Source organism: Hibiscus syriacus, unplaced genomic scaffold, assembly GCF_006381635.1.
Source record: "Hibiscus syriacus cultivar Baekdansim isolate YM2019G1 unplaced genomic scaffold, ASM638163v2 tig00009009_pilon, whole genome shotgun sequence".
NCBI lineage: Eukaryota > Viridiplantae > Streptophyta > Magnoliopsida > Malvales > Malvaceae > Hibiscus > Hibiscus syriacus.
Window position 1 is genome coordinate 1,247,114 of NW_024062181.1, and position 282,774 is coordinate 1,529,887.

Here is a 282,774-nt window from a genome sequence, read left to right on the forward strand (position 1 = left end):
ATCGTTGGCTTGAATAAATAGCTCCATCCTCGTCTTCCAATACAAGTAGTTAGAACCATCAAAGAAAGGTGGTCTCCTTGTCGATTGGCCTTGAAATCGCTTATTCTCTAACCTAATGCAACAAAGAAAAGCACATGTAAAGAAATAACCTAAACAATTGGAGAAACAGAGCATAAGAGAGATTTTGAAACTCTTAACACTAAGGGTTCCACAAGAAACCAAACACAAGAATCATCGCGTTGATGCAACGATTGCAAGGTTGTAGAAATAGATTTTATTTTATATATAACTATCGATATTGATCTATTGATCGACAATAAAGCATATAGATTAATTTGTATTTATCAGTTACATTCCTCGACTCAGATTCGGACCGTAACTTACCCAATTGTTGCATCTGTTTCGTCGTCGTCTGAACTGGATCGGCGAGGAAAAGAGTCCGATAAAGAGGGTGAGAAGCTAGAGGGATGAGCCTTCCGGCGTAGCGACATCAGATTAAGCTCTGATTCCGGCATAGCGTCGATGTCTCCGGCGATTAGAGAAGACGTTAATGTTGCCGATAATATTTGAAAAAAACAAAAAGATTAATTAAGTAAACATATAAAAAAGTAGAAATAAAATATGCAGAAAGCGAGTAACGGCTAATTGAGGAGGAGCCTCTAACGGTCACCAAGTGGGACCCTCTAAAAATAAATCGTCAACTAATATTATTTTATATTAAAATTTGAAATTCGAGAATTAAAAAAAAAGCTGAATTTTTTCCACGTCACGAATGAAGATGATTCAACGAATACTTCCCTTTTTATTCTTTATTATAAATGAATTTAAAAGTTTAATTTATTTTTTATATTCAATTTGATAGATGAGTTTATTTTAGGGTAAAGTATATAAATAGTCCATAATTATAAGAGGATGTTTTATTGAATATTTCGATTATTAAAAGTTAAAAAATAATTTTTTAACTATAGATATTACTTTATTAAGTCCATCGAATATTAAAAGTTATAAAATGATCATCCGATTATTCATATATCATAAACTTGTCATTTTTCGTTAAAAATTATCGGCAATTTAAGTTGGATATTAACTTGTTGACTTAGACATGATAGTCGTTTAAGATTTTGAGATCAAATTTTATCATATCACAGTCAACAGATTAACACCCGACTCATATTACAGTCAACTTTTTAGTAGAAATGATGAGTTTAGAACATATAAATAATCATATGACAATTTTTTAGTTTTTAATAGTCGGTAGACTTAAAAAAGTATTGTCCTATAGTCAAAGGATAATTTCGTAACTTTAATAATTGGGTGACTAAAAAAACATAGCATTATAATCGATGGACCATTTGTATATTATACTCTTTTTATATTAGGTAAATAAATTTAATTGTATCATAGATTTTTACTTTAAACTTGATTATATCTAACCTCATCATTTATATAGCTTGACCTAAACTGACTCAAACTTTAATTTTTAAAAAATCAATTTCAAAAAATTATTCAAATAAAATAATTTTCGCATTAACTTTAATAAATAAATTATTATTATTTCTCGTAATTATCCAAAAATTATAAAAAAATCCTTTTTAATCCGTTCTCATGCCGATAAAAAATATACTTAATAATTAATTTGTGTCAATTTCAAGGACTATTTTTGAAAAAATAATATAAAATTAGAAAGTGGACCCTACTTGGGGACAACAGGCATTGATTGACGGTCGGTACTATTGAGGCTGTGCCACTTCATTTTTCGAATAAATAAATACAATATATTAAATTTAAAATAAAAATAAATAAACAGCTCTCCTCAAAATCAACCAATCAATCATTCCATTTCATACCCAAGGCGAAAGAAAAAGAGGAGAGAGAGAGAGTTCGCCTTCCTCAGGCTTTTGTGCGTAAAGCCCTAAGGTAACCTTGCTCAAATTTCTTCAATCTTGTTCGATCTCGGTTTCTTTATCTATTTTTTGGGGGTTTTATTTTTTATTTTTTGGGGTTTAATTTAATGATTCTGTTGGGTAAAAAAAGGAAAATTAGAATGGTCGATTCTTTCTCTCTTTCGATGATTATGCTTTCGTGGTGAAATGGGTATGTTACAGATTCTTTTCTTTGTTGATCTGTTTTATGGGTTTTTCCTTTTTCTCGTTTTCTAATACGCACTGAGTTGCTGTGAAACGTGTTAGACTTGGACTTGGTGCTTCATTTAGGTTTGTTTTCTGGAGATTCATTTGTTGGATTGAAAACCCTTTTTGGGGTTTTGATTGTATGTTAATAGTTTTTGAGATGCTGATTATAGGAATATAATGCATGAGCCACTGCATGCTTCAAACAGTTTGTTCATTTGCTATTCTTTTTCAACGATACACAAAGTACAAACCCCGATGCTAAGTTAGACTCAATTGAAAGCTGAAAAACTTTATTTTCCAGAAAGAGAATGCATAAGCAGTTGGTAGTTTAAATGTAATTTGCGAATGATATTATCTTTGCTCTGACTATTTTGTGCTGCATATTTAAGCTTTTGAAAATCATTTGATGCTAGTTGTGCCTGCTTGATTGCAAATGAAAATGGAATTCCATTTGTTTTTGTTTCATTTGGAGTGTAAAATATGAACTCTGTTCGTCTTCTGACCTATTTTTATGGCTTGTTTTGTAATTGCAGAATTCTCACCTTTCTCACTGTAAGTAAGTACAAAAGTTGTTGAGCTTTTGTGACGAGTCTTACCAACTTTCTGAGCCTTTTCTTCTAGCATCTTGTTCTTCCCTTAGCATGGTAAGTTTCTGCCATTTGCATAGCACCAATTATTTGTTCAATTGTTAGTTGCATGTTATTCTTTGTCCTAGTTAGCTAAGAAAGACTTAGGCATAGATTCGGATTAATATATATTCCCACACACCCACACTTATATACGGTATGGTATTTCCATTAACTTGTATTTTGAAATCATTATTTTATCGTTTAGGAATGATTATATTGTTTGATTGTGTTTTTTAGGCGACTAATGAAAATCTTCCACCAAACGTTATAAAGCAACTGGCAAAGGAATTGAAGAGTCTTGATGAATCGCCTCCGGAAGGCATTAAAGTTAGTGTAAATGATGATGACTTTTCGATCATTTATGCTGACATTGAAGGGCCAGGCATGTAGTTCTGTCCAGGCAATTTTACTTCCTTTGCCGCTGCTTGTTTCTTTTTCGTTATTGAGTATTTTTTGGCTTTGCAGCTGGGACTCCGTATGAAAATGGTGTTTTCCGTATGAAGTTATTACTGTCTCACGACTTCCCTCATTCTCCTCCAAAAGGTATGTTTAACAGAGTATTGTGGTAAATAAAACCTTGGTCATATTAGGCTTCTGAAATATGATTCTGTTTGTGGTGCAAATATATGTTGAAAAATGTTCTATTTTGTGCAATAGTGAATATTCTGAAGTCCTTTGGTACTGCAGGCTACTTCCTGACGAAGATTTTCCATCCTAATATCGCAACCAATGGTGAAATTTGCGTAAACACACTAAAAAAGGATTGGAACCCAAGTCTTGGATTACGACATGTGCTCATTGTAAGTTCCACTGGACCCGGACTTCATTCTGTATCTGTTTTTTTTTATCATTTTGTTTGATCAGAACTGCCCAGGGACTGCAAATTTCTTTCGTTAATCCAGCTTTAGATCTTTAGCTTCATGTTTTTTATCTTCCTCGGCACTGCTTAATGCCACTGCAGGTAGTTAGGTGTTTATTGATTGAACCATTTCCAGAATCAGCTCTAAATGAACAGGCTGGCAAGATGCTGCTTGAAAATTATGATGAGTATGCCCGACATGCCAGGTGAGGCTTGCCTAACCCATTTAGACCCTTCATTAGGTCTTCAATATTTTGCGATGCGGAAATATAGAACCTTTAGCTGGAAGGGAATAAACTTATTTACAAAATTATTACTTTTGTTATTTGACTTCTACAAACGATCGATCAAGCTTTCAATTCTTGTATTCTATTACGCCTTACATGATATTATAGTATTAGTGATACACTCTTTAAGGAATTTAATCGGCATGCAGTTCTCACAATCTTCTGTCCTTAACACAGGCTTTATACTGGAATCCATGCGAAGCCGAAACCCAAGTTCAAATCAGGAGCTATTAGCGAGTCAACTACAGCACTGAATGTGGAGCAGCGTAACACCTCAGTTCTGAATGTTGAGCAGAAGAATGCAGCAAGCGGTGCCGGGTTATCATTGCCAACCCCGCTCGCTCCATCAACCGCATCGACAAAAGGAGGCAGCAACCCGGACCACCAGCATCAACAGTCTACTGCTCCTGCAAGTGAAACCGGGGTTGGTGGAACCGGCATTGTAGGAATATCAGGTGCCGCACCTAAGAAGGAAGGTTTGCCGAAAGTTCTTGCAGACAAGAAGAAAATGGATGCTAGAAAGAAAAGTCTCAAGAGATTGTAAAGTCATGGTGTCTTAAGTAATAAAACAACTAAAAATGAACTTCATGAGGCGTTCGGAAACTGGTTGTCTGTAATGGATGCTTTAATTTGGGAAGGTGATGAATGCTTTAATTTGCTTTAAAATCCGAATCATCCCATCCGCTTCTTCCTTTAGAAGGCTTTCTTATAATAGCGGACCCATCTTCCTATGCCGTTCATTTAAGCCCTTAATTCAAAGGGCCTTTGCACTCAAAATACCGGCAAAATTGGCCCATTAGGGCATATAAGTTTTTATTTAGCCCATTAGGGCAAGTCAAAATTTGGACGAGTTCTATTGTAGAAAAGACCATAGATCTCAAAATAAATTTTGACTTGTCCTAATGGGCTAAATAATTTACTCGGGTGTCGAAATGGGCCAAATTGGCCCAAAGTACCATGTGTAAGATGGAATTTGTTTAAGGCAACTCCATAATATCAACGTTAGTAAAATATACAATTAAATATATTTAAAAAAAATGCTAAAAATACTCATAAATCTAGAGAAAAAATAATTTTACCAAGTATAATTAAATAAATAGTGTAAGAGGAAGTCGATCGAAGTATCTAATGTCTTTGAGAAGATGACCAGTAACATTTGGCGTTTATAACACGTTTTCCTTTGTTTTTATAGTATGTTTTCATTTGTCTTTTTGATATGTTTTTTTATCATTAGCTATGATGATGAGTATTTTTTGTATACACAATACATCAGACTCGAAACATGTTTAAACGATATCAAACTACTTATTACTTGAATCAACCTATACTGATGTTCATATCTATCTTTTGTTCGAAATATTTTAGATGAATTTTTATTCTTTATATAATTTTTCTAGTTTTCTTACATGAACTCTTATAAAAATATCTTAGTTATACGTCTAATTTACATTTTCGAGGATAAACATTCATTATAATTTTAGATATTCTTTAAATAAAATTGATTGCTTCATAATTGCATTAAAAATTTTCAACATAGATCTTAATTAATTAATCCAAATAGCATTTAGTAAGTATAAATAATTTTTTAAATCTAAAAGTAAAACATATAATAAATTCAAATATTTGAATAAAAATCATCAACCTTATTCATAAAATATCTGCAAATAGCTTAATAATTTACTACACTTTTCATTTCTTTTTCTCCTCTCCTCCCTCAAGTTCGAACTGAATTAACCATTCACTCATTATTAGTGGTGGACTTTATGTCAGCTATATCTCTTGTTTTCTTCACCCGCCGCAATCATCTTCATTTTCAATCTCTGTTATTTCCATAGATTTCTCACCGTCCGATCATTACTCTCTTCTAGGGTTTGCTTTCTCTCAGATTTTTCAATCTTCAATTTAATTGTTGATTCCATAATTCCTATTAATATATTAACAATTAAAAAGAAAGAAAGAAAGGAAAAACAGCAGGGAAAATGGAATCGGAGGAGGACTTCTATATGCACGACGCCAACAACGAATCGGGCGAAGAAGACGATTTCTACAGTGGTGGCGACGACGACGATGCTGGACCCATCGGTGCTTATGATGATTCCGATGACGATGTTGCCGATTACGAGTTCATAGACAACGATTCTGATGATTCCGATTATCTCGTCTATCACCGACACCAAGTATTTATTTTTCTGTTCGATGTTTGCTTTATTTTCACTGATTTTTCATTTTGCTTTTTGGAATTTTAAAGCTCTTGCTACCTTGCTTTTGCTAGTGTTAATTAGTGTATTTGTTGTCATTTGATGATTTGGTTTGCTTTTGGTTAAGTTGTTTGTTGAATCTGTACTATTTAGTTTGGTATGAACTAGGACGAGCTAAGTGACCAGCTCAAATGGTGAATGTGAAAATACATAAGAACCGATAAGATCATAAAATTTGAAAGAGAGAAAAGGATAATTATATGTTTCAACTTTCTATATATATTTTTTAAAAAAGCCTTATTTCTAAAAATAGTTACTTATTTTTCCGTTTTCATAAATTGCCAATTATGTCATTTATCAACCTTAACTAGAAACTAGTAACTTATTTTTCCGTTTACATAAATTGCCAATTATGTCATTTATTAACCTTAACAAGAAACTAGTTAACTGTCCACTCTTTTCTTAACAAAGGCCAACTCTAGTGTGTAATTACTCTGAAGTAATTTGAATCAATTTTTTGGGGTGTATGATTTTTGTTAATTACCCTTAACTACAAGAATAGGGTTGACATAGATTGTATATGTTAGACAAATTGTAGTATATTTTGATGAGGTATTGCTTGAAAAGCTTAGGCTATCAAGATTGATTTTGGTTTTGCCTTGTTTTTCAAATTTTTGACAATATACACAAAGGTTTTGTATTTTCATTGGTGCATTGGTAGATTTGGTTTAATGCAACTGGTATCATTGGACCCTAATAAATAGAAAGGAGACCTCACCTGTGAAAGGAATTTACCTATTCTTTGTTTCTGCAGTCGAAGCTTTTACTTAATATGAACTATTAGATTATGTACAACACAAAGATTACTGAACAGTCCATAGTGAATGTTAGAAAAACCTACCTTTTTCTAATGCTGCATAGTAAACTTACAGCTCTATCTAACGTTTAAAATTGAAACAAGCTCTCTTTGTCAGTCTTATAATTGGTCTTACAAATGTGATAATTTATGCTTTTCACTTGCACAGCATGCATTCAGCTATTGCTATTACCCCCCCCCCAAGCTTATATCTTTTCTCAACCTTGTGTACATAAAAGTTTGTGGTTTTTGAGCCCTTCTGTTAATTATTTTGTTTTTCCCAAGTAGTTTATCCTAAATTGATGTCTTTTTTGTCTTAGCAAAATTATACCATTCTGAGTGAAGTAGATATTCGCCAGCATCAAGAAGATGATATCATGAGGATATCTACTGTGCTCTCCATCTCAAAGGTTGAAGCAAGCATCCTTCTACGGTACTATAGTTGGTGAGTGATCTCGATTGATTTAATTTATGTTATTTGAAATATCTTTACTTCTGTTCCTTTTCCAAATTTCGCAGAGGTTTTTACTTATTTACAAAATTATTTTTAACGGACTTTAACTGCATCTCTGTAAATATAGAGTGAAATTAGCCTTTCTCTGTTTTGATCAATGAGGGTCTATTTTGTAATCTCTTGGCAATGATAAATTTGTGCGGTTTGAATGTTGTAAATGATTTATGTTCATTTTGGACTTACAGGAGTGTCAGTAAAGTACACGATGAATGGTTTGCAGATGAGGAAAAGGTTCGCAGGTCTGTTGGCTTATTGGAGAAGCCTGTAGTTCCATTTCCTGATGGTAGAGAAGTGAGTTGTGGAACACTCAACCTAGAGTTTTCGCATTTTTTATTTTTAGCTAGGATTTCCTATGCTCCTTTGCTCTGTGCTCTTTGACAGCTTATAGCTTTTATTTTTCTTCATATTTCTTTTTTGGCAGATGATTTGTGGGATATGTTTTGAGAACTATCCTTATGATAGGCTTCACACTGCTGCTTGTGGTCATCCTTTCTGTAAATCTTGCTGGGCAGGTCTTTTTTGATCCAGCCATGCTTTATGTTTTTTTGGTTTTTAGTTTTTATGTTCTCTTAAGAAGTTATAGATCAGATTTTGGAAATCTTTTTTGGTCTAAGCAATGGCTGCACATGCTCAGCTTGCTTTGAAGGGGTAAAGTGCTAAATGATGTGTGAATAATTCTATATTTTTACTATTTATCCTGATTATGATGAATAGTCCATATTTTGAAACTATTAATCAGCTTAATAGTGCCCTTTTACATGTAATTTTTTTTTTGTACATTATTATCAACATTGTACTTTAGCTGTATGTATTGTTAAGCTCAGTAGCTGGCCTGACTGTATATTAACCATTATAGCTGTACTTTGTTAACCTTTCTATCGAACTGACCTTCATCTCATTGATTTTTCTGTCTGAGTTTATATGCAAAACTATTTGAAGGTGTGTGTTTACCAACCTTTTTTTATTTTCTTGTGAAATTTTCTTATACACTCTTGTTTTCTTGCTTAGGTTATATTAGCACAGCCATCAATGATGGTCCTGGATGTTTGATGTTGCATTGTCCTGATCCATCCTGTGCTGCTGCTGTTGGTCAAGATATGATTAGTGCATTGGCTTCTGAAGAAGACAGAGAGAAGTACTTCCGTTATTTCATTAGATCTTATGTTGAATACAATAGGAAGGTATTAATACGTAAGATAGCTTGATTAATTGGTCAATTGTATGTTAGTAACATTTAATGTTTTCATTTATTTTTGCTTCACTTGTTAAATTTGCAAAAAGGTTTTATACATTACATTCTTTTACAGTTTTGCAATATATTTATTTTGGGTTGATGGGGGAGCCACTGCATGGGTAAAGAAGTTGTATGGATTATGTTTTATGGTTAGTATTTAATTGGAATGGTTTGAAATTTGTTCTGCTCTTTAACAGTTTTGCTTAAAAAGACATTAACCACTTTCATATCATACATGTGCTATGGTTTATTTTATCCCAAAAATGTGCGTATTCTGGCTTGTAGGATTTAAAATTTTTCAATTTTCCTCAATGATTTTTGAAGTTTGATATATACATTTGAATTTTAAAAAATATATAAATTTTATGTAAACCCATTTTCTATATTTTTTTATATTTCATTTTGTAGACCTTTTTTCTTTTATTTTTTAATTGCTGTGTTGTGTGTATTCAGTACCGTAATCACTAAAAGAAATAGATGTATAACTTTTAATTATTCAATTTTCTCCTCTTTGGTGTTGTAAACCATTTTTATACATTTTTATGCGTTATTTTTGTAGACCAAATGGTGTCCTGCACCAGGTTGTGACTATGCTGTGGAATTTATTTTGGGCAGTGGAAGTTATGATGTTACTTGTCGCTGCTCATATACCTTTTGTTGGAATGTAAGATTTCTTCACATCCTTTCTGGTTATAGTAACTTTAATGTTTCATGTGTAAGAAGTTCTGCTTGACTCTATTTCACTTTTAAAATTGCTAACATGAATTTTGACCCATGATGTGGATTTGACCTTGCAGTGTGCTGAGGAAGCTCACCGTCCTGTTGATTGTGGCACTGTAGGCAAGTGGATACTGAAAAATAGTGCAGAGTCTGAAAATATGAATTGGTAGGAAATAGTAACTAGATTTGTTCTGATACACGAGGTTGTTTAATTCTTTCCAAAATGTGAGGTTCTTAAATTTGTGTTGGTATTTGCACACCTAAAAGAAGAAATTTGCTTGCTTTCCCTTACTAAAAGTAATCAGTATGTGCGTAGAGTGCTTTGTTATCTGAATATCACTTTTTTCTGGAGAAAGCTTGTCTAGATTCAGTCCTTAATCATAATTCTGAAGTCTGAACCTTAGAAATAGTGAAAGGGATTTTTGGGGCAGGGTTGGATGGGGTTATGGGGTGGGGTGGTGTCAGATGATACATTAGGGGGCCGTGGAAATGGTAATGATGGTACAGGTTCTCATTTATACTCTTTGCTTTTAACTCTTTTTTGCTACTACATGTAGTTAAATAAGAATTCCCTTGTACATCTGCACCAATGACAATTTTATATTCTTAAATTATGCATCATTTGACTTTCTTCTGAATATGTTGAAATTCGAAGTGAACAAAGTGAATGCATCTGAATCTTTTATATATATATAAATATATATTTTAAACGAAGTTCCATTTTCTTTTTCTCCTTCTGCCAATATTATATCATTCCATGCTATATTGTCATAATGGTCAGTTTCTCAATCATTGTGACTGTCTTAATCTTCAGGATATTGGCTAATTCCAAGCCTTGTCCAAAATGCAAGCGTCCAATTGAGAAGAACCAGGGGTGTATGCATATTACATGCACACCACCTTGTAAATTTGAATTTTGCTGGTGAGCTGTTAATCTGCTTTAGATATGCTTTGCTTGTATTTTGATGAAACTCTGACATCGAAATTTTATTTGGGTTTATTTTATTTTTTTATTGAAAAACAAAATAAGTAATAGTCCTATTTGTGTGTATTTTTTCTTATTGTATGTTTAGCTTTATTGTCTACTGAACAAGAGAGAGTACTTTTCCTAAATGAAGGCTGGACCTAAGATTTTGTATAAAAAATGATCCTTTCTCTTTCTGTATGTGTAGTGTGTTGTTTCTCCTCTTTCTATTGACCATAGATATATGTAGGCTTTGCCTTGGTGCATGGTCAGATCATGGTGAGAGAACTGGTGGGTTTTATGCATGCAACCGTTATGAGACAGCAAAGCAAGATGGTGTGGTATGGGACTTGTTCTTTGCACTGGCATTCAGCATTTTCCGGGGCTTGTCATTAGTCATTTTGCATCATTATTTAACTGCCCACCTTCAGTTTCTGATCCACAGTATTTATTTACAGTATGATGAGGCTGAGAAACGAAGAGAGATGGCTAAAAATTCTCTGGAGAGATATACTCATTATTACGAACGATGGGCAACAAACCAATCGGTATGTATTACTTGTGAGATTTATAGTGAAAATGAGATGATGCTTGTCATTGTTATTGTTATTAAATCCTATTATGAATTAAACATTGTCTCCCCCTTTCATTAATGTTTTTCCACTTAAAACCCATGTGAAAGACTATCCTGACTTGATCACCATTATTGGTTGATGATTTATTTGGAAAGTTCCGTGATTGGCATAGTTCGGAGAATATTTACATTCTGCACATTTCCATTTTTAAGCCTAGTTTTCTTGAACGTGCATTCAAAAGTTCCATTTGGCACAGTGGACTATGATGAACCTGATTGCCCTTTGGAGCTTTAAAAGGGCTGAGGTGAAAAATTGTCCAGAGAGCTGAACCAAAGATTATTTTATATGCTTTCCATATAAATTTTAAGATGGGTTAGATATGTAGAAATTACTTGAATTCTATTATCAATACTATTAGTTAAGCTGGCCTGGTATAAATTTGTCAGATACATGGCCAAAGTTTCCAGGTTTGCTTGGCTAGTATCAGTTGTTCAGATGCTAGGTATATATATTACATTCTAAAACCGCACTGAAATTGTACTTTACCTGTTTTATTTTTGGTTATACTATTCTAAAAGCCCTGTAGGATGTACTAGGTCTCAGTTGAACTTTTTTGCCCAGGGAGGGTGCTTTGTGTTGAGAGGCATATTGGTAAAAATAGAATGAGCAAGTGCGGAGAAATGCATATTGGTAAAAATTGAATGAGCAAATGCGGAGAAATGTTAGTGGTTTTGTGGTTATGGAATTGAAGAAGTTCTATTTAGAAGGATTTAAGATAGGAACAGTTATTAAAACGATAAAACATGATAGGTTGAAGAAAATCTTACAATTAGCTTGAAAGTGATTGTTCTCTCAGTTATGTATGACCTTTTGATAATCATGTTGCATATTTTTTAGTGCTTTTACAGATCAGCTCAAGCAAAAGGCTTGAGAGAGCACGTGCATCATTTTGCACATGCAGGAATTTTTGTTTAGTTTTCTATATTATTTTTGAAGTTGTAGTCTACTACATTTAATTTTTAATGTTTGCTGGTTACCTGATTAATTAGCTCTTTGCACGAACAACCATGTATATAAGCTTGAATGCATGTAATACGTTAGACTTCTTTCTTTTGATTGCTTAAGTTTATTTTCTGGGAACACTTTCTGGATGAATATACACAATATACTTAAGTGATAAAACACTGGTTGCTACTTCTAAAACTTTTCTTTACTTGATGCAGTCTAGGCAAAAGGCACTAGCAGATCTACAGCAAATGCAATCTGTGCATGTAAGCCAAAATTTGTATAATTTTTGACCAACTATTAGTGTTGCTGGTCAAGACGATTATTTTACTACCGTATATCATGGATGTCATGAAGATAGTTTTTGAAGACTAACAAAAACATTGAAGTGTGCCTGATAATTTTGAGTTTATGGCAGCTTGAGAAGCTGAGTGACATACAGTGCCAACCTGAGTCGCAGCTAAAGTTCATCACTGAGGCATGGCTACAGGTAATTTCCAGAAATTCGCCTGGCTCACTAGCTAAATGTTACTTTAGCTCATCACTGCTACTTTAATTGTCCAGATAGTAGAATGTAGGAGAGTTCTCAAATGGACATATGCCTATGGATATTATTTACCAGAACATGAACATGCTAAACGACAGTTCTTTGAATACTTGCAAGGTAATGCTCTCCGTCTATGAGCTATAGCTATATATGCTTGTCTGGTTTGCAGTTTGTGCCAGTTTTGTTAAGGAGTTCACCTTCGCATTTATGATCAGGCGCATGAGAAGGCTCACTTTTTTGTATGGTGTTGCAAAAAGACCACCTAATTGAAATTATCTTTTATTGTTCTTTTTTTTTTCATTAGTGGTACCATTACTAGTGAGAAATGGGATAACATCCAAGTCTCCACTTTTCAATATTAATGAATCAACAATAGACATAAAACCACAAGGAAATCAATCATATAGGCGACAAAAATGAAAAAAAATTGCATATGTTGTATAAGATAAATCGGACCACATCACAAAAAAAAAAATCACATATACCTTTCTTCACATAAGTATTTTTTTTAGCATTTTCGCCTCGGGCAATATATAAGTTATAGCACCCAAACTGCCCCTTGTGCCCTTAACATGACTAGTTTGCACTACTCATGCTGTCTATTGTCTTTCAGGTGAGGCCGAGTCTGGGTTAGAACGACTTCATCAATGTGCAGAGAAGGAGCTGCAGGTTTACCTCAATGCAGAGGGGCCGTCAAAAGATTTTAATGAGTTTCGGACAAAACTTGCTGGGTTAACGAGGTAAGTTTTTGCTTAAAATATATTCACCACGTAGATTCCTTTTGAAATTCATGATGAAGTAGAATTTGGTGATCTTATCATTATTGAAAAAAATCTGTTCAAAAGCTTTGCATGTGTGGAAAAATCTCATGTTGTTAGAGAGTTGGCAGCCCTTCTTTTGTCTAAATTAATTAGTTATAAAACTTCGTGATGACAGTGTGACACGGAATTACTTCGAGAATTTAGTTCGAGCTCTAGAAAATGGTCTATCAGATGTGGACTCCCGTGGAGCCTGCAGCAGGATGGGCAGCTCGAAAGGAATGGGAGGTGGTAGCAGCAGAGGAAGAAGTGGGAAGGGCAAAGGTTCAACCTCTAGACCCAGCTGTTCCAGCAGAAATATTGACGACTCTGGCCATTGGTCCTGCGAATATTGCACCTTCGCAAACGTCAAGTCAGCCACCATTTGCTTAATGTGCCAGCAGCATCGATAAATTTCATTGGCTATGCCGGATCGGAGCCGGCTTTGCTCTTGATGTATGGTTCCATGGCATAGGGCTTTAGAAGGATTGCCAAAGGGCGAACAAAAGAAAGGTTTTTCCACTTCTCTTTCCATCTCTTAAATCAAATTTTCTGTGATACAGCACCTGAGAAACTGATATCGAGAGAAGGGGTATGTTTACGATATGTAAATTGTATATAGTCGTACGTGTAGGTCCGAAAACCCTTCGACTTACTTCCATTGGAGTCTTTCCGATGTATTCATGTGTTATTTTCTAGGGTCATAAGCGAATCAAGGATTTCAAGCGGACTGCAATGAAAATGCGACGATAGGCTGAGCTGTGACCATCACCAATAATTTGTTGTTGTAACCTTTTTAATTGCACGGGGCACTAAATTTATTACGTGCTTGTATTGTTGTCTGTATAGTTTGGTCAGATGTTTCCATTAATGCTTGTAGATCGGTTGCCGGTGGTGTCGAACGGCATAAATCGAGTGGAGTTTTCTTCGTTTATTTTCCGATGCTCGTTTTAATTACGTCTTACATGAGTTTCTAACACATTCTGTTGTGTTTTCAATAACGTGCTGAAATGAACATGAGATATCCTCTACTTGTTAAGATCAATTCTTTTTTTGCTTATATGCTCGGACATGCTGTCTAGGATGGTTTTTAGTAGGATATTTAAGTGCATCCGTTTACACGTTCAATGATTTTCTCTCCCCTGTAATTTTTATTAGGGTTTAAATATATAACTTCCTTTTTGGATATATGTGCTTTATTCATTCTGGAAACATATCAAACTACAAATAACCAACCCTTTACAACTAGTTAGGGGTGTATTTGGTTTGGTTTTTTACTAAAAATTTAACTGAACCGAAATAAACGGTTTTTTAAAATTTAAACCGAAACCGAATGGTTAAAAAATTGAATTATGTGAAATCGATTTTTTGGGTTCGGTTCGGTTCGTCGGTTTTTCAATGAAAAATTCACTTGAAATTATAATTTTTTTTTTTAAAAAAGTCTATTCGGTTCAATATGGAAGAAGTGTGTTCCATATGGAAAACTCGAACCAAACTGAATCAATAGAATTGATTAATTAAATCAACCCGAAACCGAACCGTTTAAAGGTAAACCCGAACCGAACAGAATCATTTTATTCGGTTCGTGTCGATTTTTTAATTTTCTCGATTTTGTTGCTAAGTCCTATCCCCTGTACTAGATTTAGCTCATTGTAAAGAAACCCGTTAATAGGCTTCTCTTTATCTATGGGCATCCCTATCAATTTACACCTAACTGCCTTCTTAATATATCGAACAATATCATCAACCTATACACAAGTATGTTGAAAAATGCGGAGATTTCTCCCCCTTCACACATAATAGATAAAAGAGTTCCATGTAATTTCCATAACGATCGTAAGCAAAGTCTTACCCTTTAGACGTACAATAGCCCACCTGAGTTCCCAATTTTGATTTCTCACCACTCTATGCAAATGACAAATTCGCAGCACCTTAGTCCACATTGCTTTTGAGAAAGGACAGCCAAAGAAGATATGGTCCCTTGACTCCAAACCACTCCCACAAAGAACATAATCAGCACCCACAATCAATGCAAACGAGATCAATCAATCCCTTGGAAGCCTATTTAAAATGGCCATCCAAGAAATGACCGAATGCCTAGGAATATGGAATCTATGCCACCCCAAGCTATGTCAGTCAACCTTATTCTTCTTATGCCTCACATCTTCTCAAACCTCCGCAACTGTCGGACTAGAATCAAAGAGATTCAAGGATAACACAGTTGATCTCAACTTCAGCATCCTTCTCCAAACCCAACTGCTCCCACTAACCACGATCACATTCTAGAGAGTAGACCCTTGAAATATATCTTTCAACTTAGAGCAAGTTGGTTAAATTTTAATCTCAATCATTCGATGAGTACATGTACAAAACGGAATATTTAAGGAAAGACAGTATAATATAAGGCTAAGAAAATGCGTAACCGGAAATGTTAATTTTGTTTTAACATTTCCGGTGGAGCGCTAACTAAAATGTTAATCTTTTTAACGTTTCCGGTTGCAACCAGAAATGTTACGGAGAAAGTAACATTTTAGGTAACGAAATTAACATTTTAGGTCAAGAAGCTTTTTCTTAAAAGATTAACATATTAGGTAATGAAATTAACATTTTAGGTAGCGTTCTACCGGAAATATAAAAAAAATGTTAATATTTACGGTTACGCCTTTTTTTAACCTTATATTAGATTACCATACAACAAAACTGCCCACGAAAGTTGTATTTAAACTATCTTAAAAGTCTTTCATCCTTTCATTCATTAAGTGATCCAGGTTAAAATTTATACGTCCGTTGTCACCATTGTATTGTTCAATGATGATTCTCCCTTTAATTACTGATTGGATGTGTTCCTCTTCGTCTATAAAATACCTGACTTGCTCTCAATTTTGTCAATACACAAAACTAAATCAAAATACCATTAGCATCTCAAAATGAATCGATCAAATAATAAATGAACCAAAAACACAAAATTAAGCTGCATAGCCAAATCCCAATCCATATCTATATATATATAGCTATATAGATACATACATATACAAAGAATCATAAAAAATTTAAACTTGGAAAGGCCATGGCCAATCCTTCAAATCCTCTTAAACACGTTGCACTTTACAATTACAATTCCCATTCTCATCACCTTCCACATAAGCATAATTTTTCAAGAAGAAAGCAAGTGTCATCACCACCCACTCAAGGCAAAACATCACCGCACAAAGCCCGCCGGCCAGCTTCAATATCACCGCACCATCTTCTTCCCTAACGTAAGACTTCAAATACCCAAGAACTCACCCGTCCTCGTCAATATCAACACCGAGACCGAGCCCTGGAATATGGCTGTCAACACCGTGGCCACCAGGTGAGCCACGTATCATCTGTTGGTGCCTAAAGAAGCCGCAACGCAGCCGGAGACGGCGCCGGCGATGGTCACACGTGGAGGAGGATCAAAATAGGCCGGCGATGGATGGGAAGAGACGGAGGGAAAGCGTGAGGAAGATGCAGCTGGAGGCGGAGCCGAGGAGGATGCAGTTGCAGAAGAGGAAGATATTGTGGGTGTGGTAGTGGGATTGGGTGATTGTGGATTGAGGGATAGTGTTTAAGTGCATGCCCATTGATGGAATTTCGATGGATTTGCAGAAAGAAGCTGAGATTCGATGAAATTTCGATGAATTTGCAGAGATTTGAGATATGGGTCGGATTGAATTTTCTCAGTGAACTGAAGAGTTAAAGATATAAGGATGGCGATCTAACGGATAATTTTGCTTAAAAATTATATTAATGACCATTGTGAGGATGTACCTTCTTTTTACACACTCTTAACGGCTAATTATTTTAGCGAAGAGCAACGTTATATCATGTGACATAGTGTCACCACATTCAATTATGATTTACGATTGTAGTAGTTAAATAACGTGACAATGAACGTTTAAACATCCGTAACGGACATGTTTCAATCCTATATCTCTACGGACAATAATCATCTCTTTAGTTATTAAAATCGCTCGGTTAGTGCTATTTGTAATCCTTTCAAATTTATAAACCGGGGACTAAATCGAGTTTAAGTGGGCCCGAACTCATTTGTTTCAAGTTGGACAAATGGGCCATGCCAACTAACTATTGGAGTCATTGGGCCTAATGTTACACAACTCTTAAGTTAGGGCCAATCATCCTTTGTTAATCATAACAAGAATGGTCTTATAAACCCATTCTTTCATCATCAAAACATTCACCTAATCCCATATTTTATGGGATCATAAGAATTTAGGTTGAAGTTCTATCACAAGCATATTATGTGTAAATTTTGTTTAAATTTATTATAGTTTAAATTTCGTCGCGGATGAACCGTGTCTATAATTATTTTAATTTATATTTTATTTGATTTATACGTTGAATGATTATATATATATAGTGAATGAGATGTATTGTTTATGTTACAATATTTTAATTAGGTTTTTATTTGGTAGGTTGACACATGATTTTGGTCAATTATAGATGGATGGTTCACTAACTAAACAAGTGACCAAAAGAAATGAAATTCTATGCTAAGCAGAAAGCAATAGTTTGAAACATGGAGAGAGAGAGAAGGGGTTAATAATAAGGGTAAAGTACATTAATAGGGGTGTTATTTTGTTGAGTCATCTAGCTTTTAAAAATTATAAAATGGTCCATTGATTATGATGTGTTGCTTTGTTGAATCTTTTGACTATTAATATGTCCCAAGCTCATCTTTTTCCGTTAAAAAATTGATGGTAGTCTGAGTTGGACATAACCTACAGACTGTGATATGATAAAATTTGATATTAGAATCTCAAACAACTATACAACTCATACGGTTCTGGGTCAGATTTCATCATATCTTGATGAACAAGTCAATGTCCACCGTCAATTTTTTTAACAAAAAATGATGAATTTAGAACATATGAATAGTCAGGTGACCATTTTATAACTTTTAATAATCGGATGGTTATTTAATAACTTTTAATAATCGAAAAACTTAAAAAGGGGAGGGACGATTTGTGTACTTGACCCTAATAATAAAGAGTGAGTGGGCAAAGCATTGAATGGAGAAGCCATCATTGCAAAGGTACGTAATGATTACCATGCATGCAATGCAAAGGCAGTTTTTTTTTTCCAATATCAATGAATGAAAATATTGCTTTGGGCTTAGAGATGGGAAACGCAAGTGAGTCTTAAATGCTTTCCTTTTTGTGAATTTTTTATGACATTTCCTCCGCTGCTTAAATTCCCCCACCAACCCTCCCTTTTGTCCTCTGTGTCTTATTCACTTGTCTTCTCTTCTCTATACCTAACCTTTCTCCCCCATTCAATGCTCACATCTCCCCCCTCTCCTCTCTCCTCTTTCTTTTCAACTTCAACAAGGTTCAATTTACATAATTTTTAAATTTACAGGGACCGAAACAGTCATTAGACAAAAAAGTCGAGAGAGATACAGACCCTCCCACCCCTTCTATAGTTTCGACCATTAACTAAATCCGTTAATTGTATCTGATTAATTCGAATATGAACTTAATATAACTCTATTTGAATATAAGATATCCACTTAATGTTTAATTGTTATCATTATAATAACAGTTCAATTTTATATATTTACTAACAAATCAATGTGATACTTTAGTAATGTGATAGGTAGGGGTCTAAACGAGCCGATTCGAGTTTGAGTATTGTTGAGGTCGACTCGACTCGAAAACTTTGAAATGGAGCTCGGCTCGACTCGAAAACTCGTGAACTTAAATTTTTTCAAGCTCAACTCGAACTCGAAATCCTGAACTGAAGATCGTGAGCAGCTCGAAAAGGCTCGAAATGAAGAAAAAAAAATTCTTAAACTTAACTCGATTGAAGTCTCAAACTCAAACTCGAATATGAACCTTAAATACATGAAAATTTTACTGTATTTTAAAAAAATCAATACATAAAGGGTTGGCCTTATTAAGATTTTATTTTTTAAAAAATAAAATCTTAATATATTATATTTTTCGAGCTCCTCACGAGCTTTTCGAGTCGAATATCAAGTAGCTCAATTCGGCTCGTTAAGAACTCTTGTCGAACTCGAGTCGAGTCCATTCGATCCGAGTATTTATCGAGCCTTGATCGAGTCGATCTCGAGTAGCTCGCGATCTGTCTCGTCTCATTTACAGCCCTAGTGATATGCGACACATGATATATGTTAAATTTAATTTTTTAAGATAATTCATAAAAAAATAAAGATTTTAATAAAATATTTGATTTTTTATATTTATAACACGATTATCGTATCTCATGTTCTATTTAGATAGATCAGAAACGTCAAGTTTTTAAAAATTTTAATTTGATCTCTTCAGAAATTATAAAAACTCTTATCATGTATTAATTTTTTTGAATATTTTTTAAATAAATTTTGAATTTTTTAAATCCAATTTAAAAAAAAAAATAAATGAAACGATTTTAAAAAAAATTAAAATTTTAATTTAAGTCTCTAAAAGTTTTAAAACTTTTAAATAGATCCCTCAACCTGTGTTATCAAGTCGCATCATTTAAAACTAATATAATCTTACACTAATATAAGTGATTCTTCGTTCATACATACATACGTACGTACACACACATATATAATTAGAATCCACTTATATAATGTAAAAAATATTAGTTTTACAAAGATCCAGTACATTTAGATGACTGAAAAAAAACGATTAAGATTAACTCCGAATTCTTTTTAGTGAATTTTTTTTATTATTATTGTTAATCTTAATCGTCTATTTTTACGCATCAAACAACTCTAAATCTATGTAAAATTAAAAAGTTTTAAATTATGTAATCGGATCCAATCTTATCCCCTCTCTCTCTTTCTCTCTCTCTCTATATGTATATACACACACACCAAATGTGAGGAGAAAAGAAGAACTGTAGGACGAACTGTTCGAGGAGAAACAATCAAAAGAAAAGAAACAAAAACGAAAGCATGGGTGGGCATTGGCATGGGCACATTTTAAGAGGCGAAAGCCTCACGAACTAATGCTGTTACTGTAAGTCTGGGAAGAGTTTAGTACATTTGTTTAAGCTCAGATATACCACATTATGATCATCACCTTAAATATTAAATTAAAAAAAGTAGTTTATATTATGTCTACCAAAAGCAAAACAGAAACAGAGAAGAAACCCTATTTTAATTATTATTTAATAATTAAAATAAAAACGGCAGTCTCTCAACGCTGAATCTTTGGTTGAAATCTCCCACCATTACCTGCATTACAAGCAATATGCTCAATCTTCCCAAGAACATCACCATCAAGTCCATGGTATACTAACGGGTTTCTCGATCTTAGATTCGATCTCGATTAGTCACGGACATAATATATATAAAAAAAACCCTAAAATCATACGAAGACTAGATACAAACACGGTATGAATATATCAAAATCTATATACGAACATGATCATGAACACGAAAATTAATAATAATGCATGCATGATCAGAGTCATCACTGTGCAATTATATACATGTTAGTAGGCTGTTTTGGTCAACAACAATGGGGAACTGTGCCTCACTATCCCTTTATGATCATTTATTTTTAATTTTTCTAAGGTAATGGTACGACCACACCAATACCCTACGCTTCATTCTAATTAAAAAATTTATAAAATTTGGCAAACAAATCACCATTTTCAGTCAACCTTTTTATGGTAAAAGTTTAAAAACTAGGGTTTCACAGTGACCTGGTCAGGAATGTTTTAGGGTTCCCCTAACGCTTTAAAGACTGTTCAAGGTTTATTTAATATATATATATATATATATATATATATATATATATATCAATAAGAAAAAAATATTATTTTATATAGCAACTTAAAGAGTGCCTAGTTAACAAAGTTGTTAAGTTAATTAAATTATTATTTCTTGATTAAGAATAACAACTTAATTTGTTGTCTTTCAATTTTAATACATATTTTTATTAAAATAAATATAGATTATTAATCGTTTCGTATTACATTGTGTATCAAATGAGAACCCTTAACATATACACACGGAATTATTTGTAAAATAATATATATACTAAATAGAAATATAGGGCTTGCATGTTGGTAAATATTAAAATAAATAAATTTATTAATCAATAAAGAAATGTAAATTAGAATGCAAGCCTTATGCTTATAAAGCTCCTAATTTAGTAATTTATTATGGAAATAAATATGTATAATAAAGAGGATGTTTTATTCAAATTTTCTAAAGAAAGTAATTCATATATATATATTTTAAAAATATTGTTTAAAAAAATATTAACGAATAACAAACAATTAGTTGGTCTAGTGGGATGAAGCACTAGGTCCCTTAAGCAAGGAGAGAGGTTTAAATCATGGTGTTTGCAAATAGATCAAACTAGGTTAGAAGAGTCGCTTTCACCTCTGTGGTACCCAATTTAGATTAGTCGGTTAATAGATCGAGTACCAGTGATTAATTAAAAAAATGAATAAAATGATATTTCTGAAAATTTAAGATTACATGTGATTTTGTAGGAAAGAAATGATTATATGAGAAAATTGTTCAATTTAAACCCTAAATCTAACATTTTATTCAGCACCAATAAACCCTAGTTTTTCTGATTGTGACACTGAGTCACCTCAATAGTCATGGTTTTCAAGAATGAAAAGAAATAAAAAATAAATTTTAGGATAATAATGATGATAACATGGAAGGAAGAAGTGTACCTTTGGGTGGCTAAGATGATTTTAGGGTTAAAAGAAACCCTAACCCTAGGAGGGATGAATGGAACGGCGGTCATCTCCGGCAGCCGCTCTAGGTGGTTGGAACTGACTGAGTTGACCGATCCCTGACGAGACATTCATAGCGAGTAGGTTTGAATCATAGTTACTGCCAGCATCAAAGCTCATTATCATCTCTTGTTGCTGCTGCTGCTGCTGATCCCTAGGGAAGAACTGATGGTGGTAGTAATGATGTTCCCGTGCTCCGCCTCCTCCGTCGCTTCCGATCAGATTGATCCCCAAATTCTGAGGTGTTGTTGCCGTGGCGGAAGCCGCTATGAGCCCGGCGTGTCCGGTGATGCCCAGGCTCTGGTACTTGGACAGCTCGGACTTGGCGCAGCTGAGATCCGTCTGGAGCTGGCGGAGCTGGTGCTGGAGGAGCGATATGACACCAACACAGCCGTAGACGGGGTCACGGAGCCGCATATCGGCCTCGTACGCCAGCGAATTCACAGCGTCCTCGCGCTGCGACGGGTGCAATTCGTTGAGAAGCTTCGTGATGTTGCTGGCGCCGAACACCTTGTGGACGTTAACGAACTTCTGCGGCTGATCCGGCGGGAAGTAAGGCGCGAAAACACACTCCGGCTGACATTTCCGCCGCAAAAACTTACAGGCCGCGCAAGGAGAATTCGAAGACGACGATGCCATGTTCCACCTTCTTCTCTGCAACACCATATCACATACCAAACATAAAAAACCAACCAAAAAATTCTACTTTCCACATCAAAAACGAAGAATCAAATAAAAAAAAGGAAACACCAAACAATTTTCCAGTACCATATAACAAGAAATGGAAACACGACAGATTTGTACAAACTTTGCATGTACAAAAAACACTTAAAACCGGAAACAAAATTTTCTTATATTTTAAAAAAAGTAATCAAATCTGAAGATGATACGTTTCTTGGCAAAAAAAAAACCCCGGAGTTCATTAGACTGTAAAACTGTAGGCTTATGGGAAGAGAGGAAGAAGAAAGGGAAATTTAGGGTGGCTGATATTTACCAGTAGGTTAGTGGGGTTGATTGGATCTCGAGAAGAAGACCTTTTACTACGCAAATTTCGATGGAAAAGCTTTTGGGGAACAGATCTTGCTTGAATTTCATAGAAAAATACTATATTGTCACCGGCTGCTTCATTTTGCTGTAAAGGTGTAAACTTTATTATAAGAAAAAAATCCAGCTTTGGTTATAATCGAGATCTAATATGACTTAGGCGTATCGAATATCAGAAATATAATAAAATATAGGTGAAAAAGGAGACTCTGACTATGGAATTAACATATTATTCTTATTCTTTTTGTCTAGGGAGTTTAATAAAATAAAAGATATTCAGGGGGGAGTAGTAATATTTACTGGTAGTACTAGACGAGAGTGGCCTCGGTTTCTTCAGTCAAACCTTTAAAATTTATTTTTATTTGCTCTCTTCTTGTGATTACTTTCCTGCAACCCCTTTTACTGCAGTTGAATGAGCAGGCACTCTTTCTTAATGGTCTCGTTTTGGGGCTATAACTTGGCCGGGAAAAACCAGTGGGTGGTGCAATGAAAGTGCATGAAAATGATGATTGGGATGAAGGTTTTGAAAACTATATGAAGAAGGGTAGCTATATAGGGATGAAAGAGAAAGAGAAAGAGAAAGAGAAAGGGGAAGTTGTGTCCCCCATGAGCAGAGGCAAAGGGGACGGGGAGAAAGCAATGAGTGATTTGAGGGTGGTGGAAGGGGGACTCTTTGTGTTTTCTTTATTAGCGATGGGTGGCTGTGGCTAAGGTGCTGTTTTCTTTTTATGCTTATTATTACTGAGACTTATCAGAGATTTTTGGGGCATGTTGGTGTTGCTGTGACATGACCCTTCCTCTTTTTTCTCTGCATTTTTTTGTACCATATGCTTCTATTTCTCTCTCTTTCTTTTAAAGAGTTTTTATTAGAGTTTCAGGTTGTGCATGTGTCCCCATTCTGTGTTTTTACCCACCCACCTACTTTCTGTAGTTTTGTTTCAAATACATTAGGGTAAACTACATAAGTGGTCATTGATTGTTTAAGTTTTTCTTCTTTCAATGGTAATGATTCGATCAATAGTGCTATCGATTTATAACAAATCGATCACCGAAATATTGACCGCCTTCGAAATCTCTTCCATCTTACCATGACTCGGATCAAGGAACGATTCGATCAAATCACTGTCCAAAGAGTTTTTCGCTTCTGCAGTTCTCTTTTCCTTGTTGAGAAGTTTCAATACGTACATGGATAAGATTTTTCCCTCCGTTTCAATGTGGAAACTTTCTTTCCGTTCAATGAATCTTTGTCTATTACTTTCAAAGAGAAAGCGTCGCCGTCGTCATCTTTAAGCCGACAAAGGAAGACTCTGCCGTGGTTTCCCGTACCCAAATGGCGAATAGGCTTGAAGTGATTGAGTTAGAGTCGGTGGAAAGGGCAACCACTGCTTTAATTGTTGCAAAATGAGGATCTCACGTGGAAAACAAAATCGTTCACGGCCGATCACTATAGAAGGTTGTCTCACGTGGAAAAACCGATTCCAGGTCAGTCGGTTTAATGCACCACATCAACATTCCGACATCTCCACTAACTACTCTTAATGACGAGCGGATAATTTACTATAAACCGATAACTTTAGTTACTAAATCATTAATTTTAAAATATCATTAAAAAATACTTACTCAAACATCAACGATCATTTCAAGATCATTATTACTCGAATATGATAAGTAGGAGATTAACTTTTTACAATAGGGGGTTGTGGTGTATATGATTCCACGTATGGAACTCCATAGTAGCAATCTCTTTCTCCCAATGAATCAAGAAGGTTTGAACAGGGAACAGTGGTGTTTGCATATAATAATTATGGCAGATTTGGTCGCATTTGGAAACATGTTGTTGGCTGCTTCTTGTTACATGTAGTTTGGTCAAACATACAACAGTTGAAGTGAAGCCCTCATTTCCCTGATCATCTCCATGATCGACTCTACTTTTAGGTCTGCACAACCCCATCTTCTTTCTCTTTTGTTCCCTTCTACTGCTTCCATCTTGTTTTCTCTCAACCATCTGCTTTTATTATCCCGTAATCATCCTAAACCTGAGAAAATGAATATCGAAACTTATATTTCAGGACGTTATCTGATGTTTCAATCGATGATATCGGTAGAGCACATTAATCATACATTAGAAAAGAAATATGAACCATTGTAATTTAAGAAGCAGCTACGGTTAGGGATGAACATGGGTCGGGTTTTTGGTCCACCACCCAACCCGATAACAAGAAATTCTCCAGAGATCCGACCCGACCCTACCAAAACAAGATTCCACTCGACCTGAACCCGACTCCATATATAACTTAAAAATCTGACCTGACCCGAAATAATAAAAAACATTTTTTTATTCAATAAAAAACAATGACTTAAATGAAAAAATAATCTATAGAGTGATATTATTATAATTATATATATATATATATATAAATTAAATTTTATATATTTTTTAGGATCGAGTATTTTCACCCTAAACCCGAACCTAAACATCACATTAAAAAAATCTGACCCGACCTTAATTTTTTTAAAAAATCCTACCCAATTAGGTCGAAACCGGTTCGGTTTTAGTCTGATGCCCATCCTACGGTTGCACATTCTATCATGTATATCTTTTTAAAGAATAAATAATGATCACGTGGCATACAAAATAAACGTGAGATAAAGGATATCGAAACTTATATTTTAAGATTATACTATAGCCGCTTTAAAAGTATAAATTATATTTTGATTTTTAAAATCGATAAATTTACAATTTAATATCGAAATTATAAAATTAATATAATTATTATCATATAAATATATATAGGATATACATATTTTACGAATCATGATAAATAATAATTAAATTTATATTAAGTAATAATTTATTGGCCTTGTAGTCCTTATGTTTTTTATTTAAAGCTCTGACCTTCCTTTGGGTTGCGTTCTGTTTTGTCTGCTTTTATTACACTCAGGCATCAATTGGTCGTTTCTCTCATTATTTAACAAAATACCCAAAATTATTATTATGCTTTATAATTATTTTAAAAATAATATTTTTATTAAAAAAGATATTAAATATTATATTGGGTTAAGTCTGTCCAATTAGAAAATCATTATATTTCAGATAATAAGCAGCTACTAATAGGAGAATTTATAAAAATATAGTAATAAAAACGTATTACATGCACAATCTTATTTATTATTTCGATAAATTAGAGTGAATACAATATAATATTTATTTAAAAAATTAAGTCTTTGATGATAAATGTTCATATCTTTACGTACACGATGTTCGAATCTAAAACCTCAATAAATCTCCTAAATACTGAGGTCAAATAATTCATGCATGTCATGATCTCATTAAATATTCATAATTTGAGTTAAGTGTATTATATGTCACCAAACTATGACTCATTTTAAATTGGGTGAATTCACGAGATAATGTTCTTGAATTTTTTTTTCACGATATGGTGCACATCCTAGATTAATTGTTGGAATGGGGTGAATTCAACAGTGATACCATAGGACGCCATGCAATCCAGGCGACCTTGGAGGACGCCATGCAATCCAGGCGACATACGGGGTGACATACGAGGGTGACATACGAGCCATATACGAGTCATACGAGCCAATGGGGAGCATGCAACGAGCCATACGAGCCAATGGGGAGCATGTAGGAATAGAGAGCCAATGGGGAGCATGCAACGAGCCATATACGAGCCATGGGGAGCATGCAACGAGCCATATACGAGCCAATGGGGAGCATGCAGGAATAGAGAGCCAATGGGGAGCATGCAACGAGCCATATACGAGCCATTCGAGCCAATGGGAGCATGCAAGAATAGAGAGGTCGCCATGCAGCCTAGGCGACCTTGTAGGTCGCCATGTAGTCCCGGCGACCTTGTAGGTCGCCATGTAGTCCCGGCGACCTTGTAGGTCGCCATGTAGTCCCGGCGCCATTCCCATCATCCATGCACATGCACAGCCACATAGATTCCTTCACGTGCTCCCCGCTGCATGCCTACACCTCCCAATGCATGCATGTGAACCATTTGAGGCATGTGAACCATTTGATTATTGGTACAATAATTGAACGCGTGAAATCAGCTGATGATATCATAGCTGCAATTGTACAATTGGTGAAATAATTGAGGCAGCCGGTTATAAAAGAAAGAAAGAAAGGGAGAAGAGATTGCAGAAGAAAGGGAGAAGAGATTGCAGCCGAGAAAGAAAGAAAGAAAGGGAGAAAGGAAAGAAAGAAAGGGAGAAAGGAAAGTAAGAAGAAGAAAGGGAGATAAGGTAAATTTTTTTATATTTAAATTAGTTTATTATTATAAATGTTTAATTTGTTAGTTTAGGGTTTAGGGTTAAACAAAAAGCAGTTAATTAGTTTGTTAGTTTAGGGTTATATGATTGTTAGTTTAAGTTATAGTATACATAAATTAAAAATTATTTAATTAGTATATGTTTGATAGTTATATAGTTAAAAAATAATTAATTAGTTTGTATTGTTAATAGTTAGTTATATAAAAAAATTATTTAATTAGTTTGTGTTAGTTAAATAGTTAAGTTATATTTGTTTGTTGAATTTATATTATATAAAAAATTAGTTAGTAAGTTTATTAGTAGTATATTATAATGAAAAAATAGTTTATTAGTTAGTTTTAGTTATATAAAAGAATATTTTATTAGTTGTTTAAGGGTTTAGCGTTTACGTTTAACTTATATTTTAAAAAGTTTAGTTTGTTAGTTTATTAGTTTATTATATTATAAGTTATATTAAAGTTTAGTGTTGTAAATTAGTTAGTTAGTTTATATTAGATTATATTAAATGATTTTTAATTATTGTTGTTTAATTTTTTTTACAGATTCATTCTAATGGCTGACCAAATTCCACTGTTGAGGCTTGACAATGAACATATTTCAAGTCATTTGGGAATAATGGTGAATAAAATATTTGTTTAATGAATTATAATTAATAAATATTTGAATATTATTTATGATTGTGATAATTTTTTTGAAATATTTAATTGTAGGAGGACGAGCAGCGAGTCCTTCGTCTTCGACTACATAAAGTGCCCAAGCCACACCCACTAATAGAAGAAAATTTGCAAGAGGCTGGATTTTGGTATATAACATTTGTGCGAGATTACAAGTTGGTCCCAGGTTTGATCAGTGCGTTGATTGAACGTTGGAGACCAGAAACGCACACGTTTCATTTGCCGTGTGGCGAATGCACGATAACTTTGGAGGATGTGGCAATGCAACTCGGGGTCCAAACTAATGGGATGCCGGTGGTAATGTCACATGAGTTTAATAAGGTGGAACAACTTTGCAACTTGTTTCTTGGGAAAGCGCCCGTACCACCAGAGTGTAAAGGGTGGCGGGTGAGGTTGTCATGGTTGAAGAATGAATTTCAACTTCAATCAAATAGTACGGAGCACGAAATTATATATGCAACACGAGCATATATATTACAATTGATTGGGGGAATTTTGATGCCTGATAAATCGGTAGTTATGTTCACACTCAGTATCTTCTTTTTTTAACAAATTTTGAGAATTGTAGGCAATATAGCTGGGGTTCGGCGATATTGGCGTTCTTGTATCGTGAGATGTGCAAGGCGTCATTAGTCGTGAATGATAATAATACAGTAGAAATCGGTGGATGTCTGTTGCTGCTACAATCATGGGCTTGGCATAGACTTCCGTTTTTGACACCGATTAGTCGGACTGCGGTTGACTTTCCACTTGCCGGAAGGTAATATGAATCCTCTATTTTAATATAAAATATTAATTAAAAAATATTTATTTTGATTAAAATTATGAACAAAATGTCTCTATTTTTGTTTTGATTGATATACAGATGGAGGCATAAAATTGAAGGCACAGGGTTGGTGCACAACAACATTAAAGAGTTCAGGTTGAAGATCGACATTAAGGCCAAAAATGAGGTATGCATAATTTGTATTTTTTTAATTATTATTTAAATTAACTATATTATTTGATTTAAATAAATTTTATTGTTTTTGTAATTTTACAGTTTAATTGGAGACCATACATGAATGAAGAATTATTTGCGTTGATACCGCACGATATTTTAGATGGGTTTCAATATTGGTGTGCTGTTACACCATTGATCAATTTTGCTTTTGTTGAGATCCAATTTGGGGATAGAGTGCTGAGGCAATTCCACTTCCACCAACCTATTCCGCGGAGTCCATGGGCTCATGACCTCCTCCAAAACTTAGATGGTCGTCGTCCAGTGAATTGGGTTGAGACGCATGACGACCTGCACAGATTTGATGGTCGTCGTAAAGAAAGCGTTAATTGGGTTGAGAAGCATGTAACCTACATTAATGCTTGGAACAATAGGGCTTCATTCATGCCAACTCTTGACGCCATTCAAGACGACGACTTTAATTTTGAGACTTCGGCTTACCTTGCTTATTTTTTGGATAATGGAAAGCCGTTCCTCACAACAATAGTAGAGAGGCGACAATTTTTGAGGTTTAAGAAAAGATTTGGTAAAGCTGAATACTCTCTACCGAGTGGGAGTGGGAGTTCAACTCTACAAACTGAAGCGGAAATGACCGATGTGGATAATAGCGCACCATAATCGTTGCATCACGCAGTTGATGATTCTACTGGCCCGGCATACATACCAGAGTTTGTGCAACCTGAGGCACCCATCTATTCTCCTACGTTTTCGTCGACGTATGACTTTGAACACATGACAGTTCAAATACCCCCAATGAATGAGGGGGATGGGTACAATACTCCTGAGCCACAACGGCCACAACGTATCAGACGTCTGCCCCGACATTATCATTCAACAACACCCCGACATCGACAACAATTGTAAACTCGTTTGCTATTTATTACAAATTATTTATTGAAATTAGACTACTTTTTTTAACCTTAACAATGATTTTTAGTATCAAATCATTACTAGTATCAAATAATTAAATATTTAGTAAATCAACTATTTTAAATCATTAATAAATTCGACTATGTATAAATTTAAACTCAGTAATCCACACTTGTACACTCATTTGTTATATATTAAATCATTATTATAAATCATTATTATAAATAATTACTAAATAATAACTAAATAATTATTATAAAATCATTATTATAATGATTATTATCAAATCATTACTAAATCATCAAATCATTAAATATTTAAATCATTATTAAATCATTTTTATAATGATTATTACTAAATTATTATTATAATGATTATTATCAAATCATTACTATAATGATTATTATCAAATCATTACTAAATCATCAAATCATTAAATATTTAAATCATTATTAAATCATTTTTATAATGATTATTACTAAATCATTATTATAATGATTATTATCAAATCATTACTATAATGATTATTATCAAATCATTACTAAATCATCAAATCATTAAATATTTAAATCATTTTTAAATCATTTTTATAATGATTAATAAATACATAGAAATACATATATGATTACTAATGATGAGGCCTATATCTTGGTAAATTAGGACAATTGTTTTTTTAATGGCCTTCACCCTACATAATCCGCATCTCTTTGCTTGACCTCTCTCTATAGCATGAAAATCCATACTGGTATGAATTCGAGTGGACTCAGGTCGACCCTTTGGACTTCTGCGAAGCATTGGATTTGGTAGCCATTCATCATGATCCTTTTTGGGCCAATATGATTCATTCGGGATCTGTCTGAACACATAGCTGTAGACATTTAATATCCTACGTAGGTGGAAGCATTCATCAACATAAGTGTATGCGCTTACACCAACATACATACATGCAGCGACTGCATGAGCACATGGATATTTCCATGCCTGAAAACGACCACAATCACACCATTTGTGTCGTAAATCAACTCTAAATGTTTGGTCTTCTCCTCCGACGTTACGACGTATGCACGACACGACAAAAGTATGACCAACTCGGTCGAAATTATGAACAACCATTGATGTTGCCAATCGCTCATTTGCTTCCATTGATTCCACCACTGTAGGAGCCCAAGTTTACCTCTATTTATGAGACTCTCAATTTCCTTGCCTTTGTCCGACCAAACTTTACCCAGTCTAAAGTACGTCTCTTTCACCACACTCGCTATTGGGAGATGGCGTGTACCTTTTAGTACCGAATTAATGGCCTCAACAAGGTTTGTGGTCATATGTCCGTATCTCCGACCTTCATCGTATGCTTGCGACCATTTTTCCCGCGGTATTTTTGAAGCCCACTTCCAAACACGCTGATCATCGTAAAATACCTTCAAATTCTCCAATCTCTTGTCAAAATTTGGTCGACGTAGTTCGTATCCTGTTCCATAATATATTGTGTTAAACCGCACTTAAAAAAACCACGTAAAAAATACACAAATATTGAAAATAAAACTTACCCATGCTGACTATCTCGCTACGAATATGTGCGTTATGAAACTGGTCGATACTATTCTTGCCAATATGACGGATACAAAATGTCGGATATGCATACGGAGGTATCCAACGACTTCCTGGTCGTTCAATTGCCGCCAAAATACCCGTTCCTCTATCGGATATCAAGCAAACTCCATCTTCACGAACGACATATTGACGTAGATTGGTCAGAAGGAAATCCCAAGCCTCTGTCTCTCCCTCAACAATGGCGAATGCAATTGGGAAGATATTTCGCTCACCATCTTGAGCAACTGCCATCAAAAGTACATGCCTATATTGACCATACAACCACGTACCATCTACTTGGATCATACGTTTGCAAAATGGAAATCCTTCAATACATGCCTTGAATGCCCAAATAGTCTATGAAATATTTTCTTCCCTGGCAGAAGTTGACCTTCTTCGTCATATGCGGGCATGGTTTGAGACTTCACTATAGTTCCTGGGATAAATCGCTTCATTGCTTGTAGAAAATGTGGTAGCTCATTGTACGATGTATCCCAATCTCCATACGTCAACTTCATTGCCTTCATTTTCGCATTCCACACCTTGCCATATTTTACTTGATATCCAAATTGGCTTCGAATAGATGCAGCTAACACTGAACAAGATATCCTTGGATCCTTTTCAACCATCGCCTTCACGTATTCACATATTACATCGGAGTCCAATAGTCGGTGGTCTTGTTCGATGGAGTTTCGCAAACATGTGTGCGAACCATTGTACCTCGTGATGACCCAAACATCGTGCCTTTGATTTTTCGACACTCTGATCTTCCACTTGCACTCTGGGCCATATTTTACACACTTTGCGTATAGGGTTTTCTGGTTGGACTCTGCAACATGGACATCAACATGGCATTTGATGCAGTACTCTTTAATCGCCAGCGTAGCTTCATTTTTTCCTCTGAATTGCACCCCAACTGAAAATTCACCAGAATTATCGAATGATTCAGTCATTTGGTACGGAGGTAAATGTGGCATGTCTGGGAATTCAGGTGCCCTCATGCATCATAATCTATCTCGTACATGTGAGGAGTAGCTTCATACGGTGTCAGAACTTCATCAATTGCACCTCCACCAAAAATATTTTCGTCGCCGCCCAAAACGGGTTCTTCAGTTTCTTCATCTTCGCTTAAATCATCATGAATTTCTCCCCATCGATTTTCAGCGTCATTATCAACAACCAATTCCGGTATGTTTCTCGTCTCATACTCTGCTGCTGTAGATGTCCCCCCGACTTCATTTACACTTTCCAATAGTGCCATAAAACTGTTCGGGAACCTGTATGTCGGCTCCTCAAACTGACTATATAAAGCCATTTCAGATGGATTTTGAGCCACACCTCTTGATGACCCAGGAACATCACATATGTTACGCACATCAACAAATAATTCAATAACTGCTATATTGGTTGACTCATGTAATCCAACCATGGTTCCAATATCATCATCTTCTTCAAGTGGAACTGCAGCATATCTGACTGGGTTAGAGCATATCATAAACCTATACCTCAAACCATCAACTGCAGCTCGAATTTTTCTTTCTATCTTATGCTTCATTTCTATAAATGTGATGTCTTTTTGAACATCATATTTATTGGTTTTTCAGACTGAAAAACTACTCCGACCTCATTTTCCATAATCTGTCCATTATAATGGACAATCGTGAAAAAGTTGCTGCTCATTTCTCTACAAATAAAAAAAATTAATTTAGATTAAAAAATTAGATAAGATAATTTCATAAATTATTAAATATAATATATATACTATATATTAATGATCAAATAAAATTTATTATTTAACTTGATTGATTGCTTACTAATAAACCTATAATGATTTGATAATTACTATTAATTTAATGATTTGATATTTAATGATTTAATAATAATATGATTTAGTCATAATCACTAATAATTATTTATTATAATATTTAATGATTTTGATTTGATACTAATCATTTAGTAATTATTACTAATAATAATGATTAGTTTGATAATATTTTTTATTTTTTAAAAATATCAAACAAATTTGTTAGGCAAAACTGTCGATATAATGTTCTCGAAATAATTATTTCGCGAGATAATGCGTTGTCCGGATTATTTCATTCAATTAATTTTTACTTCTTACTAATATACACATACAATGTAAATTAAACAAACTATTTTTAAAACAACACTAAATATTTTTAAACACAATATTTTTTAAAACGGAAATTATCTCGCACAAATTAGTTTATATAATCTAATATAAACTTACTAACTAACTAATTTACACATACACAACAACAAAAAATGGACAACAAAAAATAATAAATTACTCACGTCTTTATGCCTTCTTCCTTTACTTTTTTTTCCTGCCTTGTTTCTTTCTTCGAATCAATCTGTACGTGGGCAATATTGTGAAATAATGTCATGTATGTGTAAACAAAATATTATTTAAACAACAATAGCTCCCACAAATTAATTTTATATAATCTAATATATTATAATATACCTTAAACTAATACACTATTTCTTTATTATAATATAACTTAGTTAAAATAACAAACTAATTAAGCACTAATTAATTTTTTTATAATATAACTTCAACTTCAACGAACAACCTAATATACGTTTAAAGACACTAACAAATTAATTAATATTTTTTATATTTAATAACTTAAACTAAGAAACTAATTAACTAATTTTTTATATAATATAATATATAACTTAAACTAACAACTAATATAATATAACTTAACTAACAAACTAATAATTTATACTAACAAACTAATTAACTAGATTTTAATTTTACCCTAAACCCGAAACTAACAAACTAATAATTTCATATAATAAACTAAATTAAACAATAAAAAAATTACCTCACGAACTATGTTTGAGCCTTTATCTTCTTTTCTTCTTCTTCCTTTTCTTTCTCTCGGCAAAGTTTATATGTGCCGGTTCTGCTTGTGCTTCTACCCTAAACCCCATATCCTTTATATAAAGCAACTGAGCGTTGGACAGAGTCATTAAATTTGATTGTTGAAGCAAATAATATTAGCATTGTCGTCTAACTATTGAGCATTGAAAGGCTGACAGCTAAATTAACGCTGCAATAACGCAACTATAGATGCAACACATACATCTACGGGTGCAGGAATCTCAGCTATGATGCAACGCATGCATGCAGCTACAGCAGCTACGGACCAGACCTTGGTCGCCGAGACTCCATGGCGACCTACCGACCACGCCGCCGTGACCTACACCGTTCGACGTGCATGGCCATGCACAGTTCCCACGTCCCATGCACAGCATGCATCTGCATGGCCATGCACAGCATGCATCCCCTCCCCCATGCATTCCCACGGCCCATGATTTTTGCAAAATACGCACAAGGCACCATGCAATCCACCTTGGAGGTCGCCCGGATTGCATGGCGACCTCCAAGGTCGCCTGGATTGCATGGCGACCTCTAAGGTCGCCTGGATTGCATGGCGTCCTATGGCGATCACTGTAGAATTCACCCCATTCCAGCAATTAATCTGGGATGTGCACCATATCGTGAAAAAAAAAATTCGAGAACATTATCTCGTGAATTCACCCATTTTAAATTAGTCCTTTAACTTTTGAGTATTCCAATTTCACCCTCAAACTATTACTCTATTTCAAAATTGATTCCCAAACTTTTAAATCTTTTAATTTATCCCCAAATTCATCCAAATATGTAATTAATTTCAACCATATATTAGTATAAATTTTATTTTTTCAAACATATAATAATATAACTTGACCTAATGATTTTATTAACATGGGATATGATTAATATATACATATACCTTGGGATAAAAATGAAATGTTCAAAAAATTTGGTGACTCAATTTATAATGAAGATCATATTTTGGGGATGAAATTGAAATGTTCAAAAATTTGAAAACTAATTTAGAATGATAATCATAATCTAGGGATGAAATTGAAATGTATAAAAGTTTTGGTACTAATTCAAAATAATGATCATACTTGAAAGACGTGATACAATTCACTCTAATAATTTTAGATAAAATGAGATGGAAATAATAATTTAGGTAGTAAAAAGGAGAAAATTTAATTGAAGCAAGTCTTGGAATTAGATGCATAGGGACTAAATTCAAGATTACGAAAATACAGGGACTGGAGAAACAGTTAGACCATCAGAATGATTGCTGAAATGTTAGATGCAATTAACTCTAGTTGAAAAGGAGAAAGAAGAGAGGGTGAAAGAACCAGTTCGTATGTAAAAACTGCAGAGAAGATCTTCATCACACTTTGCATGGTCTCTTTTCATTTCTTCGGTCTCATTGATTCACAAATGAATCCTTCCATCCTATTGAAATTTTCTTCAGATCTATTACCTACTTCCAAGATCTCTCTCCATTAATTCAATTTTTGTTTTTGTTTGTAAATTTATTCTTCCGATTAAATCTCACGATCCCTCGATTCTCTGTGACAAACCCTGTCTTTCTCGTAATGGGCTCTACTTCCATTCGGTTCCTCTTCTTCGCTCCCTTTCTCTTCTTCGCTCTATCTTCCATTTCTTTTGCTCAGGTACTATTCATATCTCTCTTTGTATTTTTGAAGCTTATTCTTTCAAATTTGTGTAAATAATGAAATGGGTTTTTCTCTATTTGTGTAATTTCTCAGGATTCAGAAGTTCAAGCTGCGAGGGAGGAATCTGGTGGGTCAATTAAAAATTTGGGCCGCCGGGGCATGGTCTGCATTTTGTTTTCCTTTTCCCCCATCTGTTTGATTGTTGAGAAACTTAGATATTATAGAGTTCACATGGTTTAGTTAGTTTTATTTTGAATTTTCATTAATTGTTTAGTTATTAGCTGTCGGGAAGGTGGTTCTCTTTATTCCATTTTTGTTTTGATTTCGAGCTACTGGTTAGGAAATAGAGTTGAGTAGTGAAAAAGGGAGTTAGTTATTTAACCTGAAAGTGTTATCATTAGCTTCATTTTAAGATTCATGTTTTCTTGCTATGCTATGTAGCTTCTTCATCCTTGTAATTGAAGATGTAATTTGTGTTGGTGTTCGGATTATCTGATAATGTGATGAATTGATTTTGCGGAACAGATTGTTGCGAAGAATGTTCAGAATGGTGTACTAGACGATCCCTTGGGTACTGCTCTTGGTTTTGATTCTGGTCTCGGGATCTTAGATGCATTCTTTGCAAGTTTTTCCATGATAATTGTCAGTGAGGTTTGTGCATTCAGATCTCCCTCTCTATGTGTGTGTGTGTGTTGTATGTGTGTCAGCTCGTGTTTACAAATTTATGTTAGAAGTTATGTGTTTTGCTAAGGAACATGTGCATTCATCACAATTTTTTACAAATAATGCCATTTGGAGCAAATGCTGAATTGGTATGCTGTGGATACAATGACAGATTGGAGATGAAACTTTATAATAGCAGCTCTTATGGCTATGCGGCACCCAAAGTCAACTGTTTTATCTGGTGCCCTAGCTGCCCTCTTTGTAATGACAGTACGTGAGCAATTTCCTTTCTCTCTTATGACTTTGCTTGACCTATTAAATGTTTTAGGATCCTTCCCTTTCTGTTTCATAGAAACACTTTTTCCATCATGTACTGCCAAAGACATTTTCACTAAGTTAATGTTATCAGTGTTTATTTTTTCTTGACAATTAGGTACTTTCCACTGGACTAGGTAGGATTGTGCCGAATTTGATATCAAGGAAGCACACAATAGTGCAGCTACAGGTATATATAATGACTGTCTTTTCATGTTCCTATTTATTTCTTCTAATGATTTCATTTTATGGTCATTTTGCTATAACCGTTTTTCCTGATATGCAGTTCTCTACGCATTTTTTGGGCTTCGGTTACTTTACATTGCTTGGAGATCAGATACAAAGGGATCTCAGAAAAAGGAAATGGAAGAAGTGTGTCTCTCTAACTCTCAATTTGATATTTTGTTTTATACGTCCATTTTAGTATATTTGGTTCTATAAATGCTTCTCACCATAAAAGAACTGGTATAAGGTGACAGATAATTTTGGGGCAGTCTAAATGGTCATACCTGTAATTTAGTCAGTTGGCTTACCAAACTGTTTCCTGTCTCTGTTTTCTACATTATAAAAGGTTAGAAAAGTGCATGTTCCTTTTCAGTGAAGTGTACAATTTCTTCAACAGGACCTTGAATTTTCGGATCCATGTGTAATGTGTGCACATACTTGCATATAATATGTATTTATGTCATATATACACATGTATATATTCTTTAGATTGTAACCTATCCAGCATCAATGATTTGTACCATATTTAAAGATCGCATCATATGGCATCTAAAATCTTTTGTTTTTCTTTGTTGTCAACTTTCATATCACCTTCATATTGAATTTGCTCTTTGATTATCTCACATGTTTAGGTGGAAGAGAAACTTGAGACTGGCCAAGGGAAAACATATTATCGACGCTTCCTCTCCAGATTTTGTACACCAATATTTTTGGAGGTTTTCTTTCCACATTACCGCTTGCCTTAAATGTTTATATTTAGTTTATTTTCACTCATTGATTAAATCATCTATTATTACTGAATTCTTCTTCTTTTTCTCTTTCCATGTAGTCATTTATTCTAACATTTCTAGCAGAATGGGGGGATCGAAGCCAAATTGCCACAATTGCTGTAAGATAAACCCTATCCTTGATCTTAATTTATTACTGTGATTCAAATCTGTCTCTTTGTAAGTTGGTTGCTCGAATTTTTCGGTTCTTTTACTTGGGAAGAAGTTTGTAAGGAACAGTAGCTGGCATATCCTCTTCTTAAAAATTTCAATTCACCTCTGTTGCTATATAAAAATCATGGACATCTCCCTGATCATGAAACTTGGGTAAAGTGCCTTATGGTAGTCGAAAATGACGCAGGAGCTTTAAGGTTTAGATATATTTAGATGGCTAAGATTATTAGTTATTCAAGGACTAGGATTAAAACTTTATTTGTTACTCTAGAATAAATAATTTGTAAAATAGATTTATCGCCACATCATATTTTATTTTCTCTTAAGTAATACAAAGAAACTCGAGGTTTTGACTATGTTTTTCTATAGTTCTAACTTCTATCTTACCATTTTTTCAACTTTAATTCTGTTAATTCTATTCAAACAAGCTTTCTTCACTAAGGGAATAATATCTTTATCTATGCGGTTATAATGATGTTTGTAATTTCTAAAGAGAATCATAGACTGTCATCTAAGTGAAGTAATTCATGATTCTGCAGCTAGCAACACATAAAAATGCAGTGGGTGTAGCAGTAGGAGCCGTAATAGGACATACCATCTGTACGTCACTGGCCGTTGTGGGAGGAAGCATGCTAGCGGCCAAAATCTCACAGCGCACTGTCGCCACAGTCGGAGGCTTACTGTTCCTTGGCTTTTCCCTCTCCTCATATTTCTACCCTCCCCTGTGAATTTGTAGGTTAACATGATTCTTTTGGAGAACCCAACTTCCTTTGCTCCACTTAGAATTTTCCTAGTGTTTTGCCTTTATAGTTTATGTGCGACACTAAATGTTTTTATACTAGCTGGCTTAGAAACCAGACCAATGTCCTTGTTCTTTTTGTATAATACATATATATATATATAATGTTATATTTTGAGTAGTTTCTCATATATATTTGGATAAGGTGCTTCAAGAAATTCAAGGAGACTATGAAATATGATGATTTTTAGTGGCTTTGATTGTTCAAATCAAATTGTATAGGTTTCATGGTATAATCTGAGGTTCATTACTTACAAGGATCTTAGAAATGGAGAATTTCCACATGACACCATTCAATGATGAAATTACAGTGATGCTTAGTACATTCAAGGGCAAGACCTTTGCTAGGGTTACCACTTTTACTGCGTGGAGGTTGACCTTTTGTTTTGTGTACAAAGGCAACCGGATGTGGATGAGCTTCGTATGGGTATGTTTTTCCTAACTTGATGTATGGATATTGCCCCAAAGTGCATTTCGTGTGAGCATAAAAGTTGCACGGTTTGCAGCAGTAGAACCAGCACTTCGGGTTGATTTCTTCTTCGCATATGCAGTATATCTGATCTGCATCGTGTTGGTAAGTGAGATCGAGAGGATGCCCATGGTGCTTATGCCTTGCTGTATTCGGTAACAAAGCACAGCCGAAGTCCAATGCAAAGTTGCAATCGGAGCAGGAGTATAAGACCTCATTACCGTAACCACAAGCACTGCATTTGCTTCCCTTGCTAAAAATAAGGGGATGCTCATGTGATTTGTGTTTAAGGATGTTTGACAATGAACCGCATCGAACATCAAGGTTGAAATCGCACTGCTTGCTGCTGTAGGTGAAGCCATGGCATCGTTGATGACAGCCATCGCAGAAAAACAAGCCCTCGAAGCTTGGATGCTTTTCTAGAAGGGTTAACGGATGCGGGTGAAGAGGGTGTTGCTTCTTCCTAGGCAATTCAAGGCATGTTTCATGGAGGAAAATGTCACATTCTTCACAACTGTAGAATTGTTCCAAAATGGGTTTCATGCAGCAGTCACAAAGCTTATCATCATTTACCTTTGCGTTCAGGGTTAAATTGTGTGGATGGCTAAAATGCTTGATCGAGTCGAAGAATTCGTTCCCTTTGGTTTTTATCACAGAAACAGAATTTGCTACTGCACAATTGGAATGAACAATGAAATCGCAGCAAAAGCAACCGTAACCACCGTACTTTCCACTCACTTCATCATGACAGATACCACAACGATGGTTACACGAATCGCTAATTCCTTGAAGCAAGCTGAATTGTGTAACAGGATGACAGTGATCTCTAATTTCAATGGTGTTGGGTAATATTTTGCATTCTTCATGGACCAGTACTTGGCACTGGGTACATAAGTAAGGGAAATGGTCACCCTTTATGCCACAGGAGTCGCATATAAACGAGAGTGGCTTCATCAGGTGGATGAATCGGTGTCGATGATTTTCGGCTTCAACGAAACATTGAGGAAGCGAAGCACATTTGATGTCGAGATCGAACTTAAAAGTAGGGCAGTGATAAACAAAGCCTTGGCATGTTCTGTGACAAAAATTGCAGGTGCAGCTCGAATAATACGGTGGGGGATTCGTCAAAAGAATAAGAGGGTGTTCGCGACGATAAGGGTGTCTAATCACGGGGGATAACATCGAACACTTCTTATGAAGGAAGAACTCGCACCGAGAGCAACCGTAACCAGGACCGGAAATCACTTCCTTGCATCCGAAGCAACATACACTTTCATCATGCTTTTCAGTGAAAACCAACTGATGCTGGTGGCTGAAACGTTCGAGCTCGAGAAACTCCCCCATCACACACGGTGGAAGCAGAGCACACGAGACGTCGATATCGAACTCGCAAGACAAGCAATGGTAGACAAAGCCGTTGCAAGATTCATCACAGAAATCACAGAGACACTAGACATATCGAGTAGGGGGATTAGACAGGAGAACAAGAGGGTGATCGCGATGAAACGGATGGTTTATCTCGAAAGGCAAGTTCGCGCATATCTCGTGAAGCCGAAACTCGCATTTAGAACAACCATAGCTTGGACCCAACACTGGTTTCTCACACCCTGAGCAAAGAATGATCTCTTTGCCTCCATCAACATGCTCCTCGGAGAAGATCAATGGATGTTTGTGGCTAAAGTGTTGCAGATTCATATCCCTCTCCATTAAGTACAGCAAAGATGATGAAACAAGTGTTGCATTTATATAATTGAATAAAGGGCAGATCTTGATTAAGTTGATGGATTAAACATTGATTCAAGTGTGGAAATTTGTAGAATTTGACCGATTAAACTAAAGACTAGTTCTACTTTTACATGGTTACTTGAACCAGAAGGTTGGTTACAAGTTCTTTTCAAGGAAACTTTGTTCAATATTTTACATAGGTATTGGAAAGTCTACTTATAGAGAGCAAGTGTATAGTTTAAAAATAAACTGGATTTATACATTTTTAATTTTTTTTATATGATCGGTATTTTTTTAAAACTAAAATATTATTAAGATAAATGAATGAAAAATTGTATTATTCAAGGGATGGTAATTTATTTAATTATTTCTAAAGATTAATATTTAAATTAATAAAAATATAAACATAAAAATATTAAAAATATTTTATTTTATTTTTTTCTATTAAAACTTAGTCAAAATACCGTTACAAAATTTGTTAATATTCACGTAGAACAATTACTCTTTTCATTTTGTTTTTATTTCTTTTAGTTTTTGCAGTGTGAGATGGCACTGTGCAATTTGACGTTGTCTCCAACAATTACTCCATCTTCTTCTTCCTCCTTCGCTCGAAGCTCTATTGTCTGTGAAATTTCAGGCTTTGAAAACCTAATCAAATCTAATGGCTCCGGTTTTGCCTCCGTTAGGAACCGCTGGCAATCCGGTGCAATCGGCACTCGCCGCGGCGTCGCCGGCATTGTCGAGAACAACGCACCGGTTTCATCGTCTTCTCCTTCTGCCTCGCGTGGATCAACCGTCGCAGGAAACGCCGTTGTTGATATCCCGGTTAGTTGTTACCAGCTGATCGGCGTTTCGAGTCAAGCCGAGAAAGATGAGATTGTGAAGTCGGTGATGAATTTGAAGGGTACCGAGGTTGATGATGGTTACACTAGTGATGTTGTTGTTTCTCGACAGGTGATCGAAGAGGTCGTTTTTTGTACCTTTTTTTGGATTTAAAAAAAAAACCTATTTCCTTCTTTCCCTCTTCATTGCAGGAAGTTTTGATGGATGTAAGGGATAAGCTGCTTTTCGAAACGGATTACGCCGGAAATGTGAAAGAGAAGATTCCCCCGAAATTATCTCTTCGAATTCCATGGCGTTGGTTGCCTGCTGCTGCTTGCCTTCTTCAAGAGGTGCAATTCTCCACTGATCCACCCCCTAATTTGTAGTTTATTATAATAAGAAGATATTGTTAAACATTTAGGGAAATAATGTTCGTTTCCCATTTGAAGCTAAAAGCTTCTTAATGTTTGAATTTAGAAGCAAGTGCTAGCATTTTTTAAAATTAAGAAAACAGTGTCCATGGCTATTCGTCATGTTTGAATTGGAGTTATATTGTAAGCAAACAGTAAGTAGGAAAACCATCCACCAAAGAAAGCCTTAAAAAAATGAAGGTTTTTATCTTGGAAAGATAGAACTGATATGATAGGTTCCTTGTGAATCAGGTTGGAGAAGAGGAGCTTGTCCTTCAAATTGTGAGGGCAGCTATTCAGCGCCCAGATGCAAAACCATATATTCATGATTTACTTTTATCAATGGCACTGGCTGAGGTGAGGCAAATAGGTGAAGAGCTTAGCATCTTTTACCAGCTTTAACATCAACTTTGCTATGCCCACTTTTCTTATAATAGGTGCTTTCTTGAAGTGTTCTATCGCAAAGACTGGTTTTGAAAAGAACAAGGTCTCTGAAGGATTTGAAGCCCTTGCTCGTGCTCAGTCTCTTCTCAGGAGTACAAAATCTCTTAAACAAATGATGTTGTTATCTCAGGTAATTGTTGTTGCTATTTTATGCTTTTGCCTCCATTTTATTCAAGGATTTCTACAACATGCTTTGCTTCAGTCAGTAATAGGCTTCCTCTTCGTTTCTTGATTAATAGTATACTGTTTGTAACCCCCAAAAAAGGTAAAAATAATCAAAACAATATCGAACTTCTAATGAATTGATCTGATGGTTAAGAGCTTAATATATTTTGCATGGTGATGACTGCAACAATGTCGGAGGATAGTTGCAAACAAGTAATTATGTGCAACCCTTATTTCTGAAGGTAACAGCCTTCTATTTACCTTAATTATTTTCGTGGTTCTTAGATAGAAGAATCTTTGGAGGAACTTGCACCTGCATGCGCATTGGAATTATTAGGCTTGCCTCGATCACCTGAAAATGAAAACAGGCGACAAGGAGCGATTGCTGCCCTGTGTGAACTGCTCAGACAGGGGCTTGATGTGGAAGCAACTTGCCAGGTCCAAGATGGTCAAGCTTCTTAAGCCAAGCTCTTAATCTGCTGTTGGCCTCAGAAGTAGTTGATATTCTTCCCTGGGATAATTTAGCAATGTCAAGGAAGAATAAGAAATCAATTGAATCACATAATCAAAGGCTTGTAATTGATTTTACCTGTTTCTACATGGCATTGATTGCACATATTGCTCTTGGATTTTCAAGCAGGCAAACTGACTTGGTAATCTCTATGCCGGTTGGTCTGTGAATAATATTTTGGGGGTTCTGCATTGGAGTTGTTGGGTGGGGAAACTATTTTCTTTCAATTCTTTGTTATTATTGTCACTTTTTATTACATTTCTGTAGATTACCAAAGCAAAAAATATATGTGACTGTTTGATAACATCTGAGGGGGCTGATCTGAAGCTTGAGGAGGCTTTCTGTTTGTTCCTTCTTGGACAGGTATTAAAATCGTAGAAGTTGAAGGTTTTGTTTCTCTGGAAGCTGGAGCATTTTTTTTCATTGAAATGCTTTATAATTGCTCATTTCTTGGTTACTAGGGGGATGAGGCTGAGGTTATTGAAAAGCTTCAACAGCTTGAATCAACTTCAAATCGTGCAGCCCAAAATTCTATTACAGGGAAGGAGTCCCTAGGCAGTTCTAGGAAAAATTCATCATTGGTAAGTCTTAAACCATTTCCTGCTTCTAAACATGCATCTAAGATTGCAATGAGCGGAAAGTTTTACTGTTAGGAGGTCAAATATGTTTAATTTACTCTTTTGACTGTGGATTGTCTATCAATTGTGATTTGAAAACTCCGTAAAGGACTGGCAATGAAGCAAGTGTAAAATTGGAGAAAAAGATACACTGCAATGTGATTTTAGTATCTTGGCTCAATCATGAAAGCATAGGATCCTAGCATGATTGATGAAATAAATAAATTTTACTGGAGCTTGACTTGTGTGACAGCAATTCAGCAAATACCCCATAAGTTTACGGCATTCTTAGCTTGATAGCAATAACATCACGATTTCTTAGGCCTTAGTGCTATAGGATTTTGGGTGGTCAAGCAAAGTTGAAACTTGTTAAAACGAGAATGCTGCAAAGTTATTTGAGCTCATAAGAAAATATTGGGTTAGGAATGCACACAGGCATTCAGGAAAAGATGGAAATAGTAGTAAGCATAAAATGAGACATATTTATGGTGGTTTGGCTATGTGGGACAGTTGTCCATAAATGCTTCTATCAGATTCTTTGTTGCTTGGATGCTTTATTTTCTTGAAGTACTTGTGCCGGACAAATTCCTCCAAATACATGGAAAAACTTGGAAAACACTAAAAATACCCTTGTCTGGTACATACTCATATCTGAAACTCACACCTGAGTCAGAGTAACATAGTTTGGAGTATATGATTTAATAGAGAATGTTCATTCCAGGAGGAAGGATATGCCAAAGGAGAGATAGAAGAAAACTTTCACTCTAGAGCATAATGATATTACTCGAACTAAGGTTCTTAATAGAAAACAATGTTCCTTGTAGCTGACACCATGGGGTAGAAAAATGTTGTCAAGGCACATGCCTAGGCGGTAAGGTGCAGTGTCAATCAAGGAAACCTCCTACATCCTACAGGCAAGACGCGTTTACTAAGATGGATGCCTTTTGTGCATAGGGACATTTTCCCCCTAGGCTAAAGGCTGAAAAAGTGTGTCTGAGTTTAGTGTCTTTTGGTTTCTCAAGTTTTTCTCATCTTTTGTTAGCTATTGCTTCAATGGGAAAACGGTACATTTTCTGGTCTATTTATGTAAATAAAAAATTAATGTTTTAACCATTGCGCGACTTGTTGAAGATTGAATGGAAGTCAATAAAACTTGGAATGTTGTTTAATGACATTATCTAAAATATTGTGTCTTTGGAACACATTAGGTGCCGTCACAGTGCAAACTCTAGTAGTTTTTCATCAAAATCATATATTTGAAGCTTATTAGACATGATAATACTTGGATTTCTTTATGATGTAAGGAATTTTCTTTTAGAAATCAGTGCCTCCACTCAATTATACACCTTTTTTGAACCTGGGTGTGATGTAAGTGCCTAGAGCTCGCAAACCTTTGACACACTGAGTTATAAAACAGCTTGATTCTTGCTTTTGTAGAAAGCATGAACTTAAAGCCTGTGGAATGTGTACAAATTCAAGCCTTGGATCTTGATATTTCATGTTCTCAATTCATTGCTTCGTTCCTTATTTTATGTTTTTCAAGACTGGTAATTTGGCAAGGGTTGTGCACTTGATAATGGTTATGATTGAGTTGCTAGTTGGACTGTGTCCACTTCCACATGTCCCCTTCAAATTCTTTGAAGTTCTTGTTTATCTTATAGGTTGATGCATTCTCTAATATCTAATTGACTTAATCAGGAAATTTGGCTGAAGGATGCTGTGCTCTCTCTCTTTCCTGATACAAGGGGTTGCTCTCCTTCTTTGGTAAGAGCAAAATGACCGAGCTATCAGATTAACAGGGAAGTACTAACACTTGTACTTGTCTGCAGGCCAACTATTTTGGTGGTGAAAGAAAAGCTCCTAGGAGCAAGAAAAGTAATGGTGCCCCTCAAACCATCCCTAATCTAGGCCATAGATCCCTAGCTACTTCTCTTGCATCTGAGATGAAAGATTTAGAGGATTCCCTCCCCTGTATGAAATCTTCTCTCCATATTGTATCAACCGTTAAGCAATTACCAACAACTGATTTGCAAATTCATTTTGCAACGGGTGACAATAGCAGTGGAAACAATGTCAATGCATCGTCAGTTCAGTTGGAAAGAAAATTTGAAGAAAACCGGAATAAAGCTTGGGAAAACTGGTTTTCACAGAGTATCACTGAAAGGGTATCTTTTGTTGCTGTATTAGGATGCATTATTTTAACAGGCTTTTAAGATCTCAGGAATGAAATTGAGTGGGGTCAGGTGTATGTCAATATGGGCCTCCAGTGAACCACATACGTTTTCAAGCTGCCATACCCGTAAAGGAGATTCTTTCTTGGATTACAACTCTGCTCATATCAGGGCAAGTGGTATTGGTGGTAGGATAAAGAAACTCTTGGAATTGGCTAAGGTTCAATTCATGAACCCTTCAGAAGCTATGAATTCAAAAACTTCCTGGCTTCCTGCTAGCCTGTCAACTTCAATCACAGCAGTGGACAGGAAGCAAATGTCTGTGGAAGAAGCTGAAGCTCTTGTCAGGCAATGGCAATCAATTAAAGCTGAAGCTCTTGGACCTAACCATCAGGTTGATACCCTCTCTGAAGCCCTTGATCAGTCGATGTTAATTCAGGTAAAACCTATTGAATGGTCTCATTTGATTTCATGTTTTTGTTTATGTTAACTGTAAGTAATACACAAATCTTCCCTCCTCTCCTTGCCTAGTCACCCTAACCCTGGAAGGGATGATAAGAATGATTAAAAGAAGTGTCTATCGTTGATCAGTTCATTGCCACCTCTGTGCTATTTGTCATACAAGAATGTTGCTTGCGTAACAATTGGTTCTATATATTTAACACTGATGATAGCAAATTATAGGTGATTTAACTGACTGTTACGATAGCTGCAAGATACTGAAACTTAATGAATGCAGTATAAATGCATATTTTGTGTTCTTACTAAACAAATACCAGCTCAAATCAAAATCAAGATTCTACCATTCCTGAGATTTTGTAAAATTTCAAACTAAACCTTTGCAAGGCACTAACGCTGAATGTGGAAATATTTTGGTTTGTTTATTTCAAGATTCTATTCCTGGAGGTGGGAGTATTACTTCTTAGCTAAAAAACTTCAGTTTGGTATTTATTTGTTTGTTGACATAATCGTGGTCTGCAGTGGCAAGCATTGGCTGATATGGCGAAAGCTAGATGTTGTTATTGGAGATTTGTTTTGCTGCAATTGACCATTCTTCGAGCAGACATTCTGATGGATGTAAACATGGGGGAGATGGCTGAAATCGAGGCTTTCCTCGAGGAAGCAGCAGAGCTTGTTGACGAATCTCAGCTAAAGAATCCTAATTATTACAGGTGAGCTCAGATTGTATTTTTCCTGCCATTTCATTACCATCAACTCTAGAACTCGAAACCGTTTCATCAGAATGCATGGACTAAGTTGTACCTTCTTATCGACATTGCTGCAGCATGTATAAAATCCGATATATTCTCCGGAGGCAAGATGATGGGTCATGGAAATTCTGCGGAGGCGACATCGAAATACCATCATGAGATGAAACAACATTCATAACAAGCCACGGTCAGTTGACTGTTAATCTTTTCATAACTTAGTTGCTAGTTTCTCTGTTCTATGATTGAAGCCTTATGTGGTAATAAGTCAGTAATTTTATGTATGCATGGATTGCCTGATTCCTTAAATGTCCAGTCCAGAAATTAGAACTCAATATATATATATATATATATATATATTATTTAGTTATTTATTTTAAATGATTATATTTACTTAATGTGTTAAATACTATATTTGTTTTTTAGTTTGTCTTTGTATTTTAAATATTGTATAATAATGCATTTTGACATTTTATATAATAAAGCTTTCTCTTAACTTTTTAATTAAATTAATTTTTAAAAAATAATTAAAAATTAGGATGTAATCGTTTTACTAATTCATTAAAATATTTGAGATCTTACTCTTTTAGTTTATTTATATTTGGTATTAAATATCGCATTACATTAGCAAATCATAAGGTTCTTGTATCACATTATATATAAAATGGAAGTGAATATATAATTTTAAAATGAATTATTATTTAGTACGTTGTCACTTCATGTATCTTTAAAGTGATTACCAGTGACATAATTAAATTTAAATAAACTCGAATAATTTGATGTGTTTAAAATTTTATAAAATTTATTTGATTAATAAAATTAAATAAAATTTGAGTTATAAAATAAAATTCATTAATTCAATTAATTTAATTTTTTTTTAATTTAATTCGGCTGGATTAAATATTCTAAAATGTATAATTAGCAACACTAACCACTGCACAATTACCATACACACCCCCACATGCCCCGTTTCAACTTCCAAGCCGTAGTTGGAAAACATTTATTATTATTGTTATTATTATATTATGATTATATATATGCAATTTAAAAAAGGGTAAAGTATAGTAATGGTCACTGAACATTTCAGAAGCTTGCATTTAGGTCCCCCAACATTTAAAACTTGCAATACAGTCCCTCAATATTTATTCCGTTTGCAATATGGTCCCCCAACTTAAACCACAGTTAGAAAATTAGGATAAATTATATAAATGGTCATTGAACTTTTCAGTCACTTGAATTTAGGTCCCCCAACTTTTAAAACTTGCAAAACAATCATCAATTTCATTCTAAACCCCAATTTCCAAAGTAATTCAATTTTATTCTAAACCCTAAATTTCAAAATACTTAAATTAAATTCAATTATGTCAAAGTTATTATTATTTAATTTCATCTTATTTCATGTGATACGTATTTTTTATATAAATATAATAGTATAATTCTTACCTGTTGAAGAAATTTTTTAATTAAAAAAAGTAGTTAGGATATAAAAGAGGTTGAAAATAAATCGAATTTTAAATTTATAAAATGTTATTTTGACGTATAAATAAAAGTGTAAACTACTCGGTTGACAACTTAACTATCTAGCCCTTTTTACTTTTGTCATCGATCTTTTAAATTTATCAATCATACCACATAATTATTTAACTGTTTCAACTAAGCCACTAGTCGTACCAATTGATAAAATGATGATGTGGCAGTTAAAATGAATGACATTATTATACATTCAGTCTTTATTATTTATATAATCAATTTGGTCCTAAATTAAATAAAATTTAATAAATTAATCATTTAATTAGGATCTGACATGTGTTAGCACATGATCATGACACGTGTCATTGGTGACACGTGTTACCACCTAATTATTTATATATGCTATCAATTTGGTCCTAAATTAAATAAAATTTAATAAATTAATCATTTAATCAGGATCTGACATGTGTTAACACATGATCATGATATGTGTTATTGGTGACACATGTCACTCCTAATTAGAAGAAAATTAAGTTACAAAGAAGTAAAATTTGGGTCTTGGGCAAACTCAAACCTGAGTCACGTAAATGAAAGATATAGGGTGGAGCCACTAAGCTAACACCATCGTTGTGTTAAGAGATATACAATAATACATATACTAATAGTATGACCAATGCCAGAAAAAAAAATATAATGTAAAATGGAAATAATGAGATTTGAACTTCGGCAAAAAATTTGAAAGCAATAAATGATGGGAAAATATTATATTTTTTACAATAAAAAAATATTATATTGATAAATTGTTTGATAGATTTAATATATTTTTAAATATTAGTTGATACAATATTTTAAAAGAATAAATTTAAGATTTATATATTTTTAAACTAAATTTAATAATTATATTTTCATATTTATAATTCATGATTATATATATAATCTTAAGTTGAGTATTTCTAATATAATTAATAATTTTAATTTCTTATTAAAAATAAAATATTCAAAAAATATAAATGATTCATACATTAATATATGAATATATTTTTTTTATACATCTAAATATAAATATACATTTATATAATATATTTTATTCGTTGTGTCTGTGCCTTGAACTATTTCTTCAAGCCTATATTACCTTAAATTGAAGTATTTTAGAATTTAATTGAAGTATTTTAGAATTTAGGGTTTAGAATAAAATTGAATTACTTTGGAAATTGGGGTTTAGAATGAAATTGATGACTGTTTTGCAAGTTTTAAAAGTTGGGGGACCGAAATTCAAGTGACTGAAAAGTTCAATGACCGTTTATATAATTTATCATAATTTTCTAACTGTGGTTTAAGTTGGGGGACCATATTGCAAATGGAATAAATGTTGGGGGACTGTATTGCAAGTTTTAAATGTTGGGGGACCTAAATGCAAGTTTCAGAAATGTTCAGTGACCATTACTATACTTTACCCTTTAAAAAATCCTAACATCACAGCTGTCAGCCTTACATCCTTCATTGTTTTCTCCGCCGTTTATTTATTTATTTATTTTATAATCTCTGCAACCCATCTCACGGCAGCTCATAATAATATTGGCGGAAAGATTAATTAATGTTTTTGTATAATTTTTTAAAAAAGTTAACATATATTAAATTTTTTAGAATAAAATACATAAATAGTTACCGATTATAAGATGTCGTTTTATTGAGTCCTTCAACTATTAAAAAGTTATAAAATGATAATTGACTATAGACATTTTTTGTTGAATTTTTCACCTATTAAAATTTACAAAATTATTACTCGACTATTTATATATAATAAATTCATTCTTTTTCGTTAAAAATTTAGCGACTGTCTGAGCTAAATGTTAATCTGCTGACTAAGATATAATAAAATCATATTTTAATGACGTCTACTGCTACTACTGTTGCTTTCAAACATTTACTCGACGATATAATGTTTAAAAATTGGCTTGACAGTATAATGTAAAAAAAGAATCGAACCATAAAATAAAGCTCAAACGGTTATAAGATTAAATTATATTATATCTCAATCAACATGTTAACTTTCAACTGTCATATATTTTTTAATAGAAAGAATAAATTTGAAACATATAAATAGTTAAGGGATCATTTGTGTACTTTATATTTTTCTATTTATATTGATAATTACAATATAATATTTATTCAAAAGGCTCTTAATTATTTAATAATAAATATTTAAAAATCCCTACAAACGTCATGCTTAAATTTGAGATCTTTAAAAATAATAATTATATCTTTAATCCCTAAAACCTTATAGACATGATGTATATTAATAATTTATTTCAAAATAAAAATACATGTCTTAATTGGGACGTAAAAACAAACTATTACTCAAAAATAATTTTAAAATCATTAAAAGGAAAATTAATTATAGTGACCGTATTGAATATTAATTATAGTTAAATTAGCGTACACAGATTTACAAAGTCTACCTACCCAAGTGGCACCTGGCAGTGCTCAAGATTTATATTTATGGGCTAGTTATAGTCCATTGAAGACGAAACGCAGAAGAATCAAGGTCCCTCTCTCCCGTAATTTTCTGCATCTGTATCCATCTTCCCCCACTCCCAACAAGAAAAAATGGGTTTGAAGGTCTGATTTCCTTTCCTTTTTCCATTCACAATCTTATTAATTGATTTACTTTTGTTCCTGGTTGTTTGTTTTGATGTTTCATTCATTCATCTGTTTTTTTTTCTGGAATTTTTTCACACTCAAACCGATTATTATCAGGATAAATTCTGTTTTTAGTCCCTGTATGGTGTTTCAGTTGCGGATTCATTCCTTGAAAGTTTTGAAATTTCAGTCTTGATCCAAATAGTGCTGGAAAACGTTTGACCGAATTATAAAATTTGAAGAATAGAGAGACTATCAGCAGAATTTGATCTTGTTTATCATCAAGAAAGGAAGTCAATTTGAAGTAGATTACCTCTAGATCTAGAAGTTCCAAGCGCTGCACCCAACTGGTTTTCTCTTTTAAGTCGCTTAAACTTGCTGAAAAACATCTTATTTGCTATTATCTCTCTGTTATGTTGAAATCCGAGATTCAATCTCTCTGCTTTAATTTGGTATAATTTTGATTCTTTAGTTTTATAACGATATTATCGACTTGGATTTACCGATTAAATCTCGAATTTTGGCCAACTAGGGGACTAAAATCATGGTTAGATCATTGTACATTTGTTGTTGTTTCACTTTCAGTATATAGTCCCTCAAAAGAAGTTGAAATTTAATCATACCAATGTTTTAATATGATAATGTTGCGATTTGACTGTTGATTGTCTAGGAGGAATTCGAGGAGCATGCCGAGAAAGTTAAGACCCTCCCGAAAGCCCCTTCGAACGACGACATGCTCATACTCTATGGACACTTCAAGCAAGCTACGGTTGGACCAGTGAACACCAGTTAGTATACACATAACCCAATTTAACCTTTTCTTTAGTAACTTAATATTGCTTGAACTTTTCATGCCTTTTCGGATCCGGTATTCGACACGCGGATGCGGAGATATATCCTCTGTAGATCTTTCTTATTTATGAAAAAAACTTGGAAAAAATTAGCCATGCATGTGTTAGATGAATATCCGTATCGGACAATTAGACCCGAGTCTGAGTAATATAGTTAATAACTGTATGATAAAGAGGCTAATGGGTTTTATTTTTCCTATACAAAGGCCGTCCCGGCATGTTGGACTTGAGGGGGAAAGGCCAAGTGGGATGCATGGAAGGCTGTTGAAGGTAATGCTATGTCTGAATCAGCGTAATTCATTAGATTGTTAGTTGGTTTCATTGGAAGTTGTTTACCATATGAACGAATTCATGTCCGAATCTGGTTTCGGTTTTCGATAGGGAAATCCCAGGAGGATGCAATGGGTGATTACATCACCAAAGTTAAACAGCTGCTGGAGGCCGCTGGAATGGCTTCTTGATGTGTGTGACAATGAAAAAAGGGTGTAATTTCAAGCCCCTTGTTTGTTCACATGGGTTTGAAACAAGCCATAACTAGGAATAAACAATGTACTCTTCTTCTGTTGCTACTCTTTAAGTTATTATTGAATTCAGGTCGGTTCGAAGTCAGGTTAAGTGAGTTTTATGTTACTTGTAGCATGAATGAGGTCAATTGAATAAATCTATATGATGTTTGTGCTATTCGAAGGCTGCCATAAGTTCCGAGTCTGGGACATTATATTAGTATTTGCATGTTTTGGCACCCACATCTAATTGATTGGGGGCATATGCATATTGATGATGTGATCTGTGCTTTTGTTATTTAGCTATTATTGAGAATGGTATGGGTTACTGTTGTATACTTTATTGCTGGTGGGCGTAGGGGTGTAGACGAGTCGAGCGGGAGTATTGCTGAGCTCGACTCGACTCGAAAACTCGCGAGCTTAAAATTTTCAAGCTCGACTCGAACTCGAAATTCTGAACTAAAGCTCGTGAGCAATTCGAAAAAAAATCTTAAACTTAAATTGATTGAAGCCTCAAACTCAAACCTGAATTTTAAATACATGAAAATCTTACTGTATTTTAAAAAAGTTAATACATAAATATTAATATTATTAATAATTTATTTAAAAAATAAATCTTAATATATTATATTTTTGAGCTGCTCACGAGTTTTTTGAGTCAAATATCAAGTAGTTCGTTTCAGTTCGTTAAGAACTCGAGTTGAGTTTGAGCTCGTGTCGAGTCTATTCGATCCGAGTATATATCGAGTTTTGACCTAGTCGATCTCGAGTAGCTCGCGATCTGTATCGTTTATATACAGCCCTAGGTGGGTGGATGTTTGGTGGAGTGATAAAATAATTCTCATGTTCTATTTTCACTACAATATTATATTTTTTTAAAATCTTAAATATTAATTTATATTTGATTATCTTCGAATATAAATTACTAATCGAATCAAAAGTATATATATGATTATACTAAAATAAAGTTTATTTATCATATTATATATTTAATTAAAATTTATATATGATTTTTTAAATTTATCTATGATTTTATCATTATAATTGTGATTTAGTTGGGAATGAATTTATTATTTGAATTAATCGCTAATATCCGGTTTATCGATTACTAATTCAGATCGGGTATTGTAGATGCGAGGGCAACCCTTCCAACCCAGTTTGCTTTATTTGTAAATGTCAGGATTTAAATCCCTGATCTAGCTTAAGAAACATAATACCTCATCCCACCAGACTGACCATGAATTTATTCTTGATAAAGAAAGATTTAGAATCTTTCAAAGAGAAAAGGAAAACCACTACCCCATACTTTATGCTTTTAAGAACTTTCCAAATTTCAAAGAAGAATCTCGAGGAAAAAAAACAATAATAATAAAAAATAAATGTAAAAGAAAAGAAAAATAACGAGGAAAATATAAAAGGATATTACAAATCACTCATAATTATAATTATAATTATAAAATAATAAATTAAACAATTATATTAGAATTGATTGTATAATGCACAATTGAATTAATAATTAAAAATGAAGTTATAAATACTTGGGACTGGAATTAAATAGATTAAACTGTGATTTTATCAATTTTAGGATCTGAACTATGATTAATTTACATATTTAGATATGATTTTATCAAATTCGTCATGAATTCGAACACGAATCGAGTTAAATAACATCTATATGTGTGAAAACATAGTTAATAAGATTTTGATAAAATCATCTACAACGATCGACGATTTTAATAAAATTGTATTCATCTAAACACGACTATATCGAATACTATACATTTTAACCATTTACAACGTAAGTAGCAACACAAGAAGAGTACATTAGTTATTCTTAGTCTTAGACTGAGTTGTTTAGCCTTGAAGTTACATCATTTTCATCCGTCACACATGAAAAAGATGCAGCCTCCTGCATCTGTTTCACCTTAGTGATATTGTTATTCATCGCCTCCTCCGAAGATTACCCGGTTCGAAAACACAGTCGATTCGTACATGCTATACCACTTTTTCAATGCAACCATCCAACGATATCTAACAATCCGAACCAAATCGAACATCGATTTACCTTCGATGCGTCCCACTTGGCCTCTTCTTTTAGGCTGAACATTCCGGGACGGCGTCCGAATCAGGGAAATTAAGCTGTTAATAAGTCAGTCTAAAACTAAAGTCGCCACGTTAATTTGGCAAGGCATATGATTCCAAACAAAATTATTTTGATTATTATTCTTTCATGTAAAGAACCTAACAGCTAATGCTTAACATTTTTAGATGCAAAGCTGAATTAGAATTAGATGCTTGACACAGTAAAGCTACAGTTGTTGAGGGAGTATATAGGCTTACTGCCCCTCTCTCTCACACACACAAAATCAAGCACGTCTTTCTTAACGACAAATATGGCAAATAAGAAGCATGTTCTCAAGCAAGGAGAAGAGCATGGTTCCGTAACAACACAAGTTTGTCGTGCCAACTTCCCTCCTCATTTCGTCTTCGGTGTCTTCGCCTCGTATTCGTGTTCGAATATAAGTTGAACATGATAATTCTAGATTGAAGGAGGTGTCAACGAGGGTGGCAGAGGGAAAAGCATATGGGATGTTTTCTCACACACCGAAGGTATTTTCCTTTCTTGCTCCGAGACTGTTAGTGAGACTCGAACTTTACGAGTACTCAATCAACTGAATCAATTCATATCGACTAAAAGTCTCTTAATTTGTTTTTTACTAGGAAAATAATTGATGGAAGCAATCCTAATGTGGCTGTGGATCATTATCACCGGTACAAGGTTAGTTTGTGGAAATTCATGATGCTCAACCTTGTCAAATTCATTACAAGGTGCATTCCAAGAATTATCTTTAATGTTCTGTCAATATATATATATATATATATGTTATTACAGGAAGATATCGACCTTATAGCTGAGTTGGGGTTCAAAGCTTACAGGTTTTCCATATCATGGCCTCGTATTTTCCCAGGTATGTGTATATATTGTTAAAAGATAACGACATGCATAGTGATCGCACAATAAAAAGTACACCAACATTTTACATAGAAATTCTTTTTAAAATTGTGCAATCACTATACATGTCGTTGTTTTATTTCCTAACATATATCTATAAATTGATTTGCAGATATTATATTAAAACATTCATATCTGGTGTTAATGGGTTGCAGATGGTTTGGGAACCAAAGTTAACGAGGAAGGAATTGCTTTCTACAACAATGTGATTGATACCCTCCTCGAAAAAGGTACATGATGACTCCTGGTGGAACTTGGCAAGTTGGAGGGGTTTAATTAATTTTTTCAAAAATATTGAGGGGCTCAATGAGAACTTTTGAAAATATTTGGGTATCTTATTAAAATTTTCAAAAAACTGCAAACTCTACATGTCAATTAGGGTGCCGTCATATGAGGCGACATATGACTGAAAATACTAATGGTGTATAGGGACTCATTCTCAAACTTTGTTGAATTACTGGGACTGAATGCATAATTTTACCAATTCAAATAGCAATATATACATCTTAAAGAACATTGACTTTGTGCACTTTACAGGTATTGAGCCCTTTGTGACTTTGTATCATTGGGATCTTCCATTGCATCTTCATGACTCAATAGGAGGGTGGTTAAACAAGCAAATTGTGTAAGTTTATAACATGAATTTCTCTGCATCGTTTATGTTTTCGGCCATTTCGAGTTCGAGTTTTGTATCGTATTGTTTCCTAAGTCTAATCGAGCCTGTTCGAGATATGTTCAGGGACTACTTTGCCATATTTGCAGACACTTGCTTTGCACATTTTGGCGATAGAGTGAAAAACTGGATCACGATTAATGAGCCACTGCATATTGCCGTGGGAGGGTATGATACCGGAAGATCTGCGCCGGGAAGAAGCTGTGATTCATCGGTGGAAACATATTTGGCTGCTCACCATATGATATTGGCACACTCTGCTGCTGTTTCCATATACCAAACCAAGTACAAGGTACAATGCGATCTGCTTTCGTTACGGATCCCAAAAGTTTTCGGAAAAAACCGTCTTTACAGGATCGGAACAGGTTAGAACCCGACAGCGTCGGGTCGGGTTCTCTTTTGTCATCATCAATGTTCAGCTAATGTAAACATGTGATGGAAAGTGACTATTACTTGTAGGAAGAGCAAGGGGGGCAGATAGGATTAGTGGTTGATTGCGAATGGGCCGAGGCTAACTCGGATAAAATCGAAGATCAATGTGCTGCACAAAGGCGTGTTGAATTTCAGCTCGGATGGTTAGAATTTCCCTCACATTCGATAATATCGTCTTCAAGATTCGAATTCAAGTTTAGCACCACATTCAATAAATATGTTCTACAGGTTCTTGCACCCGTTGTACTTCGGAGACTATCCTAAAACCATGCGTGAACGACTCGGGGATCGGCTCCCCGAGTTCACCGACGAAGACAAGGAGCTAATACTTAATGGCCCCATGGACTTCATCGGTTTAAACCAGTACACATCGAGGCTAGTTTCTCATGCAGCAGACAGTGGGGAAGAAGGTCATTTCGAGAAGTCACAACAGGTTGCGAAAATCGGTAAATCATAAACCAAACACCATAAGCTGATTTCGTAAAATTCCGAACCAAGTTTGTGTCTCTACCTTGTAACATCGATTATGTATCGACAGTGGAATGGGAAGACGGCGAGAAGATCGGCAAAAAGGTACGAATCCTCGGCGTCTGTCTGCCATGGATACATGAATTATGGAGTTTCCGATCTTTGAACAGGTTTCTGTTTAATGGCAGGCTGCATCGGATTGGCTCTATATTGTTCCTTGGGGCATGCGGAAGGTTCTCAATTACATATCCGATACATACAATAACCCACCCATATATATAATGGAGAATGGTATGCAAATGAATTCAATAATTTGCCAAGGGACTACTTGTTGATTTAGATAGGTTGGATTTGGATTTTAATTTTTTTATGTAATTTCGATTCGGGTTAATTTTGAATTTTGACAAATTCGAGTTTAAATTATTTCAGATAAATTATAAATTTCATCATTCAACTTTCTTCTAAGTCTTATTTTGATCACTAAAATTTAAATTTTTTTAATTTATTCATTAAATTTTCGATTTGCTCCTATTTTGATAATTGAACTTAAACTACCGAATCGATTCAGTTAATTCGGTTAGAACCTAAGTGGGTCGATCAAGTATAAATTTGAGTTAGGGTTATGTTTATTCAGAACTGATAACATGAATGGTTTCTAAAATTTAGGAATGGATGATGAAGAAAATGAAAATGTCCCACTCCATGAAATGCTTGATGACAAAAGGAGGGTTGCCTTTTACAAAGGATACATTGCTGCCGTTGCTCAAGCAATCAAGTCAGTAATTCAAAAGGGTTAAATCAATTTTTAATCCTAAAAGTAGTCATTTTTTTCGATTTAATCCCTGAACTTTTTCGAACTTTTAATCATTTTAATGATTCGACATTATGATATTGTGACATGGACAGGGATGGAGTGGATGTGAGGGGATATTGTGCATGGTCGTTATTGGACAACTTTGAGTGGTCCCATGGCTACACCATGCGGTTCGGTCTGGTCTACGTTGACTTCAAAAATGGTCTCACCCGACACCCCAAGTCTTCTGCATTTTGGTTCAAGAACTTCTTGAAGGAGAGCCAAGAATGAGAGCATTTAGCTGCCACCGACCACTGATTTCTATTTGTAGTGATTATTATTACATTACATGTTGTGTCTCATCTCAATGAACAATATTACCGGAATATGCAAACGGAGAGTGTGCGGCTTTGTCTTATTTGATTGTCTGATTTGAATAATGGGGTTGGCAATTGCTTTTATGTTATCATATTTATTTAATTTATCCATAATTTTATTTTTTTAGATAATTAAGATTTTATTACCCAAAAATAACAGAGAACTGCTACAAAACCAATCCAATCATTGGAACAAAAAAGGGGAACCTATATACAACAAAAATCAGACTATACCCAATGCTTACAAAGAGATAAATTTGTGCTATATAATCTATTAACATTCCTATCACTTAGATGAGATCCTACAATCTGCTTAATTGAGTTAAGAACTTCATCTTCAGATCTGTAATTTCCTCTAAAAAGCCTTCGGTTCCTTTCCTCCCATACGGTGTAGTTGAAAGTGAACCAAGAAAGTTTCAGGATACTACTAAGCAGTGATTTTCCTTTCCAAGTATTAGACGCCCAACCCAATAAGTTAGTCCAACTGGAAGGAGGTTTGTGCAGACCAGAGAGTTGAAGAATAGAGTTCCAAATGAAAGCAACCATCTTACATTCAGCAAAGAGGTGGTCTCTGGTTTCCCGGGCTTCAAAACAGAGAATACACTGATCATTAGTTACTAAACCAAACCGTTGCAGCCTGTCCTTGGTAGGAAATCGATCTGAAATTACCATTCATGATATCATGCTGTGTTTTGGGATATGAAGGGGATACTAGATCAGGTTTTGCCATGGGACTTTACTGCCTTTCAATCGAACCTCTTCCCATATTTCCTTAGTACTCGTTGCTCCTGATGCAAGAAGTGGTCGAGCAACATTTTGAAGTTTCATAATTTTCATGAGGCTCCCATCATTTTAACTCTGCATAGCAAGTGAGGAAAAGTAAGAACATAATTGTTTTGTAATTTGTACAGTATAGTTTTATGAATCAAATATGGTGTACTTCTAAGTCATTAAAGTATAATAATTTGTTGACATAATTCACGGTCGAAGATCATAAGCGGTTCATCTATTTTGATTTGATGAAGAATCACAGTTTGGGATTCAAGTGAGTTGAAGAAGATAATATGCCCTTTAGAGGTCACCAGAGAGAGAATTCGAGATCCCTTCTCAGACCATGCTTGGTGACCTTGATTCTTAGTACTGGCGTCAAGTTTAGGGTTATGATGTCTATTTGTAGGTTGATAGGCTAAATAGATTTGGTTGTCATATAATAGATTTAGCTTTGGTAGATCACATGGACTTGTTAGTGGTCATGTCATCATATTGTAATCGACTGAAAGATATGGAACTCTAGAGGTTTCCAAGAACATCAGAGGCCTTGATCAGCGAAAGAGTTCTTCCGGAGGTTTCGACCAGTGGAAGAGTGGTGGTAGAGATGCAACTAGGCACAATACTTGTCTCCCTTGGTTAAGGGAATGCCATAAACTGACTTAATCTGAGACTCGCGTACGAAGGCGTTTATAGTATTCAACTTGCGGAGGGACTAAATTTTTTTCAGGACCGTGATGTCATACAAGTTCTTGAAATAATTTAATATATGTATCTTTCATGGTAGAGATAAACGCAAGATTTTAAATTTATTAGTCTAGATAAAAAATTATACAAAACAATTACGTCACTAAACATAAAATTTTTGTTCGAAGATAAATTTATAGACTTTTATGAAGAGTCGACCCCTCAGTCCATCTCTGATATCACATCAACATTCATCACATAATTCACATGTTATTTAATCAATACCATGAGATAAAAATAAATGGTTAGAAAGGTTTTGCAAGGAAAAGAAAACCAACAGAAAATTCTGAATCTCATTACATATATTTGGCCATCCTTTTCTCAATAAATGTCCACTCAATTCTCCCTCTTTTTCTCCGACAACTTTGAGGAACAAAACCTACAATATTTTTCCTGTCTTTTTTTTTTGGTTTTATAATTTGGTTATGTTCCAAAACCATGGATTCTCATGATCATTTGTTCTCTTCCTTGGTTGCAAAACCCCCTGCTCCTAAGAGGGGTCCTTCAATCTGTTGAAGGCTTCTCCCCAACACCGATATCTCCGGCTGGTTCTATTCGATTCGATTTATTTTTTATTTCTCACGTAGCTAGCTGGATTAATGCGACGCGTTCTCTCCGACATCTCTTGCTCTTTTCGGTTCGGGGACGTTTCCGATTAACATTCCGGTAAAATAAATAAAATGAATTGTTTCCCTTGTTTCTCCTCACAAAAAACCAAGGACAGCACCAGCAAAAGGGACCATGATGTTTCCGACGTTGAAGAGCTGCAACCTCAACAACAATATGTACCTGGTACGTCATTTTTTCTAATTAATTTTTAACAAAAGATCTAAAATAATTCGATACTACCTTTTAAAGTGACCACATGAATACTAATACGAATGAACACGAACGCGATTAGATTTACTATCGTCATTGAACGAAACAATTTCACAAGTACTGTGTAAGTCCTGTATTATAACACGGATTGTAATTTAATCACTATACTTTTATAATATTACTCGCATGTTAGCATCGATAAATTTCAGCTTAATAGAGGGACTAAATCCGCAATTAGACCTTGTTTTTTAAAAGAAATTATTTTTATGAAAACCAGAAACAGAAAACAAGGAGACACCTACTACTGCAACTACTACTACTGCCCCAGCTGACTATGACAACAATAGTTCGATCAAAGCATTCAACTTCCGTGAGTTAGCCTCCGCCACCAAGAATTTCAAGCAAGAAAGTTTGTTGGGTGAAGGTAGTCTCGGAAAAGTTTACAAGGGAATTATTCAGGGCCAGGTCCGGTTTACGTCCGAACTTTTCGTATATTCGAAAGATCGTATGTTTATATCGTATCCGGATATGTGTCGGACACGAATATCGCAGCTCGGATTATGTTTTCTAATGAACTGTTTATTTTGATTTGGACAAAAAATATAGGATGTTGCTGTGAAACAACTTGATAGGAATGCAATGGAAGGAAGCGATGAGTTCTTTGTGGAAGTAGGGCAGCTGAGTCTCCTACAGCATGCGAATTTGGTCAGTCTTGTTGGATACTGTGCTGATGGGGATCAGAGGCTTTTGGTTTATGAATTCATGCCAGGGGGTTCCTTACAAGATCATCTCCATGGTACATGTTTTTCTCTTCCATTTTCATGCCAACATTTTCGGGTTAATTTCACCGAATATCCTCGAACTATCGTCTAGTTCGATCCCTATACTTCAAAACATTCTGATTGATCATTCTCCGGTATTGCATCAATCAATACCCGAAGTTGATGGAAGGACTTAATTGACATGAAACTGATCACTGAATAGAATTATAGTTTAGGGATGTATGATATAATTAACCCGATATTTTATGTTAATATTTTCCAAGCAGGAGATAAGCAGCGATTAGATTGGGTAACAAGAATGAAAATAGCACACGGGACGGCTCTAGGTCTACAATACTTGCATGAGAAGGCCAAACCTCCTGTAATATATCGTGATCTCAAGTCCTCAAAAGTTCTGTTGGACGACGATTTCAACCCGAAGTTGTCGAACATCGGCTCGACAAGCTCGGGCCTCCGGCCGAGAGCAATATGCTGGTGCAGTCGAAGATAAGGGAAAACAATGGTTACAATGCTCCGGAGTGTGTCAACTCGGGTACCGTTAATGCACATACGGATGTCTATAGCTTCGGAGTTGTTCTGTTGGAGATTATCTCCGGCAGAAAGGCCTTGGACACTTCCAAACCGGAGGAAGAGCAAATGCTAGTTAATTGGGTAAGTACATTGATTGAATTTTATTGTAGCTGTCTCGGATTATTTAGGGTTTTGTTCTTCAAGTTTCACATCAAGGGCATGTCCAAGGGTAGGGAATGGCCTTAAGCGTTATTTTAATTAGGGTGTAATTGAGTGATTGGAACAGGCACAACCAATATTCAAGGAACCAAAATATTTCCCACAAATGGCAGATCCATCACTGAAAAAAGAATTCCCAGAAGGAGGATTGAATCAAGCTGTTGCAATGGCAGCCATGTGCGTGCAAGAAGAAGCTACCGCCCGGCCACTGATAAGTGATTTAGCTTCGGTCTTAAGTTTCCTCTCCGTCGCCAAGCAAGGAAACAATATCCCCGAAGATCTCTCTCCTTCAGTCTCATCCAAATTGAAGGCCCTCTCCGGTAGGATTGAAGTCTCCGACGACGATGAAGCTTCAGGGAACTCGGACGAGGACGAGAGAAGCGATAACGAATCCGATAATGACGACGACGATGACGATGACGATGAAGATGATGACAAGTCGTCGACATGCAGCAGCAGTGCCGAGAAAAGTTTAGATCAACAACAAAGTCTAAAATCCGACCGCTCTGTCAGCCACAGGAGTAGCAGGAGATCGTTGAGTTCGTTAGGCAGTAGTAGCGGGAGAGACGTTTCCTTGAGCCGTAAGAAATCGAGAAGCAACTCGTCGTGCGACGAAGGCGAAGAGGAGTCGAGCCGTAAGGGCAGCGGCAGCGACGCACCCAAGGGTAATCCGGAAGACGACGAAGGCAGCGCTTCTTCGAGCAACGAAACGACCAACAAATCAGTCGACAAAAGCCGAAACGAGAACATGAAATTGGTCGACGAAACGGGTGACTCTCGGGAAAAAAAGAGCAGAAAGAAAACAAGTGAAAAAACACCAAAGGATCGAAAGAGTAGCAAGAAGAAAAAGAAACCGAAGGACGAAACCGATTTGTCACGCCGTAGGACCGGTTCCACAAAAAAGAGTCGTCGGAAAGCTAAGAAGCATAGTGACAACGACGACAATTCACCTGAAAACTGAAGCAAAATTGTTGGAGGAGCTTTCCTTTACAAAGGCCACAACACGAGTAGTAACCCTTACAATTATATATATATTCTTTTTGGTTTTATGTGTGAGTTTATTGTTTCTGATTTTACTTATACCTTTAATTTGCATAAAAAATATATATAAATTCCAAAAGTTCCATCTAACTTGACATTGTATGCATTAAAGAATGTAATTTTTGTAAATTTCTTGGTTAAATTTTAATTTCATTGATTTATTTTATAAAGATTGTGAAATTAATCCTTTTATTTGAATGTGTCATTGATAATAGCAAATCCAAAAATAATTTTTGGGTTGAATATATATGTATCAACAACATAAAATTTTCATATGGAACGAGTATAAATAAAATTTTATAGCAAGCATCATTAATAAAATAAATAACTAATATAAAAAAATTCAAATTTCAAGGTGAGCACATATCCACCCTAAAGAACACATACATCTGCCACTGAGAATAGAAGTTATGAATCACCATCACCTTTATGTTAACTTCAAGAAACCCCATCCCCATCTATGAAAGAGTAGAGCTTGAGAAAAAAATTTATGAGTATTTAAGGAAGAAAGAAGAGTTAAATATCAGTTAAATAAAATCTTTATTCAACTTAATTCTTAGAGTTAAATATCAGTGATCGTAAAGATGATTAAGTATTCATCGTTAAATAATTGAAGGGACTTAGACCAGATACTACTTTATAATCACTTTAATTTAATAAAAAAAGAAAATAAGGTTGGATTTTTGAAAACAGAGTAAAGATTTGCATGTGGTGAGAATTTTTTAGAATTCTTAGTTAAATAAAATTCTAAAAAAAATATTATAATTGATAAAAAAAATTCTATTCAACTAAAATATGAGAAAAATCTAAAATGAGATTAATAAATTGTGATATTAATAATATCCAACATTAAAAAAAAAGGAAAAGAAAAGATCAAATCCTTATAAATTAAAACAAGCAAAACCATAAATGTAGTTCCACACAACAAGCTTGAAAGTTGCTCTAAATAAACAATGCATAATGAAACATTAAATCATCCAAAAGGCCTCCAACAATGGCATCCCATGCTATTTGATCAATTATTCTCCTCCACTTCCTTCTTCTCCTTCTCATCTTCTTCGTCCAAATTATTATTATTGTTGTTGTTGTTATCGTTGTTGTTGCTGTAATCGTCGTCGTTGTTGTTATTGTTGTTGTTGTTATCTAAAAAAGAGAATCAAAGCATGTGTTAGTTTTCGAATGGAAAAACAAATAAATTATTTAAAATTATATCTAATTGTTATAAATTAAAACTTACTTTTTGCATTCATTGCTTGAAACATTCTTAGATGAGGATCAACCGGCAATCCCATAGCTGCATATGAGGGATCGTACACCTTGTTCTCGATTGCTTTGTGCCTGAGGATAGAAGTTTTTTTATGGATTAAATCGAACTTTAATGAATACAAATTTATTTATTTAAATTCGATCGAACTTCAGTGATATAACAAAAAAGAACAAAATTATCAACGCTAACATTTCAATAAAATGAACATCGTTACTATTTCGTCACATTTGAGTTAAATTGACCCCCCAAAATAAAAAACTTCTAACCTTTTGAAAATATTTGCAGATAATTAAAGACCCTCATTTGGATCTTTTTTAACATACTTGAAAATGTTGGATTCTTATTCGATTTTTTTCAAAGATTAGACCCTTATATGAGTAATTACCTTGAACTTGAAGCCCCAGATACACCAACATTTTGAGGTCGATTGCCTTCCCTTAATGACAGCCACTCCATAAAATGAAGATTTGGGTCTTCTTGCCAATTCATCATCCTCGGCACATCATCATTCACATGAAAGTTATCCGATACAATGACTTGATTCAATAGGGCTTGGTATCCGATACCCTGTGGCCTGCATGGAAGAAAAAGAAAACTGCTGTTGTAAATTTGAACTAATTACCTTAACGGAGAGATAAATAAGAAAATGGTAACTCGAACACGGAACGAAATTATTTTACTATATTTAAAAAAACGAGAAATAAAATTCTAAGATACGAAAACAACACGAATATTATACGAATACCCGAAATTTATAGCAGGTTCACGTGTAGTAGTTATCTGAGAAAAATGCTGCCAATTAATCCAGTTTGTGCTGGCCAAAGAGGATCCACTCCAAATTCCTTGCTCCATCTATACAGTTTGTGGCAGGTTCACGAATATTATACACGAATATATACTAAAATATATGATAATTTGAAATTCTCGGGGAGACGACTGCCTCCAACCACCCTCTCCGATCCATCCCGGACTAAAATGAGAGTTTAACCTAATTTATATAGAAGTATAGAAAATGAATTAACCTGAGGAAGTTGAAATGTAGAAGAGAAATCCAGACGGAACTCTGGTGGGAGGTTTGTCGTTGGAAAACAGTACACATTGGAGGCTTCAATGGCATTGTTCATCACAACTTCAGTCGAGTTATGAGCACCAGTCACTGTATTTCCACCACCTGGTGTTTCCATTGCTTGAGGCCTAAGTAATTACATGAAAAAATGTTACCAAATGTTTTAAGTAACCAAATATATCTCGATTTTACGATAAATGAACGAGTTCTAGATATTAAAATTCGAATCTAAAAAAATATTTACGGAATAATTACAAACACAATGGGGTGTCCATAAATAGATGACATACATAAATGGAAGTTCAGCAACATTGGCTTGCTCATGAATGAGTTGTTCATCTTCTCCAATGGTTTCATCTGTGAATGATGATGCTGATGAAGAAGAAGAAGAATTTCCTTCATATTCACTTCCCATATCCATTTCCATTTGCATTTCCATTTCCATTTCCATTTCCATTTCCATTTGCTGATCTTGATACATAATCCTATGTAAATATGTTGTTTGATCTTAGTTAATATGTAACTATGTATATATATGTATATATATATAATTAAGAATGGGCTAACTATGGTAATAAACCTATGCAGGATTTAGGAATGGCCTTAATTAGGAAAAAACAATGCTGGCTGGATTTTTCTTTCCTTGTATTAATAAATTTATAACGACCGGCCCACTGATTAAAATATTTGGTAGGTTTTGTAGTCATATTGGGTTATGAAAATTAATTTGACCAGTCCGTTGTAGGGTTTAATCGAGTTTTAATAGAGACAAAATTTGATATTTTTGGGCCTCGTGACCCAAAAAGATCGAGTTCGGATCAAATTCTCAGCCATTACTATTTAATATAAATTTAATCATTATTCATCACTACTCATTAACATGATTTATATAATCTATACATGTATCCTACACATACAAATATGTATGATGGTTATTAACATATTGAAAAGTAATGGAAAAACAATAATAGTAGACGAAATCTCAACTCGAAAAAGTCTGGGTTTCATTTCCAACAAAATTTTTAGTTAAATCGTCTTCCGTGTTATTCTGGAATTCACAAATGCTTCGATAATAAACTTTAAACCCGAAATCACAAATACCTACAAACATGATTTGAACTTCAAACTCGTTGTTGATGGCTGACGGACGGTCGATGGTAAATGTTCGCCTTAACATAATTTGGATCTCATCTTTTCAAGTCGAGACTCAAATTTTTTATCTATACATCCAAAAATTTATAAGCATGATTTAAATAATCTATATATGGATCCTACACATGCACATATGTATGGTGATTATTAACATACTGAAAAGTAATGGAAAAACAATAATAATAGACGAAATCTCAACTCGAAGAAGTCTGGATTTCATTTTCAACCAAATTTTTAGTTAAATCATCTTTCATGATATTCTAGAATTCACAGATGCTTCAATAATAAACTTTAAACCCGAAATCACAAATACCTACATACATGATTTGAACTTCAAACTCGTTGTTGATAGTTGGCGGACCGTAGACACTAGTTGTTCACCCTAACATAATTTGACCTCATATTTCTAAGTTAAGACTCAATTCTACCAAAATAAACCTCGATTTTCCATATATACATCCAATAATTCCACTATCCTTGTTCAATCTTTAAATTCGTCCTATGGATCAATCTAAATTTTGCGTATATTATGCGTCTCCTCCTAAACTAATCTTTCTTCGATCAGATCCGTCAAAAACGACATCAAACAACATTAATCACTATTAAATAGCTCATACAATAACATGAAGAATAAACTTGAACAAAAAATTGATTAGAAGTAGAGATGGCAACGGGACAAGTCAGATATTTGACCGACCCGACTCCAACCCACCTCGAAAAGTAATGTTATTACACCCTCCTCGAATCCATCTTGACATTTGGGATGCAAACTCGATCTGAAATTAAAAAAGATATCCCTATCATATTTCTTTAAAAATGATTCTAAAATTAAGAAAAGAAGGGGAATGAAGCAAATGTAACCGAAAATGATTAGTGAAAAAATCAGAGAGAATTATGAAATGAGAGTCGACGGCGTTAAGGGAAAAATGACTCATAATTAACCTAAATATTATATTTATATAGAGAGAGGACAACATTTTTGTAAATATAATAACATTTTGGTAAATATTTCGGGTCGGATTAATGCGAGTTATTCCTAATTCGATTATTTAAATCCAAAATTTAGTCATACCAAACCTAACGCATCCCTCCTTAAACTTAATTTTGAAAATAAAACAAGTCGAGTCGAGATCAAATATTTTTATCTTCCATAATTAAAAGTTATTTTCTATTGGAACAAAGACATTGAATGCACAACTACCACATTGACACGTTATGGCCCAGACATGGTGCATATATATATGCACATGCTTTTAAAGCCTTTGATTGGATGTGCCATAATTGCTACGCATTCTCGAGCCCATGCAATGCCTCTATTATTTTTGCTATTAATTCTGATCATGCCATTTTTGGATGTTTAAGTGTGGCATCTTTAGTATACAGTTAAAGATATGAGCTATTGAAAATGTTATTATTTTTTTAATATTTTTGATAAAGCGTTATGCAAAACATTTTTTTCTACCGAAAATATTAATATTGGGCTCTACCGAAAATGTTTAATATTTTCGGTAAAGCGTTACCTAAAATATTTTTTTTCTACTGAAAATGTTAATATTGGGTTCTACCAGAAATTAGTTAGTGAAATTAACATTTCCGGTAAAAAATAATATTTTAGGTAGCGCTTTACTTGAAATGTTAAAAAAATAACATTTCCGGTAATACCTGTCATTAGTCATATACCAAATCTGCCGTACAGTAGAACTGCCCCATTCTTGGTCATGCATGAATTATTGTCCTATTCTAAAATGTCAAACCCATATTCCCATATGTAATGGGATATGGGGGAGTAGGTAGTAGGCTGCCCTCAACGCCAGGTTGAGAGCAGCTTCCGTAAAAGACCTCCAGAATTATTGTCCTATTCTAATATTTGTAAAGCGTAAAAAGTTGAAGACATAATGGATTTATTAAGTGATCTCCGATATAAAAAGAAAATATTATTTTTTTAAAGAATTTAAGTCTGAGTAGTTGTATTTGTATGTTGTCAACAAACTAATTTTTTTTTAACAGATACTATTTTATGAGAAATACTAAAGTAATAATTAAAAGGGTATAATATGTAAACAGTCCTTTGATTATAAGATACTTTTTGTTGAGTCCACTAACTAAAAAATTATAAAATTGTCACCGACTTGAAAAAGTAATAAATTGGTCCTTTTTGTTAATTTTTTAACATGATATTACTTGGTAGTTAATAAAAAGTTGACACAATAACATATTTAGTCCTTAAATTTTACATTTTATTTTTAATTTAATTTTAACTTTAAAAAACAACCTTTAATATTCTATCAATTTAGTCCATCTTCTTTCACCAAATCAAGATTTCAACTCAATTGAAAACCCAGCACTGTGGTTGAGTTGTCTAGTAGGAAACACGTTGTCGCGACTCGAATGTTTTATGATATATGTCCTTGTTTTAACCTTCATGGGTTTTGATTAGGGTATGGCTCATATCAATAAATATAAGAGCAGAATTGAAAATGAAGAAAAAGAGAAACAATGAAGATTCTCGATGACAATGAAGGAACGAAGATCGACGTGACGATGAGAGATGATGGTGAAGGGAATAATGATGGAAATCTGTTAGAAAAGAGATTAAATTGGTGCAACTTTAAGATATTAAGAGTTATTTTTTTAGAATTAGGATCAAATTATAACAATGTTAAAAAGTCGACGGGTAAATCTTTATTTTTCCAATTTTAGTATATGCAACTAGGGATGGGCATGGGTCTCAAACCCGATGGGTTCCGACCCGACCCGACCCAATCAGGTCGGTTTTTTAATTTCGGGTTCGGGTCGGGTTAGGTTTTTTAAAGGTGACGTTTGGGTTGAGTCGGGTTCAGGTTTAGGGTGAAAAATACCCGACCCATCCCTATCTGCAACATCATATGCCTTTAGATTTTTAACGGAAAAAGAACAATTTGTTACCTTTTTAAATTTGACAACTATTTTGTAACTTTTATTGTTAAGGGACTCAACAAAAATCCCCGTATAGATAGAGTATTATTTATGTATTTTACCCTAAAAATCACTGCAAAGATCTTGTCCTTATACTTTTATTAACCTTGTACTCAATCGCCAATCGTCATTGGGTATGCTAGATTAGATTTTTTTAACGTTAGAGGTCAAATTTGGATAACATTAATAAAAAAAAACTTTGTTATTCAATCTTACTTTACCATCCATAAAAAATATTAGGGTAAGATACGTATTTAGTCACCCACCTATTCTTGTGATTTTGTTTGGTCATTAATTTTTTTTTCAAAATCATACATAACGTTATGTTTTGGTTTTGTTTAGGTCGGGCCACTAAAAAATAAACAAAACTATTGACATGTCATTTTTTTCAATTGTGACGTGACATTACTTATTGTGACACGTTAACATCATCGTTATTTTTAACAATAAGTGCCCAAAACGAAATCAAAACGAAATGTTATGTATGATTTTGAAATAGAAATAGTTGTGTGACCAAAATGGAACTATGAGAATAAGTGAGTGACTCAAATGTAGTTCACCCAAAATATTATAAAGTTTCTAAATTTTATGTATTTTCAGTGCTTCAAAACACAAATTTGCAGGATATTTATGTAATTTTAGACTTTATTCAATTAGCATAAACTATCCAAATGGTCACGCAGGTTTAAGATGGTATCAATTCAGTCATCCAAATAAAAATCTTTGCAATTGAGTCACCCAACTTTCAGAATGTTAACATTTAGTCATCATCATTAGAAGAAACTTTCATTAGCCTAGATCGTTAAATCTCTAATGGCATCTGAGTCGACATACCCCCTCTGATAAACTTTCATTACCCTACATATGAATATATCTCGTTCTATTATTAACATGTGCTAAAATTAAAAAGTATACGTGGAACTCTCTTCAACAATGATGTCTCTTCATGAATTAATAATTATGATTAAGCTTACAAACGACACGAGGCTAAATCAGTTGTTATCGTGTTTTCTTTTCTCATTTTTTAATAGTCTAGAATGATTACAAGATAATATATATTTAGAATCTTGACAATGCGTACACACTTGCAGACGAAATTGTTCGAACGTAAGACTTCTATGGAAAACATTATCTTTTACCAACGAGAACATCTAATAGATTCTATTAAATATATATACTAAAACTATAAAAAGATACATAAAGTAAAATATAGGGATGAGCATGGGTGGGGTTTTTGGTCCACCCGACCCGAGAACAAGAAATCCTCCACCCGAGAACCGACCCGACTCAACCAAAACAAGATTTCACCCGATATATAACTTAAAAACTCGACCCGACCCGAAATATTAATAAAAATATTATTTTTATTCAATAAAAACATTGATTTAATTGAAAAAAAATATATAGAGGGACATTATTGCAATTATTCCTAAATATATAAGGTAAAATTATATATTTTTGGGTCGGATCAAGTATTTTTCACCATAAATCCGAACTTGACCCGACTCGAACCCAAATTTTTAAAAAAACCCGACCCGATCGGGTTGGATTGGAACCCGTATGATTCGGGTCTCATGCCCATCCCTAGTAATAGAAGGGTAAGTAGTAAATTTAAAAACCGGGTTGAATGTCCACCTACTTCAAGATAAGATCTACTCTAATTAGAGAAAATAAATGCGATGCGACGAAACCTAGCAAGCATTTATCATACTTATTTCGTTCTATCATATATATAAGAATGGGAAGGAGTATCTCGGTTTTTAAGAATTTGATGTGATTAATATGAATCGATTCGTGTCACACATCTGGTTCTGATGGTTGAGTCTTCCAACAATTTTTTTTATATACACAAGGATATGAGCTTAATACATGCTTAAGCGATATCAAGTCCGTTGGTTGAAAATTTTAATTTTTCATATATAATTTAAATATTTTCTTTACATTCTTTATTAATAATGTATTTTCGTTCCTTACAATTTTATAAATTCGCTTCTTAATATAAAATTTCGTATCTTTCCTTAACATACATTCATCTTTTTTAAAAAATAAAATCTTTTCTAGTCGAAGAAAATCGATTGGAAATCCGTAAAAAAAGATAACTAATTTTTCCCCCATAATTACGTAAACGTAAACACGAATGATTGCACATGTGACATGGTCTGTTATCATCTTTTGTCTTCTTCTTTAAGCATCACAGACCCCATGTGAAGATTTTTGCAGGTTCTTTCAATCAAAGCAAAGGACTGGACCCGGCAAGGTTAAATTGCATTATTGATCCTTTTAATTTCCTTGCAACTTTTTGCCTGTAAAAAGAGGTATGATCTCAATGTGCTGATCACCACAGTCTCCATTTTCACTTATAATCCTTTAGAGAGTGTCTTACTTGAAGGTTTGGGAGTCTCCTTAGGTTGCTCAAACAACTATGGAGGACAAGAAGATGTTGGCGAACTATGTGCCGGTCTATGTGATGCTCCCGGTAAGGTTCTGAATCGGTTCGTGTATTTATCTATTAGTTGTATTGTTTAATCCGAATAGTTAATCATATAGTCAAAAAAGTCATGCTCGTACATGAATTGGAGGGGGTGTTTTTAATATAAAAAATGTGTCATCATTTTAACTATTTAAAGTACGGGATTAAACCCCAAATTTGAAATTAGTAGAGGGACCAAACCCCACAATTTTACCGATCATGTTTTGGAGCTAATCTTTCTGCAACATTTGTAAATGGAATCACAGTTGGGGATTGTTTCAAGTGACGATGTTCTGACAGACAAGGAAGGCCTGAAAAAGCAACTGTTGAAGCTGAAAACGGCCGGTATGGACGGGGTAATGTCCGATGTGTGGTGGGGGATAGTGGAAGCAAAAGGTCCAAAGCAATATGATTGGAGTGCATATCGGAGCATGGTTGAACTGGTTAAAGAATGTGGGTTGAAGCTACAAGCTATCATGTCCTTCCATCAATGTGGCGGGAATGTGGGAGATGAAGTGTTTATCCCTATCCCGAAATGGGTTCTAGATATCGGGGAATCCGACCCCGATATCTTCTACACCAATCGAGCCGGTAACCGGAATAAGGAGTACCTCACTCTCGGAGTGGATCACCTGAATATTTTCCATGGAAGAACCGCTGTCCAGGTTTGTCCTTGTCTTATCCTCATGTAAATGATCATTGACTAATGCAACCAAATGGTACGTAGACAAGGACTGGGGTAGGCATATTTGCCTTTCTTTTGACCCAATTATTATTTTTTAAGTATTTTAACTTTAAACTTTCATTTTACGAAAAAAAAAACCTTTTTTATTTGACTAAATGATCATTTTAGTCCTTATTCTCTTTTTTTGGAATATATTGACCCCTAATGTTTCATTTTAGGACATAAAGACCCCTATTTGAGAGCATTGAATATTTGTTGACTAATGATTTCGATCCACATAGAGGCCTTTTTACTCCCAAAATGAAACGTGGGGGGCTAAAATGCTAAAAAAAAGGTCAAAGTGACTATTTAATTAAATTTTAGGAATATTTTTATTATTATGCCTTTGGCATATTTATTTTTAACCTCCTTTGTCTCTTAATTAAATCTCTAAACTTTTGCTTTCTATATAGAGATCTGATCTATCTCGACAATAAATATAATCGAGATTTATGTGATTACCGGACATTGTCCATGAAAATTTAGGTTTATGGGGACTTCATGAAGAGCTTCAGGGAGGCAATGGCAGATCTGATTGAAGATGGGGTCATAATTGACATTGAAGTGGGACTTGGTGCAGCTGGAGAGCTCAGATACCCTTCTTATCCACAAGATCAGGGGTGGATTTTCCCTGGCATTGGAGAATTTCAGGTAGATTTTTTTTGGACCTATTACTAACATTATAAAGATAGAGGGACCAAAAAGGGGAGGAAAATTGACATTTGGTCACTTAGGAAATTGTGAAATTATAAATTAATCTAAAGTTCAAATTGCACTTTGGCCCTCCTAAAAAAATTGGCCTCACACTTGACGACAATGGCTAATGGTGTTATCAATCTGGACCTGCTGTTGATATTATAGAAGTAGAGGTATCAAATTATGTCAAATTGTGTTAATCACTGCAATTTATATTTTACAATGTTATCAATTTGGACTTAATACTAATATTATAAAAGTAGTTGGTTTAAATCCAAACTTCAATATAATAGAAGGATTAGAACCACATTTAGACAATGTATAAGATCATGGGCTAGAAGCTCTGGTTATAGATCAGTAACATAAAAAAAATGGAGTGCAGTGCTATGACAAGTACCTGAAAGCAGAATTCAAAGAGGCAGCTACAAAAGCAGGTCATCCCGAATGGAACGTGCCGGACGACGCTGGGGAATACAACGACACGCCCGAAGCAACGGAGTTTTTCGGACCGAATGGGACATACCTCTCCGAGAAAGGCAAGTTCTTCTTGACATGGTACTCCAACAAGTTACTCACACATGGAGACGACATCCTCGACGAGGCCAACAAAGCTTTCCTAGGCTGTAAGCTCAAGTTAGCGGCCAAAGTAAGTGACCGAAAACACGTGTATTTCAAGAAAAAACAAAGAGTTCGGATTATCTAATGTTTCGGTGTTTTCGAATGTCATGCTAAGGTATCCGGGATTCACTGGTGGTACAAATCAGAGAGCCATGCTGCCGAGCTTACTGCCGGGTACTATAATTTGTATGATCGAGACGGGTATCGTCCCATTGCGAGGATGCTCTCGAGACATGATGAGGCTATCTTGAACTTCACTTGTCTTGAGATGAGGGACACCGAGCAACCTGCGGAAGCCAAAAGTGCACCTCAAGAACTTGTTCAACAGGTGCATTAGACATCCACAAACTTCTAAATGTTCTAATTGAATCCTCGAAATTTCGTCTTATTTCCATACTTACCGATCATATGAACAATTTGGATCAAACATGTTACGCGTGGTTGATGACAGGTTTTAAGTGGGGGATGGAGAGAACACATTGAAGTTGCAGGTGAGAATGCCTTGCCAAGGTACGACAGCTACGCTTACAATCAGATCCTATTGAACGCAAGGCCCAACGGTGTGACCGAGAAGGGAAAACCAAAGATGCATGGGGTCACATATCTCCGTGCATCCGATGATTTATTCAAAGAAAACAATTTCGAGCTATTCAAGATCTTTGTCAAGAAAATGCATGCAGACCAAGTAAGTAATATTACATTTTTCTTCGTTCGGAACTCGTAAACTAATCAAGTTCGACTTAATTACACTTCTTTTTCTTTCGTTTATAGGAGTACTGCTCCGACCCCGAAAAGTACGGTCAAGATCTAAAGCCACTGCAGCGCTCAAAGCCGAAGATTCCAATCGATGAACTCATTGATGCAACCAAGCCATTGGAACCTTTCCCTTGGGATGAAGAAACAGATATGAAAGTTGATGGCTGAATTACATAAAGAGACTTGAGTGTATGGATTAGTAATAACTTAAAGAATAAAGCTCAGGTTATTGAGTGGATATGGAATAATGAAACGATGTCATTAAGAATTACTTTCTCGTTTTGAAGGCTTCGTTTTAGCGCAACATGGGAAAGAGAAACACTTCCGATCTGCATTCATTAGAACGATGATGGACCTGTTGATGAATATCCAGCAGCTCTCATCTCCTTGAGTGTTCCGGCTAACCAGTCCAGGCCTTCATAGAGGCCGTCTCCTCTAAGCGCACAAGTACCTTGTATGTGCCATTTTCGGTTCTTCAGATCAAAAAGTCCTAAACCTTCGCATACCTCCAGAGGGGTCATTGCTCCTTTCTGGAATAAAGAAAACATAAAATCAGATCAAACGGATACAACTAGCAAGCTCAGGAAATATTTACCGAACACAGTTGTAATCGTCTCAGCTATTTAGGCAAACTAAAAATGTGACGAGGGGAAAGAAAACTAGCCCTTTCCGTCTGCTCGGGAAAACAAGTTTGATGGAACGATGACTGCTAAAAGCATTACATATCAACGCTCGGGAAATATAGATGAGAACAATGAATAACATACGTCGAACTACTCAAAATCACATGCTTTGGTTCTAATAGTTCCTCTAGTAGATACCATATTCATTCTGCAATGTACACGGAGAGATAAACACTGGTACAGAACAACTGCAGAAAACATACCATGTCCTGTTTGTTGGCGAACACCAAGATGACGCTGTTGAGCATAAACGGGTCATTGATGATAGTCTGAAAGAATACAAATTAAAAAATTCAGACCATGTTAAGCCCAAATGTCTAACAAATTTGTGTACATGCTAAATTTACAACCTGAAATTCATGTTTAGCTTTCCCAATCCTCTCTCGATCCAAGGAGTCAACAACGTAGATCTGCACAGATATATTAGAGTGAGAGATGGATGTGCCTACCTTTTCATTCGATAATGAAGAACGGCACCGAACCATGAAAAAAACGAAAGGAGAGAACTAATTATCACCAATCCATCTGTATTATTGTTGTTACATCCTGTATAATAGAACTCAAAACCAAGAGCAAATATCCAAGTTTTTCACACTGGTGAATTGTTGTTGAGTGAGCCTTACCAAGAGTGGAAAACAACAAAGGCAAATTAAGCTACTTTAAGTTCTAGTTATGATTAACAACCGAATCATCTACTTGTGTCTTTCATTCATCTCATTCAAGAAAGAACAAGCTTTAGCAAATAATGAAGTGTGAAGACATTTAGATTATTTTCTTTTCCACCAAACAACATAATAAATGTAAAACACTCGCAGCTTACAACTCAAAGATCGAATTTTTGACTCGAAAGACGAACGATACTCATACATACAAAAACACGTTCAAAACGCCCAAAATTGACAAATAATCCATGCAACAAAAACCTTAATACAATCAAGTATTTCTACATCAGAGATTGACCCAAATCATTTAACAAGAATTTAATGAGAAGCAACGAGAAGATTCATGTTGAAAGTCATAGCAGCCCAAGTGGGGCGGCTAAATGGTCAAAAATGACTTAAATTTTATTATTTTTTATATGGTAAAATTACTAAAATTAGTCATTGTAATTTTGGGTATTTACAAATTAGTCCTTAAGACTTCAACTATAAATACCCTAGCTCATTTAGCTTCAAAACCATCCCGAAGCATTCTAGCTTTCTTCCAATACTAGAGAAATTTTAGAGAGTTTCTTGAGAGTTGTTTTCTCCTTTTTATCTAGAGAGAATTATCATTTTTCTCCTTGGTAGATCGAGAGAGGTTGTAATTCCTATTTTCTCATAGCGAAATTCTTCTACCGTTGCCCGTGGTTTTTACCCTAAATATTTTAGGGGTTTTCCACGTAAATTTTGTGTCTCTTTTATCTTCATATTTATTTTCTCAAATTATCAGTTGCGATTTTGCTCTATCCGATAGCAGTCTTCCGCAACAATTGGTATCAGAGCTAGATTAGAGTGTGTAATATCTACTTATTGTCTTTGTGGTTGCCACCAAAAGGTGGATCCTTCAACATAAGAAAGTAAGAAGGTATTACCCATTCTTTGAAGGTTCCAGAGAACTATTCATGATAGTGAAATAGTGGGAGCTATCCGTAATAGAAGTTATGACAACGAAATTTGATATTGAAAAATTCAATGGGAGAAATTTCTCACTGTGGAAATTGAAGATGAAGGCCATCCTGAGGAAAGACGGGTGTCTAGCGGCTATCAATGAAAGGCCGGTGGATTTCGCAGATGACAACAAATGGAACGAGATGGACGGAAATGCTATGGCAAACTTTCATCTAGCATTAGCAGATGAAGTATTGTCAAGCATCGAGGAGAAGAAGACAGCTAAGGAGATATGGGATCATCTCACCAAATTGTACGAGGCCACATCGTTGCACAATAAAATTTTCCTTAAAAGGAAATTGTACACTCTCCGTATGCCAGAATCTACTTCAGTGACAGAGCACTTAAATACACTGAACACCTTATTTTCTCATTTTACATCCTTAAGCTGTAAAATAGGAGAACAAGAACGTGCTGAACTCCTACTTCAAAGTCTACGGGATTCGTATGATCAACTCATCATCAACTTGACAAATAGTAATGTCACCAGTCTAGTCTTCGATGACGTTGCAGCTGCTGTTCTACAAGAAGAAAATCGGCGCAAGAACAAGGAAGACAGACAAGTAAATCTGCAACAAGCAGAAGCGTTGAAAACGACGAGAGGGAGATCAACAGAACTAGCCAAAGCAGCAGTCACAAACATGGTATATCGAAGTCCAGAAGCAAAAAGAATTTAAAGTGTTACCACTGTGGAAAGAAGGGTCACTTGAAGAAGGATTGTTGGAGTCTCAATAAAACTCCAATCCACAAGGCAATACCGCAAACACTTCAGATGATGGAGATGCTCTATGCTGTGAAGCATCAATCACTGTAGAAGGAAGAAAACGATTTGCAGATATATGACTCATTGATTCGGGAGCAACATATCACATGACCTCAAGAAGAGAATGGTTCCATCATTATGAACCTGTCTCAGGAGGATCTGTTATAGTTGCAATGATCATGCCTTAGAGATCGTTGGCGTGGGAACCATCAAATTGAAGATGTATGACGGAACAATTAAAGTTGTTCGAGATGTGCGGCACGTGAAAGGCCTGAAGAAAATTTATTATCCTACGGATTGTTGGATAATAATGCTAGCAAGATTGAAACACAGAAAGAATCATTAAGGTGTTCCGTGGAGCGCTTGTGGTGCTGAAAGGCAAAAAGATAGCAACAAACTTGTACATGCTAAAAGGAGAAACTTTGCTAGAAGCAGAAGCCTCTGTTGCCTCATGTAGTTCATATTCTGCAATGCTATGGCATCAGAAACTTGGACACATGTCAGAACAAGGAATGAAAGTCCTTGTGGAGCAAAAACTACTTCCAGGCTTAACAAAGGTATCACTTACTTTGTGTGAGCACTGCATAACAAGTAAGCAGCACCGGTTGAAATTCAACACATCAAATTCTAGAGGCAAAAGTGTTCTAGAATTGGTTCACTTTGACGTATGGCAAGCACCGGTCACATCCCTAGGCGGAGTAAAATACTTTGTCTCATTTATTGATGACTACTCCAGGAGATGTTGGGTGTACCCTATTAAGAAGAAGTCAGATGTGTTTGCAACTTTCAAAAACTTCAAAGCGCGGGTGGAACTTGATTTTGGAAATAAGATCAAGTGTTTCAGAACAGATAATGGAGGAGAATACACAAGCGAAGAATTTGATGACTTTTGCAAGAGAGAAGGCATCAAAAGACAGTTCACGGTGGCGAACACTCCTCAACAAAATGGAGTGGCAGAGCGGATGAACAGAACCTTGTTAGAAAGAACACGAGCAATGTTGAGGGATGCAGGCCTAGAAAAATCATTCTGGGCAGAAGCAGTCAATACCGCCTGTTATTTGGTGAATCGAGCTCCATCAACTACAATAGAGCTGAAGACACCAATGGAGATGTGGACTGGTAAACCAGCTGATTATTCAAACCTCCATGTATTTGGAATTATTGTGTACGTGATGTACAACTCCCAAGAAATTTCGAAGTTGGATCCAAAATCCAGGAAATGCAAATTCTTGGGGTATGCTGATGGAGTAAAGGGGTATCACTTGTGGGATCCCACTACCCGCAAAGTGATCATTAGTAGGGATGTTATCTTTGTAGAAGATAAGCTACAAAGAAAAGAAGACGATGCTAGCGTTGAAAAGTCAGAGACTACTCATATACATGTGGAAAAGGAGTTTAAACAAGGAGATTCTTCTGAAGCAGAACCAGCTCATGATGAACAAGAACTAGAGAGTTCTAAAGCTCCAATAACTCGTCAATCAGATCGTGTGAGAAGACGTCCCAATTGGCACTCAGATTATGTTATAGAAGGTAATATTGCATATTGCCTTTTAACAGAGGACGGTGAGCCATCAACCTACCAGGAGGCAATAAACAGCTCAGATGCTTCACTATGGATGATGGCGATGCAAGAAGAAATTGAAGCCCTTTATAAAAATAATACATGGGACCTTGTGCCACTACCACAAGGAATGAAGCCAATTGGTAACAAATGAGTCTTCAAAATCAAGAGAAATGGTGACGATCAAGTGGAGAGGTATCGTGCAAGACTGGTGGTCAAAGGATATGCTCAGAAAGAAGGTATTGATTTCAATGAAATATTTTCTCTTGTGGTTCGACTAACAATAGTTCGAGTAGTTTTGGCAATGTGTGCTACATTGAACTTACATCTAGAGCAGCTAGATGTTAAAACAGCTTTTCTTCATGGAAATCTTGAAGAAGAGATTTATATGCTCAAGCCTGAAGGTTTTGAAGAAGAAGAAAAGAACTTGGTTTGCAGGTTAAACAAATCTCTGTACGGTCTAAAGCAGGCGCCGAGGTGTTGGTATAAGAGATTTGATTCCTTCATAATGTGCCTTGGATACAACAGACTTAATGCAGACCCTTGCGCTTATTTCAAGAGGTCTGGTGATAACGATTTTGTTATATTGTTGTTGTATGTGGATGACATGTTGGTTGCAGGACCCAACAAAGATCATATTGAAGAATTAAAGGCACAACTGGCTAGGGAATTTGAAATGAAGGACTTGGGATAAGCAAACAAGATTCTAGGGATGCAAATTCACCGAGACAGAAGTAATAGGAAGATTTGGCTTTCACAAAAGAATTACTTGAAGAAGATCTTGTCACGATTCAGCATGCAAGACTGTAAGCCAATATCTACCCCTCTTCCTATTAACTTCAAATTATCCTCCAGTATGAGTCCTAGCAGTGAAGAAGAGAGGATGGAGATGTCTCGAGTGTCGTATGCATCGGTGGTGGGAAGTTTAATGTTCGCTATGATATGCACTAGACCAGACATTGCACAAGCAGTGGGAGTGGTTAGTCGGTACATGGCAAATCCAGGCAAAGAGAATTGGAATACAGTAAAGAGGATCCTGAGATACATCAAAGGGACCTCAAATGTTGCATTATGTTACGGAGGATCAAACTTACTAATCAATGGATATGTAGATTCTGACTATGCAGGGGATTTGGATAAAAGCAAATCTACTACATGATATGTGTTCAAAGTTGCTGGTGGAGCTGTAAGCTGGGTTTCAAAATTGCAGTCAATTGTTGCTACATCCACAACAGAAACAGAATATGTAGCAGCTACACAAGCCAGTAAAGAAGCAATTTGGTTGAAGATGCTATTGGAGGAGCTTGGGCACAATCAAGAGTATGTCTATCTGTTTTGTGACAGTCAAAGCGCCTTGCATCTAGCAAGGAATCCAGCATTTCATTCAAGAACAAAGCACATACGAGTTCAGTACCATTTCATTCGTGAAAAGGTGGAAGAAGGAACGATAGATATGCAGAAGATCCATACCAAAGACAACATAGCAGATTTCATGACGAAGGCAATCAGCGCTGATAAATTTACTTGGTGTCGATCCTCTTGTGGCCTGTCAGAGACGTAAGCAACATGATGGTACAAGGTAGAAAGAATGGTGTGAAGATATGATTGTTCCAATCAAATCTTCAAGTGGGAGATTGTTGAAAGTCATAGCAGCCCAAGTGGGGCGGCTAAATGGTCAAAAATGACTTAAATTTTATTATTTTTTATATGGTAAAATTACTAAAATTAGTCATTGTAATTTTGGGTATTTACAAATTAGTCCTTAAGACTTCAACTATAAATACCCTAGCTCATTTAGCTTCAAAACCATCCCAAAACATTCTAGCTTTCTTCCAATACTAGAGAAATTTTAGAGAGTTTCTTGAGAGTTGTTTTCTCCTTTTTATCTAGAGAGAATTATCATTGTTTTCTCTTTGGTAGATCGAGAGAGGTTGTAATTCCTATTTTCTCATAGTGAAATTCTTCTACCGTTGCCCGTGGTTTTTACCCTAAATATTTTAGGGGTTTTCCACGTAAATTTTGTGTCTCTTTTATCTTCATTTTTATTTTCTCAAATTATCAGTTGCGATTTTACTCTATCCGATAGCCGTCTTCCGCAACAATTCAGCTAAATGCCAGATATCTAAATTTCACTAAACCAAAATAGAGAAACTTTTACCAAGTTTCTAGCTTGAATATAAGATCTTTAGCATAAAAGACCTATAATATCTGCTAAAACAATCCTATCATGAAGAAAATTATAAATTCTCAACAAATAAAAGAAAAAGGAGAGATTGAAAGAATACCCTCATCTCTGAGTTACCAAAGAAGGTGTCGAAAAGCTTAACCCATCCTTCTAAATTATCGATGAAAACGACTTCTGATTCAGATTTTCCCCCCTTTTTCGTTACCGGGTGTCTTTTTTTCTCTCTCTCTAAAAGAAACCTATGAATTCTAGGTTATGAGAGAGAAAATTCAAGCAGAAAAAAAACTTTTTAAGAAAAAGGGAATGGCTTTCAGGAAGGAGAAGGTGGCGTTTGATGGCTGAACATTTACGGATGATTTTGTTTTTTCTTCCCTTTTCTTTCCATTTTCCAAGCTGTTTCGTGGTAGGAGGAGAACCCATGTGGGAGGAAATGGGAATATCCATTTTTTATTATTTTTTGTGTGAATTATTTATAGTAATTTTTGACAATTGATCACAATAAATTTAAACCAAGTTCATGCATGGTGATGATATACATATGCATGATCAAAATTATTATAAAAGTTACAAGATAAATTGAAATAAAGCTTACTATTATATTGCTCAGATACATATTCATGAATAATTTTCAAACATTTAAGCTTAAAGCTATGGCTATCAAGTTCGTCAAATACTCATTTCAAATCGAAACACCAATCACTAGGGGTACCAAAATAGTAGTAATTATCACTTTAAACACTTTCTCATCCCATGAAAATTGTGAAAACCCGGGGCTGCTGCCAGCCGGTTGTGGTGCAGGCACCATGAAATCATCAACAAGGGGATTAAGAATCGGGACCGCCGGTGGTGGTAACGGCGGCAGTGAATCCACCGGAGAGGAAAGCGGTGCTACAAAACCTCCGTTGTTGGAGCACGTATGTAAAGTTACATTACTCACCGCACTCAACACCCCATCGATGCCGTGACATCGGATGGAACCCGTGGTGCATATATTCGGGCTGATGATTCTAACGTTGTTGAGAACAAAACTTCTACGCATACCACCATTTGCGACGTTCATCGCATACTCGGGCAAATTACTGGGGAGAATCGAACCGGTCGGGATATACAAAAGGTGCTCGAAGATCAACTGAGAAGGGATCGAATGACGTTGCAAGAAGGTGTGGACTTCGTTCTCGGGGATCACCGTTTTCGACAACATCCGATCGTTCGGCATCAAGAAAGTGACATTGGCGAGGAACTTCGAGTCCGACGGCGACATCCTGAGAAGCATTACGAAGGTGAAGTAGTTGGCTTTCTGCATCTCTTCCATCGCGACACGGAGGTCTCGGTTATCATCGGGAGAAAGGGTCGTAGTTGTCGAAGATGATGATTTCAGGAGTGATATTAGGAGAGCAAGAATGGTGATTATTATGGGAGTTGTTGCCATTGGCTTGGTGGTCATTTTTGGGTGATGGGATGAGCAAATTTTTCATGGGGATCTTTAGGATGTCTTATAAAGGGAGTTTAGTTTATAGGTATAATTGTTGGGGACATGCTTATGAGATGCTTCAACAAACTTACCTCACACTTCCATCGTGTAATTTAGTATTTTTGAAGATTTAAAATAATAGAAATCTTATTTTTAATATATATATATATATATATATATATAATGAAATCCCAGGGAGAATGTAAAGGGTGAGGGTTTCAACAAATTTTTTCAATCTGATAACTGAAATTTGGTAGACCCAAATAAATGTTCATATATAATATTTTTTTATAATTATTATTATTATTATTCAATTTATTAACTGATTAATCTAGATTAAGTGTTGTAAAAATTAGTTATGGATCCATTTACGACGTCAGTATTCGAGTCTCTAATCTTGTTTAAGGTATGCAACAACATTTTGTGGCAGTGAACCGCACAATAGCTCACCAAATTGCTTCTAGAGGTGTAAATGAATAAAGCTTCAAAGAATGAAGTTATGTTCGCTTGTTTAATTTTGAAGGTGTTCGTGTTTAGTTAGTATATGTTTAAATTTTCAATATTGTAGTCGTATTAGTTCATTTAAAGTTGACTAACATGTTGGTTTAATGTTCGATAACTAGCACTCTTTTTTAACTATTTTATTTATTTAGTCAAAAAATGGTGAATTTACATTATTAGTCCTTAATTTCTTTAGGCTTCACAGTTTGAACTCTAAAGTTCATCTTAGGTTCAATTTAGTCACCATTTTCACCAATTTTTAAAATATAAAAAAATATAAGGAAAATGAGAATTGAATAAATGAGTTTATAAATGAGTCTATAAACAAACTTATAAATGACCCAACAAACGAGCTTATAAATGTGTCGATAAACGAGCCAATAAATGAGTTTGCTCATTAATATAAACGAACTGAATACACTTTTATCCGTGTTTGTTCGTTTATTAGATGAAACATAAAAAATTTATCCATACTCGTTTATTTATCTTAATAAACAAATATTAAGCAAACAATTTACGAATAGTTCGTCGAACACTCTGTTCATTTACACCCAACTGGCTTCCCACGAACCAACAGGGACAAACGATCATTAACTGCATTCCCTTCTCAAACTACATGGGCAATTGAACCTCTCAATCACATTGTAGAAAAGTTTTAATCATGAATTCATTGAATGACCTCAATGGTAAAAACATAGTGCTATTTTTCTTAGAGAACCCGAGTTTTAGTAGTTACTTCTGTAGGGTGTTTGTTGTCAATGACAGGAAATTCGAATATCCATTATCCTTGTCAAATAGGAAATCCCCACCTATCACAGGTGTGTTATCACTCTTGCTTACAGCTTCATCCGAATTAGTTTTGATCCGTCTTAACAATAACTTTCTCTATGAATCATAATTTTCATCCGAATATCATAATTCTATGAATCTCTTCTTTATTAAGGAATTCTCGATATTTAAGGATATCACTTCTTTATTAAAGAATTTCTCCCTCCATTTGATATTATAGAATTTTATTTGACTAATTTTAACAAATTTTAAAATTTTGTTATTTACCTAAAAAAATCTCAACCATCAACCAAGAATTCAACTACTTGAATTGAATCATATCGGGGTCTTTAAATCCAGCCTTTATTGAAGAACACATTCCAAATCTTGAACCCTAAACATTTTTCACCAAGCAAACATGTCTTCGTTCTCGGTTGGAGTGACCTTCCTTATCCTCCTCTCCTTGGTTCCTTCCCTCGGCTATGGCCGAAACGACCCAACGAAAATGCACCCGAAAATCACCTATCATGGCGGCCCTATCCTCAACGGGACCCTAAACTTTGCCCTCATTTGGTATGGCAAGTGCAATGTCCTCAAGAGAACCACCATCGTCAACTTCCTGACATCCTTGAACAAAGAAGGTGACAGCGATCTCCAGCCTAAGGTCACGCGGTGGTGGCAGACGATCGAGAGCTACCAATCTATGGTGCCGGGAGGAGGAGAAGCCAAAGCACATAACCCGAACCCGAAAATAATTGTGAATGTGGCGAAACAAGTCGATGACACTTCGTATAAGTATGGGAGGAATTTGACCATTGCGGATTTTATTCCGAAAATTGTACATGAACACATACATGATCAACCTGACCTCATCCCCATCATAATTACTGCGAAGGATGTAGATATGGAAGGACTTTGCTCTGGAAAATGTGCCGATCACGGACTTATAGATAACAATAAACCATACATCATACTCGGGAATCCGGCAATCGAGTGCCCCGGAAAATGTGAATGGCCTTTCAATGATGTCGTCAATGGTCCGAAGTCGATTCTCTTTCTCCGACCGCTGAGCCAGAACAAGGCAGCCGATGCGATGGTGATTGCCTTGGCGACAACTTTGGCCGATATGGTCACTAACCCTCTAAACACAGGCTTCTACGGCGGATCCGAAACAGCTCCGCTCGGTGCCGGCTCGGTTTGCAAGGCGATCTTCGGTAGCGGCGCTTTCCCCGGGAACCCTGGCAAGGTCCATATTGACCCTAGCACCAGTGGAAGCTTCAATGCTCATGGGTACCAGGGCGATAGGTTTCTTCTTCCTGCTGTATGGAACCCTGAAACTTATTCATGTTGGACTCTCATGTAATAAGTTTTCACGGAAAATTTAATTCGCATATTTTAAATATGTTTTATATCATATAAAAATGGCATGTAATGCTCAAATATATTGTTAGATTGATGAAAGAATATGAATAAAATAATATTAATAATTTGAAGATTTGAATTAAAATGATTTAAAATTTAAACATAATTAGAAAATATATGATATAATTATTATACAATGTATCATTCTTTTTAATTAATTATTAACAAGTAAAGAATGGATTGAATCTTAATTGGGAGGGCTTTACTTAAGTGCTCTTGGCTCGATAAAGAATAATTCAAAATCTAAAATTACTTTGATTTTATGTTTTAAAAAATAGGGTAAAATACACAAATGGTCTCCTGGCTATGGGATACTACTTTGTTGAGTCCTCTGACTAAGATACAAAATGGTCCCTCGACTATTAAAAGTTATAAAATGATCACTCAACTATTCATTATATTCAAAACTCGCCATTTTCCTTTAAAAAATTGACTGCAGTCTGATCTTGACGCTAACCTGCTGATTGAGATATGATAAAATCTGATCTCATAATATCAAACAACTATCATATCTCAATCAGCATGTTAACGTCCAACTCGGACGACCGTTACCTTTTTAACAAAAAAAAAAGACAAGTTTGAAACATAATGAATATATTTATAAAAAATATTAATTTATTTAATAAAATAAAGATCTAATTAAAAAATAGAGAGGAGTATTATTATAATTATCATTAAATATATAAGTTATAATTATAGCATTTTTAAATCAGTTCGGATCAAATATTTTTACCCTAAACATGAATCCAACCCAATCCAAACCATAATTTTTTAAAAAAAAAAATCCTATCTAATAGAATCAGATCAGGTCAACATCTGTCGGATTCGATTCTTATGCCCATCCCTAATAGAGCTCCACCATTTATCAATTTTGTGTATTTTTCCTTTTTGTTTAATTTTATGAATATTAATTTTAGTTATATTTTAGTTGATATAACATGTTGACATGTTAATTGCAAATAAAATATCGTACTCACATACTGTTAATGTGATTGACTAAAATGTAAATGATTTTGAAATTTAGTGACTATAATGCAATTTTTAAAAGTTTAATAGCTAAAATAAAAGTATTTTAAAAGTGCAATACCGTTATTGTAAATTACCTTTTTTTAGAAAAAATACTATTAATATTTTAAAATGTTAAAAAGTAAAAAACAAGTGTCGACAACTACCGAAATTATAAGAAGAAGAAGAAATGATAAATTTCTTATGTTATCATGATTTAATTTATTATGTAAAAGATAATTATTTCGAATATTATTGGTAAAATATTTTAATTTTATAAGCAGAGTTAAATAATTGTTATGTCTTTTATTTTTTTATTTTAAATAAGAATATGTCACGTATTCTTAACCTATTTATATAATTAAAAACTATACTATTAATATATTATATAATTATCCATATATATAATGTGTAGTTTGATGATCCGAAAATACCTTGCACAATAAATTACCATAACCTCATTCAAATGATACGATTTAATACTAATGGTTGGTTTAAGTGGTGAGTAACTTGCTATCGCTTAAGTAGGTTTCAAGTTTGAGTCCTTGTGTATGCAAGGCCGGGGCTAAGACGTTGGAAGCCATGTGTAAATTCTTAAAAAGAGACCCTTACTATTCCGGGGACCTTGCAAATTTCCTTGGTAAAAATTGCAAAGCTTGAATGCAGTATATATAGGGAGATTGATGATATTACTAACTCAAATCCTAACGGTGTGGGATAGGAAGATCATGAAGATGAGCTCATTTCTCGTAAAGTGAAGTTAGACAAAAAAAAATGAGATTTTTATTGTAATAAATCTAATTTTTTTGGGACCCTTGCTATTCCGGGCCCCTGTTCGGTCGCTCATGTTGGGCTCCCTCTAGCCCCGCCTCTGTGTGTATGCAAAAAATCCCAAATCCGTTGGGAGACTCTCACCCACTACAGTGTGTTACCTGAATTGATCCGAACTAGTCAAGAAAAAATCTTAGAAACTGGAAGGACAACAAAAAAAAAAATGCGATTACAACACCCTCTTTAACTACTTGATTGATTCATAATACCATAATACTAAATTACTTTAAGTTGGATACTTTAAGACTATTTTAATCAAAGAATACTAAATACAATAAAACAATAATACATTGCAAATCCCATAAATCACATAAGTATTTAGCAACAATTTCATTGTGTGTGTATATATACGCAACATAAACATATGCAGACATAAAACAGCAATTGGTGCAAGGCAAAACATTTACTTTCCTTGCATAACATAAAGAAAACACATTGAAATACAGCTTCAGTCGCATGTTTTTCATGAATTCCAGATAAGAAGAACAAGAAAATAAGAACTATCTCCATCACACACAGGATAGTAAAAAATATGGAGAATCCAATTTAAAATCTTCTAAGAGTGGAAATGATGTTAAGAGACTAACCCTATTAGATAATGTTAAGGAAAACAAATGAACACATTAAGCTGCAAGATATTATCCTACATAATTGCCTGATGGTAGAGATAAGTCAAGCCATGGCTGATTTCATTGTTTACTTCTGGTTGCTACTCCCCTTCTTCTTCAGTAGGTTCCCGAATTTACGGAGTAAAGGCTTCTTCTTTTTATGTTGTTGCTGCTTTGATGGTGAGTTTCCGCCATCATCGGCGATTTCTGTTGAACCATTTATCTGATCAAAGCACTCACTAGCATCCACCTTTGAATCAACTTCCTCCTCAAAGGATTCTTCTTGCTCAGGTTCCCCTTCTGGTGAAAATTCCTTCTTTTCGATTCTGCAGCTTTCCCACATCTTAAATTCAACATCAACTGACTCTACAGAATCCTCCTTTTCTTTTGCCTCGTGCACCACATTTCCGTTCATGTTCACCACTTTGGCACTATCTACTTGAAGAACCTCATCTTTCGAGTCATCATACACATGATGAGAGTTTTCATTTTTGGACTCCTCAGGATGTTCTGATGACTTGGGCTTTTCTTTACTTCCATGCCCGTTCTCTTCTGAGAACTCAACCACCTTAGGCAGCAAATCATAGTCCTTGTCACTGTCAGTTAGCTCACCGTTTTCCTCGCTTGGCTTTTTGATTATAGCTTCCTCTAACAGCTTAGACAACTCCTCAACTTTCTTAAGAGAAGCAACTTCCCTAGCCCGGAGTTCATTGTTTTCTTGAATGACACTCTGCAACTCAGTTTCTTTATCCAACAAACTCTCCTTTAATTTCATGCTCTCAGTCTTGACTTCCTCTAGAGATTCTTGCAGATAATCACCTTAGATTCAACTTCCTTTAGGCCATCCTTCAACCGAGTTTCTTCCTCCTTGAACTCAGAAGCCTCTTGAATGACACTCTGCAACTCAGTTTCTTTAGCCAACAAACTCTCCTCTAGTTTCATGCTCTCAGCCTTGACTTTCTCTAGAGCTTCTTGCAGATAAATCACCTTAGATTCAACTTCCTTTAGGCTATCCTTCAACCGAGTTTCTTCCTCCTTGGACTCAGAAGCCTCCTGAATGACACTCTGCAACTCAGTTTCTTTATCCAACAAACTCCCCTTTAATTTCATGCTCTCAGTCTTGACTTCCTCTAGTGCTTCTTGCAGATAAATCACTTTAGATTCAACTTCCTTTAGGCTATCCTTCAACCGTTTCTTCCCCCTTCGATTCAGAAGCCTCCTGAATGACACTCTGCAACTCAGTTTCTTTATTCAACAAACTCTCCTTTAATTTCATGCTCTCGGTCTCGACTTCCTCTAGAGCTTCTTGCCGATAAATCACCTTAGATTCAACTTCCTTTAAGCTATCCTTCAACCGAGTTTCTTCCTCCTTGGACTCATAAGCCTCTTGAATGACACTCTGCAACTCGTTTTCTTTATCCAACAAACTATCCTTTAATTTCATGCTTTCAGTCTTGACTTCCTCTAGAGCTTCTTGCAGATAAATCACCTTAGATTCAACTTCCTTTAGGCTATCCTTCAACCGAGCTTCTTCCTCCTTGGACTCAGAAGCCTCTTCCTCAGATTGTTTTAGCAAATCTACCAACCTACTAATTTCTTTTTGTAGAGAAGAGTTTTCTTCATCCGACTTTTTTACACAATCTACTAAATGCAGTTCTTTTTGTTCCCACTCGGTTATGGAATTCTGGTATTCGTTCTTGGATTGTTCAATGGTATTTGTAAGAAGATCAATCTCGTTTTTTGCATCATCGAGCATGGTTTTGTACTTCTCATCTGTTGCTTTCAGGAACAACCTTAGCTCCTCTAACTGGGTCTCGTACTTTTCATTGTCAGTTTTGCAGGATAAGAGCTTCTCCTTAGCCTCCCTAGCTTCTGCAGAGACTTCATGTAAGGCTGAAGCTAAGCTTTCCATTGCTTTCTTGCTCTTCTCTTCCTCATCCTTAGAATTTTCCAACTCATTAATGAGTTTGTTCTTCTCTTCTAAAAGAGTTTGAACACGGGAAACTGCGAGGTTCTCATTATCTAAAGCCCGGTTCTTTTCTTCTTTCACTGTTTCTAATTCGGATTTTAGAGACTCAACCAACTTCCCCGCTTCTGCATTTTCTTCCTTAGACGTATTAATCTGGTGTTCTGATTCCTCAAGATCCCTTCTTTGTGTACCGATCGTCATTTCCAATGATCTCACTTTCTCTTTAAGAGAAGCAATTTCAGATTCTGCATCTTGCAATGAATCATTGCTGCTTTCTAATTGCTTCATGACTGAGTTTAGAGATTCTGATGTAGATCTTTCTAAATTCTTTGCTTCCTCAATCTGCATTTCTAATTTTTCAACCCTATTTCCCCATTCATCTACTACATTGCGTGTATACGATTCAGCCATTTTCGCAGCTTCTAGATCAACATTAAGTTGTTCGACAAATGCCTCGTTTTCCACCAACTTCTCCTCATATGCCTTTGCTTTCTCAACTTCTTGTTTCAACGATTCTATCTCTTCCCTGTGCTTCAACACCATTTCATTGTTTTCATTAATTTCTCTTTCGCGCTTCAACTCAAGCAACGACTTCAACCGAACCAATTCCGCCGAGAGAATCTCCACCTTCTCGGCATGAATTTCAGCAATCTTGGTTGCATCATCAGCATGATTTAATGCTTGGTTTTTCGTATCACAAGTCATGGCTAGTTCCTGCTTCACCCGTTGAAGCTCCTGAGTTGTTGAGATGAGAGCAGCCATGTCCAGAGCATGCTGGTTCCTAACGGATTCGATTTCTATCTGCCATTCTTCATCTTTTTTCTGAGCAGCATCCATCTCCACCTGTTCCAACTCTAAAGCTCGGAACTTTTCAATCTCAGAGTTCTCTTCAGCAAGCTTTTGTGCAGCCAAAGCCTCTCTAAGCTTTTCATTTGCTTCTTCAGCTGCTTTCCGTGCTTCTTTCAGTTCATCAATAGCTTGCGCCTTCTCTTTCTCAATCAATGATATTTTCTCATTTGCTTTCTTTAAATCCTCCTGAACCGAGTTCAACTGAGCTTGCAACTCTAATCCCTTACCCACACGTGTTTGCGGTTTCTGAAAATCAAAACCATCCGATAATGCAAATGAAAATCCATTAGCTTCATAATTAAAACAGAAACAGTAGATTATTTGTTTCCCTTTCCTAAAACCTGTTTTTTCCTCATCAAACATCAAAATATACACAATGCTTCATGACAGATAACACATTTTCTTTTCAAAATATTACTTGAACTAAAACTCATTATCTGGAAACATCAAGAAAAATCAACACAGCTTCAGAATCCTCATAACCGAATCTCATATCAACAAATCCAAAGGAACTTAACACGTAAGATGAGATCATATACCATAATATTTAACAACATTGACTTAATAACTTACTTCAGGCGGCGTGGCAACTTTTGGTGATCTACGAACAGCTGTAATCGTCGAGTTAAGAGATAGTCTTTGTGGTCGATCGCCTGACTGGCGAGCACTTTGCAATGGGGAGGGTGAACCGGGTTCCGGTTTAGCCAGTCCCCTGCTTACTTTACTTGCCACTCTAGGTGTAGCTGGTGAAACCTTGGTAGGAGTATCAGATGAACTTGATCTGTACATATAATGTTCAAAGGCTCATACTTTGTGCATAAGGTCAAAGTCTCATTACTTTAAACACACAATAGCAAAGAAATATAAACAAAATTCACGAGCAAATCAAATTAAAGATGGATTTTATCTAAAAAATAGCAACTTTTTTCTAGATAATTTGGCAAGACAAAATTATTATATCGAATTTAATACTTGAAATTTGAGTAAAACCCATTTGAAAAAGAGAATCAAAGAACAAGATCGACTAAAATCTTACGAATTTGAGTGAAAAAGATCTTTAAATATCAAATTACAAGAATCACATGAACAAAAAAACACCTAAAATTTTGAATTCTTAAAATTCGAGTAAAACCCATTTCAAAAACAGAATCAAAGAACAAAATTAACTAACAATTTATGAATTTGAGTGGGAAAAAAAGTCCTTAGCATGAGCCTAAAAGCATCAAGGAGCAGATCAAACAAAATCCCAGAATTTACTACAGATAAAAGCATCACATGAACTAAAAAAATAAGCAGTCCAAAGAAAGTTAAGGAAACCCAAGTCAGATCTAAGTCCAAAATAAAAGGAATTAAGGAACAAAGCATGAAGTCCATAAAGAGAAAAGAAAACCCAGAAAGGTATTGAGCTGAACGTACTTGGATTTAGCAGACATGGTGAGAATGAGAGGAAGAGATCGCTGAAGAAGTTGCTTTTTCTTTAACAAGCAAAAGAGAAAGTGAACTTAGAGAAAAACTACCTACGAATGATTTACATTTTATATATAACGTTCAAATATAACTGATGAATCAATTTTTTTAAGCTATCAAAATCAGAGAGATAATCGCTATTTTTCTTTTTCCTTTTTTTTTCCTACAATTTTTTTTTTGAGAATATTTTCCTACAATCTAACATATTATCTAAATGGCTATTTTTATTGGGTAAACTATGGATGCTGTCCGTTTAGTTTTTTCTATATCTTATTTGTACACTAACTTTGAAAATGTTATGTCCTGGTCACGTTTGCTTTTGATCTACCGTATTTTTATGGATCAGCCCGTTAACTATTCTTAGTTTGATGATTTGATATATTATTAAAATTTTTAAATTTAAATTTGATCTTTAAACTTCAAAAATAATATTAATTTGTCTTTAAATTTTTGATAAAATAATAATTTATTCATTAAAATTTTAGATAAAATATTAATTTTACCCTTAAATTACTCTTCTTTTAAAATAATTAATTTATTGAAATTGTAAATTGATAAAAAGATTAAAGGATATTTAAATCTTATATTTCAATTCAACTAAAAGTAGATTTAATATTCTACATAAAAATATAATAAAAATTATTCTACGTAGAAATACTTACTTTTTCAAACAAATATATAGACTAAAATGTCGTTTTTTAATATATTAAAATGGGGTAAGTACAATGTAGTATTTGTTTAAAGATTATTCTTAACCATTTGATATTAGACGTAGGGATGGGCATGGGACCTGAACCCGATGGGTTCCTACCCGACCCGACCTTATCGAGTCGGGTTTTTTTAAAAAATTGGGTTAGGGTCTGTTCGGATTCGGGTATAGTGAAAAATATTCGACCCGACCCGAACCGATTTTTTTTTTTTATAATTTTACCTTATATATTTAGAAATAATTACAATAATACCTTCTATATATTATTTTATTCAATTAAATCATTGTTTTTATTAAATAAAAATAATATTTTGTATTATTTCGGGCAGGGTCAGATTCGAATTTTCTCTCAAAAAAGTAGGTCATGATCGGGTCGGGTGGAGAGTATATATTTTTCAGGTCAGATGAATAATATAAAATTTTTGGGTCGGGTCAGATTGGTCAAAACTCGATCCAAACCCGACCCATACCCATCCCTAATTAAATGCATGTATTCCTAGCATTGTTGATATTTAAATCCAGAATCTCAAGAAATAACAATTTCTTTATCACCGATGCCACTGAAATTCATACCACTAAAATGTCTTTTAATAATACAACAACTAAAATAAATTTTTAGAGTACTACAACTGCTACGAGTGGACTTTAACCTAATAATAGTAGTAGTAATTAAAGGTGTGAACTACTATTACTAATAATAATAAAAAATTAAAAGATAACCATCTACATAATTATATAATTTTTCAACTTTTGGAAATTTGAAAATTGGAATTAAAATTTCCAGTCATATCAATTTAGCAGAATTTACAACTTACTATAATTGTTCAAACATATTGCAATTGTGTAATTATATCTAAAGTCAATTTTATACTTGGTTTTCAAACACACAGTAAATGAAAACGAAAATTTATCTTTTATTATTTGAATATCATATTTATTAAAAAATATATAAATAAATACTTTGTAAACAAGATTAAACAAAATAAAATATACATAATTTTCTTTTAGTAGAAAAAAGGGTAAAACGTTATTTTTTTAAATTGATAATTTTTTAATATAGTTTTGCAGATGTATATGATTTACGTAGCTTAATTTTTGTTGAAATTTTATTAAATTAATATTAACATTAATTTAATAAAAAAAAAAGTATGCACAGTATGCTTGTTTATTTGGATTGATCACATGTCAGACAATCATATAGGTAGAAGTGATAACTAAATTGATTTAATATATATACATGAATTAGTCATTGTTTACAAAAATAGTAGTATTTGTTTGTTGTTATTAATTTGATACTTAAATGTTTCCATTTTACAAATTTGATACCTTTATTTTTCTTTAAGCAAATTTAGTACCTATATTCATCAAACATTACTTATTTGGTACTTGTATTTGAAATGTAAATACTATAAACACCTTCGATTTGAAATCAAATCCAACACTTGCGATCTCTAGGGATGAACGCAGGATTTATGTTAGAAGTGCAAACTTTTAAGGACTTATATTAGAAATTTAGAGGGTGTGAAGTTTAAAAATTTTGGAGTGTACGGAACTAAATCATCGATTAAAAAAAATACAAAGATATCTAGGTGTAACGTCACGACACCCCTCGATCCATCCCTGTCTCTATCTATTGACCCAAGCTAGGGACTACGTCATAACAAATAATGACACAATGCTTTGCCACAAGCTCTAGTTACACCAATGGTTTCAATAAGCAACAAAGTTAAAATTTAGTATCAGAACTGCATAGTTCCATATGTAATTTTCAAACAACGAATGGTAGAACCTACCTGTTTCAATCACTGAAACTCAACCATGATGACTCAGCAGTAACAAACATGAGTCTCACATGGTAGCTTCTACTTCAGGGTCGGCCTCCACCGGAACAGTAGGTGCGTTATTTCCACCTCGCAAACGTGAGGACACGTTGTCGATGGCCGCGTTGAGTTGGCTGATTTTTTCATTCAGGGTCTCCCTGGTTTTCTGCTTTCGATCAAGTAAGAAAGGTTCCGAATTAATATAAAGAGTGCAGGGCAACACTAAAACGTAATAGCATAAAAGTAGACCCTAATTACCTCTAAACCTTCTTCATAGTATATCGGTTGCTTTGCCTTACGGAATCCGTATTCATCTTCGTTTAGCAGGGATCTTCTAATCTGAATCAAAACAACAAACGAGAGGAGGATTTAACCTGGTAACGAAGATTTCAAATAACGAAAGAAAAAAAGGCGACAATTCATGGAACAGAAAGAACGGCAGATATCATTCCATCTATGTGGCAAAAGTTCTTAAAATACATGGAAGGACTTTTTAAAAACTGAATATATTAATTCCAACATTACCTCTGCACAACATCACGTCCAAGTCCGAATAACATAGTTCTAGTAATGCAAGTAAAGCTCTATGATAAGACAAGATAGCATGGAAGAGCACTATATAATATGATTTAGTTAAAAGACAGATGAACTAAGTTGATTTTTCTAAGATACCTTTAAATATTAATAGAAGATGATGATCAACTCTTTCAACAAGAACATAAATGCACTACTAAAAGGGCACAGGAAATTTAGAAACTGAAAGCAACAATTAATCACCTGTGGCGCAAAAATATATCCCAAAGTTCCAAATATAGCACCTCCTAAAAGAAAACCAGCAACGAAATCGGTTCCTCCACCACTGCTGCCACCGCTGCATGTATCAGGGTTAACAACAAAAGATGAGAAGAAGAAATTAGAAGCATTACTAATGGATAGGACAAGAACAACATATGCGATTCACAAAATCCTACTCCAAATAAGTCTAAACATAGCACAACATCCAAAGTAATAAATAATCAGTTTTTTCCTTCTTTTTTTCCCTTCTTGTTACGAGTAAAGAATCAGCCTAAGAACATTCAGGCGAAAGAAAGAAAGAAAAAAACGTGGAACATAAATGCCAGAGAGGAATTCAGATGGCTCTATGCTTTAAATCATTTTAGTTTTAAGCATGGAGAGAATAGAATAAGGTTGTTCAGCATCAAGAGAATTTATTACAGAGAAATCATCTGATCAACAGCTTTAAACATCATTAGGTATTAGTAGTAACAAGGGTCTGAGAAGATATTGTTTGCTGAAGATGTTTCAATATACATCATTATTCTATTTACATCATTATTCAAAATGAAAATCAACAATGAAACGAGAGAAACTCTACAGTGAGGATTTACTGAACCTGAGACTCTTGGATATTGATATTGTGACTTATGTTGTAATGTTTTTGACAATTGAATTTCAGATTTCTAATTTGTTTTCCCTATATTCGTCTCAAAATTGTGAAACTTCCAGGGCATTCTATTTCACAGATTTCTGGTTTAGCAAATCCGTATCAAGGAGGCTTAGTAAGACATGGGATTTGTCACGTGTGTCATCCTAAAATACAGCATGTGAGCAATCTAGTTCAAACACAAAACCATTAGAGATATGTGGCTTGAGTAGCCATAATTCAGAATCATAGGTTTGGCTTACCCCTTACAAGCATACTCTTATGAGAAACATGAATTTGCATCTAAGCTTATTTCAAGTGGACTGAAATCCAGAAAGACATACCGATACTGTGCAGAAACTGAAAATTGGTATTTTGATGGAATTGGTTTCCTTCGAACTGCCAGACTTGGTCTTTTCCCAAAGGTGCTGGACTTGGGGAACCAAACTTCACGTGCCTTGAGATGAGAACCAGCTATATAAACCAAGAAAGGAATAATAGTGTAATTTGAGCATGAAGCAAGAACTCATCAAAAAACCATTATTTTTCATGTCAATAGCAATCATCACATGCCCCAAGATCAGTCGATACGATAAAGAAACCAGTGAATTCATTTTTGGATGTTAGGTATATGGCTGCTTTTTCTCATAATTTATGGCATTTGAATCCTAGAATCCTCTTTTTTGTCAATTTTGAACCAAAAACTATAAGAATTCAATATGAAGGAAAATCATATGTACTCCAATCGAGAACTATTAATTAAAAAAAATCTATTCATAAAATTTGCATTTCCAATAAAAAAAAGAATGTGACAGAAGAAGTACATTGTTATCCTTACCAACAAGAAATACAATAAGAGCATGTTCTTTCAAGCTTAAATCACTTGAACAAATTAAAATAAACATTCTGAATCACGAAACAAACTTGAAGCATATCTACATACAGTCTTTTTCAATCCTTCATGTACTTTCAAACCTCAATAACATAATGCCATAAACAAACTAAAATAAACACATTGAATCAAATATCAAACTTAAACCATATCTATTTCTAGTATTTTCTATCCCTTATTTACGAACTTTAATCCTCTAACAGAGCAAGTATTAACTTTTTTTTTCGATGAACCTTTGGCATAGCAAATAGTAACCTCAAACTTCATCCGACGAACTCAACTTAATAAGTTACTTGCAGAAGGCTATGTTACCCGAACTTAAGTGTCAGTGTCCAACACATTCAAACACGAGTAAACAGATTTGATTCTCCAAATACAGATAAAAGAAACATAGAAAGAATCAGTATCGCTAACCAAACTATTTCCCCAGGCAGAAATCAGCTAAAAATATACAGAATTATAAGGCATGTTAAATATTCAAATAAAATGATTAAAAAAAGGACGGAAGCAATCAATATTTCAAAAGATTAAGGTTACATGATAATCACACTCAGAAATGAAAATTAAATAATAAATAAATAAAAAGCTTGTTAAAATTGAAAAACCTGAGATGGAAACGGGAGCCAAACAGTACGCCATGAGAGCTGTAGTTGAGAGAAAGCAAAGGGAAGTACGCAATATTTTTCTGTTCTTTTTTCCAGTGAATGGATTATAAAGTACCCTTAGTTTCTTATTTACGAGTATGCCCCTCTACGGAAAGTTTTTGCGAGGATTTTTTCGGAATAAATTACGTGGAAACATTTTGTAATTTTTTCACTTTTTGTTGACACTGAGATTAAGTCGTACCATATATATTTAAATTTAAAATCAATTAAATTTATTAAGTGATCATATTAAAAAAATATTATTTTTTAGAAGATTCGGATTCATTTGTTGTTCTCTTAAAAAGACTCGAATTTAATGTGACCATAATTATCTCATATTATAAAAAAAATTAAAATAAGCTAAATTTAAACAATGACATAATAACAGATAAATTATAAATTTTCAATAAAAAATTTAATGAATTTATTTATATATGATCAAACCTAAAACATAAAATTTTAAAATTTCAATCTTATGTCAAATTTAAATAATAATATCATTTTAATACCAAAATACAAATGGTTTAATGATAAAAGCATTATCAGTAATAATTAATTATTTTTATATTAATAGTTTAATTATTATTTATATGGTGATAATGACTTAATTGATTATTTTATTCGATGTTAAGAAGTTAACTGAGCGTAAATATAAAAATATTAAAATAAAATATTTTTAAATATAAAATTATTAAAAGTTATAAAATATAGTAAATTAGAAGGAAATATATATCATTATAAAAAGGAACTATCAACCAAATTTAAGTAACCTTTTACTTATATAGGTTGACATGGGCATTAGTCACTGGTTAATTAAGAAAACAAATTAAAATATCAAAAAATAAAAAAATAAAAAAGTTAATATTTTTAATGGTTTTATACATTTTTAAAAAAATTGAAGTAAAATCTAGAAATAGATGAATACTTAAATTAAGAGATTATAGATTTAATCATTCATAAAATTCGATTCGATACGAGTTTTTAGAACATCAACTCCACACTAACCCTAATTTTCTTATAAAAGCAAATTGAACCGTCATCATCCCATGGTGCAAAAGGGGAGAATTTCAACATCCCCCATCAAAAATAAGAAAAGTTAACAGACCTTTCAAAGGAGTTGCTGTGGAAACACTAACGACGAAATTCAGTGAGGAAAGAGGAACAGAAAAGATCTAGAAGAAGAAAATCAAATGATCAGAGCATTGGTTTGCAAATTTCTTGTCGACATTCCGAAGTAAGCCGGCTTTCGATCTCTTTATATACAAACAGCCGTGACTGTCTATGCACTCGAGAAAAGGAAACAAAAAAATAACAGATGAGAAGTTAATTGCTAAGTTTTGTATGGGTTATGAACAGATTGAAATGTGGATTCTCCGGAAAAAAACCCCAATGCAAGCCCATAGTATACATTTTTACCACATTCATGTAGGACACAATAGCCTAAGAAACTCACCATGAGCCTATTTTTCCGGGAAGCCCCGAAATAGTAGCAGTGAAGTATTCACAGGATGCCTTTCGGGCAGCTGCTGCTCTGGTTTAGGAACGGGTTTCACATCCCGTTCGTTCTCCGGGAAAGGGAAAGAAAGGGAAAGGGAGAGGGAGAGGGGGGCAGATACATCCTCCTCTTGCTTTCGGGTTACCTTATTATGCAGTTTGTTCTGGTTGTCACTTTTGTCTATTGCTCCAACAAAGAAAGGCAGGATTCCCTTGTTTGGTTGTCTCGTCTCAGCCCCCAAAGCAAGTTCAAGATTAGGAGAGACGTCATGAACTCGGTATTCCCCTGCACGACATGAATCCACGGGAAAGAATAAACCTTCACTATTTCCCAGATCCTCGGGGATTATCTTTTCTTCACAGGCATTGTTACATCTCTTCTCTTCGACTGAAGAGCCAGAACCTGGATTGTGTCTATCTGATGCTAAACTATCACTAAAAGGAACTTGATCTCTAGCACTGCTATATTGGTATATTTCGCTGAAACCCATCTTCAGCTTTTTATTAACATTCCCTCTATCTACAGGAACTCTTGTCGCCTCGCTCCATGGCATTTTTTGACTTGTAACAGTATAAACTTCAGAAACTGGTTCTGTAAGATCGATGTATGGGCGTTTCCGATGATTCAATTGCCAACACCCGAGATCTCTCTTTGAAGAAGTCTTCCCATCAGCACACTCATCCTTTGAATCCCTAATTTTAACAGAATCCTGCTCAGGCTTCTCCTCAACAACTGCCACTTGTTTTCCGGTAGGTACATCTATTAGAGATGGGTGATATTGGGAACAGTCGAGATCTGTATTTGAAGAAGTCTTAAAAGCAGCACACCCATTATCCTTTGAATCCCTAATTTTAACACAATCCCCATCAACCTTCTCCTCAACAACTATCTTTGGTTTTCCGGGAGGGCGATCTTTTAGTGATGGATAACCTTCTGCCATATGCATTTCCTCCTCAACTTTGAAAGAACCAGTATTGGTTTCAGTAGCTTGAAGGCAAGGTTTAAGATTGGGGTCGGATCTACAACCTGGAAATTTGCTCTCTTCCTGTAAAATAATGGCAGAAGTGTCAAATAAATAAAATACATTTCAGTCCATCCAAAAAGAGAAGCTGCTCAGAACAACACAATAAAAACTCAACACACGTCCGTAAATAAACTGAAGAAATCTTTTAAATAATAACACTTCTTTCAACCAACTTCCATATCTCCCTGCTTCACAGAAAAATGAATAAAATTAACAAAGTGCTCGCTATTACAAGACATTCCATTCCCACTTGTGTACGACAGACTTCAGACGCTAATGACGCTAATGACACTTCCAACAAAGGTCAAAATCAGAATTATCAGTCCAGTAACTCGGTAGAACTGTGATGCAACACATTTTCCCTGGATTTATGACCCAAAGTCTCTACCACCCTTAAACTCCAATCAAACCAAATTGGCAAATATAAAGGAGTCTCAAACAGAAAAGAAAATATATTAGATACTAAGAATACATAGCTCAAAATATACTAGATATTAGTCTTAAAAGTAAATAGCTATTGCTAACAAGGTGTTAAGAAAAATGAGCAAACAGTAAAATATTGGAGATGAAACACCAAGGAGTGCAGGGTTGCACCAGGGTTGTAATGGAGCATTTAACCAATTTAATGAGGTTTATGTGTTCCCCTATTTCCCTTTGAGGATATTTATACCCATGCACATATAATGAGACAAAAGAACCAACACTGTCATCGAACTAGTGTTATTCATCAGGGAAAAAAAAAGGTCCCATGCACAGGCAAGCATTTTGCCTTTAATAAATAACAGTAGAGGTGACACCTGCTATCGATCATAGTAAGAACATTCATGATGAAGAGAGAGACACAAGAACAGGGATGGAACAGCAATCCATGACTGCACAGAATTTGACTTCATGTTGACTTCTACAATGATGTGCGAGCTATAACAGGGAAAAAGCAAACACTGATATTTCAAGCAGGGCCAATGAAATATTTAAAAGGTTTAGAATTTACATAAAAGAATGTTAAAAATGAATTTTGACAAGACTATCATTAGAAAAGAGAAACAAAAACATGCTTCCACAAACTAAGAAACTGAATAGAATCAGAGAAAAACTTGAAATTTATAAGCCTTTTGAAGCACCACGTACATTGACAAGCAAAAAAAAAAAGTAGATCCTTTCTTGAAATGGATTATATTGATTTCTTGTTGATTTGAACATGTCACTTAATAACATTCTATAGCTCATTGTAGGTTTCAAGGTTAGTAAACAATGGCAAGAATTGAAAAAACAAACCAACTATAGCGAAACATCGACTTGACAGTAATTTAGGTAAAATATATTGAAAGAACACATTACCGGAGTACTGGTGCATTTCATTTTTGTATGTACCTCTGTGCTGCTTGTTGCAATTCTAGACAAGAATTCAGGGTCAACTTTGCCGTCTTGCTCCTCCAATTTTGCTTTTATACCACCATATGTCTGCTCAAAAGAAGAAACCTTATTATCACTGACACTAACTGTAGAGATACATGTCTTTTCGAAAGCAGTGGTCACTGGGACTACATTGCACGAATTGTCACAAGTCGCTGATTCATTATCTGCCGGCTGAGGACAATCGGTATATATTTGACTCTCCAAAGGTACCATACTTGCATCACGATTGCACACCATCTTTGAGGAATTTGAACAGACTGACTTTCTTCCCTTGAAAACACCCCAAAGAAATAATAAGTTATTCCACCCTGCAAACAAAAAATCAGAAAGTTCTAGCATGAAGTTTTTCCCCATCTAAAGAAGAGAATAAAACATATTGAACATAAAAAACACAGAATCATACAAATTCAAAAGAAACAAAAACTAATCTGAAAACTAAGGCTTTGCTCGGTAGGATGGAAAGAATATCAAAATATGGAAAACTAGAGAAGGAAAAAAGGAAGGATATAAAAGACTTTTTTTTTCCTTTAGTGTGCTTGGTAAGAAAGAGAAGTAAAAGGAAAAATAACTTTCTTTACAACCATTGGTTAGCATGGTTGAAAATGAGAGGAAATAAAATAAAAATACCATTAGACCTTTGCAAGTTAAGATTAAAAAATAAATTTTGAACATAATGAATGATCTTGTAAATATACACAATTGACTCAGACTACTCTGATTTTCTTTCCTACTTCAAGTGGATTTTGTTTATATGCTTACCTATTTTCTTTCCAACCAAGTACCAAGCACACCCAAAAATCATTTTCTTTCCACGTTTCCACCCACCTCTATCCATCCTCTTACTTTCTACTAAACTAAGCGCACCCTAAGAGACAAACCAGAATCGATCTAAAAGAGTTACAGTTGTAAAAGGATATATAAAAAATAGTTGTCCAATCCTGTCAAGTACAACTTAAGAGAATGATATAATGTTCTGTGCTTAGCAAACAGACAGACAGGGGATCCATCGATTTCAGATTTAAGAATCACCTATATAATCACATTGAATGGGTGGAATGGAAGAAAAAAGATTCATATAATCTGTCCTTGCTAATTTGGGATTAAAATGCAGTTGATTCTGACTTGTGTTAATGCAGAAACAGGAAGCCATGCAGGGGGTGAAAACAGCTCAATAAGGCTTCAAAACTCTAAATAAATGACCTACACAAGACAAAAGGAACCATACTCCAGATATTCCTTTAAATACATTCTGTACATGATAACATTGCAATCAATGATATCAAGCCAAAACCAAATAGTAAAATGCCAAACCCACATTAAAAATGTGGAAAATGTGCTAAAGAAATTGCAATTATTTGCAACAGCAAATCTATAGTTTACAAACAAATTACTACTCTCCAATCAAACCTATCGTACTGTGAGCATGCTCTAATACAGCATGCAGCACAGTGGTTGACAAGAGAAAAAGGAATCATTAAGTGGCAACAGATGTTTCCTGTGTCGCCTTATTCAAGGTTATAACCAAAAAGACCTTTTCTTTTTTCGCCATCATTAGGATCCTTGGTTTGAAACACTGTGAGTTCACATAAACTAATGCCTACAGCTTGGCCATTGATGCATCATATCATCACCCATACAACCCTAGCCCACTAAAGATAATGCTAAACACTCAATCCCTTATTATCTAAACACCCCACAACTTACAGATTTCAGTGGATGGCATTTTCGTTAGATCCATATAGAATGCAGTTTTGTCCACAAATAATCTGTGTATAGGGGAAAATGCAAAAAATTCCGAGTTCAATATCATTTCAAACCTCCTAATGTTCCCTCCGATTTTTCTCACAATATTTCCGAGTTCAATGCTAAAAATCTAAGAAGTTTGAGATCACATTAGGGGGTTATTAATATCATGGAATTCCCATATCCAGGCAATATGGTTAAGGACTGAGATCTTTGAGTCGTAGCAATTTATACTTGGAGTTGCAAATATCAAAATTAGCCCCCATGACCAAGCTTGATCAGTACCTAAAAAGCCAGTGTGGTGCAGTCAAACAGACATATCCTTTATCCTTTCCTTGTTGTGAATCTTGGGTAAAGCATATAATCCAACCAAATGTAAAATTACAGGGAACTACACTTGATTTTAATATCTCAATTGAAATCCTTACGCTGGCTATGTTCAGGAAGCTGGTTGGAGGGGAATATCAAAAGCTCAACACCTTCAAAATTTCCTTTGAGGGCAAGATCATTCTTGACCATGTTATCCAAAAGCATCTTGTAGTTCTTATCATAACTGCAAAATAAGCAGCAGAAATAAATTTTAAAACACTGAACCACGGAAATTGCATTAATGATCAACCCAAGCTAGAGAAACAAGGATAGAGAAGGGCAGGGAAGGTATATTCAAAATCTACCTTTCAAGGTCTTTGGCAAAGAAGTATAAAGCAATATTAACTTCTTTAGGACTACCAGTATGGAACTGTGTCGGCCAAGTGCTCAAGCGAGGTACTTCAGTCAATGAAACTTTGGGGGGAAATGTGTTAACAACACCCAGCACTTTAGGTGATGCAAGGGTTGAGATATGGGCTTGAATACCACCACAAAACACAGGAGGTTTTCCATATTTATTCACATCAAAAGCCCCCCTGCATAGAAGTAACAAAATCTATCACATTCAAGAAACATCTCAAGGAAGGGTATGCTGAAGCAATAAATGAAAATGAACCCAAATGGGGCATCATGTTAACCAAAAAAGAGAACGGTTAAATAGAAGGACAAGAATCCTACTGCCAGATGTATTCATGTTCTGGGATGGCTGACATCTTTGAGACAGCAGATACTGTGGCTAAAGGAGGGGCGTGGATATCTCTGATTGAAAGATTGCCCACAGAAGAAACTACAGAGACAGCATCAGTGGAATGTGAATTAAGCAGCTTCATACTACCAGTGGAAGCCTGATTACAAATATTTGCTTGTGTTTCATCTTTATCTTCAACAGAAATCACATTCTTTTCCTTATTGCAAATTGGTGATAGATCTTGAGAAGTTCTTTCACATATTCCAGGCTTCAAACGTATAGCTGCCTCAATTGCAGCTTTTAACTTATTGCCTTTATTTATCACCTCTGAAGAAGTTCTAGGAGCAGACTGATCAGTACCAGAAGCCAGACAGACTGAACAATATTCAGCTGCATGACCCATTTCTTTGCATTTTAGACATGGAACTCTTTTGGAGGATCGACTAACAGCACTCTCCCTTGTTTTCTCACTCTGGTTTGTTGAATCGATTGACTGAGTAAGGGCATCTGACATAACTCCATTAATGTTACTAGGCTGCCTCTCAAACACCTGTGAAGAACTTAATGAGGTTTCCTCCTTCAGGCTCACATGGTTTAACTTCTGTTCAGAAGAAATGCGTCCACTGGTGGATGAAACAACTGCAAAATAAGAAGAATGCACTTAAGTTGCTGGAATCAGCCGAAAGAAAACAAGAATACAAGGTAAAAGCAGAGTACATAACAAAACATTCTAATTTTAGTTAACACTTAAGAAAATAGCAGTCCCACCATCAGAACTTCACAACATACCAGAAGAAACTGCATTTCCGACACCTCTACGAGCTAGACTGCTAGTTGATCTTGATAAAGTATTTGGTCTTCCATCAGACTGAACGGCCTTAGTTTCCCGGTGGTTGATTGCAGATGAATGAGAAATTACATCAGCACGAGGTGTAAGTTTCTGATCAACCTTAGGCGTCACAACGGTAGGACTAGAGTGGTCCAATTTCGTGATTTTTTTCCTTTCTAATGATATCCGCTCTTTAACGTTATTTAATCCTTTCAGATCTTGAACATGAGGATATTTAGATGATAGCAATTTAAAATTTGATTCCCCAGCATTTAACCGTCCAGAGTTACCGGATTTAAATGACATTGATTTGCCAATCATTCTAGCAGGTTCCTCCTTGCTACCAAGTGATGCATGTTCTCTAGCACTTTTACATTTCTGAAGAACAACCTCATCTACAAGCTTCACTTTAGGTTTGGAATTTAAAGTGTTGAATGAATTGCATTTCAATAAGCTCCCTGTAACAATGAGAACAGTATGCCACTGTTAAAAACTTAAAAAAACATATTGGGGGGGGGGGGGAATTTAGACAGAAATATCAATTCACTTACTCTTTGGTGTTTGCAGCCGTGGAGCAGAATTCGGAGAGGATACAGCTTCTGGCACATCATTACCAGAATGGTTGCCAAGAGAAATCTGCGGAAATGGCCTCACTTTCCCCTTATCTAAGTTCTTAAATGAACCCTCTCGAGACAAGGAAGATACTCTGCTGGGGCTCAATGATTTTGGTGATCCCATATTTGTTTCAACAGCCTGCCTTTTTGGAGCCAAAGCACCCTCAAGATTTTCAACATGTCTCTTACCTAAGATACGTGTACTTGAGCTAAGTTTTTTTGCCTTTTTTACCTCAGCATCCAAACCTTGAAATTCAATTGCAAAAATATGTCAGCACATGCTCTTGCTTGGGTGTGATTTTTATTCCAGCTGTTTGATAACTAACCTTGCCTTTGGCTTTCAGTTTCCTCAGCCAGCTTGCATTCTTCACAGAGCCAATCACCTTCGGGAACTTTCCGAAGCATTTCTCGCATACAGTAACTGATTAATAGCATCAATAACATAAAACTCACAACTGAATATAGATACAGACAAAGTTAAATAGAAATGCACATATGGCTGAAGGGATTTGTGCACATACGTGTGTTCTGCACCATCAGTGCACTTGCTACATATTGCAAGCAAATCTTCTCGTCCTGCATCCCCACAAATATCACATACCTTAACCTATTCCAGAAAATTCGGGAAACAAGAAAAGACAAATCAGAAAAACTTACTGGCATAATAAATTTGAAAAAGGGAGAAAATGAAAACAGATGTACTGATCCCACGAGGAAGAGAAGAAAGGAACTCTTCTATTTTAAGTATATAATTATGATGGAGCCCACTTAATAATCTATTAATCTTAAACCACTTAACAAGTTTAGGCACTTAACAAGTTTAGGGACCTTCTATTCATTTTCAAAGCACTTGTTGCCCATTAAAACATTCATTTAATGACACCTAAAAGAATGAGGGATCTGCCTTGCGCCAGAACCTTACAATAAGTTCAAGAATATCTTAATCACTACTTACATTCTCCTAGGATGGCACCTCCACTACAAGTGCAAATGGAAAACCAATTAAAATATGGTATTTTCAATACCTTTACTCTCAAATCAACTAAATGAAGCTAAACAACCAACTTTCAGAGTGTTGGTCCTACGAAACTCGAGTCTCAGTCATGCATGCACACTTTCTTCATACAGTCTCATAAAGAAAAACATAAAGTTACTTACATCATGTTCTGAGGCATCGGACTCATAACCCTCATCCAGAGAAGCTGTTTCCAAAGGAGACTTGTGCTTTTCAGGTAACTTCAAAGACTCATCTAGCTCATCTTCCTTCAAACTTCTCCCAGTTTTATATAGTGCGTCCTCACTATTGTCATCAATATCTGCTTCTAACTTAGGATAGATTTTGGGAGAAATTTCAGGTTTGTTGCCTCCAACAGCACTCTTGCTGCTTCCAGAATGTGAATATGGAATTTCGATCCTAGGTGAACTACTGCCAGAATCAACCTCCTTAATAGAAGGAAGTTCTGAAAAGTCTAACTTCTGGGAAGAGGGCACCTTTCCGCATCCTAAACTACGAACTGTTGCTGAGCTATGACTTTGAGATGAATTCTTACAGTCTAAATCCTTGTTACAATAACTAAAAGCTATATTTGCATCACTGGCTCTACCAGCACATACAATACTATCAACATGGCTTTCAACAACTTTGGAAGATGGTCGTGCCGTTGCTTTACTTTCTAAATTTTCAGAGTAGGGATCATGGCTTGAATTGACATCGAGTAAATCACTTGCCTCACTGGGGCTTTGGTATAAGCTGTCACCTGTTTTATCCTCATTGATCGAATACTGGCATGCAACAGCAACATGATCAGTTTCATCAGAAAACTCATCACTCTTTGATCCCATCTGAGCTATGCTTAGGTGCATACAAGATGAACAAGGAGCAGAGAACACGTTGCAGACTCCAGATTCTGCTTTTGCACAATCCTTTTGGCTCATGTACTGCCTAATTAATCTTTTTAAAGTTTTCGGTACCTAGGATAAAAAAAAAAGCAAAGCAAATAATGAATATCACAAAATTTCCATGGATTCCAAAGCTAATTTGAAGGAACCAAATGTTCAGACTCAAAATACATTTAATATATCACATGCAACTAAACTAATACCAAAGGAAAATATTTTTTATTCAACCATCACGAAAGAAAAGATTCAGCTATACTCCATTGCATTTTTCTACTTTCAAAACATTCCATGACACTCAGCTATACAACTGTTTGAAAAGATTCATCTATATTTGCATCATGAGAAAACAGGTGCATGCATGATAAGAATTTTCTTTCTTGGTACTAAAAATACTAAGAAAATGGAAAATATGAAGTGCATTTGCTATCTTAGTGATCATATTTGAATCCAGCAAAACAAAAAAGATTTGGAGATGACAGATAAAAACGAAGTAGTAGGTACTAGGTACATCATTTTCTTGCATTGCATTCCATTTCTAAGTCAGTCCAAGAAATGGTATGAATGGAAAAATACAGTAATTTTCTTTCATTCTTCCCTCCAATCTCTTCATCCTCGTAGTTCTCAAAACACTTCATGAAGAAAAATTTAAAGGTAGCCATAACAACATAACGTTAAAAGTAATACATGTTCTTTCTTCTTTGAACTTAAAACATTATACTAACAAAATTGATTAACAAAAAATAAACAGCAAGTTAAGAACATATATTGCAGATTACCCTGTTCTCACTGTATTCTTCTGAACACTCTGATCCATTTCATCCAAAGGCCCTTGAATGCAGTAAAACCCTCTTAAAACAGGTGTGATCTAAAAAGCACGTCAAACTGAATCAAATAAAGCATCATTAAACAGAATTCAATGAATATAATCCCTTCCACTAGAAGTGATCTAATTTTGTAACAAAACCACATAAACAAAAACTAGCATCTAAACTCCATAGAGGCCTAACAGTGTCATATTTTTTGGCACGATTAAGCACAACAAGCAAGTTAAGAAATATACTCAGTTTCTAAATAGAACCCAAAACCCTAATTCCCAACTTAGGCTATTCAACATCACAATGGAGTAATGGACTGATACAGCAGATTTCAGGATAAATATTAACAATATTTTCACATATGCTACAACTAATTTAAACGAATCAAACATTTGAACCCAATACACAAATAATTAAAATTCGAAAAGAAAAACTGAATTCAACATTCAAATGTTTAATTTGATTAAGATTAAACAAAAACCTAATTAAAAAAAGAAAAAGAAAATATAATTGTACATGTTCCTGGTTCATAGGTTTTCTCCGTCGCATTGTAAAGCTCCTCAACAGGCCGCTCCTTCCGCCTCACCACAACAGCTGCTGTTCCCGCCGCCGCCATCGCCGAGCAAACGATCGAAATGCAAATTGAACATCAAACTAATTTCTCTCTTTATCTCTCTGGATTCTCCCTCCCTCCCTCCCTATTTAACCTCAAATGAAGGTTCCCGATTCCAAATTCAATCTCGATTCCCCCAATTTCTACTTCAGATATCTTCTCCGTTAATCTGACCCCCAAAAAAAATTCACAAAATAAACATGAAAATACAAATCAATACACCGCAACAAATAAAAAAATCAACTTTTTATCTATAAATTAAAAAAAAACGTGTTTTTTCCTCTCTCTCTTTTTCTCTTTATATATCGATGATATCAGAAGAAGAAGAAATCTTGGAAATGGTAATTACAGAATCAAAAACCTCTGATCATAAATTACAATTAAAAAAACTTAGAATCCTTAAAATAAATAAATAAATTTACCTCTCTTTTTTCACTAGATTTTCTCAAAATGTGGGCAAAACCTCTCCACTGTTTCTGTATTTTCTCCGCTTTATAACTATCATTGTACTGTAATCAATTCATTGTTACATATACGTACATTTATAATCAATACGCAACTGTATTAATTCATAATCAATTAGTTATTATAAAATATAGATAAAGAGATTGATAATTTGAATATATATTAAAATAAAACGTAAAGTATATAAATAGTCTACCGACTATACGATGTTATTTTGTTAAGTCTCATGATTATTAGAAGTTATAAAATGATCTATTATTATAGGATGTTACTTTGTTTAGTCCATCGATTATTAAAACTTATTAAATGGTCATCTGACTATTCATATGTTTCAAACTTGTCATTTTCTAATAAAAATTTGACGGTCGTCTGAGTTAAACGTTAACATGTTGATTGAGATATGACAAAATATGATCCCATAATCGTTTGAGTTGTGTAGTCGTTTGATATTCGAGATCGTATTTTATCATATCATAGTCAACAGGTTAACTTTCAGCTCAGACTATCGTCAACTTTTTAACGGAAAAGAACGAGTTTGGAACATATGAATAGTCGGGTGATCATTTTGTAAAGTTTAATAGTCGGGACTCAACAAAGCAACGTTCTTTAATCAATGATTATTTTGTAATTTTTAATAGTTAAAGGACTCAACAAAGTAATACCATGTAGTCGAGAAACAATTTACGTAATTTTATCCTAAAATAATTTTAAATAAAGTGCACACTAAATAAAAGTAAAATTAGATTAAAATTTGAAAAAAAAAATCATAAATGTATATTTTTATCTTCAAAATAAGTGATTTATTTGTAAAAAAAAAAGTTTGACTTAAAAATATAAATTAAATTTCAAAACAATTTAGACTATAATCCCAAGATTGGACCCATTTTCATTTTAAAAATAAATTTGATCTTGATATAATAATATATTTAATTCTCAAAATTGATATATTCTAGTAATTTGATCTTAATTTAAAGATATTTAATAAATTTAATTCTTTAATTTTGCAAAACCTTGTAAATCTATTATTTAGAACTATCCCCACGCTCGCTTCGTTTGGGAATATCTAATCCCGAACCTAGGGTGTAAACGAGAGTCTACCTCGACTCGACTTAAAAATTTTGAAATGGAGTTTGATTCGACTCAAAAATTTGCGAACTTGAAACTTTTAAGCTCGTGAACAGTTTGAAAATGTTCGAAATGAAAAAAAAAATCTTAATCTTAACTCGATTGAAGCCTCAAACTCGAACCTGAACATTAAATACATGAAAATCTTATTATATTTAAAAAAAAATCAATACATAAAAATTAATATTATTAATAATTTATTTTTTAAAAAATAAAATATTAATATATTATATTTTCGAGGTGCTCACGAGCTTTTCGAGTCGAATATCAAGTAGTTCGTTTCGGCTCGTTAAGAGCTCGACTCGAGTCCATTCAATCCGAGTATTTATCGAGCCTTGATCGAGTCGATCTCGAATAGCTCGCGATCTGTCTTGTCTCATTTACCGCTCTACTCGAACCAGTTGTCCGCGGATTTCTTCTCTGCCCCACTACTTGAATGCCTTCATACCAACCTTGCCAAACACAGACGTCACAACTGCTTTGAATTTGGTCCTCGGTGACAATCATACAATCGACTAGAGCGTGGACTACTACTATCAAGAATAATCAGGACAAGGCTAAAACCGACAGTAGGGCTGGCAGGAAAAAAGGCTACTGGAATCCTCAAAGTATAGGAGTGGTTGAGCTTAATACAGACGATGCCATGGACCAAACTACGATGGAGACATCTGGGGGAGGCCTCCTCGTGATGGCAACGTCGAATGAATAATAGGTTATGTCAGGAATATTGGTCGATGTTCTTCATTCCAAGCCGAGCTACGGGATTTACTCGATGGCCTTGGCATCGCTTGGAACCATGGCGTGCGACAGTTGGAAGTGGAGATGAACAATCTTGAAGCGGTCCGTAGGTTCAACTTTCCTGCTCAGGCAAACGAGTCAACAATCATCAGAAGAATCCGAAGCCACATCAGTTTGCAATGGAGGCTCACGATTGGATATAGCCCTCGTGAAACCAACGGACTTTCCGATGCCTTGGCGTGTCTTGGGCGTTCGGCGAATCTCAGACTGTCGATCTTACAGCAGCCTCCTACGGAAATCCAAAGCATTCTCACTCTAGACAAATCTACTCAGAGAAGTAGACCCAGACACTATTAGTACAGTAAACCCCCTTTTGTAACAAAAAAAAACACACCATGTTTCATCCCGCATGATGGCACATGTGATTGCCCATCACAAATTTTGATGGACAATCACATGTGCTTAAACGTTGTGAGTTTAAATGTATTTAATCGTATTATATCTTAATAACGAAATTGGAGATCGAGAATAAATTATATAATATATAATTTTTCAACAATATATACGACAAATTGTCCCCCATTGACATATTTTTCATATTAGGAAAATAAACAGTCTACACAACATACTTTATGGCTGGCTTAAGGATGAATTATTATCATCTTCCACTCCGGTTGTATCACACACACAAAATCATAGCAAATGAAGCAAGTGGGCGGCCATGGCAATGGCGAGGAGGTGGAGCTGTTGGGGATATGGTTTAGCCCATATGTTCAACGAGTGGTGTGGGCGTTGAAGATCAAAGGAATCGACTACCAATGGGTGGAGCTAAGCTTTAGAGACCCTAAAAACAGGAGCCGATCGCTTTTGAAACACAACCCTATGACGAAGAGAGTCCCGGTAGTCGTCCACCGGGGAAGACCCGTCGTGGAGTCGCTTGTGATCGTCGAGTACGTCGACGAGACTTGGAAGAAACCCCATTTTGCCTTCTGATCCATATGAGAGAGCAATGGCTCGATTCTGGGCAAATTTCGTAGACCAAAAGGTATATTTATATGAATCACTACCCTTTGCTTCATTTTTTTCAAATACGAGTTACTGAATTATAAGAGACTGATCTTTTCGGTCAAGTCATTATAAAATAATTATTAAAATTTTTAAATTATTATAAAATAATTATTCAACTTATTAAACTATTACAAAATAGTCTTTAAACTAATCAAAATTTATTAAATATTACAATATTTATTTTGTAACAATTTAATAAATTTAATGATCATCTTATAACAATAAGTAGCCTTATTGGTAAAAAGAGAACGTTGTTAATAAGTTAAAAAATTATAAACAAATATTAACTTATAATCACTCAAGACTATTAAGAAAAATTTACTGATCCGAAGATCATTTTGACATAACTTAGTGACTCTCGTATACTTTACCAAATTGAACTAATAGGAGAAGTTTAAGTACCAAATTGAATATTGGAGTCAAATTCAAGAACCAAAATACACATTTACCTAAAAAAACATTAGATTCAAGGTCATTGGATGCCATCTTTTAACGATGATACTATGAATCGATTGAGTTAAACTGCACATTCTTATTTTGCTATATATACATTATAGATAACTGAAGTTCTGACCAAACTCTTAAGCTTAACGGACAAGGCGCAAATGGAAGAGGAAGCGAAGCAGGCAAGCAAGGCGTTGGCGACCCTGGAAATGGAATTGAAGGCAAAGGGCAAAAGGTTCTTCGGGGGAGAGACGATAGGGTTAGTCGACATGGCCTTGAGCATAATAACCAATTGGATGGAAGCCATCGAGGAAGTCCTCGACGTCCACGTATTCGACTCTCGAAACCATCCTTTCCTCGCTCGATGGAAGACCGACTTTGTGGAGTTCATCCACCATGACTTGCCTCCAAAAGATGGATTGGTTCGGTTCTATCGCCGGTATCAGCAGTCCAAGATAACCGGCGTTGCGGCGTCAAGATTGTAAAGGATCATTTTCTCAATAATCTTGGCTGCAAGGCGAATAACTTTCCCTAAATGCATTCTTGACAGTGACACTGCCATAACGATAGGAGTGATTGTTCCTCTCGGAAATTTCAAGTAATTTAAGCCTTCTTTATATTTTCTTCATTAAAAATCTATTCTCATCCCTTATAATTTTATAAATTCGTCCTCTGACATAAAATTATGTGTTAATTCCTACGATACAATCAATGTATCGATGCTAAAACCTAAAAACCACTAACATGGCACCTACATAGACATCAGATACCTAGGAGTGAGAAAAACTCGGCTCGATTCAAAAATCAATCTTTTTGACTCTACTCGAAAAAATTTGACTTGAATTGACTATAAGTTGTAATTTCATAAATTGGACTTGACGCGAAAAAATTTCAAGTGCAATCGAGTTATAAAATACAACTCGAATAACTTGAAATTTTTAGTATTTAGTGGATTGATTTTCAAGTTTGAGTCTAGTCCCTCAACTCTGTATGATATATGAAGATATATAGACATATATTGTATATGGTTTAAAAAATCATTAAAATTAGAATAAATAATATCATAATATATAAATATTTATAATTAAATTTAAATTTAAATAGAAATTCGAAAATTCAACTTGACTTGATTGGAAGAAATCTCAAGTCAAGTTCAAGTTATAAAATATGACTCGTCAACTCGAATAACTTAAAATCTTTTTCACTCGACTCGATTAAACGCTCAGCCTTACAAATACCCTTAACAAGGCTCAACTTAACTCTTAAGCCATCAAGCATGTAGGCAATTAAAGAAGAAGCAAGCATGTCCAATCAAATAACCTTAACAACTCACTGATATAAGAGACTTTCTTACTTCTAACCGGAGGTCCTGACGTGATGGTAATTTATCATCGTCATCGAGATGTTCTGACGCCACAATCCGAACATCGAACTTGCCCTACACTGTCTACGCCACCGTTGATCATTCAATTACTAATATTGGATTTCTCCATTTCTTTTCCGTTGTTGTTCATCAATGAGGCCTGATTTTCTCTGCATTGCTTCCTAATTATTTAGTCGACTTTGTTTTCAATATCCTTTAGAATGTTGTTTCCTCCATCAGATTTAAAAATATATTAGTATAACAAATAATAACCGATGATCAGCATACAAGTCCGTTCCAAAACTTGGTGTTTTTGATAAAATAAAATGTTTTATTAAATTTACTTGATTTTAAGTATTCTAATCGCACTTTAAAAATGATTGATGGCGACTCTATATCTTTTCATAATATGATTTTTAAAAAAAGTCGTATCAGTCTTTCCCCAACTGAAAATCGGTTACGACATTATATAACACCAGCTTACACAAATAACAACACGGTTTTACATCTCATTTCATATTGAAGATAGCAATTGAACTTCATTTGATTATTAATATATATATATATTAATGTAATAAAGATTGTGAAATCACCTGCCAATAATCATAATTCTCTAGTAGTGACAGCTCTTCATTCTCAATTTTTTTTTGAATCCGTCACTGGTCTGATCTTTGTTTTTTAAACAACTCTTACCCCAACTCTCTATCCTTGTGGAAAAAGGGTTCAAACTCTACTCTTTCGACAATTTATCATGCATTAGTTTGCTAAGCAAAATGTTCAAGTAGCATAAGACTAGATTGAGAATATATATATATTTGAAACAAGAGAGAACTTATATTTATGAAATGGTGCAAAAGTACATGCCTCGTTAAAAAACCTCCTTAGTCCTAGTTGGAGGAAAAAGAGTGCAATATACCGATATTCACAACGTGATTACAAAACACAAGTCTGTACTCGAAACTAGATTGAGAATATTCTGCAATCATATATATGACAAATATCAAACCAATTGCATACTAAAACCATATGCAACATGCTACAGTTATCATACTATATAACACCAGCTTCCACAAATAACAACACTATTTTACATCTCCATTCCACAATACAATTGCCTTCTTTCCCTGTACAAGAAAAAAAAATGCCACGTCATATTGAAGATACCAATGGAACTTCATTTGATTATTAATACATATCATATATAAAATGGAAGGAGAAAATCTAAGCAAATGGAAAGAAAACGTCAGAGATTTAGGAAAAAGTTGCAGCTGCTATGAATCATGTTTCATTTGGATCTAAATATGCAAAATGTATAGTTCTGAATTAATATAAAAGGATTAAGCATTTCTATATATAAGCAAGTCTATGAAATCACCTGCCAATAATCATAATTACTAGTCGTCACAGCCCTTGAGTGTGATAAAAGGAACATGTTGGACTTTGTTGAAATCCTCTCCTCCTTCCTCCACTCTTTCTTTGAATTCCTTTGGCATCCCTTCAATCTTCAGTTGTTGGAGGGTTGTAACGAACCTCAGTCCACCCGGAAGCATCATCAGCCCTCTGCACCATTCTATCTGCAATTGTCGAAGACACGGCATGGCTCCTTGGTCAACCTTCCACTCCACCAAATGATCGAGATCTTTAAGGCTTAGGGACTCAAGTTTAGGAAAACCTTGTGCAGAGCAAAACATCTCCTTTCCGGTGAAAGCTTCCTCATGCAATTCCAAAACCCTCAAATTAGGCAGCTTCTCTAGTATTGGCATTGGATCTTCCCCAATCTTGCACATTCTTAACTTTATGTAAGCGAGTTCTAAAGACAAGTGGTCGTACTGTGGTAACTCTTTTATCTCCACATCTAAACTCAACTTACAGATACAAACACAGCTGGAAAGAAGGTGATTCAAATGTCTTGGATCTATTCTTCCTTTATCATTGAAAATGGACAAGGAATGAAGATATTTACTCTGGATGATGGGTGGATTCTTGTGCAGGTCCTCCGCATTAAAATCTTCAATCTCGAACGCCCCCCAAATCTCCAACTCTCTAAGATTTGTCATGTTGCTGAGATCCTTTAGGTAACAATTATTGGTGTTGAAGTTCACGAGTGTTTGGAGGTTTCTCAAAGTACCCAACTTCAACTTTCTTATAACTCTATATTCCTCAGGGAGATATAGATGCCTTAGTTGCTCCATCCTCCATATCACGTTAGGTACTAAAACTCCATTTCCTAAATCCAAGGTTTGCAAGCATCTCAAGTTGCCCAGAGATGATGGTAAAAAAAGGTAGTTAATACGCCTTAGACTCAAAAATCTTAAATGGACGAGACTACCTATATCACTTGATAACTTGCATACTCCCAGGTTAGAAGAAGCTTTTCCTTCATAGGTAAAGACTCTCAGCAATTTGAAATTGTTGATCATGTATGTGAAAAGTCCATGGAATTTAGGAAGGATCACAAAGAAGATCAAGTATGCTCCAATTGAATAAAAGAGACATCCCTTTTCATCTCGGATTTCATGTTTTTCCATGTAATCAAGCATTTTCCGGGGCACCGGTTTTCTAAATACCTTCATCTCTTTAAAAAACTCGTAACCCGGTGAATGCTCATTGAAGAACACAAGTGACCGAAGATTTGGACTTTTAATGCGCTGTATCCACAAAACATTGGTTGCAGAAACTCTATGGATCCTTTGTACTGTGGAAATGGAACATGCATTTGACTGATCAACAGCGCAGAGAAAATTTTCGTGTTTTGCTTTTGACAAGCAAAGATTTCTCATGAGATCGTGCATTTGAACTGTTTTGATCTTTAAGGTTGCGACGTCTCTTTCTCGTACTTGAACCATGCACCTTTCTACAAGCTCGAGTAAGTAACGTTCTGCCAAATCTTCTGTTATGCGCCCTTCATTTCCATCTTCTTCCTCTGATAAAACGATACCTTCAGCAACCCATAGTTGAATCAGTCTATCGACTTGTATCACAAAATCTTCGGGGAAAGTGCTCAAGTACAAAAAGCATGGCCTTAAGTAGTATGGCAAATCGTCATAGCTTAATGCCAGCACTTCTTCCACTCCATGGCCTTTGCCTCTCTTCAAGTAGGGTATCACATTTTCGACCACCTTGTCCCATTCATTTACTGAATCTTTTGTCACCAAAATTCCTCCCAGCACAACAATGGCTAATGGCAACCCTGCACAACGTTCAACCATTTTTTCGCCTAGATCTTTCATTTTCCCTTCATCTTCACTGCCTGAAATTTTTTAAAAATAAATAAATAAATGAAAGGGCACAACAATAACAACTTAGTAATGATATTCATTTGGTTGCCCAAATATAAGAGCAAAGTAACTGTTGCTTGTAGAATGTATAAAGGGTAACGGTTGTAGTTGATTTTCCGAAAAATATTTTTTTCTTATTTTTTAATGTTTCGTTCAAGTGAAATGGATGATCAATATAAAATTAAGAGTAAACTATCTATTTAGTCACTCATCTATTACTTAATTTTTTTTGGTTACCAAACTATTATTTTGTTTCAAAATTATACTTATGGTTACGTTTGAGTTCTGTTTTGGTCACCCAATATTAAAAAATTAACACTGATATCAGCATGACATTTTATTATTATTTTTAATGTTGACATGACATTACCTCATAATAACACATCAGCATCACCACTATTTTTTAACAAAAAGATTCAAATCCATATAATATGAGACAATATGAACATCCTTGACTAATTGATCATTCAATGGACCTCAACCAAATTTTCCTTTTAAAATATGTTTTGAATATTTTTGTTTTTAGTACATGTTATTTAAAAATAATATTTTTTTATAAATAAAATTGCAAATCTATTTTAAATCTATTTGTAAATCTATATTTTTTACTAAATACTTTTTGTAAAATATTTAAATTTCAGTTATTTTACTTACATTTTTATATTCATTAAATTATTTAATTTTTTATTATTAGATTTTAAAACATATATAGCATATCAATACACATTTGGCTAAAATTAATATGTAGTTTAATATTTATCTCAAATTAAAAAGTAAATTAAATAATAGATTTGAATATCTGAATTCAAATTTATAATCCTTATAAATAAAGTGAATTTAAATAATATATGAGTAAAAATAAACAGTTGAGATAATCTCATTTTTTCTCTAATGAATATCTTCTCATTTCTTACTTAATTTGATTCGGCTATTTTTCCTCGTTTAATGATCCTAAAAAGTTATAAAACTAAAAAAACTTCACAATGTAAACATATCTGCCTCTAAAAGGGTAATGATCCACTTACATCTAATTTAAAACTTTAGTTTTATACCTTTTTGAAATCGTTAAATGAGTAACAATAGACAATTGAGATTAGCTCATTATTTTTAATAATATTTTATCATTTATAATTGTTAATATCAATGTCTATTTTCACTTATTTAACAATTCTAAAAAGTATATAAAAAAGTTTATATAAAAAATAAGGATAAATTATGTGTTTAGTACTTAAACTATCAGTTTTGATCCCTTTTTAGTATCTAAATTTTCAATTTTTTCAAAACCATACCTAACGTTTTAGTTTTTTTCAATTAAACTTTAGTGACCAAAATAAGAGTGAGAAGATAGTTAAGTGATAAATGGTGCAATTTACCCATAAAAAAGATGCCATGTGAAAATCACTCGTTAAGATTTTAACGGCAAGGTAATAAAACAAAACAAAAACTAAACGTTATGTATGGTTTTGTAAAATTGAAAGTTCAGATACTAAAATAGATCAAAAATAATAGTTTAGGTACTAAATGCATAATTTACCCTAAAAATAATACAAATTTAAATACTAATATGCTATTCACAAGTAGCCAAGAATATTTAAAAAGAAAGCAAATTACCGATTGAAGGTCGAGAAAATGCAATCATTTGAAACAATTCCCAGCTTTGCTCCTTGTTCAAGCACTGCAAGTCGTGCAGGTAACCTCTGCTATCTGCATGTGAAACTACCTCTCTGCTCCGAGAGGTGATTAGTGTCTTGCTTCTTGTCTCCTTTTCTGGAAACGCAGGCTTTATGCTATCCCAAGCTTCTGTGCTCCAAATATCATCAAGAATCATTAAACATTTCTTCTCCTTCAGGAACTTAAACAGATTCTCTGATATCTCTTCATCTCTGGTTTTCCAGTCAACTTGAAAGGAAATCTTCAGACCAGACAAAATGTCTAGCCAAACTCTTCTTTTCTGGCACTGCTCAGAAACAAAAACCCAAACCAAATGATCAAAATGACCTTTAACTTGGTTATCATGGTATATCTTTTTGGCAAGAGTGGTCTTGCCCAGACCACCCATTCCACATATGGAAACAACCCTGGATGCACTTTCGTCGTCGATGATAACCGAGACCAGTTTCTTGACATCGGTGTCTAATCCGACGATATTATCGTCGATAATGTGAGGATAAGGCCGTCTCGATTCCCGTCTTTCAGCTGCAGTACTCGGCCCTTCTTCCTCCCTTAATTCCTTTATGCCATATGCCTGCAATCGTCGTACCAAGTCGGTGATTCTTGTAAAGATCTTATCTATCTCTGATCTCGTTTTGTGAAGCATCCATCCCTCTTCCAAGATGCAGGCGGATCTTTTGATACAATTTGAAAGACCGCCTCTCCTCCTGGACCCGATCCTGAGAGCGAAGTCCTCGATGACATTCTCGGCATCATAGGCAAGCTCTCTGATTTCGGCAACCCAAAGGCGTATCCTCCTGTCCTTGGACTGTTTAGCATCGGCCTCGATTAAGGAGCTTTGCATCCATTTGAGCTCCGTTTGTAGACGATCAACTTGCTCCTTCACGCCCCATAGGTAGATTGCTTCTTGAGCCAGTAGATTGCCAATTGTATTAACTGCAGAGGACACGGCAGACCAAGCCATGGCACTCAAGTTTCTTTCTATTTTATTTTATTTGATGAACTATAAGCTAAAATGAAACCAACAATGAATTCAAATGATTGTTTACGTTCTAAAGCATTTTATTGAGGATCAATGTATAACATGAGGCGTATTTTATTGAAATCATGTCTTTAACATCTACGTTGGGGGGACAATTTTGGTTTTTTACGAGTCATTGACGTACACATGATTTTAAGTTAAATTATAAGATGAAATTTTAAAATTTTAGAAAGTAAAAATAAATTATTAATAAAAATATAAAAAGAAATATTCACTCTCCCTCGGCCATCTCTAGCTACAGCGGCAACCAAAATTAACAAGTTTGCACAATTTATTTTATTTTTATTTTTTGGTAATCCTTTCTATTCTAAAGTTTCTCTTTGATTAATCCATATCAACTCGCATAGCACACCTGATTTTGATGGGTGAGTCTCTCAACAGGGATTTTCTACATATACAAAGACTCGAAATTGAGACATTGTTTAAGCAATATCAAACTGCTTATCACTTGAATCAATCCTATTAATTATTATTTTTTTATTCATCATATGAAATGAGGTATTTAAACTTTATAAAAGAAAAAACCCACCCTCAAGTCTTTTTATTATTATTATTTACTATTTTCTAAGTCAATGTCTTTTATTAATACATAAGAGAAAACAAAAGAAAACATCAGTTACACAACAGAGACATCGTCATAATGTTCAAACTATATAAAACAATAAATATATATAAAATAAAAGTTGTATTAGGTAGATGGGGTAGGGGGACTGACATTATATGAAGACATTATTACAAACAAAATACGATACAAACTATAGTTCCAGAGGTTTTTTAGGGGAATATAATAATACAGGAAACTTTAATACTAATTTATTTTGATCGTAGTGGAAAGTGAATTTATCATTTTAAAATGGTAAATTTTCCAATATATTATTTTTTTAATTAAAAAATTATTTTATAATTAATTTCAAATATTAAATATTTTTAACTTTTAATTAACATTCTATCAAATAATTTTGATGGTTAAAATTAAAATAACATCTTTAAAAAAGTTGGCCATTTCATCACGACGAGTTCTACTCAGTCGCAATAAATTACTAAATTTTCCCAGTCAAGTTGTATTAAAAAAGTTGATGGAGTATTATTTATTTATTATATTATTGTATTCAACTATTGAAAGCTGCACAAACTTTTAAAAAGACCATCCCTTAATTAAGTCTTTTTTAATAAAATTATCAATAAATTATATATTACCGTGGTAGAAACATCCAATGAAATTTATAGAAATATAATATCCCCTATGCATCATTTGGATGGACATGGGACCCGAATCTTACAGATTCCGACTCGATCCGCCTCGATCGAGTCATTTTAAAAAAAAATCAATTTCAAGTCGGGTCGAGTTTTTTTTAATGTGATGTTCATATCGGGTCAAGTTCGGGTTTAGGGTGAACAATACCCGACCCGATCAGAAAAAAATAATTTTACCTTATATATTTAGAAATAATTACAACAATATTCATTTATATATTATTTTTTCAATTAAGTCACTGTTTTTATTGAATAAAAATAATATTTTTTATTATTTCGGATCGGGTCGGATTTCGAGTGGAGAATTTCTTATTCTCGGGTCGGGTCGGCCAAAAATCCGTCCCAACCCGACCCATGCACATCCCTATTTCCAAACACTTAGCCTCTAATATAAGTTTGAAATAAAGATATTTTAGTCATTTTTAATTGAGTATTAAATTTAATCAAACATTCAATAATATTATAGATATAAATATTTGATAATTGAAAACAATAAGCTTAAGGGTTAAAAATGACCTCGAATTATTTCAGAAAAATCAATTATAGTCCTTTTTTTTTTTGCACTCGATTAGGTTATTTGGGTACTTTAATTAATCAAACGCATGAAATAATTTTATATTTTTATAGAAACTTTTTATGTTCTTTTCCTTTGAAAATAAAAAACCGTTTTCATCTTCATTTTTGGATATTTCTGCATGTTTCCTTGATTGCCTTTCTTTTTAACCATGTAAATGAATGGTAGTAATTGTACTTCATTCAAATCTTTTCCGTAGAATAGATCTCTGCGTCTTAGAGCTTTTAAGAAAATTCTTCTATAATTAAAACTTTGGAAGAATATCTTCGAAAGAAAGGCCTTGAAAAGCAACGACCTCCTGATATGATCTCTGATAAACCCACGTGATCTATCAAAGCTAAATCTATTGTCAGTCGGCAGTATCTACTGAACTTGTCAACCTACGAATAGCAATAAAGATCCTACGTCTAACACTAACATGAAGTGTCATTATAAAACCATTTAATCAAGACTGATAGAAGGTATGAACTTTCCCTCTTCCATTGTCCCTCTTCTACCGTCCTGTGAAGATAAAAGACTTTGATATCGATCAGTTGTTTGATCATCAACCATTACTCTTTACCTAAAACAGAAAGGGTGAACAACCTATAACCATCGTGATTCATTTATTCTCATCAATCAATCGTAACAATGACCATTGAAGAAGAGTTGTAAACAAGATTACTGGTTTTTAAATATTTAGGAGTCTCACTTTAGCTTTTTAGTTGGAAACTATTCCACAAGCTCCTGTCGTTGTAGCTCAAAGCACAAGACTTGTTGCAGACAGTGTGTTTTTGCTATTCAAGTTCATACACCATTAATGAACCACAAAAGTTTTGTAAATAAAAAGGATATTTGAGGAAACATCCATCAAAGCTATCATATATGTATAGTTCTTCCAATCTGGATAATTTTGACAACACATCTGGGTGATATTACTTCAGATCTTTCAACAATATGACCAGCCATTTTCTCAAACAAGTTCCATTCTTCATCTTCTTTCAATGCTTCAATTGAAATGTTTGGCCGGGAATCTTTGGATTCTAACACATATTTTGACTGGTATTGATATAGTCGTTAATCTTATTGACATGATAATCAATATCTGAATGAGTGGGAATCTTATTGATATAGTCGTTAAGTCCTTGAAAATTTAAATTTCATGCAAAATAAGCCTTTAGGCTTTAGCCCCTCTAATTTATTGGCTCATGATTTTTAAGGCCCATATGTAATTTACTCTCATTATCTTATCCTAATTCCGTCCCTAATCATATAAATGTTTGTTATATTCGATATCATTATATAATAAAATATTATTTTATCATTTATCAACATACAACAAACAAACAATCTACTACTCTAGTAGTATCACTCTTTGCATGTTCTAGTGAAGAGAGTGACTCAATTTTTATGGTTTTGGGACCCATTCCCTCGTACTTGCACATGCAATTGGAGTTCTCTTCTCCTTTCTTTTGAGGCCATTTATTTTTCACATTTTGGTCAAAATTATGTTGGTGTACAATACAATTTATGAATTGAGTCTAGTTTGGGCATGGAAAAAATGGAGGGATTTTTTGAAAATTTCTCAGGAAATTATGATTTTTATATATTTTGTTCAAAACAAATATTGAGATTCGAACCAGCATAAAATGAGACAATATAAGCATTAATGACCACTTAATCAATTAATGAATCTTATTACTAAATCTCTTTCTAACAATTTATAATAACATTGATATTAATCAATTTGATCACGTTCAACGAGGTAAAAAAATTACAATTTGACTCTAAATAGCTATTTTCAAGATTTGTTTTTGAAATACTTCAAAAGAATAAAGATTTACAAAGAATTCTATACATTAATATTTTATAGTTTACACAGAATAAAGATTTACAAAGAATTGTATAAATTATAATAAAAATATTTTTCTCAAGTTTATGGGTTACTTTGGGTGACTGACTTCTGTTAGTTGGTGGATGAAGATTTTTTTAGCTGTTTTTTAAGTTGGGTTTCAATGGTTTTTGTTTGCTTTGCAAGTAACCAATAAATATTTGTTGAAATTCAATGTGGAGTTTTCATTTTAAGCTGGAATTTCTATGTGGGATTTCCTTTCCAAGTGGATTTTTCATTTTGAGTTCAAGTTAGAAGGGCATTCCTTTGGGTTTGTCAATGGAAAAGTGTTAAGTAAAATATTTCTTCTTTTTTAATGTGGGATTTTAATGAACCATTGTCCTTTTTCATGGAAGCTTAATCATGGAAACTCTTGGTTCAGATGAGGTCAATTTGCTGTTCTAGGAGAAACTTGGAAGAGCCAAATGGATAACTAAAACCAGATTGTATTGTTAGGTGAATGATGAAATTTCACTTAAGATACTGAAGTCTTCATATATATATATATATATATATATATATATACACACACACACACACACCAATACATATACATATATATGTGTGTGTATATATGATTAATTTCATGTATGGAAATGATGAATGAAACCTTTGGAAAATGACTGTTTCTAGGCATGTTCTTTCTTAGGGCTGTGCAGAAAATGAGGTGTCCAGTGGTTCTAGGATCTTTAGTAGTCTTCTTTGCAGAAACCGAAACACAATTTTCCCTACTAAAAGATTTGCCAAATCTGTGTGCTTTAGCTCTGTTGATGTTTCCAATAATTCAACTTTTGCCTCAACCTTCTATGTGCCATAGATGACAGGAACTCTAGTTTACATTGCCGGAGTTTTTAGATCTGTTTCAGCTTTTGGTCGATTCTCCCTATTTCTGGTTTCTTATTCTTGCATGAATTGGTTGAATATTTGTTATTTTCCAGTGATTTTAGTGTTCTATTTGAAGCATCTTTGAATCAACTGTGAAGTTTGAACTATGGAGAATAAGCAAAAGCAGAAAAGTATAACAAGGAAACGTACATACCGGCATAATGTATACGATAATAAATAGATGGTTAGGCAACTCCATTGCGAACTAAGCTGATGTAGTTACTTAACCGACTCCGGTCGAGAACTTCATGCTTAGACAACTCTATTGTGCAGCCTATATGCCACCTTGTCACCTTTTATGTTTGATTGAAGTTATCTAATCTTCATTTGCTTGCTGCAATGACAGGATTGTCAAGTCTTTGTAGCTTAAAGATTTTTACAATGAGGAAATACGCGTGACAACAATGGATCCTCTGGCTTTCATTAGGTTGTCAATAGACTCACTGGGTCTGAGGATTCGTGGAACGCCCCTGGGTTCTTCGAGAGCCGGAATTCGTGCATTCTCTGCCCCATGTTCATGTGAGATACGACTCCAAGGTTTCCCTGTCCAAACAACAGTAATTCCTTTAGTGTTATCACCCGAAGCTATGCCTGATGTTCACAGTATTGCATCTAGCTTTTATCTCGAAGAGTCTGATTTGAAGTCTTTGCTGACACCCGGCTGTTTTTACAACCACCATGCTTATCTTGAGATCACTGTCTTCACTGGGAGAAAGGGGACGCATTTTGGTGTCGGAGTCAAGAGACATCAGATCGGGACATTCAAGTTGGCTGTCGGCCCTGAATGGGGTGAAGGGAAGCCGGTGATTCTTTTCAATGGATGGATCGGGATCGGTAAAAACAAACATGAGAATGGAAAACCAGGAGCTGAACTTCATTTGAGAGTAAAACTAGATCCTGATCCAAGATATGTATTCCGGTTCGAAGATGCGACGGTGCAAAGTCCTCAGATTGTACAGCTTCAAGGTGCCGTAAAACAACCGATTTTTAGTTGCGAATTCAGTCGAGACAGGTTATGTAAAGCCATGAGTTCCTTCATCCGTTTCCATTTATTCGAGTTAATTTTGAAATGCTGCAATTAGTTCGGAAGGATTCTTGGAATGAAAGTATCCATGGTTGTTTTGAACTGCAGGGTAGTGCAGGTTGATTCATTGAACACTTACTTGTCAGGTTCGGGAGACAATTTAGACATAGAGACAGGGAGAAGAGAGAGGAAAGGATGGAAGGTGAAGATACACGATCTGTCTGGCTCGGCTGTTGCGGCGGCCTTCATAACCACGCCCTTTGTACCATCAACAGGTTGCGATTGGGTTGCCAAGTCCAACCCGGGACTTGGTTGATTCTTCATCCTGACGCTTTAAGGCCAGAGAGCTGGTTGCCTTGGGGAAAACTCGAGGCATGGCGTGAGTGTGGCATCAGAGACTATGTGTGCTGCCGATTTCACCTGTTGTCTGAAGTCCAGGACAGAGCAGAGGTTCTCATGTCCGAGATACATATTAATGCCGAAAAGGGCGGAGAATTTTTATCGACACCGAAAAACAAATGCGTCAAGTGGCACCGACTCCTCTACCAAGTCCACAAAGCAGCAGAGACTTTTCAGCATTAACCCCGAACCCGGGCGACTTTGTAATGAGCTGCAGAGTCTACGGGGAAAGTAAGAGCAGCAAACCGTCGGTGCAACTGGCCATGCGACACGTAACATGCATAGAGGATGCTGCCATCTTCATGGCACTCGCGGCTGCCGTTGACCTTAGCATCGAGGCGTGCAAGCCTTTCCGAAGAAAGCCGAGGAGAGGCTCTCGCCATTCTTATGAAAAAGAAGGATCAAGGTGATTCATTTCCACGAACAAAGCATGACCCTATATTTACGTTGATTTCTGTATTATTTGGCATTGTGTACAGGATCTTTGTACAGCCTATGAATGACACCAATCTAATCTATCCAGTCTTCAAGCTGGAGCCTTTGTACAGCTGCTGAGGTTATTATGTTGTCATTTTGATCCAAGAGCCTTTGGTTATTTCGTAGTCGAGTCGGATTGCTTATTTTCTTCATTCACAAGACTCGAAATTACAAGGAATCTTGCATAAGGGGTCACTAAGCTGAAAAGAACGTTCGATAGATTGTTTATGTACCGTTCATATAATATTCGTTTGTGTTTGCTTATTAACTAAATAAACAAATATAAATAAAATTTTGTGTTCATTTAATAAACAAACAAACAAGAACAAAGTTGTGTTTAATTCATTTATATCCACAAACTATTTATTAACTCATTTATAACTAGGTTTATTGACTTTATAAATTCGTTTACGTGATTATTCTTTTATTATTATTCTTTAAATTTAAAATATTTATAAATATAGGGACTAAATTGAACACAAAGTAAATTTTAAAGTTCAAATTATGAAATCTATGAAAATGAATAACCAATAATGTAATTTTGTCATTTGACCAACGTTAAATTAATATGTTATAAATATTAAACGAATACATCACGAATATTAAATGAATATTCACAAATATTAAACGAATATATATATACGAATACTAAATAAATCGAACATAAAAATTATAAAAAATTTAAATAAACTCAATGACATAAACATTTTAAAAATAAAGGTAAAATACACAAATGATCACCAATTCCCACTATAAGGTGTTAATTTGTTGAATCCCGTTAAAAATTAAAAAATAATTCATGAATATAAGATATTAATTTGTTAAGTCTCTTAGCTATTAAAAGTTACAGAATATTAACCCGATTATTCATATATTCCAAATTCGTCTTTTTTATTAAAAAAAAATTAACAACACGCTAAATTAGATGTTAACTTGTTGAATTCATATCTTAATTAATAGATTAACATCTAATTTAAATTGAAATCAAATTTTCTATAAAAAAACGAGTTTGAAATATATATATAGTCAAATCAGATTTAAACTGACATCAAATTTTCTTTTTAAAAAAAGATAAATTTAAAATATATAAATATTCAATAAAACGTCTAATAATCAAAAAATATTTTATAAATTTTAACAATAAAAATATTCAACAAAATAATACTTTATAATGTTATGCATCTAAACTCGAATCATTTACGGCCGTACAAAGAACCGGTACATGATTGCTATATAATTTGATAATTTTAAGTAGAAAAGGACAAGTAAAAGCTCATCCCTTCATTGGTGAGATATGTGCCATCAAAGGAGTCTTCATGACAGTCGTGAACTCCATCTTCTCCTCCAAGCTAACCTCATCTCCATCCATGGCTTTCCATTCAAATCTCCAAATCAAATTAGCCACAAAATACTCCAGGTGAAGCAAAGCCAACCCAAGCCCAGGGCAACTCCTCCTCCCAACGCCAAAAGGCATCATCTTTATCTCCCTACTCCCTGTTATATCAAACACTTCCCCACCATCATCCGCCATGAACCTCTCCGGCTTAAACGCCATCGGATCCTCCCACACCGTCGGATCCCACCCCATATCCGCCACCATGAAGTTCACAATCCCTTTCTTGGGGATCGAGTAACCTCCCAAGACGGTGTCTTCCGTCACACAATGAGGCAACACGAAGTGCACCGGTGGGTGCCTTCTTAGTCCCTCTAAAACCACCGCTTTCAAATAAGGCATCTTTTGCAGATCATCTTCTCCGATCTCTTCTTCAATGCCAACACCTTTGATTTCCACGAACAATCTCTCTTGGATGTGAGGGTATCTCACCAAATTCGCCATGATCCATTGTAGAGCGGTGGAGGTTGTGTCGGTGCCGGAATTGATGAAATCGGAGGCCAGAGTTACGATTTCTTTCTCATCAAGCTTCCTTTTTTCTTCCGGTAATTCCAAATCCAACAATGTATCAACATATGCCAACACTGAATCCGAGTCATCGTCGTTTTTAGCTTCTTTTCTTGCTCTTATCAATGGAATCAACGCGTTTTCGAGATCATTTCGAAGCTGAAACAATTGGTCCCATCGATTTCGAAGCAAAACCTTGGTGACTCGAGGCCAAAAGTTGAGCAAATTGAATCTTCCCGAAGCAGTCAACACTCTTCTTTGAATAGCTCCGATCTCTTTAATCTGTTCTTCACTAAGTTTATCACCAAAACACATCAAACCCAGTAAGCACAAAATAGCATATCGGAAATGAACCAAAACCACAACCGGGTCACCATTTTTAGCCTTTTGCTGTAAACCATCGAAAAGAATGTCCAAAACCCATTTCCGTGCATGAGCATACGACTTCACACGCGATGGATGCAGGATCCCGAAGTCAATTCCGCCGCAAAAGCCGCCATAACGGGCCGTAGAATCCGGAGCTGATGTTATGCTGGTTGCTGTTCATGATCTTTGAGTGGGGAGGGATTTGGGTCGGTCGGAAAACAGCGAACCTCTTTGTATCAAAGCTTCGTGAGCCAGAAAACGATCGAAGACGAAGATGGAAGTGCGTGGACCGATGTGGACAGTGAGGATAGGGCCGAGAGTACGGCGGAGGCTGCGGAGGTTTTGTTCGATTTGGAAAACGGGTTTTCGGATCCATAAGAAGTTCCCGACGAGAGGCAAAGCTGGAGGGGAGGGAGGTAGAAGGAGCTTGGGTGAGGAGAAGAGGTTGAAGAAAGGTTTGAGGAGAAGGGAACTGGATATCGTGAGAAGGATGATGAACCAAGTTTCCATTTTTGTTTAAGCTTAAGAGATGATAAAAACAGAAGCCCCGACTCTTATAGCAGTGACAGGTATCTTTATCGACCAAATTGATCGCTAGTTAAATAATATTTATTTTAATTTGAAATTTGTTTGATTTATATTTAATTTGATTTGTTTTTAAATTTAATACAAATTTATTTGATTTATATTCATTAAAAATATATATTTATTAAATTTATAAATACAAGTCAGATTTTATTTATTAAATTATTAAATTAAAATCGAATTAACTTAATTCAAAAATTGATCGGATCAAATTTGAGCGGTTCAAATCAATTGGTATCTTAAGCAGTAGTGTCGGTGAGCTTGTTGTATCTTATTTCACGTACGCACCACGTAAATAAGTGATGTGGGACATTATAGTAAGCCCTGCCAAAACCTTTATGAAAGGTACTGTACAAGGAATGGCACGCGGTGGGGGCGTAGTGATGTCAAACGCGTATAATTTCGTGGATTTTTGTATTATATTCGTTTTAATTAAGGCAGAGATGAGTATAATTTTATTATGATATTTTATGTACTTCAAGATCTATATTAACACTTAACTCAGATAATCATTAGTTTATTTTATTATGTTTTTTAATGAACGTGTTTGTTTTATGTTTGTTGCTTATATATAACTTAAGATTGATGTCAGGCGAGTCTAGCAGAGTACGTCTCCAGTTGGGTAGTGGGAGTGGGGATAAATTTGAGAATATATCCGCGTGGGCGGGTGTAGATTTAAAAATTGTTACCATCATGACTGGTGGGCGGGTGGTGGATTTGAAAATATTAGATGGGTATGGGGATGGAGGAGGGGGTATCCACATCCAACCCGTTGTTTGTCATCCTTAGTGGGTCAGATCGATTTTTTAACTGTCCGATCATGTTTTTAAAATATATTTTTTATATTTGAATCTATTTTGTTATGATGAATTTTATTTTATTTTTTCGTCTCACTTCCGTCTCAAATATTAGATTAAAACTCCGATTTTGATTTGATTCGATCGAATATATTAATATTTTAAAATAATTAAAATAATATATTTTATAACATTATAATTATAATTATTTATTATATTTTAAACAATTAAATATATTTTATAATAACTTTTACATTTTTAATAATTAAAGAATATATTTTAATAATATAAATTAAAAATTCCTAAAATTTTAAATATATTATATATAAAAGGATAAATTAATAATTTATAGGGTTGGGTTCGTTTTTCCACCTTAAACTTAACTCTGACCCGAACCCTAAAATTTTATAAAAACTACAACCTATAGAATCGGATTGGGTTGAGATCCGTCGGATTCAAGTATTTTGACCATCCCTAGTTTTGTACAAGAATGAATCGAGGGAGCAGATGGGGTAACAATTCCTGAAAATTTAAAATTATAATAAATTTTTAATTTTTTTTGTATTTTTATTGAAAATATATTTTCGTTCCTTTGAAATTTTGTAAATTCCTCCATTCCTAAAATTTTAATAATTCCTCCCTTCCTAATTATAATGCATGAATTAAAGTTTCTCCCTAGCTTAAAGTGTCAAATTATGAGATTAAAAAAATCTAGGGGATTAAAACCTAAAAATGTATGTTTCAATATTAACTTAAATTAATTTTAATCAATTGTGAAATTCGAATAATTAAATTGGAACCTCGAGCAAAAGCGAGGACCAAATTAATAATTCTCCTAGTTTAATGACTAAATATGAAATTAGGCATAAGATATAGGCTCCAATATTAATCCAAATTAATTTAAATAAATTATGGCATATCAAATAATTAATTCGAAACCTCGAGCAAAAGTGATGACCAAATTAAGAAATCTCCTAATTTAAAGGATTAGTAACCAAAATTCAGGAACCTATATTTAAGGATTAAACCAAAAAAAATCAAGTGATCTATCAAGGACTAAAATATTAAAAATCTAAATCAAAAGGTTTAATATTAAAATCTAAAATTGGGACTAAATTTAAAGAAATTGAAATTAAAGATGAAATTAAAAGCAATTACCAAGTAAAAGGACTACATTGTAATAAATTAAAAATGCAAAGCTGGAACTAAAGCATAAAGTAAAAGGATCAAAATGTGAGGAATCATAATATAAAGATTCAATCGAAACTGTGCAGAAAATTAAAAGCTGAAATTTAAAGGTCTGAAATGTAAATGTTAAAATTTAAAGGCAGAAATTGAAGATGCAGAAAATTAAAGGGAAAAAATAAAATAATAATAATTAAACAATCAAATATAAAAGTATAAGTTAGGGGTCATTTTTAATTGTTACCGGACCATAAATAACGCGAATTATACCCAGGATGGGTCATCTCGAGGTCGTAAAATGATTCGAATATAAAAATATTAGCAATTAGTAAATTAGCGGTTAAAAAATTAGAATTTTATCCTGATCATGAATAACGCGAATCATACCCCTGGACGGGTCATCGCGAGGTCGTATTAGCATTTAATATTCATATTTTAATAAATGGGACCAGAATGCAACAAAATAAGAAAACAGTAGTCAAATCAAAATTAGTCAGTGACCACAATAAAATGAAAGCAAAAAAAAAGCCACAAATTCAAAGAAATACAAAATGAGGAGATCAGGTGACTGATAGGGGAAAACACGCTAAACCTAGAGGGACTAATATGTGATTTTCTCCTAAACTATAATATATAACCTAATTATTAATCTAAAAAAACCTAAACTAAACCTAACTAAACAAAACTCATCTTCTCAAACCCCCCACTCTCTATGCGGCGCAGCACCTTCAAAGAACCAAGCCCAAAATTCGCTGGCCATCGCAAGGATGGCCGTTAAATCCACCTCCGACTGACAACCGAACCAAGGGGAGGCCGAAAAGGCCATCCAAATCGAACCGAGCAGCAACCCCCAACCCCAACTCTCTTCAACTCCTCCTCTCGGCCGAAAAGGCCTAGCCCTCACTGCTGTGTTTGGCGGCGTTTCTAACCGGCCACCACCTATGGTGGCCAACATCCCTAGTTCTAACCCAGCCAAAACCGAAGCTCTCCCTTCCTAAAAGAAAAGCCCGAACTGAGGGCTAAAAATCCACTCTAAGCGCGGCCGGAAAGACCATCGACGGCCACAAAACCGGCGACAAGGGACGACTCAGGCTCAAGGAAGGTAAACGACCCCTCTTCGTTTTTTATTCTAGTTACGTACTGCTTATTCAACGAAAAGAAAAAAAGAAAGCTTTGAAATGTGCTTTTGTATTGATAGGGATCTTCTTCCCCGATTCTTTTTCTTTTTTCGACAGATTACATGGAAATTTTATGGATAGCCTCCTACTGCTTTTTTCCTAGCGAAAAAAGAAAAAGAATCGGGGCAGAAGGTCACCGACCCTTACATCAGAAATGCTGGGTTTTTTTTATAGAACCCCCTATTGCATGGCTGAGGATTTGGTAATGTATTCCTCTGTTTTGTCTTGCATGGATGCTGAGGATTTGGTTTGTTGCACTGTTGGAGCATTTGGGGCTGAGCTGGAACGTTGAAGCTGTCCCGGACGTGGCCTAGGAGCTGTTGTGGCAAGGCAGGGACCACTGGTGCTCGGTTAAGGTGCTGGCAGCTGGCGTGAATAGGGGAGCTGCTGGGGACCATTCGGTGCAGATGTGGTTCTGGCGCGGAACCTGCTCGGTCAGTTGTGTCAAGGGATGAAGGTGAAGCGTTGGAGACCACTGTTGCTGCTTATTGCTGGCGTTGACGTGGAAGCAAGGAAGAGGGAGTGGAAGGGACCACTGTCACGAGCTAATGAGTATTGGGCCTTGGTTGGGTTTTCTAAAATGTAAATGGACTTTATTATGGTTGTATTTGGACACTGGGTTTTTTTTTGGATTTTTAATATTTTTGGTATTTAGGTTTCATAAAAAGCTATAATTTAATTTGGTCCTTTAAGTTCCATAATAAACATATATGGTCACCAAACCCGATTAAGTAAATGCACGTCACCAAAGCCACTTGAATTAATTCGATCCCGATGCACCAATCTCTTTCAATTGGCCTTCGATCCTCTTCAATTCGATTCGAAATGTTCGGACAAAATTAGGTATTACATATGTTTGTCACGTGATTGTGGAATATTCTCAATCTAGTCTTATGCTACCTGAGCATTTTGCTCATTAAGCTAATGCATGATACATTGTTCAAATAGTAGAGTTTGAACCCACTTTCCACAAGTATAGATAGTTGAATCAATACTTGTTTTCAAGAAACCGGGAATCGAGGTGAATTGAGTTCTTCAGCCGAAAGACGTGAATCGAGGTGGCCTTACCCTCACATTATCGACGATAATATCGTTGGATTAGACATCGATGTAAAGAAACTGGTCTCGGTTATTGTCGACGACGAAAGTGCATCCGGGGTTGTTTTGATATGTGGAATGGGTGGTCTGGGGAAGACCACTCTTGCCAAAAAGATATACCATCATAACCAAGTTAAAGGTCATTTTGATCATTTGGTTTGGGTTTTTGTTTCTGAGCAGAGCCAGAAAAGAAGAGTTTAGCAAGACATTTGTCTAGTCTGAACATTCCCTTTGAAGTTGACTGGAAAACCAGAGAAGAAGAGATATCAGAGAAGTTGTTTTAAGTTCCTGAAGGAGAAGAAATGTTTAATGATTCTTGATGATATTTGGAGCAAAGAAGCTTGGGATCCCATAAAGCCTGCATTTGCTCAACTTATTTTCACGCTTTGTTCTTTTGTCTTTTAATTATTCTAGGCTACTTGGGAAGCATATCAGGATGACGACAGGTGAGAAATCAGATAATATTCAAATTCAAACATTTTTTTAATTAATTTTAATGAACTTGGAATATCTAGAGTTAATACTATACACGGATAGGCACTACCAATGACATAACTGATGTGAAGTACTAATAAATTCACTTTATGATCCAAATTCACTTTTAATATTTTCATCTTTTGTGATTCATTTACCAATGTAGTCAGATATGCTCGTATCTCCCTTTTGTTCGAGTTTAATTGGTTATATTTTTTTAATCTTTTCTTTGCATGGTCATTGTGTGATCTTTGCATGGTCATTGTGTGATCTTAAGCGGCTAGATATTTTGTGTTTAGTAAAATGCCTTAGTATGTGTTTAGTTTACGATTTTGATTGTAACCCTTCATTGTAATTTGAATATTCTCTATTTTTAATAAAATACCTTTAATCCTTACTATTTTCTTTATATCTATCGAGATTACATCAACCGAATAAGTGGTACCCCAAAAATCAGACAGTTCCTTTCTTCTAAAAACATAAGCTAGTAGAGTCTTACCCGTCATCTGGGTGCAAGCCCAAGCTAATTCATGCTCCCAATCCGCAACTGCCCTGCCAATATAGCATAACTGAAGAACCCTTTCCCAAATACAACAAAAAAAGGGACAAACAAAAAGTAGATGTTCTCTAGATTCCACAGCAGAAGTAAAGCACACACAGAGAGGATCAACAACAATATTCATGCGCCTTAGTATTGAGCCTACCAAGGATAGCCAACCAAACAATAATAGAGTGTTTAGAAACATGCATAGGAAACCATATAAGTTTTTGTCAAGAAAGATGAAGTAACTTGCGCTTGATCACGCCCCAAATCTAGGTGACATTAATCTCTCTCCCATTCGAACCAGAAGAGAGGACTATGTGTAACATCCCAAATATCAGGCTAGTGACTAAAGTGTAAGATTTTAAAATTTCATGATCAATTTTGATAAATTGTAAATTCAGATATTTAATTGGAAATTCTTGGTGTAGGATTGATTAGTAAAGGTGGAAAGATGGAAGGGTTTAATGGTCATTTAGCAATGAAATTTAAAATTCATAAGTGGTGTATTATATACATGTGGAAAAAGAAAGAAAAGGTTAAAGGATATCTAGAATTCTCTTCATCTTTATTCCTCCTCTCCACCGTGACTCTATAGCTAAGGTAAGGGATCTTTAAGTTTGCTATTTCTTGTAATTTCTTATTGGATTTGATTCTTGGGATATTAGGAAAGCTTGAGAAAGCTTATAGAGAAGTAGAAACTAAAAGATTGATAAATTATGAGTAATTGAATAAAAATGGTTGTTGAGTGAATTGTTGAGAAAGAGTTATTAAATGCATTTTGAAGTCATATTTGACTTGTCATAAGCTGAAATAAGGAATCTAAGGTGTTGGAATAGGATTTGGGGTATGTTGATAAATTGGTATGGTTTTTAGTTTCAAGTGATATTGTGGGATTTTGGAGGTTTAAATGTGTTAAAGTGAGGTAAGTCGGTGTTAATAAGTGTAGTTGAGTTTAATGGCCAAAAAAGAAAGTAAAGTGGGAAGTTTAACTATAAATTTTCAGGTTAAAATAAGTAAGTTCTGGGCAAGGGGTATCGATACTGGATGAACAGTATTGATACTTCAAAGTAAAAGTGGATGATATCTGGGTTTGGGTATCGATACTGGAAGAATAATATCGATACCATAAGGCAAACTTGTATGAATCCTTTAAACAATACCGATACTAAAGGAGTAGCATCGATACCAAGTGTATCGATACCAATTGACAAGTATCGGTACCATTTTTAGAAGTCGAATTCCAGAATATAGTATAGATTGATTCAACTATGGGTTGCTGATAGTATCGTTTTATAAAAAGAAGATAAAAATAAAGGGAGCATAACAGAAGATTTGGCAGAACGTTACTTAATCGAGCTTGTAGAATGGTGCATGGTCCAAGTACGAGTAAGAGACGTCACAACCTTAAAGATCAAAACAGTTCAAATGCATGATCTCATGAGAAATCTTTGCTTGTCAAAAGCAAAACAAGAAAATTTTATCAGCGCTGTTGATCAGTCAAATGAGAGCTCGATTTCCAAAGTACCAAGGATCCATAGAGTTTCTGCACCCAATATTGTGTGGGCACAACGCATCAAAAGACCAAATCTTCGGTCACTTGTGTTCTTCGGTGAGCTGTTCTCGTACGAGGATGTAGCACAGATGAAGGTATTTAGAAAATCGGTGCTCCGGAAAATGATTGATTACGTGAAAAAAACATGAAGATCGAGCAAAAAATAGATGTTCCTCTTTTTCAATTGCATTATTATTGTTAGGCTTTGTGATCCTACTTGAACTTTGTGATCTTTACACATATATACTCAACAATTTCAAATTGCTGAGAGTCTTCAACAATGGAAGAAAATGTAATCGGGGAATGACATTCAAGTTATCAAATCATATAGGTAATCTCATCCATTTAAGATTCTTGAGTCTAAGGGGACTTCGTTTATTTGAGCCAATATTGCAAATTGTTGCTTGCAAACCTTGGATTTAAGAGTTAATAGAAGAGTTTTGCTAGCTAACGTGATATGGAAGATGAAGCAACCAAGACATGTGTATCTCCCTCAGGAATACTATGTTATAACAAAGCTAAAGTTGGGTACTTTGAGAAACCTACTAACACTTGTGAACTTCAACACCAAGGATTGTTACCTAAAGGATCTCAGCAACATGACAAATCTTAGAGAGTTGGAGATTCAGAGGCATTTTGGGATCAAAGATTTTGATGCCAATGACCAGCACAAGAATCTACACATCATCCAGAGTAAATATCTTCATTCCTTGTCTATTGTCAATGGTAAAGGACGGATAGATCCAAAACATTTGAATCACCTCCTTTCAAGCTGTGATAATATTTGTAAGTTGAGTTTAGATGTGGAGATAAGTGAGATACCACAATATGACCACTGTCTTTAGATCTCACTTACATAAAGTTGAGTAGGTGCAAGCTTGAGGAAGATTCAATGCCAACATTAGAGAAGCTGCCCAACTTGAAGGTTTTGGAATTTCATGAGGAAACTTTCACTGGAAATGTGATGTTTTGCTCTGCACAAGGTTTTACTAAACTCGAGTTCCTAAGACTTAAAGATCTAAGTTATTTGGAGTTGTGGAGGATAGAGGAAGGAGCTATGTCGTGTCTTCGACAATTGCATATTGAAAGGTGCAGAGGGCTGATGATGCTTCTGGATGAACTGATGTTCATTAAAACCCTCGAACAAATGAGATTGAAAGTATGCCAAAGGCATTCAAAGAACGAGTGGAGGAAGGAGGAGAGAATTGTTGCGGAAGACGGCTATTAGATAAAGTAAAATCGCAACTGATAATTTGAGAAAATAAAGATAAAGAAGACACAAATTTTACGTGGAAAACCCCTAAATAATATAGGGTAAAAACCACAGGCAATGGTAGAAGAATTTCACTATGAGAAGATAAGAATTACAACTTCTCTTAATCTAACAAGGAGAAAACAATGATAATTATCTCTTGATAAAAAGGAGAAAAACAACTCTCAAGAAACTCTCTAAATTCTCTAGTATTTGGAGAAAGCTAGAATGATTTGGGATTGTTTTGAAGCTAAATGAGCTAGGGTATTTATAGTTGAAGCTTAAGGACTAATCTTGAAAATACCCTAAAGTACAATGACTAAATGTGATTATATCATTTAGCAAATTTCAACAATTGTGTACTCCTTTTGACCATTGCACCGAATTGTGCATTTATGCACCGTTTTCGGTGCTGACTTTTAACAAGAATTTCAACAAAGTCCAACATGTTCGTTCTATCAAATTCAAGGACTGTGACAAATAGTAATTATGATTATTGGCAGGTGATTTCATAATCTTGCTTAAATTTAGAAATGATTAATCCTTTTATATTAATTCAAAACTATACATTTTGCATATTTAGACCTTAATTTGTCACAAGATTTGTTAGGACACCAACAGAAGCATAAATATATTCATCTCTTTTCCAATTGGTTATGTTAATAGTGTTGTTACTTGTCTAAGCTGGTGTAGATTCAATTGTAATATTCTGTGGTGTAGATTCTATTGTTATTTACACGAGATTGCAATTTGCACGGGCAAGGTTTGGTAAATAAATCTGTCACTTGTGGTTGAGTTGTAACTGTTTGGACACCCCTTTTTCTCGAACGAATTGAAAGTCTATATCAACATGCTTGGTGTTTGCATGTAGAATCGAATTTTCGGCCATAGGGACTGTACTTATATTGTCACACCATATTTTGAAAATATCATAAGGTTGCACTCCCATATCAGCTAAAACTGTTGCGATTCATATTCCTATACTCTGCTTCGGCTGTAGAGCTGTATAGACTTTAAGCTAGAATACACCCGCCTTACATCGCGTGACCATTGTTACTCTTACGACTCTCATCAGCGTACTTGCATCCGGGACAACACAATCAGGCACATTATCCTCAACTGCATCAACCACACATGTTGTACGAGATGCATTTACAGGTTCATCATCATCAGCTGCTGAAGCTGGCAAAGACCCTGAAGAATTACTCTGCATATTGCTTCCGGTAGCCGAACCAAGAGTGCCCTCTGGAGCTCAATCTGGTTCGGGAACTTTTGTAACATCAATTTTTTTATTTTTGGGAATTATTACATTCTGCAATGCTTTTATGATCAAAATCTTATTGTCCCTTTTGTTCTTTGCTTAAGCTTTCTGTAAGGAATGGTTAAAAGAAAAGGACTTGGATTGCTTCAATTTCTTTTATATTCTTTAGTCCTTTTCCCCCCTTTTCTTTTGCAAAATCACTTGCCTGTGTTAAGAATCCAAACTTTCTTATTGTATTTTAGTAGGGTTATGATAACGATATATGTTCGATTTATTTATTTTCAAACTTCTGTTAAATTCATTAACGTGACATTTTGAAATAAGAAAATATTAACTTAGTATTCAAGTAACAAGAAAAAGACGTAGTGACCAACATACAAGATACTATATGTTCAATAATTTTCAACTATTTGATAATAAACGCTCATACCCCTACATACGTGGTACTCGAACCTGAGAGCTCAATTATATGATAATAAACACTCATATCACTGCATACCCGGGACTCGAAACTGGGAGCTCAAGATATAACAAAAAGTCCCTTCATCATTGTGGTCGTTTGGTTAGTGCAATGTGACAAACTTTTAAATGTACAAAGAATATAGAAACTTGGAGTATATTTTAACCTTTAAATTTGTTGTCTCCCGCTTTCGTTCTTTGTTTGAACAAGCTGCAAGGAATGGATAAAGAGAAAAAGGTTGGATTCTGTAAATTTAAAACTATAATTGTTATACCTTTCTTTATAACAAGTAGGCAAAGCAATTGGTTTAGAATCCAATTTTCCTTGCGCAGCACTTCAATGAAATGTTATATAGTATGGGAAATCAGTGTTGCAAATGTACAGAAACTAAATATTTCAAAGAATTTTCTCAGCAAAGAAAAAAACTTGTGAGTGCCATGGCTTGGTCTGCTGTGTCCTCTGCAGTTAATACAATTGGCAATCTACTGGCTCAAGAAGCAATCTACCTATGGGGCGTGAAGGAGCAAGTTGATCGTCTACAAAAGGAGCTCAAATGGATGCAAAGGTTCTTAATCGAGGCCGATGCTAAACAGTCCAAGGACAAGATGATAAGCCTTTGGGTTGCCGAAATCAGAGAGCTTGCCTATGATGCCGAGGATGTCTTCGAGGACTTCGCTCTCAGGATCGGGTCCAGGAGGAGAGGCGGTCTTTCAAATTGTATCAAAAGATCCGCCTGCATCTTGGAAGAGGGATGGATGCTTCACAAAACGAGATCAAAGATAGAGAAGATCTTTACAAGTATCACTGACTTGGTCAGACGATTGCAAGCATATGGCATAAAGGAATTAAGGGAGGAAGAAGGGCCGAGTACTTCAGCTGAAAGACGGGAATGGAGGCGGCCTTATCCTCACATTATCGACGATAATATCGTCGGATTAGACACCGACGCCAAAAAACTGGTGTCGGTTATCGTCGACGCCGAAAGTGCATCCATGGTTGTTTCCATATGTGGAATGGGTGGTCTGGGGAAAACCACTCTTGCCAAAAAGATATACCATCATAGCCAAATTAAAGATCATTTTGATCATTTGGTTTGGGTGTATGTTTCTGAGCAGTGCCAGAAAAGAAGAGTTTGGCTAGACATTTTGTCTGGTCTGAACATACCCTTTGAAGTTGACTGGAAAAGCAGAGAAGAAGAGATATCAGAGAAGTTGTTTAAGTTCCTGAAGGAGAAGAAATGTTTAATGGTACTTGATGACATTTGGAGCAATGAAGCATGGGATAGCATAAAGCCTGCGTTTCCAGAAAAGGAGACAAGAAGCAAGATACTGATCACGTCTCGGAATAGAGAGGTAGTTTCACATGCAGATAACAGAGGTTACTTGCATGACTTGCAATGCCTAAACAAGGAGCAAAGTTGGGAATTGTTTCAAAAGATTGCATTTGCTCAACCTTCTATCGGTAACTAACTTATTTTCATTTAACTATTCTACACTACTTGAATAGCACATGAACCTCTGGCATATTAGATAAAAGTTTTATTTTTTTAATTAAATTATCTAGGAAAGTAGTTTAATTCTATTAATAGAAAAATTCTACGACGCGAGCATCATTAATTTAATTTATAAAAAAATAAAATTATAAATGACTTAAAGTATAATTATAAATTAGTTAAAAATTTAAAGATAAATTATTTAAAATAAAATATTAATTACATTATTTTCCATAATCTTTTTTGGGTAAATTATTTATACAAGTGCAAATAATTTATTAGTTTTTATTTTATTTTAAAATTTTCAGGCAGTAAAGATGAAGGGAAAATGAAAGATCTAGGCGAAAAAATGGTTGAACGTTGTGCAGGGTTGCCATTAGCCATTGTTGTGCTGGGAGGAATTTTGGTGACAAAAGATTCAGTAAAGGAATGGGAAAAGGTAGCTGAAAATGTGAGATCCTACTTGAAGAGAGGCAAAGGCCATGGAGTGGAAGAAGTGCTGGCATTAAGCTATGATGATTTGCCATTCTACTTAAGGCCATGCTTTTTGTACTTGGGCAATTTCCCGGAAGATTTTGAGATACAAGTCGATAGACTGATTCAACTATGGGTTGCTGAAGGTATCGTTTTATCAGAGGAAGAAGAAGATGGAAATGAAGGGAGCATAACAGAAGATTTGGCAGAACGTTACTTACTCGAGCTTGTAGAAAGGTGCATGGTCCAAGTACGAGAAAGAGACGTCGCAACCTTAAAGATCAAAACAATTCAAATGCACGATCTCATGAGAAATCTTTGCTCGTCAAAAGCAAAACAAGAAAGTTTTCTCAGCACTGTTGACCAGTCAAATGCATGTTCCATTTCCACACTACGAAGGATCCATAGAGTTTCTGCAACCGATGTTTTGTGGATACAGCGCATTAAATGTCCAAATCTTCGGTCAATTATGTTCTTCTGTGAGGATTCAAGGGATTATGAGTATTACAAACAGATGAAGGTATTTAGAAAACCGGTGCACCGGAAAATGCTTGATTACTTGAAAAAACTTGAAGATTCAGATGAAATTGGATGCCTCTTTGATTCAATTGCAACATACTTTTGGTACCTTGAGCTGTTTCTTGGAATAAATGAACTTTTCAGATACATGTTCAACAATTTCAAATTGCTGAGAGTCTTTACCTATGAAGGAAAAGCTTCTTCTAACATGGCAGCATTCAAGTTATCAAGTGATATAGGTAATCTCGTCCATTTAAGATTTTTGAGTCTAAGGGGTATTGACTTATTTTGTTTACCTTCATCTCTGGGCAACTTGAGGTGCTTGCAAACCTTGGATTTAAGAATTGATGATGCTTTTGTACCCAACGTGATATGGAGGATGGAGCAACTAAGACATCTATATCTCCCTAAGAAATTTAGTGTTATAAGAAAGTTGAAGTTGGGTACTTTGAGAAACCTCCAAACACTCGTGAACTTCAGCACCAAGGATTGTTACCTAAAGGATCTCAGCAACATGACAAATCTTAGAAAGTTGAAGATTCGTGGGGCGTTCGAGATCGAAGATTTTAATGCTGAGGACCTGCACAAGAATGCACCCATCATCCAGAGTAAATATCTTCATTCCTTGTCCATTTTCAATTATGGAAGAATAGATCCAAAACATTTGAATCACCTCCTTTCAAGCTGTGTTAGTATTTGTAAGTTGAGTTTAGATGTGGAGATAAGAGAGTTACCACGGTACGACCACTTGTCTCTGAATCTCGCTTACATAAAGTTGAGAAGGTGCAATATTGGGGAAGATCCAATGCCAACACTAGAGAAGTTGCCTAATTTGAAGGTTTTGGAATTGCATCAGCAAGCTTTCACTGGAAATGTGATGTTTTGCTCTGCACAAGGTTTTCCTAAACTCGAGTCCCTAAGCCTTGCAGATCTAAATCATTTGAAGGAGTGGAGGATGGAGGAAGGAGCCATGCCTTGTCTTCGACAATTGCAGATAGAAAGGTGCAGAGGGCTGACGATGCTTCCGGATGGACTGATGTCCATTAAAACCCTCCAACAACTGAAGATTGAAAGTATGCCTTTTGAATTCAAAGTAAGAGTGAAGAAAAGAGCAGAGGATTTCGGCAAAGTCCAACATGTTCCTTCTATCACATTCAAGGACTGTTTCTACTAGAATTATGAAATGACATTGTTTTTTCTTGTACAGGGAAAGAAGGCAATTGTATTGTGGAATGGAGATGTAAAATAGTGTTGTTATTTGTGTAAGCTGGTGTTATATAGTATGATAACTGTAGCATTGTTGCATATGATTTTAGTATGTAATTGGTTTGATCTTTCTCATATATATGATTGCAGAATATTCTCAATCTAGTCTTATGCTACTAGAGCATTGTTCAAAGAGTAGAGTTTGAACCTACTTTCCACAAGTACAGAGAGTTGAGGTAAGAGTTGTTTAAAATACAATGATCGGACTAGATAAAAATAAATAGATAAAAAATATGAAAAGAGCAAGTAGAACAATGGACGCACACCCTACGGATGGCTCCAAATGGCGAAACCTTAACCAACTCTTCATTGTTTGTGGTTGTTTAATGATGAATCAATACTCGTTTTCAAGAAACCGGGAATCGAGGTGAATCGAGTTCTTCAGCCGAAAGAAGTGAATCGAGGTGGCCTTACCCTCGCATTATCGACGATAACATCATTGGATTAGACATCGATGTCAAGAAACTGGTCTCGGTTATCGTCGACGATTAAAGTGCATCCGGAGTTGTTTCCACGTGGAATGGGTGGCCTGGGAAAGACCACTATTGTAGGCTACTTGTGAAGCATATTAGGATGACGACAGGGGAGAATTCAGATAATATTCAAACATTTTTTTGTTAATTTTAATGAATTTGGAATAGCTATAGATACTAACTCTCTCATGTTTGTTATCTAAGGACGAGTCTAGAGTTAATACTATACACGGATAGGTACTACCAATTGCATAATAGATGTGCAATACTAATAAATTCACTTTACGATCCAAATTCACTTTCAATATTTCATTTTGTGGTTCGTTTATCAATGCATTCAGATTTGTTCGTATCTATCTTTTGTTCGAGTTTAATTGGTTAGATTTTTTAATCTTTTTTTTGTATGGTCTTTTTGTGATCTTAAACGGCTAGTTTTTTGTGTTTAGCAAAATGTCCTTATTATGTGTTTAGTTTACGATTTTGATTGTAAACGTTCGTTGTAATTTAAATATTTTCTATTTTTAATAAAATTTCTATAAAAAAATATAAAACATTAATTTTAACATATTAAATAAAATTTTAGTTTGTAAATAAAATATTTATTTTAAAACTGTAAATTTTATATAAATACTATTTTATTTTATTTTTAGATAAGTTGCATTATATTATCTAAGAAAGCAGAAAAAATTTGCACAAAGTACATGAAAAGAAAGGGTCTCCTTTACAAAAAAAAAAAAAAACTAGGAGATACCCCAACACATAGGCATGGACCCAGGCCACCGAAAGGGAACCCTCTTCAGCCAGCAATTTACGAATAAAGTACATGATACAAGCACGGTTCCAGCATCGAATGTCCCTTAGCCCCAAATCACCTTCAAGTTTCAAGGAACACACCGACTGCCAACCAACTTTGGCCCCCACAGCCTTACTATCCTCTCCCTCCCAAAATTAACGCATGCAAAGCTGATTGATCCTGTTAATAACAGAATGGGGGATTGATCCTGTTAATAGCGACACCCAAAATTAGCCGTCTTGATCAACTGTAGCCTCCCAGCATAACTCAAAAGCCCGCTCGACCATTGCCCCAACTTGGTCTTAAATTTCTCCAGTAACGGCTGTTAATCCCATAGCCTCCAAAATAGCCGACAAAAACTCCCAATTCAAAGAATCAAAGGCCTTTTGAAGATCAATCTTAAGAGCAATCATAGGAGATAAGGTTTTCCTAGCATAGCCCTTGACAATTTCCTGAGCTAACAATGTGTTATCCACAATACATCTCCCCTTCACAAAAGCAGTTTGATTGAGTGAAACCATACTTGGAAAAAAGGGATCCAATCTATCCACAAGAATCCTAGTGACAGTCTTGTAAACCATAGAGCAGTAGGAGACGGGTCGAAAATCCTTGGTCGAACTAGGATTGAGAGACTTAGGAACCAACACGATGGTTGTAGAATTGAAAGCAGGGTGCATCACAGATGTACTATAGAAGTACTTCACAGCAGCAGTAAAGTCCTCCCCTACAATAACCCAGCCAGACTTAAAAAAAAAAGGGAAGAATACCCATCAGGCCTAGGCGCATTATGACTCCCCTGACCAAAGATAGCAGTCCGGATTTCAGCTCCAGTAACCTCCTTACTCAACTATGTAGCGACACCCTCAGGCAAAGCATGCTGAAGCAAACCTCGGATACTATCCACATCACATCCCTGAACATTACAATCCCTGGTACCAATAAGCTTGATAAAAACGTCCTGCACCTCAGCAGACATATCCTAAAAAGTCTCCAATCTATTCTCATTTCCATTATACAAAGCTCTGATTGTATTTTTCTTGTGCCCAACAACAATATCAGAGTGAAAAAACTTGGTGGACTGATCCCATCCTTAAGCCAACTAACTTTAGCTTTTTGTCTATAAACAGTATTTTAATTTAAAACGATATTTAAAAATTTAAAATAATGAATATGTAGATAAGATTTAAAAAAATTCTATTGTTTTTATAAACTAATTTTAAATTAATCATTTTATTTATCATACTTACATAATTTTAAAGTAAACTATATCATATATCATTTAATTTTAGGGGAGTTATACCATTAAACTTTTGAATTTATCAATTACACATTAAATTTTAATTTCCGTAAATTTTGAAAACAATGGTAACACAAATAATATATATCTTAAATTGGAATTAAGATTAGAGTAAAGTACGTAAATGGTTACTTAATTATAAGATATTATTTTTTAGGTCTTCTAATTATTAAAAGTTATAAAATATTTCTAATTATATTGTATTGTTTTGTTGAGTCATTTAACAACTAAAAGTTACAAAAGATCACCCGACTATAGCGCGTTATTTTGTTGAGTCCCTTGACTATTAAAAGTTACAAAATGACGACTCGATTATTCATATGTTTCAACCTTGTCCTTTTTCGTTAAAAAAATAATAGTCGTTTAAGTTTAAGGTTAACTTGTTGAATGAGATATGATAAAATATAATCTCAAAACTGTTTGAGTTGTATAGTCGTTTGAAATTCTCTGATCATATTTTATCATATCCTAATCGTTAACGTCTAGCTTAGAGGACAACCAATTTTTTTAACAAAAGATGATGAGCTTTGAACATATGAATAGTCAGATGATTATTTTATAGCTTTTAATAGTTGATGGACTCAACAAAACAATGATTATCTGTGTACTTTACACTAAGATTAATTCTAAAATCCCAAAATAACTTGGGGACTAAGCCCAAATTTTCGCATTATAGTTTCATGTGCATTTCGTCTCCAAACTCAAAAATCCTAGCAGCGGCGGCGGCGCTGCCCTCCGATACCAAAGTAAACTCATGGCGGTGGTCGGCATGGTATTACCAATGCTTTTCCTAAAACGCCTCACTCTCTCTTCTGAAACCCAACTTAAACTACATAGCTTCTCTCATTCTCCACTTTTGTTGAACGGCGGCTTCTGACGTTTTTTATACCCCACCATGCAGACCATAACCTTTTTGATACCCCACCATGCAGCTAACTATATTGACACTCAAAGTTCAATTAGTTAGAACAATGGCGGCGATAAATATTGTCGACGATGGAGTTAATATTTTGGGATCGGAGATTTTAGGGTTTTTTTTTAAGATTTTAGAGAAAATTTAGTTTTTATTTTAAATTTTTAAGTTATTAAATAAAAAAATTCAAAAAATTATAAACACACCACATCATGTTCTAGTAGTTAACAAAATTTTGAATTTTTGGTCAAAATCAATGGTCAAACTGATCAAATATCAAAGTCAACGGATCTGGTTAAAATCAACGGTTCAGACCAGATAGGGTTGGAAATTTGGGAATTTGGGTATTATAACCCGAGCCTTAAGCAATTAAAACAGTTATTTAATTAAAAATAACACTAACAATGGCCTAGCCAAAATAGTTGGGTGATGATCGTCCATACTAATGAATAGTGGTTTGAAACCCCTCATTCACACTTTTATATTTTATTTTTTCTCTACCGAATAAAAAGGGAAAATTTAAGTTTAAGTCCCTGAACTTCTTGTAGATCAAAATCGAGTTGCAAACTTCAAAAACTTGCAATTTAGTTCCTAAATTAACTAAATTAATTTATAATTTTAATTTAAAAATGTGGGGTGTGACATTTGTTCTTTGTAAACTATAAAAATACTAATGTATAGAATTCTCTGTAAATCTTTATTCTTTTAAAGTATTTCAAAAAAGAATTCTTGATAAATAACTATTCAAGGTCAAATTGTAACTTTTTTGATCAAACTGATTAATATCAATGTTGTTATAAATTGTTAGAAAAAGGTTTGGTAGTAAGATCCATTAATTGATTTAGTGGTCAATGATACTTATATTATCTCACTTTATGTGGGTTCGAATCTCGACATTTGTTTTGAACGTAACATCTTTCTACTTATTCAAAAAAAAGAAAGATATTTGATAATTAAAGACAAAAGAATAAATACAAAATATAAAAAAATCATAATTTCCTGAGAAATTTTCAAATAATCCCTTCATTTTTTCCATGCCCAAACTAAACTCAATTCATAAATTGTATCGTACACCAGCATGATTTTGACCAAAATGTGAAAAAGAAATGGCCTCAAAAAGGGAAAGGATAAGAGAACTCCAATTGCATGTGCAAGCATGAGGGAATGGGTCCCAGAGCCATAAAAATTGAGCTACTCTCTTCACTAGAACATGCATAAAGTGATACTACTAGAGTAGTAGATTGTTTGTTTGTTGTTTGTTGATAATTGATAAAATAATATTTATTATATAATGATATCGAATATAACAAACATTATATGATCAGAGACGAATTAGGATAAGATACTGAGATTAAATTATACATGGGCCTAAAAATCATTTGAGTCAATAAATTAGAGGAGCTAAAGCCTAAAGGCTTATTTTGCATGAGATTTAAATTTTCAAGGACTTAAAGATTATATCAATAAGATTCCCAGTCATTCACATATTGATTGTCATGTCAATAAGATTAACGACTATATCAACACCGTAATAATCAATGTCAGTCAAAATATGTGTTAGAATCCATAGATTCCCGACCAAACATTTCAATTGAAGCATTGAAAGAAGATGAAGAATGGAACTTGTTTGAGAAAATGGCTGGTCATATTGTTGAAAGATCTGAAGTAATATCACCCAAATGTGTTGTCAAAATTATCCAGATTAGAAGAACTATACCTATATGATAGCTTTGATGGATGTTTCCTCAAATTTCCTTTTTATTTACAAAACTTTTGCACAAATGGTGTCTGTGGTTCATTAATGGTGTATGAACTTGAATAGCAAAACGCACTGTCTGCAACAGGTCTCGTGCTTTGAGCTACAACGACAGGAGCTTGTGTCTGAAAAGCTAAAGGGAGACTCCTAAATATTTAAAAACCAATAATATTGTTTATAACTCTTCTTCAATGATCATTGTTGCGATTGATAGATGAGAATAAATGAATCAAGTGGTTATATGTTGTTCACCCTTTCTGATTTAGGTAAAGAGTAATGTTGATCATCAGACGTCTAATCGATATCAAAGTCTTTTATCTTCATGACGGTAGAAAAAGGACAAGTGAAGAGGGAGAGTCCATATCTTCTATTAGTTTTGAATGAAAGGTTTTATAATGATCCTTAATGTTGGTGTTAGACGTAAAACCTTTATTGTTATTTGTAGGTTGACAAGTTCAGTATATACTACCAACTGACAATATATCTAGCTTTGATAAATCTCGTGGGGTCGTTGCTTTTCAAGGGTATTTAGTATTTAAGGCCTTTCTTTCGAAGATATTCTTCCAAAGTTTTAATTACAGAAGAATTTTCTTAAAGTCTTAAGACGCAGAGATCTATTCTACGAAGAAGATTTGAAAGAAGTACAATTACTGCCATTCATTTACATGTTTAAAAAAGAAAGGCAATCAAAGGAACCTGCAGAAATATCCAAAAATGAAGATGAAAATGGATTTTTTTTCAAAGAAAAAGAAGATAAAAAGTTTCTATAAAAATATAAAATTATTTCATGCGTTTGATAATTTCAAGTACACAAATAACCTAATCGAGTGCAAAAAAAAGGACTATAATTGATTTTTTTAAAATAATTCGAGGTCATTTTTAACCCCTTAAGCTTATTGTTTTCTATTATCAAATATTTATATCTATGATATTATTAAATGCTTGATTAAATTTAATACTCAATTAAAAATGACTAAAATATCTTTATTTCGAACTTAAATTAGAGGATAAGTGTTTGGGAATGATGCATAGGGGATATTATATTTCTATAAATTTCAATATTGAATGTTTCTCCCACCAGTAATATATAATACATTGATAATTCTATTAAAAAAAGACTTAATTAAGGGATGATCTTTTCAAAAAGTTTGCGAAGCTTTCAATAGTTGAATACAATGATATAATAAATAAAAAATACTCCATCAATTTTTTTAATACAAGTTGACTTGGAAAATTTAGGTGTAGACAGGAACAAAAATTAGTATTTTATTGTGATTGGAGTAGAACTCGTCGTCGTGATGAAATGATGAAATTTTTAAGATGTTATTTTAAATTTTAATCATTGAAATTATTTGATAGATTGCTTTCTATCATTGGCTTCTTTAAAGTTATATATATATGAGTTTCCACAAGAATCAATTAAAATTAAAGAATTAAGATCCAACTGTCATTTACATCTCGAGGAACTTATCGTGTTGGAATGACGAATTCTTTTATTTTGACTAAAAATGTGAATTTAATTACAAAGTAATTTTTAATTAAAATAATAATATCTTAGAAAATTTACCATTTTAGCATGACGAATTCACTCTCCACTACGATCATAATAAATTAGTATTAAAATTTTCTTCCGCACCTGTATTCCATATTATTCCCACCTGTATTATTATATTACCCTAAAAAACCTACGGAACTATAATTTATATCATATTTTGCTTGTAATAATATCTTACATATCATGTCACAGTCCACCCACCCCACCTACTAATACAACTTTTATTATATATTTTGTTTTTATAATTGTAAATGAGACGAGACAGATTGTGAGCTATTCGAGATTGACTCGATCAAGGCTCCATAAATACTCGGATCGAATGGACTCGACCCGAGCTCGAGCTCGAATCGAGTTCTTAACGAGTCGAAACGAGCTACTCGATACTCGACTCGAAAAGCTCGTGAGCAGCTCGAAAAAATGTTATTTATAATTTTAGATTTTTTAAAATTACATTATTAAAAATATAATAAAAATGCATTATTGATAATTATAAAATTTTAAAAATATATTAAAATTTTATAATACAACTACCCTCAAATTTTAATTTTAGCATTTAATATCAAGATACTATATTGTACTTACCTCATAAATCGGTACCAAATCGATTAATTAATGTATTTGTGATGAACCCTAACCCTAAAACCTAAATCATAAACCCTAAACCTAAACTCTAAACCATAAATAATAAACCTTAAACCATAAATCCTAAATCCTAAATTCAATACCCAAAACCCTAAAACCTAAAACCTAAATTTTAAAACCCTAAACCTAAAACCCTAATTCCCAAACCATAAATCTAATTATGTGATAGGGGTTAATTTGATAAATTAATGAAATTAATTTATCAAATTTTTAATAACTAATTTTTTAAATTGTTGTTACCCTAAACCTTAAACCCGATTGCACATATACAAACAATTATTTCCAACTAAATGATCCAACTGTCATTTACAATTGGAGGAACTTGTCGTGTTGGAATAACGAATTCTTTATTTTGACTAAAAATATGAATTTAATTAAAAAGTAATTTTTAATTAAAATAATAATATCTTAGAAAATTTACCATTTTAGCATGACGAATTCACTCTCTACTACGATCATAATAAATTAGTATTAAAATTTTCTTCCACACCCGTATTCCATATTATTCCCACATGTATTATTATATTCCCCTAAAAAACTTCCGGAACTATAATTTGTATCATATTTTGCTTGTAATAATATCTTACCTATCATGTCACAGTCCACCACCCCACCTACTAATACAACTTTTATTATATATATTGTTTTTATACTTTGAACATTATGACGATGTCTCTGTTGTGTAACTGATGCTTCTTTTGTTTTTTCTTATGTATTAATAAAGACATTGGCAAATAAAAGGCATTGACTTAGAAAATAGTAAATACTAATAATAATAATAATAAAAGACTTGAGAGTGGGTTTTTTCTTTATAAAGTTTATATACCTCATTTTATATGATGAATAAAAAAATAAATAACAGTGGTTGGTTTAAGTGGTAAGCAATTTGATATTGCTTAAACAATGTATTAATTTCAAATTCTTATGTATGTAAAAAATTTCTGTTGGAAGACTCATCCACAAACTCAGGTGTGTGACGCGGGCTAATATGGATTAGTCTATGAGAATCTTTAGAATCGAGAGAATAACAAAAAAATAAAAATAAAAGGAATCCCGGATGATCCATAAAAAAACAAAATTGTCCCTCCCCCCCCCCCCGTAAATATTAAAGACATGATTTCAATAAAATACAGCTCATGTTATACATTGATCCTCAATAAAATGCTTTAGAACGTAAACAATCATTTGAATTCATTGTTGGTTTCATTTTAGCTTATAGTTCATCATATAAAATAAAATAGAAAAAAACTTGAGTGCCATGGCTTGGTCTGCTGTGTCCTCCGCAGTTAATACAATTGGCAATCTACTGGCTCAAGAAGCAATCTACCTATGGGGCGTGAAGGAGCAAGTTGATCGTCTACAAACGGAGCTCAAATGGATGCAAAGCTCCTTAATCGAGGCCGATGCTAAACAGTCCAAGGACAGGAGGATACGCCTTTGGGTTGCCGAAATCAGGGAGCTTGCCTATGATGCCGAGAATGTCATCGAGGACTTCGCTCTCAGGATCGGGTCCAGGAGGAGAGGCGGTCTTTCAAATTGTATCAAAAGATCCGCCTGCATCTTGAAAGAGGGAAGGATGCTTCACGAAGCGAGATCAGAGATAGAGAAGATATTTACAAGGATCACTGACTTGGTCCGACGATTGCAGGCATATGGCATAAAGGAATTAAGGGAGGAAGAAGGGCCGAGTACTTCAGCTGAAAAACGGGAATCGAGACGGCCTTATCCTCACATTATCGACGATAATATCGTTGGATTAGACCCCCATGTCAAGAAACTGGTGTCGGTTATCGTCGACGACGAAAGTGCATCCCGGGTTGTTTCCATATGTGGAATGGGTGGTCTGGGGAAGACCACTCTTGCCAAAAAGATATACCATCATAGCCAAGTTAAAGGTCATTTTGATCATTTGGTTTGGGTTTTTGTTTCCGAGCAGTGCCAGAAAAGAAGAGTTTGGCAAGACATTTTGTCTGGTCTGAACATTCCCTTTAAAGTTTACAGGAAAACCAGTGATGAAAAGATTTCACAGAAGTTGTTTGAGTTCCTGAAGGAGAAGAAATGTTTAATGGTTCTTGATGATATTTGGAGCACAGAAGCTTGGGATAGCATAAAGCCTGCGTTTCCAGAAAAGGAGACAAGAAGCAAGATACTGATCACCTCTCGGAACAGAGAGATAGTTTCACATGCAGATAGCAGAGGTTACCTGCACGACTTGCAGTGCTTAAACAAGGAGCAAAGCTGGGAATTGTTTCAAATGATTGCATTTTCTCGACCTTCAATCGGTAATTTACCTTTTTTTTTAAAAAATTATTCTTAGCTACTTGTGATTTTGTGAATAGCATATTAGGATAATAGTAGAATGTGAATTCGATAGTATTTAAATTTGTATTATTTTTAGGGTAAATTATGCATTTAATACCTAAACTATCAGTTTTGATACGATTTAGTACCTGAACTTTCAATTTTTATAAAACCATGTCTAACGTTTAGTTTTGTTTTAGTACCTCGCCGTTAAAAACTTAAAGGGCGTGACACCTTTTTTATTGGTAAATTGTACCATTTATCACTCAACTATCTTCTCACTCTTATTTTGGACACTAAATTTATTTTTTTTAATTTAGTTACTTAACTTTCAAATTACTCCTAATTTAATCACTCTAACTTTTGAATTAATTTTCTTATTTTTAATATATTAATAAAATAATAATAAAAATGTCATGTCACAAAAATTATTAATAAAATAAAATATGAGCAATTTGAAAGTTGAGTAGTTAAATTGAACTTTTTTAAACTTTAGTACGAGAATAGGAGTTAGAAGTCAGTTGAGTGATGAATGGTGTAATTTACCCATAAAAATGTCGTGCTGTTAAGTGTTTAATAAAACAAAACAAAAATTAAACGTTAGGTATGATTTTGAAAAATTAAAAGTTTAGGTACTAAAACAGATTAAAACTGATAGTTTAAATATTAAACGTATAATTTATCCTTACTTTTATTATGAAGCAGTATCCGTTTACACCCTATAAATTAACTTTTTTTGCAATTGTATACATGAAAGTTTTTATTGTTATTTGTTAAATAATTAAATTATGATGTTATATATGTTTTAAAATCTAATAATAAAAAATTAAATAATTTAAGGAATATAAAAATGTAAATAAAATAACTGAAATTTAAATATTTTACAAAATGTATTTAGTAGAAAAAGAGATTTACAATTTTATTTATAAAAAATATATTATTTTAAATAACATGTACTAAAAACAATAAATTTCAAAACATATTTTAAAAGGAAAATTTGGTTGAGGTCCATTAATTGACCAATTAGTTAAATGTTCATATTGTCTCACCTTATATGGATTTGAATCTTTTTGTTAAAAAATTAGTGGTGATTCTGATGTGTTATTATAAAGTAATATCTTGTCAATATTAAAAAATAAAATAAATGTCATGCCAATATCACTGTTAATTTTTTAATATTGGGTGACCAAAACAGAACTCAAACGTAATCTTATGTTTAATTTTGAAACAAAATAATAGTTTGGTGACCAAAACAAAACCTAAGTAATAGATGAGTGACTAAATAAATATTTTACTCTTAATTTTATATTGATCATCCATTTCACTTGAACCAAACATTAGAAACTAAGAAAAATAATTTTCGCAAAATCAACTACAACTAAACAAACAGGCCCTTTATACATTCTACAAGCAACAGTTACTTTGCTCTTATATTTGGGCAATCAAATGCATATCGTTACCAGGTCTAAGTTGTTATTGTTGGGCCCTTTCATTTATTTATTTTTTATTTTAAAATTTTCAGGCAGTAAAGATGAAGGGAAAATGAAAGATCTAGGCGAAAAAATGGTTGAACGGTGTGCAGGGTTGCCATTAGCCATTGTTGTGCTGGGAGGAATTTTGGTGACAAAAGATTCAGTAAATGAATGGGAAAAGGTGGCTGAAAATGTGATACCCTACTTGAAGAGAGGCAAAGGCCATGGCGTGGAAGAAGTGCTGGCATTAAGCTATGATGATTTGCCATACTACTTAAGGTCATGCTTTTTGTACTTGAGCAATTTTCCGGTAGATTTTGAGATACAAGTCGATAGACTGATTCAACTATGGGTTGCTGAAGGTATCGTTTTATCAGAGGAAGAAGATGGAAATGAAGGGAGCATAACAGAAGATTTGGCAGAACGTTACTTACTCGAGCTTGTAGAAAGGTGCATGGTCCAAGTACGAGAAAGAGACGTCGCCACCTTAAAGATCAAAACAGTTCAAATGCACGATCTCATGAGAAATCTTTGCTTGTCAAAAGCAAAACAAGAAAATTTTCTCAGCATTGTTGACCAGTCAAATGAATGTTCGATTTCTACAGAACGAAGGATCCATAGAGTTTCTGCAACAGATGTTTTTCGGATACAGCGCATTAAAAGTCCAAATCTTCGGTCACTTGTGTTCTTCGGTGAGGATTTACCCTTTTTCGAGTTTTGGAAACAGACGAAGGAATTTAGAAAACCGGTGCCCCGGAAAATGCTTGATTACACGGAAAAACATGAAGTTGAAAATGGATGCCTCTTTACTCCAATTCAAATATTCTTGGTGTTCTTTGTGATGCTTCCTGCACTAAATGAACTTTTCACATACATGATCAACAATTTCAAATTGCTGAGAGTCTTTACCTATGAAGGAAAAGCTGATTCTCACTTGGGAGGATTCATGTTATCAAGTGATATAGGTAATCTCGTCCATTTAAGATTTTTGAGTCTAAGGGGTATGGACTACTGTTGTTTACCATCATCTCTAGGCAACTTGAGATGCTTGCAAACCTTGGATTTAAGAATTGATAATGTATTTTTTGTACCCAACGTGATATGGAGGATGGAGCAACTAAGACATCTATATCTCCCTATGGAATTTAAAGTTATAAGAAAGTTGAAGTTGGGCACTTTGAGAAACCTCCAAACACTTGTGAACTTCAACACCAAGGATTGTTACCTAAAGGATCTCATCATCATGACAAATCTTAGGGAGTTGGAGATTCGTGGGGCGTTCAAGATCAAAGATTTTAATGCCAATAACCGGCACAAGAATCCACCCATCATCCAAAGTAAATATCTTCATTCCTTGTCCATTTTCAATTATGGAAGAATAGATCCAAAACATTTGAATCACCTCCTTTCAAGTTGTGTTAGTATTTGTAAGTTGAGTTTAAATGTGGAGATAAGAGAGTTACCACAGTACGACCACTTGTCTCCGAATCTCGCTTACATAAAGTTGAGATGGTGCAAGATTTGGGAAGATCCAATGCCAACACTAGAGAAGCTGCCTAACTTGAAGGTTCTTGAATTGCATAACCAAGCTTTCACCGGAAAGGAGATGTTTTGCTCTGCACAAGGTTTTCCTAAACTCGAGTCTCTAAGCCTTATCGATCTCGTTCATTTGGTGGAGTGGAAGGTTGAGGAAGGAGCCATGCCCTGTCTTCTACAATTGCAGATAGAAAGGTGCAGAGGGCTGATGATGCTTCCGGATGGACTGATGTTCATTAAAACCCTCAAACAACTGAAGATTGAAAGGATGCCAAAGGAATTCAAAGAAAGAGTGGAGGAAGGAGGAGAGGATTTCAACAAAGTCCAACATGTTCCTTCTATCACATTCAAGGGCTGTGACGACTAGTAATTATGATTATTGGCAGGTGATTTCATAGTCTTGCTTATATATAGAAATGCTTAATCCTTTTATATTCATTCAGAACTATACATTTTGCATGTTTAGATCCAAATTAAACATGATTCATAGCAGCTGCAACTTTTTTCCTAAATCTCTGACGTTTTCTTTCCATTTGTTTAGATTTTCTCCTTCCATTTTATATATTATATGTATGAATAATCAAATGAAGTTCCATTGGTATCTTCAAATGACGTGGCCTTTTTTTCTTGTACAGGGAAAGAAGGCAATTGTATTGTGGATTGGAGATGTAAAATAGTGTTGTTATTTGTGTAAGCTGGTGTTATATAGTATGATAACTGTAGCATGTTGCATATGATTTTAGTATGTAATTGATTTGATCTTTGTCATATATATGATTGCAGAATATTCTCAATCTAATTTCGAGTACAGACTTGTGTTTTGTAATCCCGTTTTGAGTATCAGTATATTGCACTCTTTTTTTTTTCCAAATAGGACTAAGGAGATTTTTTAACGAGACATGTAACTTTGCTCCATTTCATAAATATAAGTTCTCTCGTTTCAAAATATATATATATTCTCAATCTAGTCTTATGCTAATTGAACATTTTGCTCAGTAAACTAGTGCACGATAAATTGTCGAAAGAGTAGAGTTTGAACCCTCTTTCCATAAGGATAGAGAGTTGGGGTAAGAGTTGTTTAAAAAACAAAGATCAGACAAGTGATGGATTCAAAAATATTTTTGAGAATGAGTGTACACATATATTAACTTCATAAAATAAATAATTATCTGAAGAAAATTTAGATTTCAGAGTGGGCACTTACCAACCTTAAACTCTTAGTGGATCCACTATTGGATTGGATTAGATTAGATAAACATAAATAAAAATAAGCAGAGAAAAATATATGAAAAGCAAAAATAAAACAATGGACGCACACCCTACAGATGGCTCCAAATTGCGAGATCTTAACCAACTCTTCATTGTTTGTGGTTGTTTAACGATGAATAATATCAATTTTCGAGCTTTTTTTTCTTTAACTCTCATTTTTCGTCTTTTCTTTTCTCTTCTCTTTCAACTTTTTTCTTCATATATTGTAAAAGTATGTTGAGAGAAAGAGAAAAATAACGGGAAGAAAAGACATGAGAGCAATGATAAGCATTCATGTAGGACAAGCTGGGATTCAAGTTGGGAGCTTTATTGCATTGAAAATGGGATTCTGCCTCATGGCATGATGCCTAGGTGAGACAATGCATATGTATGTTTTTTTTCCATGTATCATGGCATCGCCGTCATCATCGTCGTTTATGTATATTTGCAAATGTATCATGCCATCATCATCGTCCTTTATGCCTGTTTTGCATGTATCATTCAATGACCACTTCAATCATTTATGCGTTGTGAGATCAAATTGTATTAGATTCAAATTTTATAGTTATTTGGCCTAAATCACATTTTTCTTTTTCATTTTGAAGGGAGAAAAATGTGATTTTATAATGTATTGAGTTACAATTTATAACTTTTAGACAATATGGAATTCATAAATGGATAATAAAGCTCCTATTGTATTTGCATGCAGTGAGGCCAATGAAGGTGCCAACCATGACGCTTTCAGCACCTTCTTTAGTGTTACCAGATCCGGAAAGTACGTACCGAGAGCTTTGTTCGTCGACCTGGAGCCGACCGTCATCAACGAAGTTTGAAGCGGGGCTTATCGACAACTGTTCCATCCTGAGCAACTTATTTCCGGCAAGGAAGATGCTGCTAATAACTTTGCAAGAGGACATTATAAAGGCACAACATTAAACTCGTTTGATTTTGAGTTTAAATCATTTCAGGTTCAGGTCAATTCGAATTGTCGGTTTTGAGTCCAAGTCGTTGATTTGTTACCGTATCGTTCAGCCGGTCGGGACATTGTGGAAGTATGCCTTGACCGATTGAGAAAATTTGCTGCCATAGGGACTACTTATATTGTCACACCATATTTTGAAAATATCATAAGGTTGCACTCCCATATCAGCTAAAACTGTTGCGATTCATATTCCTATACTCTGCTTCGGCTGTAGAGCTGTATAGACTTTAAGCTCGAATACACCCGCCTTACTTCGTGTGACCATTGTTACCCTTACGACTCTCGTCAGCGTACTTGCATCCGGGACAACACAATCAGGCACATTATCCTCAACTGCATCAACCACACATGTTTTCGTCTGGAGAATTACTCTGCATATTGCTGCTGGTAGCCGAACCAAGAGTGCCCTCTGGAGCTCAATCTGGTTCGGGAACTTGTGTAACATAGGAAGCTGGTGCACAAGAATATCCCATAAAGACACAGATATTATAATGTTTTCGTCTCGTGAATTTCATCGTGTTATAAATAACGAACATTACACTAATATTTGGTTCGGCATTGCCTCTTATCATAGGTAAGGAATATTAGTTTTGTGTTTTTGGGAATTATTACAATCTGCAATGCTTTTATGATCAAAATCTTATTGTCCCTACCCTTTTGTTCTTTGCTTAAGCTTTCTGTAAGGAATGGTTAAAAGAAAAGGACTTGGATTGCTTCAATTTCTTTTATATTCTTTAGCCCTTTTTCCCCCTTTTCTTTTGCAAAATCACTTGCCTGTGTTAAGAATCTAAACTTTTTCATTGCATTTAAGTAGGGTTATGAGAACGATATATGTTCGAATTATTTATTTTCAAACTTCTGTTAAATTCATTAACGTGACATTTTGAAATAAGAAAATATTAACTCAGTATTCAAGTAACAAGAAAAAGACGTAGTGACGAACATACAAGATACTATATGTTCAATAATTTTCAACTATTTGATAATAAACGCTCATACCCCTACATACGTGGTACTCGAACCTGAGAGCTCAACTATATGATAATAAACACTCATATCCCTGCATACCTGATACTCGAAACTGGGAGCTCAAGGTATAACAACAAGTCCCTTAATCATTGAGGTCGTTTGGTTAGTACAATGTGACTAACTTTTAAATGTACAAAGAATATAGAAACTTGGAGTATATTTTAACCTTTAAATTTGTTGTCTCCCGCTTTCGTTCTTTGTTTGAACAAGCTGCAAGGAATGGATAAAGAGAAAAAGGTTGGATTCTGTAAATTTAAAACTATAACTGTTATACCTTTTCTTTATAACTAGTAGCCAAAGCAATTGGTTTAGAATCCAATTTTCCTTGCGCAGCACTTCAAAGAAATGTTATATAATATGGGAAATCAGTGTTGCAAATGTACAGAAACTAAATATTTCAAAGAATTTTCTCAGCAAAGAAAAAAACTTGAGTGCCATGGCTTGGTCTGCTGTGTCCTCTGCAGTTAATACAATTGGCAATCTACTTGCTCAAGAAGCAACCTACCTATGGGGCGTGAAGGAGCAAGTTGATCGTCTACAAAAGGAGCTCAAATGGATGCAATGCTCCTTAATTGAGGCCGATGCTAAACAGTCCAAGGACAGGAGGATACGGCTTTGGGTTGCCGAAATCAGAGAGCTTGCCTATGATGCCGAGGATGTCATCGAGGACTTCGCTCTCAGGATCGGGTCCAGGAGGAGAGGCGGTCTTTCAAATTGTATCAAAAGATCCGCCTGCATCTTGGAAGAGGGATGGATGCTTCACAAAACGAGATCAAAGATAGAGAAGATCTTTACAAGTATCACTGACTTGGTCAGACGATTGCAGGCATATGGCATAAAGGAATTAAGGGAGGAAGAAGGGCTGAGTACTTCAGCTGAAAGACGGGAATGGAGGAGGCCTTATCCTCACATTATCGACGATAATATCGTCGGATTAGACACTGATGTAGAGAATTTGGTCCCGGTTATCATCAATGACGACGAAAGTGCATCCAGGGTTGTTTCGATATGTGGAATGGGTGGTCTGGGGAAGACCACTCTTGCCAAAAAGATATACCATCATAACCAAATTAAAGATCATTTTGATCATTTGGTTTGGGTGTATGTTTCTGATCAGTGCCAGAAAAGAAAAGTTTGGCTAGACATTTTGTCTGGTCTGAACATTTTGATCAGAGAAGTTGTTTAAGTTCCTGAAGGAGAAGAAATGTTTGATGGTACTTGATGACATTTGGAGCAATGAAGCATGGGATAGCATAAAGCCTGCGTTTCCAGAAAAGGAGACAAGAAGCAAGATACTGATCACGTCTCGGAATAGAGAGGTAGTTTCACATGCAGATAGCGGAGGTTACTTGCATGACTTGCAGTGCCTGAACAAGGAGCAAAGCTGGGAATTGTTTCAAAAGATTGCATTTGCTCAACCTTCTATCGGTAACTATTCTACACTACTTGAATAGCACATGAACCTCTGGCATATTAGATAAAAGTTTTATTTTTTTAATTAAATTATTTAGGAAAGTAGTTTAAAACTATTGACTATTTGCTATTAATAGCAAAATTCTATGACGCTCGACGAGCGTCGCTTAGCACCACAAACAATGAACATCATTAATTTAATTTAAAAAAAATAAAATTATAAATGACTTAAAGTATAATTATAAATTAGTTAAAAATTTAAAAGTAAATTATTTAAAATAAAATATTAACTACATTATTTTTCATAATCTTTTATGGGTAAATTATGTCAATGACCATCTAACTATTATCCCTTTTCATTTTGACCACCATTTTTGAAAATTTTTCAATCAGGTCAGCCAACTATTTAAATGCATTCAATCAAGTCACTTGTCGTTAACATTTAACGGAAGTGTTGACGTGTCAGTTAACAAAATTGATATAATTACATATTTGACCCTCAATATTTATAAATTCTATCAATTTGGTCATAATTTCAATTCAATTTAATAAATTTAATCTCTAATTAGGTGGTGACAGGTGTCACTACCAAATTGGAGGATATTTCATTAATTGTAATTATTTAATTTAAATTCAATTTGGTCATAAGTTTCAACAAAATAGAGGGCGGATTCGGACTCGGGGTGTCGAGACGAACTAGACCCATGAAATTTGGGACCGAGCGACCACCATCTACGGAGGTTGACGGTGGCGTCCGAACACCTTCTGTTTTTTATTTTATACTAAATAAAAAAATGTCACGTCATACAAAAAATAATAAAATAATTCAGAGTGATCAAAACAGGAGCAATTAGAAAGTTCAGTAAGCAAATTAGAAAAATTGAAAGTACATTGAATAAAATAAGAGAGATAGTACAATTCTGGTGTAATTTACCCTTACAATAAATAAGATATTATAAAATATCAGAAAAAAAGTATTTATACAAGTGCAAATAATTTATTAGTTTTTATTTTATTTTAAAATTTTCAGGCAATAAAGATGAAGGAAAAGCTTCTTCTAACTTGGGAGGATGCAAGTTATCAAGTGATATAGGTAATCTCGTCCATTTAAGATTTTTGAGTCTAAGGGGTATTCACTTCTTTTGTTTAACGTCATCTCTGGGCAACTTGAGGTGCTTGCAAACCTTGGATTTAAGAACTGATAATGTAGTTTTTGTACCCAACGTGATATGGAGGATGGAGCAACTAAGACATCTATATCTCCCTGAGGAATTTGAAGTTATAAGAAAGTTGAAGTTGGGTACTTTGAGAAACCTCCAAACACTTGTGAACTTCAACACCAAGGATGGTAACCTAAAGGATCTCAGCAACATGACAAATCTTAGAGAGTTGGAGATCCGGGGGGCGTTCGAGATTGAAGATTTTAATGCCGATGACCTGCACAAGAATCCACCCATCATCCAGAGTAAATATCTTCATTCCTTGTCCATTTTCAATGATGAAGGAAGGATAGATCCAAGACATTTGAATCACCTCCTTTCCAGTTGTGTTTGTATCTGTAAGTTGAGTTTAGATGTGGAGGTAAGTGAGTTATCACAGTACGACCACTTATCTCCGAATCTCGCTTACATAAAGTTGAGAAAGTGCAAGATTGGGGAAGATCCAATGCCAACACTAGAGAAGCTGCCTAACTTGAGGGTTCTGGAATTGCATCTGGATGCTTTCACTGGAAATGTGATGTTTTGCTCTGCACAAGGTTTTCCTAAACTCGAGTCCCTAAGCCTTAAAGAGTCCCTAAGCCTTAATGAGTCCCTAAGCCTTAATGAGTCCCTAAGCCTAGTGGACCGAATCGTAGAGTCCCTAAGCCTAAATGAGTCCCTAAGCCTTAATCATTTGAGGGAGTGGAGGATGGTGGAAGGAGCCATGCCGTGTCTTCGACAATTGCAGATAGAAATGGTCAGAGGGCTGACGATGCTTCCGGATGGACTGATGTCCATTAAAACCCTCCAACAACTGAAGATTGAAAGTATGCCAAAGCAATTCAAAGAAAGAGTTGAGAAAAGAGCAGAGGATCTCGGCAAAGTCCAACATGTTCCTTCAATCACATTCAAGTACTGTTTCTACTAGAATTATGATTATTGGCAGGTGATTTCACAATCTTCATTACATATTAATATATATATTAATAATCAAATGAAGTTCCATTGGTATCTTCAATATGAAATGACATTGTTTTTTTCTTGTACAGGGAAAGAAGGCAATTATATTGTAGATTGGAGATGTAAAACCGTGTTGTTATTTGTGTTATATAGTATGATGCATATGATTTTAGTATGTAACTGGTTTGATGTTTGTCACGTGATTGTGGAATATTCTCAATCTAGTCTTATGTTTGTCACGTGATTGTTCAAAAAGTAGAGTTTGAACCCTCTTTCCACAAGTATAGAGACTTGAGGTAAGAGTTGTCTACAATACAATGATCGGACTAGATCAAAATAAATAGATAAAAAAATATGAAAAGAGCAAGTAGAACAATGGACGCACACCCTACTGATGGCTCCAAGTGGCGAAACTTTAACCAACTCTTCATTGTTTGTGGTTGTTTAATAATGAATCAATACCCGTTTTCGAGCTTTTTCTTCTTTAACGCTCATTCTTCGTCTCTTCTTTTCTCTTCTCTTTCAACTTTTTTCCTTCATATATTGTAAATATATGTTGAGAGAAAGAGAAAAACAAAGGAAAGAAAAGACATGAGAGAAGTGATTAGCATTCATGTAGGACAAGCAGGGATTCAATTTGTAATTTTATAATGTATTAAGTATGCCAAAGGCATTCAAAGAACGAGTGGAGGAAGGAGGAGAGAATTTCAACAAAGTACAACATGTTCGTTCTATCACATTCAAGGACTGTGACAACTAGTAATTATGATTATTGGCAGGTGATTTCATAATCTTGGTTAAATTTAGAAATGATTAATCCTTTTATATTAATTCAAAACTATACATTTTGCATATTTAGATCTTAATTTGTCACAAGATTTGTTAGGACACCAACAGAAGCATAAATATATTCATCTCTTTTCCAATTGGTTATGTTAATAGTGTTACTTGTGTAAGCCGGTGTGAGATTATATTACATTGTATGATGATGTTGTAATATTCTATGGTGTATATTCTATTGATATTTACATGAGATAAAGCTGTCACTTGTGGTTGAGTTGTAACTGTTTGGACACTCCTTTTCTCGAACGAATTGAAAGTCTATATCAACATGCTTGGTGTTTGCATGTAGAATCGAATTTGCGGCCATAGGGACTGTACTTATATTGTCACACCATATTTTGAAAATATCATAAGGTTGCGCTCCCATATCAGCTAAAACTGTTGCGATTCATATTCCTATACTCTGCTTCGGCTGTAGAGCTGTATAGACTTTAAGCTCGAATACACCCGCCCTACTTCGCGTGACCATTGTTACCCGTACGACTCTCGTCAGTGTACTTGCATCCGGGACAACACAATCAGGCACATTATCCTCAACTGCATCAACCACACATGTTGTACGAGATGCATTTACAGGTTCATCAGCTGCAGCTGGCAGCTGCTGAAGCTGGCAAGACCCTGAAGAATTACTCTGCATATTGCTGCTGGTAGCCGAAACCAAGAGTGCCCTCTGGAGCTCAATCTGGTTCGGGAACTTGTGCAACATCGGAAGCTGGTGCACAAGAATATCCCATAAAGACACAAATATTATAATGTTTTCGTCTTGTGAATTTCATGGTGTGAATTTCATGGTGTTATAAATATTACACTAATATTTGGTTCGGCATTGCCTCTTATCATAAGTAAAGAACATTAATTTTGTATTTTTGGGAATTATTACAATCTGCAATGCTTTTATGATCAAAATCTTATTGTCCCTACCCTTTTGTTCTTTGCTTAAGCTTTCTGTAAGGAATGGTTAAAAGAAAAGGACTTGGATTGCTTCAATTTCTTTTATATTCTTTAGCCCTTTTCCCCCCTTTTCTTTTGCAAAATCACTTGCCTGTGTTAAGAATCTAAACTTTTTCATTGTATTTAAGTAGGGTTATGAGAACGATATATGTTCGAATTATTTATTTTCAAACTTCTGTTAAATTCATTAACGTGACATTTTGAAATAAGAAAATATTAACTTAGTAGTCAAGTAACAAGAAAAAGACTTAGTGATGAACATACAAGATACTATATGTTCAATGATTTTCAACCATTTGATAATAAATGCTCATACCCCTACATACGTGGTACTCGAACCTGAGAGCTCAACTATATGATAATAAACATTCATATCCCTGCATACCCGATACTCGAAATTGGGAGCTCAATGTATAACAACAAGTCCCTTAATCATTGAGGTCGTTTGGTTAGTACAATGTGACTAACTTTTACTTTTAAATGTAAAAAGAATATAGAAACTTGGAGTATATTTTAACCTTTAAATTTGTTGTCTCCCCCTTTCGTTCTTTGTTTGAACAAGCTGCAAGGAATGGATAAAGAGAAAAAGGTTGGATTCTGTAAATTTAAATCTATAATTGTATACCTTTCTTTATAACTAGTAGCCAAAGCAATTGGTTTAGAATCCAATTTTTCTTGCGCAGCACTTCAAAGAAATGTTATATAGTATGGGAAATCAGTGTTGCAAATGTACAGAAGCTAAATATTTCAAAGAATTTTCTCAGCAAAAAAGAAAAAAAAAAGTTGAGTCCCATGGCTTGGTCAGCTGTGTCCTCTGCAGTGAATACAATTGGCAATTTACTTGCTCAAGAAGCAACCTACCTATGGGGCGTGAAGGAGCAAGTTGATCGTCTACAAACGGAGCTCAAATGGATGCAAAGCTCCTTAATCGAGGCCGATGCTAAACAGTCCAAGGACAGGAGGATACGTCTATGGGTTGCCGAAATCAGGGAGCTTGCCTATGATGCCGAGGATGTCATCGAGGACTTCGCTCTCAGGATCGGGTCCAGGAGGAGAGGCGGTCTTTCAAATTGTATCAAAAGATCCGCCTGCATCTTGAAAGAGGGAAGGATGCTTCACAAAACAAGATCAGATATAGAGAAGATCTTTACAAGAATCACTGACTTGGTCCGACGATTGCAGGCATATGGCATAAAGGAATTAAGGGAGGAAGAAGGGCCGAGTACTTCAGCTGAAAGACGGGAAAGGAGGCGGCCTTATCCTCACATTGTCGATGATAATATCGTCGGATTAGACACCGATGTCAAGAAACTGGTCTCGGTTATCATCGACGATGAACATGCATCCAGGGTTGTTTCGATAAGTGGAATGGGTGGTCTGGGGAAGACTACTCTTGCCAAAAAGATATACCATCATAGCCAAATTAAAGATCATTTTGATCATTTGGTTTGGGTGTATGTTTCTGATCAGTGCCAGAAAAGAAAAGTTTGGCAAGACATTTTGTCTGGTCTGAACATTTCCATTCAAGTTGACTGGAAAACCAGAGAAGAAGAGATATCAGAGAAGTTGTTTAAGTTCCTGAAGGAGAAGAAATGTTTGATGGTACTTGATGACATTTGGAGCAATGAAGCATGGGATAGCATAAAGCCTGCGTTTCCAGAAAAGGGGAAAGGAAGCAAGATACTGATCACGTCTCGGAACAGAGAGGTAGTTTCACATGCAGATAGCAGAGGTTACTTGCATGACTTGCAGTGCCTGAACAAAGAGCAAAGCTGGGAATTGTTTCAAAAGATTGCATTTGCTCAACCTTCTATCGGTAACTTGTTTATTCAGCTTATTTTCTTTTAACTATTCTACACTACTTTAATAGCACATGAACCTCTGGCATATTAGATAAAAGTTTTATTTTTTAATTAAATTATTTAGGAGAGTAGTTTAAAAGTATTGTCTATTGGCTATTTAGGGAATATTATTTATTCGCTTAGCACCATAAATAATCAGCATCATTAATTTAATTTATAAAATAATAAAATTTTAAATGACTCAACGTATAATTATAAATTAGTTAAAAATTTAAATGTAAATTATTTAAAATAAAATATTAACTACGTTATTTTCCATAATCTTTTTTGGGTAAATTATATCAATGACAACCTAACTATTGTCCCTTTTTATTTTGACAACTATTTTTGAAATTTTTTCTATCGGGTCATCCAACTATTTAAATGCATTAAATCAAGTCACTTGTTGTTAAGATTTAACGGAAGTGCTAACGTGGTAGTTAACAAAATTGGTATAATTACATATTTGATTCTCAATATTTATAAATTCTATCAATTTGGTCATAATTTCAATTCAATTTAATAAATTTAATATCTAATTAGGCGGTGACACGTGTCACTACCATATTGGAGGATATTTCATTAATTGTAATTATTTAATTTAAATTCAATTTGGTCATAAGTTTCGACAAAAATGGAGGGCGGATTCGGAACCAGGGTGTCGAGACGAACAAGACCCATGAAATTTGGGACCGAGCGGCCACCATCTACAGCAGTTGATGGTGGCATCCGACCTCCTATTTTTATTTTATACTAAATAAAAATAAAAAATGTCACGTCATACAAAAGATAATAAAATAATTCAGAGTGATCAAAACAGGAGCAATTAGAAAGTTCAATGAACAAATTAGAAAAATTGAAAGTACAGTGAGTAAAATAAGAGAGAGAGTATAATTCTGGTGTAATTTACCCTTATAATGAATAAGATATTATAAAATAACAGAAAAAAATAATTTATACAAGTGCAAATAATTTATTAAATTTTTTTATTTTAAAATTTTCAGGCAGTAAAGATGAAGGGAAAATGAAAGCTCTAGGCGAAAAAATGGTTGAACGTTGTGCAGGGTTGCCATTAGCCATTGTTGTGCTGGGAGGAATTTTGGTGACAAAAGATTCAGTAAAGGAATGGGAAAAGGTGGCTGAAAATGTGAGATCCTACTTGAAGAGAGGCAAAGGCCATGGAGTGGAAGAAGTGCTGGCATTAAGCTATGATGATTTGCCATACTACTTAAGGCCATGCTTTTTGTACTTGAGCAATTTCCCGGAAGATTTTGAGATACAAGTCTATAGACTGATTCAACTATGGGTTGCTGAAGGTATCGTTTTATCAGAGGAGGAAGAAGATGGAAATGAAGGGAGCATGACAGAGGATTTGGCAGAACGTTACTTACTCGAGCTTGTAGAAAGGTGCATGGTCCAAGTACGAGAAAGAGACGTCGCAACCTTAAAGATTAAAACAGTTCAAATGCACGATCTCATGAGAAATCTTTGCTTGGCAAAAGCAAAACAAGAAAATTTTCTCTGCGCATTTGATCAGTCAAATGCATGTTCAATTTCCACTGTACGAAGGATCCATAGACTTTCTGCAACCGATGTTTTTCGGATACAGTGCATTAAAAGTCCAAATCTTCGGTCACTTGTGTTCTTCGATGATATTTCAGCGGGTTTTGAGTTTTGGAAACAGATGAAGGGATTTAGAAAACCGGTGCTCTGGAAAATGCTTGATTACATGGAAAAACAGCAAGACGGAAATGAAAATGTATGCGTCGTTTTTTCAATTTTAATATTCTTGTTTCTCTTTGTGGTAAGTCCTGGACTAAATGAACTTTTCACATACATGTTCAACAATTTCAAATTGCTGAGAGTCTTTACCTATGAAGGAGAAGATTATTCTACCGTGGGAGGATGCAAGTTATCAAGTGATATAGGTAATCTCGTCCATTTAAGATTTTTGAGTCTAAGGGGTATTCAATTCTTTTGTTTAACGTCATCTCTGGGCAACTTGAGATGCTTGCAAACCTTGGATTTAAGAATTGATGGAGTTTTTGTACCTAACGTGATATGGAGGATGGAGCAACTAAGACACCTATATCTCCCTGAGGAATTTAAAGTTATAAGAAAGTTGAAGTTGGGTACTTTGAGAAACCTCCAAACACTCGTGAACTTTAACACTAAGAATTGTTATCTAAAGGATCTCAGCAACATGACAAGTCTTAAAGAGCTGGAGATTCATGGGGCGTTCGAGATCGAAGATTTTAATGCGGATGACCCGCACAAGAATGCACCCATCATCCAGAGTAAATATCTTCATTCCTTGTCCATTTTCAATGATGAAGGAAGGATAGATCCAAGACATTTGAATCACCTCCTTTCCAGCTGTGTTTGTATCTGTAAGTTGAGTTTAGATGTGGAGGTAAGTGAGTTACCACAGTACGACCACTTGTCTCCAAATCTCGCTTACATAAATTTGAGATGGTGCAAGCTTGAGGAAGATCCAATGCCAACATTAGAGAAGCTGCCTAACTTGAGGGTTTTGGAATTGCATGAGGAAGCTTTCACCGGAAAGGAGATGTTTTGCTCTGCACAAGGTTTTCCTAAACTCGAGTCCCTAAGCCTTATCCATCTCGATCATTTGGTGGAGTGGGAGGTTGAGGAAGGAGCCATGCCGTGTCTTCGACAATTGCAGATAGAATGGTGCAGAGGGCTGATGATGCTTCCGGGTGGACTGAGGTTCGTTACAACCCTCCAACAACTGAAGATTGAAGGGATGCCAAAGGAATTCAAAGAAAGAGTGGAGGAAGGAGGAGAGGATTTCAACAAAGTCCAACATGTTCCTTTTATCACATTCAAGGGCTGTGACGACTAGTAATTATGATTATTGGCAGGTGATTTCATAGTCTTGCTTATATATAGAAATGCTTAATCCTTTTATATTAATTCAGAACTATACATTCTGCATGTTTAGATCCAAATTAAACATGATTCATAGCAGCTGCAACTTTTTTCCTAAATCTCTGACGTTTTCTTTCCATTTGCTTAGATTTTCTCCTTCCATTTTATATATTATATGTATCAATAATCAAATGAAGTTCCATTGGTATCTTCAATATGACGTGACATTTTTTTTCTTGTACAGGGAAAGAAGGCAATTGGATTGTGGATTGGAGATGTAAAATAGTGTTGTTATTTGTGTAAGCTGGTGTCATATAGCATGATAACTGTAGCATGTTGCATATGATTTTATATGTAATTGGTTTGATCTTTGTCATATATATGATTGCAGAATATTCTCAATCTAGTTTCGAGTACAGACTTGTGTTTTGTAATCCCGTTTTGAGTATCGGTATATTGCACTCTTTTTCTTTCGAGTACAATGAATCACCTTGATCCATCTTCTTTTTCACAAAGAATGGCAAGAGCCTCTCCTCGGCTATCTTCGGAAAGGCTTGCACGCCTCGATGCTAAGGTCAACGGCAGCCGCGACTGCCATGAAGATGGCAGCACCCTCTATGCATGTTACGTGTCGCATGGCTAGTTGCACGACGGTTTGCTGCTCTTACTTTCCCCGTGGACTCTGCAGCTCATTACAAAGCCACCCGGGTTCGGGGTTAATGCTGAAAAGTCTCCGCCTCTTTGAGGACTTGGTAGAGGAGTCGGCGCCACCTGACGCATTTGTTTGTCGGTGTCGATAAAAAATTCTCCGCCATTTTCGGCATTAATATGTATCTCGGAAATGATAACCTCTGCTCTGTCCTGGACTTCAGACAACAGGTGAAATCGGCAGCACGCATAATCTCTGATGCCACGCTCACGCCATGCCTCGAGCTTTCCCCAAGGCAACCAGCTCTCTGGCCTTAAAGCGTCGGGACGAAGAATCAACCAAGCTCCCGGGTTGGACTTGGCAACCCAATCGCAACCTGTTGATGGTACAAAGGGCGTGGTTATGAAGGCCGCCACAACAGCCGAGCCAGACAGATCGTGTATCTTCACCTTCCATCCTTTCCTCTCTCTTCTCCCTGTCTCTATGTCTAAATTGTCACCCGAACCTGACATGTGTTCAATGGATCAAGCTGCACTACCCTGCAGTTCAAAACAACAATGGATACTTTCATTCCAAGAATCCCTTCCAAACTAATTGCAGCATTTCAAAATTTAACTCGAATAAATGGAAACGATAAAGGAACTCATAGCTTTACATAACCTGTCTCGACTGAATTCGCAGCTGAAAATCGGTTGTTTTACGGGACCTTGAAGCTGTACAATCTGAGGACTATGCACCGTCGCATCTTCGAACTGGAATACATATCTTGGATCAGGATCTACTTTTACTCTCAAATGAAGTTCAGCTCCTGGCTTTCCATTCTCATGTTTGTTTTTACTGATCCGGATCCATCCATTGAAAAGAATCACCGGCTTCCCTTCACCCCATTCAGGGCCGACAGCCAACTTGAATGTCCCGATCTGATGTCTCTTGACTCCGACACCAAAATGCGTCCTCTTTCTCCCGGTGAAGACAGTGATCTCAAGATAAGCATGGTGGTTGTAAAAAACAGCCAGGTGTCAGCAAACACTTCAAATCAGACTCTTCGAGATAAAAGCTAGAGGCAATACTGTGAACATCAGGCGTAGCTTCGGGTGATGAAACTAAAGGAATTACTGTTGTTTGGACAGGGAAACCTCGGAGTTGTATCTCACACAAACATGGGGCAGAGAATGCAAGAATTCCGGCTCTCGAAGAACTCAGGGCCGTTCCACGAATCCTCAGAACAGTGAGTCTATTGACAACCTAATGAAAGCCTGAGGATCCATTGTTGTCATGCGTATTTCCTCATTGTAAAAAGCTTTAAGCTACAACGACTTGACAATCCTGTCATTGCAGCAAGGAAATGAAGATTAGATTACTTCTATCAAACATAAAAGGTGACAAGGTGGCATATAGGCAGCACAATTGAGTAGTCTAAGCATGAAGTTCTAGACCGGAGTCGGTGAAGTAACTACATCAGCTTAGTTCGCAATGGGGTTGCCTAACCATCTATGTATTATCGTATACATTATGCCGGTATGTACCTTTCCTTGTTATACTTTTCTGCTTTTGCTTATTCTCCATAGTTCAAACTTCACAGTTGATTCAAAGATGCTTCAAATAGAACACTAAAATCACTGCAAAATAACAAATATTCAACCAATTCATACAAGACTGAGAAACCAGAAACAGGGAGAATCGACCAAGGTTGAAACAGATCTAAAAACTCCGGCAATGTAAACTAGAGTTCCTGTCATCTATGACACATAGAAGGTTGAGGCAAAAGTTTAATTACTGGAAACATCAACAGAGCTAAAGCACACAGATTTGGCAATTCTTTTAGTAGGGAAAATTGTGTTTCGGTTTCCGCAAAGAAGACTACTAAAGATCCTAGAACATGCCTAGAAACAGTCATTTTCCAAAGGTTTCATTCATCAATTCCACACATGAAATTAATCATATATATACACACACATATATACATATATATGTATATGTATATGTATATGTATTGGTGTGGGTATATATATGAAGACTTCAGTATCTTAAGTGAAATTTCATCATTCACCTAACAATACAATCTGGTTTTAGTTATCCATTTGGCTCTTCCAAGTTTCTCCTAGAACAGCAAATTGACCTCATCTGAACCAAGAGTTGCCATGATTAAGCTTCCATGAAAAAGGACAATGGTTCATTAAAATCCCACATTAAAAAAGAAGAATTTTTTTTACTTAGAATTCCAAATTCTTCTCTTTTAGCACACTTTTCCATTGACAAACCCAAAGGAATGCCCTTCTAACTTGAACTCAAAATGAAAAATCCACTTGGAAAGGAAATCCCACATAGAAATTCCAGCTTAAAATGAAAACCCCACATTGAATTTCAACAAATATTTATTGGTTACTTGCAAAGCAAACAAAAACCATTGAAACCCAACTTAAAAAAACAGCTAAAAAATCTTCATCCAACAACTAACAGAAGTCAAAGTCACCCAAAGTAACCCACAAACAAAAAAGAAAGAAAGAAGAAATCAAAATTTTATATCCAAGTGTTGACTAGAAACATAAACACAAAACAAAAGGAAATTCTTTAAATTTGAACCATTTAAAAAAAAAAGTTTAAAGAACCCACCTTTGAATGAAGCTTGTTCTTCATACAGAAGCTGAAGGAAACAAATTTCCAGAAAAGAAAAACGTCTACCCAGACTCCAGAATTCCTTTGTTTTAGCTGCTTTTCACCACCCAAAAGCTAAGCTTTTTAAAGAATGTCGACAATGATTGGGTATTGAAGGACGACGAAAAAGCAAAATGATCAATCAAAAAGGCTTTGAAAAGGGCTTTAAGGCAATCTGGGTTTTCACGTAGGACTTCTCTTTTACAGATCACGAGGATGAAGCTCTCTCTTTTCCTATTGTTTTTTCTTTTAATTATTTATTTTTTTTCTTTCATTTTTATAAAAATCTGGCTTTCTTTTACATTTTCTTTTTTTTCTTTTTGATTTTTTTCTCTTTATATGTATAGTAATTAAATATTGTAATTATCCCAAAAAAATCATTTTTTCAATAAAATTTCCAAAATTAAAGGAGAACGTTTCTTTGTAAATCTTTTTCAAAATCAATTTTTTAAATAAAATTAATTTTTATTTAAATAAACTTGAGAAAAATATTTTTCTTATAATTTATACAATTCTTTGTAAATCTTTATTCTTTGTAAACTATAAAAATATTAATGTATAAAATTATTTGTAAATCTTTATTCTTTTGAAGTATTTCAAAAAAGAATTCTTGAAAATAATTATTCAAAGTCAAATTATAATTTTTTAAGTCGATTGAGCATGATCATACTGATTAATATCAAGGTTGTTAGAAAGAGGTTTGATAATGAGATCCGTTAATTGCTTAAGTGGTTAATAATGCTTATATTATCTCACTCTATGTGGATTATAATCTCGACATTTGTTTTAAACAAAATAAAAAAAATCATAATTTCCTGAGAAATTTTCAAAAAATCCCTTCATTTTTTACGTCAATTGAGCATCATCATACTGATTAATATCAAGGTTGTTAGAAAGAGGTTTGATAGTGAGATCCATTAATTGATTAAGTGGTCAATAATGCTTATATTATCTCACTCTATGTGGATTAAATATCGACATTTGTTTTAAACAAAATATAAAAAAAAATCATAATTTCCTAAGAAATTTTCAAAAAATCCCTTCATTTTTTCCATGCCCAAACTAAACTCAATTCATAAATTGTATCGTACACCAGCATGATTTTGACCAAAATGTGAAAAAGAAATGGCCTCAAAGAAAGGAAAGGATAGGAGAACTCCAATTGCATGTGCAAGCATGAGGAATGGGTCCCAAAACCATAAAATTGAGCCACTCTCTTCACTAGAACATACAAAAAGTGATACTACTAGAGTAGTAGATTGTCTGTTTGTTGTTTGTTGATAATTGATAAAATAATATTTTATTATATAATGATATTTTATATGATCGGGACGAAATTAGGATAAGATAATGAGATTAAATTATATATGGGCCTAAAAATCATTATCTTCAAAAAATTTAAAGGTTCACATTGATCCTCAATAAAACGCTTTAGAACGTAAACAATCATTTGAATTCATTGTTGGTTTCATTTTAGCTTATTGTTCATCATACAAAATAAAATAGAAAAAAACTTGAGTGCCATGGCTTGGTCTGCTGTGTCCTCCGCAGTTAATACAATTGGCAATCTACTGGCTCAAGAAGCAATCTACCTATGGGGTGTGAAGGAGCAAGTTGATCGTCTACAAACGGAGCTCAAATGGATGCAAAGCTCCTTAATCGAGGCCGATGCTAAACAGTCCAAGGACAGGAGGATACGCCTTTGGGTTGCCGAAATCAGAGAGCTTGCCTATGATGCCGAGAATGTCATCGAGGACTTCGCTCTCAGGATCGGGTCCAGGAGGAGAGGCGGTCTTTCAAATTGTATCAATAGATCTGCCTGCATCTTGAAAGAGGGAAGGATGCTTCACAAAACGGGATCAGAGATAGATAAGATCTTTACAAGAATCACTGACTTGGTCCGACGATTGCAGGCATATGGCATAAAGGAATTAAGGGAGGAAGAAGGGCCGAGTACTTCAGCTGAAAGACGGGAATCGAGGCGGCCTTATCCTCACATTATCGACGATAATATCGTCGGATTAGATACCGATGTCAAGAAACTGGTCTCGGTTATCGTCAACGACGAAAGTGCATCCAGGGTTGTTTCCATATGTGGAATGGGTGGTCTGGGGAAGACCACTCTTGCCAAAAAGATATACCATCATAGCCAAGTTAAAGGTCATTTTGATCTTTTGGTTTGGGTTTTTGTTTCCGAGCAGTGCCAGAAAAGAAAAGTTTGGATAGAAATTTTGTCAGTTGTGAACAGTGACTTTAAAGTTGACAAGAAAACCAGAGATGAAGTGATATCAGAGGAGTTGTTTAAGTGCCTGAAGGAGAAGAAATGTTTAACGATTCTTGATGATATTTGGAGCACAGAAGCTTGGGATAGCATAAAGCCTGCGTTTCCAGAAAAGGAGACAAGAAGCAAGATACTGATCACGTCTCGGAACAGAGAGATAGTTTCACATGCAGATAGCAGAGGTTACCTGCACGACTTGCAGTGCTTAAACAAGGAGCAAAGCTGGGAATTGTTTCAAATGATTGCATTTTCTCGACCTTCAATCGGTAATTTGCTTCTTTTTTTTTAAATATTCTTTGCTACTTGTGAATAGCATATTAGGATAATAGTAGACATTATGAATTCGGTACTATTTAAATTTGTATTATTTTTACGGTAAATTATGCATTTAGTACTTAAACTATCATTTTTGGTCCATTTTAGTATCTGAACTTTCAATTTTTTTCAAAATCATACCTATCGTTTAGTTTTTGTTTTGTTTTAGTACCTCGCCGTTAAAAACTTAACGGGTGATTTTCAAATGGCACCTTTTTTATGGGTAAATTGCACCATTTATCACTCAACTTTCTTCTCACTCTTATTTTGGTCACTAAAATTTAATTGAAAAAAACTACAAAGTTAGGTATGGTTTTGAAAAAATTAAAAGTTTAGGTACTAAAATGGATCAAAATTGATAATTTAAATACTAAACACATGATTTATCCTTATTTTTATTATGAAGCAGTATCCGTTTGCACCCTATAAACTATTTTTATATACTTTTTAGAACCGTTTGCACCCTATAGACTTTTTTTATATACTTTTTAGAATTGTTAAATAAGTGAAAATATTGATTTTAACGATTAAAAAATTATAAAATATTATTAAAAATAATGAGATAATCTCAACCATCTATTGTTACTCATTTAACGATTTCAACAAGATATAAAATTAAAAGTTTTACATTAGATGTAAGTGGATCATTATCCTTTTAGAGGCAAAATATGTTCACACTGTGTAAGTTTTTTTTTTAGTTTTATAACTTTTTAGGATCATTAAAAGAGGAAAATAGATGAATGAGATTAATAGTAAGAAACGAGAAAATATTCATTAGAGAAAAAAATTAGATTATCTCAACTGTCTATTTTTACTCATCTATTATTTAAATTCACTTTATTTGTATGGATTATAAATTTGAATTCAGATATTCAAATCTATTATTTAATTTACTTTTTAATTTGAGATAAATATTAAACTACCTATGAATTTTAGCCAAATGTGGAGTGATATACATGAATTTTATTTTTTGCAATTGTATACATGAAAATTTTGATTGTTATTTGTTAAATAATTAAATTATGATGTTATATATGTTTTAAAATATAATAATAAAAATTAAATGATTTAAGGAATATAAAAATGCAAGTAAAATAACTGAAATTTAAATATTTTACAAAAAAGTATTTAGTAAAAAAATAGATTTACAAATAGATTTAAAATAGATTTAAAATAGATTTGCAATTTTATTTATAAAAAATATATTATTTTAAATAATTGTACTAAAAATAATAATAAAATGTCATGCCAATATCACTGTTAATTTTTTAATATTTGGTGACCAAAACAGAACTCAAACGTAACTTTAGGTATAATTTTGAAACAAAATAATAGTTTGGTGACCAAAATAATAACTAAGTAATAGATGAGTCATTAAATAGATAGTTTACTCTTAATTTTATATTGATCATCCATTTCACTTGAACCAAACATTAAAAAATAAGAAAAATATTTTTAGGAAAATCAACTACAACTAAACAAACAGGCCCTTTATACATTCTACAAGCAACAGTTACTTTGCTCTTATATTTGGGCAATCAAATGCATATCATTACTAAGTCTAAGTTGTTATTGTTGAGCCCTTTCATTTATTTATTTATTTTTAAAAATTTTCAGGCAGTAAAGATGAAGGGAAAATGAAAGATCTAGGCGAAGAAATGGTTGAACGTTGTGCAGGGTTGCCATTAGCCATTGTTGTGCTGGGAGGAATTTTGGTGACAAAAGATTCAGTAAATGAATGGGAAAAGGTGGCTGAAAATGTGATACCCTACTTGAAGAGAGGCAAAGGCCATGGAGTGGAAGAAGTGCTGGCATTAAGCTATGATGATTTGCCATACTACTTAAGGTCATGCTTTTTGTACTTGAGCAATTTCCCGGAAGATTTTGAGATACAAGTCGATAGACTGATTCAACTATGGGTTGCTGAAGGTATCGTTTTATCAGAGGAAGAAGATGGAAATGAAGGGAGCATAACAGAAGATTTGGCAGAACGTTACTTACTCGAGCTTGTAGAAAGGTGCATGGTCCAAGTACGAGAAAGAGACGTCGCAACCTTAAAGATCAAAACAGTTCAAATGCACGATCTCATGAGAAATCTTTGCTTGTCAAAAGCAAAACAAGAAAATTTTCTCTGCGCTGTTGATCAGTCAAATGAATGTTCGATTTCCACAGTACGAAGGATCCATAGAGTTTCTGCAACCGATGTTTTTCGGATACAGCGCATTAAAAGTCCAAATCTTCGGTCACTTGTGTTCTTCAGTGAGTATTCATACGATTTCGAGTTTTGGAAACAGATGAAGGAATTTAGAAAACCGGTGCCCCGGAAAATGCTTGATTACTTGGAAAAACTTGAAGATTCAGATGAAAATGGATGTCTCTATATTTCAATTGCAATATTCTTGCTTCTCTTTGTGGTGCTTCCTGGACTAAATGAACTTTTCACATACATGATCAACACTTTCAAATTGCTGAGAGTCTTTACCTATGAAGGAAAAGCTGATTCTTCCTTGGGAGGATGCAAGTTATCAAGTGATATAGGTAATCTCGTCCATTTAAGATTTTTGAGTCTAAGGGGTCTTGAATTCTTATGTTTACCCTCATCACTGGGCAACTTGAGGTGCTTGCAAACCTTGGATTTAAGAATTGATAATGTAGTTTTTGTACCCAACGTGATATGGAGGATGGAGCAACTAAGACATCTATATCTCCCTATGAAATTTAAAGTTATAAGAAAGTTGAAGTTGGGTACTTTGAGAAACCTCCAAACACTTGTTAACTTCAGCACCAAGGATTGTTACCTAAAGGATCTAATCATCATGACAAATCTTAAAGAGTTGGAGATTCGGGGGGCGTTCGAGATCGAAGATTTTAATGCGGAGGACCTGCATAAGAATGCACCCATCATCCAGAGTAAATATCTTCATTCCTTGTCCATTTTCAATAATATAGGACGAATAGATCCAAAACATTTGAATCACCTCCTTTCAAGCTGTGTTAGTATTTGTAAGTTGAGTTTAGATGTGGAGATAAAAGAGTTACCACAGTACGACCACTTATCTCCGAATCTCGCTTACATAAAGTTGAGAAAGTGCAAGATTGGGGAAGATCCAATGCCAACACTAGAGAATCTGCCTAACTTGAGGGTTCTGGAATTGCATCTGGATGCTTTCACTGGAAATGTGATGTTTTGCTCTGCACAAGGTTTTTCTAAACTTGAGTCCCTAAGCCTTGAATATCTCAGACATTTGGCGGAGTGGAAGGTCGAGGAAGGAGCCATGCGGTGTCTGCGACAATTGCAGATTGATTGTTGCAGGGGGTTGACGATGCTTCCGGATGAATTGATGTTCATTAAAACCCTCCAACAACTGAAGATTGAGGATATGACAGAGGAATTCAAAGAAAGAGTGGAGAAAAGAGCAGAGGCTCTCGGCAAAGTCCAACATGTTCTTTCTATCACATTCAAGGACTGTTTCTACTAGAATTATGATTATTCACAGGTGATTTCACAATCTTTATTACATACTAATACATATATTAATAATCAAATGAAGTTCCATTGGTATTTTCAATATGAAATGACATTGTTTTTTTTCTTGTACAGGGAAAGAAGGCAATTATATTGTGGATTGGAGATGTAAAACCGTGTTGTAATTGTGTTATATAGTATGATGCATATGGTTTTAGTATGTAACTGGTTTGATGTTTGTCATGTGATTGTGGAGTATTCTCAATCTAGTCTTGTGCTACTTGAGCATTAATTTGCTCATCAAGCTAATGCATGATACATTGTTCAAAAAGTAGAGTTTGAACCCTCTTTCCACAAGTATAGAGAGTTGAGGTAAGAGTTGTTTACAATACAATGATCGGACTAGATAAACATAAATAAAGAAATAAAGAAAAAAATATGAAAAGAGCAAGTAAAACAATGGACGCACACCCTCTAGATGGCTCCAAGGGGCGAAACTTTAACCAACTCTTCATTGTTTGTGGTTGTTTAATGATGAATTAATACCCGTTTTCGAGCTTTTTCTTCTTTAACGCTCATTCTTCGTCTCTTCTTTTCTCTTCTCTTTCAACTTTTTTCCTTCATATATTGTAAATATATGTTGAGAGAGAGAAAAACAAAGGAAAGAAAAGACATGAGAGAAGTGATTAGCATTCATGTAGGACAAGCAGGGATTCAAGTTGGGAATTCATGTTGGGCGCTTTATTGCCTTGAACATGGGATTCAGCCTGATGGCATGATGCCTAGGTTAGAGCATGCATATGTATCTTTTTTTTTTTTGCATGTATCATATCGTCGTCGTCGTCATCATAATTTATGTATATTTGCATATGAATTATGTCATCATTATTGTCCTTTATGTCTGTTTTGCATGTATCATTCAACGACCATCTTAATCATTTATGCGTTGTAGGATCAAATTGTATTAGCTTCAAATTTTACAATTATTTGGCCTAAATGACATTTTCTTTTCATTTTGAAGGGAGAAAAATGTAATTTTATAATGTATTAAGTTGTAATTATAATTTTTAGAGAATATGGGATTCATAAATGGATAATAAAGCTCATTGTACTTGCATGCAGTGTGGCCAATGAAGGCGCCAACCATGAGCTTTCAGCTCCTTCTTTAGTATTACCGGATCCAGAAAGCACGTCCCGAGAGCTTTGTTCATCGACCTAGAGCCGAAAATCATCGACGAAGTTCGAAGCAGGGCTTATCGACAACTGTTCCATCCTGAGCAACTTGTTTCCGGCAAGTAACAACAACAACAACAAAACCCTATTCCCATATGCAATGGGGTAAGGCTATTTCCGGCAAGTAAGATGCTGCTAATAACTTTGCAAGAGGACATTATACAGGTACAACATTAAACTCATTCGATTTTGAGTTGAAATCATTTCAGTTTCAGGTCAATTTTAATAGTCAGTTTCTAGTCCAAGTCGTTGATTTGTTACCGTACCGTTCAGCCGGTCGGGACATTGTGGAAGTATGCCTTGACCGATTAAGAAAATTGGCTGATAACTGCAGTAGATTGCAAGGGTTTTTTATGTTTAATGCTGTTGGGGGTGGGACTGGTTCTGGTTTAGGCTCATTGCTTTTGGAAAGATTGTCTGTTGAATATGGGAAGAAGCCTAAACTTGGCTTTACCATCTACCCTTCTCCTCAGGTAATTTTCGATTTAAATTATATTATCGATCGAATATCCGAATCCGATAAATTGTTCGAATTTAATAAATTCAGTCTAATTCGAAATATGAAACTCAAATTTTGTTAAAACTTGTGCATGTTACTAATGGTTATCTCCAATTGTGCAGGTTTCTATTGCAGTTGTGGAACCTTACAATAGCGTTCTCTCAACACATTCTCTCCTTGAACACAATGATGTTGCAGTGCTTCTCGACAACGAAGCTATATACGATATCTGCAGGCGATCGTTTGATATCGAACGGCCAACTTACACGAATTTGAACCGCTTGATATCTCAAATTATCTCGTCTTTGACGACTTCGTTGAGGTTCGATGGTGCTATAAACGTCAACATTACCGAGTTCCAGACAAACCTCGTGCTGTATCCTCGTATCCATTTCATGCTCTCATCACATGCCCCGGTGATCTCGGTTGAAAAGGCATACCATGAAAAGTTATCGGTTCCTCAGATTATCAGCGCTATTTTCGAACCGGCAAGCATGATGGCTAAATGTGATCCCAGGCACGGTAAGTACATGGCATGCTGTTTGATGTACCACGGGGATGTCGTGCCGAAGGAAGTAAATGCCGCTGTTCGTTCCATCAAAACTCAGCAACGGTTCAGTTCGTAGATTGGTTAGTTGTCGTTTTAATCCAACATTCCAGTCAAATGAATAATGTATAAGCAATTTTACGATCATTTTGGCGAAAACATCGATGTTCGTGCAGGTGTCCAACCGGTTTCAAGTGTGGAATCAACTATCAGCCGCCTACGGTGGTACCCGGAGGTGATCTGGCGGAGGTAAAACGTGCGGTGTGTATGATAAGCAATAACATACACAAAGATCTCCCTGCTCTCGAGAAAGATTACGAGGAAGTCGGTGCCAAAGTTCCCAAAGACGATGAACCACCCGAAGATTAGTAGATCATCTACCATTAAATCAACTATATATGTCTATTTTATATTGGTTTAGGAATATATGGTTTATTAAGATTAATATAAAGATAGAAATATCTCTCATTGGATAGAAAAGAAACTCCAAGCATATATGTCTATCAAATAATAAATTCATAAGTTCATCTATTTCAAAGGGAAAATATGTATAGATAGATAGATAGATATTTAGATATCATAAAGATTATGTACGATGAATGATTTGATTGGCGTAAATGGGGGGAATCCGGCTATCTTGTTCGTCGTCCTCGTCGTCATGGCACGGCATGGAGAGCTGAAGATGGTCCATGCTTTGAGAAGAATTAGGAGCAGTGGTGCTAGTATCGGCCACAAGTTCGAAATTGGAGACGAAGTTGCTTATGTTTATGAGATTATTAGATGCCGATGAATTGTTCGAGTATGCTGGTCGAAGCAATGCCATATGTTGTTCATGTTGTTGGTGATGATGATTGTGTTGCTGTTGCTGTTGCTGCGAGCTTTGAAGGGCATTCGCCATTGCGAATCGACTGTTGATCAGCTGATTTTGCACCATCGCTAGCTCGGCTTGTAACGATGCTACCTGCGAAACAAATAAACTTCGTAAAAAGAATCAGCAATTCGAATCCAGAGACATGAATTACTTATTTCTTTTCACAAATATCAAGTACAACCTATTTAAATGGACTAAAATCAAAGAATATAAAAATTTAAGGCTCAAGTGATAACATTCTTTTTCTTAAAGGAAAAACTAATAATAATGATTTTAGATATCATGCTTTTGGCAAATCATAAAGAATATTTTAGCTCAACGTCGCAATATTTTTGTAAGAAATTATTTCAGCAATCTTTTGGTGTTTATCATATGATAAAATTATACGTAAAAATATATAAATTTATATTTAATACATTTACGACTTATAATTTTATGTCCGGTCAGTAAATGATGTTTTATTATTTAATTTATTGAATAAATATCATCGTCAATGCATCAAATATTCATCTTCTATGTCACTTTAATCATAATTAAAGTGAAAATAATTTAAATCTTGAATTTTGGAGATTATTTTTCTAAATTAATCTTATTTTTTGAAAATGTTATTTAGATTTATCATTTTTTTCACAAATAATTGAAATGTATATTACAGATATTCAAATATTAGTATAACGTATGATATTTTAAATATATAAAAGACCTAATAAAATTATATATATTTACGTTGGACACATATTCATATTTAACGCTCACTCAAGTGATGAGAAAAACGTGAAGATAACGCTCACTCGAGTCTAAAACGATGAAAACAAATATATAACTCAAAATATTTAATCGGTTTCCTTTAAAAAAAATGAATGAATTTGGAAGAAACTAAAACATGGTAGTGTATGTGTAGATTAACCTGCTGTTGTAAAGAAAGTATGGTCGAGACGCAACCGTAAACCGGGTCCGATAGCCTGGCCTGAGCTTCGTAGGATATTGTGACCACCGCATCGTGCCGCCGGTTCACGGGGATGTGAAGCAAGAGCTTGGAAACATTGCTAGCACCGAAAACCTTGTGAACCGCGGCGAATTTCGCTGCACCCTGGTCCGAGCCGAAGTGGGGTGCGAAAATGCACCCACTAATACACTTCCTCCTCAAGAATTTGCACGCACCGCACGGTGCTGCTGGGGCCGGGGCCACTTCCGGTACCATCACCGACTCGGCCTCGACGGAGATGTTGGCTCGTTTTCCGGGGCCCTTCCTACGGGTAGTTTCGGACATGGCATGGCAGTGTGGCTCGGCCATTTCGAGGGCGATTTAGGTTTGGGTTTTCAAGATGGCAAATGTGGAAAGGTGGTGAGTCTTTGTGGGGTTTATATGTGATTGGGAGGGCACGTTGGTCTCGTGAATGTGGATAGTTTTCCTTTTGTGCCATTCTCATTTTATATTTTGGGTCCAACAAATAAATAAATAATATAAAAATTAAATACAAAAAGAGAGCTTGCTTGGGCGTTATGGTTGGTGGGGAAAGGCAAAGAGTGAAACGGGAAGAGGCTGGTTGGTGTGAGACTGTGAGTGCCAGCTTCAAAGGGAGTGCCTTCCTTTCACACTATGGGCTTCGGGTCTACAAGAACTAGAATTTTTCGGGTTGTGATTTGATTCGATTTTTCTTAAATAGAGTTTTCAGAGGTTTAAATCGTAATTTTTGTTAAAATGTGTAGAGTCGAATTTGGTTGAAACTCGCATGTTCTACTATGTTATGGTATATTTATTAAAATGTCATTTTTAAATTTTTGAGAGAGACGAGACGAGATGGGTTAGATTTTCAAAGATTGTATGGTCTAGTATACCATAAATATTCATTTTGAAATTTCACATTGTTAATTAATTGTTCAATTAATTGTGCCTACTCTGATATTTTATTTGTGTTTATTCACAAATATATATATATATATATATATATATTGATCCTCAAAAATATTTCTAAATCTATCATTGATTAAGTAAAAAAATAAATCTAACAATTCTTATAGTGAAACTATTTTGATATGTTTAATAGTTTATTTGCATTTATATTTATAGGAATAACATGAAAAGATTTTCGAAGTGTGCGTGTGAGAGTTGAGGAAAGGGGTTGTCTTTATGAGAAAGGCACAACATTTGTGCTGCCCGTGGCGTGTGGGAGTAGTACCAAACTAGCATGGATGTCATGCCATTTCCCTTTAATGAATGCAAGCTTGAGCTTCTAGTCCTTTCCTATTATCATTTCTATAATCTTAATATTTTTTTAATGAATATCTTCTCATTTCTTGCTATAATATTATTAGTCCCAATCGTTTATTTTCACTTATCTATATATGTATTTAATATTGAAATAGTAAAATAAAAGTATACCAATATAAACATTTAAAATTACTATTTTGATTATTAAAATATTTTGGATTGGAATCATTATGACCAAACATAAAAGAGAAGAAGAAAAGAGAGAGGCTATGCCTAGGGTGAGGGGCTTTGATAAGAAACCCAAGACCAAAAGAGAAACCATAATAATACTCCAAAGACAATACAACTTAGAGAGGGACAAATGAAAAGCCATAATCCATGTTGTTTGTACACTCTTTTTTGACACACATCAATGCCTTTTGCAACTGTGTAGGTTGAATGCAACATCTCTCCTCCCTTGTAATATCAAATGCCTTAGCTTCAACCTATGATAATATTAAAAGAAGAAAATAATCAAATTCAGTGTCATTGTTTTCATTTCAAAACTGGATAGACACTAATAATTGGTCTAAAATATTATAGTTTGCTCAAATTCATGCATCTTGAACACTCCAAAGTGTCCCCACAGCATTAAAAAATTCCACATGGAGAAAATGTTGAACCAATAATTATTGGTCGTATGCATTTTGAGTTCTTTTATATCACTAAGGTAGAAGATAATATTTGGGTTGTTTCGATTGAAGTCGATTCACTTTTTTTTTTAATTTAGACGAAAAATTACAACTGGTGATTCATGGTGATGTTACATAGAGTCAATATCGTATAATTAAAAAATACCAAGTGAAAAATATAATACAAGAAGATGATGAACATAAAGATGAAGGTAAGGACCAAGATTATTTGTCCCTCTCTCTCTCAATCTTGACTAAGAGGTTTTATAGTGTTCTTTGGTGTCAATATTAGACCTAGGGTACTCAAGATGATTATTTGTAAGTTAGTAGGTTGGATAGATATGCCTCTGATAATATATTTGATTCTAGAAGATCACGTGAGTTTGCTAGTACTCATACATGATGATTGGTTGTAGAGCATTGAATTTTGGAGTGTGTGGTTGACAGAGGACACCCTTCGGAGGACTCTCTGACTAAAAGACTTCAATTTTTGACGAAATTATTTGTGGAGGAGATATAAAAAATGAACATTTTGATGAATCATTAAATTTATTTTTTGTTTGATAAGATTTTATTTTGACAAATTTGAAGGAAAAATTACCAAATATGTTATAAGACCACAATCAAATCTCCACAATTGAATCTCTTCATTAGTGGTCCAATTCCAATTACTTAGGGTTGACAAATAAAAACCAACTAAGTAGTTTGAAGAGACAAAGGTTGTTGAAAACAAAACATTTAGTGGTCCTGTCTTCCTCCCAAAATAGAGATCAGATTCTAGTGGCCGCTACAATCAGCAAAAATAGTAATCAATTTGTATATAAATGTATTTTTTTTTTAAATAAGGTGGTCTACTTTGTAAACTTCCATAATACAAAGTACCTTATTTCAAAAAAAAAATTGTATATAAATGTATTAATACTGTGTTTGATTTTTAATACTAAATTATGATAAAGAAAAAAATATTATAATCATTAACAAAAAGATTCATAAACCACGTGAAGGAATAAACGTTTGAATTAATTTGATTAAAAAAAAGATCGAGACTTAAAAGAGACATGATACAAATTTAAGGATTAAAATTATTAAACTGATAAAATTAGAGGGTCAAAAAGATTATTCAACCAAATATTATTTTCCATGTTCAATTTCTGAGGGAGATAGAAACTTTACATAGGAAATTATTATGTAGTTTTTTTTAATATAGTACAAGAATAGATGGAATTAAATTCATCGCATATTACCCTAAAATTGAAAATCAAATTTCATATTTCTAAATCCAAACTCGACTTAACTTAATTTAATATAATAAAATAAATCGAATATAAATACATATAAATTTAAAATGATTTAAAATTAAATCTTCCAATCAAATGACTCAAAAATATTAAAATTCAATTGTCACAATTTAAAATCAATTCGATCTATCAAAGTGACATGTTTATATGATAAATTTTAAAATTTATTTTATGAAAATTTTGTATACAATATTTATGTCATAAATCTTTCAAATCTTTAAATAAAATGATAATATATATTTAAGTATATTTAAATTTATATCATCTAAATATTACGATTAATTTATTTAAATATATATATTCTAAAATTATTTATAAAAATAACATATTCCTACTATTATTTATGAAAATAACATATAGATATGGTTGATTAAACATAATTCTATGTTATACAGTAAAATTATTTCAACAATATTTATACTAACTAAAATAAAACCAGTCAGATTTTTAATTTTTTTTAATTTATAGACGACCGACAATATGTTGGGTAAAATATACAAATGGTACCTCAATTATAGAATATTATTTTGTTAAGTCATTTAATTACTAAAAGTTATAAAATGATTTCTTGACTATAAGACGATGTTTTGTTGAGACTCAAACTATTAAAATTACAAATTAAATGGTCACCCAACTATTCATATTTTATAAATTCTTCACTTTCTGTTAAAAACTAATGACCATATGAGTTGGACGTTAACATGTTGATTGAAATATGATATAATTTGATCTCAAAACTGTTTAAGTTGTATTTTATGGATAAACATATATATTATGTCATCTAGCAAATGATTGAAACATTTTTTTCATCGAACCAGTGTTTAAAAGTAACAACGATTCCAGTGGACATCACTAAAATTTAATTTTATCATATCACAGTTAGTATGTTAATGTTCAACTCATACAACCGTCAACTATTTAACAAAAATGATGAATTTAAACATATGAATAATCGAATAATCATTTTAAAAATTTTAAAAGACCAAAGACTTAATAAAATAGTATCCTATAATCAGTAGCACAATAAATAACATTCTATAATCGGTGATCATTTGTATACTTTACCCCAATATGATATTATAAAGGGTAAACTACTCAAATGATCATTAATGTTTGGGTAAGTTTTCATTTTCACCACGAATGTTTCAAAAGTCACAAATCGGTCACTAACATTATCGTTTGTTACAAAATAGTCACTCGACGTTAACAGTCGTTAACAAGAATGACGAAAAACACACGTTGACCGTTAACAACAGTTAACAGGCTTACCTAGATGGTATAATCACACAAATAGTTCATGTTATTTATATATTCTTTCAATTTGATCATAATTTTAATAAATTAAAATAAATTTACCTACGAATCAGGAGGTGTCATGTGTCATTTGTTACACACTTTTCATGACACGTCATCATTTTATTGGAAGACTAAATTTATTTTAATTTATTTTTAATTTAATAGATTTATAACATAAGACTCTTGAGTGAAATAATGCAAGCCAAACCATTGAGCCAAGACAACCATTTGATATATTTTGGACAACAAATGGTATATATCTTGTATCTTAGATTTAAAATTATCTTAAATTAATAATATGTTATATATCTTAAATTTAAAACTATATTTATTTTTGTTTAACTTATTAAATAATTTTATTTTATCTTAATTTATTAAATAAATTTGTTTTTATTTTTAATGTAAAAATATATATTTTATCTTTATCATCACTTAAAATATATAATTTTAAATATCTTAACTTGAAATATATTTAAATATTTTACTATTAATTTAATATAAAAATATATATTTTACTCTTATTTTAAATTAAAATATATATAATATTTTAATATATTTTTAAAAGTTAAGATAATAAAAAATATAATTTTAATTTGAAATAAGAATAAAATATATTTTTAAGTAAAGATAAGAATAAAATATTATATATTTTAAATTTAAAATAAAATTAAAATGTATTTATATTTATATTAAATTAATACTAAAATATTTAAATATATTTCAAGTTAAGATACTAAAAAAATATTTTTAAGTGATAATAAAGATAAAATATATATATTTTTACATTAAAATAAAAATAAAATAAATTTAATAAATTAAGACAAAAATAAAAATATTTAATAAGTTAAAACAAAAATAAAGATAATTTTAAAATTTAAGATATATAACTTATTATTAATTTTGAGTAAAGCATTTACATACTAAGATACAAGATATATATCATTTGTTGTCCAAAATATATCAAATGGATGCCTTAGCTTAATGGTTTGTCTTGCATTATTTCACTCAAGGGTCTTATGTTCAAAATCCTCCCACTTGCTTCTTTGAAATAAATCTATTAAATTAAAATTAAATTAAAATAAATTTAGTCTTCCAATCAAATGATTACATGTGTGTAACCAATGACACGTGACACCTCCTGATTTGTAGGTAAATTTATTTTAATTTATTAAAATTAGGATCAAATTTATTTTAATTTATTAAAACTATGATCAAATTGAAAGAATATATAAATAACATAGACTATTTGTGTAATTATACCATCCAGGTAAGCCTGTTAATGATTATTAACGGTCCACGTGTGTTTTTCGTTACGCCTGTTACCAGCTGTTAACGTCGAGTGACCAATTTGTAACAAACGATAACGTTAGTGACCTATTTGTGACTTTTAAAATATCAGTGGTAAAAACAAAAACTTACCCAAACATTAGTGACCCATTTGAGTAGTTTACCCTATTATAAATAGGAGCAGGCGGTCTGCCACAGCACAGTGAAGATTCCTTGGTACAGTGAAATTAGTAGGCAGTTTTCCATTTGTAGTAAAAGTCCAAAAGTCTAAAAAAATACAACAGACCTATTTTCCACTTTATTTCTTATAATTAATTTATATATTTACATTTGTATGCGTGTGAATGCACATTTCAACCATCAATTTATAAGATAGTATGTTATATTTTAATATAAAAAATATTTAAATATTTAAAATAATATTATTAAAATAATTATAGTTTTTAAATATAAGTTGTAAAATAGGTATAGTATGGAGCATTTTCATTGCCAACATTGCAACAGACTTTTGTTCACATGTCGAAAGTCTAATTATTTATAGAGGGAATTGTAGGGTGGAGTATTTATGAACAAATGAACTTAATTTAGTTAAAAAAATATTTTATAATCAATTAATTCAAATTAAATATTATAAAAATTTATTATAACAATAATTTTTAAATTTTATTTTATTTTATTCATAATACAAAGATTTGAACTAATAATTTTATTTAACATAATGTTTTCTCTAACTAGATTAATTAATTATTTTTTATGAATTTGATTATTATTATTATTATTATTATTAAAAAGGAAAAGAAGTTGTCTTTTCCCTTTACAGCGACCCAGTTTTCCATGCATTCCTTCACATGCACTTTGCAATATAGCCAAAACCCTAGTTTTCCTCTTCCAACCCTTTCTTGCTTGCTTCTTTTACCATTTTAACCTCTCTTTTCAAGGTTTTCATCAGTTCTTTCTCAAATATATTGAAATAATTCATCTTTATTTGATAGTTTATGTTCGAGTTTTGAATTTGATATCTCAAATATCTTTATAGCTCAAATTTTAATAAATTTTTAGAAACTAAAGTTTCATTGCGAAGAACGAGATGGATTGATATAAATATTCATCTTATCTCACTCTGAACTTTATCTAATATATAATGTCTAACTTCAATCCAGTCTTACAATAATAATACATATAATTCATAGAGAAATAGGTTTTCATAGGCGTTTTTTCAATCATATAACGGTGTTTTTAAGCGCAGCTAAAAACCCTTATGGCATAAAAAGTCGCCATAAGCTCCACTAAAATCAGCACCGCTAAAGGTTATGATTTTTATCGGTGTTGTTTCATAAACGTCGCTAAAGGTCCATTTTGTGGCGTTTGTAAAAAAAGCCACTATAGATAAATCCTATTGTGGTGTTTTTATAAAAATGTCGCTAAATTTACCATTTTGTGACGTTTGGAAGGGAAACGCCGCTATATGTTTAAAGTTAGTGACGTTTAGTCTCAAAACGCCGCTGTAGAACAATTTTGATGGAGTGATAATGAGTATATAAATCAATAATAGTAATGTTTAGCCTAGGTTTTAATTACTATTCAAAAAGGAGGGATATGTGTAACATTGGCATCCCTTTGTCGACAAGTTAATTATGTCTCAATGTTGATTTAGAATAATATGATGGACTAAAGTCTAAATCCACCAAAAAGTAGGCTTTTCAACTTTTGACAAGTATGAAAAAGCATATGATAAAGTATTAAAGTATGAATAACAGGATACAAAATCCTTAATCTAAGGAAGGCTAACAAGCTAGAATTGAATTTGTATTTGATGGCAACTAAGAGTAACGACATATAGACAACACTTTTATTAGGTATACTCAAAGCAACGTGCTTAAAACGAAGATATTACGTGTTTAAATTAATTTGAATTTGTAATCTTAAAAATAATGATATCAGTTGAATTATTATTAACAATAATTGTACGTATGAATCGAAATAAACCCAAGCTAAAGGATAGAATATTGACAAAATGTTAAAAATGTCCATAGCGTTTGATTAAATAGTCGTCATGCCTAGAATTTTCTTTTAATAAAATAATGAGACCGAAGCCAATTTACACATTTAAGCACGTATAAGGAGTAGCGGGAAAAGAGTTGCATGTGGATGTTCTAAGACTTGCTTAGATGGGGGGGGGGGGTTATTTGCCAGCTTAACCATGCAATCGGCCACCATATTTGCCTCTCGTTTGATCAAATGGAATTCAACATACCATGCTCGCATACAAAGATCAGTTATGGAGCGAAACAAGTAAGAAGGGGCTATCAGTTATGCCTAGAATATTTTAATAAAGCTTTGAGAGGCAAAGAAGTAATTTCAACCCTAGGAGGTGCAAGCAACAAAAGGGTGATTTGGTAACTTTGAAAAGTGGCATTCCATCAGTGTCTTGTATATATATAAATTTCACCATCTCTGATGTGTAATAGACTGTATATTCATGTGCTTTGGTTTCCTTGTCCTATATTTTAAACCTAGGCATTTTCGTCAATGGAAGATCAAGCTCCGGACCCTAATAGTCCGAGCCATGGTTCAGAGAGAAATGAACCAGTCCGGTCGAGGTGGACACCAAAGCCGGAACAAATCCTCATACTCGAGTCTATCTTCAACAGTGGCATGGTGAACCCTCCAAAGGACGAAACCGTGAGAATAAGAAAGCTACTTGAGAAATTTGGTGCTGTGGGGGATTCTAATGTCTTCTACTGGTTCCAAAACCGACGTTCAAGGTCTCGTCGCCGCCAACGACAGCTGCAAGCCACGGAAGCTAGCCTCGCCGGAGAACAAAGAAGTAACCAATCACAACTATTCGGTGGCGGCATCGGCGGCGGTGCAATTCAGTATGAACATAGTGCAGTCTCTAACTTCGCTTCTTTTCCACCTTCCTTCCTCATTGGTTCATCTTCTTCCTGTGGCGTTATGAGTGATGATGGCATGGAAAATCTTCTCTCAAGGTCACCTCAAATGGGGTTTCAAGAGCAAAGCTCCAGTAACATTACATCAGTTTTGTGCCCGTCGGAAACTTCGAATTTGCAGTATCAATCTGGTAATTGCCTGGCAATCTATAAAGTTCATTTTTACCTTAAAAGGTTGAATACGAATGCAAACTTAAAAAATTATATCAGCATAAATTATATAAGAATTAGAATTTTTTATATTGCAACCTGCACTCTCTAACAACCCTCTATTCATCTGAGTATCTGCAACATTTACTGCAACAGTAACTTTCTTGTGATGTAACAATGGTATTTAGTGGTGTGAAAATAGAGTTGCACTATACCCCAAAAATATGCTGCATATTGTTTTAATTATTATTATTATTTTAAGGGGAAACTGATGATTGAAGTAAACCCTAAAGTTTACTTTTTTAGTTTCAGGGTTCATCACAGTGTTCATCAATGGAGTTCCAACTGAAGTTCCAAGGGGTCCACTGGACGTCAAGGCCATGTTTGGACAAGATGTAGTGTTGGTCCACTCCTCTGGTTTGCCTCTCCCCATGAACGAGCTTGGGTTTTTGCTCGACAGCTTGGTTCCTGGTGAAACCTATTTCCTTGTAAGTTGTTTTAGTAAAAAAAAAGAAAGTAAGATACTAGTTTTTTATATTTTAAAAAATTAAATTAATTATTTTTTAAGGATTTTTCGATAACGTGATCGATCAAAACCTCCAATAATTATGTATTATATTTTGAGATTTTATGGATGTCGGGGATTTTATCTTCATACCTCTAATGGGTGTTGGACATCGCCTCAAAGAAAGAAGATATAATTTGAATATCGTGTAGGATGTTTACTATGACTTATCGAAGCGGATATGTTGTACAATGATCTAATTAAGGATTTGATGATGATAGGGACTGAATTGTATAATAAAAAAAGAACAACTGACGTTGAATGACATAATTGTCCCGAAATGATAACATTATCCCTAAAGAGAAAAACTGTGGTGCGTTAGTATTATGTTGCACCAATTATGTCATTCAACGCCAATTAATCCTCTAAGGTTCTTCAATTTTCGTCATCATATATTCTCAATTTTTTAATATATATAAACAATGTTTGATTACAGGTTTCAAGGACAACTTGAAGAGGAATTGAAGGTGCAAAATATTGGGGGATGATGCTATAGTGTTTTATGGTAATAATATGGGGTACCATGCAACAAGAGTTAATGTCCCTATCTATTTTGATTTTCATTTATCTCTTCATAATTATTTGTTCTTTTTTTTATTTTTGGTTCATTTTTCTTGTTTAATAGGAACTTAGTCAACCTGAATATTGCATAAATATGTAGAAAACCTTTTCAAAACCAAGATGGACTAGTGAAAAGCATGGGGATATAATGAATCTATAAAATTTTAAAAGAAAATAAAAAATTAATAAAATATAAAAAAGTAAATCATATAAAAGTTTAAATTTTTGAAATATTAATTATCTTCGACGACCTTTGGATCCATCCCTGAATACGTGAATTCCCCATTAAATGGAAATGATCTCAAACCCAAAGCCCCCGACTGAAACCAATTACTGCAAAGCAACATGGCGTTCAACACCGACCAATATAACCAATCTGAAGCAGACGAATGTTTGATTCTGTGTTTCTCGAAAGCATAGGGGCACGTTCAGTGAGAAAATGCCCCCATGTGAAAATGAACAACACTTTCCATTGGCTGTCATGTGAATTATCAAGATTTTGCCTTTGTTGCGTCTTTATTCATTATTTTGCTGACAAGGAAACATATAGTCTACTTACTTTGGGGAATCCGATGAAGTGTTTGTCAATGCATGTGAAAAATTACGTGGATTCAACTTTGTTTCATCATTAATCTTGTTTATTATTATTATTTTCTTGGGTTTTTCTAGACATTTTGCTTCAAATCCTTTTCAATATTTCATTCTTTTTATAACCATGATTTTGTTCGGTCTAAGTGTAAGATTTTTGTTAACAAATTACCTATTTGTCTTAAGATATGGGTCGAGTCTCATCATACATAAATTTTATAATTTAATAAGGGCTTTTGGCAAAAGAAAGATGACACAAACTTGACCCATAATTGATAATTACTTTGATCAAGGATAAATTATATCAAATATCGTTAAATTTTGAATTATATATCGGTTTTATTGTTGAATTCTAAATTGTTTCCGTTATAGCATTAAACTTTAGTTCTATGTTTTATTAGAGCACCGAGACAATTAAAATTAGCTGACCCTATTCCCATATGTAATGGGGTAAGGGGAGGTACGGTAGTAGGCTGCCCCCAACACTAGGTTGAGAGCAACTTCCGTGGAAGACCTCCGGTAATTATGAATTGCCCACCGTGGGACTCGATCCCACAGCCACAAGGTTAAGAGCACCGAGACAATTAAATTGCACAAATCGAAAAGAAAAAAAGTGGTTTTGTTTTCCGAGGTATCATGACCAAAACAATGAAAAAGAAATTAGTGTCATCTTATTTTTGTCATTCATTGGTCGTAGGAATGGAACTATAGAAGCGGGTGAGGATGATTATTTCTCTTTAAAAATTTAAACTATGATATATTTTAGATATTTCCTTTGTATTTTCTATAGAAAATGTATTCGTCCCTCTTAAAATTTTGTAAGTTCTCTGGTACATAAAATTTTACAAATTCATCACTCTTAATATAAAATCTTTCCTCCATCCCTAATTGGTTGTAGCATATAAGTGCGTAATCATCCTTTTATTCTCCCATGAACTATAATAAAGAAGTGATGCACATCGTACATCTCGTAGTGAGTAGTGAAATCTAAAAACAAAGCATTGAAACTATGAAACTATAACCTCACATTCTCCTCCATAATGTATTGTTCGTACATTATCGATACTTTGATGCGATTTTCTATGATTTTTTCTCCGATTAAAGAGCTTTTTGTGTGCTATCATAATCATAAATTGTGTTCCCCAAGTGTGGCTTTTATGCTTCACATTTTTCAATTAGGTTAAGACCCCAATTCATATGCAGCATACTTTGAATCCATCAACTCATATATATAATGTTTGATGCTCTATAAAAATATGTTAATATAAAGTCAGTTTAAACCGTTAGTGACGGATCATCTTGTTAAAGTGGGACTATGCAGACATGATTTATTTAAGACGTGGTGGTAATGATAAATTTTAATTTTTTGTGTACTTATGGGGCTGCTTAAATCTGTGTTAATATAGAGAGTAGTGGGTTGCGTTTTGAAATATAATATTTACTCCCGAATTCAAGTAGTATATATAGTCTACAGATTAGTTCAAGAAGGTTACGGGCAGCAATGCAAGGCCCAAGAGCTTTATTTCAAGTGGACATCTTTCTCTGGTTTGGAAGAGACTCACATCACAAGTTCTCCACATTCTCATATAATCCTTTTAGGATAAGTAAAATATAATATCCGTTAAAAAAATAACTTTCAACTATTTGACAATAAACGTTCATATTCTTAATATTTATAGTGCTTGAACTCATAACCAACGTCAATTCATTTATCTTCGATGTCACAAATATTCATATAAAATGACTAAATGAAACATTCTCATAATGGAATGAAGAAGAGTGATGGATGGTAGATTTGTAGACCCCATTTGATGTAGCCATGAAATGGCGTCGATGTTTCATCAGTGTCGTCATCTTGGCTTGATTAACCACATTGCTCAACCTGATTGGTTAGAGGGAAAAGAAAAGGAAAGAAAGTGGATGGAAATAAATGCTAGTTGGTGTCTAAAACATGGTCAATGGAAATCAAATCAAAGTCAAGCACGCACTGTTATTAAATGTCGTACATGATGGCCAGGTTCAATTCATTCAATTTAGGTGGTGGATACGCAACTTTGAATATTTTCTTTCGAATAATTTAAAGTTTCGAGTTTAAATATTATATATATAAAAAAAACGTACGAGTATTTAATATTAAATAATTAATAATTTTTAAATAAATACTTCTTTATATTCAAACTAGATTAATCAAAATAAATAAATAATTGTTCATTCAAAAATTTTATCTATTATATTTATTTTTAGTTAATATTTAAAGTTTATAATTGTCTCTTATTTTTAAGATATTTAGATTTGAATTTAAAATACAATGTACTTTATCACTTGACTCAACATTTGTTGGTATTGAATCTGTCTTGATTTGGTTATTATCGTTTTTTGTTAGAGGTGAGTGAAGAAATTGAAAAAATTGAAAATTGAATTGTAATATTTTGACGATTTATAGTTTACAAGTTTGAAAAATCATGTTTACCAAATGAAAAATATATTGAACTTATTAGATTACAATTAACAATTGAGTAAATTACATGATTGATCGTTTTCGTTTAAGTTTTGTATATTTTTCTTCGCTGAATTAAAAAAAACATAATATTTGGTCACTTTCAATTTTATTTAATTAAGATGTGGTCATTGAAGATTAACTGTTGTTAGACCTTTAACAGATTGTTGATACAATGAATTTATAAAATTAAAAATGGTAAACTACACAAACAGTCACTAATGTTTGTGTAAAGTTTCATTTTCCCCAATAAAGTTTCAAAATAAACAATTTGGTCACTAAAACATCAAAGAGGCCCTTGAACAATGATTTTATATCTAATTTACCCCAAAAGCTTTCTAATTTTTCTAATTTTTCTCATTTTTATAAATATACTTTTAAATTTTAAAAATAAAATTTAGAAATTAACTTTTGGGCATGAATCAATCGAATATTTGAATGATAAACAAAAAATTAGAAAGCTTTTGGAATAAAATAGATATAAAATCATTATTCAAAGACCTATTTGATGTTTTAGTGATCAATTTGTTACTTCTGAAACTTCAATGGAGAAAATGAAAATTTACTCAAATACTAGTGACTAATTGTGTAATTTCCCCTTTTATTTTTATAAATTTATTATATCAAATCAATCCTCCGTTAAAAGTCTAACTATAATTAACTCTTAACCACATTTTAATTAAATAAAAATAAAAATATCCCCTGACAACTTTACCCTCTGCCAAAAAAATATTTGTAACTGATAAAGTAGAAGAACTCTCTCTTCTTTATTTTTATTTTTCTCAAAACTGTAGTTCTATATATTTCTCATAAACTAAACTTATATATATATATATATATGGAACTAAACTGTATATACAAAACTATAAGGATGATGAGACCAACTGCAGAAACCCAATATTTTTGTCCATTGGATCCAATTTTACCCCTCTCATTTCTCTTTAAGCTGAATTCTTTTCTTTTAACCAAAAAATAGTAATAATAAAAAACTCCATAGTTGGTCTTTTAAGAAGCTCCTACTCCAAGGAAATCAATGAAGCACATGATGTTGATCTTCAAATCTCCATCTCCAGTTTGGGAGTGGTTGGTCCTATTTGTGACCACTGAGTCAGTTGCTGAAACTTCTGAGTTAGAATCTGATGAGTTAGCATGTTGGTCCACTCCCATGGATACTCCTTGTTGGTAACACACATTTACCTTTTCCCTTGGTGAACCTGCAACCACATACGAATGAATAATTTTATGTTAAGAGAATAAATTTTATGATTTTAAGAGAAAATGACTGTCCTCGGTCCATCCCTACCTGCAAATTTACCCATCTGGTGAAATGGAGTGAAAGGTTGATGGGACATTTTGGCTGATGATGATGGACTGAGTGCAAGATCAGTGCAAGTAGAGACTGATGAAATGGTTGATTGATCACTGGCGGCTAAAGAAGAAGGCTTCCTCCTCCTATAAATGCTTGATTGTTCTCTATGTTTCCTAGCCATTATCACATGCCAATGATTCTTCACTGCATTATCAGTTCTACCAGGGAACAGCCTAGCAATCATTGCCCATCTGTTGCCATACACCTTATGTGCACCTACCAGCCTCTCTTCTTCTTCCTCACTGAATGCTCTTCTGTTGATCCTTGGATCCAGCTGGTTAAACCATCTCAATCTACAACTTTTGCCTGCAAAAAGGACACCCATTTAGCAAAAAAGATGAAACATTTGCAAAATTAATGATTATGATCACCAAGATGGGAACTTTTTATAGTGAACCTGATCTCCCTTCAAGATGTTTAGCTATCAAGTTCCAGTTTTGAGGACCGTGTTGAGCTACAAGATCTTTTAGCTTAGCATCTTCAGCTGGCCTCCAATGACCCCTACAACAAAGCTTGGTGTGCCCATTTTTGGCACCACCAGCAGCAGCAACAGTTTGAGTCCCCCTGATTTGCAATGGCTCAAAGCTCAAACATTTATTGCTTTGTTCCATTGAAGAGGTTGGAATCTGAAACCCCATTGGAGATTTATCAGCAGGAAGAGCCAGAAAGTTCCTCTCTTGTAGATTCATTGTTCTAAGAAAACCAAGATTAATCCAGAAAAGAAAACCCGGATGATCAAAGAAATAAGGTCTCAAGCATTGGAAGATGAGTGTGTTTGGGAAGAAAGAAAATGAAAAATGGAGACTTTGTAAAAATCAAAGGAGGACAGGATTTAAAAGAAGAGGTTCTTGATTTGTTTTCTCTGCCTTTTGTTTGCAAACGCTGTTAGTTTTTTGGGTTTAAAAAGGCAATGGAGAATGAGGTCAGGGGCAGGGCCCAGGGGGTGGAGGGGACAGATTTATTTATTTATTAAAGAAATGGGGAAATGAAATAAGGTAATAAATAAAGCCTGGGGCTTTGCATGCAACTGGAGAACCGCTCGTGTGGGTGCTGGGAGTGTGTGTCTCTGTTTTTGTTTTGGTTTTGGTGTTAGGTTTTGTTTTGTTAATTAATTAAGATTAATTAAATATCATTACATGTTTGTTACTTTAGATTTGATTAAAAAATATTTTATTAATCTAAATTTAATTTAACTTAATCAAACAATAATATATCATCGATTTGAATTTATTTAGTTTAAAATTTGTTGATAGGAACAAATTTATCTTGTCGATCTTTGTTATTCTCATTTCTGGTTTGGGTGGAGAGCCACAATCAGTGAGTTAACAATCATTAGTCAATGTTTTTATGTGAGAGAGATGAAATGGAGGACGAAGAAGATAAAAAAAATATAAGTGAAAGAGCGGAAGGAGAGAAAGAAAGTATTTTTATCAAATACATATGATGAACTTCTATACTGACTCTTTGATGACTAATGTCACACGTAGGATCATCATACTTATTAGTAGGTCCAAAATTATCATGTCTGTTAGTATACCAATGAACTATACATATATGACTATCGACTATTAGTTTTGACCTTGTCAAAGATCACGTCAAAGATTGATGAGTATAAACTCCAATAAAATAATCTTGACGAAAGATGATTCTGAAGATAATATGATATATTCGAAAAAATTTTAAAAATTATCTTCAAAGAATATCTCCCAATATAACAAGATAATTTAAATATAATATTTTTATCAAGAAAAACTCTATATTCACTCTCAAATTCCTCTTCAATTTTTACCTTCTTTTTAATTATTAGTGTCTAAATAAAGTTTTAAATTTTATTAATAAAAAAAAGAAAAAATATATAATAATAACATCTAGGATTCCTTGAAAACATTTTTTTACATTAATTTGAACATTGGATATTGTTAAGCCGTCAAAGCTTAAATGACGATATGCCCAATAAGACATGAGGGGAGAGCTTCCCAACACAGACATAGATTTTGTCCATTTCACCAATGCGTCCGTCCTGGATGTTCGTTCCCTCCTTGTTAATTAAACTTTATTAATAGAATTTTTTTAATAAAAATATATAAAAAAAATTAAAATATTTAGTAATTTTAAATTTTCAGGACATGATTGTCTATATTCACCCCTTAGTTCATCTCTATTATGTAGAATAGAATATCACGATTACGATTGAATTTTAAAATAATTAATATAATTATTATTATAACATAAAATAGAATACAAATTTCAAGTATTTAAATATATAATAATCTTCAATTTATGGATAGAGACATACATGGATAGTTTAGATAGATCTAATTTGACCGAATGATAAACAAAATTCTCTCTCTCTATATATATTAAAAAATTATATTTGTTTATTAATAAAAGAAAATTTATCTAATATATAACTTGTATCAACTTTATTTTATATAAAATCATTTATTTTTAATGATATGTGTTCTATTCAGGGTTTAGATCTTAATGTTTATAATTTAGAGTTTAAATTTGTAATTTAAGATTTTAGGATTAAAGATTTAGATTTGAGATTTTAGTATTCAAACAAATAAGATTGTGTAATGTAAAGTTTAGTTTACACAACTTATGTATCAAAATAGTAGTTTTAATAAAATATTATAACGTCGTTCACTCACAGAATATAAATTTATGTTATTGAACGTTCAAAGATTTTAATAGTATGAACTTTCAATATTAAAAGATTGAGAGTTATTTTTGAACATATATTACATTTTACTTACCCGAGATTAATTAAATATATATATATATATATATATATATATATATATATATGAATTTTCTTATTTGCCTTTGTAAAAGTAGCATAAAATCTTAATTGGGCACAACAAAAGTAATACCATGTGATTATTTGTATTGATAACATATATATCAGGGTAAATTGTCTATTTGGTCATTCACTTATTATTTAATTTCTGTTTTGGCCACTTAACTATTATATATCATCAATGAATCAAATATAAATAGAGAGATAAAAGTTCGAGATTGAAATGCATGCTTGTAAGCCTAAAAACCATTTCAGGGAGAAAACTATTCACACTTATCATGCATGCATGTCACAAGAAAAATGCCTATGCAGGTTAGGTTGTAACGTATCGAGGGAGACTTTGTCTTTGGTGGTTTCAAAAAGTAATAATAATGGGTTCGTTTCTTTTCGTTTCGTTTTGCTTGTTTGACTGTGGAATCATTCATTTCAATGGAGGGCTTTAGGGTAGTCAGCAAAGCTAATAAATACTACTAATACCAAATATACTAATATTTTCGAACTTATCGAGCGACCTCAATGATAAAAGGGAGTATTGTTCTTTCTGAAAGTCTTTAGTCTGAACAATTGTATCTGCAGAATGTGAGTACGTTATTAATGATGAAGAAATATTTTATACAGATAAAATAAAGGTTACCTAATAAACGTGCATTTTGTAACATAATAAGTTTATTTTTATTAGTCTGTGATGAATATAATATAGTATCTGTTCAAAAACTCTTAATCATTTGATATGAACACTCATACATCCCTGCAAATGTGGTTTTAAACTCCATTAACTCAAGGAATAACAAGTTTTTCTTATCAAAGGAAATACCCTTTTCATTATTTAAGTATATTTTGAATTATTTCCTAATTATTATTATTTATATGATTTTTATTGTTGGCGTGATTAGATGTTGTCGTGATGTTTATTAAAATAAATAAATAATAAAATATTTACTAAATATAACGGTTAGAAAAAATCTCAAAATTTTAACTTATTTCCTTAAATAAATAATAAAATTTTAAGATTTTTTTCTAACTATTGTGTTTAATAACTATTTTAACTTAATCCTTTAATCTACTTACACTATGATGATGTCCCTAAACAATTTCGATAATTAAATTTATGCAAAAATACAGTAAAAATGAAAATGAATATATATAAAACTGTACGAAAAAGAATAATTAATGAATATATATATATATATATATATATATATTCTTAAAGTGGGTTTTGCCACATGCATGAATTTTGTCCCTTTGTGGAAAGTGGAAACCGTTTTAGAGATTTGGAGTTTTCCGAGGGAGAGAAAACGGAACCTTTAGTAACGAAAGTCCGTTACACGTGCGGATGGTCCCAACACGTGTGCGCATGTTTGTGCTCTCTGTTTATTTTGTAACGGAAGCCAAAAAGAAAAACCGTTTTAGAGATTTGGAGTTTTCCGAGGGAGAGAAAACGGAACCTTTAGTAACGAAAGTCCGTTACACGTGCGGATGGTCCCAACACGTGTGCGCATGTTTGTGCTCTCTGTTTATTTTGTAACGGAAGCCAAAAAGCAAAACCGTAGTAACCATCTATCGGGGCACGTCACTTATTTTGTAACTTACATCTAAACTCAACGTTAATTTATTAATTATGATATGATAAAATATGATTTTTAAATCTTAAATGACTATAAGTTCAAATGGTTTTGGGATCAAATTTAATCATATTTCAGTGAGTAGATTAATATACAACTTAAACGATTATTATTATTTTAATAGAAAATGACGAGTTTGAAATATATAAATAGTTGAGTGATCATTTTATAACTTTTAATAGTCAAAAAACTCAATGAAATAATATCTTATAGTCTTAGGATCATTTTGTAACTTTTAATAGTTGGAGAACTCATCAAAATAACATCCTATAATTGGAAGATCAGTTATGTATTTTACCCAATATTTTATCATTGAACTTTAGAAAACTTCATTTTATCATTAAACTTTGGTGACTTCAATTATAATATTGAATCATTAAATCATTAACAATGTGATGATGTGGTCATCTTCTTTCATGTGAACTTTGGTTTGTGTATCATTTTGGTCAATGCAGCCAATCAGATCCTTGATGTGGATCAATCGTCTTCCTTATCGGTCTCTACTTGAGATAAGAATGGTACCAAAATGTTCATATTTCACTCCTTTTTTTACTTCTTAAATTGATTTTCCACGAAATCCATTCAAAATCGACGAAGATCCATCTAAAGATTTGATGTTATACTCTGATCTCCTCCTCTGATCGTCGGATGAAAATCCTCAAATTCAAGAAAATACTCAACCCTTAAATACGATATATTTTTATTTAATTTAAAAATTTTAAAGAGATTTTGAGTGAATCTAAAGAAAACTGATAGGAGATAATGAAACGAATTCGATTTTATAATCGAACTAGTGGGCTTAGCAAAGAGATAAAAAGGTCGTTATTATTCGGCCCTACCCATGGACTGATTAGCAAAACATAGAGCTAACTTAAGTGATAAATTGGTATAGGCATTGTGCAAGAACATGATACATCAAATGAACAAGAAAGCAGTATACTGATTGATAAATTGTCACCTTTTTATAATAAAAAATGTGGGTTTTGCTTTGTTTTTTTTTTTGTTTTAATTATTTGATGGTCTGTGTCGGTGTAAGAATCCAACAATGAATTAGTGAGAAGAGAATTAGAATTTGAGTTAGGTCTATGTTTTGTTTTTAAAAACAGTGAATTCTGAAACCGAAACACAAAAAGACATGACAAGCCGTCTTTGTTGAAAGAGGAGCTTAGAAAACTAAGCAGTATCATAGTATATATATATATATATATATAAGTGGTTGAATAATGCAATGAAAAAAAAAATTTATATAGTGCAGTCAAATAATTATTTACTTAAGTAAGGTGACTGCTACAGTGATCACCATAGGTCTCCAGGAGTATACGGCGACTTCCATAGGTCTTCAGGAGTACACGGCGACCTATGACGCACTTGGAGCTACAATAGCGAGGGAAGAGTTGCTGCAACAAAGGAGGATTTGTCGCAAGGAGCACTTGATGACCTATGGAACACTTGGCGATCAATGAGATCACTGTAACAAACACCTCAATTCAAGAAATAATTTGGTTAGAACCTTAAATGGAGAAATTTTTTTTCCAACGCCCTACATGGACGAGGAAGCCTATATATATATATATGATAAAACGATAATGTATAACTTCATACATCATCGATAGATCACAATTTACATCAATTAACGCTGTTAGCATAGAATCATTGTTAATTTTTTTTATATATAAAAATGATGTTGAAGTCAATATATCGTACTCTTACACTCGTGTAAGGAGGATTATAAATATCTTTATGTAATACATTAAGCAAATCATCTAGAGGTGTCTCAAAAACGGACAGTAACCCATCCTATAACGACTCAAAGTCTTACTACAAATGTTAGTGATAGAATATAGGGATTCTCGAAAGAAGGTGATGAGAGGAGCTTGAGAATATCGACATTGTTCGTCTGAACCATAATACGTTTTAAGCCATTCAATCAAGCAAGTTTTAGACCCTCATATACCCAGGGACGGAGCTCCTTTGGGCCCGAGAGGGACCGGCCCTTGTTAAAATTTATATATTCGATATAATTTTGGTTTAATAGTATTTTGGTTCATGTAAAAATAAATATTTAAATTTAAAAAATATAAAAATTTATTAAATATTTAATCAAGTAGGAGTCTAAAGAATGATAAGTTTATGTTCTCAAATTTTTGATCTAATTACAATTTAAGTCATTGTAAGTTTAAATATTAGACAAATTAGAAGTTGTCTTTTGAGTTTTTTTTTTAAAATTTAGGATAAATACAAGTTAATATATGTACAAAGACTTTAAACTATTCGACAACTCACACCCTACATATGTGCTTGAACTCTGGACCTCAAGGATAATAACAATCCCTTAATCACTAAGATCGCTTGATTCATGCTGAATTTCAAGTTTAAATACCTAATAAGTCTTTATATTTTTCTTAAATAGTCTAATTTTCCGACCCGAACAATATTTAATTTTGACTCCGTCCCTGCGTAGACCCCAAAATTTAGCCTGAAGAACGACAGACAACCCAAAATTTTTGTTGAAAGCTAAGAGAAAATCATCGGTATGATCGCGAAACAGGCCCCTAACTGAACCAAGACATGTCGAAAGAGATATGATCCCATCTGAGTTAAGACACATCCAACCGGAGTTAGACAACTACCATTAAATTCAATCATCAGCTTGAACCAAGTACGATTGATTCTTTTGTTTATTTATTACTTCATCCTCGCCTCTTTTATCAAAGATGATGTAACAAGAATTTCCTTAAAAAGTCAAAAATAAACCATAATTTTGAAGGGTTTAAATGAAAATTTACCATTGTTTTAAATTATAATTTTCAAATGGACCGGATTAAATATTTATCCCTTGAGGGATCAAAAATGCAATTTTACCATTAATATTTACTTTCTCTTGTCTAAGAACACATAATTATTTCCATCGATAATGTAATGTCATTAACATAACAAACAACTATTGTCTTAGTTAATGAAGCCAAATGACAATCAAAACTTCGTATCTTCAACATTATTTTATAATTTAATTAAACCTAAAGTAACTTTGTTCTAAGAAGCTTATAAATTCTAGGGTTTCTTTTAAAAAAAACAAATTAAATAACGAACAAATTAACGAGAAAGAAAATGACATAAATCATAGTTTCCTTCTCAATGCCGTTGGCATAGTTTCTTGCAAGTCCTTGTCTTTGTGTCCCACCATTGATTCTTTTGTCTAGCTACCTTCCCCCATCCCCCATTGTTTTCTTCCCCTTCTTTCTATTCATGGATCCGAATTATTGGTATTGTATCAATCAGATATTATTTTATCATTTTAGTCGTCAGTTTAAACGTTAAATATTAGTTCAGATCGGACATGGAATGTATCTAAAATGCATGAAGCAAGATTTAAGTATTATGTACTTACATGTAGAGCTTGGATATGATTAGGGTTTCAAATTGCAGTCGCGGTCGCGTTTTTTGGTTATTTTGGGTTTACTGTGATTGTGGCCGTCGCGGGCGCTATTGCGGGTGTAGCGGGTAACTCGAACGGCGGCGAAACCACTATTTTGCGGGTGCTATTACGTTTTTCGGATCGTGATTTAAAACTCTGGATATGATATGTTAAGAACATAAATAATGCTTTGACATGTAAAATTTAAGTTGTTAATGCAATAGTTATATAACATTTAAAATTAGTTTGGTGTTTAAAATATGCTATGCATCAGATTCAAGGTGACATTTAGGTGGCGTTTGTTTTTACTGTGTAAGGTTTGCAAAGCTCTTATGTCTGCGCCGCGCAGACCACACGCAGACATTGAGTTTCGTAGACCGTTTGGTTTTTAGAAGACAGAAGCTCTTCTAACGTCTGCGCGTGGTCTGCGTGGCGCAGCCATGGTCTGCGTGGCGCAGCCGTGGTCTTATGTCTGCAGACGTCTTCTAACCTCTTCAAAGAGGTTTTATATTTAATTTTACATTATATTTGATTTTAATTTTAATATTAATTTTTAAATAAATTAAATAATATTTTTTAATATTATATTTGATTTTAATTTTAATATTAAATTTTTAAATAAATTAAATATTAATTTTTTAATATTATATTATAGATATTTAATTTTATATCATATAAATTATTTTATATATTATTAAAATTTTATATTTATTTTAATTATTTTGATTTTTAAATATAATATTTTTTTGGATTTGTTATTTTTAAATTTTATTTAAACTTTTTATACAAAATGTATGTATTTAAACCACATTGCTTAATAAAAATGATTTCATTGTTTGATAATTAATATTTTAAAATATAAAAAATTATAAATTATGTTTTTAAAATTTAAAAATATAATCACAATTAAATAAAAAATAATCATAAAATAATTTGATAAATTAAAAAATATTTTCTAAAAATATCATATAATTATAAAAATAAATTATGAATATATATTTTAAAAAATTAAAAGTATTACATAATTGCATATTTAAAAAAAATCATATAATTTAATGATCATTTGTAAATTTTATTCTATAAAACTTATAAAACTAATAATACATGTGATTATGTGAGACTTATAATAGAATTAATAAGGCGATGTTTGTTTTTCTAAAAAATTTATTATTGTAGTTGTATGAATTAAATTTCAGTATTGTAAAACTAAAATTATTTAAATCTCAGTATTACAAAACTCTTTTAAGTTTAAAAAATCAGTTTATTTATATTTCAGTTTATTTTAACAGTCTGCAGACGTTAAAAAACAAACAATATTATTCTTGCAGACTACAGACTTTTGGTCCACCTCTTTTGCTGCAGATGCCTGCAGATGTGGTCCGCATACTGCAGACATTTTACCTCTGCAAAAACAAACACCACCTTAATCCCTTGTTATGGAAGTATCTAGAAATTGATGAAATACTAATATTTCGAGGACTCGATTAAAATCATTTAAAGTATATAGACTAATTTAAAATTTAGATCATAGTTTAAATACCCTCATGCAATTTGTACAATATATCTTATCATTACATCCAATATATCTGTTTTAAAAATTCTCAACCGTTTGACAAATAATGCATTATGCATTCTTATCATCATCACCGTCATCTAAAGAATAATAAAAATATATGACCAAACTGAACCTAATCGATAATTTAATTAAAACATATCATTTGACCCCTAATGAACTCTCCTCCTTGTTACATTCATCTTTAAAAGGAAGGCAACAATATTATTGGGAAAGATTGTGGAAATCTTCTTGTTCTTGGTGATCTTGAATGCAACCTTTTCCTAACACCACAATAAGGAAAGAAAATAAACATGATCCAACATTTTAGATGAAGAAATTTAACTAACCCAACTTGTAATAACAAGTAGCCAAAACAAGAGTAATGGGGGAGTTGGCAAACAGCAAATATCAAATAGCAAATGTTTGTGAAGATTAGTTGGAGTTGTCCCTTCTTTTGTCGCCGAAAAACAACATCAAACCGCAGCTTTTGTTGAAATCTTTAAAGGAAACCTTTGAGGTGATATGTGTCATTTGCTTTTGCTTCTTTATTTGACCATATATCCACCTACTCTTTTTTATTAATATATTACGATTACATGGTAGGATATATATGAAAGATTTTTACTCATTTAATAGTAAATGCTTAAACAATTTTATAAATTATATGCTGGAATTAAGAATGGGTATGGGTCGGATTTTTGGTCCACCCCACCCGACCCGAGAATAAGTGAGCCTCCACCTGAGACCCGACCTGATCCTACCAAAACAAGGTTTCACCCGACCCGAACACAACCCGAAATAATAAAAAAAATTATTAAATAAAAACAGTGACTTAATTGAAAAAAAATTATATAGAGGGGTATTATTGTAATTATTCCTAAATATATAAGGTAAAATTATATTTTTTTCGGGTCGGCTCGGGTATTTTTCTCCCTAAACCTGAACCCGACCCGAATATTACACTTAAAAAATCCGACCCGACCTCGAATATTTTTTAAAAAAATCTAACCCGATCGGGTCGGGTCAGAACTCGTCGAGTTCGAGTCTCATGCTCATCCCTAGCTTGAACCTAATACCTATAAGATCAACAAACACCCCTTTAACAAGTGAAGTCTCTTTATTCATACAAATAATATGTATATTTTTTATTAATCTAAGTTGAATACAAGATAATATCTGTTTTAAAAGTCTCCATCATTTAACAATGAAAACTCAAACACTCTTACAATTTCTGGTACTCGAACCTGAAATCTTTAAAAATAACAAACATCCATGTAATAAGTGAGAAAGCTTAGTTCATAATTAAATACAGTAGTTTTTCACGTCACATGAGTATATAATTAAAATAATTATGTATGAAATTATACGAGGTCAGTAATTGATGATAATATATAATGAATTATATTATTATATGTATTTATGGACAGAATTAAGATGTTAGAAGGATAAAGTAAATTTGGGGCTTAAATAGTATTTAAACTATTTTTAAGGGATAAGACCTAACTTAAATAACATTTAAATTATAAGGACTTAAGTTTATTTTTTTAATTAATCATTAAATTTTCAATTTACTTATATTTTGATCATTCAATCGTTAAATACTTCAACGATGTTATGAAATGGTTTTAATCTTTTTTATTTTATATGAAAAAACTCCTGGTTTAAGAGTTCCTTTGATTTTTCGACTGTTAAACATCTTCTTCTACATCAAAATGATGAAAAGGTGGAGAAGGAGGAGACAAGTTATATATCTTAATTCTACGCTGATTGGATTGTAGATATTATCTATTAGAGTGATTTGGGACTTTATGAGTTTTAAGATTTGTGTTGAATTTCGTGAGTTTTAAAACTTTCATATTTTAGAGAAGAAGATAAAATAAAATAATTAAAATAATAAGATAATCTCAATTGTTTAATTTCATTCATCCAACGATCTCAAGAAAATATAAAATTAAAAATTTTATAAGTGGATCCTATAACTAAATTAATTTTTATTATTGATGAAATTTTGGCTTAATGGTAAAAGAAAAAAAAACAATTTGCAAACCTTCTTTTTACCGATCACGATAAAATTAATTGTACGAGCCATTAAATATTTTAAATAATATAAAAATAAATAAATTTTAACGTTGCGAAAGAAAAATATAAATTGAGGTAATCATCTTTATAAGAGACCATTATAATTCTTGATTCAAAATAAATTATCAATAAATAGAATATCAGTGATTATATTAAGTTCTCTCGAAACCCCTTTTAACACACCAAAATTTTCAACCGTGGCAGTTAAAAAACACAATTTATCGTTGGGGGTTTATCTTTTGTTACCATTTTCCTCACTTTTTCTTCATGGCTACCACAATATGTCAGGAAGTATATACTTAACTTTATTGTCCCTTTGCAGAGAGGGAAATGCATTTTGACAAATATGGATTATGTCTATTTTGACAAAAATGACGTGTAATTATGATTTCAATTTTTTTTTATAATTTTAAAAGTCAAATTATAATTTTTTAGATTTTTATATATTTTTTAAATTATCATGAAAAAAAATCTAAAAGCATCAAATTTGATGTTTTAGCTTTAAGGGAAAACTGTGTGTTTTGTATTTAAATTATTATTTTTGTTATATTTTAATACATTTTTTTTTCAAAATCATACTTAACATTTAATTTAAGTTTCAATTTAATATCATGTTAAAAACTTAACGTGGATGTTAATGTCATCATAAGGTAATACAATATCATCATTAAAAAAATAGAAAATATCACATCCCTAATTTTGTTAATTTTTTAACGACGGATATCAAATTAAAACATAAACTAAATGTTATATATATTTTTTGAAAAAAAAAGAATTTAGATACCTAAATGGAACAAAAATAATAATTTAAGTACTAAATATTTTATTTTACCCTAGCTATAATTAATGTATTAACCCTTCAGTTAAGGTGTCGCCATCAAATCATTTAGTTGAAGGGTTAATGGCAATTTTGAATGAGTGACCAAAATATTACCTGTTGATAATATTAATGATCATTTGTATAATTTACCCAAAAGTTTCACATTTTACGTTTCTGTCAAAAATATGCTGTCCAAATTTGCAAGCAAAACAATCCAAATAGTAAACTGCAAACAAATTACACTACCATTCATGTCTTTACCACCCTAAGCACCATAAGCCTATCTCCCCTGTAACCCTTTCCACGCTGCATCACTGCTTCCGACCGGCGAGTCACTTAACAAGAGGCCTTAAAGACGCAATGCTGAAAGGAATTTTCGGCCTCAACAATGGTATTGTTTTCGCAAAGAAGAAAAAATAGAATGACTAGACAGCAGGGATAGTTCTAATGTATGCACTGAGAGATTGACTACTAGACTGAAAAAAAGACTAAAAGGCCATTGTTGGCGGTCGATTCTACGCGAAAGGGTTTCCTCCGATGGAAGCAACAGGCCCTTGGGAGGGGACATTCCTGTTTATATAGAAAATGAAGTTTAACTTGCCGAAGCATATGATATAATCATGCACCATGCACGGTTATTTATTTGTTTATTCATTTATTATCATGAAAATCGTAGTAACGATGATGAAATAGACGATAACGTAATAAATAACTTACGACAATTGCGAACTTGGTGATTGGCCAGACATGTAGACAAAGCCACCTGCAGAAATAAACCAAAGAAAGAAAGAAAAATCGAAGTAATATAGCCTTGGAGATCATCCAAGCATGAACATAATAATTATGGCTCTTTATCCAAAGTAGACAACATGAACTACCTTGCTGTGTTGCTGGAATATAAGGCTCCCCTGGATACCACGGTTGTGATACACCGCCAAGAAAGGGGGAAGACAACTGAGCATCAAAGAACTGCAATTCGCCATAAACCATTAGCCAATTTTATTGAAACAACAAAGTATAAAGATATTGAATAATCAAAATGCAATATATCGTGTCGGGAAAGAAAATGCGAAATATACCATATCATTTTGTTCCAATTCAGAATCATGAGGAAGATCAAATGGGTTGGTTGATTTATGATCAGCAGCGTGCGGCTGTTTTTCTCCCTGCAAAATAAGTTCAAAACTCAAAACAGATAAGCACTCAAGAACAAAAGAGCCGGTAAGTTAAAAGAACAAACCAAAAGTGGATTTATCGATGGAGCATATAATGGTGCTGTGCCGTTCTCTGATGGAAGAGTAGTAGCAGAAAAACCAGCATGGGAAACAGCTGTTTGGATGCCATCATTATCATGGTTCTGCAGGAACAGACATTTTAAACGTAAGTCGAGGAAAAGCAATTTTTTGGCATCATTGGAAATAAAAATAGCGACCCTCTGAAACTGCCAAGCCCGAACGTTCATCGGCGGTCGCCAAATGATTGTATGTCACTACTTGTGGGTCAACAGGAAGTGATTCGGCAAAATCACTAAAAGCATTCCATGACTGTTTAAAGACAGTGGGTCACTTGACTATACATTTGACAGGCAATATGCGTTACAATGTGAAATGGCTTACCTGAGTGCCAGTTGCAAAAGTGGAGGCTTGACCGTCATGCCCCTCTTGCCATTGACTAGAAATTGTCGAAGTATTGCCAAAAACACTAGAATTTTCAAAAAGTGGCCACTGCACAGTTGTGTTTAGGGGTGATGGTTGGTCAAACTTCCCTGACAAATCATCATCACTGGGCACTGCAGGAGGTAAAAGACTTTTGGTTACTGGAGCAGATGCTGCAGGCTGAGGAGTATCAAATGTTGCCCATCCTACATTTTTAGGTACAGGAAACTCGGGCGATTTTCCATCAAAAGTTGTAGCCGGTTGCTGCTCAGTAATCGCAGCAAATAAGTCTATAGATGGAGTAGATGGAGGAGGTTGATATGAATTCCCTGGTGGCTTTGCAGATACTGCTGCAGGTTCTAATAAATCTTCGGAAGATACTGATGATGTTGCAGGTAACTGAAACAAATCTATTGTTGTAGAAGCAGAAGCCTCAGGTGTATTAAAGAGATCCAGGCCACCATAATTCACGGGAAAAGATGACTGCGTGATAGTAAATGTTTTAGCATGAGATGATTAAACATATAAAAGTAGCGGTAAGATTACACAAGATAAAGCATGTATAACTACAGCAAAGCAAAGAAAAACTATATTTGCTAGAAAACACGTTTTCCACATATTTAGTAACATTATAGTCATGCCGACTTGTATTAACATGCTTTTGATAATGACGCATTAAAACCTAGGGTAGATTCATATTCCAGCAATCAAAAAGTCGGCAAAAATAACATTACTACTTTCAAGAAACGCATAGTATCTCTCAAATGGGAACTTATTTGTAGGTCTTTGTGTATGCACGGTGCATGCATAGGTAGAGCAATGAAAGTAAACCATGCATATGTCATGCCTGAATTTAGAATTAAAAACAAAAACAGGCTCCACTACAATGTTTTTACATATGTTAAGAGCTACGCAATTTATCGTGAAGGTTTGAGCTCTTTTCCTGATATTTATAATCACCATATGGAACTTTCCCACCAGAGTGCAAACATAGTGTTTCAATAACAATGCTTCAGAAATATCACTTATTTTCAGATGTGATAAGGGAATTAAAAAGAAACTAGTTCTCACTAATTACAAGCGTGAGATACGACCTGTGGCAGTGGAATCCCTCCAGCATCTTTTCGGGAACTCGGGTCCTGAGACGGATACAGATTAATCATTTGATGATGTGTATCTTCACTTAAAACATCTCTTTGAGATTGAAAAGTTGGGCTTCCAAATCCAACATCCTTCCGGAAATTTGGTGAACCTGTGCCAGATGCAAATGGATCACCTCCACTAGATACAGAGAAGTCTGAAACCCTAGGAGCAGATCCCTCATTTGCAAACCTATCCTCAAACGTTTGATCACTTAAGCGACCAGGACTGTAGACGAAACTAGAAACTTTCCCCACGTAGTGCCCTCGATCTGAACCAGGTTTCCTAGAAAGTGCAGCAGCAATTTGTTTTCCATAACGCCGATCTTCGTATTGATTGTCATATGGTGGACTTTGAGAATAAGAATGATAAGAACTGGCACGTCTCATTTCATCTTCATGATTTCTCTGAGACTGTCAAATTCATTTAAGAATAACACATTTAAACCACTGCTCTAGGATCTAGAGAAATGTATTCAAATAAAACTGAGAGACAAGCATGTAGAAATGCTAATATCAAGAGGTGGGTGATGGCTATTAATGAAAAGAGTAATTCCGTTATTCACAAAAAGTTTTTTTTATAAATAAAGAAAAGCTAAAGCTGAAGTCATTTTAGGAATATATAAATTAGAAAGTTCAACCTCGTATGAAATGATCCACAATCGTATTTGTTTCACTTTCTAATTAGATTTAGGAAAAGATTCAAGCAGCATTAAGGTTTAGCAAAAGTTTTGAATTCAAAGAATTGAAAGTTTGAACAGCTGTGTATATAAAATACGAAGAAATTAACCTGCATGTCTCTTGGTGGCTTGTCATGCGTTTTTCCTCCAGCGTATTTTCTATCCACATATACGTTCTTTATAAACTCTCGGATTTTATCAGCATTGCTGCAATGAGAAGGAGTTATTAGAAAACCCCATATCTATCAAGAACGTGCCTATACTTTCAGGTAAAATAACATATTCTGCACCTGCTGTCCGGCAATCTTTGCCTCTGCAGGTCCCAATCCTTAAGATAAATATCTCTTGCACGCTAAAAAGAATAAAACAAAGAACTTAAAGCATTAAATTAAGTGTCGAAATCTTGCCATAGATACAAAAAAAGAGCAACACGTTTTCAAACCTGATTACCACCACTCTGAAGAGCTTCAACTTCCTGTGAAGTGAACTTTGACATTGATACAGACTTTACACGATGAGTAAACTCACGACTGCAATACAAATAAATATGAATGCAAATGAACACCAGCATAAGAAAAAAAAAGGTAGATTTGAAAGGCTCGATTCTGTGATGTAGTGTCACTCCATCATAATCATGCAAAGTAAATACGAATGAACAATCATGGCCCAAATTGGAAAAAAAACAATGAATTAACTCCTTTCAGTTAAGGAAACTTAAAAAACATCACATGAACAATTACTGGAGTTGCAAGAACCTTAACTTTCAAAAATCATAATGCATGAATCCTATGTTGCACCTACACTTTATTTCTTTAAGTATCCATGTCCAACACTCATATCCGACACACGGATATGGATATATGATCATGTAGCACGCATAGATCTTCCAAATACATGGAAAACCTTGACCATACCCGTGTCGGATACATACCCGTATCCGATAGTCACAACCAAATTCAAATAACATCGCATTAATGAAGTCACATACTTCGAAATAACTAAAACAAAATACTCACTGAATCCCACTGCAGGTCATGCAAATGAAAGTCCAGAAATTTGTGCAAACATACTGAGGACCCTGCAACAATAACTTGAAATCTATTATATTCAGTAGATACAAAAAGAAACAACAAAGCAAATATCAACACTCTTTTCAAAGCAGCTGATTTACAATCTTCAAAATCACTATAAAGAGATGCATTGCATTCAAGAGTAAAGAAAACCCAATTTCAAAAACCCATTTGTAAACCCCAAATCTATCTTCTTTTTCACTATCAAAGCGGCAGTCAAACTAATTATAACAGAACAATCAAGAGAAGGAAACCCAATTACAGAAACCATTTCTTCCCATTTTACCATGTACTTCCAGCCTTTCTAACAACAACTGAACTACAAAATACCCACAAACCAAAAGCTTTTTTTCCTCAAAAAAAAGTTTGAAAAAAAAATTACCAAGCTGTTACAGTTGATGCAACGACGATTAGGAGGTAATTTCATAAGACCCCTTATGATCTTCTCGTTTCTTTCTTCTTCTTTTCTACTTCCCATTTCTCAAAACAAACAATCTCGATCTTTCAAAATTAACAAAAAAACCCTCCAACAAACCCTAAAAGCTTCAAAATTTATCAAAACCCCAGTTGGAATTTACAACTCTTTCCTGGAAAGAAACCTTATACTAAAGCATAGATGTAAGGAAGTTGAGAAATTTAGAGGCTTCGGGTTTTGGTCTTTCGGGGGAATTATTGGTCACAAGAAAAGGATAGTTTTTGTTCTTTTAGTCAGCACTCAGCAATGACAGCGACAAGCACTGCTCTTTTCCTCTAGTTTTCAAAATAGTGTAATTTTTTTAATTTTTATATAAATTTAGAATAATTGAATTAGTAAAAATGGACCATTAATGTTAATAGTAAAAATAAAAAACTACTAAAAATAAAAAAAAAATCTCAAAAAAATAATATTTTAAAAAATAATTTGAGTTTAAATATATAAAATTCATATATATATTAAAAAATAAAAAATATTATATACTTTTTCCATTACTCATATATTATAATAAAATTCATATATATGTTCGTTTATTTATTAAACGAACAAACATGAACAAGATTTTGTGTTCGTTTAATTAAATGAACGAACATGAACATATTACTTGTTCGTTCATTTACGTTCGTTTATGTGCGTTCGTTTAAGTTTAGCCCAATCTCTCTAAACTCATTTAAAATATTAAAACACAATAAATTTTAATTTGATACCCATAAATATTTTAAAATTCGAATAATTTTAAATACAAATAAAAAAAGCTCAAAATAATTAAATAAAATATAATACTAAAATTGTTAGGAAAGAAAAAATATATATTTTTATTTATGTTAGTTTATGTTCATTTATTGTGTTCGTTTACATTCGTTTGTTTGTGTTCGTTAACGTTTGTTTATTGTGTTCATTTATGTTCGTTTACATCAGTTCATTTATATTCGTTCATTTGTATTTGTTCATTATTTAAATGGACGAACATGAACGAACACTAACAAGCTACATTCCTTAACGAACGAACATGAACAAGAAATTTTTTGTTCGTTTTTGTTCGTGTTCGTTTATTTGTTCGGCTAAAGTTAAACGAACGGACATAAACATACCCCGTTCGTGTTCGTTCGGTTCGTTTACAGGCCTAGTATGCCTAAATCAACCTTTGAAAATGAATGAATAATGCATAAAACACACCTCAGTCGATTTTTAGAAGTTAGTAAGCAAGCTGCAGATGAAGCCATTCCCTAGCTCGAAGAAGAGTGTCAGCAAATAGATTAAGAATATTATGAGTAATTAGATAGGATTTTGTAGATATCTTTTAGTACTTACAATCTCTAACTTTAAAAAATTACATCTTTCCCTAGAATTATGTTCTTTCCTAACTTAAGAGTTTCCTAAGATAAGGCTACAGCTTGCTGCAATTAAACTTTTAACAATATCAAATTTATATGTTGATCCAATATTTGCTGCAATGAAACTTTTACCGTTGTTTCAGATAAACCAAGTGGAAAAACAATTAAGATTAAAAAATAAAAAATAAAAAGAAAATTAGAGAATTTGTAGTTTTATCATTACTCACGTGCCCCGCAAGCCTTCTAAAAGAATGGTACTAGAATAATACATGTTGCCCTGTAAATCTTAAACTGATTGTTTTACAGTTTGATAGACTTCCCTATGCTCAGGTAAGTTAGTCAATCATTTCAGGTTTCCTTATTTTTTTACATTACAAATTTGTTATACAAATACATATAGCAAATCTTTATTTTAGTAATAACAAATATCATATTAATTATATTACCTCTTTGAAGTGAATTGATCAGTGGTTTTCATGTATTTCAGTGCCAACTTAAAATCTTCCATAGAAACAATCAGATTTTCAATGCTGCGATACTATGCTCGAGATTGAGCATTCATAACCACTGCTTCTAAATCTGCCCCGGAGAATCCAGTGGTTTGCCTAACTGCTCGACAAAACGCACAAAATATACATCAAAATAAAAAACCAGAAAACATGAGCACTAATCCTGTTAATAAAACACTAAAAGTTAAAATGAATGAAAATCAAATTAACTTAAGAGATATAAGGTCTAAATTAATAACTTAACCTTTTACAGTTCAATAAAAAAAATGCCTATCTCATTAAGATCAACATCAGATGATAAAAAGGGATTTGGCAGCTTGGAATTTGTTGGATCCCTCCTTAATTGGAGAGGTTCTAGAAAATTCTAGAGTTTTCTGGAGAAGTGTATAATTTTCTAGAATTTTTCGGAGAACTCTAGAGAAGTGTAGAACTCTCTAGAAGCTTGTGGAAGAGTGTGGAATCCTTTAAAATATTCTGGAGATGTGTGGAATCTAATGGAAGAGTATGGAATAATATGGAAGGGAGTGAAAGAGTGTAGAGTTTCTTAGAGTGTGTTGAGCATTCTAGATAATCAATCTCCACCCTTGGATATAAGTAATCTCCACCATTCAATGTGGAGGTGGAGTAGTATAAATAGGGGCGAGAGACTTCATTTCTAACTATCCAAAAATACTACGAGAATCCACTTCTTAGAGTGAGAAACTAGAGAGTTAGAGAGTCTCCTTGAGAGAGAAGAGAGATGGCTTGGGATGTCTTTATCCTCAAGCTGAGTGAGCCATCAAGTGTGAGTCAAATTTTGTGAACACATCCTTGTAATCCTACTATTCTTTTGTATATTAGAAGAATCTCCAAATTGGAGAATTATATTCTTGTACTCTCTTTACTATCCTCAATTTCTAAGTGTCTATCTTAACTTCACAAAGCGTGAAAGACTGTTATTCCCAACAAAAAACATGAGCACTAATCCTGTTAATAAAACAGTAAAAGTTAAAATGAATGAAAATCAAATTAACTTAAAAGATATAAGGTCTAAATTAATAACTTAACCTTTTACAGTTCAATAAAAATAAAATAATTAAATACCTATCTCATTAAGATCAACATCAGATGATAAAAAGGGATTTTCGGTAAGGGCATCTCAATATGGACTTCAAAACGACCATATCTACATTCAATGATAATTTACTAAATAAATTTCATCACCAAATACTATCCAACAAATAAAGAAACCAAAATTATTTTATTTTATTTTTTGCAAAATCTCCAATCTTTCTTGGATTTTCGGTAAGGGCATCTCAATATAGACTTCAAAACGACCAGGTCTACATTCAGTGATAATTTACTAAATAAATTTTCATCACCAAATATTATCCAACAAATAAAGAAACCAATATTATTTTGATATTTTTTTTTGGGGGAGAATGCAAGTAGTAGCAAAGCAAAATTAGATACATAGTAATTACTCAAATGCACAATTATAGTAATTATTATTCCAAAAAAATAGCAAATTGAAGGGAGAAACATAAGAACATAATCAATCAAATATTTTCTATTGGTCGTACCGATAACAAGAATGTTGTTTAAGCTATTTGGTCCATCAATATAAAATTAATGACACCTTTTATCAAATACAAACTTAAATAAATAACTTGTGCTTGCAAAACAAATATATTTTCCATATCATTGTCAGTAGCTGATTTACCACAGTATCCCTAGACTCTGTATAAAGGCCACCTCTTTTTTGTACATAAAATGTATTTTTTTAAAGTTATAAAACGGATAATGATGTCACTTGCTTACATGAAAGTTCAAAATCAAAATCAAACATGTTTTACCTAAGCAATTCCAATACTATAATCCCAATCAAGTAAAAAATCGAAATCAATTATAACCATAATTTTATCCTAAACAATGTAAATTCATTTATATAATTTAACTTCAATTTGTGTCAAACCATATGTATTATAATCCCAATATATTTCATAGAAATACCAACTACACATCATGTCTATTAATATGGATCAAATGCATTATCTAATTTGAACTAATATAAAGAGAAAAGAGGAAAATATGTTTACCCCGGTAATTGATTCGAGTTCATCAAATACAATCACATGTATCCTACTGTTCTTTCCTGAAAATACAAAATACAAAATAATGACATATTATTACTTAATAAACAATAGTAATTTAATATAAGATTTTGTACCATGCATTTTAAAATCTACTGGCATCTTCAAATATTTTTCTCACTTCATGCTCCGACTCTCCATATACTTGTTCAAAAACTCTCTTTCCCTTTCTCACTACAATTCTTCCCTGCAAGAAAACTACACCACCCATCGTCTACTTTCCTTCTTCACTAGATTTCTTGTCAATTTTCTTCTTCTTTTGAATGTGTTTTCCCATTTACATTCTCTATCAAGAAACTACACGCAAAGCTAAAAGTATGAAGGCTTCTCAGCAAACAGCTTCATTTTTCTTTCACTTGTTTGTGACCCAAAATTGCAGAAATGATGAATGTCACTGAGGAACAGTGAAAACGCTCGGTTTCCGTGCTAAAAAACTTTCTCAAGGGGTAGTTCTATCTTGGTTTTTAGGTAATGAGCTTCTGTTTCCTGGTTTTGGTCTCATTTTCATGATGGGAAATTGGGAATCATAGCGGTACTTTATGCTGCAAATGCTTCATGAGACTGTAATCTTTACTGATTTTATCATATGAACTCGGTTGTGAAAAAAGATAAGCACGCAATGTTGGTTCATCTTCTGCTGCAACGGGAGTTTTCAGCTTAGTGATTAGAGAATTCTGTGTCAGGGTCTCACTTGTGGCTTTGTTAAATCTATGGTGGGTAGTTTCTGGTTTAGGCTCGATGTCTAGAATTGCCGTTTCTTATGGTGAGAATGGTCCGGTTTTCTGTGGTTCGAAATCTGATGGGTTCACATCTTGTAACCTGCTATGGATCAAATGCTGCAGCCATCTATGGGACACCTTCTCATTTCCCTTTTCTAGGTCTAACTGCCGGTGATGGCTTTGCTTGTGGGCTGTTGATGGATTTGAACCAGCCGTATTGTTGGGGAAGCAGCTGCTATAAAAATTTAATTAATATTTAATTATAAATATGTGTTTTTATTAAATTTAGAAAATAATAATAAAATAATTATATTAGAATAAATATTAGTTTAAATAATTTTAATATTAAGTAACCTTATTTATATTAAAGTAAAATTAATACTAACACAAAAATAATGTTTTAATACACAAAATAAAATATTTAATACTAACATGCACCATTAAACTAATATGCAGATAATCTTTTTAAGTAAAATATTTAATTATAAAATATAATGTTTTTAATTATATTAAAGTTAACAACATAAAATAAAATTTTAATACTAAGTAACTTTATTTTATAATCATTTTTATAATTTTTTTTAAATTATCGGATCGGATATGAAGATAATCTTTTAAATGAGAAAATATGACATTGAACCATTAAACTAATATCAAAGGTGATAAATAACTAGTAACATAACACACAAAGAGAACAAAACATGCACCATTTTAGTATTTATCACATTGCTGAAAATATAATAATAAATTATTTATTTATTTTAACTCAATTATCGGGTTAATAATTGGGTTGATGTCGATTCGAATCGAATATAGGTAAATTAAATTCGAGTTACTTTCGACTTAGGTTGATTTTGATTCAAGTTATATTTTGTTTGTGTTGCTTTTGTTCTAGTTAATTTTGGTTTGGGTTTCTTTTAATTTGGGTTGTTTTTGGTTTCAGTTACTTTTGTTTCATGTCAAATTGGATACGAGTTTATATCGATCCAATTAACATTTGAGTCGATTTTGGTTCTATTCGGGTTAAATTTGATATAGGTCTTCGTCAATTCAACTAAAAATTGGGTCAAGTTTGGTTCAGTGTGTTTAAAATCAAATTTAAGTCATCATGTTCGGGTCTATATCGAGTATAAAATCAAATAAATTGGTTAAAAAATAAATTAAATATGATTTTTGAAAAAAATAATTAAATAACTGAAATAAAAAATCTAAATAAATGAGCTTCCCAATCTTAGCTTAAGAGTCCTTCTAACCCAAGGATTCTGTCTGGTTATAAAATTAACCAGCCGACGCCATAACACCCATCTCGAACAGTTCGTCGTCTTTGATCTCTCATTCAAACATCGATAGTCTCATCTCCCCCTTCAAAGAAATCATGTCCCATCTGTATGCCAAAGCAGTCAAATACAATGGATCTGCTACAAATTCTGTTTATGCCGGTAAATCCATTATAGGGTTTTCGACTTCTGCAAAACCTAATTTCTCGTTCATCGGTGCAATTGGCAGACCTCCTTTTGTTTACGTTGTGAGAGGAGATAAGTCAATAGCGGATGATTGTGTGGCGATGAATGCTACACAAATGGAATGTTTAGGAATTAGGGAAGGAGATCCGATCCTCCTTCATCAATTTTCTCAGCCTCGGAGAGATTTTACTCTCGAAAGCTTAGAGTTGGAAGTATATCCACCCATGTCAGATGCGTTGAAGAAAAAGTTACATAAAAAACTCAGAAAACAGGTCAATTTTCTATCTGAAAATCGATTTGCCTTTGTATGATCAGAACACCCAAAATCCAAATAATAATCTCCGTTTGTTTATCATTATCAGGTTATTATTAAAATCACAGAAAATTCTTATAGAAATCGAGGGAAAAGAATACAAGATTTGGGTCACAGCTTTGAGCAGAGAAAGGGGAATGGTATCTCCAAATACCAATCTCAAGTTCACAAAATCGATGGTTTTTGTAAGTTTATGTTCTTTATGTTCATAGTTCTTGTTCTAAATTGATTCATAAAATTGACTTATTTTCTTTGATTGAAAAACAGAATTGGAATTTAGATCTCAAATCAGGTGGTTTAGGTTGTTTAGGTGGGTTGCAGAAACAATATGACGAAATTTATCGTCGATTGATTTTAGATCTCGAATCAGCTGGCTTAGGTGGGTTGCAGAAACAATATGATGAAATCTATCGTCGACTGATTTTACAGCGTGCTATTCCTCCTGAGATGCTTGAAAAAGGGTATTTAATTTTATTATTGTTCTTATAATTAACGTAAATCATATGTTTGGTCATTCAATTTAGTCTCGAAATTGTTCAATTACATCATTTTGTACCATATTCCTGACTTAAAACCCTAAAATGATAGTTTTATGTCTTAAGGTTTATGGTTTAGGGATTATGGGTTATGATTTAGGGTTTAGAGCAAGTTAGAGGTATGATATAAAATGATTCAATTAAACAACTTTAAGGATTAAATGATAAATCGAGTCTACTATAGAGACAAAGGTAACTCTTAAGCCTAATATTTATTATTGTTATTGCTATTAATTTGACTATTACATTTTTCCAGACTGAAAGTAAGATATACCAAGGGGTTGCTTTTGTACGGACCCGCTGGAACTGGAAAGACAGCTCTTTCAAATGTAATTTCTCTTCATCTGAGCAATCAAAGAGCAAAGGTAATGTTTATAAGTAGATCATCGTTTTTGTATTTTAGTACATGATTTTACGTTAGAGGAATGAATTCATAAAATTTTAGGGGCGAAAATAAATTATTAATAGGAAATACAAAGAAAAAATATAAAATATAGAAGAATTTTAAAACTACATATGAACGACTGCCCCTACCCGTCTCTCCTCAGTCGATCCTAGTACCAAGGATTATGTTACGAAATCTTATATTTATAAGCAGATCATCAGAGGACCGGGAGTTTTAAATGAAGACGGTGGAGAGTCTCGACGAGTGGTTATGGAAATATTTGAAGACGCTAAAAGAGACTTCAAAATACATGGTACAAAATCTAAAATTTAGCACATTTATATGAACTTGCTTTTGCTTATAAAGTAATAGTATATCACTACTATTGGTTTTCTTTCTTTCAGGAAATAACAGTAGGATACATGTAATTATATTTGATGATCTTGATTTAATTGCCAAGGTAAATAATTTTTACTTTTCTATTTACCATTTGAATTTTATATTTATCTTTTGTTTGGAATACAATTAAGTCTTCTATTGGGAAAAATACATTTTATGTACAGCGAAAAGATGGACGTTGTACAGAGTGGAGAGATACACTTGTAAATCAACTATTCTCGATGGTATGAAAAATAATTTTGCTTTAAAAACACTACTATTTTATTTTATTTTAATTTATTTTATTTATGTTCGTATTAATGTAAGGGTTAATTCTTTTCAGATCAATGATCCTGATGGCTTGGACAATATTCTTGTCATTGGTACAACAAATAGGATAGATTTAATTGATCCTTATATTTTAAGGTACAGCATATGTTTTTATGTATTTACCTTTAATTTTCTTCTTTTGTTGTTTATGAGAGTTGATCTTGTTTAGTTCACGAACATTAGGTTTAAATTTAAGGTTTAAAATTGGCTAGTCTGAGGCCATCAGAGAATACATTTTATTAAAGGTAAACTACAAATTTCATTACTCAACTTTATTCTCTTATTTTGCTCACTGAATTTTAAAAGTTTTAAATTTCCTCACTAAACTTAATACATTGGGTTTTTTGTCACTGAACTTCACTTTCTTTTATTTTAGTCACTCCGTCGTTAAATAGTTAACGACGCTAAAAACGACGTCATTTTAAAAAAACAAAATTTTCACCAAAACGATGTCATTTTGCATATATATAACAGCCCATTTTAACGCCATTAACTATTTAACGGCTGAGTGATCAAAAAAATCAAATGTATTAAGTTCAGTGAGGAAATTGAAAAGATTTAAAGTACAATGAGCGAAATAGGAGAGAGAGTAGAGTTCAGTTACCAAATTTATAATTTATCTTTTATTAAAATGTTATTTTAGTTTTATTTACATGTAATAGACTTTCTTTGTTAATGTTAGCTTTGCTACTACTAGTATTCCTATATATTAAAATGTTATTGCCTTTTTTTTCCTTTTATTTGTCGGATAATATTTGGTGTTCGAAAATTTATTAATTAATTTTGTATTGAACGTAGATCTGGTCGTTTTGAAGTCTGTATTGAGATGCCCTTATATCAAAGAAAGATTGGAGATTTTGCAGATAAAGGTATCATTTATGGTACCAAATCCATATTTATCTTCAAATGTTAATCTTGATGACTAATATTTAATTATTTTGTTTTTATTAAACTATAAAAGAACTAAGTTACTAATTTGTATCATAGATCTCTTTTAACTTAGTTTGATTGTTATTAATTTCAGTTTTTGGTTTTTTATTAACAATATTGTTTTTCATGCTTTTTTTTGTTTTGTATTCTAATTTAAGTTTTTTGTGTTTTGTCTTACAGTTTGGGAAACCACTGGGGCGATATCACCCAAAAATCACCTTAACTAATTTTATTTACCTGACAGACATTCTTTCATCTTTATTTACCGTTCTAACACCCTTTGCAGGAAGGCGCGGTCCATGCACCGTGCCTTACGCAATGTAGCATAAGGCCTGGCCAATGCATCGCGCCTTGTGAAACGAGAAAAAAATCGGGTTTTAGTTTTATAAATATTTTTAAAATGATGCTTAATATGTAATTAATTTCTGTTAGGATGATATTTGTATAAAAATGTCAACTTTATTTATTTATTTTTTGTGTGATATTATTTTTTAACAACATTTAATAATGTTTATTGATTTTTAAAATTAATTGTTTAAAAATATAAAAATATTAAAATAAACTTTTAATTATAATTGAGAGATAAAATGAATTATTATTTAATTTTTTTAAAAATCAATAAAAATGTAATAAAAAAATTAAAAGTGAATAAAATTTAATAAAAAAAGAATGTAAAGTTAAAAAATATCAACTCATTGAGGATTATTTTTCTAATATTAATTTTAAAAAAATATTAAAAAATATTAAATTTTAATTTTATTAAAAATGAATAAATATTATTAAATATTGTTAAAAATTAATAATTAATGAATAATAATTCATTTGATCCTTTAATTGTAATTAAAAGATTATTTTAATATTTTTTAAACAATTAACTTTAAAAGTCAATAATTTTTTTAAAAATATATGAAATTTATAATTTTTTAAATTATAAAATATTTATCATCATCATTTTGTAAAAGATATACTAGTTATAAAACTTTTATAAAATTATTCATATTTTAAAATATTTACCCTCAAAGTTTTCCTATACTAGATTATATGTATTGTGTAATTTCATGCAAAAAATCAAAATAATTTTATTAAAAATGAATAAACATTATTAATTGTTGTTAAAAATAATAATTAATTAATAATAATTCATTTGATCCCTCAATTGTAATTAAAAATTTATTTTAATGTTTTTAAACAAATAATTTTAAAAGCCAATAAATTTTTCAAAAATATATGAAATTTATAATTTTTAAATTATAATACATTTATTATCATCATCATAATCATTTTCTAAAAGAAATACTAGTTATAAAACTTTTATAAAATTATTCATATTTTAAAATACTTACCCAAGTTTTTCTATATTAGATTATACGTATTGTGTAATTTTATGCAAAAATCAAAATTTATAGAGTTATAAAATAATTTGTAAAAGAATTTAATGTAGAAAGTTTTTTTTCACACACAAAATAAATAAATAAAGTTGACGTTTTAACACAAATATCACCCTAACGTAAATTAATTACATAATAGGCAGTATTTTAAAAATATTTACAAAACTAACATCCGGTTTTTTACACGTTTTACAAGTCGCGGTGAATGAGCCGCGTCTTACCCCACGTGGCGCCAGTTCAACTTAAGGCACGGTGCATAGGCCGCACCTTTTTGTAAAGAGTGTTAGATCGGTAAATAAAGATCAAAAGGTGTCTGACAGGTAAATAAAGTGCGTCAGAGTGATTTTTGGGTGTTATCGCCAACCACTGGATATCTTGTGGGTCATATTTAAAAGTTTTAGTGACAAATGCGACATCTCGATCAATTACAATGGAAAATTTTAAATTCAATCCTTAAAAAAAATCTTTTGATATGAATTGTTGTTAATAGGATTATTTACTTGAATAATTAGATATTTTTTTTTTAAATTATGTAATTAAAGACTATTCGACTTGTTAAAGTTAGTGAATTTAGATTTTAAACTTTTAAATATTATGTTGTATAACAGTTAAAATAAATGTTGCAATATTTAGAGTTAATTGCATTATATATCTTCAAACTATGACCCTCATGTCTAATTTTATACCCAAGCTATGACTGTCATTTTAAATTAATCTTCAAACTTTTAAACATTCTAATTATATCCCTAAATTATGATTATATTTATAAATTAGTCTCTAAACTTTTAAATATTCTATTTTCATTCTAAAATTCATCCAAATATGTAATTAGTTTCAATCATAGTTTTAACCTAAATTTTGTTTTTTTTAAACATATAATAATATAGTTTGGCCTAACGATTTTATTAACAAGTGATGTGATTAGTATATACGTATAACTTGGGATGAGATTTGAATGTTCAAAAAGTTTGGGAACCAATTTAGAATGAAGATCATAATTTAGGGATGAAATTGAAATATTCAAAAATTTATGGACTAATTTAGAATGATAGTCATAATTTAAGGATGAATTAGAATATTTAAAAGTTTAGGGACCAATTTAAAATAAGGGTCATACTTTGATGACATAAGATACAATTAACTCCAATATTTATGCATAAAATGATTTATTAAAAGTATTGATTGAATATCCTCGTTAATAACTAAATTATGAAAACAAAAACTTTTAACGTTTATATGTCATTTTATGTGTAACAATAATTGTATGCATCAAGTTATCAAATTATAATAAAATTTTGGTTGTCAAATAATTTTTATTTTAAGGGTAAATTATAAATTTTATTATTGAATTTTAGTCTCTCTCTTATTTTATTTATTGTACTTTTAATCTTTTTAATTTATTTACTTAATTTTATATATTTGATTTTTTAGTCACTAGACAGTTAATTTTTTAACAGTATTATAACATGATAATATTATATTATTTTTTTAAAGTGTGATTTTTCAGGTCAGAAAAAAATGACTAAAAATAAACGTAAATAAGAGATTAAAAAAATTATTGACCTTTATTTTCATATATAATAAGATAAGAGGATAGAATAATAGGATGCCCCAACATCAATTTGAGAGCTACCAACTGAGAGATTATACTGACGAATCCTAATTCAAACCCTTTATCGCTCCCCACGGTGTCAACGCCAACGCCAACGCCCTCAAGCCACCGTCAAAAATCATAATTGATAAAGATGAGAAGAAACCCAACAAAATTCCAAATATGGGGAAAATTGCGGAACACCACCCCCCACCCTCATAGGCCTCAGCCTCAGCCTCAGCCTCAGCCTCAGCCTCAGCCTCACCTTTACCAGCATCTTCGATTTGTCCTTTCCTTTTCAACCATTCTCCGACCACCGAGCTACGCCTCTCCAGCTGTCCATGTCAACCCATAAATCCTAACCTCAAATCAATAAAAAAATCATGAAAATAAATTCTATTTTTTTACATCGAGAGAAATGTTTTACACTTGATTTACCTTTGTTGGGTTTAATGGTTAGCTTCGTCGGCGGTGATGGACCTCTAATGACAGCCACTGGTTGGCGGACATGCTGAAGCTACCCATCTTCTTCTTCGACATGCTGGAGTTGCCCCTCTTTTTGATGCATGCAATTATTATGTCAAAAAAATCTGGGTTTGATGCATTTTCATCGTGGGGTTTTATCATGATTATGAAAATATGTAATCTTGCTTGCTAAATTACAGATTTTGAAGTAAAATCCAATGTGATTTAAACCACCCCTTAATCCTAAATTCCCTCACTATCAATCTCCTCCAATTTCGAACATTGCTCCAACACTAATCTCTCCACAATCTCCATTTTCAGGTCTCAACCTTACCCTCACCAAAATCTCCTACTCATCCCTTCCTTTCCAACTATTCTCTGACCACCGAGCCACGCCTCCCCAGCTGCCCATATGCAACCATAAATTCTAACCCCAAATCAATAAAAGATCATGAAAATAAATCCCAAATTTTATACCAAGAGAAATGCTTTGCACCTGCTTTACCTTTGTTATACCTCAATTTTGTCCCGGTCTCTCTCCTCCACGTGAGCAACCACAGCAACCACCGCGCCTCATTACCATTATTCCAGAAGTTCCTTCCAGAAAAGCCAGTTGTCCCCTTTTCTCAACACCTCCAACGACCTCGCACGGGAAAAAGAATCATTCATCCTAGGCAACAAAAAAAAAACAGAAAAGAGAGAGGATTATAATTGGTTTTGTTGTTTTTTTCAATTGGTAAAGGGTTATATAAAAACCCAACGAATAGGATGTAAATGTGGGTGGGGGGGGCTTCCCTTTCGTTTTTACAGAGAGAGCAATACGAAGTTTTTCCCATCGTTTACCTTTCTTTTTCAGAAATCAAGCATTAACCAATCAAAGAGATTATAAGCTCGAAGGCATATGAACTCAATATTTGAAGCTGTACAGCAGAAGCACGGGTATGGTGGAGATGAAGATTTGATTGCCGCCTCGGAAATTTGAGAGAGAAAATAGATGGGATTGTGAGATATGGTCAGGATTGGAAAGTTTCCAGTTCAGTGCCGAAGAGTTATGGTCCATGTTCAACAAAATCCAGCTGGGAGTCCATTATTGAGGCCCTAGAACAATTGAAACTCAAAGCCGAACTGATCAAGAAAACAAGTTCGTCTGGCCCAGCAAATAGCGTTCAACCGCAGGCCCAAAATGGATTACAGAGCAAAATACAAGCCCGATACATTACAAGTCCCAAAATGGTTTACCATCAGTTAACCGTTAATAAATTATAATTAATTAATAATATTTTTTAGAGAATAGAATTACAAATAAAATCAAAATGATTCCTCTTATTTTTTTAGTTATCATGTTTTTTTCTCATATAGGTTCACTTTAAATCAAACATATATGAAAGAAATACATGATTTTAAATTATAAAATATAAATATACACGTAAGATTTTGAAATAGGTTTTATATCTCGAATTAAATTAGAATTTCTATTTGAAGTATTTTAAAATATATATTTTAAATTAATCATAATATATCGTCTAAGTGATGTCAATTAAAGTTAATAACATAAAATAAAACTCTAATACTAAGTAACTTTATTTTATAATCCTTAAACTAATATCAAAGATGATGAATAACTAGTAATATAATACACAAAGAGAATAAAACATGCACCATTTTATTAATTATCACATCACTGAAAATATAATAACTCAATTATGGGGTTAATAATTGGGTTGATGTCCGCTTTGAATCGAATTTGGATAAATTAAATTCGAGTTGCTTCGAGTTAGGTTGTTTTTTATTCAGGTTATATTTTATTCGGTTACCTTCGATTCGAGTTAATTTAGGTTTGGGTTTCTTTTAGTTTGTCTTTGATCTCTCATTCAAACATCGATGGTCTCATCTCCCCTTCATAGAAATCATGTCCCAGCTGTATGCCAAAGCTGGTGAATCCATTATAGGGTTTTCGACTTCTGCAAAAACTAATTTCTCGTTCATCGGTGCAATTGGCAGAACCAAATATGTCCAAATTCCTCCTTCGTTTATGTTGTTAAAGAAGACAAGTCAATAGCGGATGATTGTGTGGCGATGAGTACTACACAAATGGAATGCTTAGGAATAAGGGAAGGAGACCCGATCCTCCTCCATCAATTTTCTCAGTCTCGGAGAGATTTTACTCTTGAAAGCTTAGAGTTGGAAGTATATCCACCCATGTCAGGTATTTCCAGTATTGGTTATTCTTATACGGTTAAATGATGGTTAGTAGTGTGTAAATGTTCTTCATGTTTGAGGACATGTGTTGGGGCTGGGACGTTCCCTGTTTGACATAATTGATAATCCATTATGTTCAACATTACTACTACATGGTGCACTCTTTTTTCACTATTTAAGCTTATGGAGGTTTTTTTAACGAGACTCATGTGGTAGTGTACTTTGTACGTATTAATATTAATACGAAATTCTCTTTTTCAAAAAAAATACATAAAAAAAGAAAATTCTTATAGAATTGAGGGAAAAGAATACAAGATTTGGGTCACAGCTTTGAGCAGAGAAAGGGGAATGGTATCTCCAAATACCATTCTCGAGTTCACAATCGATGGGTTTTGTAAGTTAATTTTACTCAATTAACGGTTACGGTTATAGTTAATGAATTTTGATAAATGGTTCACCATCAGTTAATCGTTAATAAATTATAATTAATTAATAATATTTTTTTGAGAATAGAATTAGAAATAAAATCAAAATGATTCCTCATATTTTTTTAGTTATCATATTTATCTTATATAGGAGCACATTAAATCAAATATATATGAAAGAAATACATGATTTTAAATTATAAAATATAAATATACACGTAAGATTTTAAACTATAAAAAATGAATATACCTCGTAATATACATTTTTCTACAAAATAAAATACATTTACAAATAAATAAGATTTTTATAAATATGTATGTTTGAAAAATATTGTGATAGGTTAACTATAAATTACCCTATAATCAAACAGTTAACCATTTCTTAATGGTTAAGTTATAGTTAACATAATTTAATAACCGTAATAACGGTTAACTAACCATTTAGATTTAACGGTACAGTTAACCAACCAATTACACCATAACTAGGCCATCAAAGAATACATTTTATTAAAATGTTATTTTAGTTTTATTTACATGTAATAGACTTTCCTGAAAGCTACTACTTGTTTTCCTATATATTAAAATGTTATTGTTTTTTTTATTTGTTGAATAATATTTGGAGTTGAAAATTTATTAATTAATTTTGTACTGAATGTAGACCTGGTCGTTTTGAAGTCTGTCTTATATCAAACAAAGATTGGAGATTTTGCAGATAAAGGTACCATTCAAGGTACTAAATCCTTATTTATCTTCAAATGTTAATCTTGATGACTAGGTATTTAGTTATTTTATTTTTATTAAACCGTAAAAGAATTAAGTTACTAATTTGTATCATAGATCTCTTTTAACCGAGTTTGATTGTCATTCATTTCAAATTTTGGTTTTCTATTAACAAGATTACTTTTCATGCTTTCTTTTGTTTTGTATTTTAATGTAGGTTTTTTGTGTTTTGTCTTACAGTTTGGGAAACCACAGTGGGACATATTTAGAAGCTCTATTGATGAATGTATCATCTCAATCAGTTAAAATGGAAGATTTTCAATTAGATCTGCAGAAAATAAATTTCTGATGTGAATTGTTGTTAATAAGATTATTTACTTGAATAATTAGTTTTTTTAAAAATTTATGTAATTAAAGACTATTCTACTTGTTAAAGCTAGTGAATTTATATTTTAAACTTTGAAGTATTATGTTGTATATTAGTTAAAATAAATGTTGCAATATTTAGAGTTAATTGCATTATCTATAATCAAACTATAACCCTTATTTTAAATTGGTCCTTAAATTTTTTAATGTTACAATTTCAACCAAAACTATGACTCATTTTAAATTAATCCTTAAACTTTTGAACATTCTAATTTCATTCGTAGACTATGATCCTCTTTCTAAATTGGTCCCAAAACTTTTGAATATTCCAATTTCATCCCCAAATTCATCCAAATATGTAGTTAATTTCAACCATAGTTTAACCTAAATTTTGTTTTTTCAAACGTATAATAATATAACTTGGCCTAATGTCATGAAAAGAAACAACCAGTCCGATCTACCAACAATCAGATTATCACCAAAGAAGATGGGACATCTGAAATCGGATTTGATCATGGCCATCTAAAAAACACATCAACACCATCAATTTTCCCTACACAATTGATGATGCTACTTCTTGGAGCCCTACGGAGACCAGTGATAATGAAGATCCAGATTGCTACTATGAGCTGTGTAAACCCAGTTTGAAAGCCCGTGTGATTTTGATTGTTCATGTAAGTTATGTAAAGTAGACGATCTCAATTCGTGGATTGATGGAAATTCTCTCACAACTTATTATCCACACAAGGTAGGAACCAGAAAGAATAAGTCCTCAAATTCTAGTCTCTACAGGAGATGCATGCAAGGAGACCCTTCAGTTGGACCACTTGGAGAAGACAATGGAAAATTTCAATTCCTTATTGACTATTCACTTGAGGCTCATACACCAGTTCAGAATACTCCAAAAATTTCCTCCACCAAAACCAAAATCTCCACCACCACCTCCGATAAATCCAAAAATCTTAGCTTAACCTTGTTACAAGAAGATCCAGAAATGGATAAAAAAATCTTGAACCCCAAACTCAATTGATTCCTATTGTTTGTATGTTTCAGCCATCTTATCCTTCTTATGGCAAGAATTTCCTCACCTTGAGGAATTTACTAAAAATGAGTACAAGCATGCTCCTAAAATCCCTAGTCAGCTTGTTGGAGAAAAGATAAGTGCAGCCAAAGCAACTCTCATTTGGCATACTGAAAATGTTCTTGCTCAAAACACTACCTTGAAAAAGATTGACCATAAGATTTCACAGGGATGTCAAGCTTACTCGGGTAGAATCTAAGGTAGATACCAACACCAAGATTGCCAATGAACTTATTGTATTACTCCACAAAAGGTTGCAACAAGTTGAAAGACATACGACTTCTCCAGGACAAGATTTCTTTTTCCATCTTGAACAAAAGGAAAAGGAAATTCAAAAGCTGAAAGAACAAATACGGGTACATGAAGAAACAGGACAAGTTCCACAACCACAAGGAGAAGAACTTTTCCCATCTCTCAGAAGGAAAACACCAGAACCCCAGTCTATATTTACTTCCTTCAGAATGGATACAACACATTCTCAGGGACTGTTTTTCTCCTCTCTCTAATGAAAAGAAAAAGTCAACAACTTATGTGCTTTACCAGCAGATTAAGAAGCAAGAAGCTGAGAAAAAAAGAGAGAGATAAAGGGGAAAAAACAGGAAGAAGAGGATTCTTCCTCGAAGTTTTCCAGAGCACTTATGAGACAACAATAACAACAAAACCCCTTAAATTCCTTTCTTAAGTATAGGGAAACCATAATTCCAAAAGTTATTGCTGTCAATTAGAAAAAATAAGATTCTGAAGAAATTTTCGAGTCAGAAAGCTCAGAAAACTCATATATCTCTTCAGAAGATGTTATTATGGCTACAACAAATCAACCCGAGGTTAAGATAGAATATTCGAACCTTGACAGCCCCATGAAAGCAAAACCTTATGCAGCAAGACAGTGCTTCAAACTAATGGAGGAAAATACATATTTACACTTGATGACATTCCTGTATCTAAATGGTCTCAAAGATTACAAGAACTCCATTCGTGGATGGAAACTCAAAAGTTAACAAGAGACAACAATTATGATATTCTCATTGAGTTTGTATCCAAATTTACTAGAGTACTCAGAGATTGGTGGATATCATTATTTGTAGGAGATCATATGCAGTTTCTTGTTCAGCAAGATTTTGCTGCAGTAATCCAGGTCATGCATAATTACTTTCTTAGAAATCCAAATGATGTGAAGACTCTCAAAAGAAAAGAGTTTTTTAAACGAAAATGTTATTCCTATGAAAAGAAAGACCTGGAAAGACATTTCAGCATCATAACCAAACTTTTTTAAACTCTGGGAGCAAATCAAAGTTTGAAGCAAGCAATTTTAGCTTCAATCCTAGAACTATTACAAAATGCAATCCATAAAATATTCAACAACAGAGAAGAGACATTTTACATTAAACTGTAGGAGAAATCCAACAAGAAACTTTCATTTCCCTTGAAGAAATTTGTGACAGGAAGATCATCAAAGAATGCATGATTGGAACCAGAGAATTGGATAAAGCTTGCAATGAGCGAGGATTGACTATTAAGTGTAAAACCCCACAGCAGTGTCATTGCAAATCTCGCAGAAGAAAGAAAGAAAACCCTCTCGTACTCCATTCTTCCCAAGAAAAAGAAGAAAAATAAAGATACTTGAGGAAGAAACGAGCCCCAGGAGTTAAATCATCCAAATGATATGTTTGTGGGAAAAAATGACACTTTGCAAAAACAAAAACTATCCCAAAAACAGAAAAGGTTTGAAGATGATCGAGCTGATTCAGGAAAAAACAATGATCAAAATCAAAGAAGAAGAGGATGTTGAATCTCTTTTCTCCATTGAAGATGAACCTACTGATCATTCTCTATTTGCTATCCAAAGCCTGGATATTGAAGACTTTGCATCAGAGACAGAATGGTCTTCTGAAAATTGAGGAGTCTATATAATTCACAGCAAGATCGGTTCGTCATTAACATCTATAATCCCTGTACCACATATCTCAGCAACTGTTTATCTTGGAAAATACAAAAAGCTAATCTCGGTGATTACTTTCATTGATACTAGAGATGCAATAGCAATCATGAATCCGGAAATACTCCCTCCAGAATGGTGGAAGCCCCATACCAAATACTTCAATTATGCAGCAAACCAGACGTTTACAACTCATCTTATCAGTAAGCCTATTACTATTCAATTTTTCCTAGGACGTACTATTACATCTACAATATTAGGATCACAACTTCCTGGAAAAGATCTGATGCTAAATATAATTTTTTGATTATTAGGTTGATGATATGCATTGTTCATTCGACTGTTCTTTGACATTGGTTGAAATTATTGTAACTCAGAAAAATGTAATGAGATTATGTTGACATGTCAGATTCAAAATATATTTTGTGCATTTGAAATATTTGATTATGTTAATTATAGACTTCATGTTATTTATTCGGACTAACATTGTCAAATGTCTAATATTTTCTTTTAACAAGAATCATGTCGGATATTGTTGTTAAAGTTCTCAAATATAATGGGTCTCCTACAAATCATATATATGATGGTACACCAGTCGAAGAGTTTTTAAAATCGAGTAAAAGTAATTTTTACAGTTATGGGCCAATTGGAAGAAAAAATATTGAGATTAGTGGTTTTGTTTATAAAGTGGAAGAGAATAAGTCCCTAACTAGAAGAACAAGCAATTTAGAAGAAAAATAAACAAAATTAATATGAACGATTAAATTTATTGAATTATTTTGAATTAAAACCAAATTAATAGATTTTATAAGTTTTGAGGACTAAAACTATTATTATATAAGGCACGTCACTACTCTCGAGCAGCAATGTATTTGTAATAATATTTTAATTAAGCGACATGTTTGTAACTTTAAGAGAAAAAAGTGAATTACTTGTTATTAAATCCATAATTAAGTGACTTGAAGTGTAGTTTACCCTATAATAATAAAAAAGTGAAAAGCTTTAAAAAAAAAAGAAAGCTACGGAGAGCAAACCCAAACAGGATAAGTTCCAAAATATTAAAACCCCGAATTTTGTTCCATGCTGGACATGTTTTCCCTTATTTAAACCACTTTTAGCATCAGCTTGCCTATTCTGCTAGCAGTATCGATGTCTGTAACACTGCTACTGGTACTTGTTCCATCTTGCTTTGTGGCTTTGTTTGCTAATTCAAGTATCCTAATCAAATCCTTAATTGATATCTGGCATTTTTCCCCGGAAAAAAGATGATAAAATGGGCAGAACGATCGGTCAATTTGTCCTAAAATCGATTTTTGTGGTTATCAAATTATTAACAAAAAGGAAAAGCTTATACTTACTGGTGCAGAGTCGATTGCTAAGTCGGTTACCAGTCTGCTGCACTCTTCAGAAGGAATAGAAAACAATTGACCCATAACCTGCAAAAATTACACCCGCAAAGAAGAAGAAAAATGTTCATTTGGGTTAAGCATTTTCACTGCAAATACACTAACTTAGAGGATATACCTTTACAGCGCCTTCTGATGTCAGTTTTGGAACATTTAATGTTTTCTGAAATTCCTCTTCAAGCTTTACAGACTTTAGAAGGTCCAAATCACTTGTAGTTGCAATAACCATATGTTTGTGATCCTGTAAATTAACGTATCAGAATCTTGTAGTTTGATTTTAATACCTTTATATGGTACAAATGTACCATTTAATAATGAAAATGGAGAGTAATAGAAATTGGATTTCACCTTTGGTATCTTTATTTTCAGGCAAGTTTTCAAGGCATTCGATACACCTTGGGAATTGTTATCCACAAACCTTGGATAAAGAATGAATTATATCAAGATCTGATTATGACTCGTAAAAAAAAGAAACAGTTAAAAAATCTAATACCATGGGTGTACCTTTCTATGTCATCAATTATGATCAAACTTAGAGGACAACCTAGAGCGCGTCTCCAACTCTGTTCAATTCATACATAAGAAAAATGAATGTGAAGACTGGAGGACATGGTAAAAAAATTCCTCAACGCCATGATAGTTAGAAAATCACTATGAAAGTAGTTAGTCTTCACTAACATACCTTCAAAATCCTTTCACGTTGCTGTAATTCTGACAAGTTTATAAAATCATCGGGAGTGATCTACGAATTCATAAAAATAAAATATATAAAAAATTAATTATTTTTGTGGATAAAAATTTACACCAACAATAAGGAAAATACGACTTACAATTTCAACAACATCAAACTCGTTAGTTAATCTAATACTAGTTGCCATGAAGCTTTTACCGCTGTTCGAAGAAAACCAAGTTAGAAAAAGGTAAAAAAATTACATATTAAAAGAAAATTAGAAGTAATTTTGTCACTCACGTGCCACGTGAGCCTTCTAAAAGAATTCTAATAGAGCAGCACATGCTGTGTTGCCATTCTTCAACCAAGCGCTTTAAAGTTTGATAAGAATTCCTATGCTCAGGTAAGTCTATCTTCTTATTTTTCCTAAATTTTCACATGGCAAATTTGTTATACATATACATACAAAAAATCATTATTTTTTATAATAAAAATTATACCTCGTTGGTTTTAATTGATTAGAAGGTTTTGCGTCTGACAGTGCAAATTGAAAATCTTCCATTGTAACTATCAAGTTTTCAGGGTCGCGAAGAAATGCTCGAGTTAGTGCATTCCTCACTAGAGCTTCTAAATCAGCCCCAGAGTATCCAGCGGTTTCCCTCACTGTTTGACAAATCGCACAAACCGTACATTAAAAATACAAAACAAGACAACATGAAAGATATAATCTTATTAATAAAAGACCAAAAATAAATGAAAAACAAACTGCATCTAAGAAAAAAATTAATAACTTAAATCTTTTGCGGTTTAATAGAGATAAAATAATCAAATACCTATTTCCTCAAAATTAATATCGGTGGATGAAGAGGGATGTTGTATCATCGATGACACATGTAGCCGCAAAATCTCTAGTCTTTCTTGAATACTTGGTAAGTGCATCTTAATAAGAAGTTCAAAACGACCAGGTCTACATTCAATAATTAAATTTACTTAATAAATTTTCATCACAAAATATTATCGAACAATAAAAGAAAGCACTAACATTCTAATAATTTTATTTATGCAAAAATAAAAATTGAAGATACATAAGAACATATTTTATACCTTAAAATAGCAGGATCAATTAAATCTATCCTATTTGTTGTACCAATGACAAGAATATTGTCCAAGCTATCCGGGCCATCAATCTGAAAATAATATATCATTATATCAATACAAACTTAAACAAACGAGTAGTGCTTTTAAAACGATTTTTTCATAACATTGTTAATAGTTGATTTACAACTAAATCTCTCGCCTTCGAACCACTACTACGTCTATCTCTATGCTGTAAAAAAAATGTATTTTTTATGTTAGAAAAGATTTTATTAATATATATATCAATTGCAAAATACCAATCAAACTGCTGTCCAAATAAAAGGATTCCTACATTTCAAACGAAAAATAAAATAAAATCAAAAAAATAGAGAGGAATGAGTAAAATATGTTTACCCAAGCAATTGAATCAAGTTCATCAAATAGAATTACATGTATCTTACTCTTTTTTCCTGACAAAAACAAAAAGTATTGATAAATTATTACTTCACAAACAAAAATAATTTTATATAAACATGCACAATTTCAGATCTTGTACCATGCTCTTTAAAGTCTTTTCTAGCATCTTCAAATATTTCTCGAACCGCTCGCTTAGACTCTCCCATGGTTTTTTTGAAAATTTCAGGTCCCTTGATGATCTGCTTATAAATGTAAAAAGTCATACTAAAATACAAAAGGATTATCTGTTTGTAAATATTACCTTTGCTTCTAGATCGCTTAAATGGCAGGAAATTTTATATGCAAGAACCGTCTTCCCAGTTCCAGGGGGTCCGTGAAGAAGTATCCCACGAGGACATTTTACTTCAATTCTGGATAAAGCTAATAATCAAAATAACAACAATAACAATAATAATTATAGTAACAATAATAAAATTAAATACCCTTTTGCAACCATAAGATGTGGTACAATCACTTGACGATAGATTTTGTCGTATTGTTCTTGCAAGCCACCTAAACCAACTGATTTGAGATCAAAATTCTGATCCTATTTAAAAAAATAAATAACTAAATAAATTTAATATTTAAATAAATTTAAAATAATACTTATAAATATAAATAAAATAAAATAAAGGATAAACTACATAAAAGGTTACTAATGTTTGAATAAGTTTTTTTTTCCATTGATGTTTCAAAACTAACGATTTGGTCACTAACATTGATGTCATTTACTAGAATGAAATAAGTATAAATAATTGTTGAGTTTACTGAGAAGGCACACGAAAAATCTCATGAAAATTCCTCTTCCTTATTCTATCTTTTCTAATTGGATTTGCTGGTTTTTCTCATTGTCGAACGCACACAACAATGTACCTGTTGAAAAGTTTTTCCTTAGAATGTTCCGCACAACAAGGGCATGGGATACTGGTTTTTAGTTGCATAATGTCATTACCATGGAGACATATTCTTTATGGTGCATGCTTGTTTCATTTCACATCATTTTTACTGGCTTTTACAGGGTATGTAAAAGACAAGGGAAAAAGACTTGATTGGGACTTCTTTATTCCCCCATTATACACCAAAGGCTTCGAGAGATATCAAAAGGTTGGGATTAACCAAAATCTTAAACTATCGGTCTCTCCTATGTCATATGCAGCAATTACTATTTCTTTGGAGAAGGTGTTGGGCAGTTTGAGTCCAAGAGAGAGGCAAGTGATCAGGTGAAGGTTTGGAATGGAAGACCATATGATGAAAACTTTGCAAGAAATAGCGAGTTGATGCATGTAAGCAGGGAAAGAGTCGAACGCCATTGAAAAAAGAGTGAGAGTCAAAGTTAAGAGGCAAAGGGCACCAACTCAGCAGCTCAAACGTGACACATTATTAGATGATTGATGATGTTAGTAATCAAATTGTTAGTTTTGAAACATAAATCGAGAAAAGAAAAACTTAATTAAACATTATGTAAGTAATGTACCCTAAAAACTTACAAGAAGAATCCGTCTCCTCAACTGAAGAGTTGTATTTGAAGATATGATTCCTGTTCCACCGCTCGAAGCATTAACATCCATAAGAATTTTCTGTGATTTGATGACAACCTGAAAAATACAGTAATAATATAAACAAACAAAAATTATTATTTGACTTTCGACGATTTGAGTTTTCTGATTATGCAAGAGGCAAATTAATTTTTTAATTTAAATCAATCATAGTAGAAAATAAATCTGATTCACAAGCAGCTTATGTAATTTTTCCTTCACTGCATCTGAAATTGGTGGATCGACTTCCAACTCCAAGCTATTGAGTACAAAGTCTCAATCAGCAAAAAAAAAAGTGACGAAGACCAATTGCACAAAGTCTCCCTCAGCAAAAGAAAAGTGACCAAGAACAATTGCACGTCCTTCGTTTGTTATCAAATGGAATTTGTGAGAGATTCATCGCCACACAATTTTCAATTAGGGACTTATTCTCTTCCACTTTATAAACAAAACTATCAATCTCAACAATTTTGTTTCCTCGCAATTGACCCAGAACTCTGAATATTAATTTTACTCGATTTCAAAAAAATTACAACGGTTATAACAGCATATATATAATTTGTAGGAGACCCATTATATTTGATAACTTTAACAGCAATATCGGACATGATTCCTGTCACGATTTTCCTTACCAAAATAGATCAGTGGCGACGACACAACCACGCCAAGGCGAAGATCAAGTTACGGGCAACTGTGCGACGATTGGCTTCACCGGTGGTGAACTTCAGGTGAACGGCGGCGGATTGTTAAGAAGATGAGAAACGATGAGCCAAAAAGAAAAGAAATAGGAAGAGGAAAAGATACTGAAGGGTGCGGCTGAGCGATGATTTTATACTGAGTTATAAAATAAAAAGGATAACCCCTTCATAAGTTCTTGATTTTCTTAGGGTTTTCAAAATGGCCAAACGTTTATTCTTATTTTCAAAACAGTCACTAAAATTTTTAAAATTTTCAATTTGATCCTAAAACAATTTTAGGGTTTTAAATGAAAAATTCTCAATTTATAGGTTTTTAATTTGGGGGAAAATTGGGTATTACAGCTTTAATGTAAACTTCCCACACGCAAAGAAAATTGTTGAAGAGCAATCACATCATGTTAAGGGGGAAAAACCCCCTACCATTGCAAGCAAATATGCTTTAAGCAACTTGAGCATAAAAAACATGTTTCTTCACCACTATACAGTGCCAGGCTCCTTGTGTGGTCTACATTGATGAAAGACACTAAAGATAAGTGAGCTTCATCACACTTTATAAGATGAAAAGTTCAATGGCAGCCTTCAGCTTCGTCGGCATGCTAAACACGCTTCGGTGATCAAGATGGAGGGTTGTACTTAAAATGTTGCTTGTATAAGTTGATTAACTTAAATGGAACAAAATGAGACAAAATGTGCTAGAATTGTCCGAGTATGACACTATTGATGGAAGGTTGATGCTATTTGATCATATATACACAGAGAGAGATACCGCTATATAAGTCGGCTTGGGAATTGAAAATGAGACTGCACTTGTTATCCTACTCTGTCTTCTACAACTAATGTAATAGAGTTACAACAATCTATACACACAAATTGAATATGGCAGCCTTTAGCTTCAACAACATGCTACATACATCTTGGTAATCAAAACGAAGGGCTATACTTAAGATGTTGCTCATGGAAGAAAATGAATAGGCAAGAAGATGATCTATTACCAGCAGGTTAGCTTAAAGATATAAGTTGTCCACCATAAAGGAAAATTGATATAATAAATGTGTTTTGTTTTTTAATGAAATAATGAAATGTAAACAACCATTATGACTAAATAAGTATTAGAGGAATTGTATGTTTGATGCATAAAAAGAATGTAAAATGTTTCATTGAAATTTTTTTCCTGCTTTCTCTGAACAGCCATTTGTAATTGTAGGTAAACCTTTGGCTAATGGAAAGATGTTTTAAACAAGCCATTTTGATTCTAAAACTCAGCTATGATGCATATGAAAGCAAATACTGCTGCGGATGTTTTGTTCTCCTTTTGTTCTTCAACTTCCGAAAGGCGCACAACTCGATTTGCCGGATCCTTTCCCTGCTTCAACCCATCGACTCCCCGATTTCTTGCAAAGTTTTCATCCTGCCGTCTTCCATTCCGAACCTCCATCGGATGACCTGCCTCTCGCTTGGACTCAAACTGTCCAACACCTTCTCCAGATCCTTCTTCATGAACTCCTTCAGCAAGATATCTTCTGCCGAATCTGCTTCGGGGTCCGCAATTACTTCCTGGACAAAAATTAACGTAGTCCCATCAGATGTCGAAACTAAACCGGAATTCAATAACGATGACAGGTTAAAAACGGGAAAAGGAGATAGTAATTGCTGCATATGGCATAGGACGGCCCAATGGTTTAAGATTTTGGTTAATCCCGATCTTCTGATCGAGTGATCGAGGTGCCTTTGGCGAGAGTAGAACAGCAGTGAGCCTCTTCATGGACAGCCCTGTTGCCTGTGCAACTTCTTCATTGTCAGGCTGTCTTCCATTTTCACTGTACAGCTTCTTTCGTGCTTCCTTCACTCGATATGTTGCCTCAACCATGTGAAACTGTAAATCATATAAATGTAACCGGTAGTCGTTATTGATCGTCGAAACTTGCAAAGGGCAAGAATTTAGGACCAGAATAGTCTAGTACTTACCGGCAAGCGAATTGTTCTGGACTGATTCGAAAGAGACTTCCGTACAGCTTGCATAATCCACCAGTGAGCATAAGTTGAGAAATTGAAGCCTTTAGAAGCATCAAACTCAGCACCTCTCATAAGGCCTCGGCATCCTTCCTGCGACTGAACCGTGCAAGATTTAGACACTTAAGCAAAAGCTAAACCCGCTATTTTGCTCGTTCTCTCTTTATCTTCTTATCTGCTGCATGCAAGAGATCACACCGTGCAAATACTGCACAAAATAATTGGCAGTGAGCAAGTAGGGTTATAATAACTAAGAGCACACCAGCTTACATGAAACTAGATCTTTACATCTGTAATTGCTTTTAATCTTAGTAGGCAGTAAGCAGCGTAATTTCATAATTTTTTTCCATTAAATTCAAAAGTAATTATAAATTAAGCAATATTTGTTTCATAACATAAACAAAGTAAGCAGATTGGCCTAGTGACTAGAGTCATTGAGTTCCAAACGGGTAACCTAAGTCTGAGTCCTCCGGTAACAAAAATTGTAAATAATTTAGGTAAACTATGCGAATAATTCTCTTTGTTTAGGGTATGACTGACTATAGGCACCAATTAAAAATTAAGGATAAAGGATAAATGGTCTCTCACATTATCAGTATGTCCGGTTTAAGTCTCTCTGTTATTAATTTCCGTTAACCCTCTTTTGTTTAAGTCCCTAACATGGTTGAAGGACTAAATTTTAATAGGAGTTAATGGCTGAGTGACTAAAATCAAATGAATCGATAAAATTATTAACTAAAATTGAACGGATCCATATCGTTAGGGACTATTTTCCCTTAATTTTTAATTTTAATATAAATATTAATTATACTTTTTTTTTCTTAAAAAAGCTTATGTGACAAATTGTCACATCACGTCTACTCTGAAGTGCGCATACCACATTAGCATCTCCCTCCACATGTTCTGGTTGAGTCAGCTTCGACGCTAATCATTAATTGAGTAATAATTATCGTCTACTCAAATAAGTTAATTTTGTCTTGTCAAAAAAATAGGGATCTAAACTTGTCTTGTCAAAAAAATAGGGTTCAATTTAACACTTTTATCAAACGTTAGAGGTATTTTAGAAATTGGCATAATGCAAATAAATACCCCTAAACGTTTGATTATGAGGCATAAGTACCCCACGTTGGATGGAATCCGTCAGTCAACTGACGGTCAATGGGTCCATCTGACGTGGCATGCACATGTGGTCATCGATGATGACGTGGCATTTCCATGTCGTTATTTTTTGATGACATGGCACGTTCATATCATATTAGATGCTGACGTGGCATATCCACGTAGACTAAATACTGACATGACATGTACATGTGTGATGCCATGTCATCAATTTTTTTAAATTAATTAATAATAAATAATTATTTTCTATTAAATTAATATTAACTAATCATATGTTGCCACGTGGCAAATGAAATTTTTATTAAATTAAGAAAATAGAAAATAAACTTCTACAAATTTTGCACTCCATGGGATTTGAACCTAGGTCTAAAGAGTGAAAACCTTGATACCTAATCATCAGGCCAAGTTACTTGATTGTTATTGAATGACTAATAACAAGATTTAAAGTATATTGTTGCCATCAAAACCACCATTAACACAAGCATTTTAAAAAAAATTATAGTTAGATTTAAATTGTTATAATTATTTGAGTAAATTTAAATTATCCATAGATCTTTTTAAATTTAAATTTATAAATCGATCTGGGTTTTAATTAATTTTAAATTTATAAACTATTAAAAAAATCATAGGAAAATTGATATGGGGATAAACCATAGGTGTTTTTTAAAGTTTATAAATTTAAAATTAATTAAAATTTTATCTTCAATGGTGTATTTCATGTGGCAACTTCACTAGAATTCGACATTCGAAGGAGAATATTGGTAAATTCTGCATTTTTTTATCTTCAAAGCATTTTAATTCACGTTTCGACAGTTCATCAATCTAACAGATCATTTGATTTTTCTAAGAATCCTATGTTAGATCAAATATCATTTACCCTGCAATCAAAGGCACGAAGACCTCTTCAAATCTTGCTTGAAAACCAACACTGTGAAAAGGGTTGTTTTCACATATTCCATAAGCACTATCACTACTAAAGACAAAAATGGAGATTGGAGATCTGTTGTTGATGAATCAAAGTAAAATTAAAAAACTGAAATTTAAAATTTTAATTAATTTTAAATTTATAAACTTTAAAAAAGACCTATGGTTTATCCCCAGATCGATTTACCTATGATTTTTTTTTTAAAAGCTTATAAATTTAAAATTAATTAAAACCTCATATCGATTTATAAATTTAAATTTAAAAAGACTTATGGATAATTTAAATTTACTCAAATAATTATAACAATTTAAATCTAACTATAATTTTTTTTTAAAAAATACTTGTGTTAATTGTGGTTTTGATGGCAACAATATACTTTAAATATTGTTATTAGTCATTTAATAACAACCAAATATCTTGGCCTAATGATTAGGTATCAAGGCATTAATCCTTTAGACCCAGGTTCAAATCTCATGGAGTGCAAAATTTGTAGAGATTTATTCCCTCTTTTCTTAATTTAATAAAAAATTCATGTGCCTCGTGACAACATCTGATTGGTTGATATTAATTTAATAAAAAAATAATTATTTATTATTAATTAATTTTTAAAAAAATTGATGACATGGCATCACACGTGTACATACCACGTCAATATTTAGTCTACGTAGATCTGTCACGTCATCATCTACTATGATATGAACATGCCACGTCAGCAAAAAAATAATGACATGGAAATATCACGTCATCATCGATGACCACATGTGCATGTCACATCATAATCAAACGTTGTGAGTAGAACTGCTAAAAAAAACGATTTGGAAACAAATACATATAATCCAAACGTTAGGGATATTTGATTACATTATGCCTTTAGAAATTATAAATTGTTTGTGGTTACAATATGCTATTCTTTATTATTCTTTTGAAATTAATACATGTTTAGTTCATATCTGTTGATAGTTCCATTATTTTTCAAAAATAACGCCATGTGAAAAAAAAGGATAAATTATTCACATGCCCTTTGATTTCTCTTTATGGTTATTTCTGCAAAACAGAGCAGCGTGTTTTGCTACATCATTTAACTAGAGACACCATAGAGGTAATTTTGACAGAAAACGGGGAGCATTGATGCCATTATCCCAATGAATAATAAGTGTAGTCCATACTCAAATGATGATACAAGTCTAATTAAAATTAAGCCATTGAACTTCCACACAGCACATTATTTTTAATCTAAGTTGAGGAGTGAACTTCCACTCTCCATTATGTCCTAAACTGGAGTTTAATCTCTATCATCGTCATCATGAGCAGAAAGGATAACATACTCGTTAATATTTCAGTTAATTGCATAAAAGATCTCAACGTGCCTCCTCAATTGATCTCTAAACTTTAAAATATTCTATTTCAATCCTAAAACTATCAATTCTATTACAATCAAATCCACTGTCAATCTTCCTTAATAAAATGGTTTATTATGATAAAAAGTTTCAGACCAGGACACAAACCTTTTCAACACTTTTCCACTACCCTAAGCATGCCTCATCAACATGTAAACAAAAATATTAATTAAATATATTTAGCCATAAAGTTCATCACAATCAAACTGTCCATCAAAATAAAACCTCTTCCTAGCACCCAAAATATCCATATTGCAAAAACACATCATAATCAAAGAGTTTTGTGATGTTAAAACACCATTCTACAAAACGAAACACTTTGACCAGTTTAACAGTAGCGTACCTTATCATTCATCTTCCAAAACTGGTCCACTCAAGGGTGATCACAAAAGATGTGCAATATGGATTCATAATCTGCAATTACTTGAGGAGAAATGGGTTTGGCTTGCATATTTTGGCTGGATATTCTTCATAAAACAGTTAGCAGTAATTTATCTTGGAGATTAATCAGAACTTTGGCACTTTAGTAAATTAGTAAATCTCAGCAAAATGGGATGTCCAGTTACGACAAAACCATATTCTGTGTGGGATAATAGGAGCGTAATCAAGCCGCGACAGCCTCAAGTTAGAGAGCAATTAAGAATTGAATTGGCAACCAAAGCCACAAAGCAGGATGAAGAAGATGCTAGAGGAAATGGCAGTGAAACATATATTACAGCTCCCTCAGTAGATCAATCTTGTTCCATCTTGCTTTGTAACTTTGGTTGCCAATTTTCATTTTCTGAAGTCTTCCATCCTTGATCTTGTCTCCAGCTTCATCCTGAATTGAAGGAACAAAACACAACAATCACAAAACAAGATAAATAAAAGGAAACAAATGTGAAACCAAATCAATGAAGCAAATAACAAATGTGATAATTACAAAACAATGATAAAACTGATAATGAGACAAAATAAAATCAAATGATAACAGTCTTATTTTAAGTACTATTATTCAAAATTATGACAACAACACGACTATCCCAGAGCCAACCAAGCCTCCATCACCACTTCTGCCAGCTGGAGCACCTTTGGCAGCATCCTCCTCTTCCATGGCTATTTAACCTGCATCAACAACCCAAGAAAGTAGTCTACAAAACCATTAGCCACCCTTCCAATGCCAAACCGTAACCGGCCACCATCCCCAAGACCTACTCACTCAAACCCTCACTACCAACCTCCCATCTAACACACACCATAGCCTCCTGCCACGCATTCTAAACACCAGTGAATGTCAACTGTTGAGCGAAACTCCAACACAAAGCTCCAACATGCGGAAATGAAGTTGGGACTGTTATGCGCTACTGTGCTCATGTATATGCATCTCGGAGAGTGGATGGAGGTAAGGAATGCAGCGCCTGCTCCACATTCCGTTTGTGCATTGCTCTTTTGACGCACTATAGCAACATATAGAGTGAAGAAGCACGAAAACAGCTGTACAGTGAAAATGGTAGACCAGACAATGTAGAATCTTGAGGACAAGGGTCCTCAATTAGGGGAGGTAATGTTGAGACCATATTATTCAAGGTACAACAGCACAGGCAGTGAAAATTCAGCAAGTAACAGTAACAAACAAGGCAACTATATCAAATGAGGCGAATCAGGGTGAGTCAGCAGCAACATCGAGGAACAAGGAAGAAAACGATACCTAAGGCAACGAACTTTGTCTTTTACTAGAATGAAAGAAGTATAAATAACCTTAGTGTGTAAAAGACAAGGGAAAAAGACTTGGTTGGGACCTAAAGAACCATATAGTTGATTGTTTATGTTCTTTATTCCTCCATTATACACCAAAGGCTTCGAGAGATATCAAAAGGTTGGAATTAACCAAAATCTTAAACTATCCGTCTGTCCTATGCCATATGAAGCAATTATTATTTCATTGGAGAAGGTGTTGGGCAGTTTGAGTCCAAGAGAGTGGCAGGTTATTCAGATGAGTTGGAGTTGGTGGGCTGAATCGTTTGCTTTGGCTTCTGGTTTTCCATTTGTGGCTGAGATGTTGCAGTTTAGCTTGTTGGTCTGATTGTTTGAGTGCTTTGTTTGGACATTTAATGGTGTGCGACTTTGGTATTGATTAAGGGTGTGTGCAGCTGTCGTGCTTGTGTGTTTTCGGGTGCTTTGCTCTCAGATATTTTGGTGTAGCTGTAACGCTTTGCTTAAGCTACTAATCGTGGGAAGGGCGCCTTTGGGTTCAGTCGGATGTTGGCCTCTGTTTGTGCAGCAGCTGGTTTAGAGAGTATGTTTAACCTGGGTTGTTGTTTATCAAGCTGTTCTGGTTGTTTAGAGCGATCCCTTGTCAAAAGAAAGAAAAAAAAACAGCCGCTTAAACATGCAACATTGAAACATCAATCGAGAAAAAAACTTAATTAATCATTAGTGGCCATGTAAGTAATTTACCCTAAAAACTTACAAGATGAAGAATCGGTTTCCTCAGCTGAAGAGTTGTATTTAAAGATATGATTACTCCTTCTCCGCTTAACGCTGAGCTTATAATGCTTATAATGAATATAAACAAACAGACACTATAATTTGAGTTTCGGCGATTTGGGTTTTCTGATTATACAAGAGGCAAACTAATTTTCTAATTTAAATCAACCAAGATAGAAAATGAACCTGATTCTCAAGCAGTTTATGCAATTTTTCCTTCAATACATCTGGCATTGGTGGATTGACTTCCAACTCCAAGCTTTTGAGTGCAACATCTCACTCAGGAAAAGAAAAGTAGCGACATGTACTTCGTTTATTCTCAAACATACCATTTGTGTGGGATTCATCGCCACACAATTTCTAGTTAGGGACTTCTTCTCTTTCACTTTATAAACAAAACGACCGATCTCAACCTATTTTTTTCTTCCAATTGGCCCAGAACTCTGAAAATTACTATTGCTTGATTTTAAAAAATCAACAACAGGTATACCGGCATATATATGATTTGTACGAGGCTCATTATATTTATTATATTTGAAAGCTTTTACAGCAGTGTCGGACATAATTCCTGTTAGAGGAGAATGTTGGACATTCAACAATGTTAGTCTGAATACATAGCATAAAGTCCGAAATCGATATTTAACATAATCAAATATTCCGAATGCATAGCATAAAGTCCGAAGTCGATAATTAACATAATCAAATATTAAAAATACACAACATATATTTTAAATATGACATATCAACATAATCTCACGACATTTTTTTAAATTACAATAATTTCAATTAATGTCACAGTACAGTCAACATTCACAAATCAACAATGCATATCATCAACCAAATAATCACAAAAATATATTTAATACTGGTCAGAGACATACCTCGACAAAATAACAAGCAAAGATTCCATGGTCACTTCAAACAGTAGGTCGAACCGAATCAGCTACTACAGAATAATTTAATAAAACAATTAACATTCTAAATAACTGAAATAACCAAACGAACTAAAAATGCTAATTATCACTCACAATCAACTCGAGAAACACGGTAATTCTGATTCTAGTTTGATGTCCTCTGCAAAAATATGATATGTATATCAAAAGCCCAAATTAACAATTTCTGAATATTTTACGATAAAAACGACACTAAAATAATTTTCGGTTCGATATCGGGGCCGAGACAGCAAGCTACCGGTCGAACAATGACTACGACACAACCAAGCCAAGGAGAAGATCACGTAATGGGGCAACTGTGCGACGATTGGCTTCACCGGTGGTGAACTTCACGTGAACGGCGGCGGCTTGTGAAGAAGATGATCGACGATGAGTCAAAAAGAAAAGAAAAAGGAAGAGGAAAAGATAAAGAAGAGTGCGGCCGAGCGATGGTTTTGTATTGAGTTATAAAAGAAAAGGACATAATCGCTTCATAAGTTCTTGAGTTTCTTAGGGTTTTTTAAAATGGCCAAAATTTTTATCTGATTTGAAAATTAGTCACTAAAATTTCTAAAATATTCAATTTGATCCTAAAACAATTTTATGTTTTAAATGAAAAATTCTCAATTTCTACCAATTGGCCCAGAATTCTGAAAATTACTTTTGCTCGATTTTGAAAATTCTACAATGGGCTTACCAGCGTATATACGATTTGTAGGAGGCTAATTATATTTGAGAACTCTAACACGCAGTTGGGGCATGATTCTTGTGAAGTATTAGATAGAGGAGAATGTTGGTGATTGAATGAGGGATTATGAGAAATTGATCGATAGGTGAAGTGGTGAACGGATTGGCAGACGGGTTTTTGTAACACACTAAAACATGAAAGAGGAAGGAACAAGAAGAATCAAATATTTAGAGAGGAAAAGAGACCAAAAACAATAGGGAGCAGAAGAAATCCAAACAATTTCATTCATGATATATTTATTATATTTAACCTAACATATACTAGAATTTAGAACCTAAAAAGCAGCCCAGTACATGGCCCATTAACATTTTTATCTATTTATAATCTACGTATTCTTATTTGAAAATTTTGACATCAATTACTAACTTAAGATTAAAGACGGTGATAATAAAACCTACTTACCAACGCAGTTTGAGGAGAAGAAATATATAGATATGGAGTCGTCTCTTTACTTACCTAACAACTGATTAAAAAAATTAGGTTAAGGTTTATATAGAATTATATTCCGAGGGTGCAAAAGTAATTTACAGATAAAATATTGAGAATATATTAAAAAACAAAATAAATAGAATAAATTATACATTCAGTGCAGAAACTATTTTTTTTTTATTTTGATTTGGTATTTATATTTTATTTTTTAAAAATATATCTATATTCAATTTATATTTTATTTTAAACTCATCATTGATAAATTATTTATCGATCATATCAATCATTCTTTTAATTCTTTAACAGTGAAATACGATATTAAAATTTAATTTAAAAAATAATAATTTAAGTAATTATCAAAAACAATATTCACCTTGCCGTGCTGCATGCGATAAATAGGCGTTGTGGACCTGCCATTTTGGCAGGTATGGGCACATGGCGGGGCCACGTTCAATTTAATGTTTTGAAAAATTTGAAAGTAATGGACGGAAATAAGGCTAAAATATTATTTTTATAGCTATGGCAGCAGCAATCCTACCCATAGTATTCCCAAAACACAATATTTTGGGCCTTGAAATTCCCGATCAATTTTATGGGCTTAGCTGATATGGGCCTCAAATCAATACATGATCCAATATTAATTTAAATTATATCTAATTTTCACCCTAATATATATATATATATATATATATATATATATGGATCTCACAAAAATATTTAGAGAAATTAAGTAAATGTTATAATAATTATCTTCAAAATATTTTCTTTATAAAGATAATATTATGAATATATTTATTATTTTAGATTATATTTAATTCATTAAATAACATTAAATTTTTACAAAGAATATTGAAAAATATATATGTATATTTTATAGTAAAAGTATTATGAGTTACGTCAGATATATATTCCCACAAACCTGATAATTATAAAATCTGATCCGTCAGACTTAAACCTGATTTTTTTTTAAAAAAACTTATCCTATAAGATTGAATCGAAACTCCGAATTCCATTTCTATCACTGTGTGTATAACAATGACACGCTCTTAACAAGTGTGAGTTGTAAAGAAAATGTAATTTTTATTTTAAAAAAAGTAGGGCCTCGTTAAAACCCCTTCATAATCAACACTAAACTAAGGTTTAGTATCAAAAAGAGGAAGGGGGAAAAGAGTACCCATAAATTTATTATTAATAAACTCAATCAAAGATATCCCCATACAAGGATTCATCAGTATGAAAAACATAAACCAAGAGCAAACCCAAACAGGATAAATTCCAAAATATTAAAACCACGGGTTTTGTCCCATGCTAGACATGATTTCCCTTATATACTGCAGTCACTTAAACAATCCAACCTGCTATATAAGAGTCTAGGCTCCAATGGAGTATTATGCCACTTTTAGCTTCAGCTTGCCCATTGTGTAAGCAATATCGATGTCTGTAACACTTCTACTAGTACTTGTTCCATCTTGCTTTGTGACTTTGGTTGCCAATTCAAGTATCGTAATCAAATCCTTAATTGATACCTGCATTTTTTACTCGTAAACAAAATGATAAAATGGGCAGGACGATCAGTCAATCTTAGTTTTAAAAGGCGCAAGGCGCACCGAGGCGCAAAGGGTCCTTGGAGTTTAGGCGCAGGGCTAAGGCACGAGCCTTTTTAGGCGAGGTGCAGTGATATCCTAATATTCATTTAAGCTCTCATGACTGTCATTTTTGTATATCTCACTGATCCAGAGGTATTATCTAATCCCTAATAATTCTAATAGGGAATCATTAATTCTAGTTCCATGCCTTGCCTTCCTTCTAGTCCCAAACACTGGGTTATTAATCGATGAGATGACTTTCCCCTTACCCATTTCTTGTCTGTGTGTCCCTTACTTCTTAGAATCAGTTGACAGTAAGCAGTTTTACTAACAAACTCCCAAGTCTTAACCACTCTCTACCAGATTCCAACCGTCACTAACTTCAACACAATTGATCCTAACACAAGAATGGAACAGACCTATTTGCACTTATTGAGCACAAACATAAAACTATCTACAAGTATAGATGGTTACCACGTGGAAGTTGAAACAACTTGTCCACGCAAAACTGAACGAAAGAATGAGGGACACTAAAGCGTCAAAAGCGGTGCGCCTTGTGCCTCGTCAAAAGGTTACAAAAGCGCGCACCTATATGAGCTTTTGGTTCCTCGCCTCGCTTTTTACTCTGGAGGCGTTTTTTTATGAGCCCACGTGTGCCTAGTGCTTTAGGTGTGACCAGGCGCGCGCCTTTTAAAATTAAGCAGTCAAATTGTCCTACAATCGATTTTTGTGGTTATCAAATTACTAACAAGGAGGAAAGGCTGATACTTACCGGTGCAAAGTCGATTGCCAGTTTGATGCACTCTTCAAAAGGAATAGAAAACAATTGACCCATAACCTGCAAAAATTACACCCACAAAGAAGAAGAAAAAAATGTTCATTTGGGTTAAGCATTTTCACTGCAAATACACTCGCTTAGAGGATATACCTTTTCAGCGCCTTCTGATGTCAATTTTGGAACATTTAATGTTTTCTGAAATTCCTCTTCAAGCTTTACAGACTTTAGAAGGTCCAAATCACTTGTAGTTGCAATAACCATATGTTTGTGATCCTACAAATTAACGTATCAGAATCTTGTATTTGGTTTTGATAACATCATATGGTACAAATGTACCATTTTATAATGAAAATGGAGAGAAATAGAAATTGGATTTCACCTCTGGTATCTCCATTTTCAGACAAGTTTTCAAGGCATTCGATACACCTTGGGAATTGTTATCCACAAACCTTGGATAAAGAATGAATTATATCAAGATCTGATTATGACTCATAAAAAAAGAAACAGTTAAAAAATTCAATACCATGGATGTACCTTTCTATGTCATCAATTATGATCAAACTTAGAGGGTAACTCTGAGCGCGGCTCCAACTCTGTTCAATTCATACATATGAAAAATGAATGTCAAGACTAGAGGACATGGTAAAAAATTCCTCAACGCCATGATAGTTAATAAATCACTATGAAAGTAGTTAGCCTTCACTAACATACCTTCAAAATCATGTCACGTTTTTGCAATTCTGACAAGTTTATAAAATCATTTGGAGTGATCTACGAATTCATAAAAAATATATATATAAAAAAATTAATTATTTTTGTGGATATAAATTTAGACCAACAATAAGGAAAATATGACTTACAATTTCAACATGATCAAACTTGTTAGTTAATCCAATACTAGCTGCCATGAAACTTTTACCGCTGTTTGACGATAACCAAGTTAGAAAAAGATAAAAGAAATACATATTAAAAGAAAATTTGAGAATTAGAAGTAATTTTGTTACTCACGTGCCACGTGAGCCTTCTAAAAGAATGTTAATAGAGCGACATATGTTGCATTGCAAATATTTAACCAATCGCTCTAGAGTTCGATAAGAATTCCTATGCTCAGGTAAGTCTATCTTCTCATTTTCCCTGAATTTTCACATGGCAAATTTGTTACACATACATACAAAAAATCATTATTTTGATAATAAAAATTATTCAGATTAATTGATATTACCTCATTGGCTTCAATTGATTAGAAGGTTTTGTGTCTGACAGTGCAAATTGAAAATCTTCCATTGTAAATCTCAAGTTTTCAGGGTCGCGAAGAAATGCTCGAGTTAGCGCATTCCTCACTAGAGCTTCTAAATCAGCCCCAGAGTATCCAGCGGTTTCCCTCACAGTTTGACAAATCGCACAAACCGTACATTAAAAATACAAAACAAGACAAAATGAAAGGTATAATCTTATTAATAAAAGACAAAAAATAAATGAAAATCAAACTAAATTAAGAGAGATCTAAGAAACAAATTAATGACTTAAATCTTTTACGGTTTAATAAAGATAAAATAATCAAATACCTATTTCCTCAAAATTAACATCAGTGGATGAAGAGGGATGTTGTATCATCGATGACACATGTAGCTGCAAAATCTCCGATCTTTCTTGGATACTCGGCAAGTGCATCTTAATATGGACTTCAAAACGACCAGGTCTACATTCAATAATTAAATTTACTTAATAAATTTTCATCACCAAATATTATCGAACAATTAAAGAAAGCAATAACATTCTAGTAATTTTTTTAATGCAAAAATGAAAATCGAAGATACATAAGAACATATTTTATACCTTAAAATAGCAGGATCAATTAAATCTATCCTATTTGTTGTACCAATGACAAGAATATTGTCCAAGCTATCCGGGCCATCAATCTGAAAATAGTATATCCTTATATCAATACAAAGTTAAACAAACGATTAGTGCCTTTAAAATGATTTTTTCATACCATAGTTAATAGTTGATTTACAACTAAATCTCTCGCCATCGAACCACCACTACCTCCATCTCTATGCTGTAAATAAAATGTATTTTTTATGTTAGAAAAGATCATATTAATATATATATCAATTGCAAAATTCCAATCAAACTGCTGTCCGAATAAAAGGTTTCCTACATTTCAAACGAAAACTAATATAAAATCAAAATAATAGAGAGGAAGGAGGAAAATATGTTTACCCCAGCAATTGAATCAAGTTCATCAAATACAATGACGTGTATCTTACTCTCTTTTCCTGGCCGAAACAAAAAGTATTGATGAATTATTACTTCACAAACAAAAATAATTTTATATAAACATGCACAATTTCAGATCTTGTACCATGCTCTTTAAAGTCTTTTCCGGCATCTTCAAATATTTCTCGAACCGCTTGCTCAGACTCTCCCACAAATTTTTTGAAAATTTCAGGTCCCTTGATGATCTGCTTATGAATGTAAAAGTTTATAACATAATACTTGGTACTAAAATAAAAAATGATGATCTATTCATAAATATTACCTTTGCTTCTTGATCGCTAAAATGGTGGGAAATTACTTTCGCAAGAGCCGTCTTCCCAGTTCCAGGGGGTCCGTAAAGAAGTATCCCACGAGGACATTTTACTTTTAATCTGGATAAAGATTATAATCAAAATAAACAATAACAATAATAATTATAGTAACAATAATAAAATTAAATACCCTTTTGCAACCATACGACGTGGTACAATCACTTGCCGATAGATTTTGTCATATTGTTTTTGCAACCCACCTAAACCAACTGATTTGAGATCGAAATTCTGATCCTATTTTTTTTTTTTAAAAAAACCAAAGAAATTTAATATTTAAATAAATTTAAAATAATGCTTATAAATAAAAATAAAATAAAGGATAAACTACCTAAAAACTTACAAGATGAAGAATAGGTTTCCTCAGCTGAAGAGTTGTATTTGAAGATATTATTCCTCTTTCTCTACTCAAAGCATGGACAATAAGATTATAATGAATACCCTCAACATCCATAAGAATTTTCTGCGATTTGATTACAACCTATAGTAATATAAACAAACATAAAGTATTATTTAAATTTCAATGATCTGGGTTTTCTGATTATACAAGAGACAAACTAATTTTTCTAATTTAAATCAATCAAAGTAGAAAATAAACCTGATTCTCAAGCAGCTTATGCAATTTTTCCTTTAAAACATCTGGCATTGGTGGATTGACTTCCAACTCCAAGCTTTTGAGTGCAAAATCTCCTTCAGGAAAAGAAAATTGGCCAAGAACAATAGCATGTCCTTCGTTTGTTCCCAAGCATTCCATTTGTGTGGGATTCATCGCCACACAATTTAAGCCTAAAGACTTATTCTCTTCCACTTTATAAACAAAACTACGATACTCAACATATTTTTTTCTTCCAATTGGCCCAGAACTCGAAAAATTACTTTTGTTCTGTTTCAAAAAGTCTACAACGTTTGTACTAGCATATATATAATTTGTGGGAGACCCATTATATTTGGAAACTTTAACAGCAATGTTGGACATGATTTCTGTCACCATTTTCCTTACCAAAACAGATCAGTGGCGACAACACAACCACGCCAAGGAGAAGATCAAGTAACGGGAAATTGAGCGACAATTGGCTTCACCGGTGGTGAGCTTCACGTGAACGGCGGCGGCTTGTGAAGAAGATGAGCGACGATGAACCAAAAGGAAAAGAAAAAGGAAGGGGAAAAGATAAAAAGAAGCTGCGCGATGGTTTTGTAAGAGGAAATGAGTTATAAAAGAAAAAAGAGATAATCGACTAAAATGTTTTTGTGAAGAAGATGGTTTTGTAAGATGGACAAATGTTTATCTTATTTTCAAAATGATCACTAAAATTTCTAAAATTTTCAATTTGGTCCTAAAACAATTTTAGGGTTTTAAATGAAAATGTCTCAATTTACAGGGTTTTTAATTTGGAGGAAAATTGGGGTGTTACAGCTTCAATGCTAAACTTCCCACACTTACGCAAGAAAACTGTTGAAGAGCAATCACATCATGTTAAGGGGGAAAACCCCCTACCATTGCAAGCAAATATGCTTTAAGCAACTTGAGCACAAAAAATATGTTTCTTCACCACTATACAGTGACAGGCTCCTTGTGTGGTCTACATTGATGAAAGACACTAAAGATAAGTGAGCTTCATCACACTTTATAAGATGAAAGATAAAGATGGAGGGTTGTACTTAAGATGTTGATGGTATAAGTTGATTAACCTAAATGGAACAAAATGAGACAAAATGTGCTAGAATTGTCAACTCTTGGAGCCAAGAGTTGTATGAGCGCTAAGAAGGTTATAGAGACATCTTAATTGCTGTCTGATACGAGAGCTGAAAATTCTACAGGCTTTATGATCTTGGTTATGGCAGGTACATTTACATAATTATCAATCAGGGGCCTATGACTCTCGAACCATCTATTGTTAAACCAAGATTAACCATTTCCATATCTGCATCTGTAATGTCATAGCCAACACGGATAGCATTTTGAGTCGAATTAAGTCGAGAAGAAGCTGAATCCTGTTTAAACCTCTTAAGAAAACCAGACTTCCTCCTTTTGGCTCCTCTGTGATGATCACTTAGAACTGATTCCCCAACCCTTGGTAGCCCATTGACGGGAAGCTTACATGCAATGTCCCCTTTGGAAGAGAGTGCACATTTTGGCTCACTAGGCTTGGTATCATAATCATTTTCATCCTTCGCCTCATTAATTATCTTTGAATTGTTTACTGTTCATGTAGCTTAGACTAATAGGATTCCATACGATGCAGTTCCAGAAAAAACAATGCAATAAATTGCTGCTATGTATAAGATACCAAGGGGAAAAACCCTTACCATTGCAAGAAAACATGCTAAGCAATTAGAGCAAAAAAGAAAAAAGGTTTCTTCACTATGCCAAGTTCCTTGTGTGGTCTACATCGATGAAAGACACAAAAAAAGATAAGTGAGCTTCATCACAGATCATAAGAGAAGCGTTCAATGGTCGATATAACGACATTAAATGTCCGAATATGACACTATTGATGGAAGGTTGATTCTATTTGATCATATATACATTGAGAGAGAGAGAGAGATACCGCTATATAAGTCGGCTTGGGAATTGAAAATGAGACTGCACTTGTTATCCTACTCTGTCTTCTACAACTAATGTAATAGAGTTACAACAATCTATACACACAAATTGAATATGGAAGCCTTCAGCTTCAACAACAAGCTAAATAGATCTTGGTAATCAAGATGAAGGGCTATACTTAAGATGATGCTCATAGAATAAAATGACTAGGCAAGAAGGTGATCTATTATCAGTAGGTTAGCTTTAAGATATAAGTTGTCCACCATAACCTCTTTTCCATCAGACCTGAATAAAAATTGGGTACTTTCAAATAATTCGATCATATATAAGATCAGCATGTGTCTCTTCCAACCTAGGGGTGAGTATTCAATCGAATCGAATAAAAAAATTTCGAGTTGACGAGTTGTATTTTATAACTCGAATTTAACTTGAAGTTTTTTTGAGTTAGCTCAAGTTTATGAAATTCGAGTTGAGTATTTGAGTTTCCATTGAAATTTAATTATAATTATTTATAGTATTATGATACGGATTAGTTCTAATTTTTCAACTTTTTCTAACCATAATATATATATATATTCATATTCTTTTTACATTATAATATTATTTAATATATCATGTACAATCTAAAATTATAAAACATATTATATTTTAAAGAATGAATTTTGAGGGTAAAGTATTGATGAAAGTATAAAGGAGTCAAGAAATTAATGAGAAGAAAGAATTTGCAAACAACTATAGTCAAAAGATCAAATTGAGTAAAATATAAAGTTAAGAGACTGAATCAAAGAAGTGTATATTTTTAGTTAAAAATATGAATCGAAGTTACATAGGTATTCTATAGTGCTATAGGAGCATGTGATTCAAATTTGATGAAAATAGGACTTAAAATAAATGATAAATTGATGAAATAAGAAAATCATGAAAAGTTGAGAGACTAAATTGAAAAATATAAAATTTGTTATGAAAAAAAGGAATTGAAATTAAATAGGTATTCTTCGATTAAAAGCATGTAGTTCAAAATTGGTAAAAATTGACTTAAAACAAAGGAGGAATTGAAAGAATAAAGAAATCATAGACTCGAAAAAAAAATTGGTTGGAGTGAGAAAAACTCGACTCAACTCGATAAATTGATTTTTTTTCAATTTTGAGCTATTCGAAACAAATCAAATTGTCAAGTCAGTTATCAAGTTCAAGTCAAGTTGAAATTTGAAAATTTTGAGTTACTCGAAAAATTAAAAATTTGGGTGAGTATTTTGATAGTTTTACAATTTAGTCCTTGATTTCTTTATTCATTTAATTCTTATTTCATTTTAAGTCTTTTTTTTAACTAAATTTGAACCAAATGTCCTAAACTATCGTAGAATACCTATGTACTTTCAATTACTCTTGTTGATAGAAAGTTTTCTATTTTTCAATTTAATCTCTTAACTTTTTATTATTTCTTCAATTCATCTTTCATCTTAAGTCCATTTTTAACCAAACTTGATCCACATGCTCCTATATCACTATAAAATACTCTATTACATTATTTAAAATATAATATTATAAATATATTTTATAATTTTAGATTGTATATGATATATTAAATAACATTATAATGTGAAAATAATATGAAGAAATATATATATATATGGTTAGAGAAAGTCACGATATTGGAACCAATTTGTACCATAATACTATAAATAATTACAATTAAATTTGCATAAAAACTCGAGCAACTCGACTCGACTAGAAAAAAATTCAACTTAAGTTCGGGTCATAAAATACGACTCATTAACTCGAATAACTCAAAATTTGTTGACTCGACTCGATTTGATCAAATGATCATCCCTACTAACAAGAAAATGGTTACATAATACGAATATAATTAAAAAAAGATTTAGCATCCGGTGTTGGTCATGAAGCAATTAACATGATGTGATACAAAAGCCCCAAGTTAGCAACAATGACACTGCTGAGGTGAAATGTGTTGTTTGGTTTGCATATTGTGGATGGATCATTTTGACTACAACAATTAGCAGGACTCAAGTTCAATGTCGTTGTAGCTACCATGTTTCATCGAATTTTTTTTCGTGCTTTCTCTGAACAGCCATTTGCAGGTAAACCTTTGGCTAATGGAAGAATGTTTTAAACAAGCCATTTTGTTTCTGAAACTAAGCTATGATGCATATGAAAGCAAATACTGCTGCAGATGTTTTGTTCTCCTTTTGTTCTTCAACTTTCGAAAGGCGCATAACTCGATTTGCCGGATCCTTTCCCTACTTACACCCATCGACTCCCCGATTTCTTGCAAAGTTTTCATCCTGCCGTCTTCCATTCCGAACCTCCATCGGATCACCTGCCTCTCCCTTGGACTCAAACTGTCCAACACCTTCTCCAGATCCTTCTTCATGAACTCCTTCAGCAAGATATCTTCTGCCGAATCTGCTTCGGGGTCCGCAATTACTTCCTGGACAAAAATTAACGTAGTCCCATCAGATGTCGAAACTAAACCAGAATGCAATAACGATGACAGGTTAAAAACGGGAAAAGGAGATAGTAATTGCTGCATATGGAATAGGACGGACCGATGGTTTAAGATTTTGGTTAATCCCAATCTTCTGATCGAGAGATCGAGGTGCCTTTGGCGTGAGTAGAACAGCAGTGAGCCTCTTCATGGACAGCCCTGTTGCCTGTGCAACTTCCTCATTGTCAGGCTGTCTTCCATTTTCACTATACAGCTGCTTTCGTGCTTCCTTCACTCGATACGTAGCCTCAACCATGTGAAACTGTAAATCATATGAATGTAACCGTCGTCGACACTTGCAAAGGGCAAGAATTTAGGACCAGAATAGTCTAGAACTTACCGGCAAGCGAATCGTTCTCGACTGATCTGAGAGAGACTTCCGTACAGCTTGCTTAATCCACCAGTGAGCATAAGTTGAGAACTTGAAGCCTTTAGAAGCATCAAACTTCTCAGCACCTCTTATAAGGCCTCGGCATCCTTCCTGTGAGTGAACCGTGCAAGATTTAGACACTTAAAGCACAAGCTAAACCTGCTATTTTGCTTGTTTTCTCTTTATTTTCTTATCCGCTGCATGCAAGAGATCACAAGCACATACCTGGACAAGATCTTGGAGATCCATTCCGGCTCCCTGATAATTTTTTGCGATCGAAATTACGAGCCGTATGTTGCTTTTAATCATTTTTTCCTTGCAAAGTGTGCCGTAATTTAAGCGCTGTCTCAGGGTCCTTCGGTCAACTCCAGCAGCAGCAGCCCACTGTGCAATGGTTGGTTGCCGTCCACATCGCTCGGCAAGCTCCTCCTGGAGGCTTTCCAGTTTCAGCAAGTCCTGAAATCATCAATAAGAGGGCAAATTTATGTACAAAACAAGGAAGACAAGCTTTATCCTAAGAAATCTTAAAGCATTCATGGCATCATCTCGATATAATATCAAAGTTAGAAAAAAATGGTGATAGATTAACTTAATACAGGAGTTGTCTCCCTAGGAGTCCTAGTTTACCTATGTGCCAGTCAATTGATCATACCTGTATTCCTTCTGACAACTTTATTTCTTCGTTAGCAGTGAGAAGCCGGGAAGTACTAGTAGTCCCTCTCAAGTAACGCAATGGATCAGAGTAGTCTATATCTTGTAAAGCACCACGCCGTTTTCTGTTGGTAGGACCGGACTTCATGGACACCATGTTGACAGAACCCTTCTTTGCTGCTCTTGTCCGTTTAGCTTTCCGTTCAGTTTGGCGCGTTGACCTCACTGCTATACTACCGGATAATTGTTCCTCAAGAAGTTTAAGTTCTTCACTTGTGGGCTCTAGCTCATCAGATTCTTTTGTAGAATTTTGCTCCGAATCTTCTTCTCCCAGTTCACATTCATCTGAGGGAGTATCTCCAACAATACCGGCCCTCTCTGCTTCGGTAAACAGAGCCCACTTGGACGTCAAAGTGTCAGTTGCAGATGACCCTGAAGGTTTCATTTCTGTTTTTGCAGAATTTTTAACCATAACAGCAGCATCCTTAGCAACCTTAGCAGCCGCTCGTGCAAGAGCTACTGCTTCAGCAGCTGCAGCAGCAATTACGGCCTCATCACTCGTAAGAAGATTTTCAGTTGCTAAAGTTGCCCCAAAGCTTGCCTGCAGATAACGAATTGTCTCACTTTTTTAATGATCACTGACAAAACAGAAATACTGAAAGAAAACACCATCTCAAACGGGTCTAAGAGCAAACCTACAGACTTCCAACTAATATGTATGATGTTCATATATAATATGAATTTTACTCGAACTTAACTTGAACTAGAGGAACGAAGAAAATATGTCTATTTTAAAAGTGCAACAGTAAACACCCCACGATTTTCCGATCAGATTCTCAACATCATATCCTCGAAACTAACAGAACTGACCTCTGAGGGTGGACCAGTTGCCCCTGTGTATGTCCATGGTCTATCTGTCACAACTGAATTGGAATGAGCCTCAAAAGATGGTAATCTTAGTTTCTGTACATCAAGCACTGTGGTTGTTGCTGTTGATGTCGATGAAGTGGTAGATACGATGCATTGGGCCCGGAAACCTGCGGATTCTTTATGTTTTGCTGCAGGTCCAGCCAAGAAATCATGAGAAAACAAACACCGCCAAATGATACCATTACCGATTACGACAACGAGCATATGAGAAACATTACAAGCCACTGAAGCTCTAACGTTTTATGTCCAATAATTATACACGTAACTACGCAAACGAAATCGTAACAAACTACAAAAGCTTTATCCAGGGAACACTTGTGATGTGGTGCTGATGAAGATACAAACATACGAACGACAAGCACCGAAGCCAACAAATATCGATCCACTAAACATTAAAGCATCAGCAAACGCGCCTATCGACATAACTTACATTGTTACGGAAGTGACAAGGCCACATTAAAGTCTTGCTTGTGTCTGATAAAGCATGGTAACTACCGTATGAAAAAACACATATCTGGTAAAATCCGATCCGAATCATCAAATAAATAAAAGGCATTTGCCACCAGACCATGTAAATTCATCAGATTAACTACTACACATCCCTCATAGTTGTAATTAAGATATGAATATTGACCTAGTGGCATTGAAATCACTAGAAAAAAACAAAGAAAAAAATCCAGTTTGAAACAAAATCCAACAATGAAGAAGCAACCTAAAACAATCACACAAAAAAACCATTTTACTTCTGAATTCTGATAAAACAAAGCCTATAGCTTTCAATCCAGTAGAAAAGGGTAACAACCACTGGTCCACTGCTAGTCCAAATTATAATTAAAAACAATGCAAACATAAGTAGCAATAGGGGTGAGCATTCGAGTTGTGGCATGTGGGACTCGACTCAAATTCGATAAACAATCCACTAATTACTAAAAATTTCGTGTTATTCGAGTTTTATTTTATAACTTTACTCAAATTTGAAATTTTTTCAAGTCTGAGTCTAGCTTCTGCAATCGCTAGTCAGTCTAAAAAATCGGTTTTCCGAATTGAGTCGTGTTTTGCTCACCCTAAGTATCAGCACTTCACCAAATTCAAAACTATTACCAAAAGCAAAGCAAACCCAGATTAGTTCTGAATCAATAAAGTCTCCAGCTTTTTCAATAAAGTTCTATAGCAACTATCGACTCAAATTCCAATTCAAACAAAAGCCAAATTTAAGTGTGAAAAACTTACAATGGTGGGAATGGTGGGTTCTGAATTGAATAGAAAAAGTATCAGGCTGACACTTGAATTGTGGCAATAAACAAGACATCCTCTCCTTCCTGCTAACAAAAGGAAAAGGATTAAATTTTTGGTTTCTTCTTCAACAACCCATTGACATGGTCCTTATGGAGAGAAGAGGGTTATCTTCTAATTCTCTCCAGGTAGTGCCAAAGGATGAAAAAAAAATATGAAGAGACTTACTGGTTCTCCTCTGGTTCTATAAGGTTAAGTGCTTGACATTCTCAACTTTCAAGAACAAGATTTCCAGAGCTGGTAAAGCAAAAGAAAGAAAGAAATAATGAATTCTTTTAAGTGAAAAAGAGAAAAGGATTCAACTTTGAAGAAAGGGTAATGGAATGGATGTATTGTGAATTTGTGATAAAGAAGAGGATAAGGGGAAGCAGCTTTGCCTGCTTGAGGTTGAGAGAGAGACAACAGACAGACCCTCTCCTCTCTCTCTTTTTCCTCTTTTTTTCAATTTTCAATTTTATTTATTATTTACTATTTACCATATCTTTGTATAATGCATTAACAATAAATTTAGTTTATTATTTCAAATAACAAAATTAGATAGAAATTAGGGAGGATATCAAAATTTTCAAATAAAGAATAGTACAAGATCTCAGTTTTACAAAAATGAAGTATTAGGACTAATTTTGAAATTTAGAAACATATGGAGACCCATAGCATATTTAAACCAATTGATAAAAAATGTATTATGATAGGTAAGTGTTAACAAATCAGCGGTCAATATGTTCTGAAATTAGCATAGACAAAAACTACCGACGTATATGTAAAATGCCTTGTGAGCCAATAACTTGCAGGTCTGCTGCAGGGATGAATCTTGTAGGCAGGAAGAAACTGGGGACCAGTCGGTTAACTTAGATTTTGTCAAATTTCTTTTTTAATCCCTTTAGTTTTTTACAAATTTAATTCTAATCTATATAATTAAAATCTAAACTATGTTAATTTATGTTTGATCTCTAAAATTTGTCAAATTTTTTTGATTTGCCTCCTTTTTATTCTATTTGTCATTTTTTCCCTTTTCCGTCTTCTCTTCTTTTTATCTTCTCAAAGTTCGATTACCGTCGATTGTTGACGACGACAATCAAAGAGTTTCATAATTTTTCACCAAATTCATTTCGCCAACCGAATAAGAATTTATTGTCCGATTAATTGGAAGACATCTCAAACTCCACAAATTTATCATTAAAAGTTCTCTCATTTCTTGTTTTTCGATCTTCGTCGTTCATCGTTGGACCGTATCGATCCTGAAGTGTATGCTTCTTTACTGTTTACTTTACCCTTCTCACTATTGGGATCATCCAACAAACTATCAAAATTTGACGAACCCAAAATAGTCGACCATCAAATCATAAACCCTTATTAATCTAGGGTAAATTATAAGGTCGTATTTGTTCAAAAACTCTCAACTCTTCAAAAATGAAGGCTCATACACTTATATATATGTGGTGTTCGAACTTGAGACCTTAAGGGATAATAACAAACCTCTTAATCACTTAAATCTCTTAATTCATGCAAAAACTAAAAACAAAAATGATAATATCTAAATTTTATAACTTTTAATAGTTGGGGGACTCAATAAAACAACATTCTATAATTATACAACTATTTTGTAAATTTTGATAATTTGAAAACTTAACAAACAATGTTCTATTGTCGAGAGAACATTTCACTTTACTCAAAATTTAATCACTCTATGTTTAGTGTACTACTTCTCCACCTTATCAATCACCACATGTTGTTAACTTACTTCTCCCAATGCATTATTTCACTTATTTGCAACATTCTGTCCTTATAAACCATATATTTACCTTGAAACATCTACGTATTGCATATATACGTATATAGGGATGGGCGTGGGACTCGAACTCAACGAGTTTCGAACCTACTCGATAAAAATTTTATATTCGGGTCGGGTTTAGGGTGAAAAATACCTGATCCGGTCCGAAAAAATATATAATTTTACCTTATATATTTAGGAATAATTACAATAATATTCATCTATATATTATTATTTTTAATTAAGTCACTGTTTTTATTGAATAATTTTTTTTTCGGGTCGAGTTTTTAAGTTATATAACAGATCGGGGTCGGGTGAAAACTTGTTTTGGTCGGGTCGGGTGGACCAAAAACCCGATTCAACCCGACTCATGTCCATCCCTAATGGTATATACTTTCTATGTATTAATAAAAATGACAAATACTGAACCCTAAGATTAGTTTCGTTGGTCGTAGGAATGACCCCGGAAAAGAATGCTAAATGAACGGGACGAAACGTAAGGAACTCTTCCTTTATAATATCATTTCTATCAACTTAAAGAAATACCAAAACAAACATGGGAGGCAAAAAGAAACACCATGCTCCACCCGGGCCCTATCCTTACCCTCTACAAGGATATCCTCCTTCCAGCGGATACCCACCAGCGACATATCCTCCTACGGGTGGATATCCACCGACCGGATATCCTCCATCAACGGCATACCCTTCTCCTAGCGCATATCCTCCGCCAGTTGTTGGTGGATATCCTCCTCCTGGCGGATATCCACCAGCCGCATATCCTCCTCCGGGACCAGTAGGACACATTCCGGCACCTTATCCACCAGCTAGTTATCCCGGTATGTTCCATTCCTATGGCTGTAACATATACAATGATGAGTCATACAACATTAAGTGGATTATGTGAATTAACAGGTGGTGGTGCATATGGGGCTCACCCCCATTACCCTCCACATGGAGCTTATGCAACACATGGGAGTTACTATGGGCATGGGCATGGTCATGGCCATGGAAAATTCAAACATGGGAAATTTAAGCATGGGAAGCATGGCAAACACGGCGGGCATAGATACAAGAAGTGGAAATAATTCCTTAAATACATACAAATATACACGTGCGTATACATACATACATACATACATATATATATATATATATATATATATATATATATATATATATGATGTCATCCCTTTTACCCTTTGCATTAGCCAGGACTCCTTGAGTTCTTTTATTCGTGTCTAGGGTTGTATTTTTGTTGTTTTTTTCATGAATTATATTTAAAAATATATATTTAAAAAAATTTAATATATTGTATATTTTTATCTTCAATCATGTTATATTTACATCATATTCTTCGTTTAATTGATTGTTTAATAGATTACTAAATTTTATCATACTCATAACGTGGTTAAACGAAAATGTTTTAAATTAAGAAAATACTTTTTTATAAAAAATTATTCAACACATAAATATAAGTAGATTAGTACATGATTTATATATAAATATATTGATCTTATGATTGATTCTCAAATTAATTATTTTATTTAAAGATTATATAAAAATAGAAAAGCATAATAATATCATTATAATAATATTTATTATTCTTTAGAATAAGAGTGTTTCAATAAATTTTTAATTTAAATTGATATAAATTAACTCATGATATTAATTCAATTAAACATTTTTATATATAATATAGATAAACATTCACTTTTACAATTCAATATTACCCATAGAAAGATATATAAAGGTGTTGCAAAGTATGAGTCCCTCATAGTATTTAAAAATGTTAACTTATGCAAAATTGAAGAATTTACGTACAAGAGATTTAAATCCATGACTTGTATCATATAATTTTATTGTCTAAAATTATTGGATATGCCTAAGGTATTGATGAAGAATATTCAAGATTTTTGTTAAAAAAATCCTAATTAAAGAAAAATATAATTTCATAACAATACTTATGGTATAATTTTTTATTTTTAATTCAAATCATATACATATAATGTTTGTGGACATCCATTTTTATCCGAGTCTAAAAAAATATTATTATTATTATTATTATTATTATTTTATTTACATTTGTTACATTGTTTTGTAGGCCTAAATTCAAGCCCAACTGAGACTCAATTACAAGGCTGAATCAGCAACCCACCAGATGACCCAACAACCCAACAGTCAACCCGAAGCCCAACTGAAACTGGAGCCTGACCCGAACCAGCCCTCGTGTGAACCCGACCCGCTAGGGTTCCCATCTTCAGCTCTAGCTACCCCAAATCTTTAGCCGTTGGATCTAATTAAGATCTAACGACCCATAAGTATTCAGGGATTAGGGTTTTCTAACCCTAATATATCAACACCAGCTCAATCGCCGCCAACACCAACTCAACCGCCGTCGCTCAAGTCGAGCCTCACTCTCGCCGACTGCCTCTGACGTCGCCATCAACAAATCTGCACCAAACAGTGCCTGAATCCATCAAACAATGAAAAAGATCAATCAACCAAGTCAGAACCAAATCAAAACCCAATAAAAAATGCAAAGAAATCTAAATAGAGATATCGAGGCACTCTTATCCTCTTATCTCATAAACACAAATAAATCACCACCAAACCCACACGCAAGATAAAAAATGAGGAAGAAAGAGAAAAAACAGAGTTGAGAGCCCATGAAAAAAAGGAAAAATGAGAGAGATTCGGGAAGAAAAAACATTAGAGAATGAGAGAGAACCGAAGGAAAAAAAATAAAAACACTTACCCTATTTGAAAAAAATGAGGGGACGAGTGGAAAAAAAGAGAAAGAGATTAAAAAAAAGAAACAATAAGAAGGGGTTCTTACCTCGGTTCGGTGTTGGAAACCCAAAGGTCACCAGAGCTCTAAGTTTTCGAAAGGTAACATCTAGATCCAGGGGTTTAGGGCGAGATTTAGGTTAAATGGGGTGGTTTTCGGATTGAGGAAGTTGAGGGGAACCTTTTGGGGATAGGTTGCTCCCTCCTACCACCGCGGGCTCTGTCGTGAGCACCACCTGTGGCGGTGACCTTTCTCTCTTCCAATGAGAGAGTTGAGAGAGTTTTAAGAACTCTCTCTCTCTTCTCTCGTTTCAAATAAAGGCAAATGAATGAGATGACCATTTTTTGCCTTTGAATATTATGTATATACTATTTACGAAACGACGTCGTTCTGGGGAGGGCCTTCAGCGTGTTTTCAGTGCATGGTTTAATTACAGTTTAGGTCCCTCCTCGCCTGTAACTTTGTGTTTTAGCCATTAATGAAACTTGTGTTGTTTTATTTCGAGCCTATATTTTTCAATGTTTTCATTTCAGTCACTAGTTTATGTATTATGCTATGTTTGATGATATTCGAATTTGACCCTGTGATTTATGTATCTTTCATTTTAGTCACTGACTTGCATTTGGTTTAATTATCATTTAGTCCTTCATGTTTCTGGTGTAATTTATTTTAGTCCTTAAACATTATTTATGGGTTATTTTCATTTCTGGTACCTATATTTGTTTAAAATAACTATTGGGGCTCTGATTTGTTCATAATTGTTATTAGGCCCTTCAAGTTTATGTTATTTTTATTTTGGTCCCTTAAATCACTGAATGAGCTTATTGGTATTGTTTGTATTTTAATCTGTAATGTTTTCTAATGTATATTTTAGTCCCTTATATTGAATATTTATTTATTTTACACATTATGTAGTTATTCATATTATATTTAATAAATATGTTTAGCTCCATTTAATGTAAATATTTTATTTCGTATATTTTCAATTACATTTATTTCCATTATATTTTTATCTATTGATGAGATATTCGAATTTTTTTTAAGAACACATATGCATAGAATGAGCGTGGAAAGCATCACTTGGTCGAAGTGGTGCGATTCGATATGACATTTTAACGACATGGGAACTTGAAATAAATTTTGTTTATTTTACTAACTAATTTTTTTATTATTCAAATGAAGCAAGGCATGTCTCTTCAAATATCAATTTATTAATATTATGCAATTTATATTCGATAAACATATTTTTCTTTAAATGTTGTCGGCTTTATGAGGGAATATTCTTTACAGATCAGAAATAGACGTGATAGCTTTCCCGATGGAGTATTGCTTATCTCGAGATTTCTTTTTAAGTTAAAGAATTTTCTCTAGCTAATTAATTTGAAGCAAATTAAATTACCTTTAATAAATGGATCATATTTTAATTACGATAAGAATTCAAAATTTCCACCATTACGACAAGGTGTAAGCGAAACAGTATTAATTTTGGGCGTTGTGGGGGTGCTTATCCTTCCCCACGCGTAATCGATTCCCGAACCCATCAAATCGGTTTTTGGTAAACGCAAACCGCATTTTGTTTTAAAAAATGTTTTTTCTTAAAATTGTTTTAAAAGACGTTTTTAGGTATTCGACCTACCTAACCCAAAGGTCGATAGCGACTCCCTTTTCCCTTTAATTCAAATCAATTCAAAATCCTCCAATTTTTCAAATAAAAGTCATAATTGTTTTTTAAAAATAATATTAAATTGTTTTTTTTTATCAAAAAATGATTATGACAATATTTACACTAATATTTCGTATGAATTGTCAAAATGTGTGAAAGTAATAAGATCTAAGTATACAAACACTAATGCAACTTGAGAGAAGATGATTTAAATGCCTTGGATGCAAAGAATGAAGATATCTACCTTCGATGATGAGTGCATTATTGTTCGGGTCATCTATATTAAAATCTTTGATCTCAGACACCATCAAATCACCAACTTTCTAATATTTGTCATGTTGATAAGATCCTTTAGATAACAATTCTTGGTTCTTGATCTTTAAGGTTGCAACATCTCTATCACAGACTTGAATCATATACTTCTTGACAAGTAAGATTAAATAATCTTCTACAACGTCTTTTGCAATTTCCCCATTATCTCTTCCTTATTTTGGTGAAACAATACTTTCAATGACCAATAATTTGATAAGCCTACCTATATGAATCTATTAATACTCAGGAAAATAGGTTGAATAAAGAAAATATGACCTTACATAAGGAGACAAATCATCATAACTCAATGTTAATACATTTTTTTATGCTGATCTTCAAGTACGATTTAAAATTTACATATTTTCATGATGATTTTTTTCGAAGCATATATGGAATACATTTAAAAATTAGAATTGAGAATCGAAATTTTAGAAAAGATTTGAAACATTTGGAGTCGCACTTGCAATAATAAAAACTATCACACATATTTATAGAATTTAGTAGTAATTGGATTGGCGATACATGTCAACATCTTAATCATATTAGACTTACAAGTACCTAGATTATTCTATGGATAATTCTAGACATAATATTAAATCTTATAAATATTTAATTTTTTATGAATATTTTTATACATATATATTAATATTATTTTTAAATAAATATATAAATAATTATTAAGAATTATCTATAAAGAAGGAAATGGATGAATATTTAACATGCTAGCTTTACTAGTTAACTTAATAACCGAAAAGGATCATGTATATGCAGGACAGTGCCGCGATACCGGTTGAAGGACAAAATATAATTGATCAATAAAATGAGAGAACAAAATATAATTAATCATAGAAAATGAGGAGGCATAGAAAATTTGAAGGTCTAATTTAATATTTATCCACATATATTTTTAAATTATAAAAAAATAGAGAGTCAATAGCCTCCTGGGCCGAAGCATAACTTTATCCTATGCTTCGACCCTGTATATATGCGCACAAAAACACGCTAAAGATATCCAATTCAGACCGTCGTTAATATTTTAACGGAAAATGAGGACTCAACAAAGTAACTTCTTATAATCGAAAACTAATTTATAACTTTTAATAATTGAGACTAAACAAAACAATATCATATATTATTTGTATTCTTTTCCTTATAATTTAACCATATTATTCATGTATCATTTAAATCTATAGATTTTTTAAAACCCAAAAAGTACAGATTAAATTGACCTAATTAAAGTAACTAAATATACTATTTACATATAGCACAGGGAGTAGTGACGGAATTTAACCGAAACCATATAAATATTTCGAAACAGCGAAAACAACACGGTCTTTTTTGTTTACCTACGTTAAGCATTTAGGCCCACACGGTGAGGTTCAGCTCCCAACCCACCACCATCATCAAATTCGTCAGAAAAATTATAAATATTCTTCAAATTCAGCTTTCCAAATCTTAACAAAGATTTCCAGAAAGAAAACGCTGCAGATTTTTGCACACTTTCACATCTTTTTTCTCCGATAATTAGTATTTGATTTAATTTTTTCTGGGTTTCAATCTCCCCATTTTCTTCTTCTTATTGTTGTTGTTTTGAATGTTATTTCTTTTATATTTGTTTTACAATTCAAATCCCAAAATGGGTTCTTGTTCTTCTCTTTTTTTGTTGTTTTATATCACTGCTATCTATTCAATAAGCTGCGCTTTTGGCTCTCCTATTTGCTCCCACGAATCCGATGTGTTCATAAAAAATCTTAGCTTCCAATGCTCTCCTACGATCTCTCCAATTCCTCCTCTCGAGGTATGTTTTTCTCGTATCAATTTATTGTGGAATTCTTATTTCTTGATTTTTAGATTGTTTTTTTCTTGGTATTTGTGATTTTTTCTAATGGAATTTGTGGCTCATTTGCTGTTAAATGATGAAGAAACAAGCGGAAATGAAATAGTAAAATTTATTAGCCTTTCATTCTATAGCATTAGTCATGTTTAAGGGCTATGATTATTTATTTTCTTGCTGAAGATTTAGAATTGAGATACTATTATACATTTCAAAAGCATGATCAGTGAGCATCCAGCATTTAAGACTACCATGGGCCAAATGGCTATGTCAAAGTAATAGAGATGCACCTCAAGTATTATATTTTAAGATTTAAGCTTTATGCAATTCAGCTCGAATAAGCCGTATTAGAGGAGATCACTCGGTTTCCTAAAGCTTTGATTGAAGATATGAAACATTGAATTTGTTTGATTTAGTGGCATCCTTGTAGCTCTTTGGCAGATGCATTAGTTTGATTAGATTGTGGCTAGAAAGGAATCGAAATGGCTCGATTACTGTGAATGTAATTTTTCTTTTAGCTTTTTATGGTTGGATCTTGACTTTCTTTATAAATGAACGAAAATGTTGTAACTTAGTACATGCCCTAATATGCCAGTTTTAGAAAACATATGCATTGATGTCCATGAATCAAAAGTCAAATCATGGCATACCCATCCTCTTGTTTCTGCTTTCACAAGCATTTTATGGGATATAATTTGAAATGAGTGGTCGTTCGAGCATGTATCTTCCTAGTTTCTTAAGTTGAACCTGTGCAAGCAGCATTCAATCGTATGTGTAATGTATGCACCCATCAAAAGCATTATGTTCCCCAACCTGAAGTTCTTGATTGTATGTTAGCGTTAACGATTTCTGTGTTCAACTCAAAGTATTGGAAAGAAAGCTGAAAGATTCAAGTTAACCATCACTAAAGTTGGTATTGTTTAAAACAAAATTCATTTTTTTAGAAAAGTGTGCATTTTCTAAGATCATTTTGCCATCGGATTGTAGTTATTTTCTAGGTTTTATAATTTACATCTCTTTCAGTATTTTAACGGCAAACAGTATGATATGTATATGTGCATATATATATATATATATATATTCATTTTGTTTGCAGGTGGACAGCAACTTCTTGGCCAGAGCATTGACTTCCAAACAGAGAAATGGTTACGCTTCCGTGCTCTTTTATGCTTCCTGGTGCCCATTTTCACGCAGCATGCGTCCAAAATTTGACATTCTCAGTTCCATGTTTCCTCAATTGGAACATCTGGCAGTTGAAGAGTCTTCAGCTTCACCAAGGTGCGTAGCTACTCAGATTGCTTTCATGCTGGTGTTTGTGCACGTTGAATTCTTTTTATCATGTTACTTGTATGTTCTCGACTACAAAGGTTGTCAAACCTTAACATGGACATATTCTCGGATAATGCTATGCGGAGTAATAATTTTAGCAGTTAGAATTGAACCACATGTAGTGTTTACTATGTCCAACATATAGTCGGATAATTGATTATCCTTTTACGAAGAATCCATATGAAGGTGACCTTGCTTCATTATTCGTGCATGATAGAGGATTATCGATCAAACAAACTGTTCTTTTGCGGTCCCTTTGAATCTAATTAAAAAGTTCAAAACTAACACCTTTGGCATTTGTTGTATCACAGTATATTTTCAAGGTACGGAATTCATAGCTTGCCGTCAATCTTAATTGTGAACCAGACATCAAGTATACGATATCGTGGTCCAAAAGGTCTCTCCTCAATTGTACTATTTTACGAGAAAACAGCAGGTACTTACTCTCCTATGCGAGTTCCTTGTATTGAAGCCTAGCTTGTAAGTTGAATGCAATTACATGTTTCTTAACACCAGTGTTTGCTTTTCAGGATTTGAACCCGTTCAATATGTTTCTGAGGACGAACCGGTCGCATCAGGAGACGACAGTAAATATGTGATACAACTGTGGAACGAGGCATTCTCAACAGAGATAGTAAAAAGGGACCCCTACTTAGCCTTTTCCGTGTTGTTTCTATGTTTAAGACTACTTCTATCAATATTCCCCAAAGTACTATCTCGTCTCAAAACAATCTGGGTTTCGTATTCTCTACATTTGAACTTGGAAATATTCGGCGAGACAAGTCAGCTGTTTGCACGAGCCCTTCACATGGTCGACGTGAGGAGAGTTTGGACCAAGTTGAGGCTATGCAAAGCCAGGAACTTTCACCAAGGCGCACAGAGCGCCCGTGTTTGGGCCTCTTCAATGGCTTCGGTCTCTTTGGGAAGATCTTCTTCAGGTAGATCCTCATCCCAGTCCTAGTTTGTTGGAAGAACTCCTGGATCAGACTGTATTACAAACCAATGCAAAGCTTCGGTACGTTAAGTCCTCTCTTGCGCGCACACGTTGAATGTCGAATTCTATTGATAGTGTTGAAACTTGATATGCATGTTTCGAGTTGGGGGTTGATTTTCTGGGAGGAAACCAACTAGAGCTAGCATATAAATCTGGGAATCAGCCTTTTCTTTCTTTTTCCCTTGTATGTGTATATGTACTTTGCAGATCAGTGGAATGTGTAAGCTTTACTTGAAGCATTTTTCTCTCAATTATTAAAATACACTTCACTTTACCGTGATTTTCTATATAGGGTAAACTACCTATTTACTTATTTACTTATTGATGGAATAAAATTAATGAAAAATAATAAAAGAATATATGTTTGAATCGTGTTAATTTTTTAACTGTGAGTGACCAAAACAGAAATGAAATGCTTTATTTTAAACTATTTTCATTAAACGATGTACAACGTGTGTATGTGTGTATTTTTTTTATAAAATAAACTTATTATATTATAATTAATTTTTCATTCAATTTAATTTTTATTTTTTTATTAAACTGGGGTAAGTACATGGCTCTCAACAGTTGAACATTAAATCCTCGTACCTCTGGCATTCTTATTGCTCGAATTCGGGACCTCAAAGAATAATAACATTTTCATTTCCACTTGGGGGCGTTTGGTTCAGGGTATCTCACATTACCAGGGGAATTGAATGTTATTTCCCCGTTTGGTTGGCAAACATTTCCAGCCCCCGGTAATAAGTTATTCCAACAATAGTGTTTTGGGGGTATATTATCGGGAATGTGATTACTCCATTCCTTTAGGTATTGTTACATTCTCGACGTTTTGGACTAAAATGCCATTAATTTTTTTTTCAAAAATATCCTTCTGTCGTTGAATAAAAAAATTCTACGAAGGTTAATTTACAAATTTATCCTTAAACTATATTAAATTTACAAAAAAAAATCCATAATTAGAATTTTATATGAAGTTTAGGGGTTAAAATAAAACTTTACCCTTTCATTAAATCTATTTATCTTTTCAAATTTGTAAAAAAATATATAAATTTTATGAATTTAATTTTTTTAAAGAAAATATATAAATTAATTATAGTAAAATTCAACTTGTTAAAAAAATAAATATGTAATAAGGATAATTTGGTAAAATATATATTCCAATAATATTTTATTCCTTTAACGAAACACTGTAATATTACATTCCTGCTAAACGAACCAAACACAAAATACAACATTCCCAGTAATCTTATTCTCACGGGTAATCTTACATTCCCAGTAATCTTATTCTCACCGGTAATCTAATATTCCGTGAACCAAATGCATCGTTAGTGTCCAGGACACTTGGGTTGTGCATATCCCTAAAAGATTTAAATATAAGTTGGCATAATAATAAAATTATATTTTAATCCCTAAAAGTTATAATTTTTAACAATTTCATACAATGGCATCTCTTTAAAATTGTCTCCATGAAATGAACATGTGTCCTTTGTTCCTTCCCCCACAATCTGCCGTATCTTAGCCACATAAACCGTTCCTCTGTGACTTTTACTACAATTATTATCAACCATAACATTGTTTTTTCAATCAAAATTCTCACCCAAAATGCTCAGATTTGTTCACAATTGAGTCACTCTTTCTCCTCCTCTGTCCATCCACAACAATTCACACATGATGAACCATTTCAATCCCTGTAAAACATGTTATACGTTGTTGTTTCTTCTCTCGATCATCCCGTTTTCGTTTTCCGAGATCAAGAACACTCGGGTTCTGGATGATTATCGGACGATGATCTTATTCGAGAGCTTCGGATTCGGTAAACACGGCCATGTATCGATCTCGGTGACCAACGTTTCGTTGGCGGCGAGGCACGGAAACACGAAATTCAACCCTTCTTTGATGGGGTTCTTCGTTGCGGACGTCCCTTCGTTCCGAAGTATTTGGAACTATTCGATGCATGATAGAACATTTTGCGTTTTAACGAGTCGGTATGCGAAGCTCATATTCAAGTTTGATAACCTTAAACCGGACTCGACGTACACCGGTTCGATCGAAATTGGTGAACCGAACGAATACAATTTGGTGTTCGGGAACTGTCAGCCGGACGTCGAAGTATCGATGCACGTTCATACGGAGATGTACAACCTTAAAGATGGCGAAAAAGATTTCTTGTCGGCCGGAAAAACGCCGTTGCCGAAGTTTTATTTTCTCTTGTTTTTAGTATATGCAGCGTTTTTCATTGTATGGGTCATTGCATGTAAGAACGAATGGCCTAGGGTTGAGAAGATACATATGATAATGGGTGCATTGCTTCTTTCCAAGTGCCTAAAAATGATATGTGCCTCCGAAGACACGACTTATGTCCGAAATACCGGCACCCCCCACGGTTGGGACGTCGCGTTTTACGTGTTCGGATTCTTCAAAGGCATCATGTTGTTCACCGTAATCATCTTAATCGGCACCGGCTGGTCGATACTCAAACCCTACCTCCAGGAACGAGAGAAACAAGTCCTGAAGACGGTGATCCCGTTACAAGTCCTTGAGAACATTGTATACGTCGTGATAAACGAGACCGGTCCGGCGACGAGGGATTGGATGACGTGGAACCAATTGTTCCTATTGATCGACATCGCGTGTTGTTGCGTCGTGTTCTTCCCGATCATCTGGTCGATCCGGAGCCTGAAAGAGGCGTCGAAACGGGACGGAAAAGCCGCTAAAAACCTCGAGAAACTCACACTCTTCAAGCAGTTCTACATAGTGGTGATAGTCTACTTGTATTTCACTAGAATCGTGGTGTCCGCCATTGGAGCATTCTTGAATTACAGGTTCGCGTGGCTGGTCACTGTGCTGGAAGAAGGCGCCAGCTTGGTTTTCTATGGGTTTATTTTCTATAATTTTCAGCCGACGGAGAAGAATCCATATCTGGTGGTTAATGATGAGGAAGAAGAGAATGCAGCTGCTCAAATGATGGAAGAAGACGATGATGATCCATTTGAACTATAGTGTGTGGTGGTGGGGATTTTGTTTCAAGACTAGATTTGTAATAATCTTGAATTAAAACTAATTAGGGTTTTGTTTTCTATGTCAATTCAAGAGAGAGAATTATATTTTTTATAAACAATCTGAGCATATATCATCAATTTGCAAACCATTTTTGTAAAAAAAAACTAATACTTTTATGATATTTTTTTTATATTTATCGTTTGATATATTCAATTTATTGATTAATTAATTTAAAATTGTGTATTGTCAAATTTTATTATATAGAATAAACTTTTTGACCTAGTCTCAAGACTTATTTTCACCGTCGACATCATTAATGTCATTGAATATCCTCCAAATATTTATAAATCTTAAATCCTTAAATTTTATATATCTAAATTCCTAATCTCAATGTCAATTATTGTTGTTGTATGTTACCGTCGTCGTCGAATGTCCACCCATTATCAAACCTCCACTATCAATCAATAATGAATAATTCGACAATGAAATATGAAATCTAAGGATTTAAACTTAGGAATTTGGGGATTATAGAATTTTGAATAATTTAAGGATTTTAGGGGAGTTTTTAGAAAATTTATGATTTTGGTTTATATTTTAAAAAATAAAATTAAAGGGAAATTAAAAAGCATGTTATATGTCAAGTACTGACTGGATAATAGATTTTTTAATGACCGTTAACGGTCAGGCATTTGGATTGATCAGAGAAAATTTTAGTCATCTAAAATCAATAAGAGATATTTTTGACACTTAAGTTTTAATTAAGCCTTTAAATTAATCTTCAAACCTTAAAATATTTTATATCAGTTCTTAAAATATGATTCTCACTCTAAATTAAACTTTAAACTTTGAAAAAATTATATTAGTCCTCAAACTATCAGTATCATCTCATTTAGATCATTTCTCTAATGTGACATTAACTTTACTAGTTAGAAAAATATCTTAGGAATTGAACATTTGACCTTCTATAACTTTATCAGGACCTTCAAAATCAAATTAAATTTGCTTTAGACATTCAAAAACATATTAACTTTTTAGAAGATCACATGTTCAATTTCCAATACTTTCAATAATCAGTAGAGTTAATGTCCCATTAATAGAAGGATTAAAGTATTAATAATTTGAGGAATGATATAGAATGCTTTAAAGTTTAAGGATCAATTTAGAATGAGTCGGAAAATGATTTTTTTTAATTAGAGACTAATTTAAAATAGAATCATAGTTTAGGGTCTTCCTGTACAATTATCTCAATTTATTAGGATATGCAAGTAGAGATTTTGAAGCTACAATCACAAGGAGTAGTCGATGCATATACATACATGTAAATACAATTATTTTAATCAAAATATAATATATAAATGAAATCATAATTATAAAAATATATCTATATAATTAAAATCAAAATTTTATCAAAAAAAAATTAAAATTAATCATTATAAAATATAAATAAAATAAAATTCACGTATGATAAAGTTAAAATGAATCATTAATCATCCACGGAGCTCAAGTTACAAACTTAGATTACTACCACCTCCATGCTTCTTCTTATTTTTCTTCTTATCACCACCGCCGCCGCCGGCGTAAGTGATCGAAATCTCACATCCCAAAATCTTAATCAACTTCTTATTACCTTCACCCTTCTTCCCCTTCGGTTTCATGTTCTGGTCCGAAGCGCCGATGATCGACCCAGCTGGACATTTCATCGCCCGCCTCTCTGCCTCTTCTTTTTCTTTCTCTTTCTTGGTCCATTCTTTTATTTCCGTTGCTTCTTCAATTTGATTATCAGCTTGTGGGTTATACAACCCGTTCGCGATCGCCGCCGCCACGACTGACGCAGACGGTCCTATGTCGGAGTTGCAAAGCGAGCCCCCGTTCACCATGCTGCCGCTATGGCCTTCCGGTATTAACTTGAGGCAAACTTCCATGTTGAGGATCCCTTTCGTCTTCCCCTTGGGACGGCGCAATTGAACTGCAACGGTACCGGTGGTATAGGCCACCGTGGCCGGTAACTCGAGGATATCATTCAAGGGGACGTTAACGTATGCTATCGTAGCGTCTTTATCCCATCCAGCCGCGCAAACCTCGACGGAAATGGCGGCGTCATCGGAGTTAAGGAACTTTTCATCGGCTAGGAACGTGAACTTGTGGTTCCATGCCGGGTTTTTTCCGCCGGTCTGGTCTACATTCGTGGCCTGCCTGTTGCTTTCGTCGTGTTGGAGCCAAACGACGGCGTAGGTCTTCATGTGTTTGGAGACCGAGTGTAGGTCTTGGGCGGAGACGAGAGTGACATCGAGAATCCCGGAAGATGTCGAAGTCATTTTTTCGTCGGCGGAGGAGCGGGATGATGACGGAGAAACCTCCCAAACCTGCGCTAGTCGAGCCAACGACGACAATTGAACTGAAAGGTCTTATGACCATGAAAGATTGAGGGAAGTAAAACGAGGGGACATTAATGGAGGATTCTTTACGAGAAATTGTAGGATAGTTTGTTAATTTCCATTGTTTTTCTTATCATTTTTCTTATTTTTGGATAATTTGTTGATTTTTTTTTCAATTTATGAGTCAAAGTTTGCTTAAATTAAATCTTTGTTAATGGTTAAAAATATTAAGTCAAATAAACGTGGAATTATGACTCATTTTAAATTAATTTCTAAAATTTTAAGTATTTTAATTTCATCTATAAATTGTGAATTTCATTTTAATTAATCCTCAAACGTTTATATGTTTCAATTTCATCTCCAAATTATGACCCTTAATCTAAACTAATCTCTAAACTTTTGAATATTTCAATTTTATCTCACACTATCGATATATGATCATTTGATCTCCTGATAATAAAACTGTTAAGCTAAGCTATATTATTATATGTTCCAAAAAAATAAAATTTAGGTTAAATTATGATTGAAACTAATTATATATTTAGATAAATATGAGGATGAAATTGGAATATTCAAAAGTTTGAGGATCAATTTAAAATAAAAATCATATTTTAGGGATGAAATTGGAACATCTAAAAGTTTAAGAGTTACTTTAGGATTGGGCCATAGTTTGAGGATGAAATTGAAACATACAAACGTTTGAAGACCAATTTAAAATGAAAGTTATAATTTAAGGACACATGGTGTAATTAACTCAAATATATTAATCATATTTGGTAAACTACTTATGAAGTCATCCAACTATTCTCACAACTCCGATTTGGTCACTCAAGTATTTTTTTAAAATCATATCTAAAATTATATTTTGGTCACTTACCATTAAAAAATTAACAGTAATATTGACGTGTCACCATAGGATAATATCATATCACCGTTGATTTTATTAATTTCAATGAAGCACTTTACTTATTACATGAATAGTGTCTTCAAGCACATGAGATTTCCAACTCTTCCAAGTGTTCATTGATCAACTGTTACCAAATGTGTCTTAGTTGCCATTTTCCTCTTGCAGTCCTGAGAAAACTTGCTGCAACATTCAAAGAAGAATAGGTGAACACTATAGTAAGTTCATGAAAAAAATCATGAACACTTATGTTATTCGGACTCCGACCCGAGTACGAGCCCGAGTACGAGTACGTCTCTCGTATTAGTACACCTATTTTTTAAAAAATACATTCACATATTTAGTGGTTCGTTTACATTTGAATTGATCACCTGAAAGCGTGACAATGTGTACTGCACATCACTTGATGAAATTTGGTGGTGAAGGACAATTCTCATCCTGAATGACCAAAAAGAACAAAGGAGACAACCGTTAGAAAGTCCGATAACCGAAGTCTATGTTAACTCGACTCTTTATTTCGTCTAAAATATACGTCTTCGACGTAAGTTCGGACAGATATACGACGGTATGATCCTTGAAACAAAGTGAGCATGTAATCCTTTGTTCTTGCATGTTCACCGGAATAAGCAACATCCTGGGTGATACTTGAGGGAGTACACTGACCTGTATGGACCCCGTGGCATCACAAACACGCCATGTTCCGCTAAATGCTCGGATAGTTTCTCTGCAGTGATTTCCGATCCCTTCACTATGTCGAAGACTATCTGGTAACATAAACGTAATTAGAAGATTATAAGCTTGGTAGCCGTTATAGCAACTCTATTACTCGATAAACCGAATCGGAACTCGAACTGTGGAACCTGATTTGGATTGTGTTAGCAAAGGGGCACATTGCCATTAATGTAAGTTCAATAACTAGATTACTCACAATATTGGTTTCCACCGAAGCAACGTTCACTCTTAGGCCTTTGATTTGATTTAGTCCCTCTGAAACCATATAAACCGGCACAAAGTCGATGAGTTTATAGGTAAGTTCGAGGACAGAAAGCACCCGATAGAGGTAATGGAGGCTCTTCCGGACCGTAAAATTCGATGTATATAATCAAAGAAACCAATAGTTTTACCTGCTAAAAACTTTGCATTCTTGTGATCATGCTCAAGCTTTCCGAGATTCTCTTGCAAAGCAACCAATGCAGCGGCACAAATGAAACCGACCTGCCTCATCCCGCCACCTAAGGTTTTCCGAAGTATTCTAGCCTAAAATACAAAGAAGGAAAACGGATTTCGATGACAATTTTTCATAAATTGCAGAGAAATTTTAGCTGCAGAAGTTTGTTTTTTTACCTTGGCAATAAAGGTTTTCGAGCCAACGATGACTGATCCGACCGGAGCGCCCAGACCTTTTGATAGACATGCCTAACACATCGAAAATCGACAGAGAAAAAAAGAAACTCCCTTGATACATAACAACACCAGATTGCAAAATGAGATTAAATAACCAACAATGTTGACACGAAGAGCATACTGAGACTGAATCGGCAGCTTGTACAAGCCTATCTACCGGAACTCCGAGTGCCTGGCGGACGAACGCTTTGGTTAGGTACTTGGAAACAGGACAATTGTCACATAAACTTTAATTATGCAGACATACACACAGATCGAAGGCTAATTATACGAAATGTACAGAGACTAAGTTACCACAGATGCATTGAAAATACGAGCCCCGTCAATGTGAAGCTTCAAACCATGCTTCTTAGCTAGCTCGCCGACTCTGTCTATGTACTCCACGGGCAAGCATCTACCCCCGGTGCTGCATTAAGTAGAAGAAAACTTTTAATGATGTTAACGAGCGATGAAAAGGGAGAAACGAATCGATGAAGAACTTCGACAGACATCAGTTTCATCCTATAGAAC

At 33.8% G+C, this 282,774-nt stretch overlaps 37 protein-coding genes, 1 long non-coding RNA gene and 10 pseudogenes across 54 annotated transcripts in view; 22 read left to right on the forward strand and 26 right to left on the reverse strand.

Annotated features, from left to right (window-relative positions):
- LOC120202773 overlaps window positions 1–547 on the reverse strand; it is a 934-nt gene extending 387 nt beyond the window's left edge. Inside the window, exons 1-2 of the mRNA XM_039203147.1 lie at window positions 385–547; window positions 1–112 (exon numbers count right to left, since the gene is read on the reverse strand). The exon at window positions 1–112 is cut by the window's left edge and continues 387 nt beyond it. Coding sequence (XP_039059078.1) covers window positions 1–112; window positions 385–515 — 243 coding nt within the window. The 5' untranslated portion in view covers window positions 516–547. The remainder of the gene's footprint in view (window positions 113–384) is intronic.
- Window positions 548–1,795: 1,248 nt separating this feature from the next.
- Window positions 1,796–4,517, forward strand: LOC120202920 (ubiquitin-conjugating enzyme E2 22-like). The gene is made up of 7 exons (XM_039203272.1): window positions 1,796–1,917; window positions 2,666–2,776; window positions 2,999–3,143; window positions 3,227–3,304; window positions 3,449–3,561; window positions 3,723–3,826; window positions 4,085–4,517. Exons 2-7 carry the CDS (start codon window positions 2,774–2,776, stop codon window positions 4,449–4,451), a joined length of 810 nt encoding a protein of 269 aa, XP_039059203.1. The 5' UTR covers window positions 1,796–1,917; window positions 2,666–2,773; the 3' UTR covers window positions 4,452–4,517.
- A 1,276-nt stretch (window positions 4,518–5,793) lies between these two features.
- On the forward strand, window positions 5,794–14,230 carry LOC120202918 (probable E3 ubiquitin-protein ligase ARI8). Its single transcript, XM_039203269.1, has 15 exons — window positions 5,794–6,084; window positions 7,282–7,406; window positions 7,661–7,766; window positions 7,897–7,987; window positions 8,484–8,656; window positions 9,269–9,373; window positions 9,507–9,595; window positions 10,244–10,351; window positions 10,644–10,734; window positions 10,852–10,941; window positions 12,192–12,239; window positions 12,392–12,463; window positions 12,538–12,637; window positions 13,134–13,260; window positions 13,457–14,230. The coding sequence occupies exons 1-15, from the start codon at window positions 5,887–5,889 to the stop codon at window positions 13,728–13,730; spliced, it is 1,797 nt and encodes a 598-aa protein (XP_039059200.1). The 5' UTR covers window positions 5,794–5,886; the 3' UTR covers window positions 13,731–14,230.
- A 2,101-nt stretch (window positions 14,231–16,331) lies between these two features.
- LOC120202922 lies at window positions 16,332–16,995 on the reverse strand (annotated as a pseudogene).
- Window positions 16,996–20,416: 3,421 nt separating this feature from the next.
- LOC120202921 (protein ASYMMETRIC LEAVES 2-like) lies at window positions 20,417–23,925 on the reverse strand. Of its 2 annotated transcripts, XM_039203273.1 has the most exons (4): window positions 23,462–23,925; window positions 23,069–23,206; window positions 22,012–22,728; window positions 20,417–20,548 (listed from the first exon to the last, which is right to left on the reverse strand). In XM_039203273.1, exon 3 carries the CDS (start codon window positions 22,711–22,713, stop codon window positions 22,057–22,059), a length of 657 nt encoding a protein of 218 aa, XP_039059204.1. In that variant the 5' UTR covers window positions 22,714–22,728; window positions 23,069–23,206; window positions 23,462–23,925; the 3' UTR covers window positions 20,417–20,548; window positions 22,012–22,056. The 2 variants fall into 2 exon arrangements, with proteins under 2 accessions (XP_039059204.1, XP_039059205.1); XM_039203274.1 differs by lacking the exon at window positions 23,069–23,206.
- A 12,045-nt stretch (window positions 23,926–35,970) lies between these two features.
- Window positions 35,971–39,164, forward strand: LOC120202924 (annotated as a pseudogene).
- Window positions 39,165–39,235: 71 nt separating this feature from the next.
- On the reverse strand, window positions 39,236–40,984 carry LOC120202925. Its single transcript, XM_039203275.1, has one exon. The coding sequence runs from the start codon at window positions 40,859–40,861 to the stop codon at window positions 39,311–39,313; it is 1,551 nt and encodes a 516-aa protein (XP_039059206.1). The 5' UTR covers window positions 40,862–40,984; the 3' UTR covers window positions 39,236–39,310.
- Window positions 40,985–41,746: 762 nt separating this feature from the next.
- Window positions 41,747–47,893, forward strand: LOC120202926 (annotated as a pseudogene).
- Window positions 47,894–51,546: 3,653 nt separating this feature from the next.
- On the forward strand, window positions 51,547–53,232 carry LOC120202927 (annotated as a pseudogene).
- A 2,360-nt stretch (window positions 53,233–55,592) lies between these two features.
- On the forward strand, window positions 55,593–58,887 carry LOC120202928 (beta-glucosidase 42-like). The gene is made up of 12 exons (XM_039203277.1): window positions 55,593–55,664; window positions 55,776–55,833; window positions 55,948–56,023; window positions 56,223–56,297; window positions 56,605–56,692; window positions 56,807–57,032; window positions 57,200–57,315; window positions 57,401–57,618; window positions 57,711–57,745; window positions 57,829–57,931; window positions 58,307–58,415; window positions 58,547–58,887. The coding sequence occupies exons 1-12, from the start codon at window positions 55,639–55,641 to the stop codon at window positions 58,722–58,724; spliced, it is 1,308 nt and encodes a 435-aa protein (XP_039059208.1). The 5' UTR covers window positions 55,593–55,638; the 3' UTR covers window positions 58,725–58,887.
- Window positions 58,888–61,005: 2,118 nt separating this feature from the next.
- Window positions 61,006–63,616, forward strand: LOC120202774 (annotated as a pseudogene).
- Window positions 63,617–64,711: 1,095 nt separating this feature from the next.
- On the reverse strand, window positions 64,712–66,492 carry LOC120202775 (putative uncharacterized protein DDB_G0272516). Its single transcript, XM_039203148.1, has 6 exons — window positions 66,320–66,492; window positions 65,986–66,157; window positions 65,709–65,815; window positions 65,349–65,537; window positions 64,934–65,034; window positions 64,712–64,839 (listed from the first exon to the last, which is right to left on the reverse strand). Exons 1-6 carry the CDS (start codon window positions 66,490–66,492, stop codon window positions 64,712–64,714), a joined length of 870 nt encoding a protein of 289 aa, XP_039059079.1.
- A 6,010-nt stretch (window positions 66,493–72,502) lies between these two features.
- LOC120202929 (beta-amylase-like) lies at window positions 72,503–75,638 on the forward strand. The gene is made up of 7 exons (XM_039203278.1): window positions 72,503–72,612; window positions 72,873–73,271; window positions 73,817–73,981; window positions 74,409–74,672; window positions 74,760–74,972; window positions 75,096–75,329; window positions 75,416–75,638. The coding sequence occupies exons 1-7, from the start codon at window positions 72,559–72,561 to the stop codon at window positions 75,566–75,568; spliced, it is 1,482 nt and encodes a 493-aa protein (XP_039059209.1). The 5' UTR covers window positions 72,503–72,558; the 3' UTR covers window positions 75,569–75,638.
- Window positions 75,639–75,648: 10 nt separating this feature from the next.
- LOC120202776 (ADP-ribosylation factor-like) lies at window positions 75,649–76,792 on the reverse strand. Its single transcript, XM_039203149.1, has 5 exons — window positions 76,780–76,792; window positions 76,601–76,629; window positions 76,434–76,493; window positions 76,287–76,352; window positions 75,649–75,930 (listed from the first exon to the last, which is right to left on the reverse strand). Exons 1-5 carry the CDS (start codon window positions 76,790–76,792, stop codon window positions 75,739–75,741), a joined length of 360 nt encoding a protein of 119 aa, XP_039059080.1. The 3' UTR covers window positions 75,649–75,738.
- Window positions 76,793–82,805: 6,013 nt separating this feature from the next.
- On the reverse strand, window positions 82,806–83,723 carry LOC120202930. The gene has a single exon (XM_039203279.1). It carries the CDS (start codon window positions 83,683–83,685, stop codon window positions 82,921–82,923), a length of 765 nt encoding a protein of 254 aa, XP_039059210.1. The 5' UTR covers window positions 83,686–83,723; the 3' UTR covers window positions 82,806–82,920.
- Window positions 83,724–85,380: 1,657 nt separating this feature from the next.
- LOC120202821 (protein EXORDIUM-like 2) lies at window positions 85,381–86,344 on the forward strand. Its single transcript, XM_039203180.1, has one exon. It carries the CDS (start codon window positions 85,400–85,402, stop codon window positions 86,342–86,344), a length of 945 nt encoding a protein of 314 aa, XP_039059111.1. The 5' UTR covers window positions 85,381–85,399.
- Window positions 86,345–88,632: 2,288 nt separating this feature from the next.
- LOC120202931 (WEB family protein At3g02930, chloroplastic-like) lies at window positions 88,633–93,250 on the reverse strand. Of its 3 annotated transcripts, none has more exons than XM_039203282.1 (4): window positions 93,082–93,243; window positions 92,239–92,446; window positions 90,307–91,911; window positions 88,633–89,640 (listed from the first exon to the last, which is right to left on the reverse strand). In XM_039203282.1, exons 1-4 carry the CDS (start codon window positions 93,096–93,098, stop codon window positions 88,936–88,938), a joined length of 2,535 nt encoding a protein of 844 aa, XP_039059213.1. In that variant the 5' UTR covers window positions 93,099–93,243; the 3' UTR covers window positions 88,633–88,935. The 3 variants fall into 3 exon arrangements, with proteins under 3 accessions (XP_039059213.1, XP_039059212.1, XP_039059211.1); XM_039203281.1 differs by having other exon boundaries at window positions 89,501–90,002; window positions 90,337–91,911; window positions 93,082–93,250; XM_039203280.1 differs by having other exon boundaries at window positions 89,501–89,975; window positions 90,310–91,911; window positions 93,082–93,250.
- Window positions 93,251–95,386: 2,136 nt separating this feature from the next.
- On the reverse strand, window positions 95,387–98,662 carry LOC120202706. Its single transcript, XM_039203097.1, has 5 exons — window positions 98,582–98,662; window positions 97,429–97,558; window positions 96,439–96,532; window positions 95,920–96,000; window positions 95,387–95,827 (listed from the first exon to the last, which is right to left on the reverse strand). The coding sequence occupies exons 1-5, from the start codon at window positions 98,613–98,615 to the stop codon at window positions 95,690–95,692; spliced, it is 477 nt and encodes a 158-aa protein (XP_039059028.1). The 5' UTR covers window positions 98,616–98,662; the 3' UTR covers window positions 95,387–95,689.
- Window positions 98,663–99,793: 1,131 nt separating this feature from the next.
- LOC120202932 lies at window positions 99,794–110,655 on the reverse strand. 5 transcript variants are annotated; one of them, XM_039203283.1, is made up of 13 exons: window positions 110,548–110,655; window positions 110,029–110,294; window positions 109,485–109,562; window positions 107,957–108,769; window positions 107,320–107,405; window positions 107,125–107,219; window positions 106,736–107,044; window positions 106,145–106,642; window positions 105,346–105,994; window positions 104,973–105,203; window positions 104,727–104,851; window positions 102,478–102,863; window positions 99,794–101,160 (listed from the first exon to the last, which is right to left on the reverse strand). In XM_039203283.1, exons 2-13 carry the CDS (start codon window positions 110,059–110,061, stop codon window positions 100,081–100,083), a joined length of 4,383 nt encoding a protein of 1,460 aa, XP_039059214.1. In that variant the 5' UTR covers window positions 110,062–110,294; window positions 110,548–110,655; the 3' UTR covers window positions 99,794–100,080. The 5 variants fall into 5 exon arrangements, with proteins under 5 accessions (XP_039059214.1, XP_039059218.1, XP_039059216.1 ...); XM_039203287.1 differs by lacking the exon at window positions 110,548–110,655 and having other exon boundaries at window positions 106,475–106,642; window positions 110,029–110,409; XM_039203285.1 differs by lacking the exon at window positions 110,548–110,655 and having other exon boundaries at window positions 109,474–109,562; window positions 110,029–110,409.
- Window positions 110,656–113,148: 2,493 nt separating this feature from the next.
- LOC120202715 (probable glutathione S-transferase) lies at window positions 113,149–114,488 on the forward strand. Its single transcript, XM_039203105.1, has 2 exons — window positions 113,149–113,498; window positions 114,079–114,488. Exons 1-2 carry the CDS (start codon window positions 113,463–113,465, stop codon window positions 114,448–114,450), a joined length of 408 nt encoding a protein of 135 aa, XP_039059036.1. The 5' UTR covers window positions 113,149–113,462; the 3' UTR covers window positions 114,451–114,488.
- A 1,900-nt stretch (window positions 114,489–116,388) lies between these two features.
- On the reverse strand, window positions 116,389–121,286 carry LOC120202934 (probable disease resistance protein At1g58602). Its single transcript, XM_039203289.1, has 3 exons — window positions 120,218–121,286; window positions 116,704–118,578; window positions 116,389–116,452 (listed from the first exon to the last, which is right to left on the reverse strand). Exons 1-2 carry the CDS (start codon window positions 121,239–121,241, stop codon window positions 116,723–116,725), a joined length of 2,880 nt encoding a protein of 959 aa, XP_039059220.1. The 5' UTR covers window positions 121,242–121,286; the 3' UTR covers window positions 116,389–116,452; window positions 116,704–116,722.
- Window positions 121,287–126,278: 4,992 nt separating this feature from the next.
- Window positions 126,279–127,804, forward strand: LOC120202937 (annotated as a pseudogene).
- Window positions 127,805–128,992: 1,188 nt separating this feature from the next.
- LOC120202936 lies at window positions 128,993–130,618 on the reverse strand (annotated as a pseudogene).
- A 10,273-nt stretch (window positions 130,619–140,891) lies between these two features.
- On the forward strand, window positions 140,892–144,113 carry LOC120202778 (probable disease resistance RPP8-like protein 2). Its single transcript, XM_039203151.1, has 2 exons — window positions 140,892–141,915; window positions 142,255–144,113. The coding sequence occupies exons 1-2, from the start codon at window positions 140,892–140,894 to the stop codon at window positions 144,111–144,113; spliced, it is 2,883 nt and encodes a 960-aa protein (XP_039059082.1).
- A 1,660-nt stretch (window positions 144,114–145,773) lies between these two features.
- Window positions 145,774–146,447, reverse strand: LOC120202779. The gene is made up of 2 exons (XM_039203152.1): window positions 146,360–146,447; window positions 145,774–146,195 (listed from the first exon to the last, which is right to left on the reverse strand). The coding sequence occupies exons 1-2, from the start codon at window positions 146,445–146,447 to the stop codon at window positions 145,774–145,776; spliced, it is 510 nt and encodes a 169-aa protein (XP_039059083.1).
- Window positions 146,448–152,841: 6,394 nt separating this feature from the next.
- On the forward strand, window positions 152,842–157,731 carry LOC120202935 (probable disease resistance RPP8-like protein 2). The gene is made up of 3 exons (XM_039203290.1): window positions 152,842–153,916; window positions 155,458–157,329; window positions 157,579–157,731. Exons 1-2 carry the CDS (start codon window positions 152,893–152,895, stop codon window positions 157,308–157,310), a joined length of 2,877 nt encoding a protein of 958 aa, XP_039059221.1. The 5' UTR covers window positions 152,842–152,892; the 3' UTR covers window positions 157,311–157,329; window positions 157,579–157,731.
- A 2,892-nt stretch (window positions 157,732–160,623) lies between these two features.
- Window positions 160,624–163,900, forward strand: LOC120202780 (annotated as a pseudogene).
- Window positions 163,901–166,338: 2,438 nt separating this feature from the next.
- LOC120202938 (probable disease resistance protein At1g58602) lies at window positions 166,339–170,299 on the forward strand. Its single transcript, XM_039203291.1, has 2 exons — window positions 166,339–167,384; window positions 168,414–170,299. The coding sequence occupies exons 1-2, from the start codon at window positions 166,361–166,363 to the stop codon at window positions 170,273–170,275; spliced, it is 2,886 nt and encodes a 961-aa protein (XP_039059222.1). The 5' UTR covers window positions 166,339–166,360; the 3' UTR covers window positions 170,276–170,299.
- A 540-nt stretch (window positions 170,300–170,839) lies between these two features.
- LOC120202939 lies at window positions 170,840–172,233 on the reverse strand (annotated as a pseudogene).
- A 2,895-nt stretch (window positions 172,234–175,128) lies between these two features.
- LOC120202781 (probable disease resistance RPP8-like protein 2) lies at window positions 175,129–179,680 on the forward strand. Its single transcript, XM_039203154.1, has 2 exons — window positions 175,129–176,152; window positions 177,819–179,680. Exons 1-2 carry the CDS (start codon window positions 175,129–175,131, stop codon window positions 179,678–179,680), a joined length of 2,886 nt encoding a protein of 961 aa, XP_039059085.1.
- Window positions 179,681–180,340: 660 nt separating this feature from the next.
- Window positions 180,341–182,315, forward strand: LOC120202707 (annotated as a pseudogene).
- A 96-nt stretch (window positions 182,316–182,411) lies between these two features.
- LOC120202708 (LOB domain-containing protein 20-like) lies at window positions 182,412–184,216 on the reverse strand. The gene is made up of 2 exons (XM_039203098.1): window positions 183,725–184,216; window positions 182,412–182,907 (listed from the first exon to the last, which is right to left on the reverse strand). Exons 1-2 carry the CDS (start codon window positions 184,109–184,111, stop codon window positions 182,533–182,535), a joined length of 762 nt encoding a protein of 253 aa, XP_039059029.1. The 5' UTR covers window positions 184,112–184,216; the 3' UTR covers window positions 182,412–182,532.
- A 7,866-nt stretch (window positions 184,217–192,082) lies between these two features.
- LOC120202712 (WUSCHEL-related homeobox 11-like) lies at window positions 192,083–193,802 on the forward strand. Its single transcript, XM_039203102.1, has 3 exons — window positions 192,083–192,663; window positions 192,995–193,170; window positions 193,684–193,802. The coding sequence occupies exons 1-3, from the start codon at window positions 192,111–192,113 to the stop codon at window positions 193,699–193,701; spliced, it is 747 nt and encodes a 248-aa protein (XP_039059033.1). The 5' UTR covers window positions 192,083–192,110; the 3' UTR covers window positions 193,702–193,802.
- Window positions 193,803–197,896: 4,094 nt separating this feature from the next.
- LOC120202709 (transcription factor MYB54-like) lies at window positions 197,897–199,085 on the reverse strand. Its single transcript, XM_039203099.1, has 3 exons — window positions 198,660–199,085; window positions 198,197–198,568; window positions 197,897–198,107 (listed from the first exon to the last, which is right to left on the reverse strand). The coding sequence occupies exons 1-3, from the start codon at window positions 198,949–198,951 to the stop codon at window positions 197,899–197,901; spliced, it is 873 nt and encodes a 290-aa protein (XP_039059030.1). The 5' UTR covers window positions 198,952–199,085; the 3' UTR covers window positions 197,897–197,898.
- A 1,646-nt stretch (window positions 199,086–200,731) lies between these two features.
- Window positions 200,732–215,831, reverse strand: LOC120202940 (probable ADP-ribosylation factor GTPase-activating protein AGD14). Of its 5 annotated transcripts, XM_039203294.1 has the most exons (15): window positions 215,483–215,831; window positions 215,047–215,108; window positions 214,473–214,560; window positions 214,321–214,382; window positions 214,141–214,237; window positions 213,306–213,764; window positions 212,173–212,694; window positions 211,990–212,100; window positions 211,797–211,913; window positions 211,636–211,722; window positions 211,435–211,525; window positions 211,274–211,319; window positions 211,059–211,126; window positions 204,039–204,044; window positions 200,732–200,742 (listed from the first exon to the last, which is right to left on the reverse strand). In XM_039203294.1, exons 1-13 carry the CDS (start codon window positions 215,576–215,578, stop codon window positions 211,072–211,074), a joined length of 1,893 nt encoding a protein of 630 aa, XP_039059225.1. In that variant the 5' UTR covers window positions 215,579–215,831; the 3' UTR covers window positions 200,732–200,742; window positions 204,039–204,044; window positions 211,059–211,071. The 5 variants fall into 5 exon arrangements, with proteins under 5 accessions (XP_039059225.1, XP_039059226.1, XP_039059223.1 ...); XM_039203295.1 differs by lacking the exons at window positions 200,732–200,742; window positions 204,039–204,044 and having other exon boundaries at window positions 210,675–211,126; window positions 211,435–211,510; XM_039203292.1 differs by lacking the exons at window positions 200,732–200,742; window positions 204,039–204,044 and having other exon boundaries at window positions 210,675–211,126.
- Window positions 215,832–221,564: 5,733 nt separating this feature from the next.
- On the forward strand, window positions 221,565–225,003 carry LOC120202726 (vesicular-fusion protein SEC18-like). The gene is made up of 10 exons (XM_039203114.1): window positions 221,565–222,004; window positions 222,095–222,230; window positions 222,313–222,506; window positions 222,838–222,946; window positions 223,180–223,279; window positions 223,371–223,426; window positions 223,530–223,589; window positions 223,688–223,770; window positions 224,473–224,543; window positions 224,785–225,003. The coding sequence occupies exons 2-10, from the start codon at window positions 222,183–222,185 to the stop codon at window positions 224,829–224,831; spliced, it is 768 nt and encodes a 255-aa protein (XP_039059045.1). The 5' UTR covers window positions 221,565–222,004; window positions 222,095–222,182; the 3' UTR covers window positions 224,832–225,003.
- Window positions 225,004–235,710: 10,707 nt separating this feature from the next.
- On the reverse strand, window positions 235,711–249,283 carry LOC120202943 (vesicle-fusing ATPase-like). Of its 4 annotated transcripts, none has more exons than XM_039203299.1 (18): window positions 248,721–249,283; window positions 239,872–239,979; window positions 238,828–238,931; window positions 238,647–238,755; window positions 238,485–238,584; window positions 238,343–238,398; window positions 238,113–238,178; window positions 237,956–238,038; window positions 237,685–237,818; window positions 237,352–237,514; window positions 237,152–237,277; window positions 237,012–237,072; window positions 236,864–236,923; window positions 236,686–236,744; window positions 236,530–236,599; window positions 236,300–236,422; window positions 236,134–236,211; window positions 235,711–236,016 (listed from the first exon to the last, which is right to left on the reverse strand). In XM_039203299.1, exons 1-18 carry the CDS (start codon window positions 248,766–248,768, stop codon window positions 235,879–235,881), a joined length of 1,686 nt encoding a protein of 561 aa, XP_039059230.1. In that variant the 5' UTR covers window positions 248,769–249,283; the 3' UTR covers window positions 235,711–235,878. The 4 variants fall into 4 exon arrangements, with proteins under 4 accessions (XP_039059230.1, XP_039059232.1, XP_039059231.1 ...); XM_039203301.1 differs by lacking the exon at window positions 248,721–249,283 and adding an exon at window positions 240,552–240,708; XM_039203300.1 differs by lacking the exon at window positions 238,113–238,178 and having other exon boundaries at window positions 248,721–249,281.
- Window positions 241,743–242,650, reverse strand: LOC120202952 (RNA polymerase sigma factor sigB-like). Its single transcript, XM_039203313.1, has 2 exons — window positions 242,583–242,650; window positions 241,743–242,490 (listed from the first exon to the last, which is right to left on the reverse strand). Exons 1-2 carry the CDS (start codon window positions 242,634–242,636, stop codon window positions 242,239–242,241), a joined length of 306 nt encoding a protein of 101 aa, XP_039059244.1. The 5' UTR covers window positions 242,637–242,650; the 3' UTR covers window positions 241,743–242,238.
- A 78-nt stretch (window positions 249,284–249,361) lies between the features above and the next one.
- On the reverse strand, window positions 249,362–249,878 carry LOC120202953. The gene is made up of 3 exons (XR_005523771.1): window positions 249,726–249,878; window positions 249,563–249,608; window positions 249,362–249,480 (listed from the first exon to the last, which is right to left on the reverse strand). It is a non-coding gene; the product is annotated as an uncharacterized LOC120202953 (long non-coding RNA).
- A 1,932-nt stretch (window positions 249,879–251,810) lies between these two features.
- Window positions 251,811–254,471, reverse strand: LOC120202950 (vesicle-fusing ATPase-like). 2 transcript variants are annotated; one of them, XM_039203310.1, is made up of 9 exons: window positions 254,230–254,471; window positions 254,016–254,141; window positions 253,868–253,928; window positions 253,719–253,778; window positions 253,542–253,600; window positions 253,387–253,456; window positions 253,158–253,280; window positions 253,002–253,067; window positions 251,811–252,169 (listed from the first exon to the last, which is right to left on the reverse strand). In XM_039203310.1, exons 1-9 carry the CDS (start codon window positions 254,289–254,291, stop codon window positions 252,032–252,034), a joined length of 765 nt encoding a protein of 254 aa, XP_039059241.1. In that variant the 5' UTR covers window positions 254,292–254,471; the 3' UTR covers window positions 251,811–252,031. The 2 variants fall into 2 exon arrangements, with proteins under 2 accessions (XP_039059241.1, XP_039059242.1); XM_039203311.1 differs by lacking the exon at window positions 253,719–253,778.
- Window positions 254,472–254,546: 75 nt separating this feature from the next.
- LOC120202946 (vesicle-fusing ATPase-like) lies at window positions 254,547–256,798 on the reverse strand. The gene is made up of 9 exons (XM_039203304.1): window positions 256,194–256,798; window positions 255,939–256,076; window positions 255,729–255,832; window positions 255,550–255,658; window positions 255,373–255,472; window positions 255,231–255,286; window positions 255,001–255,066; window positions 254,844–254,926; window positions 254,547–254,706 (listed from the first exon to the last, which is right to left on the reverse strand). Exons 1-9 carry the CDS (start codon window positions 256,584–256,586, stop codon window positions 254,565–254,567), a joined length of 1,191 nt encoding a protein of 396 aa, XP_039059235.1. The 5' UTR covers window positions 256,587–256,798; the 3' UTR covers window positions 254,547–254,564.
- Window positions 256,799–260,298: 3,500 nt separating this feature from the next.
- On the reverse strand, window positions 260,299–264,076 carry LOC120202941 (RNA polymerase sigma factor sigB). The gene is made up of 8 exons (XM_039203298.1): window positions 264,059–264,076; window positions 263,828–263,916; window positions 262,538–262,725; window positions 261,669–262,268; window positions 261,242–261,472; window positions 260,987–261,127; window positions 260,708–260,908; window positions 260,299–260,589 (listed from the first exon to the last, which is right to left on the reverse strand). The coding sequence occupies exons 2-8, from the start codon at window positions 263,904–263,906 to the stop codon at window positions 260,299–260,301; spliced, it is 1,731 nt and encodes a 576-aa protein (XP_039059229.1). The 5' UTR covers window positions 263,907–263,916; window positions 264,059–264,076.
- Window positions 264,077–266,217: 2,141 nt separating this feature from the next.
- LOC120202782 (annexin A7-like) lies at window positions 266,218–266,746 on the forward strand. Its single transcript, XM_039203155.1, has 2 exons — window positions 266,218–266,497; window positions 266,574–266,746. The coding sequence occupies exons 1-2, from the start codon at window positions 266,218–266,220 to the stop codon at window positions 266,744–266,746; spliced, it is 453 nt and encodes a 150-aa protein (XP_039059086.1).
- A 5,221-nt stretch (window positions 266,747–271,967) lies between these two features.
- On the forward strand, window positions 271,968–274,820 carry LOC120202949 (5'-adenylylsulfate reductase-like 5). Its single transcript, XM_039203309.1, has 4 exons — window positions 271,968–272,222; window positions 273,355–273,536; window positions 273,899–274,023; window positions 274,118–274,820. The coding sequence occupies exons 1-4, from the start codon at window positions 272,019–272,021 to the stop codon at window positions 274,546–274,548; spliced, it is 942 nt and encodes a 313-aa protein (XP_039059240.1). The 5' UTR covers window positions 271,968–272,018; the 3' UTR covers window positions 274,549–274,820.
- Window positions 272,089–282,774, reverse strand: part of LOC120202948 (AT-hook motif nuclear-localized protein 14-like) — a 20,402-nt gene continuing 9,716 nt past the window's right edge. The window contains exon 7 of the mRNA XM_039203308.1: window positions 272,089–272,100. The gene's annotated coding sequence lies outside the window, so the exon portion shown is untranslated. The remainder of the gene's footprint in view (window positions 272,101–282,774) is intronic.
- On the forward strand, window positions 276,238–277,651 carry LOC120202945 (protein CANDIDATE G-PROTEIN COUPLED RECEPTOR 7-like). Its single transcript, XM_039203303.1, has one exon. It carries the CDS (start codon window positions 276,250–276,252, stop codon window positions 277,579–277,581), a length of 1,332 nt encoding a protein of 443 aa, XP_039059234.1. The 5' UTR covers window positions 276,238–276,249; the 3' UTR covers window positions 277,582–277,651.
- On the reverse strand, window positions 279,087–279,896 carry LOC120202783 (BON1-associated protein 2-like). Its single transcript, XM_039203156.1, has one exon. It carries the CDS (start codon window positions 279,894–279,896, stop codon window positions 279,087–279,089), a length of 810 nt encoding a protein of 269 aa, XP_039059087.1.
- LOC120202947 (probable low-specificity L-threonine aldolase 1) overlaps window positions 280,877–282,774 on the reverse strand; it is a 2,980-nt gene continuing 1,082 nt past the window's right edge. For both annotated transcript variants that reach the window (XM_039203305.1, XM_039203307.1), the window contains exons 3-10: window positions 282,559–282,670; window positions 282,386–282,436; window positions 282,205–282,276; window positions 281,985–282,117; window positions 281,789–281,847; window positions 281,524–281,624; window positions 281,232–281,298; window positions 280,877–281,043 (exon numbers count right to left, since the gene is read on the reverse strand). In XM_039203305.1, coding sequence (XP_039059236.1) covers window positions 281,005–281,043; window positions 281,232–281,298; window positions 281,524–281,624; window positions 281,789–281,847; window positions 281,985–282,117; window positions 282,205–282,276; window positions 282,386–282,436; window positions 282,559–282,670 — 634 coding nt within the window. In that variant the 3' untranslated portion in view covers window positions 280,877–281,004. The remainder of the gene's footprint in view (window positions 281,044–281,231; window positions 281,299–281,523; window positions 281,625–281,788; window positions 281,848–281,984; window positions 282,118–282,204; window positions 282,277–282,385; window positions 282,437–282,558; window positions 282,671–282,774) is intronic.

Excerpts from the sequence above, each read along its gene's own strand:
- LOC120202928 (XM_039203277.1), top strand. The coding sequence starts at position 55,639 with ATGGGATGTTTTCTCACACACCGAAG. Across the intron at positions 57,619-57,710 it reads ACAACAGGTTGCGAAAATCG|TGGAATGGGAAGACGGCGAG; the intron begins GTAAATCATAAA and ends ATGTATCGACAG. Across the intron at positions 57,932-58,306 it reads CATATATATAATGGAGAATG|GAATGGATGATGAAGAAAAT; the intron begins GTATGCAAATGA and ends TCTAAAATTTAG.
- LOC120202946 (XM_039203304.1), bottom strand. The coding sequence starts at position 256,586 with ATGGTGACAGAAATCATGTCCAACATTGCTGTTAAAGTTTCCAAATAT. Across the intron at positions 255,659-255,728 it reads CGTCGTATGGTTGCAAAAGG|ATTAAAAGTAAAATGTCCTC; the intron begins GTATTTAATTTT and ends ATCTTTATCCAG. Across the intron at positions 254,707-254,843 it reads ATTGATCCTGCTATTTTAAG|ACCTGGTCGTTTTGAAGTCC; the intron begins GTATAAAATATG and ends TATTGAATGTAG.
- LOC120202782 (XM_039203155.1), top strand. The coding sequence starts at position 266,218 with ATGGGAGGCAAAAAGAAACACCATGCTCCACCCGGGCCCTATCCTTAC. Across the intron at positions 266,498-266,573 it reads TCCACCAGCTAGTTATCCCG|GTGGTGGTGCATATGGGGCT; the intron begins GTATGTTCCATT and ends GTGAATTAACAG.
- LOC120202930 (XM_039203279.1), bottom strand. The coding sequence starts at position 83,685 with ATGACCACCAAGCCAATGGCAACAACTCCCATAATAATCACCATTCTT.
- LOC120202952 (XM_039203313.1), bottom strand. The coding sequence starts at position 242,636 with ATGCAAGCTGTACGGAAGTCTCTTTCGAATCAGTCCAGAACAATTCGC. Across the intron at positions 242,491-242,582 it reads CCAGAACAATTCGCTTGCCG|TTTCACATGGTTGAGGCAAC; the intron begins GTAAGTACTAGA and ends TATGATTTACAG.
- LOC120202778 (XM_039203151.1), top strand. The coding sequence starts at position 140,892 with ATGGCTTGGTCTGCTGTGTCCTCTGCAGTTAATACAATTGGCAATCTA. Across the intron at positions 141,916-142,254 it reads ATTTGCTCAACCTTCTATCG|GCAGTAAAGATGAAGGGAAA; the intron begins GTAACTAACTTA and ends TAAAATTTTCAG.
- LOC120202921 (XM_039203274.1), bottom strand. The coding sequence starts at position 22,713 with ATGGCATCGTCGTCTTCGAATTCTCCTTGCGCGGCCTGTAAGTTTTTG.
- LOC120202940 (XM_039203294.1), bottom strand. The coding sequence starts at position 215,578 with ATGGGAAGTAGAAAAGAAGAAGAAAGAAACGAGAAGATCATAAGGGGT. Across the intron at positions 215,109-215,482 it reads GCATCAACTGTAACAGCTTG|GGTCCTCAGTATGTTTGCAC; the intron begins GTAATTTTTTTT and ends TTATTGTTGCAG. Across the intron at positions 211,526-211,635 it reads AATTGGAACAAAATGATATG|TTCTTTGATGCTCAGTTGTC; the intron begins GTATATTTCGCA and ends GGCGAATTGCAG.
- LOC120202938 (XM_039203291.1), top strand. The coding sequence starts at position 166,361 with ATGGCTTGGTCAGCTGTGTCCTCTGCAGTGAATACAATTGGCAATTTA. Across the intron at positions 167,385-168,413 it reads ATTTGCTCAACCTTCTATCG|GCAGTAAAGATGAAGGGAAA; the intron begins GTAACTTGTTTA and ends TAAAATTTTCAG.
- LOC120202945 (XM_039203303.1), top strand. The coding sequence starts at position 276,250 with ATGATGAACCATTTCAATCCCTGTAAAACATGTTATACGTTGTTGTTT.
- LOC120202941 (XM_039203298.1), bottom strand. The coding sequence starts at position 263,906 with ATGTCTTGTTTATTGCCACAATTCAAGTGTCAGCCTGATACTTTTTCT. Across the intron at positions 261,473-261,668 it reads AGTTGTCAGAAGGAATACAG|GACTTGCTGAAACTGGAAAG; the intron begins GTATGATCAATT and ends TGATGATTTCAG. Across the intron at positions 260,590-260,707 it reads ACCAAAATCTTAAACCATCG|GAAGTAATTGCGGACCCCGA; the intron begins GTCCGTCCTATT and ends ATTTTTGTCCAG.
- LOC120202821 (XM_039203180.1), top strand. The coding sequence starts at position 85,400 with ATGTCTTCGTTCTCGGTTGGAGTGACCTTCCTTATCCTCCTCTCCTTG.
- LOC120202931 (XM_039203282.1), bottom strand. Across the intron at positions 91,912-92,238 it reads AAGTTGCCACGCCGCCTGAA|AAACCGCAAACACGTGTGGG; the intron begins GTAAGTTATTAA and ends TTTGATTTTCAG. Across the intron at positions 89,641-90,306 it reads TGCAAGAAGCTCTAGAGGAA|GAAGTCAAGACTGAGAGCAT; the intron begins GTCAAGACTGAA and ends GAATCTCTAGAG.
- LOC120202712 (XM_039203102.1), top strand. The coding sequence starts at position 192,111 with ATGGAAGATCAAGCTCCGGACCCTAATAGTCCGAGCCATGGTTCAGAG. Across the intron at positions 192,664-192,994 it reads GAATTTGCAGTATCAATCTG|GGTTCATCACAGTGTTCATC; the intron begins GTAATTGCCTGG and ends TTTTAGTTTCAG.
- LOC120202934 (XM_039203289.1), bottom strand. The coding sequence starts at position 121,241 with ATGGCTTGGTCTGCCGTGTCCTCTGCAGTTAATACAATTGGCAATCTA. Across the intron at positions 118,579-120,217 it reads ATTTTCTCGACCTTCAATCG|GCAGTGAAGATGAAGGGAAA; the intron begins GTAATTTGCTTT and ends AAAAAATTTCAG.
- LOC120202775 (XM_039203148.1), bottom strand. The coding sequence starts at position 66,492 with ATGGAAATGGAAATGGAAATGGAAATGGAAATGCAAATGGAAATGGAT. Across the intron at positions 65,816-65,985 it reads CTACATTTCAACTTCCTCAG|ATGGAGCAAGGAATTTGGAG; the intron begins GTTAATTCATTT and ends CAAACTGTATAG. Across the intron at positions 64,840-64,933 it reads TCAAGCAATGAATGCAAAAA|ATAACAACAACAACAATAAC; the intron begins GTAAGTTTTAAT and ends TCTCTTTTTTAG.
- LOC120202706 (XM_039203097.1), bottom strand. The coding sequence starts at position 98,615 with ATGGCGTACTGTTTGGCTCCCGTTTCCATCTCAG. Across the intron at positions 97,559-98,581 it reads GGCTCCCGTTTCCATCTCAG|CTGGTTCTCATCTCAAGGCA; the intron begins GTTTTTCAATTT and ends TGGTTTATATAG. Across the intron at positions 96,001-96,438 it reads GATATATTTTTGCGCCACAG|ATTAGAAGATCCCTGCTAAA; the intron begins GTGATTAATTGT and ends GTTTTGATTCAG.
- LOC120202783 (XM_039203156.1), bottom strand. The coding sequence starts at position 279,896 with ATGACTTCGACATCTTCCGGGATTCTCGATGTCACTCTCGTCTCCGCC.
- LOC120202949 (XM_039203309.1), top strand. The coding sequence starts at position 272,019 with ATGTTATTTCTTTTATATTTGTTTTACAATTCAAATCCCAAAATGGGT. Across the intron at positions 272,223-273,354 it reads CTCCAATTCCTCCTCTCGAG|GTGGACAGCAACTTCTTGGC; the intron begins GTATGTTTTTCT and ends TTTTGTTTGCAG. Across the intron at positions 273,537-273,898 it reads GAGTCTTCAGCTTCACCAAG|TATATTTTCAAGGTACGGAA; the intron begins GTGCGTAGCTAC and ends GTTGTATCACAG.
- LOC120202708 (XM_039203098.1), bottom strand. The coding sequence starts at position 184,111 with ATGGCCGAGCCACACTGCCATGCCATGTCCGAAACTACCCGTAGGAAG. Across the intron at positions 182,908-183,724 it reads TACTTTCTTTACAACAGCAG|GTAGCATCGTTACAAGCCGA; the intron begins GTTAATCTACAC and ends TTTGTTTCGCAG.
- LOC120202943 (XM_039203299.1), bottom strand. The coding sequence starts at position 248,768 with ATGCCAGATGTATTGAAGGAAAAATTGCATAAACTGCTTGAGAATCAG. Across the intron at positions 237,515-237,684 it reads TATTAATTTTGAGGAAATAG|TGAGGGAAACCGCTGGATAC; the intron begins GTATTTGATTAT and ends TTTGTCAAACAG. Across the intron at positions 236,423-236,529 it reads TGAAAATAAAGATACCAAAG|GATCACAAACATATGGTTAT; the intron begins GTGAAATCCAAT and ends GTTAATTTACAG.
- LOC120202726 (XM_039203114.1), top strand. The coding sequence starts at position 222,183 with ATGGTATCTCCAAATACCAATCTCAAGTTCACAAAATCGATGGTTTTT. Across the intron at positions 222,231-222,312 it reads TCACAAAATCGATGGTTTTT|AATTGGAATTTAGATCTCAA; the intron begins GTAAGTTTATGT and ends ATTGAAAAACAG. Across the intron at positions 223,280-223,370 it reads AAGAGACTTCAAAATACATG|GAAATAACAGTAGGATACAT; the intron begins GTACAAAATCTA and ends TCTTTCTTTCAG.
- LOC120202935 (XM_039203290.1), top strand. The coding sequence starts at position 152,893 with ATGGCTTGGTCTGCTGTGTCCTCCGCAGTTAATACAATTGGCAATCTA. Across the intron at positions 153,917-155,457 it reads ATTTTCTCGACCTTCAATCG|GCAGTAAAGATGAAGGGAAA; the intron begins GTAATTTACCTT and ends TAAAATTTTCAG.
- LOC120202929 (XM_039203278.1), top strand. The coding sequence starts at position 72,559 with ATGGAGGACAAGAAGATGTTGGCGAACTATGTGCCGGTCTATGTGATG. Across the intron at positions 73,982-74,408 it reads CTGGCATTGGAGAATTTCAG|TGCTATGACAAGTACCTGAA; the intron begins GTAGATTTTTTT and ends AATGGAGTGCAG. Across the intron at positions 75,330-75,415 it reads AGAAAATGCATGCAGACCAA|GAGTACTGCTCCGACCCCGA; the intron begins GTAAGTAATATT and ends TTTCGTTTATAG.
- LOC120202715 (XM_039203105.1), top strand. The coding sequence starts at position 113,463 with ATGGCTCGATTCTGGGCAAATTTCGTAGACCAAAAG. Across the intron at positions 113,499-114,078 it reads CAAATTTCGTAGACCAAAAG|ATAACTGAAGTTCTGACCAA; the intron begins GTATATTTATAT and ends TATACATTATAG.
- LOC120202776 (XM_039203149.1), bottom strand. Across the intron at positions 76,494-76,600 it reads ACAATAATACAGATGGATTG|ATCTACGTTGTTGACTCCTT; the intron begins GTGATAATTAGT and ends ATATCTGTGCAG. Across the intron at positions 76,353-76,433 it reads AAGCTAAACATGAATTTCAG|ACTATCATCAATGACCCGTT; the intron begins GTTGTAAATTTA and ends GTATTCTTTCAG.
- LOC120202925 (XM_039203275.1), bottom strand. The coding sequence starts at position 40,861 with ATGGGGGAGTTTCTCGAGCTCGAACGTTTCAGCCACCAGCATCAGTTG.
- LOC120202709 (XM_039203099.1), bottom strand. The coding sequence starts at position 198,951 with ATGAATCTACAAGAGAGGAACTTTCTGGCTCTTCCTGCTGATAAATCT. Across the intron at positions 198,569-198,659 it reads ACATCTTGAAGGGAGATCAG|GCAAAAGTTGTAGATTGAGA; the intron begins GTTCACTATAAA and ends TCCTTTTTGCAG. Across the intron at positions 198,108-198,196 it reads CCAGATGGGTAAATTTGCAG|GTTCACCAAGGGAAAAGGTA; the intron begins GTAGGGATGGAC and ends ATGTGGTTGCAG.
- LOC120202779 (XM_039203152.1), bottom strand. The coding sequence starts at position 146,447 with ATGTCTGCTGAGGTGCAGGACGTTTTTATCAAGCTTATTGGTACCAGG. Across the intron at positions 146,196-146,359 it reads TGATGTGGATAGTATCCGAG|GGGAGGACTTTACTGCTGCT; the intron begins GTTTGCTTCAGC and ends GGGTTATTGTAG.
- LOC120202932 (XM_039203283.1), bottom strand. The coding sequence starts at position 110,061 with ATGCGACGGAGAAAACCTATGAACCAGGAACAT. Across the intron at positions 107,406-107,956 it reads CCGATGCCTCAGAACATGAT|GTTAAGGTATGTGATATTTG; the intron begins GTAAGTAACTTT and ends TTTCTGGAATAG. Across the intron at positions 105,204-105,345 it reads GAACATGAATACATCTGGCA|GGGGGCTTTTGATGTGAATA; the intron begins GTAGGATTCTTG and ends ACTTCTATGCAG.
- LOC120202918 (XM_039203269.1), top strand. The coding sequence starts at position 5,887 with ATGGAATCGGAGGAGGACTTCTATATGCACGACGCCAACAACGAATCG. Across the intron at positions 7,988-8,483 it reads CTGTAAATCTTGCTGGGCAG|GTTATATTAGCACAGCCATC; the intron begins GTCTTTTTTGAT and ends TTTCTTGCTTAG. Across the intron at positions 12,638-13,133 it reads GTTCTTTGAATACTTGCAAG|GTGAGGCCGAGTCTGGGTTA; the intron begins GTAATGCTCTCC and ends ATTGTCTTTCAG.
- LOC120202781 (XM_039203154.1), top strand. The coding sequence starts at position 175,129 with ATGGCTTGGTCTGCTGTGTCCTCCGCAGTTAATACAATTGGCAATCTA. Across the intron at positions 176,153-177,818 it reads ATTTTCTCGACCTTCAATCG|GCAGTAAAGATGAAGGGAAA; the intron begins GTAATTTGCTTC and ends AAAAATTTTCAG.
- LOC120202950 (XM_039203310.1), bottom strand. The coding sequence starts at position 254,291 with ATGGAAGATTTTCAATTTGCACTGTCAGACACAAAACCTTCTAATCAA. Across the intron at positions 254,142-254,229 it reads AATCAATTGAAGCCAATGAG|GGAAAATGAGAAGATAGACT; the intron begins GTAATATCAATT and ends GTGAAAATTCAG. Across the intron at positions 253,068-253,157 it reads CATCAGAAGGCGCTGAAAAG|GTTATGGGTCAATTGTTTTC; the intron begins GTATATCCTCTA and ends TAATTTTTGCAG.
- LOC120202920 (XM_039203272.1), top strand. Across the intron at positions 3,562-3,722 it reads GATTACGACATGTGCTCATT|GTAGTTAGGTGTTTATTGAT; the intron begins GTAAGTTCCACT and ends ATGCCACTGCAG. Across the intron at positions 3,827-4,084 it reads GAGTATGCCCGACATGCCAG|GCTTTATACTGGAATCCATG; the intron begins GTGAGGCTTGCC and ends TCCTTAACACAG.